A 288358-nucleotide genomic window follows, 5' to 3' on the forward strand; every position below is an offset into this window, starting at 1 on the left:
CCCACCAGGCTCCCCCGTCCCTGGGATTCTCCAGGTAAGAACACTGGAGTGGGTTGCCATTTCCTTCTCCAATGCATGAAAGTGAAAAGTGAAAGTGAAGTTGCTCAGCCATGTCCAACTCTTAGCAACTTCATGGACCGCAGCCTACCAGGCTCCTCCATCCATGGGATTTTCCAGGCAAGAGTACTGGAGTGGGGTGCCATTGCCTTCTCCAGATCATATATCTAGACCTGTAGAAAATACATATTAGAAACTCAGTCGACATCTGAAGAAAGAATATTAGAGAAAAGAAACTAATGAAAGTAAAATAAAACTTTATATTTTTGTTGTTCTTAATTGATCTAATAGATAACTGCTTGTCCAAAAATAACAATAGCAATAATGTATTGGTTGATTATAGCTTATGAATAAGTGAAATGAATGACAGCAATGTTATAAGGGACAAGAGGGGAAATTGGGACTCCTCTGTTATAAGGTACATATCCAACCTATGAAGCAGTATAAATAGACTTACATTAGTTGTAAAGAAGTATAATCAATGGGCCAAGAGAAAATGGAATAATATAAAATGCTCAATTAAAAACAGAAGGCAGGATGGGAGGAAGCAGGGCTGTGTGAGGTCACTTCACTTCCTGTGTGCAGGGTGGCTTCCTGCGCCTCCCACCCTTATTCTCTTGTGTGAATAAGAGAAGACTGCCACCCTTGGGTGTCTCACGCAGGCCCCTGGAAGGGTCTGTGCCAGTTGGCTCTGCCTTACCACTGCAGTCATTCCACCTGGCTGAAATCGACATCTGATGACATGAAGCAGATCCACAAACTGGCCAAGAAAGGCCTGCCTCAGAGTGATCCCGAGATGCTCACATGGCATTGTTCTGTGACAGGCAATAAAATCTTGAGAATTCTAAAGTTCAAAGGACTTCCTCCTGATCTTCCTGAGGATCTCTAGCATTGAATTAAGAAACTTGTTGCTGTTCGAGAGTATCTTCAGAAGAATAGAAAAGATAAAGATGCTAAATTCCTTTTGATTCTGATTGAGAACTGCATTCACAGGTTTCCGCAATATTGTAAGACCAAAACAGTCCTTCCCTCACCCCGCCCCCAACCAATTTGGAAATACTAGTCATCCACAGCCCCTGCTCTGGTTGCACAAATTTGTCTATGTACTCAAGCAATAAAATTACTGTTTAACTAGGGAAAAAAAAACCGGACAAGGCAGAAAAAGAGGGGAAGACAAGAAACAAGGAACAATGCAATGACTAGAAAACACTTGCAAATATGATAGATATGAATCGATTATATCAATAATCATTTCAAACGTGAAAGGTCTAAACACACCAATTAAAAGACGAAAATGGAGAGAGTGTATAAAAACCATGTTGCTTTTAAGAAGCCGGCTTTAAATGTAAAGACACAGATTGAAAGTAAAGAGGTAGAGACATACATGGGCTTCCCTTGTGGCTCAACTGGTAAAGAATCCGCCTGCAGTGGAGGAGACGTGGGTTCGATCCCTGGGTTGGAAGATCCCCTGGAGAAGGGAACAGCTACCCACTCCAGTATTCTGGCCTGGAGAATTCCATGAACTGAATAATCCATGGAGTTGCAAAGAGTTGGATATGACTGATTGACTTACACTTTCACTTTCAGAGACATAAATACCATGGTAACACTAACTTAAAGAATACTGGAGTAGCTGTATTAATTTCCGACAAAGCTGACTTCATAAAGAGGAAAATTAACATGGCGTTATCACCAATATTAACAATAATATTCTTTTATAAATATCAATAATAGCAAGGAGAATTATTAATGATAAAGGGGTCAAGTCTCCAGGGAGACAACAATCCTGAATGTGTATCTGCTTAACAACAGAGCAACAAGATATATGAAGCAAAAACTGATAGAATGCAAGGAGAAGTAGAGGAAGCCATAGTTAAAGATATGAACATTCTATTAGTAACTGACAAATCCAATAGACAGAAAATCAGTAAGGATATAGTTGAACTGAACAGCATTATTAATCAACTGGAGTTAACTGACAGTTATAGACTTCTTTATCCAAAAACAGCAGAATACACATTCTTCTCAAGCTTTCATGGGATATTCACCAAGATAGCCCACATTCAGTGCCATAAAACACACATTAACAAATTTAAAAGAATAGAAATCCCACTAAGTATTCTCTCACACCACAATGGAATTAAGCCAAAAATCAATAACAGAAAAATAAATGGAAATCTCAAAATATTTGGAAATTAAACCACATACTTCTAAATAACACATCAAAGAATATCTCTAAAAATCCTTAAATATTTTGAACTAAAGAAAATATAACTTAACAAAATCTGTGGGATGCAGTGAAAGCAATGGTGTGTGTTTGTGTGTTAGTTGCTCAGTCGTGTCTGACTCTTTGTGACCCACAAACGGTAACCCACCAGGCTTCTCTGTCCATGGAATTCTCCAGGCGAGAACACTGGAGTGGATTGCCATTCCCTTCTCTGAGAGCAATGGTAAGAGAGAAATTTATAGCATTGAATTCATATTTTAGAAATGGAGAAAGATTTAAAGATAATAGACTAAGCCTCCAATTTAGGATAGAGAAAGAAAAATAATATAAACCTAAAGCAAGCAGACTGTATTAGGGCAGAAATCAATGAAATTGAAGACAGGAAAATAATAAACAAAATCAGTGAAACCAAAAGCTGGTTCTTTGAAAAGATCAATATTTTCCATTGGCTCTCCAAAGTAGACATACCAATGGCCAGCAGGCACATGAAAAGATACTCAACATATCTAATTATTAGAGGAATGTGAATCAAAACTACAGTGAGATATGACTCACACCAGTCAGAATGGCCATTATTATAAAGTCTATAAATAATAAATGCTGGAGAGGGTGTGGAGAAAAGGAATTCATCTGCATAGTTGGTGAGAATTTAAATTGGTGCAGCCACTATGGGGAACGGTATGGAGATTCCTTAAAAAACTAAAAATAGAGTTATCATATGATCCTACAATCCCCCAGAGGAGGGCATGGCAATGCACTCCAGTATTCTTGCCTGGAGCAACCCCATGGACAGAGGAGCCTTGCGGGCTGCATTCCATGGGGTCACAAAGAGTCGGACATGATTGAGCGAATAAGCACAGCATCTACAATCTCACTATATCTGGAGGACAGTCTAATTTGAAAAGATATATGCACCCCAACATTCATAGCAGCACTATCTATGTACAATAGCCAAGGCATGGAAGCAACCTAAGTATCCATCAACAGATGAATGAAGAAAGATGTCATTTGTATATGTATACCACTGCTGCTGCTTATTTGCTTCAATCATGTCCGACTCTTGTGTGACACTATGGACTGCAGCTTGGTGGGCTCTTCTGTCAATGGGATTCTCTAGGCAAGAGTACTAGAGAGGGTTGCCATGCCTTCCTCAGGGGATCTTCCCGACCCAGGAATCAAACCCATGTCTCCTGCATTGCAGGCAGATTCTTTACCACTGAGCCACTAGGGAAGCCTGTGTATATGATACATATATATGTGTGTGTGTGTATCTATATACTATATTATGTAATATATAAATTAGGACTTTAGGGTTAACATAGACACACTAGTATATATAATATAGATAAGCAACAAGATCTACTGTAGAGCACAGGGAACTACATTCAATGTCTTATAATAAGATTTAATGGAAAGGAATCTGAAAAAGTATATATATATATTCAATCACATATATAATTGAATCATTTTGGTGTACACCTGAAACTAATATAACATTGCAAATTAACTACACTTCAAAGTTTTTAAATGGTTTAAAAAATATATTTGCCTTTGGAATATCTCTTTTTTACATATAACAAACTTACCCATTATAAGTGTACGTTTGTATCAGTACTTCCAATAGAATTTGTACATGGTGGAAATATCCTACAATATGCAAAATCCAATCAGTGGCACTAACTACCCCAAATATGGCTAGTGTAATCTAGAAAATTATGTTATGTAAATTTTGCCATTTTACCATTTTAAAGTATATAATTCACTGGCATTAATTGCCTTTACAGTGTTACACAACCATCTCTATCAAATTTCAAAACATTTCATCACCCAAAAAGGAAACTCCACACCCATCAAGCAGTAACTTCCCATATCCCCTTCCCCCACCCCTTGGCAATCTGTAATCTGCTTTCTGTTTCTTTAGCTTTGCCTATTCTGGATATCTCATATAAATGGAATGCTGTAATATGTAGATCTTTGTTATCTGATTTCTTTAACTCAGCATAATGTTTTCATGGTTCATCCATGTAGTAAGTAGCTTGTGCAAGTATGCATTCTTATTTGAAACTCCATAGATGGTAGCCCACCAGGATCCTCTGTCCATGGAATTCTCCAGGCAAGAATACTAGAATAGGTTGTCATTCCCTTCTCCAGGGGATCTTCCTGACCCAAGGATCAAACTCAGGTCTCTTGCATTGTAGGCAGATTCTTTATCGTCTGAGCCACCAGGGAAGCTCTTTTATAGATATACCACAGTTTGTTTATCTATTCATCGGTTGATGGACATTTGGGTTGTTCTTCCCTCTTGGTTAAAGGTATTAAAAATAAATAGTGCTGGTGTGAAAGTTCATACCAACTTTTGTTTGAAGATCTATCTTCAGTTCTTTGGGGTATACATCTGGAAGTGGAATTGCTCAGACGTGGTAATTCTGTTGCTGCTGTTGTTCAGTCCCGAAGTTGTGTCTGACTCTTTGTGACCCATGAACTGCAGCACTCCAGGCTTCCCTGTCCTTCACTATCTCCCTGAGTTTGCTCAAACTCATGTCCATTGAGTCAGTGATGCCATCCAACCATCTCATTCTCTGTCACCCCCTTCTCCTCTTGCCCTCAATTTTTCGCAGAATCAGGATCTTCTAGTGAGTTGGCTCTTCACATCAAGTGGCCAAACTATTTGAGCATCACTCCTTCCAATGAATATTCAGGGTTGACTTCCTTTAGGATTGACTGGTTTGATCTCCACGCGGTCCAAGGGACTCTCAAGAGTCTTCTACAGCACTGCAATTTGAAAGCATCGATTCTTCAGCACTGAGCCTTCTTGATGGTCCAACTCACTTCCATACATGACTACTGAAAAACCCATAGCTTTGACTATATGGACCTTTGTTGGCAAAGTGATGTCTCTGCTTTCTAATACGCTGTCTTGGTGCTAATTTTATGTTTAACTTTTTAAGAAACTGCCAACATGTTTTTCACTGCAACTCTACTACTTTACATTCCCATGAGCAATGTATACTGCAAAGTTTCCAATTTCCCTACATCCTCATCAACAATTTTCCTTTTCTTTTCTTTAAATTATAGCCATCCTAGGAGTATGAAGTAGCATCTTACTGCAGTCCTGATTTGCATTTCTCTGATGACTAATGATGTTGAGCATCTCTCATGTGCTTATTGGCCATTTGTATGTCATCTTTGAAGAAATATCTATTTGGTTCTTTGCCCATTTTGGAGTTGGGTTGTTTGTCTTTTTGTTATTGAATTGCAAGAATTCTTTACAAGTTCTGGATCAGTTCAGTTCAGTCACTCAGCCGTGTCCGACTCTTTGCGACCCCATGAACTGCAGCACGCCAGGCCTCCCTGTCCAACACCAACTCCCAGAGTTCACTCAGACTCACGTCCATCGAGTTGGTGATGCCATCCAGCCATCTCATCCTCTGTTGTCCCCTTCTCCTCCTGCCCCCAATCCCTCCCAGTATCAGAGTCTTTTCCAATGAGTCAACTCTTCTCATGAGGTGGCCAAAGTACTGGAGTTTCAGCTTTAGCATCATTCCTTCCAAAGAAATCCCAGGGCTGATCTCCTTCAGAATGGACTGGTTGGATCTCCTTGCAGTCCAAGGGACTCTCAAGAGTCTTCTCCAACACCACAGTTCAAACGCATCCCTTATCAAATATATGATTGGCAAATATTGGTTTTTTTTTTAACTTTTGATGGTGTCCTTCGATTCACAAACACTTTTTATTTTTATGCCAAATTTATCTATTTTTTGGCTGTGCCATGTGGCTTGTGAGATCTTATTTCCCTAACCAGGGATCCAACCAGACCCTTGTCAGTGAAAGTCCAGAGTCCTAACCACTGGACTGACAGGAAACTCCCTTGTTACTTGTGCTTTTGATGTCATATCTCAAATTCTATTGCTAAATCAAAGATTATGAAGATTTACTCATAAGGTTTTTTCCAAGTGTTTTATAGTTTTAGCACTTACACTTAGGTTTTTGGTTTATTTTGAGTTAATATTTGTGTACGATGTAAAGAAGGGAACTAGCTTCACTGTTTTGCATGTGTCCATCCAGTCATCTGAGAACAATTTGTTGACAAAAATCTTTCCTTGTTGAATGGTCTTGGCACCACTTAATTAACCACAGACTTATAGGTTTATTTCTGACACTCAATTCTATTCCTCTGAATAATACAACTTTAATAAATTTAAATAGCCATATGTGCCTAGTGGCTATCATATTAGAGAACACAAAATTAGATGAGTTTTAGTTGATTGATATAGTTGTGCAACCAACACCACAATCCAGATTTAGAATACTTCCATCATAGGATTTTTTTTTTAATTTTATGTTACTTCTTCTTTCCACATGATTTTTAGTTTTGCTCCAATTAAGTTTTGACTAGGATCCAGCTTTCAGGTGTGTGTGTGTGTGTGTGTGTGTGTTTTGTTAGTAGAATTCATAAAATTTTGGATTAACTTGTTGGCTACTTTTCCTTTTGACTGTTGATTGACATCAGGGCAAAAGTAAAATGAGAATTTTGCTTAAGAATGGAGGTCAGATGGAAAAAGGAAATTTGAGAGTAAAGGGCATATCCTGGGAAAGGTGATAGAGAGGACATTTGGAGCACAATGGACACAACTAAGGTCACTTTTCCAGGATCAGGTCTAGAAGAGGGTAGTTCCTCGAAGCCAGATCTCTCCTAGCCAGAGTTCTTTTGGCAAATGTTTAGTCATTAAGGGATAAAATGTCCAATATTTCATATTTTTCCCTCTGTGACTCTGTTCCATTCTGAGATGGTGAACTGGCTTATGGAGGAGGAATATCACTTACATGACCACATGGCAGTGGAGGCATTATTTTGACCCTTATCATGTCCTCTGACTTCTCACTGGCCTTGGTTGTAAAGTGACTGAATCAGATAGTTCCCTTAGCTAGAGACAACGGAGGGAAAGCAAGTCCTGTCTGACTATTGTGGTTGATATGCTGGCGACCGTAACTGGAACTCCATCCCCACAACTAGGTGTTCTTGGTCCTAATATTCCCCACCTCTGGATCTCTCTTTATTCTATCCCTCATTCTTTCCTAGTCTGCTGAAGCTCCCAGCTTCTAGCCCTCTCATCTACCACCCCTCCTCCTTGCCTCCCCCCACCTCCACATACTGGCACTGATGTATTCTGGCCTTCTTCTCCTAGGGCAGCAACTTTTGGATAGAAGTATACTTTGCACTGTGTAAAAAATAGCATGGTCTGAGTTCTTCAGGTTAGCCATTGATGTGTAAAGTAATTTAGAAGGTCTTTTTTCATAACACCAGGCTTTCATCATAATTTTTCTTTTCTTTTCTTTTCTTTTTTTTTGCTGGATAAAAAAATAACTGAGCAATGATTTTTTTTTTTAAAAGCAGATATCCACCCATCTCCTGAAGCACTGAAACCTACTGCTACAGTGGATGGTAAGTCCCATGACAGCAAGATTTAGAAAATACAGAAATATATATGACGATATTATATACATTCACACCCCGTGTTAGACTCTCTTTTCCCCATACGCTTCATAAAAGAAAGACCTCATGCACCATTTTTATTTCTATATAGCTCCTAGAATAGTACATGGCACATAAGAAGGATATACAAGTTTCCTGAGTGGATGGATAAATGAATGAGGTACAACTCCATCCTGCTTTAGTTCAGAATGACTAAATTTAGGTAGAAAATTATGCTGCTCATAAAAAACTAAGCACAAATGAGTTTCAAGTCACCTGATTGTTATGTTTGTTCATGCCACTATTTTCTGAGTCCAGAATTAACTGTTTCATCTAGTTATCGATCAATGTTACATAAAGCTAATGCAAATACAAATAATTCTTCAATCTCTGCCCTCTCCAAGGGGAACTACTATACATATAATTCAAATGATCAGATAAATGTGTACCTGATGTGTGGATGTTTTTAGGTTGAAGAATTTCTGGACGAAAGGTTAATTTTAACTATTCAGACTTGGTCTTACATATTACATATTTTCATTAACACTGTTGATGCCCAGAGAAAAATTTCCCTCTGTTGAGTTGCTATGAGAATTCAGAATTTTTTTTACTCTGAAAGTAATGTGAAAAATTGAAAATTAATAAGAATTTTTATTAGAGGTTTTGGTGAGTGGGTGGTGGATGTATGCATATTTGGAGAAGCATTTTTTTCTACATCAGAAAGGTAGAGAGATTTGGAGGCCTGAGATGGGGAAGACCTGGAATTGAGGAAGCCAGAAACCAACCTGTTTAGGTATCAGCTTGTCTAGGTGCTACCCAAGGAAGGACAACCACAAAAAGGAAAACTTGTCTGGCTTGAGAGAAGGAAGAGATGAGGTATGAATTGGCCATGGTTCTCCATAAAATCAGAACCAGTAGGAGATATATAAAGAGACTTAGGAGGAATTGCCTCACACAGTCATGGAGGCTGAGAAGTCCTATTTGCCATCTGTAAGCTTGGAGACCCCAGAAAGCTGGTGACATAGTTCCAATCCAAGTCAAAAGGCCTGAAAACAGGGAGAAGAGATGGTATACCTTTTAGTACAGTTCTAGGGGGGCTTCCCTGGTGGCTCAGTTGGTAAAGAATTTGCCTGCAGTGCAAGAGAGCCGGGTTCAATTCCTGGGTCAGGAAGATCCTGGAGAAGGGCATGGCAGCTGACTCCAGTATTATTCTTGCCTGGAGAATCCTGTGGGCAGAGGAGCCTGGCGGGCTATGGTCCATTGGGTTGCAAAGAGTCAGACACGACTGAAGCAACTGAACACACACACCCACAATTCCAAGACCTGAACCAGAGAGTCAATGGAGTAAGTTTCAATTCTAGGGCAGGAGACTGCTGCTATCCAACTCAAGTAGTCAAGTAGTCAGGCTACTGCTGCTGCTAAGTCACTTACATCTCCTGCGCTGACAGCCGTGTTCTTTACCACGAGCACCACCTGGGAAGCCCAGGTGGTCAGGCATAGAGGGCAAAGTCTCACTTCCTTCACCCTTTTTTTGTTCTATTCAGACTCTCAACAGATTGTGTAATCGGGAAAGGGAATCTGCTATGGATTCAAATGCTCATTTCTTCCGGAAACCCCCTCACAGACACACCTACAAGTAATGTTAACTGGGTATCTGGACATCCCATGACCCAGTTAAGTTGACATATAAAATTAGCCATCACAAGGCACACTTAAAGGGAATATATGAAGGCCTATGAACTGTGCAGTGTAAAACTGTCCTCTTTCTTATAAAATCTTGAGTTAAAATCAACACTTGGTCTTCATGGAATCCTAGGGAACAAAAGGGATATCGAGTCCTATTTAGGAGAAGGTTCAAGGCTATGGCAGAACCATAGTCATAAGAACTAACATGGAAAAATTACTTAAAGAAGAAAATATAAATGCCCTGTAATTCCACTTTATAGGAATGACTTCTATTTACCTTGTGGTGTTTTTTCCCCTTCTTTTGCATATGTATGTATATATATATATGTACGTGAGTATACAGGTGGCACTAGTGATCAAGAATTTGCCTGCTAATGCAGGAGACACAGGAGACTGAGATTCAACCCCTGGGTCCGGAAGATCCCCTGAAGTAGGAAATGACAACCCACTCCAGTAACCTTACCTGGAAAATTCCATGGAAAGAGGAGCCTGGAGGGCTACAGTTGGTGAGGTCACAAAGAGTCAGACACAACTGAGCACACACGTATACATATGCAATAATATTGGGACTGTATTGCATGGTATTTTATCCTACACTTTTTTGGTCATTGTCAGTCATGTCCGATTCTGCGACCCCACTGACTGCAGCACGCCAGACTTTCCTGTCCGTCACTAACTCCTGGAATATGCCCAAACTCATGTCCATTGAGTCAGTAATGCCATCCAGCCATCTCATCCTCTGTCATCCCCTTTTCCTCCTGCCATCAATCTTTCCCAGCATACGGTCTTTTTCAATGAGTCGACTCTTTGCATCAGGTGGCCAAAGTATTGGAGCTTTTCTTTCAGCATCAGTCCTTCCAATGAATATGCAGGGTTGATTTCCTTTTTAGGATTGACTGGTTTGATCTCCCTGCAGTCCAAGGGACTCTCAAGAGTCTTCTCCAACACCACAGTTCAAAACCATCAATTCTAAGGCATTCAGCCTTCTTAATAGTCCAACTCTCACATCCATACATGACTACTGGAAAAACCATAGCTTTGACTATACGGACCTTTGTCAGCAAAGTAATGTCTTTGCCTTTTAAAATGCTGTCTACATTTGTCATAGCTTTTCTTCCAAAGAGCAAGTGTCTTTTAATTTTCATGGCTGCAGTCACCATCTGCAGTGATTTTGGAGCCCAAGAAAATAAAATTTGTCACTATTTCCATTTTTCCCCCATCTATTTGCCATGAAGTAATGGAGCCAGATGCCACGATCTTAGTTTTTTGAATGTTGAGTTTTAAGCCAGCTTTTTCACTCCGTCTTTCACCTTCATCAAGAGGCTCTTTAGTTCCTCTCCGGTTTCTGCCATTAGGGTAGTGTCATCTGCATATCTGAGGTTGTTGATATTTCTCTGGGCAATCTTGATTTCGGCTTGTGCTTCATCCAGCCTGGCATTTCGCATGATACACTCTGCTTATAAGTTAAATAAGCAGGGTGACAGTATACAGCCTTGACATATTCCTTTCCACCTTACATTAAATCATGAGTATTGAGTATTATTAAATATGGTTTAAAAACATGATCTTTAGTGGCTGTGTAATAGTTCATCAAAGCATATATGCCAAAGTTATTTAATTACTTCTCTATTAGAGATATTTATGTTTCCAGCTTTTTATTAGTACAAGAACTCTAGCATGAATATCTTTTAATGTAAATTGACATATGTGCTTAATTGCTCAGTTATGTCCAACTCTTTGTGACCCCATGGACTGTAACCAGCCAGGCTCCTGTGTCTGTGGGATTCTCCAAGCAAGAATACTGGAGTGGGTTGCCATGCCCTTCTACAGGGGGTCTTCCTAACCCAGGGATCAAACCCAGGTGTCCCACATTGCAGGCAGATTCTTTACCATCTGAACCACCAGGGAAGCCCCTTAATTGATATGGGCATCTACAATTCTTTCCTTAGGACAGAGTTCAAGAAGTCAAAGTGCATGAAACTTTTTGACTCTTGCCCTATTCTTCTATTTTGCCAAAACATCTTTCAAAGTGGGTGATTTATACTCTCACTAGCACAACAAAAAATTATTCTCACCTGTTTTTGTACTTTCTATAAATGAATAACAAGGTGTATACTCTTTGTGTCTAGTTTCTTTTCTATAAATACATGTTTATGAGATTCATTCATGTTGTTGCATAAGGTTGCAGATTGTTTTCTTCTTATTGCTGTTAGAATTCCATTGTGTAAATGTACCACAATTTATCCATTGATGAGTATTTAGGCACTTTCCCATTTGGTATTATGAATTCTGCTGCTATGTCATGTCTTTTGGAGAAAGAATTTGGTGTAGAATTGCTGAGAACATACATATCTAATAGATAATGTCAAAATTGCTTTCAAAGTGGTCATAACCATTTTATATCCCATCAGCAAGGTGTGAGAGTGACAGTTGTTTCACATCCTTATCAATATTTAGTATTGTTTGTCTTTTTAACTGTAGCCATTTTGGTAGGGCTTCCCTGATAGCTCAGTTGGTAAAGAATCCGCCTGCAATGCAGGAGACTCTGGTTTGATTCCTCGGTCGGGAAGATCTGCTAGAGAAGGGATAGGCTACGTACTCCAGTATTCTTGGGCTTCCCTTGTGCTCAGCTGGTAAAGAATCCACCTGCCACGCAGGAGACCTGGGTTCAATCCCTGAGTTGGGAAGATCGAGAAGGGATAGGCTACCCACTCCAGTATTCTTGGGCTTCCCTTGTGCTCAACTGGTAAAGAATCCACCTCCAATGCAGGAGACCTGGGTTCGATCCCCTGGAGAAGGGAAAGGCTACCCTCTCCAGTATTCTGGCCTAGAGAATTCCATGGGGTTGAAAAGAGTCGGTTCTGCTTATGTGGTTCTGTTTCTCTCTTCTGTTCCAATGGTTGATTGGTTTGTGTATTCTTGAGCCAATAGAACAGTGTCTTAATTACTAGAGTATCTGATAGTTTCAGTTTTTCACTTTCATTCTGGTAGGTATGTAACACTATCTCATTGTGGTTTTAATCTGATTTTTCCTGATGACTAATACTGAGTGCCTTTTCATATGTTTCTCAGCCATTTAATATACTCTTTCATGAAGTATCTGTTCAAATTTTTGCTCTTTTTTCCTACATAGTAAGTTGGATAAATACATGCAAATATCTTTTCCCACTCTTTAGGTTCCCTTTTTTACTCTCAATGTTATCTTTGTGTGAATGGAAGTTTCAATTTTAGTACAGTTTATCAACTGTTTTCTTTAATGATTAATACTTTTTGTGACTGTTTAAATAATCTTTATCCATTCCAAGATCATGAAGATGTTCTTCTATGTTTTCCTCTGCATGTTTTTTTTTCCCCCCTTTCACGTTTAGATCTGGAATTCATCTGGAGCTGTTTCGTGTGTATCATGTGAGGTAGAGGTTCAGATACATTTTATTCCATGCAAATAGTCAATTCACCCAGCACTATTTAATTGAAAGACCATCTTTTACCCTCTGCCTTACATTATTTTTTGCCTTTGTTGTAAATCAGGTGACCATGCTTATGTGGTTCTGTTTCTCTCTTCTGTTCCAGTGGTTGATTGGCTTGTATATTCTTGAGCCAATAGAACACTGTCTAAATTACTAGAATATCTGATAGCTTCAGTTTTTCAGCTTGTTTGCAAGACTGCTTTGTTTGCCCACTTCTATAATGGGATACTAGGGAATTTTTTCTTATTGCTAAGTAAAAATTCCTTTCTTGTAAAGCATATTAATCCTTGCCTGTTATATGTAATATGAATATCTTCCAATTTGTCATTTGACTTTTGATTTTACTTATAATCTCTTACCATAGAGTAGTATCAAATTTTTACAAGCTGAAGTCTATTGATATTTTTTATTTTCTCAACACTGTTTTTACACTTACAAAGTTTTCCCCCAGTCTCCATGAAATTTAAATGTAACATTTTTATTCAAAATACAGAACATGTGTGCCTACATGAAAACAAATGCTTTCTTCTATAAAGTAATCAGTTGTCCTCCCTGGTCTAGAGTAGGCAAATGAGGTTCAGGGAGGGCAAGAGGGCAGTCAGTCCTGCTTAAAATTAAAAACTGAGAGTTCTGAGAAAGCACTGGCTTACTGCCCTTGGTGAATTCCATCCACATGGATCAGTTACCCTTGGTAGAAAATAAATATTGCCCCTATTTCATCCACATGGATCAGTTACCTTTGGTAGAAAATAAATATTGCCCCTATTTCATCTGATTTCTCTGGGAAGGTTATTGACCCAGTCAGCAGAGTGGATTGCCATGATAGTATAACAAGGAGTTGGTGGGTCTGGGTTCCCAGGGCTGGAGTTGAAGCTGACAGCCAGCCAGGATTACCTTGCTCCAGAAGTGATCAACACTCATAATCAAGAGCCTGCTGGACAGGGCACTGTTCCTGCCTTCAGAAGTACTGTCTCAACCCTATGGCTCACAGGAGGCTACCTTGGAGCCACTGATCACATCAGTGAAATTTGTAAATGTGCCTGACCAAAGCAGCAACAGCAGCTCAGCTCACAGAATTCCGCATGTATACTGTCTCTTCTAGAAGCCCAAGGGGAAAGAGTTAGTTTTTCTTTTTCCTTTTTGATAAAACCAAACCACTGTATATATTATTAAGAGGCAGAGTAGAAGCCCAACCAATGAGGTAGAAATATGGTTTTCATTCCAACTTTATTTTGATCCTAGGCTCATTTTTTTTTCTCTGCAGGGAAAATAAGGGGAAGCCATAAAACCCCTTTTGGCTCTACACGTGTTGTGCTTAGTCATGGCCAAAGAGAATTTTATGGGAATGTTTGCTGTGGGCCAGTGAAGCATTTTCTCTTTCATGGTTTTAAAAACAAAAACATTAACTAAAACAAAATCTCTTAGCTCCTCCCACCAAAAAAAAGGAAAAAAAAAAAAGAAGAAGAAAAGAAAATGAAAAATCCATAGAGCTGCTTGCCTTACTATGAGAGTTTTTTATAATTTAGTGCTTCCTCAAAATTAATGCATAGGACTGATTGCAGTTATGAAACATTGAAAACTTGGGCTTTTCAGCCACTTAATGTCCTGTTCAGCTATCCTTGGAGGAAAGCCAAAAGGGATTAAAATCTTCTGAAAGATGAAAAGATGATTATCTTCTTTGGCTCTACTGTTTGATTTTAAATCTCTAGCTTTCGAAAAAGCTAGAATAAACCAGTTTTGATGGTGACAGCTTTTCCCCTTCTTCTTAAAATGATGTTAAATTATGTTCCTATATGCACCTATAATCTCATATTTTAGATGAACTGCAATAAACTGCAGCTTTTGCAGACTGTTGTTTTAACATTACAGAGGGAGCTCTACTGCCCTTCAGTGAGTTCCCCATCTACAACCTAAAACCTCAAAATTCATACTGGAATTTCACCTTTTAATGAGATTTTCCTGGGATAAAAGGCAATTACTCTTAAAGGTTGATACTAATTATTATCTCAGCACAAATGACTTTACCAAGCCCTCTCTCTAGGGCTAGCTTTGACAGAAAGATGTTACATGCTCTGCTGGGAGCCAGTCTCCACTGAGCAGAGCTGAGGAGGGAGATGGCAGGAGCAGGGAGAAGGTACAGAGCTGGCAAAAGACACACACTCAGGGTCCCTCAAGACTGAGAAGTCATCTTGCTGTAGCTCTGCAGAGGGAGCCAAAGGCTTTCAGAGGCTGTGTTAAGACTTCACCCTTATCCAGCCGCTCAGCCACTGAGCTCTTCAAGTGTTTGGACCTAGTTTGTCTTTGGATCTAGGCAAAGACTGAAGTCGTACTGTAACAGAAGGCAAAGGGGCAGGGCACAACTTTTGAAAGAATGACATAGCCCAAAGACACAACATAAACGAATTAGAATCACATGGGACCAAGATGGCAGACAAGACAGAACTTGATCCTCAATCAGTAAGTGAAATGACACACCCAGAGTTGCCATGACAATTCCAGGTCAGTTCAGTTCAGTTCAGTTGCTTAGTCATGTCCGACTCTTTGCAACCCCGTGGACTACAGCACTCCAGGCTTCCCAGTCCATCACCAGCTCCCAGAGTTTACTCGAACTCATGTCCATTGAGTGGGTGATGCCATCCAACCATCTCATCCTCAGTCATCCCCTTCTGCTCCTACCCTCAATCATTCCCATCATCAGGGTCTTTTCAAATGACTGAATTCTTCACATCAGGTGGCCAAAGTCTTGGAGTTTCAGCTTCAGCATCAGTCCTTCCAATGAATATTCAGAACTGATTTCCTTTAGGGTGGACTGGTTGGATCTCCTTGCAGTCCGAGGGACTCTCAAGAGCCTTTTCTAACACCACAGCTCAAAAGCATCAATTCTTCAGCACTCAGCTTTCTTTAGAGCCCAACTCTCACATACATACATGACTAATGACAGTTCCAAGGGAGTGTTAAAAGACCAAGGAGTGGGCAGTGGTGCAGATCCTGGATATCTCTGCCCCTTCCCAAAAATAGTTGGAATAATCCTCCCACTCATTAGCATATGAAGTTACCCAGCCTATAAAAACTAACCATGCCAAATTTTGGCACAACACTTGCCCTCTGCAATGGCCCACACTCTGTCTGTGGAGTGTGCTTCTCTCTGAATCTGAATAAATCCACTTCATATCTACCACTTTGTTTCTCACTGAATTCTTTCTGGGATGAGACATCAAGAACCTGAGCTTCATTAGATCCTGAAACCAGGTACTGTGGGTTTTGGCTGGGTTTGAACCCCAGCCACATGGGTTTGAGTCCCAAGCAAGGTTTTGGCTAGGTTCGAGTCCCAGTCACATGGATTTGAGTCCCAAACTGGGTTGAGTCCCAGCACACGGGTTCACAATCACATAGGTTCAGACCACAATCACAGAAAACTAACCAATCTAATCACATGGACCACAGTTTCATCTAACTCAATGAAACTATGAGCCATGTCATATAGGACCACCCAAGATGGACGGGTCATGGTGGAGAGATCGGACAAAATGTGGTCCACTGGAGAAGGGAACAGCAAACAATTTCAGTATTTTTGCCTTGAGAACTTCATGAACAGCATGAAAAAGCAAAAAGATAGAACACTGAAAGATGAACTCCCCAGGTCAGTAGGTGCCCAGTATGCTACTGGAGATCAGTAGAGAAATAACTCCAGAAAGAATGAAGGGATGGAGCCAAAGCAAAAACAACACCCAGTTGGGGATGTGACTGGTAATGGAAGCAAGGTCCAATGCTATAAAAAGCAATATTGCATAGGAACCTGGAATGTTAGGTCCATGAATCAAGGCAAATTGGAAGTGGTCAAACAGGAGATGGCAAGAATGAACATCCACATTCTAGGAATCAGCGAACTAAGATGGACTGGAATGGGTGAATTTAACTCAGATGACCATATCTACTACTTTGGGCAAGAATCCCTTAGAAAAAACGCAGTAGCCATCATAGTCAACAAGAGTCCTAAATGCAGTACTTGGATGCAATCTCAAAAACAACAGAATGATCTCTGTTCATTTCCAAGGTAAACCAATTAATATCACAGTAATCCAAGTCTATGCACCAACTAGTCATGCTGAAGAAGCTGAAGTTGTATGGTTCTATGAAGACCTACAGGACCTTCTAGAACTAACACCCCCAAAAAATGTCCTTTTCATTATAGGGGACTGGAATGCAAAAGTAGGAAGTCAAAAAACACCTGGAGTTAACAGACATATTTGGCCTTGGAATATGGAATGAAGCAGGGCAAAGGCTAATAGAGGTTTGCCAAGAGAACACACTGGTCATAGGAAACACCCTCTTCCAACAACACAAGAGAAGACTCTACACATGGACATCACCAGATGGTCAACACTGAAATCAGATTGATTATATTCTTTGCAGCCAAAGGTATAGAAGCTCTACACAGTCAGCAAAAACAAGACCAGGAGCTGACTGTGGCTCAGATCATGAACTCCTTATTGCCAAATTCAGACTTAAATTGAAGAAAGTAGGGAAAACCACTAGACCATTCAGGTATGACCTAAATCAAATCCCTATGATCATACAGTAGAAGTGAGAAATAGATTTTAAGGACTGGATCTGAAAGACAGTGTGCCTGATGAACTATGGATGGAGGTTTGTGACATTGTAAGGAGGCAGGGATCAAGACCATCCCCAAGAAAAAGAAATGCAAAAAACCAAAATGGCTGTCTGAGGAGGCCATACAAATAGCTGTGAAAAGAAGAGAAGTGAAAAGCAAAGGAGAAAAGGAAAGATATACCTGTTTTGAATGCAGAGTTCCAAAGAATAGTAAGGAGAGATAAAAAAGCCTTCCTCAGTGATCAGTGCAAAGAAATAGAGAAAATCAATAGAATGGGAAAGACTAGAGATCTCTTCAAGAAAATTAGCGATACCAAGGGAACATTTCATTCAAAGATGGGCACAAAATGGTACGGACCGAACAGAAGCAGAAGACATTAAGAAGAGGTGGCAAGAATACACAGAAGAACTAGACAAAAAAGAGCTTCACAACCCAGATAATCACCTATCACATCTATGGTGTGATAACTCACCTAGATCCAGACATCCTGGAATGTGGAGTCAAGTGGGCCTTAGTCAAGCATCGCTATGAACAAAGCTAGTAGAGGTGAGTTGGAATTCCAGTTGAGCTATTTCAAACCCTAAAAGATGATGCTGTGAAAGTGCTGCACTCAATATGCCAGCAAATTTGGAAAACTCAGCAGTGGCCACAGGACTGGAAAAGATCAGTTTTCATTCCAATTCCAAAGAAAGGCAATGCAAAAGAATGTTCAGACTACCACACAATTGCACACATCTCACACGCTAGAAAAGTAATTCTTAAAATTCTCCAAGCCAGGCTTCAACCTGGAAATTCAGAACCATGAATTTCCAGATGTTCAAGCTGGATTTAGAAAAGGCAGAGGAACCAGAGAGCAAATTGCCAACATCCACTGGATCATTGAAAAAGCAAGAGAGTTCCAGGAAAACATCTATTTCTGCTTTATTGATATGCCAAAGACTTTGACTGTGTGGATCACCACAAACTGTGGAAAATTCTGAGGAGGTGGGAATACCAGGCCACCTGATTTGCCTCTTGAGAAATCTGTATGCAGGTCAGGAAGCAACAGTTAGAAATGAACATGGAACAACAGACTGGGTGCAAATAGAAAAAGAAGTATGTCAAGGCTGTATAATGTGACCCTGCTTATTTAACATATATGCAGAGAACATCATGAGAAACACTGGCTGCATGAAGCACAAGCTGGAATCAAGATTGCTGGGAGGAATATCAAGAACCTCAGATATGCGGTTGACACCACACTTATGGCAGAAAGCTAAGAAGAACTAAAGAGCCTCTTGATGAAAGTGAAAGAAGCGTTCTCCAATTCTTCCTTTTCTAGTTGCTTTAGTTGTAGAGTTAGGTTATTTATTTGACTTTTTTCTTGTTTCTTGAGGTATGCCTGTATTGCTATGAACTTTCCTCTTAGCACTGCTTTTATAGTGTCCCACAGGTTTTGGGTTGTTGTGTTTTCATTTTCATTAGTTTCTCTGTATATTTTGATTTCTTTTTTGATTTCTTCTGTGATTTGTTGGTTATTCAGAAGTGTGTTGTTCAACCTCCATATGTTGGAATTTTTAATAGTTTTTCTCCTGTAATTGAGATCTAATCTTAATGCATTATGGTCAGAAAAGATGCTTGGAATGATTTCGATTTTTTTGAATTTATCAAGTTTAGATTTATGGCCCAGGATGTGATCTATCCTGGAGAAGGTTCCATGAGCACTTGAAAAAAAGGTGAAATTCATTGTTTTGGGGTGAAATGTCCTATAGATATCAATTAGGTCTAATTGATCTAATGTATCATTTAAAGTTTGCATTTCTTTGTTGATTTTCTGTTTAGTTGATCTGTCCATAGGTGTGAGTGGGGTATTAAAGTCTCCCACTATTATTGTGTTATTGTTGATTTCCCCTTTCATACTTGTTAGCATTTGTCTTACATATTGCAGTGCTCCTATATTGGGTACATATATATTTATAATTGTTATATCTTCTTCTTGGATTGATCCTTTGATCATTATGTAGTGGCCTTCTTTGTCTCTTTTCACAGCCTTTGTTTTAAAGGCTATTTTATCGGATATGAGTATTGCCACTCCTGCTTTCTTTTGGTCTCTATTTGCGTGGTATATCTTTTTCCAGCCCTTCACTTTCAGTCTGTATGTGTCCCTTGTTTTGAGGTGGGTCTCTTGTAAGCAGCATATAGAGGGGTCTTGTTTTTGTATCCATTCGGCCAGTCTTTGCCTTTTGGTTGGGGCGTTCAACCCATTTATGTTTAAGGTAATTATTGATAAGTATGATCCAGTTACCATTTACTTTATTGTTTCGGGTTCGGGTTTATACACCCTTTTCGTGTTTCCTGTCTAGAGAATATCCTTTAGAATTTGTTGGAGAGCTGGTTTGGTGGTGCTGAATTCTCTCAGCTTTTGCTTGTCTGTAAAGCTTTTGATTTCTCCTTCATATTTGAATGAGATCCTTGCTGGGTACAGTAATCTGGGCTGTAGGTTATTGTCTTTCATCACTTTAAGTATGTCTTGCCATTCCCTCCTGGCCTGAAGAGTTTCTATTGAAAGATCAGCTGTTATCCTTATGGGAATCCCCTTGTGTGTTATTTGTTGTTTTTCCCTTGCTGCTTTTAATATTTGTTCTTTGTGTTTGATCTTTGTTAATTTAATTAATATGTGTCTTGGGGTGTTTTGCCTTGGGTTTATCCTATTTGGAACTCTCTGTGTTTCTTGGACTTGGGTGATTATTTCCTTCCCCATTTTAGGGAAGGAAGAATTGGAGAACCCCAGAGTTAGTAGAAGGAAAGAAATCTTAAAAATTAGGGCAGAAATAAATGCTAAAGAAACAAAAGAGACCATAGCAAAAATCAACAAAGCCAAAAGCTGGTTCTTTGAAAGGATAAATATAATTGACAAACCACTAGCCAGACTCATCAAGAAGCAAAGAGAGAAAAAATCAAATCAATAAAATTAGAAATGAAAATGGAGAGATCACAACAGACAACACAGAAATACAAAGGATCATAAGAGACTACTATCAGCAGTTGTATGCCAATAAAATGGACAACGTGGAAGAAATGGACAAATTCTTAGAAAAGTACAATTTTCCAAAACTGAACCAGGAAGAAATAGAAAATCTTAACAGACCCATCACAAGCATGGAAATTGAAACTGTAATCAGAAATCTTCCAGCAAACAAAAGCCCAGGTCCAGACGGCTTCACAGCTGAATTCTACCAAAAACTTTGAGAAGAGCTAACACCTATCCTACTCAAACTCTTCCAGAAAATTGCAGAGGAAGGTAAACTTCCAAACTCATTCTATGAGGCCACCATCACCCTAATACCAAAACCTGACAAAGATGTCACAAAAAAAGAAAACTACAGGCCAATATCACTGATGAACATGGATGCAAAAATCCTCAACAAAATTCTAGCAATCAGAATCCAACAACACATTAAAAAGATCATACACCATGATCAAGTGGGCTTTATCCCAGGGATGCAAGGATTCTTCAATATCCGCAAATCAATCAATGTAATTCACCACATTAACCAATTGAAAAATAAAAGCCATATGATTATCGCAATAGATGCAGAGAAGGCCTTTGACAAAATTCAACATCCATTTATGATAAAAACTCTCCAGAAAGCAGGAATAGAAGGAACATACCTCAACATAATAAAAGCTATATATGACAAACCCACAGCAAACATTATCCTCAATGGTGAAAAATTGAAAGCATTTCCCCTAAAGTCAGGAACAAGACAAGGGTGTCCACTTTCACCGCTACTATTCAACATAGTTCTGGAAGTTTTGGCCACAGCAATCAGAGCAGAAAAAGAAATAAAAGGAATCCAAATTTTAAAAGAAGAAGTAAAACTCTCACTGTTTGCAGATGACATGATCCTCTACATGGAAAACCCTAAAAACTCCACCAGAAAATTACTAGAGCTCATCAATGAATATAGTAAAGTTGCAGGATATAAAATCAACACACAGAAATCCCTTGCATTCCTATACACTAATAATGAGAAAGTAGAAAAAGAAATTAAGGAAACAATTCCATTCACCATAGCAACGAAAAGAATAAAATACTTAGGAATATATCTACCCAAGGAAACTAAAGACCTATATATAGAAAACTATAAAACACTGATGAAAGAAATCAAAGAGGACACTAATAGATGGAGAAATATACCATGTTCATGGATTGGAAGAATCAATATAGTGAAAATGAGTATACTACCCAAAGCAATTTACAAATTCAATGCAATCCCTATCAAGCTACCAGCCATATTTTTCACAGAACTAGAACAAATAATTTCAAGATTTGTATGGAAATACAAAAAACCTCGAATTGCCAAAGCAATCTTGATAAAGAAGAATGGAACTGGAGGAATCAACTTGCCTGACTTCAGGCTCTACTACAAAGCCACAGTCTCAAAACAGTATGGTACTGGCACAGAGACAGACATATAGATCAAAGGAACAAAATAGAAAGCCCAGAGATAAATCCACACACATATGGACACCTTATCTTTGACAAAGGAGGCAAGAATATACAATGGAGTAAAGACAATCTCTTTAACAAGTGGTGCTGGGAAAACTGGTCAACCACTTGTAAAAGAATGAAACTAGATCACTTTCTAACACCGCACACAAAAATAAACTCAAAATGGATTAAAGATCTAAATGTAAGACCAGAAACTATAAAACTCCTAGAGGAGAACATAGGCAAAACACTCTCAGACATAAATCACAGCAGGATCCTCTATGATCCACCTCCCAGAATTCTGGAAATAAAAGCAAAAATAAACAAATGGGATCTAATTAAAATTAAAAGCTTCTGCACAACAAAGGAAAATATAAGCAAGGTGAAAAGACAGCCTTCTGAATGGGAGAAAATAATAGCAAATGAAGCAACTGACAAACAACTAATCTCAAAAATATACAAGCAACTTATGCAGCTCAATTCCAGAAAAATAAACGACCCAATCAAAAAATGGGCCAAAGAACTAAATAGACATTTCTCCAAAGAAGACATACGGATGGCTAACAAACACATGAAAAGATGCTCAACATCACTCATTATCAGAGAAATGCAAATCAAAACCACAATGAGGTACCACTTCACACCAGTCAGAATGGCTGCGATCCAAAAATCTGCAAGCAATAAATGCTGGAGAGGGTGTGGAGAAACGGGAACCCTCTTACACTGTTGGTGGGAATGCAAACTAGTACAGCCACTATGGAGAACAGTGTGGAGATTCCTTAAAAAATTGCAAATAGAACTACCTTATGACCCAGCAATCCCACTGAGGGGCATACACACCGAGGAAACCAGAATTGAAAGAGACACATGTACCCCAATGTTCATCGCAGCACTGTTCATAATAGCCAGGACATGGAAACAACCTAGATGTCCATCAGCAGATGAATGGATAAGAAAGCAGTGGTACATATACACAATGGAGTATTACTCAGCCGTTAAAAAGAATTCATTTGAATCAGTTCTGATGAGATGGATGAAACTGGAGCCGATTATACAGAGTGAAGTAAGCCAGAAAGAAAAACACCAATACAGTATACTAACACATATATATGGAATTTAGAAAGATGGCAATGACGACCCTGTATGCAAGACAGGAAAAAAGACACAGCTGTGTATAACGGACTTTTGGACTCAGAGGGAGAGGGAGAGGGTGGGATGATTTTGGAGAATGGCATTCTATCATGTATACTATCATGTAAGAATTGAATCGCCAGTCTATGTCTGACGCAGGATACAGCATTCTTGGGGCTGGTGCATGGTGATGACCCAGAGAGATGTTATGGGGAGGGAGGTCGGAGGAGGGTTCATGTTTGGGAACACATGTAAGAATTAAAGATTTTAAAATTAAAAATAATAATAATAATAATAATAAAATAAAAATAAACGGAGAGCAATAGGCTTGAAATGTATAGGTTTACCCGGAATCCTCTATGGAGTCTGGCTTTCATAATTCCAATAAATTCTTTATAGCTTAAAAAAAAAAAAAAAGAAAAGAAAGTGAAAGAAGGGAGTGAAGAAGTCGGTTTAAAGCTCAACATTCAGAAAACTAAGATCATGGCATCTGGCCCCATCACTTCATGGCAAGTAGATGGGGAAACTGTGGAAACAGTGGCAGACTTTATTTTGGGGGGCTCCAAAATCACTGCAGATGATGACTGCAGCCATGAAATTAAAAGACGCTTGATCCTTGGAAGAAAAGCTAATACAAACCTAGATAGCATATTAAAAAGCAAAGACATTACTTTGCCAACAAAGGTCCATCTAGTCAAGGTTTTTCCAGTAGTCATGTATGGATGTGAGAATTGGACTCTAAAGAAAGCTGAGTGCTGAAGAATTGATGCTTTTGAGCTGTGGTGTTAGAAAAGGCTCTTGAGAGTCCCTCGGATTGCAAGGAGATCCAACCAGTCCATCCTAAAGGAAATCAGTTCTGAATATTCATTGGAAGGACTGATGCTGAAGCTGAAACTCCAATACTTTGGCCACCTGATGCAAAGACCCTGATGCTGGGAAAGATTGAAGGCGGGAGGAGAAGGGGATAACAGAGGATGAAATGGTTGGATGGCATCACCGACTCAATGGACATGAGTGTGAGTAAACTCTGGGAGTTGGTGATGGACAGGGAAGCTTGGCATGCTGCAGTCAGTGAGGTCGAAAAGATCGGTCACAACTGAGCGACTGAACTGAACTCAACGTGGGTTTAAGTCCCAATCTGGTAAATGGTTTCGATATCACTTCTACCCATGTGAGACAAGTGTTCATACATCTGACTCATGCTCAACTTCTATGAAACAATCTTTTATAAGAAATAACTGATTTTTAGTCCAACCTTTCCTAGAAAATGGAAAAGGGAATGGCAACCAACTCTGCTATTCTTGCCTGGAGAATTCCATGGACAGAGGACCCTGGCGGGCTATAATCTGAGGAGTCACAAAGAGCTGGATACAACTGAGTGACTGACACTTTCACTTTCACTTTTCCAAGATAACCAAGTTTATAAGAATATTATAAACTAGGACAGAGATGTTTATTAGTGAATTATATCTTAATAATAATGATAAATACAATAATAATAAATATAATAAGTGCTTACTTTATTTCCTTTATCACAATGATTCCCATGAGGTAAATAATTTTATCTAAGGATGATATTGAAAATAATTAACAAGTGATATGGCCAACCAATCAAAACAGACAGTATATTGGTGTATACTGGCTGAAAACTCACTTGCTACAATCACCCTCACATTACAGATTTGGGAACTGGGGGCTTAAAATAGGGTAGTAAATTGTCCTAGGTTATACAAACAGAAGACCTGTGTTTGATCCCTGGGTTCAAACGACCCTCTGGAGAAGGGAATGGCCACCCACTTCAGTATTCTTGCCTGGAGATTTCCACAGATAGAGGAACCCGATGGGCTACAGTCAATGGGGTCGCAAAGAGTCAGACACAACTAAGCAACTAATACTTTATATATATATATAAAAACAGTATGCATAGTAAAGGTAGGATTTTCTTCACATGTGATCTGACTCTAGAATTCACATTTGGTGTGTGTTTCTATAGGCCAGAGAGACTTTGTGAAACTGAAAGGTGCAATCTTGTTCCAATTTCTTAATCACAAACATGTCTGGACAAGAGCAATCCATTCATACCAATCCAAAAATACTCAAACACAGGTGAGCATAGTTCCTCAGAAATATTTTAGTATGTTAACAGGAACATTGAAAGTAAATTAAAAGGAAATGTGAATTGCTTTGCCATCTCTCTAACTTGAGTCTCCCTTTTTCTCTCCCCATGGCTTATTCCCACACTTCCTTCTCCACTCAAGTCTCTGCTCAAAAGTTGCTTTATTATGAGGCCTTCCTGACTACCAATAGGTTAATACAAGAGCAACGCTTGCCTTGCATTTCCTCTCTCTCTCACCTTGCTTTACTTTTCTCCTCAGCATTTAACATCATTTTACATACTAATGTACACAATACACTCTTACATAGAGAGCTTCTCTGATAGCTCAGTTGGTAAAGAATCCAGCTGCAATGCAGGAGACCCCAGTTCAATTCCTGGGTCAGGAAGATGTGCTGGAGAAGGGATAGGCTACCCAGTCCAGTACTCTTGGGCTTCCCTTGTGGCTCGGATGGTGAAGAATCTGCCTGCAATGTGGGGAAACCTGGGTTCGTCCCTGGGTTGGGAAGATCCCCTGAAGAAGGGAAAGGCTACCCACTCCAGTATTCTGGCCTGGAAAATTCCATGGACTCTATAGTCCATGGGGTCACACAGAATTGGACATGACTGAGCAAGCTGGTTTTAGAAAAGGCAGAGGAACCATAGATCAAACTGCCAACATCCACTGGATCATGGAAAAAGCAAGAGAGTTCCAGAAAAACATCTATTTCTGCTTTATTGACTATGCCAAAGCCTTTGACTGTGTGGATCACAATAAACTGTGGAAAATTCTGAAAGAGATGGGAATACCAGACCACCTGACCTGCCTCTTGAGAAAACTATATGCAGGTCAGGAAGCAACAGTTAGAACTGGACATGGAACAACAGACTGAGTGACTGAACTGAACTGAACTGAACTGAGCAACTTTGACTTTCACTACATACTATCTGTCGAATGTATTTATTTTTTTATCTCCCCCAGTTAGAATGTGAGCTCCACAAAGTTAGGCGCTTTGTCTTGTTTGCTACTCTGTCCTCAGCACCTAGAACAGCATTTACCGGATGATGGAATGAATACTGTTTGCAAGGCCACATGATACCCTAGCAAAGGCATTGAATTTAGAACCAGAGGTGGCTTGGAATCTCAGCTTGGCCACGTACTAGTTGTGTGACCTTGGACAAGCTAACCACTTGAAGCCTCAGAGGCTGCAGGAAGAGCAAAGGCCCTGAGATGGGAGCGTGCTGGACAAGACAGAGTGGCCCAGGTAACAGCATGGAGAGTAGGCAGCACACCATAAGAGAGACAGATACAGGCTGAGGGGCAGATTGTGTAGGCTTGGTGAGATATTTTGAAAACTGTGAGTTTTCTTCTGGATGAGACATGAAGTCAGTCAGAGGATATGATACAAAGGAATAACATTGTCGATGTTAAGTTTTACAAAGACTGCTTAAGGACAAGGATAGAGGCCAAGCGACCAATTAGGTGGCTACTGCAATAATCCAGGTGGGAGATGATGGTGATTTGGTCAGATTAGTAGTAGCAAAAGTGGTGGAAGATTGTCAGATTCTGAATATATTTTGAAAACATAGCCAACAAGATTTGCTGACATTTGGGTGGGGGACGTGAGAAGAGAAGAAGAGTCAATAATGACTCCAAGGACTTGGGGGAGGACTGGGGGATGAGCAGGTATAGGATGGGAAAACCACGAATTTTCTTTCAGTCCAGTCAAGTCTGAGAAACCTATTTGACATCCAAGGAGAGTAGTCAAGCTGTCAGTGGGAAAGACAATTCTAGAATTCATGGAGAGTTACAGGCTAGAGATATAAATTTGAGTATTGTCAATAGATAAATCTGAAGGTTTTGTCCTGACTGCTAGTAAGAATCACCTAAGAAGCTTTTTTTTTTTTTGGAGAAGGCAATGGCACCCCACTCCAGTACTCTTGCCTGGAAAATCCCATGGGCAGAGGAGCCTGGTGGGCTGCAGTCCATGGGGTCGCGAAGAGTCGGACACAACTGAGCGACTTCACTTTCACTTTTCACTTTCATGCATTGGAGAAGGAAATGGCAACTCGCTCCAGTGTTCTTGCCTGGAGAATCCCAGGGATGGTGGGCTGCCGTTTATGGGGTCACACAGAGTTGGCCACGACTGAAGTGACTTAGCAGCAGCAGCAAGAAGCTTTTTTTTAAAAAAGAATTGTTTTAATTGTGGTAAGATGCATGCAATGTAAAATTCATCATCTTAACCATCCTAAAAAAAAAACCTAGACTCCAACTCAGACCAATGGAAAGAGAATTTCTTGGTGTAGGGACTGGGTACCATGTTTTTAACAAGTATACCAAGTGTTTTGACCTGAGGAAATAAGGAGAAACCAAAAAGGAAATAAAGAAGGAACAATCTATGAAACAGGAGAAAATGAGACAAGTGAAATGTTCCCAAAGTTGAGTACAAAAAATATTTCAGGAAAATGGTAATGATAAACAGTGCCAGGCACTACTGATAAGTAATGTGAGGGCTGAAGAAAAATCATCAGACTTAGCAAAATGTAGATCACCATTTTCCTTGACAACCCCTCTTGGGATGAATGAAACAGATATTTTATAATGATAGGCACTATTATATCTTATTTATTGATATTAAAAATATTACCTGGTAGTTGAAAAAACAGCACCTTTGACATCAAAGACCATCAGAAGTTTTCAACCCTGATATGTCTTGTTCATGCTTCACCCATAGTCAGGACAGGGTCAGTTAGTGATTTGGTCCCTGCCTGAGTCTCCTGCAGATGACATGGACCAGCATACTCTTCTCTGGGCCAGAATGAAAAAGGAATCCTTCAACTTGATTACCTAGGAGATGGGATACTAAACTCACTCAGCTACTCCTAGTAGCTAGCCAAACCAAAGTAAGGCAAAAGAGGACTATGTATAAATAGGAGAAACCAACGCAGTCACTAAGAAAACAGAGCACTTCCTCTTTTTTTTTTTAAATTTGAGAATGTGCCCTCATCTCTTCCCTCAACAACACCAAACAAATGCTTAACTTACATAATGTCTTAAAGGTTAACCAATTTGAGCTATGCCAGATTCTGAAACAAAAAGAATTCAAAGACTTGAGCTGTCCATTGAGAAAGATCTGCTGCTCAAGTTCAAGTCCATGTCTTCCAGATGTTTCCTCCTGTCCTCCAGGGTCACTTCCTTCTTGTTGACCCTGAACCTGCCCTCAATTTATAATGAATCTGGTTGGAGGCATCCACTGCTTACCAAGAGTCTTTCTCCAACCCATGCTAAGGAGCTAATGCTTTTCCCACCTTACTTCCATTACCAAGGGACACAAGCTCTGATGTGGAGCAAGGATGAAATTAAGGACACAATGTAGAACATAATGTGGGGACCATATAAGGAGGTGATGTCAAAATTCTTATCTTCCATGTTATTCACTCACTTCTTGCTCTTTATCTCATCTGGATGCTGTATCTCATACAGGCACCTAGGGTTGCTTCCTGCTCCCAGAGTAGGATTTTGAAGGATACATATAGACTTCTCTATAGGGCTGAGAAGTCTTCAATAGCTCTTCTCTCCCACCTAGTTTATCAGAATAGGAGATAAGATTGGACCCTGGGGCTCAAACCCTAATGGGTAATAAAAAGGGGAATTTTCCTAGAGCAGATATTCTCAATCTTGGGACTGTTTCTGTGGTATGGACTAAATGTTTTTGTCCCTCCAAAATTCATAGGCGTCCATGTGTGCGTTCTCAGTCTCTTCAGCCATATCTGACTCTTTGCAATCCCATGGACTGTAGCCCGCCAAGCTCCTCTGTCCATAGGATACTCCAAGTAAGAATACTGGAGTGTGTTGCCATTTCTTTCTCCAGGGAATCTTTCCGACACGGGGGTCAAACCCGCATCTTTTATGTCTCCTGAATTGGCAGGCAGGTTCTTTACCATTAGTGCCACCTGGGAAGACCAAAGAGAAAGTGAATGTCGCTCAGTGGTATCGGACTCTTTGCAACCCTGTGGACTATAGAATACTGGAGTGGGTAGACTTTCCCTTCTCCAGGGGATCTTCCCAACCCAAGGATCGAAGCCCAGACTCCCCCATTGCAGGTGGATTCTTTACCAGCTGCGCCACAAGGGAAGCCCAAGAATACTGGAGTGGGTAACCTATCCCTTCTCCAATGGATCTTCCTGACCCAGGAATCAAATCAGGGTCTCCTGCATTGCAGGCGGATTCTTTACCAACTGAGCTACCAGGGAAGCCCCCAAATTCATATCAGTCTGTTCAGTAGCTCAGTCGTGTCCAGCTGTTTGTGACCCCATGGACTTTAGCATGTCAGGCTTCCCTGTCCATCACCAACTCCTGGAGCTTACTCAAACTCGTGTCCATCGAGTTGGTGATGCCATCTAACCATCTCATCCTCTGGCATCCCCTTCTCCTCCCACCTTCAATCTTTCCCAACATCAGGGTCTTTTCCAATGAGTCAGTTCTTCTCATCAGGTGGCCAAAGTATTGGAGTTTCAGCTTCAAAATCAGTCCTTCCAAAGAGTATTTAAGACTGATTTCCTTTAGGATGGACTGGTTGGATCTCCTTGCAGTTCAAGGGACTCTCAGGAGTCTTCTCTAACACCACAGTTCAAAAGCATCAATTCTTCGGCACTCAGCTTTCTTTATAGTGCAACTCTCACAACCATACATGACTACTGGAAAAAGCAGAGGTTTGACTAGACTGAGTTTTGTTGGCAAAGTAATGTCTGCTTTTTAATATGCTGTCTAGGTTGGTATTAGCTTTTCTTCCAAGGAGCAAGCATCTTTTAACTTCATGGCTGCAGTCACTATCTGCAGTGATTTTGGAGCCCAAGAAAATAAAGTCTTTCACTGTTTCCATTGTTTCCCCATCTGTTTGCCATGAAGTGATGGGATGGGATGTCATGATCTTAGTTTTCTGAATGTTGAGTTTTAAGCCAACTTTTTCACTCTCCTCTTTCACTTTTATCAAGAGGCTCTTTAGCTCTCCACTTTCTGCAAAAATTCATATGTTGCAGCTCTAATCCATAGTGTGATGGTACTTGGAGGTGGAGTCTGTGTGAGATACAACCATTAGAATTAGATTAGGTCATGAAAGTGGAATCTTCATGATTGGATTAGTGCTCTTCTAAGAAGAGAAAGGAAGAAGGAAATGGGAACCCACTCCAGTATTCTTGCCTGGAGAATCCCATGGACGGAGGAGCTTAGTGGGCTACAGTCTACGGGTCGCAGAGTCGAACACAACTGAGCGACTTCACTTTCACTTTCAAGAAGAGACACAAGAAAGCTTTCTCCTCCCAGTATGTGAACACAGAAACATGGTGGTCATCTGCAAAACAGGAAGAAGCCCTTTATCCAACACCTAATCTGCTGCACCTTGATCTTGAACTTTACAGCCTCCAAAACTATGAGAAATAAATGTTTGCTGTTTAAGCCACCCATTCTAACGAATTTTATGATAGTAGCCTGAGCTGACCAACACAGTGGATACCTTGGATGGTTCATGGGATTCCCATCCTTAGAAATTGTAAGTAACTGTTTTTGGGAAAAGATCTACAACTCTTAACAGAAATTCAAAGGACTAAATACGTGACAACCCCCCAGGCCCCCTGCAAAGTCTACTGGCTTAGACTGTCCCTTGTGTTTCTATCCTGTCAAATTGTAGGAAACTTAAGGATTGGGATCTCAGTCTCAGCCTTCATTCCTACTTGAAGATCTGACCCATACCCAGGAGTACTAAAATATATGATGAAATGAGAAAGTTCAAGGGAATACACACATTTTCTTTATCCAATATTGCTAATGTTCCCCTGAGAAAGTTTATTATCCACAATAAATCATAGAGTCCAATCTGCTTACAATCATTAACATATACTTGGGTTAATTTTTCTATAAGCTTTTAATAATAGCAACCTTAGATTCAAAGGAAGATAAGTTGTTCAGCCTAACCCTATCCCTGCTTTCCCCTCTTCACACACCACCCCAATCTCCACTCCCATATTCAAATGTATTCCCACACCTGCAATGATGGAGAACTGGGTTCAATCCCTGGGTCAGGAAGATCCCCTAGAGAAAGGAACAGCTACCCGCTTGAGTATTCTGGCCTGGAGAATCCCATGGACAGAGGAGCCACTGTAGACTGTGGTCTATAGTCCATGGGGTTGCAAAGAATTGGGCACATTTGAGCAAAGCTTGCCTTTCAGAGTCAGATATAATTTTTTGGTGGTTAACTGTGATTAATTTTCTATTCCACTGAATCTATCCATGGAGCAGCAACTTTGGAACAAAAGGTAGTCTGACTGTCTTGCATTGTATGGACTGTATGGCAAGAGTTGAGAGACAAGTATCGTTGTAGCACTGAGGGAAAAAATTTTCAGAAAAGGAGACTGAGAAAAATATGACTCATCATGGGTGAACCTTGAAAACATGAAAGAAACCAAACACAAAAGGCCACATTTTGTATCATTCTATTTACATGAAATGTTGAGAAAAGGCAAATCCACAGAAACACAAAGTTGATTAGTGGTTGCTAGGAGCTGAGGGAAGGGGAATGGGGAGTGGCTGCTAATGGGTATGGAGGTTCCTTCTGGTGGGGGGTGCGTTGCGGAGCAGGATACAATAAAAATGTTTTTGGAATTAGATAGTGTGATGGTTGTACAACTCTGTGATATACTAAAACCACAGAGTTCCATACTTTAAGAGAGCGGATTTTATGGTACATGAATTTTATCTCAATTTTAAAAAGAAGGAAAAAGAAAAAGATGTAAAGATTCATTATAATTATGACTATATCTCTTATTTGACAATGTTGGAGCATAGTCTTGAGATATTTATTATATGTACAGTTCTATGCTGTTTAACCTCTTCTCCTTCCTATTGGAAATTTTTTTTATTGGCTTTTCTGTTTATAAAACAATGTATATGCACTGTTTAAAATTCTGAAAATACAAGAGGATGCAAAGAATAAGATAACTTGAAAAGCCACCAACCATTTTGGTGTATATTTTTTTGAGATTTCTTTTCCATGTATGTGTAACAAGAGAAATATTTGAAATGTATACCAATGTGTTTTTCTCTTTTGCACTTCCTTGTATGTCACCACCCTTCATTCCATGTGAAGCATCCTTTCCTCTAAATCATAAGGATTCTTACAGCAGGAATGCAAAAATTGGAAAAGAGAGTCAATGTTTAGCTTTTTTACTTCTAAAATAAGATTTTTGGTCAGACATTAAGAGTTTTGAAAACTCAACTTTGAGACCAGAGAAAAATAATTTTTTAATGATTTTATTCCTCATTAACACAAGAGACAGAGCCAATCAACTAAATCAGAGAGTTTTACTAAGAGCCAGGACTAGAGAAATCTCAGAATGAGGGAAGTGCACTTATGAGAGTAGGGGAAGGAGGGGAACTTTGGCTCAGAGGATTATGGGAAAAAAGAAGAAACCAGGACAGACAGGTATATTCTGACTGCTACTTTCTGGACTGAATCCCTGGAGGGGAAATCATGTTGGACAGATTGAGAAGTAAGTGAAAGGCAAAGGAGCCTTTGCCTTCTCTGCTGAAAAACCCAGGAGGAGACTGCAGTTCAGGGAGATGGGTTAGGGGGTGAGCAACAGCAGAAAAACAGTAACCAGCTAGAAGAGGCCGAACAGCACACTCCAAGTGATCCTGGCTCCACTGTGAGGTAGAAGGGATCTCCCCAAGGGGGAATCCAAAGATTAGCAGAACATTAGTTGAGGAGCAGCTGGTGTGCAACAATCAGACCAGCTACCCTGCATTGGAAACCAGACCCCACCAAATGCCATGAGGATGGGTGAGTACCCCATGCATAGATGCATAGATGCTGTTGTTGCTAGGCAGAGGGGAGGCGAGAACCAGCCTTGTTAAGAAATTGAACTTTGAATTAATAAATATTTACCTGATAGAGAACATTTTACATCAAAATAGACTGTTAAGCCACAAGAGACTATTTAATCTGGAGGAGGCTGAGATAACTTTAATTGGACAGGGGCATGTATGAAATTAGATTTGTTAAGAAACGTAAAGAAGCCACATGCCTCTGTGTAGGGCAGTGTTCCCACTCCAGATCTTATAAATAAGTTAGCAAAATGGAATGATTGAAAATGAATAAAGGCCTATGAATATGTTTAGCATACGTGCTTTTGTAACCTGATGTTTTTCGCTTTACAATACTAGGGGTTTTGCTGTTTATTACATTTTCTTTCCCCCAGATAGCTATAAATATCTTGAGGACAGAATGTTGTTTTCTATTTCTTTGTAGCTACCTCAGTACCGAGCACAAAGCAAACACTCCATGTCACAGCCACCTAAAACGCTTCTAGTTCTCTCCCTACACACATGAAATTAAAAAAAAACAAACAAACTAAAAGCTAGCAGATAGTTTAGAAGAAAGGGCCAGTGGGAAGAGCACTGAATGACTATCTGAGTTCCTGTCTGATCAGTCACTGACTTTAGGCAAGTTACTTGACCTCTTACCCTCGCTTTCTCTGCCTTTAAATCCTAAGAAGAAGTGAAGTCACACAGTCCTGTCTGATTCTTTGCAACCCCATGGACTGTAGCCTACCAGGCTCCTCCATCCTTGGGGTTTTCCAGGCAAGAGTACTGGAGTGGGCTGCCATTTCCTTCTCCAAGGGATTTTCCCAACCCAGGGATTGAACCCAGGTCTCCTGCTTTGCAGGCAGACGCTTTACCATCTGAGCCACCAGGGAAGCCCCTTAAATCCTAAATGTCAGATAATATGCCCTCACTACCTTACATGCATGTGTGAGACTAAAATAAAGAAACATACACTTAATTGCTAGGAAGAGAATGCAAAATGATCAAATACAATGTTTAATCCAAATATGACTTTACTAGTGACCTGGGACTAGAATACCAAAGTGCTTGAGATAAGGGTTTGTTTGCCAGCTTCTCTCCTCCCATAGCCTTCCTCCAAAATCCATTGCTATGGTGGCCTTTCTTCTCCTCCCCCACCCCCACCTAACTCCCATGGTTGTTCTCTGGCTCCTGCCAGACTGGAGTCAATGATCTCCCGGTAAATACCTATTTTTAAAGAACAACTGAAACATTTTTACTTAGCTGACTTGTAATGCTTTCCTGGACACAGATGGAAAAAGGTTATTTAGAGACAGGAAAACAATAAGGCTGTTTTTTATTCTAACAGTGATTAAAGATCATTAATTCTTTCTACTTCATCAATTCTCGGGTCTTACAGATATTGACTGAAAACAAGTAAGAGTAAGGATTTTCTCCACACACCAATAGCCTTAACCAATGGCCTAGGTAAGCTGTGTAGCCAGGACCTCACCAAGCAAAGCACTGCAACTTGATTCCTAAGCAGGAGGAATCTGGTGTCATGCTCTCTGGTATGTGGAATATGGTTCTGGATCCGCAATAAAACCCCAGTTTTGCCTCCAGGGATTTCAAAATCTAAAGTAAGCATGATCCTGAATAATTCTTTGTTGCTTTCTTTAAAAATCCAATTCCAATTTAAGTACCTTTCACTATTGAAACAGGTCTCTGGGAAGTATCTTCTTGTAAAGTAAAAAATATTTTAAAATGTTGAACAATTATTCATTCACTTAGGACACATTAAATGAGCTAGGTCCTGGGATAGAAAAAGAATCAAGCTCAGTTTAGTAGGGGAAAAATTGTTCTACTGTAGAAAGTAAATCATAAATATTCACTGGCCAAGAGGAAGGAGGACCCAGAGCACACAAGATAGGTGCTTCAGGTAAGATTTCACCAAAGGGGCCCTTGAGCTGGTTATTTTCTTTCATGCTGTTATACTGCAAATACTCACTGCACTCACTGTGTATTAGGCATTGTTCTAGGTACTGGGAATACAGTACTGAACAAAACAGATCAGAATCCCTGCCTTCATGAACTTACATTCTTGTCTAGACAATAATGAAGACAAGTAGTAAATACAAGGCTTCTTTATCTAACTAGCAAAAAGTGCTAAGGAAGAAAAATTAAACCACAATTGCAAACTTGAAACTGTAGATGAGAATGCTGTGGAAGGTCTCTCTGAGAAGGCAACTCTAAAGAAAGTGTGAGAACAAGCCCTAGGGATACCATGGGATGATAAGGCAGAGGGAACAGGAAGCACAAAGGCCCTGAAGTAGACAAGTCTATGGATATTTTGAGGAAAAGCAAGGCCAGTGTGTCTAGAGTAGAGTGAGTATGGGAAAGAGTAGTGGGAAATGAGATTTGAGAAACAACTGATGAGAAAGAGGGCAGACTTTGGAAAGGAAGTCATTGAAAGTTCTGAGCAAGGAACTGAGAAAACGGCTGCATGAAAATGAGGCAGGAGCAGACAAGACCAATTGGAGGTCATTGCAGTAGTTGAGACAAAAGATGGTAGTTTGGACCAGCATAGTGGCAAGGGAGGAGGTGAGAAATAGTCATTTTCTGAATATATTTTGAAGGGAGAGCCAACATGATTTGCTGATAGGTTGGATGTGAAATGTGGCATAAAGAAATCAGAAAAGCACTAAAGTTTTTGGCCTGAACAACTACAAAGATGGAGTTGCCATCAGCTGATATGTGGCAGACCGGAAGGACTTGGTTTAGGAGGATAAATCTAAAATTCAACTTTGAACATGTTTTGTTTGAAACATTAATGCTATCTAAAGGTATGAAAGAGTTGTATATTTGGGCCTAGTGTTCAGAACAGAGTTTGAGTATAGAGGCATAAATTTGGGCACTGTCAGCACATAGATCAAATTTAACACCATGAGTTTGGGTAAAATCACCTAGAGAATAAAGATATAAAAGGGAATAAGGAAAGAAAAGAAAAGCGTTTCTGACAGAGGGGAAAACATGTGAGGACAAGAAGATGAGCACAGAAATTAGTTGGGCTAAGTTAGACAGGAATTGCCAAACTTTTCTATAAAAAGCCAGTTAAATATTTAGATGTATATTTAGATAAGTATTTTGTGGGTCATACCTATTTTGTGGGTCACAACTAATCAGCTCTGTCATCATAGCACAAAAGCAGTCATAAACACCTAAATGAATGAGTGGTTGGGGTCAACTGAAAATTTATTTATGGATGCTGGAAGTTGAATTTAATGAAGTCACAAAGTATTACTCATCTTTTCATTCTTTTCATCCATTTAAATATGTAAAAATCATTCTTAGCTCATAGGCTGTACAGAAAGAGGTAGCAAGCCAGATTTAGTCCTCTGGCTATAGTTTGCCAACTTCTGAGCTACAATATAGGGTGCAATCAGGGAACAATGGAAAATGAAATTGCAGAAGCAGGCAGAATTTGTGTCATGGATGAGAAATATTAGATATAAAGTGACTGGTACATTGTACGTACTCAATAAATGGTAGATATCATTATTGATCTGATGTGTCGCATAAAGGGAACTAGCAGCCAACTTTAAGGAAGTGAGATTTATAGTAAAAACTAAGACCTACAATTGATCACTGAGGAAGGCTTTCTTATCTCTCCTTGCTATTCTTTGGAACTCTGCATTCAAACAGGTATATCTTTCCTTTTCTCCTTTGTTTTTCGCTTCTCATCTTTTCACAGCTATTTGTAAGCCCTCCTCAGACAGCCATTTTGCTTTTTTGCATTTCTTTTCCATGGGGATGGTCTTGATCCCTGTCTCCTGTACAATGTCATGAACCTCTGTCCATAGCTCATCAGGCATTCTATCAGATCTAGTCCCTTAAATCTATTTCTCACATCCACTGTTTAATCATAAGGGATTTGATTTAGGTCATACCTGAATGGTCTAGTGGTTTTCCCCACTTTCTTCAATTTAAGTCTGAATTTGGCAATAAAGACTTCATGGTCTGAGCCACAGTCAGCTCCCGGTCTTGTTTTTGCTGACTGTGTAGAGCTTCTCCATCTTTGGCTGCAAAGAATATAATCAATCTGATTTTGGTGTTGACCATCTGGTGATGTCCATGTGTAGAGTTTTCTTGTGTGTTGTTGGAAGAGAGTGTTCGTTATGATCAGTGCATTCTCTTGGCAAAACTCTATTAGCCTTTGCCTGCTTCATTCTGTACGCCATGGCCAAATTTGCCTGTTACTCCAAGTGTTTCTTGACTTCCTACTTTTGCCTTCCAGAAGTGGTATGGACCTAACAGAAGCAAAAGATATTAAGAAGAGGTGGCAAGAATACACAGAAGAACTGTACAGAAAAGAGCTTCACAACCCACATAATCATGATGGTGTGATCACTCACCTAGAGCCAGACATCCTGGAATGTGAAGTCAAGTGGGCCTTAGAAAGCATCACTATGAACAAAGGTGATGGAATTCCAATTGAGCTATTTCAAATCCTGAAAGATGATGCTGTGAAAGTGCTGCACTCAATATGCCAGCAAATTTGGAAAACTCAGCAGTGGCCACAGGACTGGAAAAGGTCAGTTTTCATTCCAATCCCAAAGACAGGCAATGCCAAAGAATGCTCAAACTACCACACAATTGCACTCATCTCACACGCTAGTAAAGTAATGCTCAAAGTTCTCCAAGCCAGGCTTCAGCAGTACGTGAACCTCAAACTTCCAGATGTTCAAGCTGGTTTTAGAAAAGGCAGAGGAACCAGAGATCAAATTGCCAACATCCGCTGGATCATCGAAAAAGCAAGAGAGTTTCCAGAAAAACATCTATTTCTGCTTTATGGACTATACCAAAGCCTTTGACTGTGTGGATCACAATAAATAGTGGAAAATTCTGAAAGAGATGGGAATACCAGACCACCTGACCTGCCTCTTGAGAAACCTACATGCAGGTCAGGAGGCAACAGTTGGAACTGGACATGGAACAACAGACTGGTTCCAAATAGGAAAAGGAGTACGTCAAGGCTGTATATTGGCACCCTGCTTATTTAACTTATATGCAGAGTGCATCATGAGAAATGCTGGGCTGGAAGAAGCACAAGCTGGAATCAAGATTGCTGGGAGAAATATCAATAACCTCAGATATGCAGATGACACCACCCTTATGGCAGAAAGTGAAGAGGAACTAAAAAGCCTCTTGATGAAAGTGAAAGAGGAGAGTGAAAAAGTTGGCTTAAAGCTCAACATTCAGAAAACGAAGATCATGGCATCTGGTCCCATCTCTTCATGGGAAAAAGACAGGGAAACAGTGGAAATAGTGTCAGACTTTATTTTGGGGGACTCCAAAATCACTGCAAATGGTGACTGCAGCCATGAAATTAAAAGACGCTTACTCCTTGGAAGGAAAGTTATGACCAACCTAGACAGCATATTTAAAAGCAGAGACATTACTTTGCCAAAAAAGGTCCATCTAGTCAAGGCTATGGTTTTTCCAGTGGTCATGTGTGGATGTGAGAGTTGGACTGTGCAGAAAACTGAGCACCAAAAAATTGATGCTTTTGAACTGTGGTGTTGGAGAAGACTCTTGAGAGTCCCTTGGACTGCAAGGAGATCCAACCAGTCCATCCTAAAGGAGGTCAGTCTTGGGTGTTCATTGGAAGGACTGATGCTGAAGCTGAAACTCCAGTACTTTGGCCACCTCATGCGATGAATTGACTCATTGGAAAAGACCCTGATGCTGGGAGGGATTGGGGGCAGGAAGAGAAGGGGACGACAGAAGATGAGATGGCTGGATGGCATCATCGTCGATGGACATGAGTTTGAATGAACTCCGGGAGTTGGTGATGGACAGGGAGGCCTGGAGTGCTGTGATTCATGGGGTTGCAAAGAGTCAGACACGACTGAGCAACTGAACTGAACCGAACTGAAGACCTACAATCCTAGGCTTTAGCAATAACTAAACCAAGAGAAGAGTCTAAGTTAGGCCTTAACTGAAATGAGTTTGGCGATGAACTTGAGGGGTCCCAAAGGTACCAAGCAAGACATCTTTGGTGATAGGTACTGTAAAAATGCACACGTGGATGATAAGATGTAATGGTACTTTAATTTTACAAAGTGTGTGTGGAAACTCATTGTGGCTGCAGGCATAACTCATTTGTAGTCCATGAATTGAGATCTTAAATCATAATGTGAAAGACACTTCAATGAATGAACCATATTTCTGGGATATAGGAGCTTCTTTAATTATACACAAGCTTATCAAACCAGAGATAAACATGATATATCAATATATCTTAGGCTTCCATTGTGGCTCAGCTGGTAAAGAATCTGCCTGCAGTGAGGGAGACCTGGGTTCGATCTCTGGGTTGGGATGACCCCCTGGAGAAGGGAACAGCTACCTAATCCAGTATTCTGGCCTGAAGAATTCCATAGACTATATACCTGGAGAATTCCACGGACTGCATAGTCCACGGGGGCCCAAAGAGTTGGACACGACTGAGTGACTTTCGCTTTCACTTTATCAATATATCAGAATCACCAAGCAGAATATAGGCTGTGTAGTAAGGTGAACTACTAATACTAGTCCTCTTCCATTAAACCACCTCCCTACTTGCAGGACAGGTTGGGTTTACTTATTCTGCTCCTGGTCAGTTGGGTTGAGGCCCTTAGTTCTACTGGGCCTTACTCTTCTCTTCTAATAGTATATTTATCTCTTTGAAAGCTAGGGAACAAATAGCTTACCTTTTGGTTCCTTTCAGTTAATTTTAATCATAAAGACAATTACCCAATGACCTGTAGGAGTGTCTATTTTTCATTATTTTAAACTTATTGTTTTATTTTATTGTACCATAGATATAAGACATGCTCATGGTAGACAATACAGAAATTATTGAAAAGGAGTGGTATAGTCACATGGTAGTGGAGAATCATCCCTGTATTCCAAGAAAATCACAGAATTTTGGATTTTTTTCTCTATATAATCATTATGATATTTTAAGTTCCCAAACTTTTTTGCCACCACAAAATTTCAGCTCTCAGCCTGCCATAAGAATAACCTGAAAACCCTAGAATATATTAATACAATTATGAGACGTTTTTCTTCTTCAGTACACAAAATAAAACTTCATAGTCCACCAACAATATGTGATTAAGGTTTTTGAGGATATGCTTTAGCACTGCTTGTTGAATACTTAAAAATAAAAATCAGCATTCCATTATTAAGAACAGCTGGCTGTGACTCCTCTGCAGTTTTTGCTTTATGGTCCCTTCTGATTCTTAGCTGTAATTAATTTACTGGAAAGATTGAACAGGGCTGAATTAACAATGCAAACACACAGTTGTACGATAAAAGTCTGTTATTCTTCATGTCTATATTTTTAATCAAAACTATTTTTCAAAAAGGCTATCAGATACAGATAAAATTATATTATTATGTGGCAACTATAAACTCCATTTAACCACAATAAAAACACTCTCAAGAATCAACTGACAGTATACACTGCTATATTTAAAGTGAATAACCAACAAGGATCTACTGTATTGTGTAGGGAACTCTGCTCATTGTTATTTGGCAGCTTGGATGGGAGGGGAGTTTGGAGGAGAATGGATACATGTATATGTATGGCTGAGTTTCTTTCCACCTGAAATTATCACAACATTGTTAATTGGCTATGCGCTGTGCTGTGCTTAGTCGTTCAGTCATGTCTGACTCTTTGAGACCCCATGGACTTTAGCCTACCAGGCTCCTCTGTCTGTGGGATTTCCCAGGCAAGAATACTGGAGTGGGTTGTCAAGCCCTCCTCCAGGGAATCTTCTCAACCCCGGTATCAAACCCAGGTCTACCACATTGCAGGAGGATTCTTTACCATCTGAGCCACCATCGGCTACACTCTAAACCAAATAAAATGTTTAAAAATTTTTTTAAAATTAAACTTAAAAAAAAATCATCTTACAGTTTACAAATGAACTTTAAGGAATATTTGACAAAGTAAAAATCCCAGTCTAACAAGGCATTGCCTTTAAGAATTGTTTAGAAAGGAACGAGAGCTATAATGATAAATTAACATGTGGCTATTGAGCATTTCCTGACTCTTGCTTCAGTTCTCATAATTCTGTCTTCCCCTTCACAATATTATTGTTGTGATGGGGAAAAGGTACATGTTGTTAATGATTTCTGCGCCTGTTGTTTTGCCTACATTCTCCAGAAAGCCCTTTCAATACTGTTCTTTGGAATGAGGCTTTACATGTTCATTCCAAGTGAAAATTGGGCCTTTGCCAGTGAATTCAATGTCAGTGTCAATTGTTGAGGTTCAAGAACAGTTCTGTGAAAGGCAGTTTAGTATAGAAGAAAGAGCAAGGGACTGGAGTTCCAGGTCCTAATTCTGACCCTGATACCTGTTAGTTTTGTGTCCCTTAGCTATTTACTTAAACCAACCAAGGTTTTGTTCCTTACCTGTAAAATGAGAATAATAACTGCCCTGCCTATCTCTCAGGATTGTTGTGAGGAACAAATAAAATACTGCAAGTGAAAGTGCTTTTTCAAAATGCTAAGTAAATGTCAAGCTTTTATGTCTGTGGTTATATATGTAAGTATATAATATATATAAAAGTATTTAATAATTTACTATTTCAACCAGTTTAGGTGTTTGGCATTAAGAACGTTCATAGTGTTGTGCAACCATCAGCTTGATCCTTCTCCAGAATTTTTTTCATATTCCCCAAATTCGAACTCTGCCCATTTAAACAATAACTCTCCATTCCTCCCCCTTCTCAGCTTCTGGCAACCACCAGTCTATCTTCTGCTATCTTCTGTCTCTACGGATTTGGCTAGTCTAAATAGTCATACAAGTGAATCACAAAAATTTGTCCTTTTGAGTCTGACTTATTTCACTTAGCCTGACATTTTTAAGGTTCATCCATGTTGTAGCATGTAACAGAATCTCCTTCCCTTTTAAGACTAAATAATATTTCATCGTATATATAAACCATATTTTGTTTATCCACTCATCTGCTAGTAGACATTTGGGTTGTCTCCCCCTTTTGGCTATTGTAAATAATTCTGTTATGAATACTGGTGTACAGATATCTGTTCAAGTTCCCCTCTTCAATTCTTCTGGATACACACCAAGTAGTAGAATTCTTGGATTATATGGTAATTCCATTCTTAATTTTTTGAGCAATTTCCATACTTTTTTCCATAGAGGCTGCACCATTTTACATTTCTACCAACAGTGCAAAAAAGTTCTAATTTCTCCTACATCTTTACCAACACTTGATATTTTACTTATGTAAGAACCATTCTAATAATTGTGAAGTGGTATCTTATTGTGGTTTTGATTTGTATTTTCCTGTGTTTAGTGATATTGAGCATCTTTTCATGTGCCTATTGGCCATCTGTATACCCTCTTTGGAAAAATGTCTATTCAAGTCCTTTGCCCATTTTTCAATTGGGTTGTTTGGGGTTTTTATTGATTTTGAGTTGTATGTATTCTTTTGTATTCTGGATATAAATCCCTTGTCAAGGATATGATGTTTCTCCCTTCCATGAGTTGCCAAATATTTTTATTTTTATTAATGTACCAAATTTTACTTGTAAAATATGCTCAGTCCTTCAGCAATGAGCTTTAGGAACTCATAATATGCTCCCAAATAGAATTCCTCTATATGAACATAATACCATAGTTTAGGGACCAGAAGAAAAATTTTGATTGGTAAATTTTTTCTTCTGATTTAAGAAATAAGAAAAATATTTTAAACTTCTCCTACTCACAACCTGTCTCAGGAAGATATTTTTGTAGCAAGTTGAAAAGTAATTTTCTTTACCTGCTTATACAAGAATTAAGTAGATTAACAAATCTGACAACAGAAAGCTAATGCTGTATATACTTGAGGGGAGAATTTGGAGACAATTAAAAAAAATAACATTGCTTGTGCCTTGCCATTCACCAGCTACGAAGGAAAAATGAGCAAGCCATACCCTAGGAGAGAACAATTACCCCCTCCAGGTTAAACTGTGTAGATGGAAATAACACTCAAAACAATATTGAATACTTACAGATCTTTCATTCAATCATTTATTTCATGAGTTTGTTAGACTTGGCTTTGTGTTAGGTGCTGGAGACATGAAAATGAAAGGACACAATTCCTGCCCCCATGGACCTCTCATGCAAATGGGAAAAAAAGAAAGACCAAGAAACAGACAATTACAGTACAATATGATGAGTACCAGCGTGCTCCAAGGAGTGTTTCCATTGTGGATACACTCCTCCACAGTTAGCTGCTGTGAGGAGTATCTCAGATGTATCAAGCCTACTGCTCATATGTAAGGATTTACAAAACCCATTAGGAATATAAAACTTTAGAAATGTTCATTACTGTTATTATATCCTTGGTATTCTTTAAGTAACAGAGACAGGGTGTATAAACCACATAGAATGTGGGGTCTAAATTTTTTAATTTGTTTTCATTATAAAAAAATAATGCATTCTTATTGTAGAGAATGCAAGCAATAAGAACTCACCAGAGGTAACCTTCATGACAGTTCACCATGTTCTATTTCATCAAAGATATTATTGACTGTAAGATGCATCCTAAATTCAAAAGTGGTAAAAAGTGGAAAGAGAAAAAAAGAATTTCAGTAAGCACTTGAAGCCTTGGGTCTATATGAAGAGAGGGCAGAAGCACCAAGGCAGTCCTGAACAAATTGTACAGGAAAATCAGCAGGAACTCTGGCTTTCATGATTAATAGGTTTACATTCATTTTTATACTAACATGTTGAACTTCTGGGTGCTGTTTATTGCATTAAGAAGTAGGATTCCAGAAATCCCTGGCTCTTAGAGAATATTCCCAAAGCTTACATTATCAGAGCTGTCCTTAGTGCCTTAACTGAGTAAGTTAAGGAATATGATCCTCACCTTTCCAAAGCCTTAGTCTGTATTACTCAAGTGAACCTTTGCCTGGAAGGAGATAAATCTCTAGTTTTTGAAGCACTGGTCAATAAATATATATTGATCCCACATGGAACTTATCAGACATGAAAGAGCATACAGTTTTTTTTTCATTCATCATCACATATTTGTTTTCTCTTCTAAAATCCAAAGGGTTTTAGGGAGTGAAAAATGTTGTGATGTAACCTAACTGCCAGTTCTCTTTGTTTTAGAAACATTATGGAGGCAGCGTGGTAAAACACAGTACAACAGGAAGACCTGTGTAGGGAGACCTCAGTGCGGCTCCTTAGCTCTGCCATTAATTAGATGTGTTGCTGTTGTTTAGTCACTAAGTCGTGTTTGACTCTTTTGTGACTCCATGGACTGTAGCCCTCCAGGACCCTCTGTCCATGAGATTTCCTGGGCAAGAATACTGGAGTGGGTTGCCATTTCCTTCTCCAGGGATCTTCCCAATCCAGGTATCAAACCTGCTTCTCCTGCATTGCAGGTAGATTTTTTTTTTACTGCGAAGCCACCAGGAAAGCCCAATTAGATGTGTAATTTTAGATAAATCACTTAACCTCTCTAGACCTCTGTTTCTCATCGCTAATTGCTCTATCTAGTCCACAGGTTATTGTGCAGATCAAAAGAAATCATAAATGTGAAAGCACTTCAAAAAATGTAACACATGCATATTATAAGGTATTATTAATATATACATTTATTATTAGTCTGCAATGTCAACATCAGACTAAAGCAAGAGGAGCCCTCGCCCTGATCCCTGTACTTCAGAGGGCCCTGCATACAAATTTATTAAATATCCATTAACATGTTCCTAGAAAATATGGCCCCATCTCTGACAACAGCAGCAACATTCCTTGAAGTGATTCAGAGATTGTATACAATATTTTCTGGATCTGACCCAAAGTGGATCATCTTGATTAAACACATCGAATCTGACCTCACAGCTGCTCTGGGTTAAAAATGGAGATGCTATTTAAACACTGTCAGAGCAGTTAGAGTTAATTTAGACAGGAGAGGAGTATAGTAGGAGAGTTAAGTGAAACAATAGAAGATTCTCAGATAAATAAGGAATTATGGTCTGTGGTGAAAAAATTTATTTATTTTGTGCTAACCACAGTTATTTGGTACGGACTGTTGCTTGCTATTAATGATGTTAGCAAACATTTACAAAAGATACAAACAGATCTAAGTTTGTCTACTTCACTTTTTAAATAATTTAAAATACTTTTAAAATTTTTAGAGAAAATTATTTTCCTGAATAGATTCTAAATGTGACACATACAACAAAAGTGACATTCCAATAAGACAAAAGAAAAAGGGAACAAGGAAATAAAAGTGTTCACATGATTATGAAGACATTCACATTCAAGTATATACATCTATATAATAATCACACGTGTTAGTATATATGTTTACATACATACTACTTTCAAAACATTCTAAATGAAGTATAGTCTCCTATGAAGACAGACATGAACAAACTGAACCATAAGTTTTTCTTTTTTTTAATGATATCCCAACATTAAAAAATTTGAAAGAAGAATTTAACACTTTATGGATAAAGATACTGCTTAAAGACTGGTAAAAAAAATCATGTGAGAGAACTTATAGGATAAAATAAAAAATTTCAAGTATCTTCTGTGATAATGATTATCATTGCAACCCCATTAATATGTTTGAACACAATGTATAAAATTCATGGTTTATTTCCAAATATAGATTTTGATTTAGAAATTTTATTGACAATTTCAGCTGCTATTGCCTCAGCAGAATAAAATTTCTCCAATTCTATTGAGCCAAATTTTAAAAACATCTAATATTAAGTGACTATTCTTCACATGAAAATACTATTAAGGTTAATTTTTAAGATGTCCTCTTTTCTAAGGATTCATATTGATACATTCATGAATAAAATGATATGTCTAGGATTTGCTTCAACATAATTGGATAGAGTTGAGGAGTATAGATAAACAAAGACTGACCAAGAGTTAACACTTGTTGAAGCTGAATGACAGGTACATGGGACTCTTTACTTATACATTGGTAAACATTTGTTTTTTCCCATGGTAAAAAGTTAAACAGAAAAAAACGAAATACATTGATACAAGAAAAATTACTTATTTTGCTGTTAGTGTCAACAGACCACAAATTTCATATAACATTACAATAAATGACTTTCCTGGAAAAAATAAAATACACAGAATAAGTATATGGTAATTAAAGGAGTACGTCAAGGCTGTACATTGTCACCCTGCTTATTTAACTTATATGCAGAGTATATCATGAGAAACGCTAGGCTGGAAGAATCACAAGCTGGAATCAAGACTGCTGGGAGAAATATCAATAACCTCAGATACGCAGATGACACCATCCTTATGGCAGAAAGTGAAGAGGAACTAAAAAACCTCTTGATGAAAGTGAAAGTGGAGAGTGAAAAAGTTGGCTTAAAACTCAACATTCAGAAAACGAAGATTATGGCATCCAGTCCCATCACTTCATGGGAAATAGATGGGGAAACAGTGGAAACAGTGCCAGACTTTATTTTAGGGGGCTCAAAAATCACTGCAGATGGTGACTGCAGCCATGAAATTAAAAGATGCTTACTCCTTGGAAGAAAAGTTATGACCAACCTAGATAGCATATTCAAAAGCAGAAACATTACTTTGCCAACAAAGGTGTGTCTAGTCAAGGCTCTGGTTTTTCCTGTGGTATGTATGGATGTGAGAGTTGGACTGTGAAGAAAGCTGAGTGCCGAAGAATTGATGCTTTTGAACTGTGGTGTTGGAGAAGACTCTTGAGAGTCCCTTGGACTGCAAGGAGATCCAACCAGTCCATTCTGAAGGAGAGCAGCCCTGGGATTTCTTTGGAAGGAATGATGCTGAAGCTGAAACTCCAGTACTTTGGCCACCTTATGTGAAGAGTTGACTCATTGGAAAAGACTCTGATGCTGGGAGGGATTGGGGGCAGGAGGAGAAGGAGAGGACCGAGGATGAGATGGCTGGATGGCATCACTGACTTGATGGACGTGAGTCTGAGTGAACTCTGGGAGTTGGTGATGGACAGGGAGGCCTGGCATGCTGTGATTCACGGGGTCGCAAAGAGTCGGACATGACTGAGCAACTGAACTGAGCTGAATTGAACTGAATTTATAATTACATGTTTATCTTATTCCTCATCCAAACATCACTAGTCCATCCATAAAATGCAAGCATATAATACTAAGTGCAATTATTTTTTAGCTGATAATCATATTTAGCTGACTTTCAGTCATATAAAAAAAACATTGCTTTATACATTAAAAAAATTTTTTTTGTCGAGGAAGGTGGCTAGAACATATGTATTTAATTTATTTATTTTTAGCTTGATTTATAATTTGTAATGATTTAGATCTGTTGTTTGGAGCCCTCTACTTGTACTCATGTCCTGGGTGCTAGAAATGCTAGGGACAAGCATACTGTCAAAGTTTCCCTTTTATTCTTAATTTTGACAACTGAGACTGTTTGGATGATGATAACTGGAATACTGCTTCAACTTATAATTGTCTTTCCCTGTTTATTTTAGAAAAACAATTGTGTGATTATGTTAAACATCACAAACAGAACTAGGATACCTCAAAACATTTTACCCAAAGCAGGAACCACGGTGTTCCTGATTATATTGACACTCTGCCCCTCTCCACAGACCAGTGACCAAAGCCGCCATCATCTCTTTAGCAAGAATAAGTAAGATTAAGTTACAGTCTTTTGGGGGAAGACCTTAGGGATGGTTTGAGATAACTGATCATCCATATCAATGATATTCTGTAGAAAGTTCTGCTTATAACCTTAACTTTTTTTGTCTAATACAAATATTAGGCTTTAGGACAACTTGTGTAGAAAGACAGTTTAAGATCCCCTATCTTTTTTCTTAATTTATTTTTTAATTGAAGGAAAATTGCTTTACAGAATTTTGTTGTTTTCTGTCAAACATCAACATGGTTCCCTATCTTTTATATCATGAAGGAATTTAGTTTCATATTTCCTTTACATCCAATCCCCAAACTTTTTTAGGTGAGGCGATAATTATATGGTCAACACTTATTAGTCCACAAAACCAACTAACAATTCATTTGTTTTGTCTAACCTGTTCATATTTTCCTACCCCAGAGCCCTCTGTTTGAATTAACTGTGCGTGTATTTGTGCTCAGTGATTGAAGCCACGTCTCTTGTGTCTCCTGCATTGGCAGGCGGGTTCTTTACCACTAGCGCCACGTGGGAAGCCCTTTGCATTAACTGTATGATAGCTCAAATATCCACATGGAGCAACATTTTCTGACTCATGAAAGAGCTTCTTTCCAGCAAGGTACATTCGTATGACATCTCTCCAGTTCTAAGACATTTTTGACTTAGGATTGACCAAAGATGTAGTAAGCACTTTTTTAGGAGGAAAAAAAAAAAAAAAGTGAAAGAAAGACTGTAAAATTAACTTAAATTTCAGAAACATTGAGATGGGGGTAGAGGGACAAGGAGTATGTCTTGGAATTGAGGAAACACTTAACTAGGGTTTTCTTCAAGTGCACTTTAGAATTAAGAAAGTTATAATTCTTATGGGAAGCTGTGAGGAACGACAGGAGCCAGAGAAAGAAGCACATGTGGGTCATTATGTAGAAGCAGCATGGTGGCCCTCAGCTCTGGTCATCAAGGCATAAGGATGAGGATGAGGACCTAACAGAAAGGACACCCAGAGCGGAGAGAAAGAGGCTTGAGAGACAGCATCATGGGTCATGCAGGCATTAGCCTTAAAGACACATTATATCAGGAAGTTTGCCTGCGGCTGGTTTTGCTTCCAAATAATCCTAAAGAACCAGGAAACTACAGAAAGTGATTAAGGTGGCCCTCACTTCTATACTTCCTTACCTTAGTTTATTATCAAAACCTAAACCAGGCAATGCAGTGCCTTTCAGTTAGCCTTCTTGAGATATGTTCTGAAACATTTAAAATTATATTTAATCTTATGTTTATAAATCTAAACGTATATAGTGGAAGGTTAAAATATTTTTTAATTCTATGTATTAAGAAATACAAAATGTTTTGAGACTAAATACCAGAGGGTATAGTCATTAGGTGTTACTGTGTTTACCCGATAATTGGTTTCTTTCCTATAACAGATGAATCTGTTTCAGAACAGAAAAATAAATTAAACAGAAAACAAATTCCCTACATAACGGTCATATGAGCTGTTTGTAACCAGGAATGAAGTTTTACAGTACACCTATTGAGCACCTCGTATTTAGTTCAGGTGGCTTGCTTCACTCTGTAAATGTCAATAACTAGCATTTGTAAGTCTGAACTATCATAATGGTCACTTTCATGTACTAATCTCATCCTGATTCTGTAACTGGAAAAAATGACTAAAAATCATGAACGCTACATGACTAAATAGGAGAAATAAGTATTCTTTAACAGGTTGGGAATAGGACTAGTGTTTGAAGAGGGAAGACAGGAAAAGAGGCATTCTGGACCTTCTTGGCAGTTTTGATTCTATCTTCAGTGGTTCCAAAATCTAAAAGGGACAGCCTACTACAAAAATCTTTAATATCTCTATCTTCCTAATTCCTAGCTCCTGTCTCAGTAGAGAACATTTTTGATCTTGTATGTATTGTTCTATTTCTTAAGCCCTGGGTAAGAGGATGTCAGATGGTAAACAAAGGAATTGCCTCCTTCATTCACTGAGCTATTATGTGTCAGGCACTGTGGTGGGTGTCTTGGAACCAAAGGTAACTAAGGTAACATTCCTGCTGTTCAGAAGCTTTCACGTGATGAGGGGGAAATAGTCAGGAATTGAGACCAGACAAGGAAACAAATCATCGGGTTACTGGTATTGATTATAGGTATATACCAAAAAAGATTATTTAAGTCAGCCTGCAGTGTGTCTTGAGGGTAGGGGATAGAACATCAGTGGTGTACTGGAATTTAAAGTCTCAACCAGGACTCCCCTGATGGTCCAGTGGTTAAGAATCTGCCTGCCAACGCAGGGGACATGAGAGCTTGATCCCTCTTCTGGGAAGATTCCACATGACTGGGAGCAACTAAGGCCAGGCACCACAGCTACAGAGCCCGAGCTCTAGAGCCTGTGCTCTGCAGCCGGAGAAGCCATGGCAATGAGAAGCCCACGTTCCACAACTAGAGGAGCCCCCACTGGTCACCAGAGAAAGCCAGCACACAGCACCAAAGACTCAGCACAGCCGAAGATAAATTAACTAATTAGTTAGAATGAATAAATAAGTCTCAACCAAAGAGTGAGAATTAGCCAGATGAAGTACAGCAAAGGAATATGGAAGAACCTTCTGGCAGAAGGTGCAGAAATAAAACTGGCAGAAACTGGTGAGTCATTATTTGGGGGTTGGATCAAAAAGGAAAAGAAGAATCTCATAGATCGTCAGGTAGAAGCTGCAAAGGTCTAGGCACAGCAGTCAAAATCAAGTTTCAGTCAGATTTCTCTTCTGCCAACTTTGCTTTGGATAATGCCCCCTCCCCTTGTTAATGGGTCCCTTTGTCCTGACCCAAGTCATGGCTTCTAATCTGGCTCCAATAACTAACCTCACTCTTCTGGTTATGGTATTTTGGCAGGTAACCACCTTTTTTAGCTTCCTCCTGATTTGCATCCGTGACGTTCATTCCTATTAAACCCTTTCATTCTGTGCATTTTGCTGCTTGTTTGGCAAGTGTTCCAGATTCCTAACACCCAGTTAAATTAAACTTAGTTTTATATATATTGATTTTCCTTTGCTAGAAAGAATGCACTTATCCCAAGTAAGAGCTCTCTTAGTTTTTGCTTTTTGTAATGATTTTTAAAAAATGGACAAGCACCAGGGGCTAAGGGCCAAGAAGTCAATAATAATGAAAATAGCTACAAGCGTGGACTTTTGTTGGTTGCCTGCTCAGTGTCTCAGCCCTGTCTTTTTTCCTCCACAGTAGCTTGATCTTCATCTGAGAACCCCATCCCTCCCCATGGAGCCCATGTGCCTTCAGAGAAGCAGACCCATTCCCTGGTTAGTTCAGGCCAACCATCACATCCATCGTCCCATGCATAGCTTTCAGATTTAAACAAGTGAATATCATGATACTTGCTGGACTGATGGAAATCACTCTGTCGAAAGGTGGATGAGGGAACATGTGCTTTATAGGACTGTTGGCAGCCATATTGTGATTATGAGAGTTGCTGGTTTTAGGATAAAGCAGTAGTTGCAGAAGACAGAGAAAGATGGATGGAAAAAATCTGAACCCTTAGGGATATGGCTGAACCTGTAGTGACTGAAGACCTAGAGAAACAGTCCTTAATGACAAACCCCAAAGCCAGCCTTACCTCTCGACTTCCAATTTCATGAATTCCTTTATTGTGTAAAGCAGTTTGAGTTGTGTTTTTTGCTACTTGCAACATACAATATTCTATGCTGTACAGCTACTATTTGTTGAAGGTCTACTATGTGCCAGGAATTATAATGAGGGGCTCCATAAAGACTAATTCTCACAACCATATTTTTTAAAATTGTGGTAAAATATACTTAACATAAAATGTTGCACTTTAATAATTGTTAACTGTGCAATTCAGTGACACAGTGTTGTGCAACATCTCCACTCTCTACTTCTAATCACAACCATAATTTGAGGTGGGCATTTATATCCTCATTTCACCAAAAAGGAAACTGATCCTCAGAGAGGTGCATCACCCAAAGCAGACCACAAGTCAGTGGTACAGTCAGGATTTAAGCCCAAGTCTGCCAATTGCAAAGCTCATATTTTTTTTCTACTTTATTATAGTGCCAAAATAAACAATCAAGCAAGAAAACACAAAACCTTGGTCAAATTACCAGCACAGGGTCCACAATACAGAGAGGAGCAGATCCAGCAAACAAAAAACAAGATAAGGAACAAAATGTGATCAGAATCCAAGTCATCAAAGGTAGGATACTAGAGGCTGGAGTCATGGGGAATAGGGGAAAACATTTAGGTTCAAGTAGGGTTTGAAAGGTGGCTTATCAGATAAAGAGTATCTGGTCTATTTGTTTACCAGACCCTCGTTTTTTAGGTGCGCAATCCTTGTGTCCTGCCTACTTCCCCAAAGGATTTTGACCTGAAGACGAGTAAGATGTGCTCAGTCACTCAGTCATGTCCAACTCTTTGTGACCTTTTGGACTGTAGCCTGCCAGGCTCCTCTGTCTGTGGGATTTTTCAGGAAATGGGTTGCCATTTCCTCCCCCAGGGGATCTTCCCGACCCAGGAATCCAACCCGCATCTCATGTATCCTGCATTGCAGGCAGGTTCTGTACCGCTGAGCCATCGAACTATGCTTTAAAACAAAAATACCCCCAATTTTATGTTAAGCATTCATTAAAATAAGTCACAGAATAAAATTGATCTGTATCACAAAGGAGACATATCCTGTGGTGAGGCCTGGCCCTTTAAATGAGGTCTGAAATGACAGAAGAGCTCTTGTTAGAACAAGATAGGTTGCAAGCAGTGTTCCCGACCCCCCACCCCAAAATTACAAGCTTCTATGCTATAAAAACTATCTACCTTTGATGAGTATCTCTTAATTGTTTACTTTTTAACCAAGGGTTTTAAACTAGAACTATTAGAAATCTAGAAGGTGTTTTTATCTGTTGATCTGTTTGTTTTCAAAAGTCTGATTCCTTTCATTTGTGATCCTAGGTAAGTAGTAGCTTGGAGGGTTTTACTTATATCAAAAACTCAGTTCCTTAATTTTGTTTCTGTGTTAATTTCTAGTTCCAAGGCTGTCTTGAAATGGGAGAGGGGAAGTTATGAGAATGGACTGGGTAAGACTCCCTGATGTTTGCATACCCCTAAACTTGACTCATTTGAGAAGACCCTGATGCTGGGAAAGATTGAAGGCTAGAGGAGAAGGGGACAACAGAGGATGAGATGGTTGGATGGCATCACCGACTCAATGGACATGAGTGTGAGTAAATTCCAGGAGTTGGTGATGGACAGGGAAGCCTGGTGTGCTGTAGTCCATAGGGTCGCAGAGTCAGATACAACTTAGCGACTGAACTGAACTTGACCTTCACATCAAGGCCCCTTCTCCAGCTGTGAGTAAACAAAAACACTAACATTTTCTCAACAATTGTATTATAAATAAATCTGAATGCTGATATTAATGATTCACTGCACACTTAATTGGAACAGATAGTGGCAGGAACCCCCCAGAGCCGTCACTTGACATAGTTGACACATGCATGAGGCTTCACTCTTCTCCCTCTAGAGCAGAATTTGGAGAGTGAACGTCCATCATATGAATGTATAATTTGTTTGGCAATATAGTTTTTTTGTAAAATAAAACAGAAAACTGAATTTTTTCTCCTTTAGAAAAAGTTTGCTTTGTATTTTTTTTCTAGTGGATTTATTTCTTTAGAGCAAATTAATTGAGCAGGGAGTATACATATTTCTCATTACCCCTATCTTCACACATGTATCTCTGCCCCCACCCCATTAGAGTGGTACATTTGTTACAAGTGATGAACCTCCATTGACACATTATTATCACCCGAAGTCCACAGTTTACATGAAAGTGAAAGAGGAGAGTGCAAAAGTTGGCTTAAAGCTCAACATTCAGAAAACGAAGATCATGGCATCCTGTCCCATCACTTCATGGGAAATAGACAGGGTAACAGTGGAAATAGTGTCAGACTTTATTTTGGGGGGGCTGCAAAATCACTGCAGATGGTGATTACAGCCATGAAATTAAAAGACGCTTACTCCTTGGAATAAAAGTTATGACCAACCTAGATAGCATATTGAAAAGCAGAGACATTACTTTGCCAACTAAGGTTCGTCTAGTCAAGGCTATGGTTTTTCCAGTGGTCATGTATGGATGTGAGAGTTGGACTGTGAAGAAGGCTGAGGGCCGAAGAATTGATGCTTTTGAACTGTGGTGTTGGAGAAGACTCTTGAGAGTCCCTTGGACTGCAAGGAGATCCAACCAGTCCATTCTGAAGGAGATCAGCCCTGGGATTTCTTTGGAAGGAATGATGCTGAAACTCCAGTACTTTGGCCACCTTATGTGAAGAGTTGACTCATTGGAAAAGACTCTGATGCTGGGAGGGACTGGGGGCAGGAGGAGAAGGGAACGACAGAGGATGAGATGGCTGGATGGCATCACTGACTCGATGGACGTGAGTCTGAGTGAACTCCAGGAGTTGGTGATGGACAGGGAGGCCTGGCGTGCTGCAATTCATGGGGTTGCAAAGAATCGGACATGACTGAGCGACTGAACTGAACTGAATTGAACTTGGTGTTGTACATCCTATGTGTTCAGACAAATGTATAATAACATGAATCCATATACATACTGAGTAGTTTCACTGCCCTGAAAATCATCTGTGCTCTGCCTATTCATCCCCTCCTCCTCCCTAACCCCCGGCAACCACTAATTTTCTTACCATCCCCACAGGTAACTTTCCCAGAAATGCCATAACATTGCAATCATACAAGTGTGTAGCCTTTTCATATTGGCTTTTTTCATATAGTAATGTACATTTAAGGTGCCAACAAAGGCCCGTCTAGTCAAGGCTATGGTTTTTCCAGTAGTCCCGTATGGATGTAAGAGCTGGACCATAAAGAAACCTGAGCATGGAAGAATTGATGCTTTTGAACTGCGGTGTTGGCGAAGACTCTTGAGAGTCCCCTGGGCTGCAAGGAGATCCAACCAGTCCATCCTAAAGGAAATCAGTCCTGAATATTCATTGGAAGGACTGATGCTGAAGCTGAAAATCCAATACTTTGGCCATCTGATGTGAAAAACTGACTCATCTGACAGAAATGCTGGGAAAGATTGAAGGCGGGAGGAGAAGGGGATGACAGAGGATGAGATAGTTGGATGGCCTCACCAACTCAATGGACATGAGTGTGAGTAAGCTCCGGGAGTTGGTAATGGACAGGGAAGACTGGCATGCTGCAGTCTATGGGGTCACAAAGAGTCAGACACAACTGAGCGAGTGAACTGAACTGAACTGATGGTTCCTCTATGTCTTTTCACAACTTGATAGCTCATTTCTTTTTAGTGCTGACTAATATTCCACTGGGCTTCCCAGGTGGCACAGTGGTAAAGAATTCACCTACCAATGCAGGAGACACAGATGTGAGTTCAATCCCTGGGCCAGGAAGATCACCTGGAGAAGGAAATGGCAACACACTCCAGTATTCTTGTCTGAAAAATTCCATGGACAGAAGAGCCTGGTGGGCTACAGTCCATGGGGTCACAAAGAGTCAGGCACAACTGGGAACACACACACACACACATTACCTGGATATACCACAGTTTATTTATGCACTCATCTACTTAAGGATATCTTCATTGCTTCCAAGTGTTGTCAATTATGAGTAAAGATGCTATAAACATCTCTGTGCAGGTTTTTGTGTGGAGGTAAGTTTTCAGTTCCCTTGGGTAGATGCTGAAGAGTGTGATTGCTGGATCACACTCTTATATAGTAAGAATATAGTTAGTTTTGTAAGAAATTGCCAAAGTGAAAGTGTTAGTCACTTAGTTGTGTTGACTCTTTTGTGACCCCAAGGACGACAGACCACCAGGCTCCTCTGTCCATGAAATTCTCCAGGCAGGAATACTGGAGAAGGTTGCCATTCCCTTCTCCAGGGTATCTTCCTGACCCAGGCCTGGGTCCCCTGCATTGCAGGCAGATTCTTTACTGTCTGAGACACCACGGAAGATCAACTGCCATAGTCTTTCATTCCCATCAGCAGTGAATAAGAGCTCCTGTTGCTCCATATGGTCCCGAGTGTTTGGTGTTGACAGTGTTCTGCATTTTGGTCATTCTCATAGGTGTGTGCTGGGTTTCCTTATCTTTTCAGTTTTTACCCTTGTCCACCTCTCCACCCCCATCATTCCTTATAATTACTAATCTTTTCAGAAAGAGCCATGGAGTTTGAGAGTTGAGCAGTAGGTGGCACAAGCTAAGCAACATCAGACACATGATAGAGGGAAAGACTGAGAAAGGACTGGCTCAAGTCACATGGGGGCCCTGGGAAGAGGAGTAATCTGGCACTCCTTCAAGCCAATATCCTTTAAATAGCTGAGGGCAGAGAAAAATTCATTTTCTATTAATATAAAATGTATAGCTCTTTATGGTTAAAATAAATAATTTATTACATGCACTGAATATAACAATCTTTCCACTTATTTGGAAATATCTTCATTTTACATTTTTGTACCACTTATAACTTGAACAGCAGCATAGAGTTAAATTACAGCCACAAAAATCTTGTTCAAAATATAGTTACAAGTTTTATATATATATATATATATACACACACACACATATATATAGTTTATATGTCACAAAAACAGTTCTAAATTTTCTGAAATTCTTATTCTTTCTTCATTTTTCTTTTGGGAATTTCTGAGCCCAACAACCACAACCTCCTGTAAGACATGTCCATGGCTTTATTTATTTATTTATTTGGCTGCAGGAAATAAGTTGCAGCATGCAGGATCTTCAGTTGCAGTATGTGAACTAATAGCTGTGGCATTCGGGATCTAGTTCCCTGACCAGGGATTGAACCTGAGCCCTCTGCTTTGGGAGCACGGAATCTTAGCCCCTAGACCAGGAAAGTCCCTCCATGGTTTTAAAATGTAAAAAATAATCATCTGTCCCAAAAAATTGTATTAGAAATTTGGGGTAGAATTCCAGACCCAAACCCTCCCCCAGCTTCTTTTGGCTGGCTTACCTGAGGGAGTAGGCATACTTACATTCTGTCCCAATGAGAACCCCAGAATGATTTCATTAGTAAGCAGAAGTGTCCAGCTTAAAGCTTGAGTCAAGGTTGGGTGGAGGCCAAGAGACCTAAGTGAGGCCTCTGGCTTTTCCAATCCCAAATCTAAGTTCTGTGACTTCCTCAAGTGTGCCAGAAGAGAGAAGAGTAAGAGTGAGGGTAAGAAAAAGACTCAAGTTCTTAGGTATTAATAGCCAAGCTGCAGAAGTCCACATATTTGACCAGGTGCCAGGATGACACTGAAATGTCAGACCCATGAACTCGGGAATCAAGTGGGGAAAGGAGGAGGATCAGGCCTCCTGAGGAGAGAAGTCCACCTTCACTCCTCCACTCCCACCCCACCTCTTGATTTGCTTACTACATGGCTTCCCTGCTGCTGCTGCTAACTCGCTTCAGTCGTGTCCAACTCTATGTGACCCCAAAGACGGCAGCCCACCAGGTTGCGCTGTCCCTGGGATTCTCCAGGCAAGAACACTGGAGTGGGTTGCCATTGCCTTCTCCAATGGCTTCTCTAGTAGCTCAGAATCTGCCTAGGTTTAGAAGTCCTGGGTTTGATCCCTGGGTCAGGAAGATCCCCTGGAAAAGGGAATGGCAACCCACTCCAGTATTCTTACCTGGAGAATTCCATGGACAGAAGAGCCTGGCAGGCTACAGTCCATGGGGTCACAAAGAGTCTGACATGACTGAGTGACTAACACACTGGAGAGAATATGTGTACAACAGCCTGCTGCTCCTGTGGTTCAGTTCAGTTCAGTTGCTCAGTTGTGTCCGACTCTTGGCGACCCCATGAATCCCAGCACTCCAAGCCTCCCTGTCCATCACCAACTCCCGGAGTTCACTCAGACTTGCGTTCATCCAGTCAGTGATGCCATCCAGCCATCTCATCTTCGTTTGTCCCCTTCTTCTCCTGCCCCCAACCCCTCCCAGCATCAAAGTCTTTTCCAATGAGTCAACTCTTCGCATGAGGTGGCCAAAGTACTGGAGTTTCAGCTTTAGCATCATTCCTTCCAAAGAAATCCCAGGGTTGATCTCCTTCAGAATGGACTGGTTGGATCTCCTTGCAGTCCAAGGGACTCTCAAGAGTCTTCTCCAACACCACAGTTCAAAAGCATCAATTCTTCGGCGCTCAGCCTTCCTCACAGTCCAACTCTCACATCCATACATGACTACTGGAAAAACCATAGCCTTGACTGGACAGACCTTAGTCGACAAAGTAATGTCTCTGCTTTTGAATATGCTGTCTAGCTTGGTCATAACTTTTCTTCCAAGGAGTAAGCATCTTTTAATTTCATGGCTGCAATCACCATCTGCAGTGATTTTGGAGCCCCCAAAAATAAAATCTGACACTGTTTCGACTGTTTCTCCATCTATTTCCTATGAAGTGACGGGACCAGATGCCATGATCTTCGTTTTCTGAATGTTGAGCTTTAAGCCAACTTTTTCACTCTCCTCTTTCACTTTCATCAAGAGGCTTTTTAGTTCCTCTTTACTTTCTGCCATAAGGGTGGTGTCATCTGCATATCTGAGATTATTGATATTTCTCCCGGCAATCTTGATTCCAGCTTGTGTTTCTTCCAGCCCAGCATTTCTCATGATGTCCTCTGTATATAAGTTAAATAAGCAGGGTGCCAATATACAGCCTTGACGTACTCCTTTTCCTATTTGGAACCAGTCTGTTGTTCCATGTCCATTTCTAACTGTTGCTTCCTGACCTGCATACAGATTTCTCAAGAGGCAGGTCAGGTGGTCTGGTATTCCCATCCCCTTCAGAATTTTCCACAGTTTATTGTGATCCACACAGTCAAAGGCTTTGGTGTAGTCAATAAAGCAGAAATAGATGTTTTTCTGGAACTCTCTTGCTTTTTTGATGATCCAGTGGATGTTGGCAATTTGATCTCTGGTTCCTCTGCCTTTTCTAAAACCAGCTTGAACATCAGGGAGTTCACGGTTCACATACTGCTGAAGCCTGGCTTGGAGAATTTTGAGCATTACTTTACTAGCATGTGAGATGAGTGCAATTGTGCAGTAGTTTGAGCATTCTTTGGCATTGCCTTTCTTTGGGATTGGAATGAAAACTGACCTTTTCCAGTCCTGTGGCCACTGCTGAGTTTTCCAAATTTGCTGGCATATTGAGTGCAGCATTTTCACAGCATCATCTTTCAGGAATTCCATCATCTCCACTAGCTATGTTCGTAGTGATGCTTTCTAAGGCCCACTTGACTTCACATTCCAGGATGTCTGGCTCTAGGTGAGTGATCACACCATAGATGATTATCCGGGTCATGAAGATCTTTTTTGTACAGTTCTTCTGTGTATTCTTGCCACCTCTTCTTAATATCTTCTGCTTCTGTTAGGTCCATACCATTTCTGTCCTTTATCGAGCCCATCTTTGCATGAAATGTTCCCTTGGTATCTCTAATTTTCTTGAAGAGATCTCTAGTCTCTCCCATTCTGTTGTTTTCCTCTATTTCTTTCCATTGATCACTGAAGAAGGCTTTCTTATCTCTTCTTGCTATTCTTTGGAACTCTGCATTCAGATGCTTATATCTTTCCTTTTCTCCTTGGCTTTCGCTTATGAAGAAGCAGGCATTAGGAGTTATACAGAAGGAAAGCATCTTTCAATGTCACCTTTCTTTCCGCTAGAACGTGTCCCCAGCCTCTGACCAGACTAGTCACTTCTTCCATATAGAACATCTAATAGGAGGGTAGATTGAGACAGAAGCTTAGATGGACGATTCCTCCTTCATGAGCTCCGGCAGAAATGCAAGGGGAGATGCTGACCAACATCCCACATACCCCATTATTCTCTATTCAACAACAGGCCTTAATAATCAAACCTCTGTTCAGTCAGGATTGTCAACTAGGACAGACCAGCAGCTCCCTCAGTTGTTACCACTTCTCCTCACTGTAACTTCCTGGGGCCAATGAAATGCACAGTTAAATTAGTCCTCCTAAAATGAATTAAAACAGGTCATTAATCAATTTAACTTCAAGACTGTTCTGCACCCTAGACTAAATATTCACTCTCTATTTCTCATCTGAAACTATGACTAATAATATTGCCCCAAACTGGTCAACAGAGATTACTCTTACAAGTCCAAATAAAACAACAAAGAATGGTTGCTCAGAGGTTAAAGCATCTGCCTCCAATGCGGGAGAACCAGGTTTGATCCCTGGGTTGGGAAGATCCCCTGGAGAAGGAAATGGCAACCCACTCCAGTATTCTTGCCTGGAGAATCCCATGGACTGAGGAGCCTGGTGGGCTGCAGTCCACAGGGTCACAAAGAGTTGGACACGACTGAGTGACTTTACTTACTTACTTACTTACTTACTCCCCATTATTAAATTACTACAGAAATTCAAGTCCAAAATGAACTACTCTTCCTAAGTAAGTTAAATTCAGAAGACCATAAAGTTTGACTTCTCTCTGGTCTCCAGATCTTTTCAGTCTCTATCGGAAGATTCTCCCTCAGATGCCTTGGAATTTGGGTTCCTTCAGCAGCCACTGCACCCTGAGCCTTCTTCCATTACATGGGTATAGCACCTTCAGTAACATCAAAACTGAAGTAATCCACCTGAAACTGTTGTATCCCATAAATGTAAAAGCAAATGTGACTCCGGCAGTCACAATATCTTGCAAACAAAATATTCCTAGAACCCAGTATATAGATCCGTGTTGCTGTTACCTATCAGAGACTGCGGCAGACTAAGTATTATCTGGGAGAAGGGGAATAATGTAAAAGGAAACAACAAATGGAGAATATCATTTTGTTTTTTGCCATGCCAAGATGCCTATTAGAACATGTCAGTTTTCCAACTACTATATGTGAATTTAAATTCAGCTCGGATACATTTCCCATCAGGAGGTTAACTGTGACATAGAACCTAATTGCTTTTAATAAGGTCAGAGCTGACTTTCTACATAGTATCTTTCTCCTGCTTCCAAAAAGGTATCCACATCTCCTCCATCCAGCTGACCACCTCTGAAGCTTCAGGGGAAATTCTGATTGGCCTAAGAGTAATCCTCTCATGCTTGCCAAGGATTAACTCAAGAGTGGGCACAGGGCCCAACTGGGTACAGATCCATGAGGAGGTTTACAGTGGCAGCATCTTCAATGTCTACTAGATCACACCCAAATCGTCCTTATGTCTCTTGAGATCCTTCCCATGTTTTGAACACTTCTATTTCCATTTCCCTTGGAGTCTGGTACTTCTGGCCTGGAAGCCCATGTTAAATTGAGCCTGGTCTCAGTTGAGTGACATAGCTTCCCTTTCCATGGTGAATGCAGCACCACACATTTAATAATAGACAACCCTATAATCCACGCTTATAGCCTTACAGCAGATCTTCTCTGGGTATTTGTCCATCTCCAGTAGGATCTCAAATAATTTTAAACTTTATGACACAGCTGCTACCAGTATACCCTGCTCTAGAACTCCTTAGGTCTATTAACCTTGCTTCCAAGATCTTCTTTCCTGAAATGTCTTAGCTGGATCACTCTCAACAAATTCCTGAATCTGAAGCTTCTATGGATGCTTGTAGAGGCCATAATCTCAGGATCATAGAGGCTCTCCTATATCCTCTGGTACATGCTCCTCTACAACCATCTTCATGTTTCAAATTCTCTAGTCCTTGAGTAACTTGTGCTACATCATGTATTCAGTTCAGTTCAGTTCAGTCGCTCAGTCATGTCCAACTCTTTGCAACCCCATGAATCGCAGCTCGCCAGGCCTCCCTGTCCATCACCAACTCCTGGAGTTCACTCAGACTCACATCCATCGAGTCCGTGATGCCATCCAGCCATCTCATCCTGGGTTGTCCCCTTCTCCTCCTGCCCCCAATCTCTCCCAGCATCAGAGTCTTTTCCAATGAGTCAACTCTTTGCATGAGGTGTCCAAAGTACTGGAGCTTCAGCTTCAGCATCATTCCCTCCAAAGAAATCCCAGGGTTGATCTCCTTCAGAATGGACTGGTTGGATCTCCTTGCAGTCCAAGGGACTCTCAAGAGTCTTCTCCAACACCACAGTTCAAACACATCAATTCTTCAGCCCTCAGCCTTCTTCACAGTCCAACTCTCACATCCATACATGACCACAGGGAAAACCAGAGCCTTGACTAGATGGACCTTAGTCGGCAAAGTAATGTCTCTGCTTTTGAATATACTATCTAGGTTGTATTACTTACTGCTATTTCTATTTCCACCTATGTTCCATTTCTTTCCATAATTCCTACTCCTTTCAGGGAGGCCTAAGTGAATTTTTAAATTTTAACATACTAAGTGAAAGTTAAAGTTGCTCATTTGTGCCCGACTTTTTGCGACCCCACGGACTATAGAGTCTATGGAATTATCTAGGCCAGAATACTGGAGTGGGTAGCTTTTCCCTTCTCCAGGGGAATCTTCCCAACCCAGGGATCGAACCCAGGTCTCCCACATTGCAGGTGGATTCTTAACCAGCTGGGCCACAAGGGAAGCCTAACATACCACTTAAATGAGTCCAATTTTTCAATAACACAGATAAAACGCCAGCTGCAGTCTTTTTTTTTCTTCCCCTCCCACTTCCCTTCCTCCCTCTTTCTAGGTCCATGCATTTGTTTCCTGACATATTCCATAAACTGCCTCTTCAGAGGCTCCCATAGTGAAAGAATATTCTGCATCTGCCACAAGATCCTCAGTCCAAACACTGCTTGAGTGGAAACAGCCTAAATAGGTCTCCTGACGTCAGTTTCAACCCATGCCTGATCTCTACTGATTGTTGCTTTGCCTCTTTCCTTTTGGTGTTGTCTTCCTTGTTCTTTTAAAATATTTTCCTAATACCATTTTCTAGTCATATTTCCTTATAACAAGAGCCATAACTGCTGCTGCTGCTGCTAAGTAGCGTCAGTCGTGTCCAACTCTGTGTGACCCCATAGATGGAAGCCCACCAGGCTCCGCCGCCCCTGGGATTCTCCAGGCAAGAACACTGGAGTGGGTTGCCATTTCCTTCTCCAGTGCATGAAAGTGAAAAGTGAAAAGTGAAAGTGAAGTTGCTCAGTCATGTCCGATTCTTAGCGACCTCATGGACTGCAGCCTACCAGGCTCCTCCGTCCATGGGATTTGCCAGGCAAGAGTACTGGAGTGGGGTGCCATTGCCTTCTCCAAGCCATACCTGCTTCCCTACATATAATGTCTGTGTAATCTTGAAACTCATCAAGGAATGCATGAAATAACATCAGTATCAACAGCAGTGACAATAATGGCTAATAGTTTATCGAGCTCCTACTGCATACTGAGCACTCTTCTCAGCATTTTATAATCGTCACAACAATCCCATGAAATGAGGACTATTATCACCCTCATATTACTGACGTAGAAACTGAAGCATAGAGAGGTTAAGTAACTTGGCCAAGGTCAGAGAGCCAGCAGGTAGCAGAGCTCTGTCGCCATCTTTCATTTACATCTGCCCACAGTTCAGTCACCTACCAGTCCCTCCATAATATAACACCGTTTTATTGTTTGGCCTTGTCTTTTCTCAATACTTCAAAATTGGGTTCTCCTTTTAAAAGCAAAAAAATAAAAAGATTTACAGTGGTCTATCACAGCCCATCCTAAATCTTGAACATAATTTCTTTTGATAGCACTATGTCTCTATTATTCCACAGGGAAAGGTATTAAAGTTAGATTCTATAATTTTTTTTACAGATAACCTCTGTTATGAGGATCATTTGACTGCATGCTTACCAGGTTTTCCCACATATACACTGAATTTAAATTCTTAGTTCCAAGTTAATTTCACTTACTAATTGATAAAATATTATCTGAGCATGTACTAAAGAATGACTTTTTGCAGCTTAGTGAGATAAGTCATTCATACTCTAACAAGGATATTTTAAACAGAGCTGGTTATTCCTTCAGGAAAACCATATTCAGATCAAACTAATTTCCTAAATGACATAAAAGGAATGAGCAGCTTTCAGGTGTCTTATATAACTGACTTGAGTACTGATGGCTTAAGACTAGATGATGGAATGACAGGGAAAGGGGAAGCTGAATCTTTGAAATGGTAAAAATTATCATTTAAAAATCACAGTAAATATCACCTGCCAGGTATTAAAATGATTAAAGGGCTTATTTTTTCCACACTCCTATTGTGATGTTTTATAAACAAATAATTTTAAGTACACAAACCTGTTAAGCACCAGTAATTAGTTGAGAAAAACAAACACAAATATTCTTGAAGAGTGAGCAAACCCTGAGGGAACTCAGTCCTCTGAAATTATGGTAAATGTATATTGAAATAATTTGGAAGACTGCTACCCACCCCACACCCCACCCCCCAAATAAAAATCTCCTTTATGTTTTCCTGCTGTTTTCTCTCACATATACCTCCTATGGCAGCTAACTGACCGGATTATCTGCTAACACAGGTGGACCTGGCGATGGCTAAGACCATTTGGAATATTTTGGGTTTCACTGGAAGAATTAAAAGTCTATATCTGTGAACAGAAAGGGCACTGGACTGTCAGGCATTAACTTTGCTACTAAGTAGTTATGGGATTTGCTTCTGTCGCCTCATTTCTTTGAATTTTAGTTTCCTTATATAGCAAATACAAACATGAGAATTAAATGATCTCCAAGGCCTATTCTAACAACTCCCAAGTTTTAACTTAAGATGGCTTTAAACACTTTTTCACAAAGAAGTCTCTAACGTTTAATGCTTTCGTAAGATAAACTAAAAATATGTAGGAGCCAGTGATATGATAGGATAATATTTTTTAATATCTCCCAGTAGATATTCCATTATTGTTAATGGAACGCTTTCCTGCGTCCCATCCGCCATCATGGCTCCTAAAAAGGGAGCACAGCAGAAGTCATAACAAAAAATGAAGACGATGTGGTACATAACGAAACCTCTTGTCACAAGAATAAAAATAATCTTTTTAAAAACTTTTAAATTAAAATACGCATTTTACAATGTCGTGTTAGAAAAATCCATCTTTTATAGCCCTAAGCGATCATGGAAAGAAGAAAGGGGGACAGAAAGAGGTAATCAGACTCAGTGTGCTTACTTCCTGTCCCTTCTCAATGTGGAAACTAGAGTTGGAAGTATATAGTTGAAATATTCAGAGATATGGGGAAATCCAAGAAAAATGGGGAGAATGGTTTGCTTCTTTGGGCATGCCTGTGAGAGGCTGAGTCTGCTAGGATCTCTGCTTTCAGCTTAATGGCATGTTCCACATGACATAGAAAAATGCAACATCGGTGAAGGGAGGTGGCTCAGTAGATGAGCTTGAAGCAAAGTTTCTGGCTCATCAAGGCCTAAATGGGATATTCTGGGAAACCAGAAGTTCCCACGTTTCAGTGAGAAGATGGAATGGCATCATGAGAATCAATGGACCTGCGGAGGCCTGGGGTCAGGACAGCAGTTGCAGTGTACAAGGCAAATGGTTCAGTGTGGAAGCAGCACAACTTCTCGAAAGGACAGAGGGAGCAGTTCTGTCTCTGAGGCTAGCAGTTCTGCTTTTGGACTACACCAGACGCTCCACAAGTAAAGGACAACACAAGGACTGGCATGTGTGGCTCAGGGCTTTTCCCTGATGTCCTGCTGACCTTCCCATACCACAGGCTTCTACCAGCCCACTAGTTACTGTGTGAATTAGAAAAAGGCACTATCAAGGCATTTTACTTCCACCTATCAGAAAATTATCATAATATACTGGTTTTGTTAAAATAAGGCATCTTACTGCCACATGCCAGAGAACTATCATTCCAAGTTTATTAATTACAACTTGGAAATCTAGGATATTGAAGATGCGACATTCCGTCTATGTACACTTTACACAAAATCCCTCAACTCCCATGTATATCTTGGATGACAGGGAAGTGGGGAAATCTGTAAGATTCAGTACTTACCTATAAAAGAAAAGGGATAACATGGGGACTCAAGAAGGATAAGCTACAGAGAATAAGCTATGTTTTCTCTGTACATCTGAATTAACTAAATCAACTACCATAAAAAAAATACAAACTATGTCCCATATTTTGCAATTTATTTTATTTTTTGCTATCTCCCATAGCACCTTACATAGCAATACATACACAGAAGAAACCAATAAATGCATGCTGGAAAAAAGTAAAGTTTTAGAAAAAATAAAGAGTTATGGATCCACTTATAATATGTACAATAGCGTGTAGTTTTCCTTTTTTCCTGCTACATTTATTTGAACCAAATCTAAAACTGTACCCATTTGTACCTTGCTAACCACCATAAACATTTGCAGTTCTTCATTGTAAGCCTCCCTCCTCGATATTTTTCTTGAGAAGGAAACTTAGATCTAAGTTTCTCCATTGTCAGGACCAAAGAGAGCTCATCCCAAAATCAGAGAATGTTTTTAAATTAAAAACAGTATTATGTAATTCAAAGTAAATTCTTATTGAAAGGGAGGGAACCCTGAAAGCTAGAAACGTAAAGTATTTTGCCCAGAGGCATACATCAAGTCAGACTCAAACACCCGACACAGCAGTGGTTCTCACTGTTCCTCTCCGCTCCCAAAACACACACTACCCGGCTCTTACCCCTGCTTCTCTTATTGTACTTTGTAACCACTTGGTCATCCATCTCAAACCTAAGATAGAGCACCTGGTCAAACTGAAACGAGAAAGAAATCACCTAAGATCGAATATCAGGTAAATTGCTAGTTTTACCATTTCCATAAGGTGATAAACAAAAGAGAGCGAAAGAACCGAGAAAGGATACTTTTTCAGTCATCACAACAGCAGCGAGGGAATTAAAACACGTTTTCCCTGGGGAGAGATTATCTCGAGGGGACCAGATACAGACACAAAAGATAATTCCCCTTGGGGCTTTTCTTTTCCTCTGAGTTTCTGAGATCTAAAAAAAATAAAATTAAAAAATTAAAACGTTTATCACATAAACAATCACCACCTCAACACATTTACTTCTCTTTTCTCACATATTATTTCCCCAAACGTTATAGAGACCGCGTCTTCAATAGGTAAACTGACCAAAGGTCTATTCCCTATTGATCACAATCTTTTCAAGATTTAGATGACTCCTTTTAGACTACAAGTAGGAACCGACTTCTAACTTCGGTTCCCGAGCTCAAAGCTCGGTAAAGTGGATCTTCAAGGTTTAGCCAATACCCTCAGCTGAACTAAAGGGCACAGAACCTCTAGCGCTCCCTACAGCTCAGAGTTTGAACCTACCTACCACAAAAAAAGCCCAGTTATCAAAGATTGGCTACCTCGCTCTACTTTTCTTTTCCGCTTAAAACATCGGATGGGGGCGGGAGCGGGGAGAGGTTGAAACGGCGAACCGAAGGATTAATCACTTCTCCCCATTACATCAGCAGCCCCCGCCCTTTCCTCCGAGCACCTCCTCTCCTAGAATCGTCGCTACGCACTAGCGCTCTCTTCATCCACCCCCCGCTCTATTATATGCCCTGATACCTCCCCATTATCACCCGCCCCACCACACTCCCCCTCTCCTCCTTCCCCCACCTCCTTAGCGGGGGAGGGAGGAAACCCGAGAGAGGAAACAGGGCGTTGAAGGAAGGGACTTGGCGATAAGAGCAGAGGTCCCATTGGCCCAAAGGTTGTATGAGCGCCTCCCGTTGGCTCCTTGGCCGGAATCCCCGCCCCTCTTCTTCCCCGCCCATTTGCCCCTCCCCCCGCCGCTCCACGGCCCTCCCCCGCGCCCCTGGCCAGCCCCGCGGCGGGGAGGGACCGACTGGGCGAGTGGTGGCTCCGGCGGTGTCAATGGCTCCTCCTGCCACGGAGCAGCAGCAGAAGCAGCGGCGACGGGGCTGAGGAGGAGGAGGAGGAAAGGCTCCTTTAAGGAGGAGGAACGACGACGCCTCTTTTTCCCCCTATCTCCTCCCTTCACACTCATTTCCCCTTCGCCGAGGAGAGAAGGGGGGGAGGAGAGAGAAGAGGCCGAAGAAAGAGAGAAAAAATTCCTCTCAGAAATCTCTTTCAGGGGGTGTCTGGGGGAGGAAGAGAAAAAAAAAAAAAAAGAGCCGGGCGCCCCCTGCTCCCTCCCTCCCTTCTCTCCCTCTCTTCTCCTCCTTCTCCCTTCCTCACCCGCCCGCCCACTCCCCCCGCCGCCGGAGACGCCGCTCGGGAGTCGGCGGGACCAGGGTCTGTGTCCTCAGCCGCCGACGCCGCGCTTCGCCTCAGGATCCCCAGGCGGGCGGACGCCCTTTCTTTCTTTCTCTCGCTCTGCCCGTCTTTCTGTCTCCGTCCCTCGCGGCCGCCCCGCCCGGCGGCCTCGGCCTTGCCCGTGCGTCAGGCCCGCCCGCCTGGCCTCGCTCGGTCTCTGTCTGTCTCCGCGGGCCTTTCTCTTGACTCGGGGTCCCGCTCGCCCCTCCGCCCTTACCATCTCCCCTTCCCCTCGCTCCCTTTCCTTCCTCCCCCCTCTCCCCACCCCCTTCTCCCGCCCCGGAGCTCGCGGTGCGTGTGCGTGTGTGTGTGTGTGTGTGTGTGTGTGTGTGTGTGTGTCCCTCCGCCAACGCCGCCACCTCAGCCCGGCAAATGAACTCCGTCCGAGCCGCCAACCGGAGACCCAGGCGAGTGTCGCGGCCGCGCCCGGTGCAGCAACAGCAGCAGCAGCCCCCGCAGCAGCCGCCGCCGCAGCCGCCCCAGCAGCAGCCGCCGCAGCAGCAGCCTCCGCCGCCGCCGCAGCAGCAGCAGCAACAGCCTCCGCCGCCGCCACCGCCGCCTCCGCCGCTGCCCCAGGAGCGGAACAACGCCGGCGAGCGGGGTAAGGCCGCGCTCCTTCCCCGCCGCCCGCCGGCTCGGGCGCCCGGCCGGCGGGACCCGCGGGGAGGGAGGCCGGGGCGGGCGGGGGCGGCTTGTGCGCCTGGGGGGTGGGAGAAGGGAGACAGAGCGGAGGCGGGTCCCCCGGTGCCGCAGTGTCAGCTCAGCCCGGGCCCCGGCCGGCAGGAAAAGCCGCGGCTTCCCGACTCGCCTGGGCTCTTAGCTCAGGCCGCGCTTTGTTTGGTTTCGGGGGCTCGACACCCTCTCCCCCCGACCCATCCCTCTGTTTTTCGAGCTCGCTTACGGACCCCGCAGGAGTATGTTGGTGGGTGGGGGGAAGGCGAAGGGTGGGATCTCTCCTTTTTCGGCTGCCTTCCACGGTTTGGTCTCCTGTTTCTAATGGAAGATGGGGGGACAACTGGGAGTGATCGGGTGGTTAGGGCTGGCTGGGGAACTTGTTTTTCCCCCTTTTCTCTGTTAGCCTCCCCCTTCCTGTGGAGGAGGGGAGAGGGGGAGTTGGAGTGGTCGGTGGTGTTGGCCGGGGAACTTGTTTCCCCCGCCCCCCCCCACCCCAGTCACGGGGTAGGGGGAGCGGCGACTCTTCTCCCAACCTCATAATGTTTGCTGCGCAGTTTGGCTTTAGTTACAGAACCCCTGGGAAGGACCCGTTAAATTAAGATCTTTAAATAAATAAATATAGAATCCATCGGCCATTTCCAGCCCCCTCCCTCGCGTGAGGTGCAGTTACCCTTCCGCTCTATCGACTCCCCTCTCGCTTGTCCTCCCCTAGCATACCCCCACGCCACCATGCTGCCCCTCCGTCTCCCAGTGGGATTTTGAACGCCCCTTCCTTGGAACTGGCCCCTTGTGGGAGAGAGTGCGTGTGTTTGTGCCTGTGTGTGTTGTGTCCAGGGCCTAGTGAAATGTGTCATTTGGACCCAACTGTGCAGCTCTGTCTGGTAACCACCATTGTCTAAGGGCTGAGGCTCCCGGGGGTTGGATTCTTGCTTTAGCAAAATTAATGTTCAGTTCTACTTTGATGATGTTATTTGGGGAGGTTTCGGAGATGGGGTGTTGCACCTTGATCTCCAAATTTAACTATTCTGTTTATTAATCAGCTACTCTCAGTGGAGGTGGAGGTCAATACCATATTTATGTGTACGGTTGTTGTTTTAAGGAGGAGGGGAATTGTTAGGAGACATTTTGCGTGTTTTCGTTGGCGGATTAAGGTTAATTTTACGTGCGTTGGTTGTCACACCTCCTTTGGCTGAGGGAATTAAGATTAAATGCCTTTTGAAAATTATACATTCTTTCCTTAAAAATTGTTTCTTTGTTGTGCGTGATCAAAATACCGAACAAATGAAAGAGGGAGATGATAATTGAAAAATAGTTTAAACGGTTTTCACTGGTTACTGTTACAGAAGTCCTTGTGAAAGCTATACGTTGCTTGAAAGAATGTGATCTTTCAAGCCAGTTAGAGGTCTTGTGCTACATTACTGGTAAATGTGTTTTAATACTTCTTTGATACATTTACAGGGTTTTTTTGTTAATTAAAAGTACAGTTTCATCATTTCCTTTTGTATTTGCATATCAGGGTTCTCCTGTGTTTCATTCAAATAATAGTCAAGTCTCAGAATTGACACTATATGTAATACAGTTGACTAATTTTTTTTTTTTTAAAGCAATGGCATTGGGTTGAAATTCTAGGGTAATAAGGATTCTATTGCTAGAAGTAAGCTTTTTCAAGATGTACTGATTTGTTAATTACATTAACAGTGAATCAGACTCTTTCAGCCAAACTTAGTCTGATTGTGTATTTTTAAATGTTAATTCTGTCTTTTCATTTGTGTGTATTTTCAACTTAGTTGAGGTACTTATATTTGATCACTTTTCTTAATTTGTTTAAAATTATTAGCTACTGAAGTCTATTTCCTTTTGAAGTAAGAGTGACTTGGTCACATGCCAGAGTGTCATTTTTCTTTTCATTGATATCCATAAACTGACTAAGATGTTCATGAATCAGAATTTCAGTATGTACCCAACCAAATGGTAAATCAGATTCACTGTAGAATTGTTGTTGCTTTGCTGCTGCTAGTAGAAACTGTTCTATGTTGGCACAGAGAGGAAAAGAAGTGCTGATTAGCCTTCAGGGAAAATGCTATGGGTCTTTTTGGAGGGCAAATAAATGGCCTTAAGATGAATTAAAAGACTAAAATTAGAAAAAGTTTGCTAGTGTTATGTAAAAAATAGTAATTCTTTGAAAATTGGCATTTTTTATTAATTTTAAATGTACAGTTTGCATAATGATCAGAAGCTAGCCAAGAAGAATACTCTTAACAGTTTTACAAAGTATGCAAAGTGTCACTATTTCTGGTTAGGATAGGAAAGGTTTGGTTGGTGTTGGTTTGAAAATGTACCGGGTTTCATAATTTTGAACAAGGTAATTAAGGAACCTACAGCTAAGCTTATGCATAGGCCCGTTTTAGTTTTTGCAAACTTTTAATAGATATGTAACTCTTGCATTAGAATTTTGGATAGAGTTACATAATAGTGGATCAGAGAGCTTTCAGAGTAGGGAACTGAAGTGAGACTCACTGTTTTAAGACAAGTTAACTCAATCTGTATATAAAATCACTTATTTCATGTAAAGAGTGGACTTTAGGCTTCTGAGTGGTAGTAAGTTATAGGAAAGTATTTTTTTCAAGCAAAAATTCTGTCGGAACTGGTTTTTAGTTGCTTCTTTGCCCACAGGTTAGTCAGTCTTAAAAATTTCCTTGATACCTCCTTTTAAAATGTATATATGTTTGAGTGTTGTAATGGCCAGTGTTTGAAAAAGAGAGAAACAAACCATATGGAGTGAAATCTTATGAGGACTTTTTAAAGGCAGATTTGCTTACACCCCAAATGGGAAATAATCAGCCTGGGTGTTCCATGGAATGCTGTCTTCTCGCATGTTATCTGAAACGGTCTGCTGTCTAAAGATGGAATACAAATCATTAGCATTTTTAGGCTTTTATTTTAAATCTTGGGTTTAGGATTTCACATACCACTTTTAGCTAGTAGAAAATAATTTGTGTTCCACATGGGAATCCTTTGATAATATAGTCCAGCTTCAGTGAAACTGAAAGTATGTGGGGTTGGATTTTATATATTTTCTTTTAAAATCCTGAATGAGTTTTTGCAACTTGTTCTGCTGAATTTATCATGAAATCTGTTAGGCAGTCTTGTTTTAGAAATACATCTGAGGAACGCTTACACATCTGCAGACGTGCTATGTATTCTGAGCATTTTTAGGTTTTAGTTGAAATTGATTACTTTGATTAGGTATTAAATGCACATGATTTAAAATTCAAAAGTCTCTTTCCTACAACTGCCTTCAGCTCCCAAATTTTCCTACCTGGAATCAACCTATTGATTACTATGTTACTAGTTTCTCATTTATTATGTTTTAATAAAAGATGGATTTTGACTTCTGAAAATCTTGATATGAAAGTTTTGAAAAATAAGTGTAATTTCCTAGTTATTGGCAAATTCATAAAGCTGAAATGTTGAAATTTTAACTGGGTTATATATAGTTCAAGAATTTAATGAATTATAACAGTATATTAATGGATTTTGCTATTTCTAGTCTGAAATAATCATATAGAGTAAAAATGTAATCAGTCTCTGTATAATTTCCTATTTGTGAGATTAAAATCTCACCTATGATCCTGGATTTATAGTTGTTGCCTTTTTTTTCTTTTACGTGAGCTTTTAAAATAATTTGGTGTATATATAGTATTACATAAAATATTCCTTAGTGGCTGCATATTCTGTGGAGCAGTCAGGAAGCTCTTTAGTGTTCTAGTCATGCGTCCTAGTTATACTTTTCTGTGGAGTTGTCAGAGCCCATTATATTTTACCTTTCGGTTCTCCCTACTACTTACAGAATAAGGAATTTCTGCAATCTTTCCAGATAGAAGAATTCTGGACAAGGAATCTGATTTTTCCTCTTTTAGGAATTAAGTACCATGAGTCACTGCTCTTCCATCTTGTGGCTAACCCTTCGAAATATTTACATCCGTAAGAGGAATGCCACTTAGTGTGTGTGGTGGCGGGTGGGAGGGGGGTACAGTGCTGTTTTCTCAACACTTAAAAATTATTTGAGGAATAGAAATGCAATAGTGACAATACTGAAGTTAGAGTTCTGCTGGTAAGGCCTAAGGCCTGTCCCTATACTGCTTGCCTTTTTTTTTTTTTTTTTTTTTTAAACTGGAAATTCTGGCAAACCCAAGGAAAGGCTAACCAGCTTGAAGACCTATCAGGTAAGGCAAGAATGATCAGTAGATCTGACCTGTTAGTGAGAATCCCTGAACTTAAATTTGGCAGAATTCAAAGCTAGTGAGTATTTTCTGTCTTTTCCTCTGTTTGTTTTAATTTTGGAAGTAATTTATAATAATAAGTTATTTCACCTTGAGGTTTCTTACTGTCTTAACTGTTCTCTTTTTTATTCCTAACAAGTTACTCGTGTTTTGTGTCTTTATCTTGTCCCATTGGTCTCTGAAGGGTTATTCTGTTTTAGACCTTCCATTTCTCAAGTTTATCAGTCATTGAAAGTGCATTCTTGTCTTCCAGAAAACTGGTTATGTGAGGTTGTAAGCAGAGTACGCCCAAATTGTAGTTGTTATCCTCTGAAAGCAAATTTATAAAGGCGTAAAATATAAGGGATGAGACGATTGGAGATAGTATGTTGGGAAGAGCTCAGAGTTAGAGCTAACTAGAGGTAGGTGCTAAACTTAGCCACACCACTAATGAGCTGTGTGTGTGACATGGGGCAAGAAGTGTAACCACTCTGAGCCTTACTCTGTTATCTTTAAAATTGGGATGGTAACACTTGTCTGACAGTAATTTAAAGATATGAGATAGTGAAGTACCTAGTGTATAGTAGATGCTCAATAAATAGCAGCTCTTTTAAATACTAAAAATAATAGTATGGCACAGCAGCAGCCACTTATAAACCTAAACCGAAGAAATAAAGTGTGTATGAGTCACCAGAGAGTTTCTGACATATCCCGAAATGCAGCCCAGGTGACGCGGCGTAACCTCAGAGAGACTGACTTGGAATTGTAGATTAGCAATCTTATACCTAATGAGTTGAAATATTCTTTGAAAAAAGAATAACAGAAGAAATGGGTATTTGGAGTAATAAACATGACTGTTTCTTAAGTACTAGAGTCTGTGCCAGATACTCTTCTTATATACTATCCCTCTTAGCAATTCTGTACGATGACTGTGACACAGCAGTGATCATACTTAGTAAGTAGCAGAGAATTTCAAAAATGATTTATATATCCTAGTCTCCATCAAAAGGAGATACTGAAATACATTTGACTGAGTATCTTCATCACCTCCAGAGAAAAGAATCTCCTAACACTTGCAGCACATCGGTCTCCTGTCCTATCCTACCTATCTGATCGAAGGCTGATACAGTAGTACGATGCCAGTGATAGATTTGGTTTCACATTTCTAAGTAGCTTTCTGATCATAATTTTACCTCATGTTTCCAGATGAGATTGCAGTGATTGGCCTGCATGTTTTTCCAGTTTGTTGATGAGATCACTAAGCAGTCATTGTACAAAGAAGGTTAGATTTCCCTTGAATTACTCATAAGTTATGAATAAAGGGTATTAAGTCATTTTTTAGCTCATAGTTATAGACTGGACTATTTCAGAAAGGAAAAAAATGTGAGTTAAATTAGCCTTCAGTAGGAATTTTGGCAGATTTGTAGACTAAGTACTCTTTTCTCACCATAATTTGGTGTCCTTACATGCATAACTTGATGTCTTTACATGCATAGCTTGAGGTTTTTATATAAGTTTGGTTAATATATGTGCTTGAACTTAATCCTTAGAAAATAGAGAAATGAAACCAACTAACTTCCTTTATGTAATTTATTTTAATTGAAGGCAAATATTGAAAATATTTACTTTGAAAATGAATATGTTGTGTATTTTTTTATTTTAAAAGATGCGCAAGTAAGATAGTATAGTTAAAAGCAAACTTATATCATGTAAGTTGGTTGCTTATTCTCTCAGGTTCTAAAAATCCAATTATCAAATGTTCTGCTTTTCTAGCAAATGGAAAATGGTATGACTGTGTTCAACAGAGGAGAAAACATTATTAAACACTGTCAACTGGAGGCTAAACCTTAAAACATTAATGGGACTTCCCTGGTGGCCCAGTGGTTAAAACTCTGTACTTTCAATGTAGGAGGCATAGGTTCAGTCCCCGATCAGGGAAGTTCTGCATGCTGCATGCACTGTGTGGCCAAAAAAAATTTTTTTTTAATGTATACTTTCACATCTCATTAGAGATGAGGTGCCATTCATCTTTTCTGTGAGGAAAGGCAACTTTTCTCAAAGTTTAGAAATAATTTGAGTAGTAGAAATGGGGTAAGAAACTGCTTTAAAATTATTTTTATGTTAATGGTGGTAATCTAGCTTTCTTGTAGTGTACATTCCAATCCTCAGATGGTTGAGTTACTGCTGCTGCTAAGTCACTTTAGTCGTGTCCAACTCTGTTCAACCCCATAGACGGTAGCCCACCAGGCTCCCCTGTCCCTGGGATTCTCCAGGCAAGAACACTGGAGTGGGTTGCCATTTCCTTCTCCAATGCATGAAAGTGAAAGGTGAAAGTGAAGTCGCTCAGTCGTGTCCGACTCTTCATGACCCCATGGACTGCAGCCTACCAGGCTCCTCCGCCCATGGGATTTCCCAGGCAGGAGTACTGGAGTGGGGTGCCATTGCCTTCTCCGGATGGTTGAATTGGGTTGTATCAATCTTTGACTGCTGAAAGTTTGTGAGGAGCTATGTGAATTCAGCCTTTGGTGTTGGTTTCTTTAGTACGATGTGTTGCTGGCTGACTTGAATCAGTTTAGCCTTTGCTGACTTTACTTGAGTTTAGATAAGAGAACTCTTTTTGCACTCAAGTATTGATTTTGTATCTTGCATCCATACTATATAATTGTGTGTGTGTGTATACATATGTATGTATGTGTAAGAACACAGGGCCTTATGAGGCTCTTAACACTTAGCAGTAAGCAAGTGGGGGAAAGGAAAGACATAGTCACCTATTGTAGCTTGAGGATTGGTTGGGGGGGGGGGGTGTGTGTGTGTGTGTATGGGCTTCCCTGGTGGCAGCGTATGTTACTAGTAATTGATCTACATTTTTTTTAAAAGAAAATAAAATAAGAAGTGAGTAGAATTTAACAATGGCAAGTGGGAGTCATTCAAGTTTATATTGTGGTAGACAAGATCAAAAAAGACGTGTTTAAATAAATGAGAATAGGTGAAGACAGTATATGTTGGAATTTAGTATTTCTGGCAAACTGTATGATAAAAGAAATTGTGGAATTGCTCATTTTTCTTCTTTATATAGAAGAACTTTCTTACAGTTATTAGTTAGAAGTGGACACACAACTTTGAATCACTGTGTCATACACTGAAACTTATATAACACACCTGAAACTTACATAATAGTTGTACATCCACTGTGCCTCAATTTTTAAAAAGTTGTGTGTGTATGTGTCCTTAGACATGTCTGACTGTTTGTGACTCCATGGACTGTAGCCCACCAGGCCCTTCTGTCCATGGAATTTTCCAAGCAAGAATACTGGAGTGGGTTGCCATTTCCTCTTTAAGGGGGTCTCCCAACCCCAGGATCGAACCTGTGTGTGTTGCATTGGCAGGTGGATTCTTTACCACTGTGCCACTTGGGAAGCCCCAGAAAGGTTGTGTGTGAGTGACTGATATCTTTTTAATCCTTTGAAATGGATTTGCAATTTGAAGAAACTGATTATTTGGTCAAATTTTGATACTTTAAGCCCAGTAAAATTGATAGGAGAAATAAGCAATTTGGAGAAAGACTTTGTAGGAAGGAGTGCTCTCTCACAGGCAAAATGAGCACATCAGAGGAGAGGGAGACTGGAAGTTTTTTTTTTCAAGAATCGCTTACGTTACATGTTTATTTTCCCTGATGAAGTACTTCTGAACCTTAGCTTTTTCTGAAGTTTTATTTTTTTCCCCCCAAAAATAATTTTGAGTTGGAGAAAAGAGAAAGAATTTGAGCAGGTACAAATGACAATATGTGTAAGTCATTTACATTAGCAGCGGTGATTTGGATTAGAAACTGTCTGTACATGAACAGAGGAGCCTGGTGGGCTACAGTCCATGGGGTCACAAAGAGTCGGACATGACTGAGCAACTGAACTGAGCAACTTGCATATGGATATGAATATATAACTTTATATAATCTGTATGTGTATGTACTATATATAAATATAACTACATTTAAATTGTAGACATACAGTTTAAGTATTACAATTAAGTTGTAGAAATACAATTAGAAATTCTACAATTCAAGTTGTAGAAATAATTTTTATGAACTTCTTTTTAACTTAAAGTTTTGGTGAAAGTATACAAGTACACAGAAATCACTGATGCAGCTTGTTGCCTTTTTGCAAAATGAACATGTCTGTGTTATCAGTAATGCCTAGATCAAGAAATAAAATATTACCAACATCCTAGATGGGCAAAACTTCTATTTACTTTATAAGAAATGGAAGATAAAACAGCTTTAAGACAAATATGGATATGGCCCCTTATGTTGTTACAACAGTTTATTTCAGATACTACTGTTTTTCTTAAATCTTTAGATATTTTCACTTGTGTATCCTTTAACATAGAGAAAGCAATGGCAACCCACTCCATTCTTGCCTGGAGAATCCCATGGACAGAGGAGCCTGGTGAGCTACAGTCCATGGAGTCAGAAGAGTTGGACATGGCTGAGCAACTAACACACACACTTCCTTTAACAGTCCAATGTTAGGAAGCTTACCCATCAACTTAATATGCTGAAGTTTTCCCCAGAGATCATTGTTGTTTCGTCGCTAAGTCATATCCATCTCTTTGAGACTCCTTCACTGTCTCCTGAAGTTTGATCAGGTTCATGTCCATTGAGTTGGTAATGCCATCCAACCATCTCATCCTCTGTTGCCCGCTGCTCCTTCGCTCACTCTTTACCAGCAACAGCAACTCTTTTCCAAAGAGTTGGATCTTCCATCAGGTGGCCAGAGTGTTGGCGCTTCAGTGTCATTCCTTTTAGTGAATATTCCTTTAAGATTGACTGGTTTGATCTCCTTGCTCTCCAAGGGACTTGCCAGAGTCTTCTCCAGCATCATAGTTCAAAAGCATAAATTTTTCCGCCAAAGATCATAGGTTAGGTTATTTTGAGGAGAGGGGAAATCTTGTTTTTTATATTTAAGAATTTTTAAAACTAACATGGAGCTTAATATGTGATTCTGAGTCTTCATTCCAAAAACTGTTGTTTCTCTTTACTACTGCCATAAATATTTTTGATTCTCCATTTCAGTTTGTAACTACTTTTTCTAACTACTGTTAGTAGTTCACATTGTTTCTAACTACTTTTTTAAACTTGTCGTTTTAACTCCTGTGAAAATATTTTGATATTGCTTGGTCAGTTATTTCATTTTATTTCTTTTTTTGTGTATTTTGTCATCCTTTGTTATCTTACATTCAACTTATTTTTAAATTATAAAACTTTCACAGAAAAATCATGGCACATTTTGCTTTCAGAATTGTATTTTCAGTCCTTGACCAGATCTCTTCATTCCTTTCACATAGGAAGAAGGTGTAAAAGTGCCTCTGCCAGCATCATTGATAAGTTCATCATCAAGTGAAAGCTTGTGCTGAAGTGCTAGTGATTTATAAGCTTGTACACTTTATGATACAAGTATCCCCTGAGAATGACAGATGGCCTCTGTTCTTAAGGAACTACTTGCTTGAAACTGATGATACAGTAGCCTTAGATACCAGAGGAGTAAGAGATTTCGTTATTTCATATCTGCTCTTTCGGAACTTAACAGTCCGGCGTTAGTACTAACAGTTGTTCTTTCTTGTCTGCAACAAGCAGTGTGAAAATGGTCACCTTCCTTTCTGTTTTATCTTATTATTTTAACATATAGCCACATTCAGTAATTGTAGCTTGTTAAATTTGGTAGGGATAGGAGCTTTTCAAAGTGGCTTTCTTTTACTATTTTCTGCAGTGGTTTCTCATTTTTGCAGTAGTTTTTTTTTTTTAATTAGGAGATTTTAAATAAGTTGACTTTTGAAATGCTCTGAAACCCTTCCTGTATCATTTGCGTTACCAATATAAATCAGCAAGATCTAAATTTGGGTGGTGGTAGTGTTCTAGAGACTGAATATAAATAGCATTTCAGATCAAGATGTCTTGTAAATAAGTGGGTTGATACTGTTTTCATTGTCTTCTGGTATATATTTTTAAAGAATGAGTGTTTGTGTGTATCTGGCATTTCATTTGTAACTTTATCATTAGACAGTTTGCAAGACCAAAGTCTCTTAGTGGATTTTTCATTTCAGTGCTATTAAGATAAAGTTTTGTTATGACTCCCTACTCTTGACTGTATGTTTTACCCTTCAGTTATTCATTGAATTACCTTTGTGCCACACTTAGAAAGTTACTGCAACCTAAATATTAAGCCAAGCTGTGGCGCTTTGATGTAACTGAGAAAGAAACATGTACCAAGTAAAGGAAACTACTCAGAATTGGAGTCATTCATCTTGTTTTCATGGTATTTGTCCTTCTTCATTACATTCATTGTTTTGCCCTTACATCCAGAAACTGAGAATAGGTTAAAGTTAGATCGTGTTGCTAGAATTTAAGCTCAATTGCAGAAATAAACAACACTTTCAGGTTTTTCATAGCATCTGTAATCCCACATACCTAGTAGTTGTAACTCTCAGGATGCTTTGTTGGATTTTTCTGATTCTCTCTCAGTATCTCTATTGCTGTTTCTCACCGGGAACCTGTTCTCTGTTTCTGAGTTATTTGGTTTGAGAACCTATTAGCTGAAGTCTTTAATGCTGAAAAACTGAGCTGGGAGATATGGAGGTAGTGAATTTAATCTGAGTCTGTAAAGTTGTCTGGTTTTAGAGGGCTAGAAAAATGTCACATACCAATCATAGACATAATTTGATAACATATGCATAAACAGCGATACTGGGAACGTGTACTTTGATATTGTGAAGTGTCTAAAATTGTTTGGTAAAATGTTAACAATAATGTCTTAGGATAATGGGGGTGAGATGATTTTTTTAATTCTTCATGTAATTTTTTGTTTTTCAAAGACTGTATGGAATCTGGAAGGGGGAGGAGTATGTGTGTGTGTTTAAGAATTTAGTAGTTCTAATTGTGATGTGAAGTTCTGCTTGGTTTGATGACATAGTCCCCACGTGGATCATTTTAAATGTGAATAAAAGCTTAAAACTCTACATTTTTCAATGCTATAAGTGTGTTTTAAATGCTTACTTATGGACATTTTGGGTTTTTATATTCGTTATAACTTTAGGATAGTTATATAACTGTGTCATATATAGGAAATGAGGATAACTGATGATCAGAAAGTCAGAATTCAGAATTTAAAACAAAATTTGATATTTGGAAGTTTGAGCCAATGATTCTGTCTTTCCAGGATGTCTGTAACAGTAGATTGTGGTAGTAAATACATAAAAATAAAATTTCAATTTGCATGCCTGACTGAATGATGAAAGATGGAAATTTAGTGTGCAAACGAACTAAATAATTAGGTGAATAAAAGATTTATTATTGTTCACAACAGATGGATGCTTGTTTTGTACCCTGGTGGTATGGGTTCATGACTATTTGATAATTTTATATAGGAGAATATTTTCTTTTCATAAAACTGGTATTAGCGCTGAAGAAATTAATGGCTATCAGTTAATTAAGTTCAAACAGAAATTGCTAAGGGAAATCGTTTCATCGTTGCCAGTTTTTTAAAAAACCACATCCTTTCCTTTCTAAGATATTATATTCGCAGAAGTTTTAGATTGTGGAATCTAATGAGTTTGGGAATGAATAAAAACCTGGCAATGTCTTTCAAAAAATATTGACCTTTGAAGTTTAAATTTAGTAATTAAATTCAGAATTAACTCATCTCAACGCTCACCTGACTAGTCTTCTGATTTCTTATAGCCTTTATAAACCTAAACCGGGAGAAAACAAGCATTTTCCTCAAAATACACTAGAACTTTCATTGAATGAGGTGAACTGTTCGGCTTTTTTGTTTTGTTTTTATAGTTCAGTTCAGTCACTCAGTCGTGTCCAACTCTTTGCAACCGCATGAACCTCAGCACGCCAGGCCTCCCTGTCCATCACCAACTCCTGGAGTCCACCCAAACCCATGTCCATTGTGTTGGTGATGCCATCTAACCATTTCATCCTCTGTTGTCCCCTTCTCCTCCTGCCCTCAGTCTTTCCCAGCATCAGGGTCTTTTCAAATGAGTGAGCTGTCTGCATCAGGTGGCCAAAGTATTGGAGTTTCAGCTTCAACATCAGTCCCTCCAATGAACACCCAGGACTGATCTCCTTAGAAAGTGAAAGTGAAGTCGCTCAGTCATGTCTGACTCTTTGTGACCCCATAGACTGTAACCCGCCAGGCTCCTCTGTCCATGGGATTCTCCAGGCAAGAATACTGGAGTGGGTTGTCATTTCCTTCTCCAGGGGATCTTACTGACCCAGGGATCGAACCCCGGTCTCCTGCATTGCAGGCAGATGCTTTAACCTCTGAGCCGCCAGGGAAGCATATGGTTTATGGCTTCCCAGGTGGCTCAGTGGTAAAGAATCTGACTGCCAATGCAAGGAGACACAGGAAACTTGGGTTCAATCCCTGGATCACGAACATATCCTGAGGTAGGAAATGGCAACCCACTCCAGTATTCTTGCTGGGAGAATCCCATGGACAGAGAAGCCTGGTGGGCTGCAGCCCATAGGACTGTAAAGAATTGCACACAGCTGAGCATGAACATACGCTAATATGGTTTAAGGCAAATCAGTCATTAAATGTAGATTCTAGGTAATAATCAGCATGGTTTTATGAAGAACTGATTACAGATAAATGTAAAGTATTTTTCTGTACTAGTGACTTTTGGTAGTTGAAGAGAGAACAAGAACAAGAGAGCCAGGTTTAAATAAGACATTTTATTCTTTTATGAAGGAGTCATATTGATGTTGTGGCAGTTGGGAGAACTTTTTAAAAGTTATATTGTCTGGATCTACAACTTTTAAAAATAGTGCTAAACATTTGGAAATAGATACCTACTAAATGGTTCTATTTATTTTCCCTCTCAAATTTGTTCACAGAATCACTGATTTAAGTGACTGAGCATATTAACTTCATGGATGAGTTCTTAAAAGGTGATAAGGTTGAGTACTTAAAAAACTGAAAATAGAAGTCAAATTATTTTGAGTAGTCTAAGAAAAAAGGAATAAACAAATGGGCTTCAATCTTTGTAGAAATAACCAAAAAATGAGTAGTAACTAAGAAAGGTTGAGCCAAAAGAATTAAGCAGAAAGTGATTTGGTATATAGGTGAATGAATCATCCTAAAGTATGTGTGCACATGTAAACACATGGTATAGTATCATAGTAGTTTTGGAATGGTTGGGAAAAAACATGTATTGGGAAAACATGTTATCTTAAAGAGGAGCAAGCTAAGTGGTAAGTTAAGAATTACTTTCAGGGAAAGTAAAAAACTGTCTCTTTTAAAATTGCATTTAAAAAAGTTAAGAATAAACCTGATCAAGAAATGTGAAAGACTTCGATGCTGAGAACTAGGTAACATTGATAAAGGAAACTGAGGATGATTCAGAGGAATGAAGATATCCCATGCTTCTGGATTGGAAGAATCAATATTGTTAAAATGGCCATACTACCCAAAGCAATCTGCAGATTTAATGTGATCCCTATCAAATTACCCTTGGCTTTTTTCACAGAACTGGAACAAATAATTCTAAAATTTATATGGATCCATAAACTGACTCAAAATTACTAAAGCAGTCCTGAAGAAAAAGAACAAAGCTGAATGTGTAATTCTCCCAGCCATCAGACAATACTGCAAAGCTACAGGAATCCAAACAGCATGGTATTGGCACAAAACCAAATATATGGATAAGTGGAACAAAATTGAGAGTCCAGAAATAAACCCACATACCTACCAATCAGTTAACCTTCAACAAAGGAGGCAAGAATATACAATGGAGAAGAAAGTATCTGTAGTTAGTGTTGTTGGGAAAACTAGACAGCTGCATGAAAATTAGTGAAGTTAAAACACTCTTGCATCATACACAAAAATAAACTCAAAATGGGTTAAAGACTTTATGAGGCATGACACAGTAAAACAGAGGACATGGGCAAAAAATGTTTTCTGACATAAATTGTACCAGTGTTTTCTTAGGCCAGTCTCCCAAGGCAATAGAAATAAAAGCAAAAAAAAAAAGTAAACAAATGGGACCTAATCAAACTGAGAAACTTTTACACAGTGAAAGAAACCATAAAACTAAAAGGCAGCCTACAGACTGGGAGAAAATGCTTGCAAACAATGCAACCAGCAGTGGCTTAATTTACAAAATATACCAACAGCTCATACAACTCAATAACAACAACACCTCAAATCAAAAAATGAGCAGAAGACCTAAACAGACATTTCTCCAAAGGAGATACACAGGTGGCCAACAGGCACATGAAATGATGCTCAATATTGCTATTTATTAGAGAAATGCAGATCAAAACAACAATGAAATATCATCTCACACCAGTCAAAGTGGTTGTTATTAAAAAAATCTATATGTAACAAAAGCTGGAGAGGGTGTGGAGAAAAGGGAACCCTCCTACACATTTGGTAGAAATGTAAATTGGTACAGCCACTATGGAAAACAGTATGGAAGTTCCTTAAAAAACTAAAAGTAGAGTTGCTATATGATCCACTAATCCCACTTGTGGACATATATACAGGGAAAACGAATTTGAAAGACACCTGCAACCTGATGTTCATAGCAGCACTGTTTGCAATAGCCAAGACTCAGAGGCAACCTAAATGACCATTTTCAGATGAATAGGGAAAGAAGATGTGGCATATATACGCAATGGAACAGCACTCAGACATTTAAAAAAAAAAAAAGAATGAAATAATGTCATTTGCAGCAACGTGAATGGACCTGGAGATTGTCATACTAGGTGAAGTAAGAGAGAGAAAGATACCATATGTTATCACTTATATGTGAAATCTAAAATATGACGCATATGAACTTGCTAACAAAACAGACTCACATATATAGAAAACAAATTTATGGTTACCAAAGGGGAAAGACAGTGGGAAAGATAAATTAGTTTTAGATTAGCATGTATAAACTACTGTATATCCATATAAAATAGATAAACCAGGCCCTACTGTATAGTACAGGGAACTATATTCAATATCCTATAATAGACCATAAAAAATTACTTTCACGTGACTGAAAGTCTTAAAAATGTTGCTCAGTTATTTTTCTGTGTGCTCAGAAGATAGCTAGAGAAAATGAATTTAAGTTAGATTAATGACCTATACTGGTGTAAATAACATCTCAGTAAAGATTAGGTACTTCTTTGGTGGCAGTTGTTAGTATTAGGTGTTTTAATTAAATCTTAGAGATGGCAAATTAGAAATGATAGAATGTTGGCAGTTCAACAATAGAGCCAATTCTTGAGGTTTATTCATTTGTTCAGGTTGGAATTAAAACACAGATTTCCTCACTCCCAATCAGTAATGATGGTGGTATCTGTTCTTGTTCTGGAATTTTATTTTCATTCTGTTCATTTTTCAGTTTAGTGATTTGAGTCTATTGATATGATAAACTTTTCTGTAATTCCTTAAACAGAAATTAATTTTTTCTTTTTTTTAGAATACTTAGTTAAAAAGAACATGCAAATAAAATTATGCTTTACTTCTTACTGATTGACTTAATTTTTTTTTTTTTCCTGTTTTGGCTGTGACTGGTTGGGGGGAAAAAGCAATTTTACTATGCAGTGTAAGGTAAACCATGTTGATGACAGGTTCATGTGGTGATTCCCAGTGTAATTAATTTCAGACGCATAAAAACTGGTTAATGCTGTTGAAGAGGTAGAGTTTTTCTTCACTGTGAATTCAAGTGTCTGTTTATAATACTGGTGGTATTTCAGATCAATAAGCGATTTACTGTTCACTAAATGATATTGAGACTATTGATTATTCCTTTGGAAAAACATTCAGTTAATTTCCTACTTTGTACAGTAACAAGAAATACATTCCAAATGATTAAAGAGTGCAAATATTTTTTAATTAGGTATAACATGAGATCTACTTTTTAAACAAAATTTTGAGTATATAATACAGTATTGTTAACTATAGGCAAGATATTGTATATCAGGTTATGAGAACTTAATTTATCTTTCATAATTGAAACTTTATACCCATTGAGTAGCAGCTCTCCATTTCCTCTTTCCCCTGGCCCTTCTACTGTCTACTTCTGTGAGTTTGACTATTTTAGATACTTAATAGTATTTGTCCTTTGTAACAAGCTTATTTCACTTAGCATAATGTCCTCCTAGTAAGAGCTCAGTGTTTTTGTTTAACCATAGAAGAATAAGAAGAAAGTACTTTTCGTATAAGCAAGGCCAAAAAAATCCAGAAGTCATTAAAGAAACATCAGGAGGTTGACTATACAAAATAAATTGAAAGTTCTATGCAAGAGAGGTGCTAAAAACAAAGAACACAAATGAAAGACTGGAAAAAAAAATTACACTTATTTACCATACAGTATATGAGTCTTTTGAAAAATTTTATTCATTCTTTTTTTTTTTCTTTTTTTTGGCTACACTAGGTTTTTCATTGCTGTGCTCGGACTTTCTCTGGTTGCAGTGCCCAAGCTTCTAATTGAGGTGGCTTCTCTTGTGGAGTACGGGCTCTTGGGCACTCAGGCTTCAGAAGTTGCAGCCCTCCAGCTCTAGAGTGTGGCTCAGTAGTTGTAGTATATGCATCTGTAATCTTCCCAGACCAGGAATCAAATTCGTGGTAGGCGAATACTTACCCACTGGACCACCTAGGATGTCCCTATATGAGTCTTTATTAAAAAAATTTTTTGAGATAAAATATAGCTTATTGAACTGAATCCTCTTTTAAAAAAATACCTTCCATCCCATTCCCCTCCTCATTCTCACCCTTCTCAGAAACAACCACTGTCGTGAATTTGATAAGGGCCTGTTCATTCCTTGTAAAAAGTACTTATACGTGTACGTGCATCTGTAAACATGTATGCTTATAGTTGTTGCTATGAGAAAGGAAGCTTGCTTTCAACATGTTTATGGCTCAGTGGGATAAACAAATATGAAATACCTCAAAAGACATTTAATGTGTAAGGGCCAAGTGAGTGGTATAAATCATGAGTGTCTGGCACTCTAGAAATTTTCAAATGATTCCTAAATGAATTAATGGATACAGAATTATAGGAAACTTTAAAATTAAGTCAGTTCTTTTCCTTTGTACTTCTGTTCCCCAGAGATAACTATTAATTGTATTTGTATATGTTTGTGTTTACTTTTAAATTTAACACGTATATATAAATACACATACTTCTTTCGTTAAAAAGAAACCACACTATGTAGTAATTTATAAATTTTTCTTTTTGCTTGAATATATCCTGGGTGTTTTTTTTTTTTTTTAATAACAATATAAAAAGTTGTCTCAGTCTTTTTTAGTTGAACAGTCCGTTATGTGAATATACCACAATTTGTATTAAATGTATCTCTGTTGATTTATATTTAGGTACTTTTTTTTTTGCTATGATAGAATTGCAGTGAACATCTTTGTACAAATGTCTTTCTTTATATGTTTACATCACGATTTCAGTTCATATAAGTGAGTTATTGAGTCAAAGGGATATTTGCATTTTTTCTTCCAGTTTTATTGAGATATAGTTGGCATGAAGCACTATATAAGTTTAACATGTACAGCATAATGATTTGACTTACATATACCATGAAATGATTATCATAATTTTTGTGAATATCTATCATCTCGTACAGATACAAAATTAAAGATAATAGAAAAAGTTTTTTTCCTTGTGATGAGCTCTCTTGGAAGTTTGTATCTTTTGACCCCTTTGACCTAGTTCCTCCTTCCCAGTGCGGTTATCCTTCTGATAACCACAAATCTGATCTTACTCTTCGGCAAGTTTGTTTTTTGAGATACAGTAGATCCGCAACACTTCGTTAAGTTCCTATTACCAAATTTGTTTTTAAAAAACAATCCCACTATTAAGGAAACTAGTCTGAGGGCTAAAATGGTTTGTAAAGACTTCTCAGAGAAAGGGTACTAGAACAAGATCTTGAGGATTAAGTATGTAACGAAAAAAGGGAAAAAATAACATTCTTAGTAAGAGGAAATGGGCTAGACAAACAGCATAGAAGAGTTACCAGGGCAGAGATTTTTACTCGGTGTGCATACTCTGTTCATCTCTCAGTTTATGTTGGTGTTTCTTTTCCAATAAGGAGGTCAGAGTTAGTCACTCTTTTGTCTCTCTAAGGCTTTCCTCTACCACCTGTGAATTAATCTAAATCCTTTATCCCAGTCTTTCACACTTTGGCTGCCTATTTTTCTTCCATATGATTCATCTCTTGACAGACTCACATGCATTGCTAATCTAACAGACACACACACAGAGCTATAAAATTTTGAACTCAGTTGTTGCTTAAGTATTTGATCACTTCCTTTTGCCCCCATGCCTTCTTGATAGCTTCTCATATCCCAGAGTCATTTACAATTGTTGGTAGGTCCATTTATGCTTAATGTGTGAAGGAATATGAGTAAAGATGTGATAATATTTTATGTAGTAAGCTTATCTTGCTCTACACTCTGAATGTTTTGCTAATACTGTTTGGCAAAGTTTCTGAAAAATCACCAGGATGTATTTTCCTTACAAATAAATGTCTAATAGTGAACCGATTTGTAATACACAATAGAAACTGTGTATAATTCTCGTTATAATAGGGCTTCCCTGGTAGCTCAGACAGAATCTACTTACAGTGCAGGAAACCTGGGTTTGATTTCCTGGGTCAGGAAGGGCCCCTGGAGAAGGGAATGGCACCTCACTCCAGTTTTGCTGCTGGAGAATCCCCATGGACAGAGGAGTCTGACTGGCTACAGTCCATGGGGTCGCACAGAGTTGGACACAATAAGTGACTAACATTTTCACACTTTTCACAGTTGTAATGTTAATAGGCATCATTTATTGATGACTTTATTTCAAGTAGACACTAAGTGCTGGTTTTATTCAACAGTTTCCATCATATGGACAATATACCTGTTTTACATTTGAGAAAACAGAAGTTTAACAAATTTAACTCCCAGCACCAAGTAAATGGCAATCATAGGGTTAGAATCCATCTCTTTCTGATTAAACAGCCTGAATAAAGGTTGAATTACTATATTATACTATATCAGTAATCATTATCTCCCATGTATAACTTTTCAAAAACAAATTTCTAGGAAATATTTGTTGCATAAAAATTATTACTAATTGCATTGCAGTTACCTGCTTTTAGAAAGCAAGAAGTAATGAATAATCACTTATGCATTTCCCAAGAAAACTTTGAAAATTCAGAAAAGCATAAAGAGAAATTGAAAATTAGCAACAATCACCCTAGAGGAAACTTCCCTGGTGATCCAGTGGCTAAGAATGTTTGCTCCCAATGCAGGGGCCCCAGGTTTGATCCCTGGTCAGGGAACTATGTCCTACATGCCACAGTGAAGAGTTCACATGCCACAACTAAAGATCCCACATGCTGCAACTGAGACCCAGCACAGTCAAGTACATAAGTAAATGTTAAATTAAAAAAAACTAGAGAAAACATACACATTTCTTTTTACTTGCTATAAATATAATAAGACGTAGAAATATATGTAGTATCATGTAATATTTTCATTGGAATTGTATATACAATGTTGTGTTCTTCCTTATTTAATGTTATTTTCCTAATATAAATATATATGCATGTATGCATGTATTCTTTGAAAATGGATATCAGTGGCTGCACTTTTAAAACTTTTTTATTTATATTTGGCCATACTGGGTCTTCGTTGCTATGCAAGGGCTTTCACTAGTTGCAAAGAGCAGGGTCTATTCTCTAGTTGCAATGTGTGGGTGTCTCACTGAGGTTGCTTCTCTTGATTTAGGTCATACCTGAATGGTCTAGTGGTTTTCCCCACTTTCTTCAATTTAAGTCTGAATTTGGCAATAAGGATTTCATGATCTGAGCCACAGTCAGCTCCCAGTCTCGTTTTTGCTGACTGTATAGAGCTTCTCCATCTTTGGCTGCAAAGAATATAATCAGTCTGATTTCGTTGTTGACCATCTGATGATGTCCATGTGTAGAGTCTTCTCTGTGTTGTTGGAAGATGGTGTTTGCTATGACCAGTGCATTCTCTTGGCAAAACCCTAGCTTTTGCCCTGCTACATTCTGTACGCCAAGGCCAAATTTGCCTGTTCTTCCAGGTGTTTCTTGACTTCCTACTTTTGCATTCTAGTCCCGTATAATGAAAAGGATATCTTTTTGGGGTGTTGGTTCTTAAAGGCCTTGTAGGTCTTCATAGAACCGTTCAACTTCAGCTTCTTAGCGTTACTGGTCAGGGCATAGACTTGGATTACTGTGATATTGAATGGTTTGCCTTGGAAACGAACAGAGATCATTCTGTCGTTTTTGAGGTTGCATCTGAGTACTGCATTTCGAACTCTTATTGACTGTGGTGGCTACTGTGTTTTTCTAACGGATTCCTGCCCACAGTAATAGATATAATGGTCGTTAGAGTTAAATTCACCCATTCCAGTCCATCTTAGTTCGCTGATTCCTAGAATGTGGATGTTCACTCTCTGCCATCTCCTGTTTGGCCACTTCCAGTTTGACTTGATCCAGTATTCACTGGATCGTTGAAAAAGCAAGAGAGTTCCAGAAAAACATCTATTTCTGCTTTGTTGACTATGCCAAAAAGCCTTTGTGTGGATCACAATAAACTGGAAAGTTCTGAAAGAGATGGGAATACCAGACCACCTGACCTGCCTCTTGAGAAAGCTGTATGTAGGTCTGGAAGCAACAGTTAGCACTAGACATGGAACAACAAACTGGTTCCAAATAGGAAAAGGAGTACATCAAGGCTGTATATTGTCACCCTGCTTAATTAACTTCTATGCAGAGTACATCATGAGAAACGCTGGACTGGATGAAGCACAAGCTGGAATCAAGATTGCTGGGAGAAATACCAATAACCTCAGATATGCAGATGACACCACCCTTATGGCAGAAAGTGAAGAGGAACTAAAGAGCCTCTTGATGAAAGTGAAAGAGGAGAGTGAAAAAGTTGGCTTAAAGCTCAACATTCAGAAAACTAAGATCATGGCATCCGGCCCCTTCATTTCATGGTAGATAGATGGGGAAACGGTGTCAGACTCTTTTGGGGGGCTCCAAAATCACTGGAGATGGTGATTGCAGCCATGAAATTAGAAGATGCTTACTCCTTGGAAGGAAAGTTATGACCAACCTAGACAGCATATTTAAAAGCAGAGACATTACTTTGCCAACAAAGGTCCGTCTAGTCAAGGCTCTGGTTTTTCCAGTAGTCATGTATGGATGTGAGAGTTGGATTATAAAGAAAGCTGAGCGTGGAAGAATTGATGCTTTTGAACTGTGGTGTTGGAGAAGACTCTTGAGAGTCCCTTGGACTGCAAGGAGATCCAACCAGTCCATCCTAAAGGAAATCAGTCCTGGGTGTTCATTGGAAGGACTGATGTTGAAGCTGAAACTCCAGTACTTTGGCTACGTGATGCGAAGAGCTGACTCATTTGAAAAGATCCGGATGTTGGGAAAGATTGAAGGCAGGAGGAGAAGGAGACAACAGAGGATGAGATGGTTAGATGGCATCACCAACTCAACGGATATGAGTTTGGGTGAACTCCGGGAGTTGGTGATGGACAGGGAAGCCTGGCGTGCTACAGTTCATGGGGTTGCAAAGAGTCTAACACAACTGAGCGACTGAACTGAACTGACCTCTTGTTGCAGAGCACAGGTTCTAGTGTACTCGGGCTTCAGATTTTGTGGCTCGTGGTTTCTAGAACACGAGCTCAGTAGTTGTGATATATGGGCTTAGTTGCCCCATGGCATGTGGAATCCTCCTGGACCAGGATCAAACCCGTGTCCCCTGCATTGGAAGGTGGATTCTTAACCACTGGACCAACAAGGAAGTCCTGCGTGATATGTTTTATGTATCCTTGAATTTATTTTATTATTCCTTTATTGTTAGGTTACTTCTTTGTTTTTCAGTTGCTCAGTAGCATCCGACTTTTTGTGACCCCATGGACTGGAGCATGCCAGGCTCTCCTGTCCTTCACCACCTCCTGGAGTTTGGTCAAACTCTTGTCCATTGAGTTGGTGATGCCATCCAAGTATCTCATCCTCTTTAGTCCCCGTCTCCTCCTGCCTTCAGTCTTTCCTAGCATCAGGGTCTTTTCTAATGAGACAGTTCTTCACATCAGGTGGCCAGAGTATTGCAGCTTCAGCACCAACCCTTCCAGTGAATATTCAGGGTTGATTTCCTTTAAGATTGACTGGTTTGATCTCCTTGCTATCCAAAGGACTCTTAAGAGTCTTCTCCAGCACAACAGTTCAAAAGCATCAGTTCTTTGATGCTCAGCCTTCTTGGTCCAACTCTTACATCCATACACGACTACTGCAAAAACCATAGCTTTGGCTATATGGACCTTTGTCACCAAAATAATGTCTCTGCTTTTTAATACGCTGTCTAGGTTTGTCATAGCTTTTCTTCCAAGTAGCAAGCATCTTTTAATTTCATGGCTGTAGTCACCATCTGCAGTGATTTTTGGAACCCAAGAAAATAAGTCTGTCCCTTTTTCCATTGTTTCCCTATTTGCCATGAAGTGATGGGATCTTAGGTTTTTGAATGTTGAGTTTTAATCCAGCTTTTTCACTCTCATTTTTGCCTTTCATTAAGAGGCTCTTTAGTTCCTCCTCACTTTCTGCCATAAGGATGGTGTCATCTGCATATCTGAGATTATTGATTTTTCTCCCAGTAATCTTGATTCCAGCTTGTGTTTCATCCAGCCTGGCATTTCACATGATGTACTCTACATAGAAGTTAAATATGCAGTGTGGCAGTATACAGCCTTTCCCAATTTGGAACCAGTCTGTTGTTCCATGTCCAGTTCTAACTGTTGCTTCTTGACCTGCACATAGATTTCTCAGGAGGCAGGTCAGGTGGTCTGGTATTACCATATTTTCAAGAATTTTCCAGTTTGTTGTGATCCACACACTTCTAGTTTTTCTCTATTGTAAGTTACACTATAAGGAGAAATCTATCAGAATGGGCCCTATGAGTTCCAACATAGAGATTCCCCACCTTTCCAAAGACAGTTGTGAAAGTCGCACGGTTGTGTCCAACTCTTTGCAACGTCATGGACTGTAGCGTGCCTGGCTCTTCTGTCCGGAATTCTCTAGGCAGGAGTACTGGAGTGGGTTGCCATTTCCTTCTCCAAGGGAAGAAGATAATAATGATAGATTAAACGTGCACACATAGTTAATAGTCAGACTTTTGACGTGATAATAGCTACATAATTCTACATCTTTCCCCCATAGAAGTCATAAAATTAAAAATAAGGAAAATACCTGAACTTCCATTTTCAGTGAACTGAAAGACACAGCATGTAGACTCCAAATTGTATTTAAAGGCTGTCAAAAGCATCTTGAGAAGGAGCAGAAGTTGTGAACTTAAAAATATTTATTGAAGTTTAAGGGTTCACCTTGAAGTTCAAAGGCTGTCTCTTGTTTGTAGTAACAGGGTTGGTGCCAGAAATACCTAGTTTGATTCACAACAGAAGAAAAGGTAGAGCTACATTTACATGGAGCAATATGCACCCGAATCAGCTTTTCTCTCCAGCATCAAAGAAGGAGTCTTTCAACTCTTACTCTTTGGTAAGGAAACCAGAACAGTGCATCAGAACAAATTGTTTTAAGTACAATTAAAACTTAACTGAACTGAAATTTTTCTCTTTGGGTAAACTGACCAGAAGGTCATAAAGATTCCTTTGGGCAGCCAACCACCCTCATCTTTCTCCCTACAAAGTTCTTTCCAAGGGGTTGATAATTGGGCTGGCCTCAGATTTTTGTATAACATTCAATACCAGAATATGTTAAAGCAGTGTTTACAAAGTAAGGAAGTAAAGCAAGAGCCAAAAATTCCATATCCAGTTATGCTGTTCAAGTATGAAAGGTATAAACAGAACTCAGAGAATGCTGTATATATATGAGCCCTTCTTGAGGAAACTGTTAAAGTATAAACTTCAGCCAGCCAAGAGCTATCAGAGAAAAGAATTTGTTGTAACCATTGAATATATATATATATATAAAGAGAGAGAGAGATTTTATAACCCTAAAGACTAAAACAATGTAGAGATTATAATGACGGAACATAATGTTATATACCTTGATGATGTAGAAATGATGAAAACTAATAAAATTTGAGAGAAGAAAGTTTATAGATTACCTCATTGTAATTAGTTAGTCAAAAACTGTATTCAAGATCACAAATCAAGTAATGGAATTATAAACATGTTTAACACTTCAAAGGAAACTGTAAAGGTAATGCTATTGATTGAATTAAGTAAGGAGAGGAAGAGGAAACGTGTTCATTTTAACATTGTTCATATTAAGGAATTAACAGTTATCTTAAAAAAATAATCTAGTGGAATTCTAAGTCAGTAATATGAGAGTTAATCACTAGAACAAAAAAAAAAACTTAACATTTTAAAAGGTGGCAAAGTGAAAGAAATTTAGGGATGTCATGATCGTAACATACAAGGTGGAGTTCGTAGTAAAAAGAAATAGTTAAAGAATACAATTTCTTAAACAGTGGAGTGAAGGTTTAATAGACGTGACTATCTGTATATCAACTAAAATAGCAGCCTAGGTTAAGCCGAAATTATAGAAAATATGAGGGAAAGTGGAAACATGTCAGTAGACAGAAATATGTAATTGAAAGACACAAAACCTTAAATAAAAAGACGTATCATCTTTTCTGGATAGAAGGAATGACATCGTCACAGTTCCCACTGAGGTAGTTTGTCAACTAGTTTTTAAGACATGGTGATTCCAAAGTTAATAAGGAAAAATACGCAAGAGTAGCCAGAAGAGCTGAAGAACTAAAGAGAACTGAGGGGGAACTTGTCTTTCCAGAAATTAAGATATAAAGGTAAAATGCACAAAACAGGCATGGTACCAATCAACAAACGTACATGGGTCAGTGAAGCAGGATAGTAAGTGCAGAAATACTTTCAAATACATGTGAGAATATAATAAAAGTAACATCTCAAATCTGTGGAAAAAAATAAACAGTTAACTAGGGACAGCTGGTTAGCTGTATGAAAGAACTTCAGTCTGTAAATTTCACCCACATACCAAATGGATCAATGAAAAATAAAGCCATGAAAGTAATAGAAGAAAGCATTAAAGAAGTCTTTACACTTTTGATGTGCGAAAGACCATTTAAATTAAATCCAAAATTCATAAAACAATGGGGTAAAAAAGCAGTCTCTGAATAGATAAAGAAAAACGTGATATGTATATATACAATGAAAATTATCAGTTCAGTTCAGTCACTCAGTCGTGTCCGACTCTTTGCGACCCCATGAATTGCAGCACGCCAGGCCTCCCTGTCCATCACCAACTCCCGGAGTCTACCCAAACCCATGTCCATCGAATTGGTGATGCCATCCAGCCATCTCACCTCTGTCATCCCCTTCTCCTCCTGCCCCCAATACTTCCCAGCACTGAAATTATATTCAGCCTTAAAAAAAAAATCCTATCACATGGTAAGCATGGATAAACCTTGAGGACATTATGCTGGGTGGAGTAAACCAATCGCAAATACTGCATAATTCTACTTAAATGAGGTGTCTTAAACTAGTCAAACTCTTAGAAACAGAAAGTAGAATGGTGGTTGCCAGGAACTAAGTGGAGAGGAAAAAGGGAAGTTGTTATAACCTAGTGAGGTTATCAGTTCAGTTCAGTTGCTCAAGTCTTGTCCGACTCTTTGCGACCCCATGGACTGCAGCACTCCAGGCCTCCCTGTCCATCACCAACTCTCAGAGTTTACTTAAACTCATCTCCATTGTGTAGATTTTGCCATCTAACCATGTCATCTTCTGTCGTCCCCTTCTCCTCCTGCCTTCCATCTTTCCCAGCATCAGGGTCTTTTCAAATGAGTCAGTTCTTTGCATCAGGTGGCCAGAGGATTGGAGTTTCAGCCTCAGCGTCAGTCCTTCCAATGAATATTCAGGACTGATTTCATTTAGGATGGACTGGTTGGATCTCTTTGGTGTCCGAGGGACTCTCAAGAGTCTTCTCCAACACTGCAATTCAAAAGCATCAGTTCTTTGGCACTCATCTTTCTTTATAGTCCAACTCTCACATCCATACATGACGACTGGAAAAACCATAGTTTTGACTAGACAGGCTTTTGTTGGCAAAGTAATGTCTCTGCTTTTTAATAGGCTGTCTAGGTTGGTCATAACTTTTCTTCCAAGGAGCAAGCATCTTTTAATTTCATGGCTGCAGTCAGCATCTGCAGTGATTTCGGAGCCCAAAAAAATAAAGTCTGACACTGTTTCCACTGTTTGCCCATCTATTTGCCATGAAGTGATGGGACCGGATACCATGATCTTAGTTTTCTGAATGTTGAGTTTTAAGACAACTTTTTCACTCTCCTCTTTCACTTTCATCAGGAGGCTCTTTAGTTCTTCGCTTTCTGCCGTAAATGTGGTGTCATCTGCATATCTGAGGTTATTGATATTTCTCCCAGCAATCTTGATTCCAGCTTGTACTTCATCCAGCCTGGCATTTCACATGATGTACTCTGCTGCTGCTGCTAAGTCGCTTCAGTCGTGTCCAATTCTGTGCGACCCCATAGACGGCAGCCCACTAGGCTCCTCTGTCTCTGGGATTCTCCTGGCAAGAATACTGGAGTGCGTTGCCATTTCCTTCTCCAGTGCATGAAAGTGAAAAGCGAAAGTGAAGTCACTCAGTCGTGCCCGACTCTTAGTGACCTCATGGACTGCGGCCTACCAGGCTCCTCCGTCCATGGAATTTTCCAGGCAAGAGTACTGGAGTGGGGTGCCATTGCCTTCTCCGATGTACTCTGCATAGAAGTTAAATAAGCAGGGTGACTGTATACAACCTTTCCTGAGTTGGAATCAGTCTATTCCATGTCTGGTTGTAATTGTTGCTTCTTGACCTGCATACAGATTTCTCAGGAGGCAGGTCAGGTTGTCTGGTATTCCCATATCTTTAAGAATTTTCCAGTTTGTTGTGATCCACACAGTCAAAGACTTGGACGTGGTCATTAAAGCAGAAGTAGATGTTTTTCTGAAACTCTCTTGCTTTTTCCATGATCCAATGGATGTTGGCAATTTGATCTCTGGTTCCTCTGCTTTTTCTAAAACCAGCTTGAACATCTGGAAGTTCACGGTTCACATATCGCTGAAGTCTGGCTTGGAGAATTTTGAGCATTACTTTACTAGTGTGTCAGATGAGTGCAGTTGTGCAGTAGTTTGAGCATTCTTTGACATTGCCTTTCTTTGGGATTGGAATGAAAACTGACCTTTTCCAGTCCTGTGGCCACTGCTGAGTTTTCCAAATTTGCTGGCATATTGAGTGCAGCACTTTCACAGCATCATCTTTTACGATTTAAAATAGGTTCAACTGGAATTCCATCACCTCCACTAGTTTTGTTCATAGTGATGCTTCCTAAGGCCCGGTTGACTTCACATTCCAGGATGTCTGGCTTTAGGTGAGTGACACTATTGTGGTTATCTGGGTCATGAAGATCTTTTTTGTATAGTTCTTCCATGTATTCTTGCCACCTCTTCCTAATATCTTCTGCTTCTGTTAGGTCCATATCATTTCTGTCCTTTATTGTGCCCATCTTTGCATGAAAAGTTCCCTTGGTTTATCATTGGGTATAGAGTTTCCTTTTTGCATGATGAAAAAGTTCTAGAGATCCATTGCACAACATGTGCATATGGTTAACACTATTACACTATGCATTTAAAAGTGTCTTAGTTGATGTTTTATGTGTTTTGTTTACCACAGTTTTTTAAAACAGCGCTCAGAATGCCAAAATCTGTCATAATGCAACAGAATACAGATTAAGAACTAACAAAACTTATCTGCAGTTCATATCACAAAGGGTGTTCTTGTGTATAAGTCCTGCAAACTCAGTTTAAAAAGCCCTGCAATCTAATAAAAAAAAATTGGGGGCAAAGATGTGAATAGATAATTCACAGAAAATTAAATGCAAATAGCTTGTGAGCATCTGAGAAGCTGCTAATAATAACCTCATTCAAAGTAAGAGAAATTCAAACCAAAACACCTATTAGACAAAAACCTAACAGGTAGATAACATCCTCATGATGCTTTGTCATACATGACTATTGAGGATAAAATTGAGATATCCTCTGGAATTCAGTTGGGCACTGTCTCTCAGAATAAAAGTACATTTACTTTTGATAAAATAGAAACATCTTTGGACTTAAAAAAATAAAAGACAGTCTGTTAAGTAGGGACTTAATACATGAGTCTATCTAAATCTGTTTACAAGCAGGCAGATGCTCTGAAGGTTCTTTTCTTTCAGGATGGAGACCAAAGCTGTATTGGTGTGCAGGTTGGATAAAGGAGGTACACTACTTGTTTGTTTACTATTCAAGAAGCTAGGGGGCTGAGTCAAGAAAGAGCTTATAGGCTTATATAAATTACTACTTCCATAGTAGTGGAAGGAAGCAGTGAAAGCCTAGATAAGATCTGAGCCAACCTGCCCATGATGTAGTGACTGGATCTTCAGGAAGAGCCCATCTGCAGCAGTTAACAAACTTCATTGGGGTGGGAGACTTGAGTGAGAGGTGCCAGCAAATCAAAAACTATTAAGGTGAGGCACACACATGTAAACATACCCACCAGCACCCCTGTGTTCCTCTACCATATATACACATGCAACTTTAACCTGTGATGAACCTGTGAACAAGAATTCAAAAACACAGAAGAAAAACTAACCCTAAGAAAAAGGTCAACACCTTTACTAAAAACAAAAGGGAAAGAAAACACTCTGTACTGATAGAGAAATACCTTCAACATTTCTTTGCTTGGTGGGAGAAAAGGAGATCACAGTACAGTGTTTATGGTCTATTTTCTTTTGTCCGGAGTAGGGGAATAGTTTATATTCTCAGTCAAGTAAATTGTTCTTCACAGACTATCTTCAGATAACTAAATATATTTAAGATTCTCAGGGAGATAAAGGAATAAGTAATATCCATAAAAGAACACCAAAATTAAGTACATGCCAATTTGGCCTTCCCTGATGTCTCAGTGGTAAAGAATCCTCCTGCCAGTGCAGGAGACACAAGTTCAATCCCTGGGTTGAGAAGATCCTCTGGAGAAGGAAATGACAACCTACTCCAGTGTTCTTGCCTGGAAAATTCCATGGACAGAGGAGCCTGGCAGGCTACAGGATATAATTTATTCCTTTTATCTCCCTGAGAATCTTAAATATATTCAGTTATGTGAAGATTGTTCTTCACAGACTAAGGATTTACTTGAATGAGAATAGCAGTTGTTCCTCTACTCCAGCACAAAAGGAAATAGACTATAAACACTGTACTATGATCTCCTTTCTTCCCACCAAGCAAATGGAGTCGCAAATAGCCAGACGTGACTTAACAGTAAAAAATGACAACAGATTAACAAATAGATGTAAAAACTGAACACTATAGAAATGACTTAACTTAGTAGATGAGATGTATTATATTGAACACAATGAAAGAATTAGTGATTTTGAAGCATAATATTGAGGAATTCACCCAAAAGTTTAGCAATAAGAAGGGAAAAAATTAGGGGATTGGTTAAAAGATTTAAACATCTCTCCAAAAGAAGTTTTCTAAAACTAAGAGATTAGATAAAATAGTAGAGAAATTATATTTAATGAGATGATTAGTTACTAGAATTGAAGTAAAATCTAAGTTTTCACACTGAACTTGTATATTAATTAACAGTTACTTAGCAGGATAAATACTGTAAAAAGTCAGCTTCTAACTGCTCAATAGTGAAATTGCAAAACAAAAAAAGATTAGTTTTTAATAAAAAGGATGAAAAAAAAAAAAGTACCTGCACCAAAATATCAGTCATACTAATAGTATATTTATCAGAACAGTAATTTCCAGAAGAAAATGAGACACATTTTCCTCAAAATGTACAGGGACTATAACTGTTAAATCTTGACTTCTATACCTATTTAAAATATCATCAATAATGAGACCCAACACAAGGATTTACACAGAAACTGAGTTTATCACTTAAAAAACTTGATGCAGTATCCTTTAACTAAAAAATAAATAAATTTAAAAAAAAAAAACCTTGATGCAAAAACCAAAGTGATGTTCTTGGGCAGAAATAATAGTAAACTAGAGGGAGGAATTGGATAAAAGAATACATTGTGAGCAAAGAATCTGTGAAGTGTGTTAATCAGGTTGACTATTGATAATTTTTAATTTTTTTTTTAAGGTAAAACCAAAATATCAATACTAGAAAATAGAAAGTTGGAAAAAAGAGGATTGGATTGAGCCTAGAATGCTATTATACTTAGTCTTATTTGCAAGAAGTGAGTACAGAGTTACTGAAAAAACTTCAGAGCACCTGAAAAAATTAATAGCTCTTTTTGTGGCTCTGCAGACAACTTGGATGACATTTTAGCTTATCTTTCACTGTGTGTGTGCTTAGTCGCTCAGTCGTGTCCAACTCTTTGTGACCCCATGGACTGTGGCACACCAGGCTCCTCTGACTATAGGATCTTTGACTGGCTGTGTGATATTAAGGTTACTTCACCTTCCTCTGCCTAAATTTTCTTATCTATAAAGATGACAATAAGTAATATTGGGTTGACCAGAAAGCTTGCTTGGGTTTTTCTGATGTCCAAACAAACTTTTTGGGCAACCCAGTATTTCCTCATAATGTTGTGGAGAGAGTTAAGTGAAATATATATAAAATTTTTAGTACACTGGGCTTTCCTTGGTAGCTCAGCTGGTAAAGAATCTGCCTGCAATGCAGGAGACCTGGGTTCAATCCCTGGGTTGGCAAGATCTCCTGGAGAAGGGAAGATCTCCTGGAGAAGGGAATGGCCTACCCACTCCATGGCCTGGAGAATTCCATGGACTGTATAGTCCATGGGTCGCAAAGAGTCGGACACGACTGAGCAACTTTCACTTCACACTAGAACACTGCTTAGTACATATAAGCACTCAGTACATTTGCTGTTGCTCCTTTTATTTCTTTTTTAACTTATAGGAGTACCTGTGAAAAAAAGAAGTAAAACCTATGGCTTCCAGTCCAGCAGAACTAAAAAGTGAAGAAAGCTTAACTTTCATATACCATCAGAATCAGGTGGACTAATTTTAGTTTTTTATTTTCTTTTTTTTTTGAGAAGTCCTAAAGCTGAATATTCAGAAAACTAAGATCATGGCATCTGGTCCCATCACTTCATGGGAAATAGATGGGGAAACAGTGGAAACACTGGCTGACTTTATTTTGGGGGGCTCCAAAATCACTGCAGATGGTGATTGCAGCCATGAAATTAAAAGACGCTTACTCCTTGGAAGGAAAGTTATGACCAACCTAGACAGCATATTAAAAAGCAGAGACATTACTTTGCCAACAAAGGTCTGTCTAGTCAAGGCTATGGTTTTTCCACTGGTCATGTATGGATGTGAGAGTTGGACTGTGAAGAAATCTGAGTGCCGAAGAAGACTCTTGAGAGTCCCTTGGACTGCAAGGAGATCCAGCCAGTCCATCCTAAAGGAGATCAGTCCTGGGTGTTCATTGGAAGGACTGATGCTGAAGCTGAAACTCCAGTACTTTGGCCACCTCATGTGAAGAGTTGACTCATTGGAAAAGACTGATTCTGGGAGGGATTGGGGGCAGGAGGAGAAGGGGACAACAGAGGATGAGATGGCTGGATGGCATCACCGACTCAATGGACACGAGTCTGAGTGAACTCTGGGAGTTGGTGATGGAAAGGGAGGCCTGGAGTGCTGTGATTCATGGGGTCGCAAAGAGTCAGACACAACTGAGCAACTGAACTGAACTGAACTACTTACTAGGGTTGCTACTTTCTGACTTTTATTCTTTATTCAAGATCTTCCGAAAAACAGAGAAATGTTACTTGTGGATTGCCATTTCCTTCTCCAGGGGATCTTCCTGACCCAGGGATTGAGCCTGGGTCTCCTGCATTGCAGGAGGTTACCATCTGAGCCACCAGGACGCCCTTTACAATAAGAAAGCAAGGATGGTGAAATCTTCTGAACAGAAGATGCAGTAGTGAAATAGTCGGCTGTCAGTTTTTTCTTTATGACACTACTCAAGAATTACATCCTTCTTCAAAAAGGTATAAAGTAGGATGGGAGACATACAGATCAAAAGATAAATGCGCAGAATTCCCTGGTCGCCAGTGGTTAGGACACCACACTCTCACTGCTGATGGCCTGGGTTTAATGCCTGGTCAGTGAGCTAAGATCCCACAAGCAGTGAGGCATGGCCTCAACAACAGCAACAACAACAAAAGATAAATGCAGAGAGAAAAGTGACACTGGAAACTGAGTTGTCTGGTATGGTAGCCACTTGTCCCATGTGACTTATACTAAAATTAATTAACAGAATTGAAAGTTCAGTTTCCCCAGTCACATTAAGCATGAAGTGGTTATGTAGAGAGAATGTAACTGTTAACCTCATGTCCAACATTTTCATCATTGCAGAAAGTTTTACTAGATATCATTCTCTAGACTTATTAATATGATAGTGAAATTGATCATATACATGAGCTCAGATTATGAGATTTCAGACAATCATATCCTGTATGAAAGTATATTTTAAATTATTTCAAACTCAAGAATAGATGAACACACAGTATATTTAGTTTTCTTTCTTTCTGTTTTTTGATCATGCCATACAGCTTGTAGGATCTCAGTTCCCTGACCAAGGATTGAACCCAGGCCATGATGGTGAAAGCCTGTAATCCTATCCACAAGCCCACCAGGGAACACCTGACATGGAGTATTTTTTTGATGAATGCATGGTATATTTCTAAGGACAAATAGAAACAGGGTATTGTATACCAAGTAGTGCAGGAATATTTTGCAACACAAACGTGGACTGTCATCATTTGCTAAAAAACATCCTATGATAGTGTTCTTTCATCTCATATGTTTTTGTATAAAACAAATTACTTGTGACGTTGCTTTTTTAAAAATGTTATTTATTTATATATATTTTTTTGGCTGTGCTGGATCTTTGTTGCTGCGTGCAGGCTTTTTCTAATTGCAGAGAGCAGGGACTACTGTCTAGTTGCTGTGCACAGGCTTCTCATTGCAGTGGCTTCTCTTGTTGTGGAGCTCAGGCTCTAGGGCACGTGGGCTCAGTAATTTTGGCTTGTGGGCTCTCGACGCTGGTTCAGTAGTTGTGGTGCATGGGCAAAGCCTCGCAGCATGTGGAGTCTTCCTGGACCAGGGATTGAACCCCCTAGTTCGATAATGGCCCCTGCATTGGCAGGTGGATTCTCAACCACTGAACCACCAGTAAAGTTCCTGAAGTTGCTTTTCATTATCCATTAATTCTTCTACAAATTACGTTTTAGAAACTGAAAAATAAATGAATGGATATGTAACCAACTTAGCATACCAACAGTAGTTGAAAGTAAGTCTGCAGGAATGAAAGCTACAAGGAACAAGCCAAATCAGGCCATTCCATGCCACACACATCCCTCCCTCTCCCACAACTCAGGAGTTAGTAGCACAGTACCTGTGAAGGCTGAGTGTAGGACAAGGCTAAATCCCAGAGTACTGGTTTTAAGGCTTTAAAAAGTACAGTTAGACTCCAGCTCCCTTGCCTCCTGTACAGCTAGATGTTTGCCTCTTTATCGTCAAGGTGGAAAGCTGTTAATGGGAGAACATATACCAGATACAGGTGAAGGTTGGGCCTTCAAACCTAAAATGGTGATTAAATGGCAAGTCTGCATTTGAAAGGTTGAAGATCTCATTGCTTAATCACTCTGAGTCCTTGATTTGTAGAGATATGTGCGCTTTAAGGAAGAGGTTAGAAGGGTACTCTTGGAAAACAAACTTGTCTAAAACTCTAGCCTTGAACAGCACTGACACTGAAATGTATGTTCCTGCTCTGTTACTCTGCAGCAGTGGTTCTCAGATATTTGAGGACTCCCTGAGAACTTTTTAGAATGTGAGTTATAGCTATTTACTATAAATTAAAGCAAAGTTTTTGGGTATTCCTTTAAACATGATAAAGCTGTTATATGTTAATGTAATATACTTATATGAAAAATAAAAACTATTTTCCAAAACAAAAATAATATTGTAACATTTTCACATTTTAAAATCTGATGTCCAAACTTAATAGAAAATTTAGCTTCTGCATTTAGTCAGATGTACTATGCCATGTCCTGTACATAGCTTTTGCAGAACACTGTGTACTTGTGAGAAAATGAGAGTGGAAAAGCCATATAATGTCTCAGTATTAATAATGAAGATAGTTTTGACCTTAAGACTCCCTGAAAGTTACTGTTTGATGACTCCCAAGAATTCCTGGACCACACTTTGAGAACAGCTGCTTTACACTAAACTCACCAGTCATGACCCCACGCAAAACTTGTAAACAACATTTAATCCTTATTCTAATATACGTGTGGACAGCTGGAGATTTACAGTTGAGGAAAACCTGTAAAGTGAAAGATGAAAGCCAAAGCAGAAAAATGGAAACAAGTTATTTGGAAGAAGCAGCAATGGTATAGGGAGAAAGAAGAGTTGAAAGACAGTTATACCTTCAGAAGGCTGAAGGAAGCTATTCTATTTGTGGAACCTGAAATAGAGGTTATATTCATAAATAAGGAGTATCATAGAGCCAAAGTGAGCTCTAAATTTAAAATATGAACAGATACGAAATGTAAAGGATATGACTCTAGTAGAAGGACATGCTGACAGATTTTGTTTGTAACATAGGAATAGGGAAGGACTTTTGTATACAAAGCTTTAAAAAATTTTGTATTTATTTGGCTACATCAGGTATTTGTTGTGGTGCACAAACTCTGTGGTTGCTGCATGCGGGCTTAGTTGCTCCATAGCATGTGGGATCTTAGTTCCCTGACCAGGGATCAACCAACCCTATGTACCCTGTGATGCAAGGCGGACTGTTAACCACTGGATCCCAAGGGAAGTCCCTGTGTACAAAACTTTAAAAGCATATTGCGTGAGTAAAAAGGAATAAATGTGTTTCCATCAGGATTAAAGAGTTCTGTGTATTGAAAGGACATCATGATAGGATGGGAGATATTTGTAAAATGTAAAACTAACAAAGGATCTGACATCTAGGAAATGTAAGGAACTCCTAAAAATCAAAAGGAAAAAAACAGCCATCCTAATATAAAAATGCATACAGTTTCTAAAGAGTCAATATTTATAGGAGGAACCCCAAAGCTAATAAGACTAAAAGAGATACTCAGTCATTACTTGTCAGAAAGTGTAAATTAAAACAAATGAGATACCACTTTATATCTATAATTTGGACAAAACTAGAAAACTGAATGCGTTTTCCTCATAACAGGTTATCCCCAAAGTTTATCATCTTCAGACAACAAACATTATCTCACAGATGCTATGCATCAGGAATCCAGTAGCATTGTAGGTTGTAGCTCAGCATCTCTCATGAGGTTGAAGTCGAGCTGTCATTTGAAGGTTTGACTGGGGCTGAACTACCTACTTCCAGGATGGTTGATGCACACAGCTGTTGGCAGAAAGACCCAGATTCTTTCTGGCTATTGGCAGAAGGTCTTCATTTTCCTCTGCATGGGCCTATTCACAGGGCTGCTTGAGTGGCTCTGTAAGGCTGATTGCTCCTAAGACATCGTTCCAAGGACTAGATGTGTCCCCCCCCAAAAAAAAACTTGATCGGTTGATATCTAATCCTTGGTGTGATGGTACTTAGCAGTGGGGCCTTTAGGAAATGATTAGCTCACAAGTGAAGCCCTCATTATTGGGATTAGCACCCTTTTAAGAAGAGACCAGAGAATTGACTTACTGTTTTCTTCCCCCATATAAAAATACAAAGAAGTCAGCCATCTGCAACCCAGAATGTCCTCACCAGAATGCAGCTATGCTGGCATTATGATCTTGGACTTCCAGCCTGTACGAAATAAAGTTCTTTTGTTGATAAGCCACTCAATTTATAGTGTTTTGTTATAGCAGCCTGAGCTGACTAAGATATATGGCATCTGGCTTCCCCCAGAGCAGGTGATCCAAAAGGGAGCAGACGGGAAGCCACTATGCCTTTTATGATCTCTTCTTCCAAATTGCATACCATCACTTTCATGTTGATTAGAGACAAGTCGCTAAGTCCAGCCAATACTTAGGGTTAGAGAAATAAGGCTTTGCTCTTGAAGGGAGAAATTGGTGGACTTTCTACAATTTACACTGGATAATGGCAAGTGTGTTAATAGGAATGTAGACTCTGCAGCCATTCTGGAGCTTAGTCTAGTTGTCTTTAGGTTAGGAATACAGATGCCTTATGATCAGTAATTTCATTTCTAAGCATATACCTCAGGGTATTTGTAAAAGTTTCATAAGGGATATGTATTTGAATGTTCATTGCAGTATTATTTGCAGCAGCAGGAAGTTGGAGGCAGTCTAGCTATTCTGTATACCATCTGAATGTAGATAGGTGAAATTTGTGAATGGACATTATTTTAGCTTCCTAGGACTTCTATAACCAAGTACTACAAACTAGGTGACTTAAAACAACAAATTTATTGTCTCACAGTTCTGGAGATTCAGTTCAGTTCAGTCGCTCAGTTGTGTCCAACTCTTTGTGACCCCATGAATTGCAGCACGCCAGGCCTCCCTGTCCATCACCAACTCCCAGAGTTCACTCAGATTCAAGTCCATCAAGTCAGTGATGCCATCCAGCCGTCTCATCCTCGGTCGTCCCCTTCTCCTCCTGCCCCTAATCCCTCCCAGCATCAAAGTCTTTTCCAATGAGTCAGCTCTTCACATGAGGTGGCCAAAGTACTGGAGTTTCAGCTTTAGCATCATTCCTTCCAAAGAAATCCCAGGGCTGCTCTCCTTCAGAATGGACTGGTTGGATCTCCTTGCAGTCCAAGTGACTCTCAAGAGTCTTCTCCAACACCACAGTTCAAAAGCATCAATTCTTCGGCACTCAGCCTTCTTCACAGTCCAACTCTCACATCCATACATGACCACTGGAAAAACCATAGCCTTGACTAGACGGACCTTTGTTGGCAAAGTAATGTCTCTGCTTTTGAATATACTATCTAGGTTGGTCATGACTTTTCTTCCAAGGAGTAAGCGTCTTTTTATTTCATGGCTGCAGTCACCATCTGCAGTGATTTTGGGAGATTAGAAGTCCCAAATCAAGGTGTGGTCCCTCCGAGACTCTGAGGGTAGAATCTTTCCTTATCCATTACTAAATTATGGTGGTGGCTGTTTATCCATGACACTCCTTGTCTTGCAGCTGTATTGCTCCAACTTTTGCCTCCGTTGTCACATGGCTTTTTCTTTTTAAAAAATTTTATGGGAATATAGTTGATCTACAGTATTGTGTTAGTGTCAGGTATACTGGATCATATTGCAGGTCTATTTCCAGTTTTTTAAGGAACCTCCATACTGTTCTTCATAGTGGTTGTACCAATTTACATTCCCACCAAAGTGTAGGAGGGTTCACCCCATCCAGCATTGATTACTTGTAGACTTTTTGATGATTGCCATTCTGACCACTGTGAAGTGATACCTCACGGTAGTTTTGATTTGTATTTCTCTGATAATTTAGTGACAGTGAGCATCTTTTTACATGTTTTTTGGCCATCTATATGTCTTCTTTGGAGGAATGTCTGTAGATCTTCTTCCCATTTTTTGATTGGGTGGTTTATTATTTTGGTATAGGGCTGGATGAGCTCTTTGTGTAATTCGGAGACTGATCCCTTGTGGGACTTTTGGAAATATTTTCTCCCTTTCTGTGGGTTGTCTTTTAATTTTGTTTATGGTTTCTTTTGCTATGCAAAAATTTTAAGTTTAATTATGTCCCATTTATTTATTTTTGTTTTTATTTTCACTACTCTAGGAGGTGGTGGGTCAAAAAAGATCTTGCTCTGATTTATGTCAGAGTGTTCTGCCACAGTTTTCCTCTAAGAGGTTTACAGTGTCTGGCCTTACATTTAGGTCTTTGATCCGTTTGAGTTAATTTTTGTGTATCTCGCTGTATGTCTTTACATGGTGTTTTCCTCTTCTTAAACGGACACTAGTCATATTGGAGTTATATAAGGGGCTTCCCTGGTGGCTCAGAAATACGCCTATAGTGCAGGAGACCAGGGTTTGATCCCTGAGTTGGGAAGACTCCCTGGAGAAAGGAATGGCTACCCACTCTCCAGTATTCTTGCCTGGAGAATTCCATGGACAGAGGAGCCTAGCAGGGTCTCAAAGAGTTGGACATGACTGAGCAACTAAGAATATTGGTGTTGGGCCCACCCTGTTCACCTCATCTTTGACTTTTGACTTAATTACATTTCAAAGATTCTCTTTCCAAATTCTCATTCCTAGGTATGGAGGTTTGAACTTCAGCATACCTTAAAGGGACACAATTCAATCCATACATACACAGACTTACACAGCAATTCGAAGCAATTGGTTAGGTGTACACATGCACATAATACATAGTGGAAAATGTAAGAAACACAATGAGGACGTAGTAACAATAAAGAAAGGAAAGTGAAGTCGCTCAGTCGTGTCCAACCCTTTGCAACCCCATGGACTGTAGCCTACCACGCTCCTCTGTCCGTGGGATTTTCCAGGCAAGAATCCTGGAGTGGGTTGCCATTGCCTTCTCCAGAGGATATTCCTGACCCAAGGATTGAACCTGGGTCTCCCACATTGTGGGCAGATGCTTTACCATCTGAGCCACCAAGGACTAGTAACAATAACATTTATATAAATGAAAAACCTGTATTCATCAGGGTTCTGCAGAGAAACAAAACCAGTTAGGTGGAGGCACACACACATATATGGAGAGAGATTCCGAGCTTTTAGGGAATTGGCTTAGATGATTATGGAATCTGGGAAGTCAAAGTCTGCAGTGTCTGGCAGGGTGGAGATCAAAGAGAGCTGATGGTACAGTTCCAGTCTGAAGACCAGCAGCCAGATTCAAGAGAACAGATGGTGTAGATGAAGTCTGAAGACAGTATGCTGGAGTATTCTCTTTTGTTTGGTGAGGCTGTTCTTTTTGTTCTGAGCAAATCTTGCAATTGATTGGATGAGTCCCACCAACATTATAGAGGGCAGTCTGCTTAAACAAAGTTAGCTGATTAATATTAGTCTTGTCCAAGACAACACTTAGAATTAACCATTACAAGTCCCCCTCTTGTCAAACTGACACTTACAGACATCTCCTTAAACCATACTGAGTTTCCAAATAAAGACAATAACAAAGTCATACTACCACTTAATATGATACAACTATCCTACGTACAACCAAAAACACACTAATCCATTCTCCAGAGGAGGATGCTAACCCCGGATGCTTACTCTTCTCCTTGATGTTCCATAACTTAAATACTGTGATGTTATTTGTATGTATACTTAATATAGTGTAATGTAAAGTCAGTATTTTTCTGTTGAATGATGAAGAGATAAGAGAGGGAAGAAAAACAAAGATGTTTACTTTATACACACACAAGCATGTTCATATCAAAATAAATATTCATGGTCATGGTCCTCATTTCTGTAACTGGTCATATGATCATAGCTGGTATTCTTAACTACTTTTGTGCACTCCCCTTTCAGCTTTATCTTTGCCCTTCAGCAAAACTCAGCTGGTCGTCGTTCTATACCTTGTGTGGTGTGAAGGTTTAGCTTCATTCCTGAAGGGTCTAGGCAATTTGTAGTCCTGCCTGAATTGTGTTGTAGTAGATTTCTATTGATTTTAATGACAGGGCATAGTAATACTGAGAGATGCCCCTGGGGATCTGTTGTATTCCATATAGACTCTTCTTTACCTCCATCGTGGAGAAGCAGTCCAGTTTTTCCTTGATCCAATCATCCCAGCAACTCCCTTCTTGGTTTGTTGGTTCAGAAATGGGAAGAGAATGTCCAGAACGTCCAGGTGGCAGTTTTAACTTTCAGTTCAGTGGCTTCCCTGGTGGGTCAGAGGGTAAAGCGTCTCCTTGCAATGTGGGAGGCCTGAGTTTGATCCCCAGGTCAGGAAGATCCCCTAGAGAAGGAAATCGCAACCCACTTGAGTACTCTTGCCTGGAAAATTCCTCGGATGGAGGAGCCTGGTAGGCTGCAAGTCCATGGGATTGCAAAGAGTCACACACAATTGAGCAAATTCACTTCAGTGGAATCATTGTCATGTCTCCCAATGGAAGCATTCTTTCCTTTGGAACTGAGACCTCTAGGCCAGTAAGAGCATAAGGTCATGGGGACAGGAAGCAAAAATTTTCCCAGTGGGTCACTAGGAGTAATAGTGAGTGATGCTGCTTCCATTTCTACCCCTTGATTCCTGGATCTGTGAGTTCTGGTTGGATGCTTACTTACTATGCCTTCACAGCCTGCTTGGAACTGTCTCCTGTGTACAACTTCCATTTGATCATGGAGTGCTACCATGCACGCCCAACTTTATGGCTTGGTGGGTCAGATAATGCCCAGTTCATGGTGAGCAGTGGCTCAGGTCACATGGTAACCTAGTGGCCCATGGTTAAACATTTAACCTCTACTAAGGCCCAGTAGCAGGCCAGCAGATGTTTCTTCAAGGAGAATGGTTAGGTGCAGGGGATGGCGGGGCTTCACTCCATATGCCTAAGGGCCTCTGCTTCAGTTCTCCCATAGGGGCCAGCCAGAAGTTCCAAACAGCATCCATGTCTGCACTGGCATTTCAAGCACCATTGGATTTGCTGGGTCATATGACTCATGTCACTTCCCTGGTGGCTCAGAGGTTAAAGCATCTGCTCGCAGTGCGGGAGACCTGGGTTCCATCCCTGGGTCGGGAAGATCCCCTGGAGAAGGAAATGGCAACCCACACCAGTATTCTTGCCTGGAGAATCCCGTGGACGGAGGAGCTTGGTGGGCTACAGTCCACCGGGTCGCAAAGAGTCGAACACGATTGAGCGACTTCACTTATGACTCATGTCAGAGCAGCTTGGACAGCAGCTTGGTTCTGTTGCAGAGCCATCTCTTTTCTGGGTGCCACACAAAATTAGCAGGTTTGGGGTCACTCAGTAAATGAGCCAGATTAACACCTGAATGAATAATGAATTACCTCCACAATCCAGAGCTTATTGTATCTCTAGGCATTGGGCTCTTTGGGTTTTTGGTTTTTTTAATTGTGAGATGAGCCAGATGCAACAACTTACTTTGACTTCGGACATATCTCAAGATGGCCCACATCACTGAACCTATAGTTAAAATTCCTTGAATTTTTTTAAAACTTAATTTTATCTAGGTTGTGCAGCCTTTTCTCTTAATTGCAGCAAGTGAAAACTATTCTTTGGTTGTGGTGCCAGAGCTTTTCGTTGCAGTGGCTGCTCTTGTTGTGGAGCACAGACTCTAAGGCATTTGGGCTTAGTAGTTGTGGTTCCCAGGCTCTAGAGCGCAGGCTCAATAGTTGTAGCTCATGGGCTTAGTTGTTCCCTGGCATATGGGATTTTCCTGGACCAGGGATCAAACCTGTGTCTCCTGCATTGGCAGGCAGATTCTTTACCATTGAGCCACCAGGAAAGCCCCTTCCCTAAATTTTGGCTGGATTTAGTTCCCACTTCCTGGTACATAAATGTCTTACCAATAAGTCTATAGAGTAGCTGCTACTTCTTACTCACTAGGTGAGTATAATGTCCCCAGTGTGATATCTTGTGAAAGGGAAAAGTGGTCAGTATCCCTCATCACCTTTAGCAAGTGGTGTTGGGAAGGCTGAACAGCTACATATAAATCAGTGAAGTTAAAACACTCTTGCATCATACACAGAAATAAACTCATAATAGAGTAAAGACTTAAATATAAGACATGACGCTATAAAACTCCTAGAAGAGATCATAGGCAAAACATTGTTTCACGTCGTACCAATATTTTCTTAGGTCAGTCTCATAAGGCAATAGAAATAAAAGCAAAAATAAACAAATGAAAACTAATCAAACTTAGAAGCTTTTGTGCAGCAGAGGAAACCATCAACAAAATGAAAAGAAAACCTACAGATTGAGAAAAAATGTTTTCAAATGATACGACCAGTGAGGGCTTAATTTCCTAAATAAACAAACAGTCCACACAACTGAATAACAAAAAAAGAAACCCAATCAAAAAATGGACAGAAGACCTAAACAGGCATTTCTCCAAAGGAGATGTATAGATGGCTGACAGCACATGAAAAGATGCTCAGCATTGCTCTTTATTAGAGAACTGATGCAGATCAAAACAACAATAAGATACTCTTACACCAGGCAAAATGGCTGTCATTTAAGAAATCTACAAATAGCAAAAGCTGGACAGCATATGGAGAAAAGGGAACCCTCCTACACAGTTGGTGGGAATGTAAATTGGTGCAGCCACTTTGGAAAATATGGAGGTTCCTTAAAAAACTAAAAATAGAGCTGCTATATGATCCCACAGTCCTACCTGGGCCTATTTCTAGAGAACACTCTTAATTCAAAAAAATACATGTAATACAGTGTTCACAGCAGTACTGTTTACAGTCCGTCAAGACTTGGATATAACCTAAACCATCATCAACAGATGAATGGAGAAAGAAAATAGGGCATATACATAACGGAATACTACTCAGCCATTTAAAAAAAAATGAAATAATGTTATTTGGAGCAACAGTGATGGTTCTAGAGATTATACTAAGAGAAAGACAAACTACATGTTATCACTTACATGTGGAACCTATGACATAAATGAACTTATTTATAAAACCGATTCACAGACATAGAAAACAAATTTATGGTTTCCCAAAGGGGAAGGGAAATGGGGGAGTAAAAATTAGAAGTTTGAAATTAGCAGATACAATCTAAAATAAATAAAGTAGATAAAGTCCTAATGTATAACACAGGGAACTATATTCAGTATCTTGTAATAAACCATAATGGAGAAGAGTATAAGCTTCAGCAGTATGTGAACCAAAACCTTCCAGGGGTACAGCCTGGATTTAGAAAAGCCAGAGGAACCAGAGATCTTATTGTCAACATTTGTTGGATCCTAGAGAAAACAAGGAAATTCCAGAAAAACATTTACTTCTGCTTCATGACTTTGCTAAAATCTTTGTGTGGATCACAACAAACTGTGGAACATTCTTAAAGAGATGGAAATACCAGACCACTTTACCTGTCTCGTGAGAAACCTGTATGCAGGTCAAGAAGCAACAGCTAGAACCTTACACAGAACAACAAACTGGTTCAAAATTGGGAAAGTACAACAAGACTGTATATTGTCACCCATTTTGTTTAACTTCTATGCAGACAGAGTACATCATGCAAAATGCCATACTGGATTAACCACAAGCTGGAATCAAGATTCCTGGGAGAAATTATCAAGACCCTTGGATATATAGATGATACCACTCTAATGGCAGAAAGCAAAGAGGAACTAAAGAGCCTCTTGATGAAGGGCCAAGAGGAGAGTGAAAAACTGGTTTAAAACTCAGCATTCAAAAAACTAAGATCATGGCATCTGGTCCCATGACTTTGTGGCAAATAGATGGGGAAAAGGTGGAAACAGGGACAGATTTTATTTTCTTGGGTTCCAAAATCACTGCGGATAGTGACTGAGGCCACAAAATTAAAAGACTCTTGCTCCCTGGAAGAAAAGCTATGACAGACCTACACAGTGTGTTAAAAAGTGGATATAGCACTTCACCAGCAAAGGTCCATATAGTCAAAGCTATGGTTTTTCCAACAGTCAGGTACAGATGTGAGAGTTGAACCACACCAAAGGATTGGTGTTTTTAAATTGTGGTCCAAGAGAAGACTCAAGTCTTGAGGGTCCATAGAACTGCAGGGAGATCAAATCAGTCAGTCCTAAAGGAAATCAACCCTAAATATTCATTAGAAGGACTGATGCTGAAGTTTCAATACTTTGACCACCTGATGCAGAGAGCCAACTCATTGGAAAAGACCCCGATGCTGGAAAAGATTGAAGGCAAAAGGGGAAAAGGATGAAAAGGTTAGATAGCATCACTGACTCAATGGACATGAATTGGGTCAAATTCCAGGAGATAGTGAAGGACAGGGAACCCTAGTGTGCTGCAGTCCATGGGGGCACAGAGTTGGACACGACTTATCAACTGAACTACAACAGATAACATAACTGAGTAACTGCTGTACCCCAGAAACTAACTCAACACTGCAAATCAGCTGTGCTTCAACTAGGAGAGGTATTTTTGTTTTATAATAAATTTTTTCAAAGTTTTTAAATTAAAACAAGGAAAAATGACCACTCATCACACTGTGTATACAAACTGATCCTTGTTTGGCAATAGTCATATTAAACATTTTAGAATAGTTGCCTTTGTATAAGGAGAGGAATGAAAATGGAAAATGAGGGTAAAATGAATTCAAATGGAACTTAAAATATACATAAATAAGATTGTTAAACTCAAAGAAGTCTCCTAGAAACTAGAATGAGAAGATCAACAATATGGGTAAGAAAAGAAGAGAATTAACAGTCTGTGAGGCCCAACTCTCAAATACTAGGAGTTTCAGAAAAAATGAAACTTTTGAGAGAAAGTAATTCAAACATAATTTGAGAATATTTCTCAAAATATTTCTCAATATTGCATTTGTGACAGTGAGTGATAGAAGACCCACATTGTGGTATATCACAGTGAAATTACAGTACATCCAGAAATAAAGAGAAAAACCTAAAAGCTGTTAGAGAGGAGAGGGTAGTGTCACATACCAATGATCTTGAGTCAGAATATCACTGAGCTTCTTGAAAACAAACCTGAAAGACACGGAGCATCGTGTCTTCACATTTATGAGGAAGAATAGCTTCTAAGAACTCATTACTTAGGCATGTTCTCAAATATGGAGTGGAATAAATAATACACTTGAAATTTATGAAGAAAAATATAAAACTGGAAAATGGACAGGTCTACATTTATAGCAGTCCCTCACAAACTTAGTAAGGATATAGAAGATTAAACAATACAGTGATAAGTTTGATTTTAAAGGAACGTTGTGTGCATATATAAACATAGACACACAAGTAGAACATATAAATTATTTTTAAGCACGCAAATTTCAAGTTACAAAAGTAAAATTTGTTTGTCATAGTGGAAATTTTATCTGATTTCATGAAATTAGTGTTATTGGGCATATTCTTGGACCTCAGTTTCATTGAGAAATTAGCAATGAGTTAAATTATTTTTAAACACCTTCTGAACAATAACAATATGAGCTTTTAAAAATTACATTTGAAAAGTAAGTATCTGTAGCTTAAGAGACAAGAAAGTATCCCATATGAAATTACAAAATATTTAAAATTCTTTGACACAGAACACTACACACCAGAAATTAATGTTGCACCTCATGTGGTGAATGGACATTTGTTGGCCTAAAAATAGCTTATTTTTAAAAAATTATTTATTATATTTATTTTTGATTGTGCTGGGTTTTTGTTGCTGTACACGGGCTTTCTGTAGTTGTATTGAGTGGGGCTATTCTTCATTGCAGTACACAGGTTTCTCATTGCAGCGGCTTCTCTTGTAACGGAGCAGAGGCTATAGGTATGTGGGCTTCAGTGGTTGCAGTGCACAGGTTCAGTATTTATGGCACATGGACTTAGTTGCTCCATGGTATGTGGCATCTTCCTGCACCAGAGATCAAATCCATGTCCCCTGCACTGGCAGGCAGATTCTTATCCACTGTATCACCAGGAAAGTCCAGAAATACTAATTTTTAAAAGACTGCGTATAGAGTAGAAATTAATGAAAAGACAAATAGTGAAATCAATATATGGACCAATAGACAAATTTCTAACAAGAGGGATTAAGGGGGAAAAGATACAAATGAGCAGTATTTAAGACAAAAAGGAATATGATCACAGATACAGTAAAAAATTTTAAGGGTTCTTGGTCAGTAATATTAACTAAATGTTAAACTAAGATCATGGCATCTGGTCCCATTACTTCATGGCAAATAGAAGGGGGAAAGGTGGAAGTAGTGACAGATTTCCTCTTCTTGGGCTCTAAAATCACTGAGGATGGTGACTGTTGCCATGAAATCAGAAGACGATTGCTTCTTGGCAGGAAAGCTATGACAAACCTAGGCAGGGTGTTGAAAAGCAGTGACATTACTCTGCCGACAAAGGTCTGTATAGTCAAGGCTATGGTCTTCGCAGTGGTCACGTATGATTGTGAGAGCTGGACCTTAAACAAGGCAGAGCTCCAAAAAACTGATGCCTTCGAACTCTGGTGCTGGAGAAGACTCCTGAGAGTCCCTTGGACAGCAAGGAGAACAAACTAGTCAATCTTCCCTGAATACTCATTGGAAGGACTGATGCTAAAGCTGAAGCTCCAGTTTTTTGGTCACCTGATGCAAACAGTCGACTCATTGGAAAAGTCCCTGATGCTGGGAAGGATTGAGGGTGTCAGAGGATGAGATGACTGGATGGCATCACCAGTGCAGTGGCCATGAACGTGAACAAACTTCAGGAGATGGTGAGGGACAAGGAGGCCTGGCATCTTGCAGTCCTTGGGGTTGCAAAGAGTTGGACACGATTGGGTGACTGAACAACAGTCAGTTATAAGGTAATATCTCTGTATGGTGACAGATAGTAATTAGACTTACCATCATAATTATTTCATTATGTACCGAAATAGAAAGTTGTGCACCAGAAATGTAGTGTTGTTGGTCAGTTATCCTTAAAACAAGCAAACTAACTAAAAAAGAGATCAGTTTTATGATTATGAGAGGCAGGGTTTGGAGGAATGGGGAGTTGGATGAAGATGATCAGAAGATACAAACTTCCAGTTATAAGGCAAGTTAAATATTAGGGATGTAATGTACAACATGATTAATTTGATGAACACTGCTATATGTTATATATGAAAATTGTTAAGAGAGTAAATCTAAGAGTTCTCTACACAAGGAAAAACTATTTTTTTCTTGTATTTTGTACCTACATGAGGTGATAGATGTTCAGTAAACTTATTAATATGATCATTGCATGATGTATTGATGTGTAAGTCTTATCATTATACTGTACATCTTAAACCTATATAGTGCTGTATATCAATTATATCTCAGTAACACTGGAAGAAATCATAATTTCATGAATCTTTTGTCAGTAAATTTGAATCTTAGATGCCTTTTTTTTTGAGAAAAATGTAATTTGACAAAATTTCCTTAGAAATAAAGAACACTAATAAATTAATCAATAATGCTAAATAGAAAACAGAAACAAATTCCCATGTACCAACTCCCCCACCAAAAAGTACACCAAACTCCCAAATTTTATAGTTATAGAGAAGAGTTGTCCATTTTACAAAAATAATTTTTCAACAAATTTCTAGAACATCTATCTACTATATATATTAATAATACAAAAGTATTTGATACCAAAAGCAAATTATGACAGTATAAGGAAAAATATAATTTAATCTTATTAACAGGGATGCAAAAATCTTAAAATATCAGCAAGTTAAACTCAATTTACATTAATAAGAATACATCACAAGTGAGGCTAATCCCAGAAATGCAAAGTTGGTTTATTTATAGAAAACCTCTCAATGTAACCTGTCACTTCTAACAAAGGAGAAAAAAAAAATTTATTCATTGAGCAGATATTGAGCATCTACCAGAAATTAGGCATTATTAATTGTGTAGTAATGTACAAACCAAGTCTTGTTTTTGTGGAACTTACAGTCTAGTATTAAGACAAATGATATGATAAATGCTATGAAGAAACAAAATACCAGATAAAGGGGGTAGAAAGTGATAATTTTTGCTAATATTCATTTACACATTAAATACAAGCCCTCAATCTCTCCATCTCTGTTCTGCTTTAATCTCTTTGATATTTACATTTTCCTAAGCACAGTTTGAAATTACAAGATGCTTACTCCTTAGACCAACCCAGATAACATATTGAAAAGCAGAGACAAAGGTCCGTCTAGTCAAGGCTATGGTTTTTCCAGTGGTCATGTATGGATGTGAGAGTTGGACTGTGAAGAAAGCTGACTGCCAAAGAATTGATGCTTTTGAACTGTGGTGCTGGAGAAGACTCTTGAGAGTCCCTTGGACTGCAAGGAGATCCAACCAGTCCATTCTGAAGGAGATCAACCCTGGGATTTCTTTGGAAGGAATGATGCTAAAGCTGAAACTCCAGTACTTTGGCCACCTCATGTGAAGAGTTGATTCATTGGAAAAGACTCTGATGCTGGGAGGGATTAGGGGCAGGAGGAGAAGGGGACAACAGAGGATGAGATGGCTGGATGGCATCACTGACTGGATGGCCATGAGTCTGAGTGAACTCCGGGAGTTGGTGATGGACAGGGAGGCCTGAAGTGCTGTGATTCATGGGGTGGCAAAGAGTAGGACACGACTGAGCAACTGAACTGAACTGAACTGAAGCACAGTTTGAAGATTTCTACTGTAAAAAATAATCAAACAATTAAATAAATACTCCTGTACAGAAGATATGGTGATAGCTGCCGTGATATTTTGGCCATCAAAGTCTGTCTTATAATGATTCTATCTTTATCAATTGAAGCTTCAGAGTTTGAAATTACTGTCTAAGAAATGATAATAAATGTATGGAAAACTTGACATTCAAAAAGACTGCCCATATATGTAATTTCTTTTTTACATAGAACAATTTAATTTTTATTTCTCACGGGAAGAATTAAAGGGAAAAAAGATCAGCTGTTTTCCTAACTTATTAATTATTGTAGCATGGTGTTTTTTAGCATAGTTTTAAAGTCATGATAGGTATGCATCTGGGATTTAAGTTTAATTTGAACATAGTGATAAATGAAGCATAAGTTATTTAAATTAATTTCACAGAAAGACCTATTTTAATCCCAGATAAGCAATCTCACAACATGTCATTAATAGGTGAATAACTGTAACTTTACTAAAAATTTGTATATACTCTCAAAACAGCCTAAGGCTTATTTAGGGTTCCATAGTATAGCACTGTATTTGAAGGATAACAGTTACTTCAGAAAAATCTGACCTATATAGTTGGATTTTGGAAGGTCTTCTTGGATATATCTTTTGATTCCCTTTGTTTAATCCCTACAAAAGAACTAAACTTCTGCTTTGACTTCATTAAAATACTGCTTAACTAGAAGCTTAGGCTGAAAATGCTTTCTAAGGTAATTTTTATGTTTGTGTATTTTGAATACCTTAAAAAGCAGACTTCGAGGCATAAGATATAATACATTTTAGGGCTTCCCTGGTGGCTCTGATGGTAAAGAATCCGCCTGCAGGTCTCTCAGCGGCTCCGCCCAGGCGGCTGCCCATGACCTGCCAAGGCGCGGGGAATGGAAAGCCGGGAGGGGCGAGACGAGTTCAGTTCGCCATGGGGCTGTTTGGAAAAACCCAGGAGAAGCCCCCCAAAGAGCTGGTCAATGAATGGTCATTGAAGATAAGAAAGGAAATGAGAGTTGTTGACAGGCAAATAAGAGATATCCAAAGAGAAGAAGAAAAAGTGAAACGATCTGTGAAAGATGCTGCCAAGAAGGGTCAGAAGGATGTCTGTGTGGTTCTGGCTAAGGAGATGATCAGGTCAAGGAAGGCCGTGAGCAAGCTCTACGCATCCAAGGCGCACATGAACTCCGTGCTCATGGGGATGAAGAACCAGCTGGTGGTTTTGCGAGTGGCTGGTTCCCTGCAGAAGAGCACAGAAGTGATGAAGGCCATGCAGAGTCTTGTAAAGATCCCGGAAATCCAGGCCACCATGCGGGAGCTGTCCAAAGAGATGATGAAGGCTGGGATCATAGAAGAGCTATTAGAGGACACTTTTGAAAGCATGGATGATCAAGAAGAAATGGAAGAAGCAGCAGAGATGGAAATTGACAGAATTCTGTTTGAAATCACCGCAGGGGCCTTAGGCAAAGCACCTAGTAAGGTGACAGACGCCCTCCCAGAGCCTGAACCTTCAGGAGCGATGGCTGCATCAGAAGATGAGGAGGAGGAGGAGGAGGCCCTGGAGGCCATGCAGTCCCGTCTGGCCACACTCCGCAGCTAGGGCGCCCTAGCCGGCCGCAGGCTTTCCTCCTGGGCCCATCACAGGGCGCACACTCCTTGAAGCCTCTGCCATTTCTGTGTCTTTTGCACTACACCTCTGGGTGAGACACTGCATTCTGGAGAAGGTTCTTTGCTATTCTCTCTTCTCTTTCTGCAGAGGCTTGGGATTCAGTGAGATTGTTCTTGAGAGGTGGTGTAATAAATGCATCATTTTCAGGAGTGTAAATAGAAGTTATCTTTTTAGGGGATGAGGGCAAAGAAGTCTTGTCTTCTCACAGTGTACTTCAGAGAGTAGAGATGACTGCCTGAATGTTGAGGACTCTGTACTTTCTTTTTCTGGCCTGTAAAACACTATATAAATGGATTTTAATAAATTTCTGCTTTAAAAAAAAAAAGAATCCGCCTGCAATGCAGGAGACCTGGGTTCAATCCCTGGGTTGGGAAGATCCCCTGGAGGAAGGCATAGCAGTCCACTCCAGTATTCTTGCCTGGAGAATTCCATGGACAGAGGAGCCTGGCAGGCTACAGTCCATGGGGTCACAAAGAGTCGGACATGACTGAGCGACTAAGCACAGCACAGGGTATTTTAGGTCTGTTCTGTTAGCTTGCCAGTTTACCTCAAGATTCCTCGCTCCCATAAAATGAGGGGGTTTTGTTTGTTTTTAAGATGCTTAAAACAACCAGGGTCAAGAATTGGACAGCTTCCAAAAAGATGTGTGCACAGAAATCTTTCACTTTCGTCTCACCCAAAGGTTTCAGATTTGCAGCCAGCAAACTGATTTGGTGAATAGAATGCCTTATTCTATACAGTGTTCCTAAAAAATAAATTCAGTTGGTTTCCAACATTTTAAATGTGAGATTCCACATAAACTTGATTTTCAGGTTCCTTTAACTGTTCAGATCATCTGATATCACTGACTTGAATTTCAATATGGCAGCCATTGGCCAAGGTTTTAACACTGGGTAAGAATTGCATGAGCCATAAACTCTCCAGTTCTCTTAATCGCCCACCATTTCTTAATGTTTCACTTTACTTGCAACCTTTATAGGCATTTAAATATATGATCCTTGGTAAATAACTTACTGACTTATACAAAGAGTCTTTAAAAACTTTTGTTTTTTCTAATTGTGGCATGAGAAACTAATACTAATTGGGATAAATTAAATGGCTTTTCTAAAAGCCTTGAATTTGGGTCAACATTGCCATCTCTCTTTCCCAGAACTGTACCATCTTGAGGAGAATATGCAGGTACAGAGGTATAGATATGTATTAATGTATTCTTTCTTTACTGACCTACTCAAAGCATTTGATGTTGATTCCCCTGGAGTCTGGTAGTTTCTACAGGAAGAATGTTGGTGAATTCAGTGATGTTTGATAAAGTCCTAATTTTATTGAGTTGATTATATGACTATTAAAATCAATAATTTTTCAAGTTTGTATCACTAGAAAGTCTTTAATGTTTTTCTGTGTCATCAGGCAGGTACTTGGGGTAATCATTTATACTGCTTACTAAATATTTTTGGCTCTGCACCATTTGGCACTTTCTGACCCCTCTATCATTGGGCCATGTGAACAGTTCTGGCCAAAGAGTTGTGAATGGAAATGAGTGTGTCACTTCCAAGCCGATCATTTAATTGCCAGTATGAGGTCTTTCAGAGCTCTTTTCCTTGTACTGCTGCCTCTAGTATTGTTTCAGGGAATGGCTGTTCCATAAGTCTGTTCCAGAGGAGAACAGTTATATAGAGCAGAGGTCTTCAGCAACCAGATAGACGGGTAAAATGAGTGAGAAATAAATCTTTGTTGTTTTAAGCTAAAGATTTTTTGGACTTCATTACTGCAGCTTTTGAACAAGCCTATCTGACTGATACTACACTGTACCAATAAACTGAACAAAGAATGATGTAATTAACAATCAGAGCAATTAATTAAAGGCAGCTGTGTTAAAATATGTAAGCTGCAAACTGTTAGAAGATTGTTTTCAGTATTTTGGGTAATTTTTGTTTGTAAGTTGTGTCATCAGAGGACATAATTCTTAGAAATTGTAGCTTAGAGTTCACATGAAAGATACGTCAGGGACCATGGAACATTTTGCAGAGTCAGCACAGTTTTAAGTATATAAAAATAATCAGAAGATGATCAAGATTATCATAGAGAATCCTGCGTACCATCAGTATGGTGTGTGTGTGTGTGTTTTCTCAAGAGTAGGATGGAGCTGAAAGGTTTTAAACAGCCTTGCTAGATAGACTACAGATATTTGTGATGTAATGTAATTTTGTGATATGGTTTTAGAGCTAGAAAAACCCTTAAATGTCATGTAACACAGCATCCTTATTTTGTAGATGTTGTATGTTATAAAAGATGAAATAAAGAATGTGCTTGATTAACTTTGTACATTATTTTTATATTTTAAAATACCATTTTGATTTCCTTTTCCCATCTTATATTTTTCTTAGCACTCTTTGCCAACATTTGTTTTCCTCTTGCTTCCTCATTTTCCCCTTATTCATTATATTTAATCCTCACAATAATTGTAAGAAGTAGGTATTTTTCTGCTACTTTACAGTTGTGGAGACAGACTTGGTGAGGTCAAGTCATCTGCCCAAAATCATGTTGCACAGCCTGGAATTTGAACGTATGTCTTAAATGTATTTAAGATTCTTGTTCGAATGTATAGAATGTTTTTACTTTGTGTGATTATTAATTAAAATAATTCCTGTCTGAGTGACAGGAAGCCCAAAGTAATAGTTGTTTAAAAAGGTAGAAGTTTATTCTTTTCTGATGTGGTGACTGTCTAGAGGTAAGCCTCTAAGGTCGGTGTGAAGGCTCCACCATAACATATTAGGGACCCAGGCTCCTATTTTATTACTCCACTATCTGTAAACGTGACTTTATGGTTCAGAATATCTGCTCATGTTCCAACATTCTACCTAGTAGGCTTCCACTGCTAGTGACTCAAAATACTTAATTGATAACACATGTCATTCCCCTAGTGAAGATGAGTGTTTCACCTAACCTCTTATAAGAACTTTGCTCATCTTGACAAAAGACCCTATTGCTTATATATAACATAAATGACTTATTAATTCTGGGTACTTATTTAAATATTTATGCAGTCACTGTCTTTAATTATGAATTTTTCGAAGGTAGTTTCTCTCACTGTCTTTATGTTGTTTCTCATGAAGTAGTATCAGTACTTAAGAATTTTTTTATTTAGTGAATAGGAACATTTATTTAAGATGGATTCTGTTTAGCCGTCTTAGTTGTGGTAGTGGTCTTATAAACTGAAGATCAGCACAGTCACATGCCTTTGTAAGCATGACCAAATTATCAACTTTTCATTCTTAAATGAAAAAGTCCAACAAATATGTTTATGTAAATTGGTTCTCATTTGTTCAGAGCACCTTGTAAAATCACAACGAGTCCAGCTTTAGGCTTATCTCTATGATCTAGTAGAAAATGCCATATTTCTTCAAAGTCAGCCAGTACCTTCGAGTATTTTTGTACCACAACCTCCAAATAATAGGTATACAGAAAATTGTGTAAAAGTTTTGAAATAAAACTTAGCTTTTACTTAAGTACTTCATAATTCAGTAGCTGTTTATAGATCCTTAGTTTGAACAGTTTATTAAACGAATACCCATATGATTTGATTAAGGTTTCACTTAAGTTTTCTGTAGCTGTATTATTTCAGAGCCATGTAAATGAGCTATCTAAGAACATTTGTGGAAATTAGATTTTTCATTTAATTCGGTTCTGTATTAGTCTTAACAGCAGAACATTGTCTGTAAAATCAGCTATGTAGTGATTAGTTTTGACACAAATGTGTAAATAAAAGTATTTAATAATTGACTCATTAGCTTTCGTATGGTATCAGCAGATTTACAGCATTTTAAAGTTGAGACAGTTTCTTACTGGGCTAATTTAACAACAGTTATTGATTTTATTTTCTTATTGAAATATGTTTGAAGGCGAAGGGAATAACAAAGCTAATGTAAGTCTCAAACTAATTATATTTGTTATAGTTATTAAATAACATCAGTATGCTTGGTGCTATGATAATCACTGTTAAAGGAGGATCCAAAGAATTGTACGTATATGCATTTTTTGAAATTTGTACATACATTTTTATGAGCAGATTGCGCCATAGATTGGGTTTTGATTCTTATTTTTCCCTGTTTTTCCCAGTTCTAAAGATCAGTCTGGTTTGTTAAATTCCTTTTGAATTTCAAATTACTACTTTTCAAGTCCAATGGCTTTCACCCCTGGTTGTTTATCATGAACAATGAATATCTTCAAAGTTCAAGATGCTTTTAAATGTGAAAAACTTAAATCTGACTGAAACTGGCTTAAACAATAAGAAAACTTATATTAAATGACAAGATGTTTTGTCTTGTCATGTCTAGTTCCCCTCAAGGACATAGAATGGCTGCCTATGATAACAGTGTAACATTTATCCTTGTTAGTATCTATTAGGAGAAAAGGGAAATGGACCTCTTTTACCCAGAAGTCAAAAAAGCAAGCTGCTGCTTCTCTCTCATATTAGCTCAGGCCTCCTCACCCTTGATGAGTATGAAATTACTATAAATAACCATATTCATATGTGGTAGAAAGGATATTACAAAGTGAATTACAGTGTCCACTTCATAAGAAGTAAAGTGTGGATATGTTTTTTTGCAAGGTCTGCAGATGATTTAGTTCACGACTAAGTCTGAACATTGCTATGCTTCCCAGTTCAAAAAATAATAGAGAAGGAAAAAAAGATACTAATTCGATTTCTCCATTTTCTAGTGGAACAAAGGACAGTTTGATTTAACTTACCTTCTTGATTTCTGCTGAAGAGGCTAATGTTCTAGTTAGTCTTGGTTAAGACTCTAGGGTAAAATAATTGTTAAGGATAAGAATTGAAAACCATATTCATATTTGTCATTTAAATCTATCAATCATGTAAAATAGACCCAATTTTTAATACAGTGGCTGTTGCCAGAGATATTTTGGTTGTGCGCTATCTGGCAAAGGAGTTAACCAATCAGAACACAGTGATAAAAAGAAGTGTTTTAGCTATTTGGAAAAAAGATGTCCAGCAATCTCATTTATCTTAAACAGCACCAAGGAACAGAAGCGATAATGACTTAGGAGCAGCATGACATGGTTATAAAGCCCATGTACTTTATTCTTGGAAAAGTCTTCTCAGTTCCTATAATAGTGACTGTTTACCCTCACTTTTGGGGTCACAGTGGCTCAGCAGGTAAAGAATGTGCCTGCAGTGCGGAAGACACACAGGTTCAGTCTCTGGGTTGGGAAGATCCCCTGGAGAAGGAAATGACAACCCACTCCAGTATTCTTGCCTGGAGAATTCCAGGGACAGAGGAGCCTGGAGGCCACAGTCCATGGGGTCACAAAAGAGTCTCACACGAGCAAACGACTGAGTGGCTAAGCCCATGCCCTTACGTTTAAAACAATATGTTTAGCAAGCTATTTCTTTGTTTTATCAGAGAAAAGAGGAATCTGTAGTCTCAGAAACAGCCAAAAGAAATGACATCTAACAACCTTACAGCAAGAAAAGAAAAAAAAAGTTGATAAACTGCAGGAGTAACACAAGAAACCCAGTAGTTTAGGATAATATAAAAATAGGGTTGTGGTAGTCATTTGGTAATACATAGAAATACTGAATCATGAGTTGTACACCAGGAACTAACATATTGTGTGTGTGTGTACACATGTGCTCAGTAACATAGTTTTATAGGTCAATTATACGTTAAAAAACACTCACAGAAAAAGATACCAGATTTGTGATTATCAGAAGCAAAGATTAAGATTAAGAATAGGGGGATAGGATGAAGGTGGTCAAAAGGTATAAACTTCCACTTTTAGGATAAATAAGTACTAGAGATTTAATGTATAACATGATTTATTTGTTAATACTTATGTACATTATTTATGAAAGTTATTAAGAGTAAATCCTGAGCACTCTGATGACCAGGAAAAAATTTTTTTTTCTTTTATTTTGCATCTATGAGATGTTGGATGTTTACTAAACTTTACTAGGGTAGCCATTTCATGATGTATATAAGTCAAATCATTATGCTCTACACCTTAAATGTATACAGTGCTGTATATTAATTATAACCCAATAAAACTAGAAGAAAAAAATTGCTTTGTACTGATAAGTGAGTGACCAGGGTCTTGCTGTATTACAAATCAATGGACTTACTTCATGATCCTAATGATTATCTTATAAAAACCAAGAAAGTGTTACATTAAGATATTCTTTTAAAAGCAAAATAAGGTAATATACTTTAGAAATATTTTCAATCAGAATGATTAAAATTTTTTTTTAAATTTTGGTGTTTGAAGGATTTGTAAAATCTTCAGATATCCTGAAAAAGTAGCTGCAGATAAGAAAGACACAGGAAAGCTTTAGCTGTTTGTATGCAAGGGTAAAGTCTCATCCATTTATGAATTTGTGATAATGTACCATTTTTCTCTGTTTAAATCATCCAGCAGATATTAAAGTCTGCCACAGTTTTCCTCCCTCTCTCCTCACCCTAATCAGTGCAAACTAGTTTAGTTTAATCTTAAATGTAATTCATGCATCATAAAAGTGAAGCATTGATATTGACACAGTTGTTTCGCAAATCCTCCGCTTATTTTGTATTTTTGCATTTTAATATTTTGAACTCCAGGTAATCTTGAGATCAGTGAGTGTATTTAATTGTGGTAGTGTTCCATTTTAAACATCTTAGAAAAGAGATCCATTTCTGTGACGGGTAGCTTTAAATTACCCATATTGCTGGTGAGTTGTTACTACAATTAAGAGTTTATTGTGAAAATGTTACTATGAATCCTTTCAGTTTTGTAGGTATCAGTACTTTTTCTGGACTAGAAACTCATTTGTAAGAAGTATAATTAAATTTTTCATAAAGGTGAAAGTATTTACAATTGATTCAGGTTTTTGTGTTTGATCCAACCTTGTGTTTTTCTCTAGAACATCGTTACTAATAATCAGTATGTGAGTATACCACATGAAAACTTGGATAATATATAAATTTTTTTTAACTCTTCAGTTCTAGTATGAAGAGTGTTTCATTTCAGTTGTTTATGTGACTGACTGAAGGAAATTGTGGAAAAAATAATATTTTGGCGCCATCTGCTGTTCTTTAGTGTGATATTTCATAAGTATGATATTTCATCTATTGATACTTCAGTAAAACTTGTAATTTGAATTTGTTTTTTCTTTCATCCAAATACAGCACAAAAATAAAGGAAGGTTTTTTGTTTTTTTTTTTAATCTACTGGAGCTGCCTTACAATTAGTATATTTCCAGCTGCCAAAGTTATCTTGTAATTTTGGTGGTAAGAAGTAGACTTGTCTTAAACACATTCCCATACTCTGAATTCTGCCACTTGCATTTTCATTCAGTGCCTCTGACTTCCTGAAGATTTCCTTCTGTCAGTTCTGTGTCTTCCCATGAAAGCTCCTGAGTAATACAGTTTCACTAGACTATTTACTTCAGCTTAGTTTGTGTTTTTAGTATCCCTTTTCCTTTCTGAATACCGTGTTTTTTGTTTCATTGCTTGCCCATATCTTATTCTCAAGCCTAACCTCTGTTTACGCTATTAAATCTTCCCCTATGATTCTGAACTACATTTATTTCTATTTTTATTGCTTTTCCTTTAGGTAAATTATTTGCCTGCAGAGATAACATCTTATTCTCCCCCCACCGCCCCCCCACCCCTCACTTTGCTGTGCTGTGCAGCTTGCAGGATCTTAGTTCCCCAACCAGGGATTAAACCCTGCACCCTGTAGCGGAAGATGGGAGTCCTAACTACTGGACCACCAGGGAATTCCCCAGAAATAACATCTTATTTTATATTTATGTTCTCTAATTGTCTCATGTGATATGGTTGTACTCTGGTACATAGAGATATATACACACTGTTTTGTTCATTAATTGCCACTTTTGTCTTTTCTCTCCAAACAAATGGCATGTTCTTTGTTGACTGGGATGATTTGTGTACTAATTTTATAATCTTCAGGTAAGAATTCTACCTTTATATTAGGTATGAAGACTAGGAAATAATTTAATTAAGAGAATTGTGTGCTGAATAAAGATAGATGTATCCTGAGCAGTGAACTTTGAGTCAAGTGGATAAATTTCTTTGCATAAATAGCGTAAGGTTTATTTTGGCTGCCTAAAGCTTATCCTACTTCATCTTTATCAAACATTGCCTGTTGATTTCTGCTGTGGTAGTTTACTTACAGCATTCCCTCTACCCACCTCATCCCAGTATAACTTTAAACAGCATACTTAAAATTAAATTTTGGAGCTTCCCATGTGGCACAGTGGTAGAGACTCTGTGCCTGCCAATTCAGGAGATGCAAGAGATGCCGTTTCCATCTCTGGGTCCAGAAGATCCCTTAGAGAAGGAAATGGCAACCTGCTCTGGTACTCTTGCCTGTAAAATCCCGTGGACAGAGGAACCTGGTGGGCTACAGTCCATGGGGTTGCAAAGAGTCAAACGTGAGTGAGCACTCATGCCTAAAGCTTAATCTTATTTTCCTCACTATGGACAATAGAGAGTCTGTAGACGCTCTTGTAAGATGAGAATGTTCATGGCTGTCCATTTTCATTATCAAGGTTGGTAACATTTACCACTTTGTTAATAGAGCATTATTGATTTGTATGTAGGTTGATTCTAAAAGTTGAAAAATAACTATAGTGTTTATCTTATTATACTTATAGGAATATCTTCTCTGTTTAGCCAAGTACATGGTAGATTCTGTTTCTTTTTCTACTACCTGATATATTCTTACTCTGCTCAAAAGAAATCATTCCTAACTTCTGATGGATTCTTTTTGGTATTTCACCTGTTGGCTTTATCATGTCCTCAAGTTTTTCTAAGCTACCTATTATCTAACCTATTAATTTCCAGGAAATTTCTTACCTGCAGCTTTTTGGAGCCCTGGTTCAATGTATACCAAATTTCTTTGAGCCTCCTTCACCCCTTTTACCTTAGAATATCTTCCCGTTGTTGCTTTTCTGTGATGATTTCATTAACTACTGCATCTTAAGTCTTACCCCTTTTGGGTTTACTCTCTACTTTCGTTGAAATGTGTTCTCAAGTAATTTTCTATTATAGGCGAAAATTTGTAAGTCTGTGTATGTCTGAAAATTTCTTTACTCTGCTTTCACCCTTATTTGGTATTTTGACGAGACTTCCTTTTATTTATCTGCAGTGAATGCCATTGTTTTCAGATCTACATATCACTGTTGTCCTTTGTTTTGTACTTGCATTTTCAGAATTCAAAACTTCTCTGAGATTTTGAAAGAAGTTGACAGCTCCCTCTTCTGTTGTAGCCTCTAACGTGCTTTACTGGGCAGCATCCTCTACTTTGCTTCACTACTCAATATCCCTTTATATTTTTGTCTTCAAGAAACCCACTGAAATCTTGTGTATTGATGAGTTCATCGATTCTCTTTGTTGTAAGGATTTGTATCTTTTTATTTCCTTACTATTAATACTAAGGAGTTTAGAGATAAAATTAATCAACCTATACTGTCATTTTCCGCTCTGTTTTTGTTAAAGTTTGGAATTGAAATAGTAATATATACTTAGAATATAATGTTATACTGTAACTTGAATTCTTATTATTGTAATGTTTGTTAGATTCCTAACAATTACATGACAGTTATTTTGCTGTCAGAAAGTGATTCCTGATTTTGCGTTGTGTTTTATAGCTAATAGTAGTATGTATACGTGTGACTTTCCAGTGGATAATGGCAAAAACATTAGTAGAGAAGAGTGACTGAGCCATACGTTTTGAGGCTTTTTTGTTCCTTCCTGTTCTAACTACCACCACTCTAATCCAGGGTTTTCTGATTTGTTGACATTATTGATGGAGCCTTTTTATTGTGCCCTATTGCTGCCTAAATGACCTCTTAACAAAAGGTGTAATAAACGCTACAATGCTAATTGAAAACTTTCCGTGATTTCTTAAGAGAAAAAAGACCAAAGTCTTTACCTTGGAGTTTTGTTTGGTCCCAGTAATTCTCATGTCATCCCTTGCCTAGCAGCAGCAGCATCCCTCGGAATTTGTTAGCAATTTAAATTCTCACTCTCTCTCCCCTTTGTCTGATTCGGAAACACTGGGGGTAGAGCTCAGCAAGGTGCTTTAACACCACCACAAGATTCGGTCTGGTCTAGTCCATCCCTTTCATTTGCAGGCAGAAAATTTAGGCAAAGAGAAAGAGGTAAATGGGCTTGTCCTAACTCAAACAACTAGGTAGGATTTTCTTTCTAGTACTGTATACATGATTTGACTTTTTATGAGTTGCTATCAGAAAGCAATCCATCCATGATGGGAAAGCTTTATATAGAATGTGAGACTTGACAGAACCTTATACTATAACCTTATGTAAGTAGAAAGAAAAGAGATGATATTATAAGCAAGAAGACCACAGTGAATAAAGGCGTGAAGATATAAACATACTTTTGACCCTTAAACAGGTTTGAACTGCATGTGTCCACTTATCCATGGGTTTTTTTGGTTTTTTTTTCGATAGTAAATGCTGCAGTTCTCCACAATCTGTAGTTGGTTGAATCTATGGATCAGGAACTGCCAATGTGGAGGGCCAACTGTAAGTTATAGGTGGGTTTTCAAATACAAGGAGGATCAGTGCCCCTAATCTCATATGTTCCAGGGTCAACTGGAACATCTCAGGGTCATTCTGAGAACAGTCGGCAAGTTGGACTAATAATTAATAGGCCTCCTTTACATGAATATAGAGAATAATGTATGTAAAATAATGATCACAGTGCCTGGCATATTGATAAAGCATTAGCTGCACCTTCTTGTTGTTCGGCTAATGTTGGTTGTCTTGTTGATTTTGTTTTTGTTAGGAAGGCAGCATGGAACAGAAGATAAGACTGGGTGGCTGAATCAAATCCCAGCCATGCACTTACTGGCTGTTTGACTTCTAGAAAGTTACTCTCTAAAACTCAGTTTCTACATTTCTAAAATGAGAATAATACTATCAGCCTTACAGGGTGGTTATAATGATGCAATGAGATACTGTTTCTTGATTGCAGGCCTGCTTCATAATGAGTTCAGTTCAGTCGCTCAGTTGTGTCCAACTCTTTGTGACCCCATGGACTGCAGCACGCCAGGCTTCCCTGTCCATCACCAACTCCTGGAGCTTACTCAAACTCATGTCCATTGAGTCGGTAATGCCATCCAACCATCTCATCCTCTGTCGTCCCCTTCTCTTCCTGCCTTCAATCTTTCCCAGCATCAGGGTCTTTCCCAGTGAGTCAGTTCCTCGCATCAGGTAGCCAAAGTATTGGAGTTTCAGCTTCAGCATCAGTCCTTCCAGTGAATATTCAGGACTGATTTCCTTTAGGATGGACTGTTTTGATCTCCTTGCAGTCCAAAGGACTCTAAAGAATCTTCACCAACATCACAGTTCAAAAGCATCGATTCCTCGGTGCTCAGCTTTCTTTATAGTCCAGCTCTCATCCATACATGACTCCTGGAAGAACCTTAGCTTTGACTAGATGGAACTTTGTTGACAAATTAAGGTCTCTGCTTTTTAATATGCTGTCTAGGTTGGTCATAGCTTTTCTTCCAAGGAGAAAGCATCTTTTAATTTCATGGCTGCAGTCACCATCTGCAGTAATTATGGAGCCCAAGAAAATAAAGCCTCTCAGTATTTCCATTGTTTCCCCATCTATTTCCCATGAAATGATGGGCCCAGATGCCATGATCTTAGTTTCCTGAATGTTGAGTTTTAAGCCAGCTTTTTCACTCTCCTCTTTCACTTTGATCAAGAGGCTCTTCAGTTCCTCTTCACTTTCTGCCATAAGAGTGGTGTCATTGGCGTATCTGAGGTTATTGATATTTCTCCCGGCGGTCTTGATTCCAGCTTGTGCTTCATCCAGCCTAATTATTTAACTGATAATAACTACTAATAATAACTTACTATTATTACTTACTAGTTTGATAAGTCATCTTATTTGACTCTAAATGACAAAACTATGTCAAAAATATTTTTCATGAAAAGGTAAATTTTTGTCATGACTGAAGCAGTTTACAAATATGGCCAAGAGAAAAAGGAAACTGGTTAAATAAATTTAACAAGGGGCTGATTACATAAATTATGGAACAGTTTTATTCTGCGGGCACTAGAAAGCATGTTTCAGAAAGAAATTTTGTAACTTTTTCTTTTGTGTTTTTCTGTATTCACATTTTCTAAGTGAACTTTTTAAAAATTAAGATATAGTTGATATACAGTGTTATATAAGTTTCAGGTATACAGTGTAGTGTTCCACAATTTTTAAAGGTTATATTCCATTTATAGTTATTATAAAATATTGGCTATATTCCCTGAGTTGTACTGTGTATTCTTATAGCTTATTTTGTACATAGTAATTTGTACCTCTTAAACCCCTAGCCTTACTTGCCTCTCCACTAGCAACTACTAGTTTGTTCTCTATATCCCTGTTTTTCTTTTTATTATATTCAATAGTTTAATTTTTAGCTTCCACACATGTGATATCACATAGTATTTTTCTTTCTGACTCATTTCACTTAGCATAATACCCTCCAAGTCCATCCATGTTGTTACAGGGCAAAAGTTCATTCTGTGTGTGTGTGTGTGTGTGTGTGTGTGTGTGTGTACCATATATTCTCTTTGCTTTTTTAAGATTGATTAGTTGATGAATGTGCCCTGTTTTTGTTACTGTGCACGGGCTTTCTCTTGATGCAGCAAGTGGGGGCTCCTTTTAGCTGTGGTGTGCGACCTTCTCATTGCAGAGCAGGAACACTAGATTTATGAGGCTCAGTAGTTGCAGTTTGCAGGCTTAGTTGCTCCATAGCATGTGGGATCTTTCTCAACCAGGGATCAAACCATGTCCACTGCATTGGCAGGTGGATTCTTAACCATCAGACCACCAGAGAAGTCCCTACCATATCTTCTTTTTCCATTTATATGTTGATTGACACTTAAGTTGCTTCCATATCTTGGCAATTGTAAACATTTTTATAATTGGGAAAAAAATGAATGTTACACATACTTTAAATTTATGACAGGATCATTAGAATAATATTATACCCTCCTAAAATGAAATGGCATTATTCATTTTTGTCAGTGGTCAGTCCTTGGTGTTTGTGGATTTCACCTTGTATTTTCTGCTGGTCATAAACTATTCTAAACAGTCATCATGAGAATTATTTTGTGATAAGAATTATTTCTACATTTCAGAGGGTTTTTTGAACATTGAATCAGATAATATAATAAAGGCCTTTAGCTAGAATTTGAAATGCATTTTGAGCACACCTTGCTAGCTTTTGGCATCTCATTTCAATTATGATAATAACTAACGTTGAAATGTTATCTCTCCCAAGGACTGTATTGAGAATTAATCTTCACAAAAATTTTATGAGGTAGTCACCATTATCATCTCCATTTTATGATGCACTGAAAATCAGACAGGTTAAGGAACTTGTCCAAGATTGCACAGCTACTAAGCCAGTATTCTAACAAAGAAGCTAGACAGTCTTTCCAGAGTCTGTTCCTTAAATGTTATACTATATCATCAAATATGTGAAATATCAAAATGTTATTGACATAATACAGAAAGATCTAAGTTGCTCATTATGAAAATAGGTCTGAGGTATATGTTGTGATTTTATAAAGTGTTAACTTGATTCTTTGAATAAAGTAAGACATGAAAAACTATTATTATTTTTTAATTCTTTACATTTCCAGGAGTATATGTTCCATTTCATGGTACTCTTATATAGTAATATACTCCTAGTGATGAGTATATATTCAGTGGTATTTAGCATAACTAAGTTGTATTTAGATAGCACAGTGGTTACTAGTATTGGGCTCTGGAGCTAGACTGAATTCACATTCTGCCTCTGCTACTTAATACTTTGTGGCCTTGGTCAAGATGTTTAACCACTGTGTGCCTAGTTTTCTCATTTTTAAAATAGGAATATGTTCTTCATGGAGTTGATAAAGGATTCAATGAGTTAATTCATATATAAAACACTTGAAATAGTGTCTGCACATGGAAATTTTCAGTGTTAGATACACCAGTTTGTACTATTATTATTCCATTTACTATCATCATTGTCATCTGTATAGATTATATGATAAGCTTTTTTGAGAAATCCACGTTACTTTTTGTGAAAATAAAGAACATTGTACTTGGAGTCCACTAAGCTAAAAATTATTTTGCTACTACTTATTGGCCTTCAAACCTCAAACACTTCATGGAACCCTTATTGGGCCTCAGATGCCCACTAGTGATACCTTTCCTGTTAGCTGATCTTTGATCTGTAAAACATTTGCTTAAAATCATGCAGTCTCAGGATTGTGGTTTAACTATAGAACTGAAAGAGAACTGATGATACTCAGTCTCATCCATTTTCTTTCTTTCAATTTAAAGTAGTTTGCTGTATGAATTTATAGCAAAGATTAAGTATTTAGTGCTTATGAGACTGTAATCTTCTGGTGTCATATCTTTTTTCCTTTTCATACTGTTCATGGGGTTCTTGCAGCAAGAATACTGGAGTGGTTTGCCATTCTCTCCTCCAGTGGACCGTGTTTTTTCTGAACTCTTTTCTATGACCCGTCCATCTTGGGTGGCCCTGCACATCATGGGTCATAGCTTCATTGAGTTACACAAGCTCCTTCTCCATGACAAGGTTGTGATCCATAAAGGGATCACTCTAATGGCAGAAAATGAAGAGGAACTAAAGAGCCTCTTGATGAAGGTGGAAGAGGAGAGTGAAAAAGCTGGCTTAAAACTCAACATTCAAAAAACTATAATTATGGCATCTTGATCCCATCACATCATGGCAAGGGGCAGGGGTGGAAACAGTGACAGATTTTATTTTCTTGGGCTCTAAAATCACCGCAGACAGTGACTACAGCCATGAAATTAAAAAACATTTGCCCCTTGGAAGGAAAGCTGTGACAAACTTAGCATATTAAAAAGCAGAGACATCCCTTTGCCAACAAGATCCATATAGTCAAAGCTATGGTTTTTCCATTAGTCATGTACAGATGTGAGAGTTGGGCCATAAAGAAGCCTGAGTGCCAAAGAATTGATGCGTTCAAATTGTGGTGCTGGAGAAAACACTTGAGAGTCCCTTGGACAGCAAAGAGATCAAACCAGTCAATCCTAAAGGAAATCAACCCTAACTAATCATTAGAAGGACTGATGCTGAAGCTCCAATACTTCAGCCACCTGATGCAAAGAGCCAACTCACTGGAAAAAGGACTTGATACTTGGAAAGATTGAAGACAAAAGAAGAGGGCAGCAGAGCATGAGACGGTTGGGTGGCATCACCGACTCAATGGACATGAATCTGACCAAATTCTGAGAGATAGTTGAAGGACAGGGGAGCCTGGCGTGCTGTAGTCCATGGAGTTGTGAAGAGTTGGACATGACTGAATGACAACAGACAAGAATTTAATAGCCTTATTCTCATTTTGGGACTTCCCTGGTGGCTCAGACAGTAAAGCATCTGTCTACAATGTGAGAGACTTGGGTTCTGTCACTGGGTTGGGAAGATCCCCTGGAGAAGGAAATGGCAATCCACTCCAGTACCATTGCCTGGAAAATCCTCTTCCTGGTCTTCACACTAGTCCTTTTCTATAAAACTAAACTAATAAAAGGCATTTCTAAAATTGTCACATTTCCTGTAAAAGTGAAGCTAAGGACAGGATAAATTGTTTCCTTCTAAGCTGGGTGTGTATAGTGTGTCCTGTTTATCCTTTTCTAATACCTCATGTGTACTTTTAGTATGGCTCTTACTGTAGTGCTTCAGTTACTTGTTTATATGTCTAGCCTGCCTACTATATCAGTTCCCTTAATGGCAGATTTTTATATTCATCGTGACTGGCAAATAGATGAAAATTAGCAATTTTTAATTAGTGACTTATATGAATCTTAGGTTAGCCTAGAATTAGGTTTGTCTTACTGATTTGGAACCATGATCATTCTGGTCTTGAATTAATGGTGCACTTGATACTCTAGTCATATCAGCTCCTACTTTGGATGTAATGCTACTTTTGAACCATGTAGTTTTCCTTGAACTTTAAAAATACTTAAAATTCATGAATGTTAAAAATAGTTTTTCTTGTTTGGTAAAATAGAAAAGAATGATTGTGTTTTGTAAATTTTGTCGCTTTAGGAAATACTGAAAATGCAAAACTGGAGGTAAAATACAAGAATAGAAGAAGGAATTCCAAATGTTCCAATTGTGGGTGAGGCTATTCTATACTACTAGTTTCCCTGCAAGCAAAGGGAGAAAATGCCTCAGGAGAACAAAATGTGATTTGTAACGGGAAAGAATGAAAAGAAAGCTGAGCTATTCCCAAAGATCATTAATCGTTGAATTAGTTGTCAGTTGGCTTTCTTTCATTTTTTTATCAAGCTAGAGTTACAAATTCTTATCAGTTCTGGGACCCACAGGTTTTTTTTTTTTTTAATACAGTAATGAAAGAAAAGTTATGACCAACCTAGACAGCATATTAAAAAACAGAGACATTACTTTGCCAACAAAGGTCCGTCTCAAAGCTTTGGTTTTTCCAGTGGTCATGTATGGATTTGAGTGCTGGATTATAAAGAAAGCTGAGTGCCGAAGAACTGATGCTTTTGAACCGTGGTGTTGTAGAAGACTCCGGAGAGTCCCCTGGCAGCAAGGAGATCCACCAGTCCATCCTAAAGGAAATCAGTCCTGAGTATTCTTTGGAAGGACTGATGGTGAAGCTGAGAAACTCCAATACTTTGGGCACCTGATGCAAAGAACTGACTCATTTGAAAAGACCCTGATGCTGGGAAAGATTGAAGGTGGGAGGAGAAAGGGACAACAGAGGATGAGATGGTCCAACTCAATGGACATGAGTATGAGTGAACTCCAGGAGTTAGTGATGGACAGGGGAAGCCTGGTGTATTGCAGTTCATGGGGTTGCAAAGAGTCGGACACGACTGAGCAACTGAACTGAACTGAATGATTAGTTTGACATAGATAACTATCCACCTACATGGTTAATGCTCAAGAGTTGGATGACATATCTGCCATGAAAATTAGTGTTGTACCATATATAAATAATGACAGCTAATGTACATTTTTGGCTCTATACTCCTACTGTAGTGTGTTTTCAGAGTGACAGAATTCCCTGATTGTTTATCTCCAACCCAAATCACTCACTGGAGCCTGAAATCAATATATTTAGCTTTGTTGAGAGTCTCCACTTGATTGTGTTACGAGTACTTCAAAACCCAAAACTGAACTCATCGCCCACCCTGATCCCTGTCTCACCCACAAAGGTTTCTTCCTTATTAGTACATAGCACCACCATCCATTGGATTTCCCAAATCATTACGATTCATGGCACCAACCTCTTCTCCATCCCACCTATATCCATTCAGTCACCAAATTTTATGAATTTATTTTGTGACTATATCCCAAATGTATTCAGTTCTTTCATATTTATTACCATAGTTCAAGCTATGTTCATCTCTCCATTGTATTACTCCGTTGTAGCTTCCTAACTGGCCACTTACCACTAGTGCTATCCATTTCTAAGTGTCTATACATTCAGGTAATTTCCCTAAAACACAAATCAGAACATCTTAGTGTTCTATTTAAAACCTTTTTAGTAGCTATCCTTGGCCTTCCAGATAAAATCTAAATAAAGTGTTTGTGGCACCCTTCACAATCTGGCACCTGCTATGTGATACTGCAATATGGAGCAACTTGCAATTCCTTGAGACACCTGGAGGTGAGCACCTTCAGTCTTCACACACACTTCTTTCTGATTAACTAACTCCCAGTAGTTACCATTTCACCTTAGACTTTCTTCAAGGAACCTTCAACTAATATCCCAACAACATGCTCTTAACATCATCTAAGATTGAATTAGATGCTCTTGTGTGTTCCCGTAGTATGTTTGTGCTCAGACCCTTTAAGTTTTGTCCAACTCTGTGACCCCAGTCTGTAGCCCACGAGGGTCAGATTCTGTCTGTGGGATTCTAGGCAAGAATACTAGAGTAGGGTGCCATTTCCTTCTCCATATTTTCACAGTACCTTCTGCTTATTCCTATTACAGCATGTGACGTACTGTACTATTATTGCCTGCTTGGTTATTTATGTCTCTTCTAAGCCGTTGGAGGGCAAGTACAAGATTCTGTTTGGTTGCTCTGTTTTACCAGTACCTCACACAGTGCATGGCACATTCATTCATTTACTCTCCAAATACTTGTTGAACACACTTTATGTAAGATGGCATACAATGAAGTGGTTTAAATTTCTTCTGATGAAATGAAGAAGTGAAGTGAAGTCGCTCAGTTGTGTCCGACTCTGCGACCCCATGGACTGTAGCCCACCAGGCTCCTCTATCCGTAGAATTCTCCAGGCAAGAGTACTGGAGTGAGTTGCCATTTCTTCCTCCAGGGGATATTCCCGACCCAGGGGTTGAACCCGGGTCTCCTGCATTGCAGTCAGACACTTTACCATCTGAGCCACCAGGGAAGCCTGATGAAATGAAGGCTTGTTCAGATTTTCAGTAGTTCTTTATAGTATCAAAGATATGGTCAAATATATTTTCTTTGACCAGTCTTACATAATCCCTGTAGTTCATATTGTGAAAATTCAGCAGAATAATATTCATGTATGTTCATAAATAATACCTGAATATATTAATGAAAGCATTGAACAGTATTCTTAATACTTAGATTTTTTTAGAGTTTGTAACTATAAGATACATATCTGATTATTGCAAGTCACACTTTTAAAAAGCAGTTTTTTGTAACTTTGCTTCTGGACTGTCTCCCTTAAAATAGTTAAGTAAATTTTTCAAGTAAAATATTTAAGTTAAAATGCACTTAAGATAAATTTCTGTCTTGATTTTAGTTTTTTCATGGATTTTTTTTTTTTCAGTAGTTGGAAAAAAGCTGTGGTAGTTCCCAACTGTGTTAGAAACAGTTGTCAAGTGTGGTTCTTTATACTGTGAGACTGGGAGCTGTTTCTAAACACACAGTTACTAGCACAAGTTTCCAATATATGATCTGTGGCTATGGGTAAGTAACATGGAACTTAGATAATATTTGTGGGGAAAAAACTTTTGGAAATTAAATTCCACATAAACTACCTTTTAACTTTACATTAGCCTTTAAACCTAAGGTGTATAGACTTTAACCTAGAGCCAGTCAATAGTGTCATTTTCTGTACATCTTTGAGATAGTTAAAAGGTATGTAAAAATTAAGATCTTTTGCTTAAGGTATGTAGACTTAAGTCTCATTCTTTTGTGGAAGTGAATCTTAGTATAAATTTTCAATGCTATTTTTTTTAATCCTATTTAATAGCAAAGATTTCAAAAGTTTTTTTTAAAGAATCATACTTACCCTACAGAAGCCTTTATCCCTATGGATCCTATTAATAGTGAGGACTCTAGTATATTTGTATATAATTTGTAGTAAAAATCTAAAAATTATAATTTTTACATTATGTGTATGTGTGTAAGAGGACTGGTAAGAATTTAATAAAAGGGTATGTATGTGTGAATGCTATCCAATTAAGATAACTACTAGCCACGTTGTAGCTATTGAGCACTTAAAGTATGGCTTATCTGAACTTGAGGCATACTGTATTAAAAATATAAACCTTAGTATGAAAAAAGAGCTTGTGTTTCTATTGGGTATCTTCTGGTCAAGAACATTTTTTTCTAACTGAAAATTAAATTTTCTGTTAGTTATGGTTGAAATTAAACATTTTTGGTATTATTTTTTATTAGTCTTAGATTATAATTTGACATCTGAATATGGTATTCCAATATTAGTTATAAAAGTGAAAGCTATAAAGTTAAAAAATTTTTAACAAAATATTATTTTGAGGTCTTGTTTTTGGATTTTGTTGTTAGAACAATATCATAACTAGTCTTTCATGATTTCTTGGTTCTTCAATTGGACAGTTTGGCAGCTACCATGGATCACTTTAGTCACTGTATAATTTATTGTTTGCTTCATATGTGCAAATCTATTGTAATTTCAGGAGGGAACAAAAAATAAATGTATATGCTTGTAATTAGTTCACAGAGTTGGAGGTAGGAAGAAGAGAAGCAGTTCTTATCTGGGTTTTTATTTTCTGTCAAGTAGTATGTAAGGTCATCTTAGTACACCACTGGTGGTGGGTTCTTGGAAAAACTCTTGAATAAATTGAATTGAGTTCTCAATGGATGAAAATCAGCATTTCTTGCGTAGTTATTGGGCACCAAGCTGAACATGGAGGAAAATATTAAAATAATATTATTATAATACTAATATAATATAATTATAACATAATATTATATAATTATACTATATTATAATAATATTATAATTACTATTAAAATATTATATATAAAATAGCCATGTCCTCAGAGCTTAAATTTTGTTAGGAAAATAAGTATACCAAGAAAGCAAATAACAAATAAGGCAGCTGTGATACGGTAGAGTATATGGTGTATATACAGTACTATAAGAGTTCAAAAGATGAAGAGAACACTAATCACTAAAGATTATTTCATGTGTGTATGTTTTGGGTTTTGTGTCTTTTAAGTTTTCTCCTTTTGTTTCTTATTTATATTAGAAACAGTGGTAATTTACTTTGAGAGCAGTATAGAAAATAGCACAGATTCTTGATCTCAGCACAAGTAAGAGTTTAATACGATTGTTTTAGAGCTGAGCTTTGAGTGCTTTAGAACAGGATGGTGTTTTGAATAGGAAGTTGAGGTTATTATGGCATTATGTGATTCAAATCATGTAGCTTTATGTATTTATTTGGTGTGAACCTCAAACTGCACTGGAATTAACCAGCACTGTCTCTTCCCTGTTAATTACTTCTGCATTCCTTACTTCAGTTCAGTCTCTTAGTAGTGTTTGCCTCTTTGAGACCCCATCGACTGCAGCATGCCAGGCTTTCCTGTCCATCACCAACTCCTTGAGCTTACTCAAAATCATGTCCATCGAGTCGGTGATGCGGTCCAACCATCTCATCCTCTGTCGTCCCCTTCTCCTCCCACCTTCAGTCTTTCACAGCATCAGGGTCTTTTCCAACGAGTCAGCTCTTCACATCAGGTGACCAAAGTATTGGAGTTTCAGCTTCACCATCAGTCCTTCCAGAGGATATTCAGGACTGATTTCCTTTCAGATAGACTAGTTGGATCTCCTTGCTGTCCAGGGGACTCTCAAGAGTCTTCTCCAATACCACAGTTCAAAACCATCAATTCTTCGGCACTCAGGTTTCTTCATAGTCCAACTTTCACATCCATACATGACTCCTGGGAAAACCATAGTTTTGACTAGATGGACCTTTGTTGGCTTTGTCTCTGCTTTTTAATGCGCTGTCTAGGTTGATCATAGCTTTCCTTCCAAGGAGCAAGCGTCTTTTAATATCATGGCTGCAGTCACCATCTGCAGTGATTTTGGAGCCCCCCAAAATAAAGTCTGTCATTGTTCCCACTGTTTCCCCATCTATTTGCCATGAAGTGATGGGACTGGATGCCTGGATGCCATGATGTTAGTTTTCTGAATGTTGAGTTTTAAGCCAACTTTTTCACTCTCCTCTTTCACTTTCATCAAGAGGCTCATTAGTTCTTCTTTGCTTCTGCTATAAGAGTGGTGTCATTAAGTGTCTGTCATATGTGGTGGTCTGCATATCTGAGGTTATTGATATTTCTCCCGGCAATCTTGGTTCCAGCTTGTGCTTCATCTAGTCCAGCATTTCTCGTGATGTACTCTGCACATAAGTTAAATAAGCAGTTGCTACTGCTGCTAAGTCCCATCAGTCGTGTCCGACTCTGTGCGACCCCATAGACAGCAGCCCACCAGGCTCCACCGTCCCTGGGATTCTCCAGGCAAGAACACTGGAATGGGTTGCCATTTCCTTCTCCAATGCATGGAAGTGAGAAGGGAAACTGAAGTCGCTCAGTTGTGTCTGACTCTTCGCAACCCCATGGACTGCAGCCCACCAGGCTCCTCCATCCATGGGATTTTCCAGGCAAGAGCACTGGAGTGGGGTGCCATTGCCTAAATAAGCAAGGCGACAATATACAGCCTTGACGTACTCCTTTTCCTGTTTGGAACCAGTCTGTTGTTCCATGTGCAGTTCTAACTGATGCTTCTTGACCTGCATACAGATTTCTTAGGAGGCAGGCCAGGTGGTCTGGTATTCCCATCTCTTTAAGAATTTTCCAGCTTGTTGTGATCCACACAGTCAAAGGCTTTGGTGTAGTCATTAAAGCAGAAGTAGGTGTTTTTCTGGAACTCTCCTGCTTTTCCGATGATCCAACAGATGCTGGCAATATGATCTCTGCCTTTGGTCCTCTGCCTTTTCTAAATCCAGCTTGAACATCTGGAAGTTCACAGTTCATGTACTATTGAAGCCTGACTTGGAGAATTTTGAACATTACTAGCGTGTGAGATGAGTGCAATTGTGTGGTAGTTTGAACATTCTGTGGCATAGCCTTTCTTTGGGATTGGAATGAAAATTGACTTTTCCAGTCCTGTGGCCACTGCTGAGTTTTCCAGATTTGCTGGCATATTGAATGCAGCACTTTCACAGCATCATCTTTTAGGATTTGAAATAGCTCTACTGGAATTCCATCACCTCCACTAGCTTTGTTTGTAGTGATGCTTCCTAAGGCCCACTTGACTTCACATTCCAGGATGTCTGGCTGTAGGTGAGCGATCACACCATCAGGGTTATCTGGGTCATGAAGATCTTTTTTGTATAGTTCTTCTGTGTATTCTTGCCACCTCTTCTTAATAATATCTTCTGCTTCTGTTAGGTCCATACCGTTTCTGTCCTTTGTTGTGTCCATCTTTGCATGAAATATTCCTTTGGTATCTTGAACAGATCTCTAGTCTTTCCCACTCTGTTGTTTTCCTGTATTTCTTTGCACTGATCACTGGCTTTCTTATCTCTCCTTGCTATTTTTTTTGGAATTCTGCATTCAAATGAGTGTATCTTTCCTGTTCTCCTTACTTATCAGTCCTTAATATTTGCTGTGTTAATGGTGAGAAGGAAAGATGATTCCAGGCTGGTGTCTGGGTGGGTATCTGTAATAATAAGATCTATAGACTTGATGGACATGAGTTTGAGTAAGCTCTGGAAGCCTGGTGTGCTGCAGTCCGTGGGGTCTCAAAGAGTTTGACATGACTGAGCGACTGAACTGAACTGAGAAGATTTTAAACAGGAGTGGGATTTAGAGAGATGGTAGTATAGGATGAAAAGTTTGGGCATGTCTTTGCGAGTGTTGTAGAAACTGACTACTAGCTGCATCATAAACCAAGATGATAGAAGTATCCCCTGCACGTGCATACACACTGCAAACATAATGGAAATGTAACACAGAACAATAACACAACTATAAATGCATAGCTAAACTCTGAGGAAGGGAAGAAGGAAATTCCCAGGTGCCAGGTATGAGAGAAATCAAATCAAAACCTTCAGTGGAAAAACAAACAAAAAAACCTTACGTGGGAACTAGTGCTGCTATATAAAATAGTACAGGGCCCTTTTGGTCCTGGGTATGAGGGGCTTCCCAGGCAGCTCAGTGGCTCCACCTGCCAGTGCAGGAGCTGCAAGAGACATAGGTTTGATTCCTGGGGTGGGAAGATCCCCTGAAGGAGGAAATGACAACCCACTCCATTGTTCTTGCCATGAACAGAGGGGCCTGGCAGGCTACAGTCCATGGAGTCGGACATGACTGAGCAGCTGGACACACACATAGGTCTGGGTGAAATTTTAGTGCACATATGGAGAATGGAGTTTGGGCCTATTTAAAATAGAACTAGGTCTGATATACAGGCATGCAGCCTTGAACCTGAATTATGTGTGTGTGTTCAGTTGTGTCTGACTCCTACAACCTCATGGAGATAGCCAGGCAAGAATACTGAAGTGGGTTGCCGTTTCTTACTCCCAAGGAATCTTCTGACCCACGGATAGAAACCATTGTCTCCTACATTGGCAGGTGGATTCTTTACCACTGAGCCACCTGGGAAGCCCCTGGAATTGGAAAGGATTTCCCTAACTGCAGTGTTGCTGGGGTCTTTGGTGGGGGGGCAGCATTTAAGTGCTCAGTGATGGAACAATCTAAACAAGAAATAAATATGTATGAAATAATTAAAAGGATTAAAACAAGGAAGTGAAGTATGAAGTAACAGCCAATATGAAAAACAAGCAGTAAGTCTTGAAAAAGAAAATTAAAATCAATGTTGAGAAATTAAAAATATAATCTTGGAATTTGGCTTTAGTTGGGTTATATAGAATATTAAACATATTCTTGCTTGGCTGAAAAGGAAAAGAAGTATATACCAATAAATGGTTAAGAACTAAATCTAAATGTAATGGTGCAAAAGTTAAAAGCTGAAATTCAGGATTGGCAAAATGCTAGACTGATATAGAATAAAACAGAAAGTTCCTAGGAAAGTACTATCAGGCAAAAACAGATTTTAAAGGCAAAAGTGCTATTAAGGATAACGAGAGCCATTGCATAATGGTGGAAAGGAATAATTCACCAGGAAGAAATAATAATCTTGAAGCTTTATGTCTAAATAATACTATCTCAAAGTGTATAAAGCAAAATTTTATGTACTAAAAATGGACTACTTGTAGATAGTGGGGAATTTTAGCACATTTCCTCAGAAGCAGGCGGACAGATCACACCACTGCTACACCACCTCCTCCCCAGAAAAGTGAAGGCAGAGAATATATGGCCACTGCAGTCAACAAGCTTGGTGTTTTAGGTGTGTTTAACCTTTAGATAGAATGTAGATGTTCCTTTCAACCACACTTGAAACATAGAAATTAACTACATTAACTACAATGGAATGACTTCACAAATACCCAGGCATGTTAACACTGGCTGTATTTTCTGACTACAGTGTAAGTACATGGAAACCTTATTAGGTTTTCCAAATTTTATTTGAAGGTGTTTTTAATAGAATAATATTTAAATAAAATAATAGCTAAAACATTTATTGAACACTTAATGTAAGCTAGGCATATTACTGAATGTTTTGCATATGTTATTTAAATACTTTTCCACAGCCCTATGAATTATAAGATACTGTTACCATCCTTAGTAGTGAGAATATTTAGGTTTAAAAATGTTTATAGGTCTTGAGCTTCCCCAGCAGGGGCTGTGGGTTTGATCCCTAGTCAGATCCCACATGCTGTGTGGGTGGAGCCAAGAAATTAATTAATTTTAAAAGTTTAATATCTGCCCAAGATCTGCAGGTGGGAAGAGAAACCTCTCCTTTTAAATACACTGCACAGCCTTCCCACCTTTTAAAAATATCTTTTTGAGTAAAATACAGCCAGATAGAGAAGTTCACATTAAACAACTACATAGTTTATTGAATTATTGTTAAGGTTGGTATTGTAATACCAATAGATCAGGAAGTAGACCTTTACCAGCCACTGCAGAAGCCTTTTATGTGCCCCATTCTGACCATAACCTCTTTCCTTCCATAGAAAGCATTTTTGTAATAATCATTTTCTAGCTGCTTTTCTTTATAATTTTAGTACTGGAATATACGTTCTTAAACAGTATGCTTTAGTTTTGCTTATTTTCTCCCATTTTTCCCCCCATGGAGTTTATTTGTTGAAAAAACTGGTATAGTTTGATCTTGTAGAGTTTCTGAGAGGTTTGTTCAAGTTGAGATTTGATGGTTTTGGCAGATTTTGTAGATGGTGGTGTGTTCTTTCATCAGGAGATATATAAATGTCTGGTAGTATTTCTTTTTGTGATATTAGAACTATTGATACTCAATGGTTAATTCTATTAACTCTTTAGAGATAACAGATTTTATTTTTCCGATTTGATTATTTCTTCATTTATTGCTGGAATGTTTCCTGTAAAGAAGCTTCCCTTCACCTAACAGCTGGTTACCTGGTGGTTCAGTTTATATAAAAAAGAGAAAGAGCTAGTGTTATTTCCAGTTGTATACCAGTTTTTAAAATGAGGAGTTGCTTTTCACTGGCATCTTTCAAAGCAACCCCACTCCCCACTTTTTTAAGTTTATTTTTTTATTTTATTTGGAGGCTGATACAAGATTGTGGTTTTGCCCTTTTTTGTGTCATAAATTCACAAGATTTAAATATATTTCTTTCAGTTCATTTCAGTTATTCTTACTGATGCTCAAATTGTCCCATCCTCGGCCAGTGGGAGCATCTTCAAGTTGATTCTCTTCCATCAGGGAGTTTATATTGTAGTAAATATATGTATATATAAGCATATGTATGTGTGCATGCTCTGTTGCTCAGTCGTGTCCAACTCTTTCTGACCCTATGGACTGTAGCCCATCGGGCTCCTCCGTCTGTAGAATTTTCTAGGCAAGAATACTGGAGCAAGTTGCTATTTCCTCCTCAGGGGAGATCCTCCCAACCCAGGGATTGAACCATGCCTCTTGCGTTGGCAGGCAGATTCTTGACCACTGCATCACCTGGGAAGCCCCAATCATATGTATATGTATTACCTTAAAACACACACATATACTAAACACATTGTTCTGTATATTTGGAGTTTTACTCTTGATGAACATTTTGATTGTTACCCAGCAGTATTATAAAAAGTACTGCAATGAATATCTTGGTTCTTAACTGCTTTGCCCATGTGTGCAGAATCAATTCCCAGAATGGAATTGTTAAGTAATAATAGCTACTGCCAAATTGCTTTCCTCAAATTAAGAATTTTTTTGTCTCATATTATCCTTTGATATATAGTACTAGTATACAGTCAAACTTTCTGATCTTTGATAACCTGCTACATAAAAAAAAAAATCTCATTGTAGTTTCTATTAGTGTTTCATTTGTATTTCCTAAATTCTGAATTGTCTGTATCCTTGGTCCAACTTTCTGTTGAATTGTTAGTCTTTTCCATGTTGATTTGTAGTACTCAGATATAATTTAAAAATTACCCTTTTGTGACACATATTAACAAATGTGTGTGTTAGTGTCTCAGTCATGTCCAACTCTTTGCTATCCCATGAACTGTAGCCCATCAGGCTTCCCTGTCCCTGGAATTCTTCAGGCAAGAATACTGGAGTGGGTTGTTTTTCCTAATTGTGTTGTTTCTTTTAACTGTCTCTATGGTTTTCATTTCCTAAGCAGAATTTTTAAATGTAAACATATTACTCAAATGTATTAGTTCATTTTTTAAACAATCTAAACTTAGGAAAGAGTTTAGAACAGTACAAAGAAGTTGCCCTCCCCCCACCCTGAACCCTTCAAGAATAAGTTTCCAGCTTTGTCCTGTCACCTCCTAATACTTTAGTGTGTATTTCCTAACAACAAGGGTATTCACCTAGATAATCATGCTATACCTATGAAAATCAGAAAGTTAGTACTGATGCATTATTGTCTTTAGATCTCCATTCAGGTTTCACTAATTGAATGAAGTATTTCACTCTTGTCCTAAAAACAAACCTTTAAACAAAAGGATCTAGTTCAGAACCACAGGTTACAATGAGTTTACATATCTTTTCAATGTCCTTCCATCTGCAACAGTTCCTTAGGGTTTTCCTTGACTTTCAACTTTGATAATTTGAAGATTATTCAAAACAAATTAGAATAAATTTGGATTTCTCCCAGTGATTCCTCATAATCCTGATATTCCCAATAGATTAAGGTTACGTATCTTTGTCAGGAATATCATAGAAGTGATTCTGTGTTCTTTCTTACTCCCAGGTGACACACAGTTTCAGTATGTCTTATGAATGATGTTTACTTTGGTCACTTGATTAAGACAGTGTTTGATTGGCATTTCTACTATAGAGTTATGATTTTTCCCTTTCTACTTAATCAGTATTTGTGTGCGGGGGGAGGGATACTTTAAACATCTCATTCCTATCCAACTCCGTTTATTCCTTTATTTATAGTAGAATGAATTTACAGGTTGTCCATTCAGTAGGTTATAACCCCTTTACTGTCGTGAGTTTTGATACTTCAGCATAGTTTTACTAGCTAGTGGGTGATCATTCGGGCTGATCTCAGTATTCTTTTTTTTTATTCCTTTGGCTGTCATGTGGGCTTTTTCTAGTTGCGGCATGCAGGCCTCTCTAGTTTCAGTACATGGGCTTAGTTAGCCCCCAAGGCATGTGGGATCTTAGTTCTCTGACCAGGGGAATCTGTGTCCCTTGCATTGAAAAGTGGATTCGCGACCACTGAACCACCAGGGAAGTCCATTCAGTGTTCTTTTGACATGTCCTCATCATTCAGTTTCTTGTTTCTGCCACAAGATGCTTCAGGCTCACCTTGTATTTCCCTCAACCTACAATCAGCCATTTCTCCAAGGAGCCCTTATCCCTTTTATAAAGAAGTAAGAAAGTATTCAGAAGCAAATATCCAAATACTGGTCGTGTTCATTGCTTTTGGAGTGGCACTGCTTCCAGGCTTTGTTACACACGTGTATAATCCACACGTTTCCAAACATTTATACATATGTTTATACGTGCTTACCTATTTCTATATCTATCTTTTAAAAACTATGAATTCACATTGAAAATTCCAGTCCAACAGTGTAAGATGTACTCTTTCTATTTATATTTTAACTCTTCTCAGAAGCCTGGCTTCCATCTACTTAATTATTTGGTCAGTCCCTTGATGTTACCAAGCTTCAGCTCCACCTCTCCCTCTCCTGTGCGATGGCCTTTCCTGTCACCCTTCCCACACACAAACCTCCTTCTTCTTACCCCTCTTGAGCTCCAGCACTATGTGCCAGACCACCCTCTGCATGGATGCCCTTTTTATCCCACTTGGTATCTATACTGAATCTATGCTATCCTACTTGGTATTTATAACCTTTACTGAACTGTCTGTCTCCATTGACACACTTCTCACCCTACGTGTACTCTAACCATGCAGTACTCGTACTCACTCAGCAAGTGAAAATCCTCCTCACATTTTTTTAAAATGCCTTCCAGTTTCTGTGTCATACCTTTAAAGAACTTTCCCACTTTCACATTATAAAAAATAGTTTTGTTTTCTTTTCATGATTTTATTTATTTATTTTATTGTAGGTAAACATTGTGAAATTTATTTTGAGCTAAGAAATGAAATAGAAATCCAACACTTCTCAAATGGTTATCCAGATGACTGGAATTTTGTATAAAAACTGTATTGCCCCCCCCAAAAATATATATTACAAAGTCTTTTATAAGTTTACTGAATCCATAGGGCTTTTTTTTTTAAATGGGTGTCATTTTCATATTTTTGTTTATAACAGATGATGATGTACCTGCAGATATGGTTGCAGAAGAATCCGGTCCTGGTGCACAAAATAGTCCATACCAACTTCGTAGGAAAACTCTTTTGCCAAAAAGAACAGCGTGTCCTACAAAGAGCAGTATGGAGGTAGGTTAAATGTCTGTTTTTGTGTGTATAATGAAAGAATTGTTAGGAAACAAACAGGACTGTCATCATTTTTTAGAAGTAATGATTATGGGTAAAAATATATGCTTAACTAGTTTTCATTTTGTTTTTGAAGGGTGCTTCAACTTCAACTACAGAAAACTTTTTTGGTCATCGTGCAAAACGTGCAAGAGTTTCTGGAAAATCACAAGATCTATCAGGTATTTCCTTTGAGAATGTTAAGGAATAGGGTCAAATAGTTCTTTTAAATTTTGTTTGATAACAGAAAGTTAAAAGTAAATGTTTATTTACACATTTGAGATTGAGAAAGCAATAATTACAGAATAAACCTGAGAACCCTGACCTTCTCCATCTTTGAGTGTAATTGTTGTATAAAAATCTTTTTTGTATATTTATTGTAACCAATTACTGAAATGGTACATACTAGCTAAAAGAAAGAATACTGTCAAGAGAAAAGAAAAGAAATATGTGTCATCTCTGAAAGCACATGCTTATAAAATAATAGTCATCAAAAAATAAAAGCTCTTCATTTAACAAAATGAAAATTGTGCTCTTGAAATAATGAGAAAGTCTTTGGTAGCATGACAGATTATGTTCTGTTTGTTAATCTTTTTATAGCAGCACCTGCTGAACAGTATCTTCAGGAGAAACTGCCAGATGAAGTGGTTCTAAAAATCTTCTCGTATTTGCTGGAACAGGATCTTTGTAGAGCAGCTTGTGTGTGTAAACGCTTCAGTGAACTTGCTAATGATCCAATTTTATGGTAACTGAAAATTTATTTCTTAGTATCTTGAGATATATTACTTACTGCCCTAAATGCTAAAGGATGGTAGGAAGGCTGGAGTGTGAGTTGATGGTTACAGTTAAATAGAAGAAAATTAGAATATTTATAAATTCCAGTTCAGTCACTCAGTCGAGTCCAGCCCTGTGACCCTATGGACTGCAGCACTTCAGGCTTCCCTGTCCATCACCAACTCTTGGAGCCTACTCAAATTCATGTCCATTGCGTCAGTGATGCCATCCAACCATCTCATCCTCTGTCATCCCCTTCTTCTCTCGCCTTCAGTCTTTCCCAGCATCAGGCTCTTTTCCAGTAAATCTGTTCTTCCCATCAGGTAGCCAAAGTATTGGAGTTTCAGCTTCAGCATCAGTCCTTGCAGTGAATATTCAGGACTGATTTCCTTTAGGGTGGACTGGTTGGGCCTCCTTGCAGTTCAAGGGACTCCCAAGAGGCTTCTCCAACACCACAGTTCAAAAACATCAATTCTCGGCACTTGGCTTTCTTTATAGCCCAACTCTCACATCCATACGTGACTACTGGAAAAACCATAGCTTTGACTAAATGGACCTTTGTTGGTAAAATAATGTCTCTGCTTTTTAATATGCTGTCTAGATTGGTCACAGCTTTTTTCCGAAGAAGCAAGCATCTTTTAATTTCATGGCTGCAGTCTCCATCGGCAGTGGTTTTCAGTTCAGTTTAGCCGCTCAGTTGTGTCCGACTCTTTGCGACTCCATGAACGGCAGCACACCAGGCCTCCCTGTCCAACACCAACTCCCTGAGCCTATCCAAACTCCTGTCCATTGAGTCAGTGATGCCACCCAGCCATCTCATCCTCTGTCGTCCCCTTCTCTTCCTGCCCTCAATCTTTCCCAGCGTCGGGGTCTTTTCAAATGAGTCAGCTCTTCCCTTCAGGTGGCCAAAGTATGTCGGTCCTTCCATTGAACACCCAGGACTGATCTCCTTTAGGATGGTCTGGTTGGATCTCCTTGCAGTCCAAGGGACTCTCAAGAGTCTTCTCCAACACCACAGTTCAAAAGCATCAATTCTTCAGTGCTCAGCTTTCTTTATAGTCCAACTCTCATATCCATACATGACTACTGGAAAAACCAGAGCCTTGACTAGACAGACTTTTGTTGGCAAAGTAATGTCTCTGCTTTTTAATATGCTGTCTAGGTTGGTCATAACTTTCCTTCCAAGGAGTAAGTGTCTTTTAATTTCATGGCTGCAGTCTGGAGCCCCCTAAAATAAAGTCTCTCACTGTTTCCATTGTTTCCCCATCGATTTGCCATGAAGTGATAGGACTGGGTGCCATGATCTTAACTTTTTCACTGTTGAGTTTTGAGCCAGCTTTTTCACTCTCTTTCACCCTCATCAAGAGTCCTCTTTGCTTTCTGCCATTAAAGTGGTATCAGCTGTATATCTGAGGTTATTGATATTTATCCCATCAATCTTGATGCCAGCTTGTGCTTTATCCAGCCCAGCATTTTGCATGATGTACTCTGTATATAAGTTAAATAAGCAGGGTGCAATATACTGCCTTGACGTACTCCTTTCCCGATTTGGAACCAGTCTGTTGTTCCATGTCCGGTTCTAACTGATGCTTCTTGATCTGCATACAGATTTCTCAGGAGGCAGGTCAAGTACTCTAGTATTCCCATCTCTCTCTGCCTTTGTTCCTCTGCCTTTTCTAAATCCAGCTTGAACATCACTGGAAGTTCATGGTTCTTGTATTGTTGAAGCCTGGCTTGGAGAATTTTGAGCATTACTTTGCTAGCATGTGAGATGAGTGCAATTGTGTGGTAGTTTGAACATTCTTTGGCATAGCCTTTCTTTGGGATTGGCATGAAAACTGACCTTTTCCAGTTCTGTGGCCACTGACTGAGTTTTCCAGATTTGCTGGCATATTGAGTGTGGCACTTTCATAGCGTCATCTTTTAGGATTTGAAATAGCTCAACTGGAATTCTATCACCTCCACTAGCTTTGTTCATAGTGATGCTTCCTAAGGCCCACTTGACTTGGCGTTCCAGGATGTCTGGCTGTAGATGAGCGATCACAACATCATGGTTATCAGGGTCATGAAGATCTTTTTTGTATAGTTCTTCTGTTAATAATATCTTCTGCTTCTGTTAGGTCCATACCATTTCTGTCCTTTATTGTGTCCATCTTCGCATGAAATGTTCCTTTGGTATCCTTAATTTTCTTGAACAGATTTCTAGTCTTTCCCATTCTGTTGTTTTCCTGTATTTCTTTGCACTGATCACTGAGGAAGGCTTTCTTATCTCTCCTTGCTGTTTTTTGGAACTCTGCATTCAAATGGATATATCTTTCCTTTCCCAGTTACCTGTTTATCACAAATGTTGGTTATCAGTCCAGGCAGTGTTTTTAAAACTATAAGAAAGAAAGTGAAGTCACTCAGTCATGTCTGACTCTTTGTGACCCCATGGACTGTAGCCTATCAGGCTCCTCAGTCCATGGATTTTTCCAGGCAAGAATACTGGAGTGAGTTGCCACTTCGTTCTCCAGGAGATCTTCCTGACCCAGGGATTGAACCTGGGTCTCTGGGTTCCCAGGTTCGCATTGTAGGCAGACGCTTTATCATCTGAACCACCATCTGAGTACTTGTTTAAAACAATAAAGGAAGTACTTTTTCTGCTATTGGTCAGTTAAAAGCTACTGAGTGATTTTGGAGAATGCTTTTCATTCCATTGGTTTTTAGAAACCGAACTAAGTCTAATTTAAAACAGCTAATAGTTCAGTAAGAATGTAGATTTTGTATATCGCTTTTAGAAAAGAGTTTGGACAGTTGTATTTTTGAACCATGAAATATGTGTGCTCTTTGACCCAGGAATTCCACTTCTGAAAATTTGTTTATGTTATGTACAAATTTTTCATAATAGCGTAGTTAATAGTGGGAGGAAGCTAGAAATAATCAAAGTCTAGCAACAAGGGATTGGACTAAAAGTAAACAGTGTTATGTCTACTTAAAGGGTTGTGATATAGTCTTTAACAGTGAACTTTACAGTTTTTAATAACATGGGGATATGCTATGTTATGAAAAATGAAAGGAGAATACAAAAATGTTATATTATCACAATTGTAATAAATGAAACTGTAGCTAAAAAGACTGAAAAGAAATACAGTAAATTGTTAATAGTTAACATATTAAAAGTAGGTTATCTCTTTCATACTTTTCTGTATTTTACAGCAGCTATATGTATTACTTCTATGATGCTAAAAATAAGGTACACTTTAAGAAAGAAAATTATATTTGTATTGGAAAGCAAAAAGGGAATGTTAAAAGAGCAGAAGAAGAAACATTTGTTTTGTACAAGAAATTATATAGTAGTTAACTATCACTCCACTCCTAAGATTTGATGATTTGAGATGAGACATACATGAAACATCATTGTTTAAAATAATCCTTTTAAATTATAACTGTATGTGGCTTCTATAGTAAGGGTGGCTTTTATTTTCCTTTAACTAAACAATCAGACTTTAAAGAATTGATGCATTCTTTTAGGTAGACTACTTTACTTTTTATATGCAGTTATATTATTTTAGCCAAAATTTTTATTTTTACATTTACAATGCTCCTCTTTCATATTCTTATGAGTTTCTGAGGCCTCAAATAATTTTTATAGTTGTTTAAAGAATATTTTATGAAGAAATCTTAAACCCCTTTCCCCCTCCAGGAAACGATTATACATGGAAGTATTCGAGTATACCCGCCCTATGATGCACCCTGAACCTGGCAAATTCTACCAGATTAATCCAGAAGAATATGAACACCCAAATCCATGGAAAGAGAGTTTCCAGCAGTTGGTATGAAGTATAAATGGAAACTACTGATTTTATATTATATATATTTTAAATAAAAGTTTTTAAATATATAATGTTTTATTATATTTATATATTTATAAATATATTTTTATAAAAGTTCCTTTTTCAAAATTTAAATTCAAGTATAGGTTTCACGGGAATTTCCTGGTGGTCCAGCGGTTAGGACTTCACACTTTCACTACTGAGGGCTGGGGTTCAATTCCTGGTCAGGAAACTAAGGTCCCAGAAGCCACGCAGCATGGCCAGAAAAAAAAAAGAATAGGTTTCTCAAGTCAGTACACATTTATCAGCCAGCAAAGGAATCAGCAGTTCTTTTCACTACTGGCATATTTATTAATAATTTAAACAGTAGCCATAAGTATCAGTAGCCTGAAAGCAGTTATACTTTCTATGGATCTCTTTCAACTTATATTTCAATTATTACTATTGAGTAGTTATTTAGAATTTCACAGAATTCCCTTGGTAGTCCAGTGGTCACATTTAGCTTTATTTTCATATGGTCCTTTATAAATAGTTAACTACCCAGCTAGGGGTGATTTTGTTCCACAGGGGATATTTGGTGGTGTCTGGAGACATTTTTGGTTTTCACAACCGGAGAAGAGACTGCTTCTGATACCTGATGGTTAGAGTCCAGTGAAAAGTGAAAGTGAAAGCCAATCAATCATGTCTGGCTCTTTGTGACCCCATGGACTATGTAGTCCATGGAATTCTCCAGGCCAGAATACTGGAGTGGGTAGCTTTTCCCTTCTCCAGGGGATCTTCCCAACCCAGGGATCGAACCCAGGTCTCCCGCATTGCAGGCAGATTCTTTACTAGCTGAGCCACAAGGGAAGCAGATGCTACTAAACATCCTACAATGCACAGAATAAGCCCCTACAACAAAGAATCTGTTACAAACTATCAGTAGTGCTGAGGATGAAAAACCATGTCCTTACTTGATATTACTGAGTCATAAACTGTTCCAGATTTTACATTGCAATATGCATCAGAAAATCAGTTGGACTAATAATTATTTTTGAAAATTAATTTTAAAAATTCATGTAGTACTAAACTAATTTAGACTATAGTGTTTATACTAGTAGTCAGTGTTTTGTTTCTGATGTTTTAGTATAAAGGTGCACATGTAAAGCCAGGATTTGCTGAACATTTCTACAGTAACCCTGCAAGATACAAAGGAAGAGAAAACATGTTGGTATGTTTGATTTGTCTTTTTCTAAGATTTAAAATGATGATCTTACAGTTCTATACTGACATGTTTTTGCGGGGGGGGGTTGTTTGTTTGTTTTAGTACTACGATACAATTGAAGATGCCCTTGGTGGGGTACAAGAAGCTCATTTTGATGGACTTATCTTTGTTCATTCTGGAATATATACTGATGAATGGATATATATTGAATCTCCAATCACCATGATTGGTGCAGGTATTTTGAAATGTGTTGTCATTAGAATTTTAATACTTTATGTATGTGATGGGTTTTTTTAAAATCCTGGTTACTTAAAATCCAGATGAACCTTGATAATACCTTAATTGTAGGAAAAAATTAGAAATGTCATGTATATTTTATATGATGAGTTCAGAAATTATAAATGTATCTGTTTCTCTTGGGGGAATGTGTATAATTCTTGATGCCAATAGTTTGTCCAACTGCTTTAGTTAATAAGGAGAGAAAAATATTTGTTTTATCTTTTACTTGAAAATACAGAGGCTAATGTTTTTATTGCTGTGTTTTTAATGAAACAAATGTGCTTTTAAAATACTTTCCATGCTGTTTCAAAGTTGTTTTTATGGTCACATTTCTAAAAATAAATGTAATGTTTGTTGAGCACTGATCAGTTATTTGAAAAATTATGGGCTCTTTGATTTTTTTTAAGGATACAGTAGTATAAGACCATTTTAATATAGCAAGTAGTTGTTACTACTCGCTTTTTTAATGAGATTTGCGTTTACTGCCCTTCTTCCCTCCCCTATTTCCACGTCAAAGAAAAGTGAAAGTATAGAAAAATTTTGCCTACTAATTTTCATTATTTTCCAAATCAAGACCAATACTGAAAATAAGCTTAAGTAAAGAGGATTCATTCTTTCTCTCCCTGCTCACCATCCCCTTCTTTCTTCTCTCTGAATGTTGTTTTCTGGTGCTACTGGTAGTGATTTGGTTTCCACAAGAAACCCACATTTTCATATACCATTGCATTTGGTATTGAATACTATTTGTAGCTGAGTCTATTGAAAGTATTATTATACATGAATTTGAGTTACAGTGATGCTTAAATAATGTCCGTGTTAAGTATGACAAGTTATCTGATAAAATGAGTATTAGTCCTGTCTACTCAATTCTGAGTTCCTTTAAAGTTCCTTCTCCAAAAGAACTACCCAATTTAAAACTGTAGAAAGGGTTCTATTGAATTATTAGTTTTATGGCAGAGTATTTTTACTGACTAAGAAAGTAATTTTTTGATCTGTCTCATGAAAGTAATATGCTTTAAAATATTTTCTTCATAGCACCTGGAAAAGTAGCAGACAAAGTTATAATTGAAAACACTAGAGATTCAACCTTTGTTTTTATGGAAGGTTCTGAAGATGCTTATGTTGGATACATGACAATAAGGGTAAGAAATTATAAATTTTTAAGTACATATGTGGAAATATTTAAGGCTGTGGCTATTTATTTCAAACAAAATTTCTACTTTCCAGTTTAACCCTGATGACAAATCTGCTCAACACCACAATGCACACCACTGCTTAGAGATTACAGTAAATTGTAGCCCTATTATTGATCACTGTATCATCCGAAGTACATGCACAGGTTAGTGTTCCCGTTATGTTTTATTATAAGTTAGTCATTGTGTTGCCCGACAGAATTTTAAATAAATTGTTTTTCTTACAGTTGGCTCTGCAGTATGTGTTAGTGGTCAAGGAGCATGTCCCACTATCAAGCACTGTAACATCAGTGACTGTGAAAATGTTGGACTTTATATAACAGATCATGCACAGGTATTTTTTAATTTTGTGGGGTTTTTCCTTTTCTTTTTTTTTTTTTTTTAAAACTGTACTAATGTTTATTTCTGGTTAATTGTTGTAGGGAATATATGAGGATAATGAAATTTCCAATAATGCTTTAGCTGGGATTTGGGTTAAAAATCATGGAAACCCAATTATTAGACGGAATCATATTCATCATGGACGTGACGTTGGTGTATTCACATTTGATCATGGCATGGTAAGAACACTTATTCTTAATTTAAAAAAATACTAATGTGTTAGTTAAATTTCAAATAGGTGTCAACATTTTATCATCACCAAATTGTTGAAGAGTATAAGACTAAAGTAAGATTAAAAATTAAAGTGAATATGCAATATCAATTCTGTAAATTCTTGAATCTAACATTCTATACATGTAGAGAAGATGGAGTCCTTAGAGAATTGATACAATCTTTGAGGAGAGTAAGGTCTAATCCAGTAGTTCTCAAATGTAAGTATGAATAAAAATCAACCAGATAAAATAAATCCGAATTCTTCAGGATAGCACCCAGAATATGCATTTTTAGTAAGCACCATAAGTTAGTTTAATGCAGGTTGCTTTTTGTGTGTGTGTTTTTTTTTTTTTTTTGCCCTGCTGCACAGCTTATAGGATCTTAGTTCTCCAGCCAGGGACTGAACCTGAGCCCTCAGCAGTGAAAGCATGGTGTCCTAACCTGACCACTAGACTGCTAGGGGATACCTAACACCTAGTTTTTGTTGAAGTAATTTTTTAAAATCCTAGGACAACATTGGCAACATTTTTTGTTAAGAAGTCCAGGATGGGAGAGGAGATTGTAATGTGGTAACAAACAAGGGTATGATGAAGTTTTATTGCAATTATGTGGTATTAATCAAACAACTTTGGAACATTGAATTGGGACATATAAAAATTGTCTATTAACAAAGGAAGTTTATTTTCAACTGTTTGTGCCTGAAACCCTAACACAGAGCCCTTTTTTTTGCCGGCCACTTGTAGCATGTGACATCTTAGTTCCCCTACCAGGTATCGAACCCGTACTCCCTCAGTGGAAGTATGGAGTCTTAACCACTGGACCTCCAAAGAAGTCTGCCAAACTGTTAAAACTGAAGTAGACCAGGAAGGAGTACCCTTTTGTTAAATTCTGGTTAGATGTAAATAGTTTTCTTAATAGACCCCCCAGTTCATTGTATTCCTGGCATAACTATAACCTGAGAAAAACAGTTCCCTTAACTCATGCTGTATAGTTTGGGCCTATAAATAAGAAAGCACAGTGGAGATGACCACTTGTCTTTCTCCAGCTAGAATTTAAAAATTGACTTTTTTTTTGTAAATTGTAGCTGTTTTTTCCCAAGGAGTAGGAAAGAGGGGAGTTTGGAAATTAGGAGGTCTCAGCAAAAGTATGGAGGTTGTCAGAACATAAGCGTCTTCAGTGAATTCATCCTCGCTGGGTTCAAAGCATAGCTTTGTGTAACCTTCAGCTCTTAACTTCTCAGAGCCTTGGACATGCACTGGCTCATTTATACAACACACATAGATTGGGTTCTGTGGTTGATGGCAATGATGGTCCTAATTCTTCACTCCTTCCTTTGGGCACACTCTTTGCTACCTAATTTTGCAGCGTCCTCTCACTTTGCCCTTGACCCTGGGCTCAGCCATGCAACTTGCTTTGGTCAGTTGGATGTTAGCAAACAAGATGCAGTCCAGAGTCTTGAAATGGGTATGTACCTCTGTTGTCACCATGAGAACATGCCCAGGGGAGTCCGTTGGAAGATGAAAGATGTGTGAAGCAGATTCACATTACGGAAGCCAGCCTAGATCAGCCTTTGGCCGGCTGGTCCCCAGCAAAAATCAGCAGAGCCACCTAGCCAACTCTCTGGTCAACTAGTTTACCCCTAGATGTCTGAGAACAAAATCCTTTTTTTGGCATAAGCTGAGCTTTGGGGCTTTTGTTGTGCAGAATTATTGAGTCATTGCAGCTACCATTACATGCTAGCCACTTCTACAAGACTGACTACAAAGTTATATAAGGGGATAATAGTGCCTATCTTGAAAGACCTTTGATGATTAAACAATAGAATACATATAAAGTACTTATCTATTAATAAATGCTTTCTGCTATTAAAAAAAAAAAAAGAGTCTTAAGAATCTACCCCCTCTTAGAGGCCTGTGTTGGTAATCATTTTTTTTTTTCCCTAATTTTTCCTTTTTTTTTTTTTTAAAATCACACCCTACCTATGGCCTGCAGAATCTTAGTTCCCCAACCAGAGATCAGATCCCTGCCCCCTGCATTGGGAGAGCGGAGTCTTAACCACGGATCATGAGGGAAGCTCTAGCAATAATTCTTAAACGGAATTCAAAACGGAACTCATATTTTTGTAATGAAACTATACTATGCTAGTATTTATTTGCCTGTGTTGCCTTTAGACTTTGCCCCAGAGTTACATGTACAGTTTGAAGTATCATATTTATGCATGCCTCTGGTCTCTTTCGACTTCCCTGGTGGCTCAGAGGTTAAAGTGCCTGGAATGCAGGAGACCAGGATTCATTCCCACGGTCGGAAAGAACCCCTGGAGAAGGAAATGGCAACCCACTCCAGTACTCTTGCCTGAGGAATCCCGTGGAGGGAGGAGTCTGGTAAGCTACAGTCCATGGGGTCACAAAGAGTCAGACACGACTGAGCGACTTCACTCACTTCACTGGTCTCTTTCATAGATGATTTGAGGTACCAAAATAACTTTAACCTGAGTAAATTTCCTCATTTTTAAAAGACCTAATGCTGATGGTCACTTACTAAAATTCATCAAATAATACAGTCCCAGTACAGTTCACACAGTCCCAGTACAGTTTACATTTTATAGATTCAAGTTTATAAATTTTAAAAAGACAAATCTTGGGCGATCCTACAGATGAAATCTCATCAATCCTTAATGGAAATATATAAATTATATAGGCTTATAAGGAAAATGGGAATAAAGCATATCTTGGGCCTCTCATCTATTTTAGTATTGTGATACAATCTTCTAAAATCTTTTGGTAGAATGTTCTTTATTATTAAGGTGTTTGTTGTGTTAGTTTCCATGATTGGTAGAGTATCACTAAGGTTAACCTTTTTAAAATTTGACTTTGTTTTTTAATAGAACTTCAGAGAACATCAGAGTAAATATTTAAATTAGTTTCTGTACTGTTCTCTGAAATTGTCTTTCCTCTTCCTTGTCTATGACCTGCTTAGAATTTAAACTCCTATATTGGCAAGAATGAATGGTGAAAGAATTTCTGTCATTTTTTTAATCTTAATATTTTAAAATATTATATGCCCTGTATAAAAGACATCCCTAGAATTTCAAAGGGTATGGTTCTAGAGTTTGTCATATTTAACTGCATGTTTAAACTTTTGAAAAATTATAAAAAATACTTTATATTTCACACCTCTGTACTCCATTATTTGCATCTTTATTTTTCTTGAGCACTTTAAAACATTTCTATTCCTACAGTTATTGGTCTGTATTTATATTTATTAACCTTCAGTCCTTTTATCACAGTTTTTCCATTCCTAATTTTATTTTGATTCATTCTTGGTGTGACTATTCTTTCATCTAGCCATTTTGATTTTGTTCATTTTTAAAAGAAAGGCGTATGGGTATTGTAGTTTGAATTCTTCCTGCTTGAAAATGTCTACCCATTAACCTTTTAACTTTGGTGAGTATATAGTTTTTTATTTTCTTTCACTCAGAATTGGGTAGTTGTTTTTATATTTCTATAATTGAGTGTGACTGAGAAGTCAGATCATTCTGGGTTTTTGTTTCTGTTTTTTCCTTTCTAATGGAGATTTGCTTTTCTACTTCAGTTATCCATGTGATGTTTTTGTTGTATGTTAATAGTTTTGTTTTGTTTTTTACTACTTTTCTGTTTCATATATTCCTTTCTTTAGAAACTTAGTTATCTTCTCTATTACTTATGTTGTTCTATATTGTTTTGTTCTTTTCCTTTGTTCTGTGCTATGCTAAGTTGCTTCAGTCATGTGTGACTCTTGGCAGTCCCATGGACTGTAGCCTACCAGGCTCCTCTGTCCTTGGGATTCTCCAGGCAAGAATACTGGAGTAGGTTGCAGTGCCCTCATCCAGGGGACCTTCCCAACCCAGGGATCAAACCCACATCTCTACGTCTTCTGCTTTGGCAGGCGGGTTCTTTACCACCAGCACCACCTGGGATTCTGTGTAATTTCCTCAAATCTGTGTTTTTTACTGTGTCTACATATCTTTGTCTCTTTTTCTATTTTGTTTCCAGTATGGTTTTTATCTCTGATTATTTTAATCTGTTTTTGTTTTATGGAATCCTTCTTGCATATATAAAACTGGAGACAATATTGTAATGAATTTCCCATGTATCCACCCTCCACATTCAAACTTTCAATTCATGGTCAGTTTTATTTCATCTGTACTTCTTCATACATTGCTTATTCTCTTCTTTATTCTGAATTATTTTGAAACAAATCTCAGATATCATCATCTCATCTGTAAACATTTCAGCATGTATCTTTCTTTTAAAGGTAGGATTCCTTCTTTTTCTTTTACATAACCACGGTGCCATTCTCACTCCTAAAATAATTTTTCTATCAACATCTACAGTTCCCCAATTCTTTGTGTTTTTTTGTTTTAATATTCAGTCTGTTGCAGAGTATTATTTTCATAAAGTAAAATTAAAATATAGCAGTAGCAAATTGCTATAAAAATTTCAAGATACATATTCTAGGTTTATGAATTTTAACTCATGATAGATTGACAGTAGACAAAAACTATGTTGAAGTATGGTTTTCCTCTACTTTTTACTTTGGATAGTCCTCTTTAGATAAAAAATGCAAGTTTTAGATAGTAGAAGTTGTACATTAGTGTGTGCCTTCAGAGTTTCTTCTTGTGCCTAAATTATTTCTATGAAAATATTCCTGTGGGATTATTTCCTTCCTCTCCTGTGTTCTGTTCATGACACTAGATGTCACTACGTAGTAGATCATTGGTTATGCTTGCTTATTAGAACAGTTACTTGGGGAAACATACCTTGCTAAAGGTGTATAGTACATTTGCTAGCTCTCACCTTAGTCTTCCTTATCCACATATCACAGTATTAGGCAAGTGTTTGATAGAGTATACAGTTTGGGATTGTAGACGTTTATTTCAATGAAGATAAATAACATTTGTCTCTTTTTATTCATTCCTTTTTTATCTGGGAAGTTTAAGAGAAACTCTTGAATACCTTTCATTCTGTCATCTTTAATAAAGACTATTTCAATTCAAAAAATTTTAATGAAAAAATATTTAATCTCACCTTTTATTTTTATATCAATTTTAATTTTTTTAGCTTGGTAGAATGATCATTTTTAAGGACTTATATATCAGAGATTTAGAAATGCTTGTGCTGAAAAGTTAACAAGCTTTTATTTTAGAATATAAAAGAAGCTGTTAGCAATCTGGTATCTTCTGGTAGGGAAATAAATCATTTTATGATAAGGAGTAATCTGGGAAAATGTCTGTGCCCTTGGAGTTTTATATATATATTAGAGCTTTCATGGTTTGCATCTTAAAAGGCAAAGTAGAATTACGTTTTCTTATGGTCCATTACACCATTTTGCACTAAAGGCATTTCTTAACAAAATAGATGCATTTCATTAAAAAGTATTTTAAAGCAAAATTACACTAACTGAATCCTTTAATTCATAACAATAGATTGGTTTTTTTATGATATTATAAAACTATGTGTCAATCAAGTGTTGCCCTTTCTGACTGTAATGAAATCACAGTTGTAGCAATGTAAGAGATTCTAAGAGCATGAAGGAAAAAACGTTTCTTTTCAAAAAGTTTTTGCTACTTTCTTTTCTTGAAAGTTATCTTAAAAGATACAGATTACAACTCCCATCTTTGATAGAACTAGGGGACATTTTTAACCTCTAAATTACAGTATGGTAAAATAACCATGTGCCTATGATCATGGTAACCAACTCAGATTAGAGCAGGTTCTAAAACTGCTTGTATTCAGGAAGAACCTAATGTGAATACAAATATATTAAGAAGTGATTGAGGGGCCCCCCTGATGGTCCAGTAGTTAGGAAACCACCTGCCAATGTAGGGGACACCAGTTCCATCCCTAATCCAGGAAGATCCCACATGCCTTGGGGCAACTAAGCCCGAGCCACAGCTACTGAGCCCACACTCCAGAGCCCGCGAGCTGCAACTACAGAAGCCCACACACTGTAGTGCCTGTGCTCTGTAACAGGAAAAGCCACTGCAGTAAGAAGGCCCACATGCTGCAAGCAGAGAGAGCAGCCCCTGCTCACCGCAACTTGAGAAAGCCCACACGCACCAACAAAGACCCAGCACAGCCAAAAATTCTAAAAAAAGAAGTGATTAGAAATTCCCTGGCAGTCAACTGGTTAGTACTCCGAGCTTTCACTGACAAGTGCATGGGATCTATCCCTAGTCTCTGGACAGGGAGTCCCTGCAAGCTGTGCCTCGCAGCCACCAAAAAAAAAAAGGTGATTTAAACAACTAGTAGCAAGTTTAGGATAGAATTGTCACTGGATATCTAAGCAAAAGAAAACAAGATAATTGTAGGAGAGCAAAAATCTCATCTTTCGTAATAGGAGATCAACACTTAATACCTAAAACTGCAAACTCAAGATAAGGCAGTACACATTTTCACTTAAAAATATGAAAGTAAGTCAAAAGAATTGAAAATGGGGACCTCTGCACAAGGGAAAATGAAGAAAGGGACTGCTGTTTGCCTTAGTAAACTTGTGGGTCCTAGGTGACTCTCCTGAGTGTGCAAAATCAAAACCTAAAGAAAACAAGTAACTCACTGGTGGTCTAGTGGAGTCTGCACTTTGACAGCTGAAGGCTTGGGTTCAGTTCTTGTTCAGGGAACTAAGATCCAGCAAGATGTGTGGTGTTGCCAAAAAAGCAACCGTACATTTGAAAATTTTCTAGTAGATACACTGTAGCAAAGTATACTTGCAGTACCATATGTTGCACTAGCACAGCCAGAACATGACACTGTCCTGTCACTGGAATCTTCATAGAAGCCCAGTAAATAGCATACCTTTCCTGCCGCATTGTGAGCAAATTAAGAAATCAAAGCTATGAAGTAGCATAGGGAGGTTGAAATATCAGCTTCATTTCCCTTAAAGGTTAAATTGGATGATACAACTTAGAATGAGAACTAAATGGGTCTGTTTAACTGAACCCTGGAATAAAATGGGCTTATCTACTTAGTCACAGGCAATGTTCATGGAATAGTAAAGAAGGTATACTCCCCTAAGGGCAGCTCATTTCTGTGAGAAAAAGAGTGAAGCTGAATTGAGCATACTCACTTTATTGTTTCCCAAGTTTACCATTCAGGGTATATCATTCAACTCCTGACAGAGAGAGAGAGAAACAAGTTGAGCTCCCTTCTCAATGATGAAAACATCAAAATGTTGAATTGTTTCAATCTGACATTAATCTCTTTCAGTTTAATCTCTTTTACAATTTTTGTTTCTTTGACACTCAGTTTTGCCATAATAGTCTGTATACATCTGGTGTTGATCCTTTTTTTTTTTTTGGTATAAATCAAAGAAGAAAAAATTTTTTCATATATTAAGGAGCTGTTTTTGATGCAACCCCCCAATTTTTAAAAAAGTAAGTTTATAACCTATATGCTAACAGGTAAGTTATAAGTGATTTGTACTTTATTTATGGGAAATGAAACCTGAAAACTACTTCTAAATGTTATTCTCAGAGAGACATTTTCTTAAAGAGTTAAATATGTAGTATATTAGAATACTCAGAGTTACATCCTGTTTTAACCTCTACTAGATTTGGCAAAAAGTTTACCAAGTCATGTTTGAGTGCTTACCATATGTAAAATCTTAAATAGATGCTCCAGAAGTTAGTAAAAGAGGCACCCTTTCTCTTCAGGAGCTTATAATCAGATAAAAATGGATATAACAAATTAAGCACAACATAGTACATGGAAGTAGCATAAGAAAATACTTAGTGCTAAAGGGAATTTAATGAGAGGGGAACACATTGAGTTTTTGAAGGGAGGTAGACAAGGAGTATGAAATGGCCTCTAGGAGTGCTGTCATTTAACTTTCATTTTTTCCTCTAACATTCAGTCTGACTGGGTCTTAGAATTTAAGATATCACTATTACAGTAATGTTTATTATCTTTAGAAAATAAGTAAAATATATCCATTGTAGAAAGTCCTAAGAAATTTAGAGAAGCATAAAGGATATGCATAAACATGCATAATACCACTGCTCATTTAATCACACTGTCATATTCTTGTTTTATCCTTCAGGTTTTTTGTGGGTTTTTTTTTTTTTTTTCCAAATAAAATTGAGATCATATTGAATGTATATGAATGTCTTCACAATATTTTGAGTCAGTTATCTGTTGTGCTAAAATGAACATTATTATGTCTTTTACTGTAGTCTCTGATTATGTCCTTTGGTCAGCTTTTTAATAGTTGATTTTTGGGACATTTTTAAGGTTTTCTTTAATACTTAAATAAACATTTTGTTGAATATATATTCTTACTCGGTAATGGTATTTATTTCCGTTTATTGAATAAATCTTTCCCTATTTTTCTTTCCTGGCTTTGAATATACTCACATTAATTAGAGGATTTAATTCAAATTAATTAAACTGAAATGCTTAAAACATTTAAATGTTTATAATTTGAAATTTAGTATATATCTGTCTCTGTTTCATTCTTAACTCTTGAATGTTTCTAATACTTAATGTGGAGGTATACATTTAAAAGGTTTATTAAGTCATTTCCTTTTGGAAAGTAGCCTTATCTTCAGGCTTAATTTCTGTGTTTTCCAGGGTTACTTTGAAAGCTGCAACATACACAGAAACCGGATAGCAGGCTTTGAAGTAAAAGCTTATGCTAACCCCACAGTGGTTCGATGTGAAATTCATCATGGGCAGACTGGGGGAATATATGTTCATGAAAAAGGAAGAGGACAATTCATAGAGAATAAAATCTATGCAAACAACTTTGCAGGTGTATGGATTACCTCAAATAGTGACCCAACAATAAGGTATTTCTGTATAATTATGGAAGAGAATTATATTTTCACTTTACGTTTTGTGTTATAAGAAGAGTTAAGATATTTAGCTTTAACTCTGTTTTTCCTAGACACCTGATTGCTATAAAATAGATTTACCGAATAAAAGTCTGTTCATCTGAATGAACATAGCTATTGCATTTATTTTGCGGTGTTTTTTATTAGTGATCTCATCCATGTAACCTATTTTTTATGAAAAATTACAAATGCTGTGATTTTTGTTTTAAATTCATCAAACTTCATTATAGATGAGTAAATAGGTCTGTGATCTTCTCTTGAAATCTGAATGATCTGTCTTATCCTTTTTCTTTGTTTCTGGGATCAGATAGTTATTAATTATCTCTTAAGATATTTAGACAAAGAGACCAAGATAACAAAAGAGTCAAAACTTTAAGCTGTCAGTTCCTAACACTCCCTCTGGCCACAGCAAGGAAACAAACAGATCCAGTCTTTTTTATCATTATTTATTTTATTTTTGGCTAAGCTGGGTGTTCATTGGTGTACGTGGACTGTCTCTAGTGGCAGAGTGGAGTCTGCTCTCTAGTTGCAGTGTGTGGGCTTCTTGTTGCAGTGGCTCCTCTTGTTTCAGAGCACAAGCTCTAGAGTGTGGGCTCAGTAGTTGTGGCACATGGTATTAGTTGCCCCAGTGCTTATGGAATCTTCCAAAGTCCCCTGCATTGGGAGGTGGATTTTTAACCACTGGACCACCAGGGGAATCCACAGAGCCAGTCTTATAGGCACTGGCTAAGACTGTAAATTCTTATCACATTCAATATCACAGTAATCCAAGTCTATGCTCCAAACAGTAACACTGAAGAAGCTGAAGTTGAACAGTTCTATGAAGACCTACAAGACCTTTTAGAACTAACACCCAAAAAAGATGTCCTTTTCATTATAGGGGACTGGAATGCGAAAGTGGGAAGTCAAGAAACACCTGGAGTAACAGGCAAATTTGGCCTTGGAATACGGAATGAAGCAGGGCAAAGGCTAATAGAGTTTTGCCAAGAGAATGCACTGGTCATAGCAAACACCCTCTTCCAACAACACAAGAGAAGACTCTACACATGGACATCACCAGATGGTCAACACCAAAATCAGATTGATTATATTCTTTGCAGCCAAAGATGGAGAAGCTCTATACAGTCAACAAAAACAAGACCGGGAGCTGACTGTGGCTCAGACCATGAACTCCTTATTGCCAAATTCAGACTTAAATTGAAGAAAGTAGGGGAAACCGCTAGACCATTCAGGTATGACCTAAATCAAATTCCTTATGATTATGCAGTGGAAGTGAGAAATAGATTTAAGGAACTAGATCTGATAGAGTACCTGAAGAACTATGGACTGAGGTTCATGACATTGTATAGGAGACAGGAACCAAGACCATCCCCATGGAAAAGAAATGCAAAAAAGCAAAATGGCTGTCTGGGAAGGCCTTACAAATAGCTCTGAAAAGAAGAGAAGCAAAAAGCAAAGGAGAAAAGGAAAGATATAAGCATCTGAATGCAGAGTTCCAAAGAATAGCTAGAAGAGATAAAGACTTCCTCAGCGATCAGTGCAAAGAAATAGAGGAAAACAACAGAATGGGAAAGACTAGAGATCTCTTCAAGAAAATTAGCAATACCAAGGGAACGTTTCATGCAAAGATGGGCTCGATAAAGGACAGAAATGGTATGGACCTAACAGAAGCAGAAGATATTAAGAAGAGGTGGCACGAATACACAGAAGAACTGTACAAAAAAGATCTTCACGACCCAGATAATCATCTAGGATGTGATCACTCACCTAGAGCCAGACATCCTGGAATGTGAAGTCAAGTGGGCCTTAGAAAGCATCACTACAAACATAGCTAGTGGAGGTGATGGAATTCCTGAAAGATGATGCTGTGAAAGTGCTGCACTCTATGCCAGCAAATTTGGGAAACTCAGCAGTGGCCACAGGACTGGAAAAGATCAGTTTTCATTCCAATCCCAAAGAAAGGCAATGCCAAAGAATGTTCAAACTACCACACAATTGAACTCATCTTACACACTAGTAAAGTAATGCTCAAAATTCTCCAAGCCAGGCTTCAGCAATACGTGAATCGTGAACTCCCTGATGTTCAAGCTGGTTTTAGAAAAGGCAGAGGAACCAGAGGTCAGATTGCCAGCATCCGCTGGATCATCGAAAAAGCAAGAGAGTTCCCAGAAAAACATCTATTTCTGCTTTATTGACTATGCCAAAGCCTTTGACTGTGTGGATCACAATAAACTGGAAAATTCTGAAAGAGATGGGAATACCAGACCACCTGACATGCCTCTTGAGAAACCTATATGCAGGTCAGGAAGCAACAGTTCGAATGGAACATGGAACAACAGACTGGTTCCAAATAGGAAAAGGAGTATGTCAAGGCTGTATATTGTCACCCTGCTTATTTAACTTCTGTGCAGAGTACATCATGAGAAATGCTGGGCTGGAAGAAGCACAAGCTGGAATCAAGATTGCCGGGAGAAATATCAATAACCTCAGATATGCAGATGACACCACCTTTATGGCAGAAAGTGAAGAGGAACTAAAAAGCCTCTTGATGAAAGTGAAAGAGGAGAGTGAAAAAATTGGCTTAAAGTTCAACATTCAGAAAACGAAGATCATGGCATCTGGTCCCATTACTTCATGGGAACTAGATGGAGAAACAGTGGAAACAATGTCAGACCTCATTTTTTGGGCTCCAAAATCAGTGCAGCCATGAAATTAAAAGACACTTCTTGGAAGGAAAGTTATGACCAACCTAGATAGCATATTCAAAAGCAGAGACATTACTTTGCTGACTAAGGTCCGTTGAGTCAAGGCTCTGGTTTTTCCAGTAGTCATGTATGGATGTGAGAGTTGGACTGTGAAGAAAGCTGAGCGCCAAAGAATTGATGCATTTGAACTGTGGTGTTGGAGAAGACTCTTGAGAGTCCCTTGGACTGCAAGGAGATCCAACGAGGCCACCCTAAAGGAGATCAACCCTGGGATTTCTTTGGAAGGAATGATGCTAAAGCTGAAACTCCAGTACTTTGGCCATCTCATGTGAAGAGTTGACTCATTGGAAAAGACTGATGCTGGGAGGGATTGGGGGCAGGAGGAAAAGGGGACGACCGAGGATGAGATGGCTGGGTGGCCGACATCACGGACTCGATGGACGTGAGTCTGAGTGAACTCCGGGAGTTGGTGATGGACAGGGAGGCCTGGCGTGCTGCGATTCATGGGGTCGCAAAGAGTCGGACACGACTGAGCAGCAGAACTGAACTGAACTGAAGACTGTAAAACAGAACTATTATAATGAAATCAATGACCATGAATTATTTCTGTAAAATTGTTTTCCACTGGCTTTATGAAAGTTGATTATGTGATTTCCATCTTAATTACTATTCAACAAATGCTTATAGATGACTAAGAAAAGTTCTTTTAAATGGATTAGCCCCTTTTTTTGTAAATATTAATAAGTTTTGTTTTTGTTTCCTTTGACGTCGCTTCTTGTGGGATCCTAGTTCTCTGACCAGAGATCAGACCTGGGTCCTCTGAAGTGGAAGTGGAGGGTCCTAACCACTGGACTGTCTGGGAGTTCCCTGAATTAGCACTTTTGAGGGGAATTTTTAAGAATGCTGCTACTGCTGCTGCTAAGTCACTTCAGTCGTGCCCGACTCTGTGTGACCCCATAGATGGCAGCCCACCAGGCTCCCCAGTCCCTGGGATTCTCCAGGCAAGACCACTGGAGTGGGTTGCCATTTCCTTCTCCAATGCATGAAAGTGAAAAGTGAAAGTGAAGTCGCTCAGTCGTGTCTGACTCTGAGCAACCCCATGGACTGCAGCCCACCAGGCTCCTCTGTCCATGGGATTTTTCAGGCAAGAGTACTGGAGTGGGGTGCCAGCATCTCAAATACTGAATGGCTTTTCCAAAGCTTTAAGTCTTAGAATTGAAGGGAAATCATCTAGTTCCTCATTTCATAAATTAAGAAGCTGAGGCTCATAGAAGTTAAATAATTTTCTAAGGTCACATGAACATGGCTGGGCTTTTAATAAAACAAGCAAGCTTTTCTGAATAGATTCTTTTGTGTTTTTTATTTCCCCACATGATTATAGGGGGAATTCTATATTTAATGGAAATCAAGGTGGAGTTTACATCTTCGGTGATGGACGAGGCCTTATCGAAGGAAATGACATTTATGGTAAATATATTTTGTTCTGTAAAATTTTAGAGCCTGGCCTGTGTTCCTGTCATTAGTAAAGGGACCATTTTGAAACCTTCTGAATAGGAGAACTGATCTAGGTTCTTTAAATTCTCAATAAAGATTATTCTGTGGCATTTATTCACTTAACAAACATTTACTGAGTATCTACTATGTATGAGGCACTGTTCTACATAATAGGGATGAAAATAAAAGTAAGACCCTATTCTCACAGAGTGCAGTTCCCTTAGATTCATTCCATTGTTTAGCAATTTCTGTGGTAGTTTTATACACTTTGGTACTAATTAGAAAGGGAAAATACTTATTCCTCATTAAAACTTTTGAGGTATTAATTCAGCAAACAATTATTAGGTATCTGTGTGCTAGACAGTGATATGTTCCTGGGTGTCCTCTTTTGCTAATACTTACTGGATAATACCATAATTTTACTCATTGCTAGGTACTTTTTTGAGTACCTTACTTGAATTAAGTCATATAATATTTACATCAACCCTGTGAAGTAGGCAGTATTAAATATTCCCCCACTTACTGGTCAGGAAACAAAGGTACAAGGAGGTTTAAGCAACTTAAAGTCACACAGGAACTAAGTCAAATTCCTGGGAGTCAAAACTTAACAGCCTGACTCTAGCATCTCTGGTCTTAACCACTATTCTTAGACTGCCTGCAATTGTTCTGCATCTGCTTACACTCCTAGTTTCCTTAGTTTTGTCCTGAAATCTTCATGGATCATAAGTATCTTTCTGAATATGACATATTTCACAGAATTGTGCTCTTACTATGTTCCATTAGGCTCCATATGTTGATATTGTAACTTTTATTTTTAAATAGGCAATGCATTAGCAGGAATTCAGATTAGGACAAACAGTTGTCCAATTGTTCGACATAACAAAATTCATGATGGCCAGCATGGTGGAATTTATGTGGTAAGTTAATAAATAAATACAGTTAATTAATAAATACAGTTCTAGAACTTCATGAATCAAAGTTGGGGTAGAAAAGAGAATACAAAATTATGTCTACCTTTAAGTAGGCCATATTCAACTTTTTCTCTCTCCCAGTGTATGAATGACTTAATATTTTGTGTGTAGTGCTCCGTATAATTTTGTCAACTGACTAAATTTAAGCATAGGAGATAACACCTTTTTATTGAAATATCTAATTATAATGGCAGTATGGGCTGAACGCATACAATAAATGGTTGGCAGTCTGAGTTATACTTGTTACTCTAGAATTTGGCCAGTGTGATTACTGTATGAGTCTCTAAGATTTTCCAAAAGTATTAATTAAAATCATAATATCACTGAGTATTAATAATGCTAGACTTGAATATTTTTATCTTCTGTAAAAGCCAGACATTTGACATGATGTTGAAACATAATTAAGCATCATACAAAATTTAAAAACCTATGTATTAGTGTATTAGTCCTGTGTCTTCTGTCATCATAGTATCTGACACTGTTATTCAAGTAAGAAAATGTAGAGAAGTTCAGAAAGGTCCTTGTGTGATGCCAGGTGTGAGTCTAATTTTTATTCCTAGTTCTAGAAATGTTCATGTCTTAAATCTTCTACTGAAAATAAAAATGTTAGTAACTTGAACCTTGTTTTGAACCAGTGATAGGTTGAAATAATTATTAACTTCTTACGTGAGAGAACTTTGGTTTGTTTTGTATCTTAGAATGAGATAAGAAAATCCAGTGCTGCTATTCTTACCATAATAGATTTAAAAATACAAAAATACACAAAGGACAGTATAAAACCTTTGAGCTTAAACTCAGGTAAAGACTAGGTAAGAGAATGTTACCAGTTAGCTCTTTTTTTCTGGTCATAATTTGTCTCAAAAGGTAGACTGTACTGTAAATTACTTGGCTTATACAAGATACATATTATAGTCAATAACTTTTATTTAGCATGAGAAAGGACAAGGCGTAATAGAAGAGAATGAAGTCTATAGTAATACTCTGGCCGGAGTCTGGGTGACAACTGGCAGCACTCCAGTACTGAGAAGAAATAGGATACACAGTGGCAAGCAGGTAAAGTTATGTTTGACTTAGTATGGGAAATTATTGTCTTATAAACACATTTTTTTAATTTGAAAAAATTCTTTATTAATTTTAGGTTGGTGTTTATTTTTATGACAATGGACATGGAGTACTAGAGGACAATGATATTTATAATCATATGTATTCAGGGGTTCAGATAAGGTAAATGTTTTCACATTTGGCTTTCTTCGGGGAGGGAATTGTGAGTGTGTAGGGTAAACAGAAAAAATTACCTAGTTACTAAATGCTCAATCTTTATTCCTCCTTTTGTACATGTGTTCATATTCTATCATACTCTTGGCTTAAGTTGTGTGTAAGTTTTGGCTGAATGACACATATGCCGTAAGAGCTCATTTCCACTGTTGTGTCATCCAGTATGACGGTCCTTATCAGCTATCAGTGTACTCTATCATACTTGGAGAGTGGAAAGCTGTGTAAAAATACCTGTAAGGTACCTACATGTCATAGGTACTTATTAAATGGGAGCTTCTGTTTTTATGCTCATTCTGCAAAATTAATAGGCTTTAAATCCTCCTTTCTTGTATTTTACCAGTTTTTGGAATTGTAGTACTCCTGATCATATTTTATTTTACATATGAGGGGAGCATATAATAATAAATGTTGCTTAATCTAACCTCCTCAGTTTAGTTTACATATTAGGAGACTCGATAGTAATAATCTATAGCTAAGTCTGTTCTGTGGGAAGATAGAATTACACAAAATTAAGCCCGTTTCCTCACTGACAGACTTCTCAGAGTATCTTGAAGGTGATGTTTAATTATGTCGTTAATTCTTACAGTGATTATTGTGGGTTTAAAACCCACTGTTAACATGGGATGTGGAAACAGAAGCAATGAGATAGTATTACTTTCTATTCTATCCATAGGACTGGAAGCAACCCCAAAATTAGGCGCAACAAAATCTGGGGAGGACAGAATGGTGGAATTCTAGTTTATAATTCTGGTATGTTTAATCTTTTACCTTTTTTTTTTTTCAGTGATATTATCTTTAGAAATACACTTTCTAAATAACATAACCTAAATTTTTCCATTTATAGGTCTAGGCTGTATAGAAGACAATGAAATATTTGACAATGCAATGGCTGGAGTCTGGATTAAGACAGACAGTAATCCTACACTAAGAAGAAATAAAATCCATGATGGAAGAGATGGTGGCATCTGTATATTTAATGGGGGTCGAGGTATTGTTGTTAACTTTGCATTAGTTAACCCAGTTTTCCATTATTCTTCCATATCTTTAATGATCAATGACATTGCCAATTAATGTCATTGTAAGGGAAACATGGTCTTTCCTTATTAAATCTTGAGATGGCTTAGGAGGTTAGTGCCTAGAGTTAAAGGAGACATGTTTGCAGAATTTTTCTTCTCCTGTTATAGCTACTTTGTGCAGCTTTTTTAAGGCTTTTTTTAGTAAGGCTTTTTAAAGGTAGCAGAATTTGTTTACACCCCCTCTCTGGACTTTTTATTATCCAGAATAGTGATATGAATATAATAAACTTTAAAGTCAAGTTATAGAACTAGCTGTGAAAAATTAATTGGTCTGTAAATATATAAAAATGTCTGTAGTCAGTAAGTATTGCTTATTTGTACCTGTTCACAACCATCTTTATTAGAGAATTGAATTATTGAAGCCAAGATGTGCTCAGTTTGGTATCCATAAAGGTCAAATCAACTTTGCATTGAGGCAAAAGCTTACAGTCCCTGCCTCTTGCCAGTTTATTTTGTTCATAGAGACAGAACGCAAATTATCACCATTCCTGAAGTATCAGTAACCCAACATCATACATACCTTGTATAGAAGATTAGCTAGTAATTACTCTAACATAGCAAGACTTAATCAACAAAATTTACTGCTACCAGCAAGCAGCATGATTCCATTAATGACATAGACTCTCAAGAAGCTTATAATCTTAGTAGTTCAGTAAATGACATAATCCTCTGATAGGATTCTTTATAAGATACAATGAGAAAACACAGTACAGAATTGTTGGTTTTATTTGTAAGGTGTTGGAAAAGGTTCTGGAGTAAAAGCACTCTTGAGCTGTGTCTTAGAAAAATGAGTATTTACTGGTAAGATGAGGGGTTAGGGGTTTGAAGGCCATTCTGGTATAGAACGTAGTTATTTCACTCTTTCATTTGTTCTAGTATATACTTACTAATTCGGAGAAGGCGATGGCACCCCACTCCAGCACTCTTGCCTGGAGAATGCCATGGACGGAGGAGCCTGGTGGGCTGCAGTCCATGGGGTCGCTAGGAGTCGGACACGGCTGAGCGACTTCACTTTCACTTTTCACTTTCATGCACTGGAGAAGGAAATGGCAACCCACTCCAGTGTTCTTGCCTGGAGAATCTTGCCAGGGATGGGGGAGCCTGGTGGGCTGCTGTCTCTGGGGTCGCACAGTCGGACATGACTGAAGCGACTTAGCAGTAGCATACTTACTAATTGAACATACCTGTGCCTAACACTGTGATACAGATACTGAAGATAAAATGGTGAATATAAAACATTCAGAAAGCTTATAGTCTAATGGAGTAGCACATTGTAAACAACAGTCTAAAAGGAAACAGTGGTTTAGTAAGGCAAGAGATTCTGAAAGTTGAGGCTGGAAAGGAGGCAGGGCCCAAATCATTAAAGGCTTTGTTTTTGTATATGCAGTATAATGAAAAGGCTTTGTATGTATGCAGTAGTTTGGACTAGACCTTAGCAATAGTACTTGAGGAGCCTATAGTGGACATCTGCAAGATTAGAGGTAGGGTCTTGGAATAGTCAGGCTTCTCTTGTGGCTCAGTGGTATGAAGAATCCACCTGTAGTGCAAGAGTCAAGGAAACGCATGTTTGATACATGGGTCGAGAAGATCCCCTGGAGGAGGGCATGCCAACCCACTCCAGTATTCTTGCCTGGAGAATCCCATGGACAGAGGAGCCTGGTGGGCTACAGTCCATGGGGTCACAAAGAATCGGACACAACTGAAGTGACAGCACGCATGCACTCACACACTTGGAATAGTCTTTTCTAGAAGAAAAGGAATTTACAGGTTAATACTTAACAATTACCGATAGGTCAGATGTGTACAGAAATAAAAGCATTTTATGTCTTCAGGGAGCAGAGAAACACTAGTACATAACTAAATATGATTCAGTGTACATAAGTAGGTTTTATAGGAGTCATGTTAATACTTATTTAGTACTGTGTACTTTTACATGTATTAACTAATCCTCATAATAACCCTATTGTGGTAGGTGCTATTATGCCTATTTTACTAATAAGGAAATTGAAATAAAGAGAAGTAATTTGCCCAGAGTTTGGAAGTGGTTAAGTCAGTATTTGAAGGCATGAAGTCTGATTCCTCAGTCTACTCTTAATCATCGTTATCATCCCAGAAGAGAGAATAATTTGATAAAGGAAAATCAAAAACCTCCCAGAGGAAGTGACATTAAGAAGAAAGACTATGGGAAGACACTGCAGAAAGAGGAAATAATATAAATCAAAGGCAATAGAGATAAAAATGTATAGTATATTCATAGTGTAAGTAATGTAGTGAAACAAGAGGGGTAGGTTGGAATATTTTGAAAGACTGTAAACAACAAGTTAAATTTTAAACTTTATTCTGTAAGTTTTTTATACTGATAAAGGGATATGATAGAGTTGTAGGGAACTTGGGGAAACAATAGCAGAAGAGAGACCGAAGTAAAGAAACTGACCAAGGAATGCTGATAGTGGCCAGAAAGAATTGGGGCTTGAATCTAAAGCATGGAGAATGCAGAGATCTTAAAAATACTTCAGAGGAATTAATTCATCAGTGTTGAGTAAGAATCAGCTTTATGCCTTGTGCCTCGGCACTGTGGATGCAGTGGTAAGCTATACATGGTCCTTGCAACCATGGGACTTCCAGTTTATTGGTTGGAATGCTTATCTGCTAATTTTAAAATTTTTGCTTAAATTTACTTAAATATTTGTGAATTACTAAACAAACTTTCTTTTCAGTTGAAAAATTAGTGCTATGAATTTTATAGTCCAGTTAATAAAAAACTAAAAGAAAACCTAAATACCACCAAAAAAACAGTAAAGTTTGCTATGTGGATTAGCCCTAACCTGGGGAAATATTTCATTATAGGTCTCCTTGAAGAAAATGATATTTTCAGGAATGCTCAAGCAGGTGTTCTAATCAGCACTAATAGTCATCCAGTCTTGAGGAAAAACAGAATATTTGATGGATTTGCTGCAGGTTTGTATTTTCTTTTGTGACCTGTAGCTTGTTTGCTGTACATTAAATTGATTCTTGGTATATCATTTCTTAATAACTAAAGGTATGCAGTGTGCTGTGGAAGTCGGCCGAATGCTTGTTTACAATTGCTTTTAAGAGTACCTAATCAAAGTTTTGGATTCAGTCCACGGGGTTGCAGAGTTGGACATGACTTAGTGACTGAGCTCACACAGTCCAAGTTTTGGATTCTTCTACTCTAAGCCAAACTTACAGTAGTTGTTCTTGTAGTTCAGTAGTAATTAAGAATCATTAATTGGATAGAGTAATACTGGCTACCATTAGGAATAAAGATAAAATGCAAGCCCTCTGACCTCACAAATAATGTTTTTTAAAGATATTGGTAAGTAAAATTCAAGTATTATGCATATATTTGAACTTTTTGCCAGTAAAGACAATTTCTCTTAATTCTAAATAACCATCTAGCTCCTGCCTACACATATTTCTGGGTCCTATCTTCTTAGTTGGAGAGAAATTTTAAAATAATGTCATTATCAATAAAGTAGAGTATGAACCATCTGTATTATTCCTTCCTTAGCAGGGATAGAGAACTAAGTGATTCAGATAAGCTTCCATTTTTTCTTTAGATGTTAGGAATTAATGTACAGTTTACTACATTTAACATACTTTTTATATAAAAGAACTAGTTTACTACATTTGCTATATTTCAGGTTTCTTTTAAGAAACTATATAAAGTGATGCATCTGCTGTTTGTAAATTTTGCTTCAGGTATTGAAATTACAAATCATGCAACTGCAACACTAGAAGGCAATCAAATTTTTAACAACCGATTTGGAGGCTTATTTTTAGCATCTGGTGTTAATGTGACAATGAAAGGTATGTTGGAGTCTTGTGTTCTGCCTATAAGTGCACTAAATATACCATGAGAAGATAATCAGAAGTCATTGCTATCCAATAATTTAATTCCTGTCACTGTACAGTAGTTAACCAGCAACTCAAGAGATGTATTTTGAAAGTTTTGTTTCAACTTATTCTAAATAGTTGGGAGTACCTTATACAAGGAAAACTCATTTCTATGGCAGGTTTTTTTTTTTTAGTTCATTGATTAGTCTCTTTTAAAGCTCTTAAACTGTATTTTAAAGTCTTTATACTATAGAATATTGCTTATTTTTTCTTTTATTACAGATAACAAAATAATGAACAATCAAGACGCCATAGAAAAGGCTGTTAGTAGAGGCCAGTGTTTATATAAAATATCAAGTTATACCAGCTATCCCATGCATGATTTCTACAGGTATATTTGTTATTTGTCTTAAAAAAAGAGAGATACTAAGGTTTTCTCTCCTTAACTGACAAGAACTCGAACATTTTTAGCTTTCCCTTAAGTGTATGAGCTAAAAGAAAGTAAACTGGGTATTTGCTAATAGAATTTAACTGAAAATTATTAGCTGTCCACATAAAGTTCTGTGATCAGTCTTCTTGGAGGATCCTTTGTTTGAGACCATAAAATGTGGGAAAATGTAGTACTGTACAACTGTAGATACCACTGAAAATGCAAAACATTTATACTGTTTTCCTGGACTGTCATTAAGTATTCCTTTATATCCTAGCTACCATGAGTGGTTTTAATTATCCTCTCCCCCATATTGACTCAATAAAGGTAGCTACTTGTTTTCCTTGGGAGACACAAAATAGGAAATTGTTATAGTCCATTGAAGTCTCTTTTCAGAACTAGACTAGAACCACAAAACTTTTGGTCCTCTTAAAAGCCAAAGGTTGTAGGGTAATATATAACAGATTGCAGTATTCTGAATATGATTGAGGAAAATAATGTAAGCTTCTGTTTTTTAGATGTCACACTTGTAACACCACAGATCGAAACGCCATATGTGTGAACTGCATTAAGAAGTGCCATCAGGGACATGATGTAGAATTTATTAGACATGATAGGTATGTATGTAGCACACTTGCTATATTACTCAGTTATTTTCCTCTCCTTACTTTCCTAATCTTTGGGTTTTCATATTTTGTTTTAGGTTTTTCTGTGACTGTGGTGCTGGAACACTGTCTAATCCTTGTACATTAGCTGGTGAGCCTACACATGATACAGATACACTATATGACTCTGCTCCACCTATAGAATCTAATACATTGCAGCACAACTGAATACCTTCCCTAAAGAAAAAGTCCTGCCATTCTAACATCATAACTTAAAACGTTTTTGGTTTTGTTTTGTTTTGTTTTTTTTTTTGGAAGATTTAAAATATTTGCCCATGCTACAGGAAGAGACTGTATTAAAAATGGATACACAAGGTCAGTTGACACTATGAAGCTCAAGCTACCAAAAAGAAAGTGGCAATATATTGACTCAGGATCTCAAAGCTGGGTGTTTTAGCATTACTGTGTAAAGACTTTTGAAGGGACAGAAGTGAAGAAAATAAGCTTCAATTTTGTACAGATACCAACTTCTGAAAAAAAAAGCTGGTGTTTTTACAACTAGCATTGAATGCAGTCCAACTTGCAGTAGTACTACTCTTCACTAGACAAGCAGCTTTGTTGCTGCTTTTATGGACGTGGGTACCAATTGCTTTTGTAATATGGTAAAAATGTGAGCTAGCACTTCTGCGTTTCTTTTGATTTTTTTTAACATGTATTCAGATTGAGAAATATGATTTTAATGCTTTAATCTCATGTAGTTTGTTTTTAATTTCAAGCAAAATCTTATTGTACTTGAATGTGCCCTGTTTTGTTAGCACACCTAGACTTGCTGTAACTGTACTCATGTCCCAGTATGTACGTTCTTTCTATGAAAGAGAAAACACTAATCTTAAATTATATCCAGCAATGTTTCTGGTATCCTTTAAGAAAAGTTAAGACTATTATTTCCTTCCCTTCCCTGTGCAGCATTCAAAATCACCCCTAGAAAGAGTGTTTTAATGAGACTTCCTAGGAAGGGATGCACTGTAAAACAAAAGTATTCTTGTAACTCAGTTTTGTGAAAGGTAAAAACTACTATGTTTTAAAAGTACACTTTAGAAAGTCTCTTCAAAACAGTCCTGTATTTGAACTCTGTTCATAGTTTTTTTTTGAACAGTTTAGACAAATTGCTGGAAATTAAAACAATTTCCTGCATTAAGCTGAGACAAGTATATATACAGCCCTATACAGTTTCATAGCGCCCCCCCCCCCATTTATGTGTATTGGTGACAGTGGGTATAAACAGCCTGAAAGTGTATGCATGTACCATAACATCTAGACTTAATATATTGTGGAGTATTCAATAACCATTATGTAGAAGGTAGATAAGAATTAAAAGGGTTTAATTTCCTAGAAAGAAAATGGAAAAATGGTCATTTTTAAAAAATAAAGTTTATTAGATCATAATGTTGTCTGAATTTACCACCTTTGTCGAAAGTGAACTCAAAGCTTCCAATGTAGTCTATAATTCCTCAATCAAAGTCAGCAACTTATGGACAGCATCAGCATCCACAGTAGACCTTTCACTAGCCAGACAAACCTCCCTTAAAATTAAAAAAAAAAAGTTAGTTTGCATTTTTCACAGTGCACCATCCACCCCTTTACTGTTTTCGAAACCCCGTGGTAAAGTTATATCCAGTTATAGTTACCGAAATAATCGCAGTGACTGAGTCATCTTCTCAAATTCTCTTGCTTTTCTATGTCCCTTTTGAATAACCTCCTCTGGAAGATTAGCAAGCCTTGCTGCATTAAAGCCATAGCTTTTAGGACAGGCTCCTTTAATGAATTTGTAGAGGAAGGTAATAGTCTCCTGGCTGGGATCTTCACATTCATTTTCTACCATGCATGCCTAAAAAAGAAAAGTTACATGCTGGCAATGGAAGGACCCATTCAAAAACTTGACATTTCTGAATAAACAATTTATACATACCATGTGTCCTAGGCGCACTGCAATATTTTGAGAATAATCTTCAACTAATGAATGGTAGTGGGTAGAAAACAACGTACGGCACTTTATATTCTCAGCAAGCTCTTTGACAACTGCATTTGCTATTGCTGTCCCATCGAATGTTGCAGTGCCTCTTCCTGTGAAAATATACATGAACTGTATATTATACAGTCTGCCATATTACAGTCCAGAAGGACAGGCCTCAGAACTTCAGCTTAGTACATCCAAAAGCACTCTGTAAACAGGCCCTCTCTAGCTGAAGTACGCCTGCTTGTCAGCCCTTAAAGAGTTCAGGAATACTATTCAAGTGCCACTATGCTTCAGAAACCTTTTAGTTCACTTTAGCCTTATTATCCAATTATTCCTGTATTATAATTTAAATTCGAACAGGATTTAGAAATTGCCACCTTAGTGCCAACTGTGGAGTCTATGGACAAAGGTGGGTATATTCATATTCTTTAAGAAATGTGTCCCTCAGACCATTTTCCAGAAAAATAATTCTTTGTACTAATGTTTTAGAAATTTTAATGTCTTACCTAATTCATCCACAAGCACCAGAGAGTGTGCTGTTGCATGTGTAAGTATACTGGCAGTTTCACTCAATTCAACAAAAAATGTACTTTCACCTTAAAAAAAAAAAGTGATCAAAATGAGAATCCTCTTTTAACAGCAGAAACATCTTTTAGGTGTATCATTTGAATCTTATGAACTACCCAGTGGTACTAAAGATTAAATTTTACAAAAAGATTACTTCTAGTATGTAAAACTTGCATAATGAATTGTCAAATAACAGAGCCTTAGGTAGAAAAATAACTCACCTGACATTATTCTGTCTGAGGCACCAAGTCTAGTAAACACTCTATCAATTGGTGTGAGCCTACACACTTCAGCTGGTACGTAACAGCCCATCTGGGCCATTATAGCTAATAGGCCAGCCTGTGAATGAGGGAGGAAAAAGTATTTTATGACTGATATTAAGAGATAGAGATAGAGATATCTGTGTATATCCAGAAGGCAGATAATAAGCCAAGCTAATGAACATTAACTAGAAGTCAGGTACTCTTAAAAAAACAATCTTCACAATCTTTTGCAGGAAAAGTGAGGCCAAGGGCCTAACTGGCTTTAAAACCTCAGAACATATACACTAACCCACTACACTAGTGATTCTCAACTCTGGCTGAACAGTAGGATTAAAACCACTGATGCCTAGAACCCATTGCAAACCAAACAATTTCAGAAGATGAATATACCCAGCTCCCAGGTACTTTTTTTGTTGTGTTCTCTAGATGATTTTGATTTAAAATGAAAAGGTTAAAAACCATATTACTACACTACTGCTCCTCTCCAGTCAGCAAATTTGTACAAAGTATATAATACAGTACAGTAGAATAAGAGGGTCAGCCAACATTTTTTGTCAAGGGCCCAGTGGGCCCAGTGTCTCTGTTAACATTTTTTTTCTAAACCAAAATCTAAATCATGTTTAGCTCAGTGACTAGCCAACCCCTGACAAAAGGTTAGGAAAATATATTTACTGTCTTCCTTAAAAGCAGTTCCCAACACTCAACTAAAGGTCATGAATTATATTTGCTTTCCTGTATGAACAAGTGCAGTGGTTCTAAGGTTTCCCAGAATGAACCTAGTTTAAGAACAAATGTACATCTGTGTAATTTTCATTCATTATGAATACATCTAACGTTCAAAGGAAATGGATGCAAAGTCAGGGCTCATAAAAATCAGAAGTACTTCCTTTAACATCAGGCAAATATTTGACCAATGAAATGAACACAGTTCATGACTCAAGGAGTATTCCTTTGCTTACCAATAAGTCAGTGACTGACTATTATGAGCTTTTTGGGAAACAATGGCTTAAATGTGTAATAAATTCACTCAAAGTTTTGTAACACCACCATTTGTAACTTTACCTGTCTCATAAGTGTAGACTTGCCTCCCATATTTGGTCCAGTAACAAGCACACAATAAGCTTTGCCATTTTCCTCCTCCGTTTCCTCACAGCCTATTAGAATGTCATTAGGAATAAAGTCATCACCAAAAAAAGTCTTCGTAATGCAGGGATGGCGTGATCCTTTAAGGTCTAGAAAGGGAGGAGTATCTTCTTCTGGCAACAGAATTACTGGACGACACATAGGACCATCACCCCCTCGACTGTAGTTAGTCAGGCACAATAACACATCTGGTAAAGAGAGGACAAAAGCGAGGCTTCATCATTTTTGAGATAACCAACAAAGGCCCAATTTCTTTCAGAAATGCTTTTTTAGTGGAGGTAGCATGTTCCACTTTAGACAAGTAGATACTCCAGTGACATTTTTCTAACTGCACAGTATACAAACTGCTTTGTTAATGGATTCATTAGCTGGAAATGAGTCATCAGCCTAAATGTTTTACATGTCTTTGTTACAGTACTTCATTACTTCATATTAAAATGAGAAATAACATCTAGTTTCAGCTTAAGAAATCTATCCCCTCAAAGTAGAAACTGTCAAAACACAGAAAAAACCCCTCAAAGGAAAAAAAAACTTCAAAACTCTAAAATAAGCAAAGGCTTCAAAATAAGTTGGCCATGAAATTTAAAGAAAAAAAATTATTTATGAAACTGAAGAGGTTATATAATTACAAATACATAAACCAGGGCTCTTAAGAAATAAACTCAGAAAAGAAAGTGTGATAACTTGGGCTAAAAGAAAAAGGTTAAAATCTTTTCAAATAAGTGCGTAGAGTGTAAAACAAAGTTCAAGGGACAGCTTTAAATTAACATAGCAAAGTAGCTTGGGACTTCCCTGGTGGTTCACTGGTTAAGGCTCCGTGCTCCCAATGCCCCCAGTGCTGGGGTCAGGCCGGGGGGAGGTGGGGCAAGTTTCATCCTTGGTCAGGGAGCTAGAGCCTGCATACTGCTGCAACAATCTCAAGTGCCACAACTAAGACCTGGAGCCGCCAAATGTTTTTAAAGTGCAATGGAAACAATGTTCCATGCACCTTTCAAAAATAGCTGAAAAAGCAACATTTATCAAATACTATAAATTCAACTGGAATTTGATCAAAATATATACCAGTTATTTGAGTTTAGGGTTATGAGTCAATAGGGAATTTCCAGTGGACTATAATTTCAATATAAAACTGGCACACAGGGCATCACTAACTTTAGGAACAAACCTGTTGAAAGCCTTACCCAAAACTGCGATGCACTCCACAGCAGCCTGCCAGTCCTTGTAATTTTTATCAAAGTTATAGAATAGTCGCCTCATGCAGTCCTTTAATGATGTGTCTCTCCGTTCTTCAGCTTTTATCAGATCAGCCAACTTCTTCTCAATTGTTTTGGTCCAGTATCGTTTACAACCCTTTTTGGTGGATTTCAACTCATATTCTTCTGGTAAATTACGAGTGATGAAATTCTCTGGAATTTCCAACTGGTAACGATTCCTACCAATTCCCCAGTAAACTATGGTTCTACAGCCAATTCGACTGCGCTGTTTCTCCAAGTATTCCAGGAGGCTCTGTTCATTTTCTCTTATGTCAGCAAGAGCTTGGTCATAATCAGAGTCAAATCCTGCTTTGGGAGTAATCAGTCCAGTCTTTCGAGCCTTTTCATGGTCAAAGGCTGTATCCCATCGGTTCAGTTCTGAAGTCAAATCAGGAAAGCGCCCTTCAGGATTTTTTGTCTGCAGAGTAAGGATCTGCTTGAGGATTTTAGACTTAAAGTCATCAATGACCTCTTCCATAACCCCTATAACTTTACATATTACTTTGAATCCTTCCAGAGCAGAAAGAAAATCAATAATCTTTTTTTTGCTGTATGTGGTTTCTTCATACATTATAGCCCTGCTGTCTGGGTGGTTCTGGCTCTTAAGGGGAGACCCAACATTATGAATTTTACTCAGTAGTCTCTCAAGGTCTGGAAGCTTCTTAAGGTGGTCTACAATCTCAGAGATTTTGTCAGGCACAACCATTAGGTCCTCTATGGCATCCAGGCGATCATTGATCGCATGAGGGTTACAGAGTGGGGCACAAAGCCACTGCTTTAAGAGCCGTTTACCAAAGGGAGTATGGCAAGTATCAATCTTCTCTAACAAGGTCCCTTCAGTAGAACCATTTGTTCCATTCAGAAAAATCTCCAAGTTGCTTAATGTCACAGCATCTAGCACCATTCGTTGATTGGCTTTAGTAAAGACAGCACCAGGTCTTGTAGCATGGACCATGTCAGAATCCAAGGGAACATATTCTTCAAAATTAGCCATTGATAAAAGCTCCTGATCAATAAGGCATTTTTTGAGGTAGAAGACACAACCACCAAGAGCAGAGAGGGCCAATTCACTCTTCTCTCCTGGTGTCAATCCAATAGAATCTGACTCCGAGGTCATACCTTTAAGCACCTGGGGTAGCATCACCCCACCGTCCTCATTTAACTTGTCCGTAAAATATCCTTCTTCAAGGAGAATTCTCAAAGTTTTGGCTGCATCCCAAAACTGGGAGCCCGGTATCAGACCTTCCTGAAGAGAAGAGGATAATGAACTCTTGAGAATCATCTTCGTTTCTGTTGAGAGATTTCCCTTCTCAAATAAGACTTGTACTGGAGGATAGTGTGCCACTAAAGTCCTAAACCTGGAACAATGGCGATCGTCTGAAAACTGACCTATGAAGAACCTCCCTAGCGAGGTATCAACAAAGCATACTCCATACACGCGAGTGTGGCCAGAAGACTCCTCTTCTTTCTCTTTGAGGCTGAGAAGGTACTTACTGTAATTCTCCGAGGGGTCACCCTCCAGCACACTGTAGGTCTGTGTGCCCTTGGTAATGACCCTACAGATCTCCCTCATCACCACTCTGTCATACTTAGATGTGTGTGCCATCTTTCGGCATCGTGCCTCCATCATGTCTGGGGTCTCAGTCTGTTCTACTCGCGCTACTTTATAGCCCTTCTGGACCAGGGAATCTGAGTATCGGCCAAATGCAATTTCAGGGAAACCAGAATGGGCCCAGTTTCCTTTCATGAATACCAGCCCTAGTTCACTAACTCCAATAAGAGCATCCATGTGGTACATCTCATAAAACTTCCCCACTTTATAAAATATGACCAGATCAAAGTTCTGAGACTTAATCTGCCACCACTTCCTCATCCCAGGAGTACAGGAATTAAGGAAATCCTCGGGCACATAGAGTGTGGATGCATCAAAATCTGGGTGATCGGGCCGCCTCCTGTGCACATCTCTTCTCTTTTCCTCCTTAAGCCACTCTAAGGTTTCATGATACCAGACAGTGGGGCGATTACTGTCATCGCATCCCCCACTAATGTGGGCTTGAGATTCAGGATTTTGAGGGACAGAGAAAGCACTCAAAGTATTCTTGATTTCTGATGAAATGCCAGTTGCTCGTTTGGTGGCTGAAGGCATTTCCTTTCTTGAACTCTTCCTCTTGAGAGAACCATTCCCAGTTACCATTCTCTTCCGCTTTGGAGCAACTTTGACAGGGGTGTCCAGGCCTTCACTATCACTGTCCCCCATGCCACTGCTTATTTCATCACTGCTTGCTTCCTCCTTAGTGTCTGGCTTGAATTCCACATCAGAGCCACCAATGTCACTCTCAGAGTCTGATATGACCCTTCGTTTTTTTATTTGTCGGCTACTTCGTCTGGATCCTTGCACCTTTGGCCTCACTTCCTCTTCACTCTCAATGTCATTTTCCTCTTCACTCTTATCTGATGTGTAAGTGGCACCTACCTGAGAGGCAAAGAAAGAATATTTTAAAATATAAAAGTAAAATTTGGAAAAATGACAATATTGCTAGGGAATCTCTCTCAGTATGCTGCAGCTTCATATATCAAGAGAAGAACCCATCTCCAGAAATAAGAAACTTTTCTTTCTCAACGGATAGCAATTTCAGTTTCACCTAAAATTAATATAAATATCACAATACAGGATTAAGTGATTCTGTCATGAGAGTTCTTTCCTACTCAATACTAATTAAGTCCTAAGGATGGCCATACATGACAAAATACCCACAGGTGATGTCCTCGTTAACAGTCACAGCTGTAGAAGAAACTTGCTGTCTTTCTTCCAGGGTCATCTCTCCTCTTACAGTTGAACATATAAAGTTTACCATTCTATAAATTCCTTACTATAAAAAAAAAATAGTAATCATTCTAGTTCTAGTCCTTGCTCCTCCACAAACCAGCTCTATTTTTTTTCAGCAAGCCACGTTCAGTTCTCATAGACCTCCCTCATATGTAAAGTAGTTACAAGGTTAAATGATTTGTCATTACCACCCAGATCTAAACATCTGATTAACGTTATGATCCCTGGTCTCAACCTCAAAAATAAGATTAAAAACATTTCTTTCTCTTTTTGTTTTGTCTGCGCGCGTTCTTAGTTGCACTTAGCGGGCTTAGTTGTTGTATGTGGGCTCTTAGTTCCCGATGAGCATCGAACCCAGGCCCCCAGCACTGGGATTGCAGTCTTTTATCTACTGGGACCACCACAGAAAAGTGCTAGTTTCTCTTAAAATATGTATTTTATATGCCTATCTCATATAGAATAGAATAGAATAGAATAGAACAAAATCAAGCAGCTTATAGATGACTCTGTTTAAGCACATCTCATTAATTTACTAAATTAGAAAATAATGTTTAAGTATACCAACTATTTGTTCATTTAAGATTTAATTCACTCAAAGTGACCATTAATATTTGAAACCAAGGTTGTCTTTCAACCTTTTCTTACCAATCTAAAGTACAACAAAAAAAGTATTAGAACATAAAACTGGATAATTTCCACACCCTCATACAGAAGGTTACTATCAGACACCACAATCAATTTTATCACCATGTCCTCACTGTCCCTAGCTCTCTATACTGGTTACCAAAAGGGTATAAGCATGTGTGTTTCCAGCAGACTTGAGAACTTAAGTAAAAAAGGGTGCTAGACTGCTGAGGATTCTAAGTAATTGAATTATGACCAGAGGTGTAAGAAAGTATGTGTGTTTAAGTACCAAATAAAATACATTTATATATATTTGGGTGTGTGTGTGTGTGTATATATATACACACACAAGCTCCGGGAGTTGGTGATGGACAGGGATGCCTGGTGTGCTGCAGTCCACGGGGCTGCAAAGAGTTGAATATGACTGAGCAACTGAACTGAAATAAATAGGAAATTACCACTCTAATATGTCCCTCCCTACTTTTTAACATTTTCCCAACAATAGTAACAACTGCCTGTTAGCAGTGTCCCACCTCCGTCTCTTCTTCCTCCTCTGGCTCTGAGGGCTCATCACACACTGCCAACTCAAGCCTCTTAATCTTGTCTTTATTCAAGGCTTCATCTGCACGTTGCATTGCTCTGTGTATTTCAGGCTTTGCACTGTAAAAATGACCTCCTTTCTGGGCTTCCTTTGAATGTGAACCTAAAAAACACACATGTATTTATTTATAAATAAGAACAGTTGGCTGGACATTTGGCTCAACGTATAACACTTGCCTGAAGGAACAAGAATGATAACCATGTTTTGTTTTGTTTTGCCAAAGGCACATGGGATCTTAGTTCCCCGACCAGGGATGGAACCTGTTCCCCTGAATGGAAGTGCAGTCTTAATCACTAGGCGGCCAGGGAAGCCCTTCAGGTGTAATTTTTAATGTCCCATTATTTTTGATTGATATAAATAAGATCAATAAAGCCTTCACAGAAAGAATTTTCAGGGTAAAACTATCAGTGAAACTGGAATTACCTATTTTACCTCCTGTAAGTTACCTTAATTGTTGGTTCACCCAGGACCACTGTCTCTTCCAGAAAGACCTCAGACTGTGGACCCTAAAATCACACCTCTTCCGGTGAGGCATAAGATGTAAAGGAGATTTGAGACCCTTTTTAAAAAAACATTGCTTAAGGAAGGCAAAAACTACACTGTCACTTAAATAAAGCAATGACATTAACAGTAAGTTTGTTCCCAAGGCAGATAAGACAGATTTTTTTTTTAAATCCTACTCTAAGGAACCCTAAATTTTAGGAGGATAATAACCCAGTACAGACCTCAAAGTTTTTTCAAAACAGTTGCATCAAAAATGTCTTGTTCTGTTTTAAAGTAAAACTTTTCCTTTATTCATTTCATTTCAAAGAGCTACAGTATTAAATGACATGTCCATCCACTGAGCAAAAGGTTAGATACAGACAATTATAATGGTACAGAATTGTTTTAGTTCTTTTCCAAGAGGCCTAACTAGGAATGTTCTCTTCTTCTATCTGAATGTAACAGCTGCAAAAAAAAACCTGAATTTGTCTAACAGATCCAAACATTACATTACTCCCTTCTTTCAGTATACTAAAACTGATGGGACATCCTAAATTTCCATGGAATTAGCAACTTTTATGAGCTGCCTAAAACAAAGCTGCAATTTCTTATTTCTCTAAAGAGCTGCACCAAAACTACAAACTGCAACAGTCAAAATCATTAAGAATGGCTCTGAACTTTCCCAAAGTACCTGTTACAGCTGTGCTCACCCCGCCAATGTAGTATCACTACCACTCCCCAAAACCTCGAATGCAAACTACAACCCTAAGACCACCGCCCCCGCCAAAGGCCTACTGTTTTCATGCACACCTCTTTGCAGATTTATTCACATATACGTTTTGCAACATTTTGGAAATTTAAAGGGCAAAGAGCAACAGGCACATCGGTGACTTTATAAAATAATTACAACATAAAAGTAAACTTTTTTGATCTCTTTTTAGTCATCTTTTGCCAAGGCTTGGTTTAGCATCTCAAAATTAGTCCTGGAAAAAGACCTCATTTATCATCTGGTCCAACTTGCATATAAGCAAACAGAAGTTACTTTGGCCAAGATTACACAGCAAATTAATGAAGAAAACTGAAGTAAATTCTCTTACTCTGTCCTCACCCTGCACATCAGATTTCTACACTGGCCTATCTGCCCTGCAGGATGAGGAGCGATACGACCAAAAGGGCATGATTCCCAGGCTTCTGGGAAACTGACCACTGTTCTGATTCCAAGATACTGAGTTCAGCAATGTCCTAGCCAGCAGTCTGAAGATAATGGAAAAGCCTGTGCTTGCACAGGATAACATGCACGCTGCAGTCACACTGCGCATGCCCTGCAGGAGACTGACAGTACAGCCAGCCCAGGTGAAAGCACACATGCAGGACTGCCAATTCTGTGATAAGTAAGGCTGGGCCTGGGGAGAGTGAGTCAAGGGTCCAGAAGTCTAGCTTCTGATGTGACGCTCGACTCAGATGTGCTCCTAAGGTGAGCACTTTGAAGCAGAGGTCGCATGCTTCTCCACCTTCCTAGAGCATGTCTCTGATCTAGATGTTCTGTATATTGGCTACATTGTCTCCCTTTTGGAACCTTTTAAGATAGGAACACTGAATTTTTTTTTTTTCATGTCTGAATCTGGCATTGTCACCCATCACGAGATCCAATCATGAAATCATTTTTCCTTTAAGGGTTTGATATTGCTGTAAGTCACTCAGAAGGACAGAAATAAAAATACAACTCCACACTACAAACTCTCCGAAGATCAGCTACATCTTATGCTTTTCCCATGCTAGAAGCTTTTACCACACCTGCTCCTAAAATTTACTGGAGTAAAATATGCTTAAATCCACTGTGTAGGAGACACCAACATTCAGACTCACATGTGCATGGGCTCTATCTTACAAACATACCCAACCTGCAAAGTAAATCTCTTACCTGTATATGGCTTTAATAGCCTTCTGCTAACCCAGCCCCGAGTTGGGCTGTCATCAAAAAACTGTACATGAACTCGGGCAGACTTTCCTTTCTCACGGATGAATGTTCCATCAAAAGGGTGGTTGTAAACCAGGCAAGGCCACCAAGGGTAACCCTCCATCTTGGCCCAAACCAAATCACCTGGTGAGAAGTCACAAGAACTGCTGCCAAGAGAAAATACATAATTTGGTTAATATTTTGTTAAGTTACATTAAAGGCAATTACTACAAACAAGCAGTTCTAAGGAAGGTATCTTAAGACACCTTTGAAATTTTCTGGCATTAATATTCAGGTACAAAAATTCTAAAATTAATGACTTTTTAAAATCAAATTTTCAAGGCATTTTTAAAATCATAAGCAAATATCACAAGACAACACAAATGTAATGGTATTAAAGTTAGAAATTATCTCAGAATTATTCAAGGTTTAAAAACTGGCAGAATTCTGATAGACTAGTAATAGCAGGAAAAAGACAAACTCATTGTACATGTGATTCAAATTATAACACCTGTACTACCACATGTACACATTAGGAACAGGATCTGACCCAAAGTATTAATAAAATACCAAGCATAATGCCTAGGCAAATTTGCTATACTTACATTAAAAATTATTTCATTAAAACTTTGCTCCAGTGTATTCCAAATACCCCAAAAGCTAGCAGACTAATACCCCTAGCCCATCCCTAAAAATCTAGTTTTGTGGGAAAACTTAAGAGGTAAGTATGTAATGTGCCCAAAATAGTTGTGTACATAAATAGTTGTATAAATAAACCTACAGAATCAACAGGAGATCAAATCTTCACAAAAACTAACTTAGCCCTGAAGATTTCCTGAGAAAGGGAGAATTATACAAGAATTATACAAGAGTCCCTCAGTGATACAGAGGCCACAACAATTGATAAACCCTGCTCCAGTACTATATACCATGATGTTCTAAGCCTCCTTAAAGGTTTTCACTGAATAAGGACAAATGTAAAATAAGTACATTACAAAAGAGAATATTTCAGACATTTTAGAATAATCAATTGAGGCCACCTTAATCAGGCTCAATCATAAAACTGAAGTTATTTCTTTCTTCAAAAAATGTGGATGTGGAAATCCCTATGCTAGACAGAAACCAGAAGATGGCTTCAGCTGGTGCTTACATCCAGGGCCTTTAAAGTACATGTTCTTTCAACTTAGAAAACTGTAGTGACCAGCATGAGTTTATAATTATTGCTGTCAAACACCAAAGGGGTCATCTTCAAACAGGGAGCTGTGTCTGCACAATTCAGGGATCTTAAGTGTTTCCTCATTACTAACATAACCATTTGTTAAGAGGAGACAAATGAACTGTGTGGAACTGTCAAGCAGGCTTTCCCTTAACTTAGCCGGGCAACCACTTAACCACAAAGTCTATCACACTGGGATCAGGAAACCACAAGCTTTCCTTGTATGTTAGTTAGGTCCTGAGAGTACCCTATATCTGTACCCTTTTCTGTTGCTAAAAGAAGGACATAACCTTTGTCCATATATAAATACACTATCAGAACCGAGTCTGAACTCTATGACAGTAACTTCTAGAAGACTGACCAGAGAGCAAATACATGTTATGCCAATGAACATGTCTCCTCACAGGAAGCATATTTCTGGCTGTAAAACCTTCAGACATCAGACTACAAACTGTTGGCCAAAGTCGACTTTTCTACAGGGGGACCAGTAGGGATACTCATCAGTCCAGCCTGGCTGCCCTTCATCCCTTAAGAGATGAAATTTCGTGTGTACATCAAGAAGCCTTAACTCATCACTGGCTAGTTTGAAGCAGTTCCTCCCCTAGGTGAGCTCATGCTGGCCAAAATGGAGTCAGGTTGCTAGAATGGAGTCAAGATTACAAAGTGTTCAGCTGCTCAGTCATGTCTGACTCTTTGCAACCCCATGGACTGCAACACTGCAGGCCTCCCTGTTCATCACCAACTCCCCGAGCTTGCTCAAACTCATATCCATTGAGTTGGTGATGCCATCCAGCCATCTCATCCTCTGTCGTCACCTTCTCCTCCTGCCTTCAATCTTTCCAGCATCAGGGTCTTTTCAAATGAGTCAGTTCTTCACATCAGGTGGCCAAAGTACTGGACTTTCAGCTCCAGCATCAGTCCTTCCAATGAATATTCAGAACTGATTTCCTTTAGGATGGATTGGTTGGATCTCCTAGCTGTCCAAGGGACTCTCAAGAATCTTCTCCAACACCACAGTTCAAAAGCACCAATTCTTTGGCACTCAGCTTTCTTTATAGTCCAACTCTCACATCCATACATGACTACTGGAAAAACCATGGCTTTGACTAGATGGACATTTGTTGGCAAAGTAAGGTCTCTGCTTTTTAATGTGCTATCTAGCTTGGTCATAGCTTTTCTTCCAAGGAGCAAATATCTTTTAATTTCATGGTTGCAGTCACCATCTGCAGAGCCCCCAAAAAATAAAGTCTGACACTGTTTCCACTGTTTCCCCATCTATTTGCCATGAAGTGATAGGACCGGATGCCATGATCTTAGTTTTCTGAATGTTGAGTTTTAAGCCAACTTTTTCACGCTCCTCTTTCACTTTCATACAAAGTGTTAGTGCTCTGTAAAAGTGAAGACTGTTTTCCTCGCCCATGTGAGGGTAAGGACTAAGGTACGGCTAATTCAACAGTAGCGATTTCATTACATCCATGTCTCTAAAAGTTACACATTCTTTAGAAAAGAGTTAGCCCATCAGAGACTTTGACAAGAATGAACATCTTGGTGGCACATTTGCAGTTCAAGGGATCAGGATGCCCCAAAACTAACAATTCTGTTTTATCTCGAGTGAAGAAACAAAGCACTTGCAAGCATCTCAGGTGTCTTAGAAACTGAATATGTAGATCAAAATTCTTAAGCAAAAAATATGAGATGGCCACACTTCCCTCCTGAAAGTTCCTGTCTATCCTCAATGAAGAGTAACTCAAGTTTCCAGCTCAAGCCCAAGCCATGGGAGAAAAAACTTTGAGTTCTATACCTTTAACAGTACTAAGTTAATATAGTTTTTTTCAAAGGAAATTTGAGCTTTTTCTCTAAGACTGTTACCTTAAAACTGTCATTTGTATAAAAGTGAACAAACTGTACAACAAATTGTAAAATGGTGTTCAAAGGTTTCAAATTGACAAAGCATCCTTTCCAAGCAACCAACTTGAAAATGCAATGTCTTTAGGGCTTCTCTGGTGGCTCAGTGGCAAAGAATCCGCCTACCAGTGCAGCGGACACGGGTTCGAGCCCTGAACTGGGAAGATCCCACATGGGGTGGAGCAACTAAACCTGTGCAGAGCTGCTGAGCCTATGCACTAGAACCTGCCTGGGAGCTGCAACTACTGAAGCCGACTGCCCGGAGCCCGTGCTCTGCAGCAGGAGAAGCCACAGCAACGAGAAGCCGGCACACAGTGCACCTAGAGGGGCCCCTGCTTGCCGCAACTAAAGAAAAGCCTTCACAGCAACGACAGCACAGCCATAAGTAAATAAATAAAGAACTTTTAAAATTTAATGTCTTTAAATTTATTTGAAAGGCAAATAAATGTGCATCCTCACTAGAGGAAGAAACACAGAAAAAGCTAATTACAATCATCAGATCTGTAAAGCTAAAATGCCATCATAAACTGAATTGTTTAAAAACAAAATTGTTTTTCAACATCACCTCACCCTAAACATAAACTTATAGAATCTTATGTATAACTTAACTCTGCTGTTAGGAATTGGGCTGGGTGGGGGGAGGCGTGGGCAGAATGGATTCCCTGGTAGTCCAGTGGTTAGGACACAAAGCCTTCACTACCTGGAGCAGCCAAAAAAAAGAAGTGGAAGTACACTCTAAATGCTAAGACTAAAAATGTAGTTAAAAAAAAAAAAAGGATAGTTTCCCCAATGTTAAAAGGCTTTTCAGAAAAAAATTCTTTTTAATCTACTTTCTAAGTGCAAACAAAGTCTTTAAAGGTAATTTAAAATTTTTATCTCTAGTAGTTGTGCAGTCTCCACAGAATATCAAAATAAAAGGAACATAAATTTTAATCCATGCAAATATTCAGATTTTTATCAATACTAATACCATATTTTAAAATATGTAACTGTAACTTAAGCATGGGATCACAGTGGAATGTACTATAATTTGATTATCTGCTATTTTTCATACATTGATCCTTAAAGAGCCAGAGAACCTTATAAAATCAAAGATGGATACAAATGGCTCTACTTGAAACTTTATTTAACAGTCAGATTCAGACTTTACTGTATTTTAACATTTGGCTCCATTTCCTGACAATACCTTTCTCTTTTCAAATAACTAGGACTGTGTTAAGTATTAACAAGGATCATCAAACCCTATGCAATGCAAATCCAATCTGAAAACATCTAGGCCAAAAAGTCACTTTACAATGTAGAATGGGTTCTTCTTGGAGTCCAGTGTGAAATCCCAAAATAAATACAGGAATTAGCCTATAAATTAGCCTACTGTCGGGAGCCACGTTAGGCATTACTGACAAAATGGAGGCACGACCCCAATTCCCTCTCCTTGTCCCGCAGGCACGGACCCAGGATGAAGGAGTTAGGCCTTGTGATTCTGACTTGTTTTTTCCTCTCCTCCGCTGAGTTGACGGAAAAGAATACTAAGGTGCTTATTGTTCTTGAGAGGAGCATAAGAAGGCACAAAGCCTTCTGCAGCTGTGCTCAGAGAATAATTCATAAAGCTAATCACTGACATTCTTCAAGGACCTGTACAAAAGAGTGTTCCAGGATGAGCACAGCTTGAGGCCATGGGAAGGATTGCTATCTAAAACCTATTTGTGAGGGAAATGTTTATGGCAAAGGAGTTTGCTGAATTTAGAGCTTAGGAATAATTAAAATAGTTAGAAGCTAAAGATTTAAGGAATGTTGTAATGTTAGCATATTTTACTCTAGCTTATAGAGATTAGGAATTTTGGAGATATTAGTGGTTAGAAGCCTTTTTAGAGAAAGTGAGCTCAGGATACTAGAGCAAACAGGATTTATAAAGATAAGAAATAAACTGAGGAATACAGTATGCAGCCCAGACATTAGCATGAGTTACAATGTATTCACAAGGACACATGAGAAGAAGTAGATAAGAGAATTGCTGAGGCAGAACTCCTGTTGAGGGGCAACAATGATTTATGGAGACAACAAATCTGGGTCAGTGGGAACTGAAAATGTCAAACCTCTGACCTAATGCTTTTGTAAAAGTATAAAAGAGAATCTTCAGCTTGAAATAAATATGCAGTCCAAGAAATACGAATGAGAGGCTGCATGGATACTTGCTGACCCTGCCCATCCCTTCAGGCTGATTCCCTGGCTGCTGGAGCCAGACTCCAGCAGCCTACTTTACAAATATGATTCAACTATGATTTCACAAGTGGTTTTTGTTTTCTGGCTGTGCCACACACCTTTTTGGGATTTTAGTTACCTGAGAAAGGACCACACTGGGCCCTTGGCAGTGAGAATGTGGAGTCCTGACCACTGGACAGCCTGGGAATTCCCTTGTTTTTAAAATGATAATATATCTCAAATGTTTGATATCCTTGGGATTTTTAAAGACAGCTTTAAAAAGGTAAGAGGAAAGGTGACAGCTCAGAAAAACAAGTGTAAAACATACAACTAAAACACAATGTCATACAACTAAAAATAAGAAATGACTTAATAAAGCTAAATATATATGAACAAATCTTTACACTTTTGCTTAAAAAAATGCCGTTATTTTTGTTCCCTCTTTAGCCCATTACCTTGGTGTCGATTATTAGTTGTACCCCAAATTTATAAGCAACATTTCTGTCTACTTTTTAAAACAGCATTAGTAGATACAAAAGCAATGCTAGAATTTGCTCCTATAAACAATAAAAGTTAGACTGGCTATGTGTAAAAAGAATTTGTGTATATAAACACAAGTTTCACAAAGGTGAACATACTCTCAAGCCAGCTATCAGTGTTTGTATCTACTTCTCAACGTAGACCGTTAGAGTAGAATTCCCCTACCCTCAAATAGCTAATGAGAAAACAGAAGTAACCAGAGAAATTATTACCAAGGGCTCCCATCACACCTACCCATCGACCTGCACCTCTCTGCCCTTCACCTGGTTTTCCTTCCTTCGGCTTGGATAACTATGGCATCTAACACTTATGCATGAGGTCTAGGACAACCATATAAATTATCATCCAAACTGGCCTCTAAAACAATTTCCTAAATATTATTAGAAAAGAAGCCTATAAAGAAACTAACATTAGGGCTCTTCGGAAAGCAGCTCAAGGAGCAGGGACAACTAATAATCATCATCAGAATGAAAAGTTCTGAGATAATGTTAAAAAGTTATAAATGCCCAGCTTAAAAGAGGCTCCTGCTGGCCAAATTATTATGACAAGTTCAGCACCTTTTTAGTTATATCGATTAAATCAAATTAAGTCTGTGAAACCAAGTCCACCATGATACTTTTTTAAAAGCCTGAATTCTTTTCTTACAAAAACTAATATTATTATATTAAGTGTGATATTATTCAGAATATATTACTATAAATAGATTTAATTGTATGAAAAGTAAAAGGAAAGGCACCTACAACTAGGGCAGATTGTTACCTTTAACTAAAGGCTCTTGGGGGAAAAAAAAAACCTTGTCATGGTCTGACACACCACTCCTATAAATGAATACAAGGCACACACTTAAAATTTTTTACTGTCCTCATTTCTCATAATCAACAGATAATTATTGAAATGAGATTGCAAAAAAAACAAACCAGCTAAGATTTGCTTTAAAAAGCCAGATTTACATAGTCGGAAGCCTTGCTCACAGCTCTTTCAATTGTCTTAATAAGCTAGAGGGGACTTCCCTAGTGGTCCAGTGGTAGAAATTTCACCTTTTGATGCAGGGGGTGTGGTTTCCATCCCCCGTGTGGGAGCTAACCACAGGCCTCCTGGCCAAAATACCAAAACATAAAACTGTCCGGGTCCAGCCCCCGCAGAATCCAGGGGAACCCGAAGGAGAAACGGCGTTGGCGAATGAATGAATGAGAAACGAACAGAGGAGAGAAAGAGGCTGATATTCCTTGGTTTACACAGGAAGCCAATAAAGCCCCGAGACAAGGAGCTTGGCCTGTTCACGGAGGCCACAGGTGCCCTCCCGGTCTCCCGAGCGAGTGAAGACACAGAACGTCTCCCGTTCAGGTCTTAGAAACCTGGGAAGATAAGTGAACGCAGGGAGCCTCTATGCTCCAAGGGATCAGCCTGAACAAGAGAGTAAGAGAGAGAAAGGAAAAAAAAAAAGAGAGAGACACGGGGTGACCAAGCTTCTTCAAGCGCAGCCCATTACTTTATTTTCAGAAGGGACTTTTATACCTCAACTTGTACATAGAGGGAAATGAAAGATGCAAGGTCATACAGAGTCAGCCCAAACATTCCAGCATTCCATTTTGCCCTTATCGAAATCAGGATTTTTTTCTGCAAACCTTTCCCACAGATGATGCTGTGTACATTATCTTCTGGCCTTGGAGGCCTGTGGACATTTTATGACCCTCTTTTGATAAAGGCTGCTCAACCAGAAAACTTATTTTCCCTCAAAGTGTTTTTTTCTTTATAGTTCTAATCTATGTCAGCCTCAGAAAATGCTAAACAGAGTTACATTTCTCACAGAGCAAAGGTGCAGTGAGTTACAAGAAAGAACCAATTAGCTCAAAGGTCTGATGTGGTTAAATTCAAGGCTACACTTGTTTTTCTTACATTCCAACTATGTTAACTAATGCACTCCCAGGTGCACAGTGGATAAGAGATATGGGAACTTAGCAACAAGCATTGGCCCAATAATGAAATCCTACACCAGCACTACTCTAATAACTTTTAACTCTTTGAAAGGCTCTATGTTTTAGGCTTCCCGTGCCTCTCACAGTTGGGAGGCTGTGAACAATCATATGCGTAGCTGCAAGAGTCTGGATAAACCTGCCAAGCAAGCTAGAATGCTAACAGAGGGGGTCTGAATTGAAATTTTCCTCTCATGTCCAGGAGACTTATTAGCTAGAGCCCTAAGTTGATTTTCTCCAGAGAAAGGTGGTCGAGGATAGCCCCCTGTATGTCAGAAGAGTTGGTGAAAGGCACAAAATAGTAAGACAGACAGATTCTGGTTTGGGAGTAGATGCTCGAGCCGGTCTAGGGAGCCCCTCGAGTCCTGAAGCCTTGCTTAACAGTTCTCTTCCACATGACCTTGTCATGGGTGGGATGGCCTGTGCTGGCTCCTGGCATAAAACAGAAGCAATATAGCAATAAATTCAATAAAGACTTAAATTTTAAAAAAAAAAAGGCTATAGAAGAAATGGAATACTGAGAAGCAGGCCCAGAGTGCATAGACATACATCCTGCAGCCATTTACTCAAACTGATGTCACCTCAACTGCTTCCTCGTTCTCAACCCAGGTGAAAAAAAGACTTTTGCATCACACCTGACAAAGATACTAGGGGAATGAAAGAAAAAAAAGACAAAACACTTTTAACAGTGGTGCACAAGAGTAAACTAAATGACAAATGACCACTGAAAGATGTTCAACTTCTTTCAACTGACCCCTAGGAAAAGTCCAAATGTTTTTGTTGCCCATCAGCAGAGACTGGATCTCCTCATACCTAAGGCTCCGGCCTCCTGTCTTCATTCTCAATTTGCAGGACCTTCCTTTTCCTGCATCAGCTTCCTAAAACCACCTCACCTCTACAGAAGCTGAGCTAACTTCTACTTATCTACCCTCTGGTCTCAGCCTTAGAGCTGAAAGCCTACCCAGACCCATACATACCCTATCCTCCCCCCAGAGTGAACAGAGCTCACTGGCTCTGCTCCTGCTCTAAAACTGCCTTTTCTCTTGTCCTGTTCACTCTTGTATCCAGGTTCCACAACACCTCTGTGCCTGCCAGAGGAGGTACGTTAACATTTGTTAAGTGAAGGCCAAATCTATCTAATGAATGGAGAGTTCTTTAGAAACCTAGAATCAAATGCCCATTTTTCTTGAATACCCTGAAAGCAGTCCTATAGAGCAGGTGGTCAAATGTAAACAATATTATTCTTTTATAAGTCTTTTATGAGTTTCTAAAATTCAGACCTCAAAAGAAAAAAAAAAAAACCTGCATATGCTATTCAAAATATAAAGCACAACCATACAACAAATAATTCTATTCATTTAGAATGGATGCAGGAAGAATCAAATTCAAGTTTAGGTGAACGTTAACGCTTTGTACATCTCTTACCATGCATCCGTTACAGAGGATGCCCATGTAGGGAAGGAAAAAAATTATTTTGGAAAAATATTTAATTTTCACTGGAGTATAATTGATTTACAATGTTGTGTTAGTTTGTGCTGTACAGCTAAGTAAATCAGCTATACTTATACATATAATCCTTTTTTAGATTTCCTTCCCATTTAGGTCACCACAGAGCACTGAGTTTCCTGAGCTATACAGTAGGTTCTCATTAGTTATCTGTTTTACGCATAGTATCAACAGTGTCCATACACATCAATCCCAATCTCACAATTCATCCCACCTCCCAGGGACAGTATTTTTCCGTCTACCCATCTGAGTTCTTGGCTGAGAAATACAAAGGGAAACTGAGTAACACTCCTGGAGATGGCCCAGGGTACCACCTTAAACCACTGATTTCAGCTATAGACAAAGGAAAGATAGGGGGCCAGGGAGGGAGATCAGGGAGGTCACCAAGAAAAGAACAAAAACCAAGGATATGTTTGTTATTAAGATTTCAGTTCAGGCCCTATAGAATCTCCCTTCTCTTCTTAGTACAGAGAGGCAGGCATCCTTACAAATGGAGATTTCCCTTTTAAATGTAAATTTCCCTTACAGAAGAATAACTTCTACTGTTCTCAGAGCTTCTCCCCCATCTTGCCCTTCTCAAAAAATACTCAGCTCAAAATAACCTCTGTGCCAGAGGCACATTCTGGGGTGGCAAATCCTGCCACTTTTCGGGCAACTACATAAACTTCCTGAGAGGGTCGCTTGGAGGAAGGTAACACTGTAATTACAGCTGCACTTTGAAAAATCTGTGGGACGCCTAAAACGCAAGACATTCTAAATCAACTACTCAGCTCTCTGATTTTGAATGTGGTTTTTTTTCGGTACCACTATTTCACCCTTTCAGACGGCTGCCATTACACTGTATGCCGAATACAATACATAGGACACAATAAGTGCGAGCTTTTCAAAATGTCGCCCACTACTTCAACAAAGACCAGCCAAACCCTGAAACACCACCAAACTCCCTAGGAGAGGAAGGCACCGCCGGGCAGGCTTCCCCTTTATCACGTTCGTATCTCTCTCCCAGAGCCCTATCAAGGCTTTTGGGGACTCTCAATTCAGGAAAAAAAATTAACAGTCCCCCATCCTCCCCTGAAATCCCCAACAAAAGATGCACTATTTCGGGGATGGCTTTGGTCTAGTGGTTAGGATTCCGCGCTGTCACTGCCGTGGCCCAAGTTCAATCCCTGGTCCCTGAACTTAATCCCGAGAGCTTCCCTGGTGAGGCAAAAAAAAAAAAAAAAAAGCACTATTTCTTAAACTAATATTATTTTCAATTTGCGTAATACTTCCAGGTGTCAAAATTAACATTAAGCTTTCCATCTGTTTTGATGCATACGCAATCTATCTACATGTTGACCCAGCTTGGTCCTCGCACTTTCTGCTCCCCGCCCCTGCAATCCTAACTCGAACCAATCAGGCCCCTTGGATTACCAGCTGACACACCCCCGCGCTCTAAACTTGCCGTCCACCCCCTCAATGTTAGTCGCTCAATAGAGTCTTGACTTTTTGCAACTCCAAGGACTGTAGCCCACCAGGCTCCTCTGTCCATGGAATTCTCCAGGCAAGAATAATGGAGTGGGTATCCATTCGCTTCTCTAGGGGATCTTCCCGATTCAAGGATAAACCCGGGGTCTCCCGCATTGCCGGCAGATTCTTCACCATCTGAGCCGCCAGGGAGGCCCCAAGATTACCGCAAAAGGTAACACTCACCCACCCCAAGAGCCTACACACCCTCCCCGCCAGAGGCTTCGCATCCGAGGTTCTAATCCAAACATCGAGGGTGTTCCTCGAGCAACTAGCGGGTTCGAAATGGACCATCCCGGCTCTGATGGGGGAACATCCTCCGGATATCCCACTCGAAGCACGCCGCGCCCCCATAACCTGCTAGTTCCCGGCGTCCATCCCTGCCTCGGGCATTCCTCCTTCCTGCCACCCCTCCCCCGCCCGGGGCAGGCGCCACCCCTCCCTCGCCCAGAGGGCGCATCGCGCGCCGCGCAGGCCAGCTCTTTTCTCTTCCCGCCCCACCCCCCAGTACTCCCTTCTCCCCTTTCTCCTCCCTACTCCAAGCACCTTCCACTCCTCCCGCACCTGGCCGACTTCTCCTCCACCTCCACCTCCGAACTAAGTGCGTCCTCCCCTCCCCGCCAACCCCCTCTCCTTGCACGGCTGATTTCCTCGCACCCTGTTTACAAGCTACACCCCCAATGCTCCCTGCACTCTTTCAAGCAGCCCCACCTCCTCCGAGCCCAGGGCTTGGACGCGCAACCCTAACCCCGCGAGGCCACCTCCCTGCACCCCCCCTACGCCGCTACCTGGCGGGGATCGCAGGGGATGCCGACTTCCGCAGCCCTCCGTTGAGGTTCCTGGCCTCGGTCCGCGACGTGGTACCCGCTAGGGGCTCAGGCCCGGCCTCGTTCCAGGCCGCATCCCCGCCTGGGGAAGGGGAGGCCCCGGTGGCAGCGGCGGCGGCGCTGCTTCCACTTGAGGCTCTGACGGAGGCTTTGTTGGCATTATTCACGGCCGGAGATTTAGGGAAGAAGCTATACAGCGTGCTCTGTCGCGACATAGCCACAGAGGCCGAGGCTCAACTGCTCTGTCGGACCGAGCCACTAGAGGCAAGGCATCTACCGCGCGGGGCCTGCTGGCGGGAAATCTGGGGGGAGGTGCGCTCCGCGGGAGGAACTCTGGCTCCAGCGGCCAATCGGCAGGCGCCTGGGCGTGCGCGGGCGGCGTCACTGGCGGCGCGCGTCCGGCCCCGCCCCCTCGGGCGCCCAGAGACGCGGGGAGGGCGGGGTCGGCCCGCCGCTGCGCGGGGCAGTAGCCCGTGGTGCTGCCCGCCGGTCGCGGCTAGGCGGGTACGGCTTGGGGCCGGATAGGACTGGAAACCTCGACCCACATAAAACCAGGCGCGGCTGCGGGGCTCCTCACCTCGGAAAGGAGTTCGTCTTTGAAAGGGAATCTAGAGTCACCGGAGCTGCGATCACGTAGGGGCCGGTGTGTGCCGAGTGCGTGCACTGCCTAGACTGTGCAAGGCGGGTAAGCCCAACGGTCACGGATAGAGACCCCTGCGGAGAAACGCCTGCCAGCACCTGTGTGAAAATCCTGCGGTTAGATTTCATACCCAAGGAACCGGGGGGGGGGGGGGGGTTGGCGGGGGGGGAAGATCAGACTTCCAGACTTAAATCAGCAGATCAAGTCGCCTGTTCACTTTCCATTCGCAAAGCATTGCATATAGTAGGTACTTGATATTTTACAATTGAATGCTAAGTGGCAGGCCCTGTAAGAGTTTATGGTGTATTACTGCCTACGCAGCTTTCCTCTGCTGGGCAGCAATCAAATCCAATCATTTTATATAGATTAATTAAATCCTCTCTGTAAACCTGTGAGTTAAGTACTTCTGGTCCAGTGTTCCTTATCTGAACTCTTGGCCAGGTGTGTCTCAAAATGCAGGATTTTTCCTATTTTAAAAAAGTCACAAGGTGTGAGTAAATTCCTACTCTCCAAATTAAAGAAAGAAATTAGAAGACTGACAAGTCTTTGGCCCTAATCCCAGGCCCTGAATAAGTAACTATGGAATCCAGAATCCCAGAAACCAACCCCAACCAGCAACAGCTGTGCTTTGGTACAAACACATGAAGATCAGCTCGTTGCTTTGTTCAGGAATCTGTTCTGCCACGCAGTTCTCCTTTCTAGGCATGTAATAAAGACAGCTTTGTTTCAGAAGTAGTATTTGGAATAATATTAATCCCTTCATGAGGATAATACAGGACACTCTCAGAGAATCTTGAGGCAATACCCTGAAGTCAAATACAATATTCCTTCAGGAGAAGGACTTCCCTGGTGGTCCAGGGGCTAAGACTGCGCTTGTAAGGCAGGGGAATGGGTTCAATCCCCGTTTAGGGAACTAGATCCCACCTGCTGCACCTAAAAGATCCCACATGTCACAACTAAGACCTGATGCAGCCAAAATAAATAAATATTAATATATACATATTCCTTTAGGAGAACATATGCATATTCACACTAAGTGGGATAAATACAGACTAAAAATAGCCTCAGTTTAGCTCAGGTCAAAATCTGCTACCAAATGAGTTTGCCACAAAACATTTTTCAGAACTTTTTGGATTTTAGAATCGCAAGTTGGGAATTGTTCACTCCCTAAGTCGCGTGTGACTTTCCAACCCCATGAACTGCTACATGCCACACTTCACTATCTCCAGGAGTTTGCTTAAACTCATGTCCATTGAGCTGGTGATACAGCACCACCTCATCCTCATACCCTCTCTTCCTCCCTTCAATCTTTCCCAGCATCAGTCTTTTCCAATGAGTCAGCTCTTCACATCAGGTGGCCAAACTATTGGAGCTTCAGGATCCATCCTTCCAGTGAATATTCAAGCTTAATTTCCTTCAGGATTGACTGGTTTGATCTCCTTGCTGTCCAAGGGACTCTCAATCATCTTCTCCAGGACCACAGTTCAAAAGCATCAGTTCTTCAGTGCTCAGCCTTCCTTATGGTCCAACTCTCATCTGTGTATGACTACTGTGGAAAAACATAGTTTTTCACTATACGGACCTTTGTCAGCAAAGGGATGTCTCTGCTTTTTAATATGCTAAGTTGGTCATAGCTTTTATTCCAAGGAGGAAGCATCTTTTAATTTCATGGCTTCAGTCATGATCTGCAGTGATTTTGGAGCCCAAGAAAATAAAGTCTCTACTGTTTCCATTGTTTCCCCATCTATTTGCCATGAAGTGATGAGACTGGGTGCCCTGATCTTAGTTTTTTCAGTGTTAAGTTTTCAGCCAGCTTTTTCGCTCTCTTTCACTCTCATCAAGAGTCTTCTTTGCTTTCTGCCATCAAAGTGGTGTCATCTGCATATCTGAGGTCATTTATATTTCTCCTGTCAATCTTGATGCCAGCTTGTGAGTCATCCAGCCCAACATTTTGCATGATATACTCTCCATATAAGTTAAATAAGCAGGTTGACAGTATACAGCCTTGACATAGACTCCTTTCCCAGTTTTGAACCAATCAGTTGTTCAATGTTAAGTTTTGAACTGTTGCTTCTTGTCCTATGTACAGTTTTCTCAGGAGACAGGAGTGGTGGTCTTGTATTTCTATCTCTTTAAGAATTTTCCACAGTTTGACGAGACCCCCACAGTCAAAGGCTTTAGTGTAGCAGGGATTGTGAACTTGTATTATGTCTCCATTTTATGGCTGAAGAAACTTAGGGACAGATGGATTAGATGGCCCAAGACCAAATAGCCAGAAAAGGATAGAGTAGGAATTTAAATTCCAGGAAGAGTTTCTGGAGTCCTGTTTTATTAATAGGGGCTTCCCCAGCGACTCAGTGGGTAAAGAATCTGCCTGCAGTGCAGAAGATGCAGGAGACACAGGTTCGATCCTTACGTCAGGAAGGTCCCCTGGAGGAGGAAATGGCAATCCCCTCCAGTATTCTTTCCTGAAAAATCTCATAGAGGAGTCTGACAGGTTACAGTCCAAAGTGTTGCAAAGGGTCAGACACAACTGCTCACAATTGGCTTGGTTATTAATAGAAATGTTGTATTGCCTTCAGTTTAACATCATTTTCTATTTTATTTCATCCTCACAACAATCTTATATTAGATTGAACTATATAAAATTGTTAATATTCAACCTTTTTTTTCTTTTTTGGCTGCATCATGCACTGTTTGTGGGATATTAGTTACCCACCAAGGATTGAACCCCGGGCCCTCATCAGTGAGATCATGAAATCCTAACTACTGGACCATCAGGGGATTCCATATTCAACCTTTTTCAAAGTATAAAAATTCTATTTCATTTGGTTCAAATTAATATTATTCTTGTTTTATAAAAAGGAAATGTAGGCTCAGAGGAATGAGCCAGTTAGTTATAGGACAGAAGTTAAGAGCCAGCGCTTGGGTTAAATCAAGACCTGGCCTCTCACCCACCAGCCAGGTAACAGTGATTTTACTTCTCTGAACTTGTTTCCTCATCACTAATAAGAACAATAATAACTATGGGTCAAAATTTGGAGGCAGTTAGATGCCTCCCACAGGAGGTAAACAAGAAGTCACACATCACCAAACACACAGTCCCTTGGTAGGTGAAGTCACTCAGCCTTCTCCACACAGAAAATGTACATTTTTTGTAGAAATAAATGAAGAACACCCAAATAAGAACAAACAGAACAAGCTACTTACTCAGAACTTGCTACCACCACTTGCATCTGGACCAGACTCACAGGCAGGCAGAGGAGTAGGCAAGCTTCATAGTAAAAAAGAGGTGTTGGGTGTGCTGTGATAGGAGGGAGCTGGCGTGGGATAGCTGGAGGTGGGCTAACCAGAAGTAGAGCATCCTCTTCGACTGGCTTGGGGAGCATGTTTAGCTTTCTTTGATTGGAGAGTGAAAAAGTTGGCTTAAAACTCAACATTCAGAAAACTAAGATCATGGCATCTGGTCTCATCACTTCATGCAAATAGATGGGGAAACAATGGAAACAGTGACAGACTTTATTTTGGAGGGCTCCAAAATCACTGAAGATGGTGACTGCATGAAATTGAAAGATGCTTGCTCCTTGGAAGAAAAGCTATGACCAACCTACACAGCATATTAGAAAGCAGAGACATTACTTTGCCAACAAAGGTCTGTCTAGTCAAAGCTATGGTTTTTCCAGTGGTCATGTATGGATTGTGAGAGTTGGACTATAAAGAAAGCTAAATGCTGAAGAATTGATACTTTTTTTTTTTGTTTGTTTGAAGATAAATATATATATGCTACTGCTGCTGCTAAGTCGCTTCAGTCGTGTCCGACTCTGTGCAACCCCATAGACGGCAGCCCACCAAGTTCCCCGTCCCTGGGATTCTCTAGGCAAGAACACTGGAGTGGGTTGCCATTTCCTTCTCCATGAAGAATTGATACTTTTGAACTGTGTGTTGGAGAAGATTCTTGAGAGTCCTTTGGACAGCTAGGAGATCAAACCAGTCAATCCTAAAGGAGATCAGTCCTGAATATTCATTGGAAGGACTGATGCTGAAGCTGAAACTCCAGTACTTTGGCCACCTGACTCAAAGAACTGACTCATTTGAAGAGACTCTGATGCTGGGAATGATTGAAGGTGGGAGGAGAAGGGAATGACAGAGGATGAAATGGTTGGATGGCATCACCAACTCAATGGACTTGAGTTTGAGTAAACTCTGGGAGTTGGTGATGGACAGGAGGTCTGGCGTGCTTTAGTTCATGGGGTCACAAAGAGTTGGACATGACTGAACAACTGAACTGAACTGATTGATCCTGAGTTGGAAGTGGGGATAAAAAATATACAGCAGCTGACCAGGTCCTCAGAATTCTGGGGCAGTTACTGCAGAGTTCTTTGTTTTCTGGACTGGTTGCTGCAAAGATTGGGGTTTGGCTTCCCTCTGCAGTAAGCAACTCAGGAAGTCAAGCGTAGCTGCAATGTGGAGCTAAACAACCCCTGTAGCAATGCCTTTGAGTTGCTGCCAAATGCAAATAATGGTGGCTGACTCCTTGCAAGCTCTGAGTAAATAGCTTTTGCTTGTTCTCATTTCAGTGGTCTTAACTATTTCCACATGTGTGACAGCACAGCCTTCCAAGCAGAAGTCAACAGCCTCTAAGTGAAAAGCAAACACAGTTAGTTTGAGACTAGCAAGGTGGCCCAAATGATTGGAGGAGGATAAACGGAGGAGCAGTAGGACATGAGGTCAGAGAAGAAAGACAAGGGCAGATTATCCCTGCCCTTATAAGACTTGTGGCTTTGACTCTGAGTGAGCTGGGAAGCCATTGTGGGTTTTGAGTAGAAGAATGACCTGATCTGACATGAACTGCTAGATTCAGAAAAGACTGTATTTAATATACAGTAATCTAATTGAGCTATATTGTTCTCTACAGAAGAAAGACTGTGAAAATAGGAAACATAAAGTCTAGTGGAAGAAAGAGCCAGAAGAGCAGGAATCAGGGGTGTTTATATCCAAAATTCTGGACACATTTCCTCTAAGATGACTTATGAATAGGGGAGGGTAAAATAGCCCTTAAGAGTTAATCATGTGTGCTCTGCACCTGTTCTCCCCACTCATATGCCACCTGCTTCATCTAAGTTCTTCCTTTGCACTGGGCACTGATGATGGCACAGCAGATACAGCCATGAACCAGACAGACACATCCAGAGGGAGATGAGATAGCTCCACTGCTGCTGCTGCTAAGTCACTTCAGTCATGTCTGACTCTGTATGACCCCATAGATGGCAGCCCACGAGGCTCCCCTGTCCCTGGGATTTTCCAGGCAAGAACACTGGAGTGGGTTGACATTTCCTTCTCCAATGCATAAAAGTGAAAAGTGAAAGGGAAACTGCTCAGTCGTGTCCGACTCTTCATGACCCCATGGACTGCAGCCTACCAGGCTCCTCCATCCATGGGATTTCCAGGCAAGAGTACTGGAGTGGGGTGCCATTGCCTTCTCCGGAGATTGCTCTAGGGGAGCAAAATTTTTTACCCCAAAATGTACCTCTTTCACATGAGGATTAATTTAGGCTGATTATTTTTAAACAGAAGATCAGAAGTTCTTCTTGTTGCCTCAACCTTAACTGCCTAAAAGAATTTAGATAAAAGGCCTATTCTTGGAATAGGGCTATTATGAGAAATGTCAGCAAAGAATATAAGCTAGGTGTAGAACAGGAGGGAAGGGGGCAGGACACAATTTTGAAAGAGTGACATAGCCTGAAGACACAACATAGACCAATTAAAATCAAATGGGTCCAAGATGGCAAACAAGACAGTTCCAAGGCACCATCAAAGACCAAAAAGTGGGCGGGGGGCCCAATTCCAGGAAATCTCCACCCCTCCCCCAAAACAGTTGGAATAATCCTCCCACTCATTAGCGTATGAAGTTACCCAGCCTATAAAAACTAACCATGCCACATTTGGAGGCCACTGCACTCACCCTCTGTGTTGGCCCACACTCTGTGGAGTGTGTTTCTCTCTGAATAAATCCACTTCTTAACCTATCACTTTATGTCTCACTGAATTCTTTCTACAATGAGACATCAAGAACCTGAGCTTCATTACTGTAGGTTTGCGCTGGGTTTGAGTCCTAGCCATGTAGGTTCAAGTCCTCAGTTCAGTTCAGTTACTCAGTTGTGTCTGACTCCTTGTGACCCCATGGACTGCAGCATGCCAGTCTTCCCTGTCCATCAACAACTCCCTGAGCTTGCTCAAACTCATGTCCATTGAGTTGATGATGCCATCCAACCATCTCATCCTCTGGCATCCCCTTTTCCTGCTGTCTTCTGCTGGGAGCCAGCACGGGAGGTCCCACCCATGACAAGGTCATGTGGAGGAGACCTGACAGGCAAGGTGGATCAGGACTCGAGGGACTCCCTGGACCTGCTCGAGCATCTACCCCAAACCAAAATCTGTCTGTCTACTGTTTATTATATTATGCCTTTCACCAGCTCTTCTGACATTAACAGGGGGCTATCCCCGATCACCTTTCTCTGGAGAAAATCAAATTAGGGCTCTAGCTGATAAGTCTCCTGGGCATGAAAGGAGCCTTTCAATTCAAACCCCCCTGTTAGCATTCTGGCTTGCTTGGCAGGTTTATCCAGACTCTTGCAACTATGCATATGATTGTTCACAGCATCCCAACCATGACACGGGAAGCCTAAGCATTCTAAAAATATACAGCCCTTCGAGGGGTGAAAAAGTTTTATTAAAATAATACTGGTGAAGGGTTTCATTGTTGAGCCAATGCTTGCTGCCAAGTTCCCATATCCCTTATCCATTGTGTGCCTGGGACTGCATTAGTTAATGTAAGAAAAACAAGTAGTAGCCTTGGTATTAACTACCTCATACATTTGAGCTAAAAAGTTGTTTTTTTGTTGTAACCCACTGCACCTTTGCTCCATGAGAATGTAACTCTGTTTAGTACTTTCTGAGGCTGACACAGATTAGAGGTATAAAGAAAAAACACTTCAAGGGAAAACAAGCTTTCTGGTTGATCAACCTTTATCAAAAAGGGGTCATAAAATGTCAACAGGCCTCCAACGCCAAAAGATAATGTACACAACATAAGACCCTTGTTTATGGAAAGGTATGCAGAAAAAAAAATCCTGGTTCCAATAAGGGCAAAACTGCTGGAATGTTTGAGCTGACTCTGCATGACTTTGCATCTTTCATTTTCCTCTATGTACAAGTCAGGGTATAAAAGCTCCTTTAAAAAATAAAGTTACGGGCCTTACTTCACCTAAGCTTGGTCTCCCCGTGTCATTCTTTCACCAATGCTCTTCATCCTGAGGGTATCCCTGGACTCTGGTGAGGCTGGACCCCGGCAGTCTTCAATCTTTCCCAGCATCAGGGTCTTTTCAGTGAGTCAGTTCTTTGCATCAGGTGGCCAAAGTATTGAAGTTTCAGCTTCAGCATCAGTCCTTCCAATGAATATTCAGGACTGATTTCCTTTAGGATCTGGTTGGATCTCCTTGCAGTCCAAGGGACTCTCAAGAGTCTTCTCCAACACCACAGTTCAAAACCATCAATTCTTTGGTGCTCAGCTTTCTGTATAGTTCAACTCTCACATCCATACCTGACTACTGGAAAAACGATAGCTTTGACCAGACAGACCTTTGTTGGCAAAGTAATGTCTCTGCTTTCTAATATGCGTGTAGGTTGGTCATAGCTTTTCTTCCAAGGAGCAAGCATTTTTTAATTTCATGCATTCACCATCTGCAGTGATTTTGGAGCCCAAGAAAATAAAGTCTGTCACTGTTTCCATTGTTTCCCCATTTATTTGCCATGAAGTGATGAGACCAGATACCATGATCTTAGTTTTCTGAAAATTAAGAGTTTTAAGCCAGCTTTTTCACTCTCCTCTTTCACTTTCAACAAGAGGCTCTTTAGTTCCTCTTCACTTTCTGCCATAAGGGTGGTGTCATCTGTGTTTCTGAGGTTATTTATATTTCTCCCGGCAACCTTGATTCCAGCTTGTGCTTCATCCAGCCTGGCATTTCCTGTGATGTACTCTTGCATATAAGTTAAATATGCAGAGTGACAATTTACAGCCTTGACGTACTTCTTTCCCAATTTGGAACCAGTCCATTGTTCCATATGTGGTTCTGTTGCTTATTGACCAGCATACAGAATTCTCAGGAGGCAGGTAAGGTGGTCTGGTATTTCCATCTCTTTAGGAATTTTCCACAGCTTGTTGTGATCCACACAGTCAAAAGCTTTGGCATAATCGATAAAAGCAGAAGTAGATGTTTTTCCTGAAACTCTCTTGCTTTTTTGATGATCCAATGGATGTTGACAGTTTGATTTCTGGGTCCTCTACCTTTTCTAAATCCAATTTGAACATCTGGAAGTTCATAGTTCATGTACTGTTGAAGCCTGGCTTGGAGAATTTTGAGCATTACTTTGCTAGCGTGTGAGATGAGTGCAATTGTGTGGTAGTTTGAGCATTCTTTGGTATTGCCCTTCTTTGGGATTAGAATGAAAACTGACCTTTTCCAGTCCTGTGACCACTGCTGAGTTTTCCAAATTTGCTGGCATATTGAGTGCAGCACTTTCACAGCAACATCTTTTAGGATTTGAAACAGCTCAACTGGAATTCCATCACCTCTACTAGCTTTGTTCGTAGTGATGCTTCCCTAAGGCCCATTTGACTTCAGATTCCAGGATGCCTGGCTCTAGGTAAGCGATCACACTGTTGTGGTTATCTGGGTTATCAAAACAAAAGGATCCTTTTTGTTTTTGTTTGTTTGTTTTTTTATGAATATCTTTTTTGTATAGTTTTTCTGTGTATTGCCACCACTTCTTAATATCATCTGCTTCTGTTAGGATGATACCATTTCTACATTCCTTTGAAGAAAGTAGGGAAAACCACTAGACCATTCATGTATGAGCTAAATCAAATCCCTTATGATTATACAGTGGAAATGACAAATAGATTCATGGGATTAGATTCTGACAGAGTGCCTGAAGAACTATGGATGGAGGTTTGTGACAATGTATAGGAGGTGGTGATCAAGACCATCCCCAAGAAAAAGAAATGCAAAAAGGCAAAATGGTTGTCTGAGGAGACCTTACAAATAGCTGAGAAAAGAAGAGAAGTGAAAGGCAAAGGAGAAAAGGAAAGATATAAGCATCTGAATGCAGAGTTCCAAAGAACACCAAGGAGAGATAAGAAAGCCTCCCTCAGTGGTCAATGCAAAAAAATAGAGTAAAACAATAGAATGAGAAAGACTAGAGATCTCTTCAAGAAAATTAGAGATACCAAGGGAACATTTCATGTAAAGATGGGCTCGATAAAGGACAGAAATGGTTCAAGTCCTTGTTTGAGGTAAATGGTTTTAGGTGTAGTGGGGGGAAACTCAGCAGAGCCTAGAAATTAGAGTCCACTCTGAGTCCCACTCTCTGCAAGGCCCAGTCAATATTTACCAAATATTTGCTTTTCCATCTCCACTTACATTGCCCTCTTCCCATTTGAAGTCCCCAAACACTACCCCCAACAACCTCCTTTGTTTTCAACTGAACATGGTATTTAAGGTGAAAATTTCTGCCATTTTGGTGAGTTACTCAGTTTTCTGCCTCTCTCCCATGTGTACATGTTATCAAACTTTTGATTATCTCTCGTTAATCTTAGTCACATCAGTTTAATTCTTTGACCAGTGAGCCCTTAGAAAGGTAGAGGAAAATATATTCGTGACACTGCTGGGAACAACAAGCAGTTATAACATGCCATTCCCAGTGGGCTGTCCACTAAAAGATGCACAACATGAGAGTTGTGAAGTGAGTTTTATTTCCGCAAAATGAGGAAGCAGCCCGGGAGATGGCACCTCGGGTAGCGCTGAGAAACCCCTGCAAAGAAGTAGTGCAGGAAGTCCAGTATATGTGATTTTGGTGAGAGGGGAGTTCAATGCAATCAAGCAGTTATTTTACAAAAGGTTTTCTCTTCACTAGGAGCAGAAGTCAGCACCAAATGAGGGATTTAGTGCTTTTCTAGATATGAGGAGATGTAAGGATGGGACCATGAAATCAGTTCCTAATACTCAAAATTCTCCAAGCCAGGCTTCAACAGTACATATAACCATGAACCTCCACATGTTCAAACTGGATTTAGAAAAGGTAGAGAAACCAGAGATCAAACTGCCAACATCTCTTGGATCATCAATAAAGCAAGAGAGTTCCAGAAAAACATCTCCTTCTGCTTTATTGACTACACCAAAGCCTTTGACTGTGTGGATCACAACAAATTGTGGAAAATTCCTAAAGAGATGGGAATACCAGACCACCATACCTGCCTCCTGAGAAATCTGTATGCTGGTGTCAAGAAGCAACAGTTAGAACCAGACATGAAACAACGGACTGGTTCCAAATTGGGAAAGAAGTGCAACAAGGATTTATATCGTCACCTTGCTTATTTAACTTATATGCAAGAGTACATCATGGGAAATGCCAGGCTGGATGAAGCACAAGCTGGAATCAAGGTTGCCGGGAGAAATATAAATAACCTCAGATACACAGTTGACACCACCCTTATGGCAGAAAGTGAAGAAGAACTAAAGAGTCTCTTGATGAAGGGCAAAGAGGAGAGTAAAAAAGCTGGCTTAAAACTCAACATTTAGGAAACTAAGATCATGGTATCTGGTCCCATTAGTTCACGGCAAATAGATGGGGAAACAATAGGAACAGTGACAGACTTTATTTTTTGGGCTCCAAAATCACTGCAGATGGTGACTGCAGCCATGAAATTAAAAGATGCTTGCTCCTTGGAAGAAAAGCTATGACCAACCTAGACAGCATACTAGAGAGCAGAGACATTACTTTGCCAACAAAGGTCTATCTGGTCAAAGCCATGGTTTTTCCAGTAGTCATGTATGGATGTGAGCGTTGGACTATAAAGAAAGCTGAGCACTGAAGAATTGATGGTTTTGAACTGTGGTGTTGGAAAAGACTCCTGAGAGTCTTTTGGACTGCAAGAGGATCGAACCAATCAATCCTAAAGAATATCAGTCCTGAATATTCATTGGGAGGACTGATGCTAAAGCTGAAACTTCAATGCTTTGGCCACTTGATGCAAAGAACTGACTTATTTGAAAAGACCCTGATGCTGGGAAGGATTGAAGGCGAGAGGAAAAAGGGACAACAGAGGATGAGATGGTTGGATGGCATCCCCAACTCAATGGACATGAGTCTGAGTAAGCTCCAAGAGTTGGTGATGGACAGGGAAGCCTGGCCTGCCAGTCCATGGGGTCTCAAAGAATCGGACACGACTGAGCAACTGAACTGAACTGAAAGACCTGTTCCACCAGTTTCCCTGGAGCACAAAGTGTCCCATTCTCCACCCTGAGCTCCCTTCAGGGTGAGTCGAAGGGCAACAGCTGCAGCAGAACAGAATTCAGTCCCCACAGCAGCAGATGGCAAATGGCCTTGGCAAGCACAAATTTGTAGTTGACAAGCCTCATAGATTATGTTAGATCATTTTGATATGGATTTAGTCTGGTACCATGGTTCCCAAACTGGGAAACAAAGAATCCCAGGGAACAAGAGCAAATCCACCATGGGTATTTTTAAATTTCAAGGGAAATTCAGCAGCACCTGTCAAACACTGTACAAGACTGCTAACTTCAGGTAGTTCACAGTTTCAACATGAAATCATGCTACATTGCTTTTAATGATATCGTTGGGGAAGAAAAACAACATTTCCTCTACCATCTTAGGTTCAGTTTGGGTTATCTACAAATTAAACTGACAAAAGAGATTAGCAAAAGGAAAAGTTTACTTTTGGAAACAATGCGAATACATGCAGAAGTGCTCAGTGGGGAAAGAAAAGACTTCTACAGTGAGGACAAATAGGTTTCTTTGGAAAGACAAATGGGTTTTTAGGAGGGCAAATAGGAGACCAAAAAGGTAGCGACTTAGCACATACACACAAGCATGGTATTCTGAATAGGTCTCCTGACTAATATCTCTGTGAAACTGTTTTTGGTGTTTTCTATGATAAAAAGCAAGTACTATGTAGAATGAGTGTTTGTGCTCCGTGCCCAGTTGTGCCTGACATTTTGCAACCCCATGGAGTGTAGCCTGCCAGGTTCCTCTGTCCATGGGATTTTCCAGGCAAGAGTACTGGAGTGGGTTAGCATTTCCTCCTCCGGGGGTCTTCTGCATTGCCATCAGATTCTTTATGGCTGAGCCATCGGCGATGCCCCTAGGATGCATGTGATGGTGTTCAAATCCAATTTAAAGTTTGAGAAGTTGTGCAGTGCCCAGCCAGCACACACATCTCAATACTATGTATAGGTTATTTAAGAATGAAAGTAAAATATTATTTTTCCTTTTATGTGTATTCCCCCCCAAAACAACTCCTAAATTGTTAGAACATAAATCCTTTTTTAAAAAATAATTATAAAAAAATTTTTTGGCTATGCTGGGTCTTCATTGGTGTGCAGGCTTTCTCCAATTGCAACAAGCGGGGGCTACTCTCTGGCTGTGGTACTCAGGCACTGTGGTGGCTTCTGTTATTGTAGAGCACAGGCTCTGGAGCATCAGGGCTTCAGTAGCTTCAGCTCCCAGGCTCTAAAGCACAGGCTTCATGGTTATGGTGCACCATCTTAGCTCTTCCACAGCATGCAGGATCTTCCTGGATCAGGGATAGAACCTGTGTCTCCTGCACTGGAAGGCAGATTCTTTACCACTGAGCCACGAGGGAAGCCCCATAAATGCTTAGTAAGTTATGAACATAAAAATATATGGGACTGTTGAGTATGTCTTTTGGCCTAGGAGGCTTGGTGCAGAAAGTAAAAGCACCAGGGTTTAGTTTTGATGAACCCCTGTTTAGTGGTTGAAAGTTCTGTTTGCAAACTTCATGTGTTGAAATCCCAGCTGATTGCTTGCTGACTACGTGCTTTTCTTGGACAAGTTATAATATTTATCATCTCTGTGCCTCAGTTTCTTCATCTGTAAATTGGGAATGATGATAACAGGACCTAACAGGGCTAAAAGACGCTTACTCCTTGGAAGAAAAGTTATGACCAACCTAGATAGCATATTGAAAAGCAGAGACATTACTTTGCCGACTAAGGTCCATCTAGTCAAGGCTATGGTTTTTCCTGTGGTCATGTATGGATGTGAGAGTTGGACTGTGAAGAAGGCTGAGCACCGAAGAATTGATGTTTTTGAACTGTGGTGTTGGAGAAGACTCTTGAGAGTCCCTTGGACTGCAAGGAGATCCAATCAGTCCATTCTGAAGGAGATCAGCCCTGGGATTTCTTTGGAAGGAATGATGCTAAAGCTGAAACTCCAGTACTTTGGCCACCTCATGCGAAGAGTTGACTCATTGGAAAAGACTCTGATGCTGGGAGGGATTGGGGGCAGGAGGAGAAGGGGACGACCGAGGATGAGATGGCTGGATGGCATCACGGACTCGATGGATGTGAGTCTGAGTGAACTCCGGGAGTTGGTGATGGACAGGGAGGCCTGGTGTGCTGCGATTCACGGGGTCGCAAAGAATCGGACATGACTGAGCGACTGAACTGAACTGAACTGAACAGGGCTGTGGTAAAGATTGAGTGGGATGGCATTGTGAAGCCCTCAGTCCAGTGCCTGCCCCCCACCCCCACCTGGCACACCAATTAATGGGGTAGAGTTACATAAAGAAGGCTCTGAAAGTTTTCCGAAGAATGCAGTGTTCTGTGTTCTTGCTCCACCCATCCCAGGATCAGGCTGACTGAATAATCCTTCCCTTTGTCTTAGGCCTTGGGAGATAAAGTCAAGTCTTGAAAAAGAAGGGAGGGTTTTATGAGGTCCTCATCCTAGCCCAATCAGTCTGACAGTACCAGGTTTTCTTGGCCAGTTGCACAGAAGGAGACTCTAGGTACGGAGGAACCAGGGACCAAACAAAGGAAACCAAAGAAAACCTATAGTTCTGTGCTTGGTTGGAGGGTGGAGTTTAGAAAAAATTTACCTGAAGCCATGTTTGGGTGGCTCAGTGGGTAAAGAATCCATCCATCTTCAAAGCATTAGACACAGGAGACAGTTGGTTCCATTGCTTGGTCAGGAAAATCCCCCTGGAGAAGGAAATGGCAACCCACTCCAGTATTTTTGCCCGGAAATCCTGTGGACAGAGGAGCCTGGCGGGCCACAGTCCATGGGGTCACAAAAGAGTCGGACATGACTAAGCAGCTGAACATACAAAGCAAAGCAAAGCAAACTACAAAGTTTCCACCTTTTATTACACACATAAAGACGTGACGTGGTGTGTCAAAAAACCCCTTATGTAATGTAGTGCACCTGGGTTGTTAACTGAAGCTGCTTCTCTGTATCAAAGTGAATTAGAAGGTCCAGGTAAGGGGGTGAGGAGCAGTGTTTCATTCCTGATGTTGTTCAGTCACTAAGTCATGTCCGACTCTTTGACACCCCATGGACTGCAGCAAGGTTCCCTGTCCTCCACTATCTCCCAGAGCTACTCAAACTCATGTCCATTGAGTCAGTGATGCCATCCAACCATCTCATCCTCTGTCGCCCCTTCTCCTCCTGCCCTCAGTCTTTCCCAGCATCAGGGTCTTTTCTAATGAATCAGTTCTTTGCATCAGGTGGCCAAAGTATTGGAACTTCAGCTGTAGCATCAATCCTTCCAATGAATATTCAGGGTTGATTTCCTTTAGGATTGACTGGTTTGATCTCCTTGAAGTCCAAGGGACTCTCAAGAGTCTTCTCCAACACCACAGTTTCAAAGCATCCATTCTTCATTTATTACTGATGACACAACTTCATAAAGCAAAGTTTCTGATGGTGTCTGATTTTAGAGGCCAAGACTTCTCTCAGTGAGTAAGAAAGCAGGAGTCCTCATGCCACTCTGCTGCTGTAACTTGTCCTTGGGAGAAATAAGTCTTTCCTGTTCAGCTCTGTAACTGGCTTTATCTTTATTATCCCAACCAAAAGAATGGCAGGCCACATTTTTAACTTCTCATGCTTTCTCACTGCTAATTTTTGCTTTCTCAATCTTGAGAATGAGGAGTGGAACTTCATGGCGGGCAGGTAGGAGAAGACAACAGCAGCATCTTTCTTTCAGGCAGCAAGGGGACAAAAACCAAAGGTGCCTGTGTATTCCCACCAACACCCTGACAGGTGCAGAGGCTGAGTGACTGGCTGGGGGAGGCGGGGGCCCTTGACCAAATGGAGAGAGGGGAGGCCTTGCACAGCCTGGGGCACTCCCCTGCCCCACCCCAGCATTCCTCTCTCTTGGAAAATCTTCTCTGTTATCTCAAGAATCAGGGGACATTGGGGGGAGGGGAGGGCTAACACAGTCATTTCTCTGGTCCCAGAGCCATCGTGGGTAGAATTGCCAGATGTTTTTCTAATTACTAGTGCAACTCTTTTAGGTTGAACGTGTTCTCAGCTTCGGATCTCCACAATCTGGCCCCAGTCTCCCTTCCCAGCTGACTGCCATTCCCACCCTCTGCCTTCCCTGTCCTTGTGTCATCCTCTCCCCTGAAGCCACACAGACCTGGTTTCAATCCCAGTGAAAAGAAAGATAGTGAAGTCACTCAGTCGTGTCCGACTCTTGGCTACCCCATGGACTGTAGCCCACCAGGCTCCTCCATCCATTGAATTTTCTAGGCAAGAGTAATGGAGTGGGTTGCCATTTCCTTCTCCAGGGGATCTTCCCAGCCCAGGGAGCAAACCCAGGTATCCCACATTGCAGGCAGACGCTTTACCATCTGAGGCACCAGGGAATCCCATGTAATCTCATATACAAATGGTGGAGGCCTGTATAAATTATTTGCCCTGGAGCCCTGATCTCCCAATCTGATAAATGGGGCCAACAATACCTACCTCATAGGATTATTGGGAGAATGGAATGAGATGAAGATAGTTACCAAATACATAATTTGTGCCCTATAAGTCACTTCACTTTCATGTGCTGTTTCTGCCCCCTGCAACACTCTTGCTCACTTTTCCTTCACCGTTCCCAATCCAAATGGAACCAAGCAGAGCCCTGCCCCCTCACCCAGGTGCAAAGGCCCCTCCATGCTGCCTGCCTCTTGTTTGTAGAGAAGCTGAAGTCTCCCAGTACCCCCCTCCACCCCACTCCAACTCCCCCACCCCATCACAAAAAAAGCAGGCTCAAGCAGCTAATGATTAGACAGTAGAGTCACAGAAGCCTTCAGTGTCTGGTGCATGTTCCTGAGTCATTTTACAGCTACGGTAACTGCCCACCAGAGGGGAAAGTTACCTGCATGATGACAGCCATAGCATTAGCTGCTCCGTCTTGAGCGGTGCTGAGCCTATGGCTACTACTGAACCTACGAACCAATGTCAAGAACCCTTCAGAGAATGGAATTAACACTGTTGCTCACAGTTCTCTATATCTTGTGGGCATCAGAGTAATTATAGCTTGCTCTGTCTGTGTATGTAAGCAGGCAACTAAAATTGTCAGCAAAGAGACACTACTGTCGCATGTTGACATCTTTTGCTCTGTATCGGCATGAAGAACTTAAAGAAGATAGATCTTCACCCCTAGTCCCATAGAAATGGAATAATGCTCTGATAAGTGGGGATTTGTAAGCAGATTTTGGCAGCAGAGCTCTTTGCTCTGCAGGGGGCCTCTTTTGTCTTGTCACTTTAGCAAAACTATGTTGTAACTAACCTTCAACCAGGCACTCCCACCCTCCACTCATCTCTGGCCCAAGCAAACATTGCAAATCTTTGATCACACAATTCCTTGCCTAAATACACTGGTTCTTTCCATAGATCAAAGAAACAGAAATGAAGAATAAGTCATTAACCAATGACCTGATTTCTTAAATTCCCCTTCAGTAATCTCACAAACAAACTGTATAAACAAGATAACGTCTAAAGTAAGATCTCTGAGGAGTCAACAAGCCTGCATCAGTGGGAGATGGCAATGAGTCTGATCCTGTATTTCCATACTTAACTGAAATTACTTCCCCCTTTCCCTTTAAAAACTTTCAGGGCTGAGCAGAATCTTAGGTTTGGGATGCAAAATCTTTGAATTTTAGGATCCATCTTCCCCCCTGGAATGTCAGCTGATTAAAAGCAGTGCTTTCCATTTCTACCAACATTTGCCTCCTGAGCATTGATTTTCATTCAGGTGGCAAGCAGCTGGACCTGAGTTTGGTAATACAAAAAGCGTTCACCAGCTCAGTAGAAGTCCCTGCCCGGCCAAGTCCCTCCTCTGAACACATCATCCCCCAATCAAGTAGCTTCAGTTTCAAAGAATGGCCTCCTGGGTCCCCAGATACGGAGCTGTGATTTGAAAGCTGTGGCCTGTATCCTGGGACACATCTCAGGTTATGATTTGCCATCTCATGGTAAGTGGGAGAATAATCGAACTGGATAAGACCCAGCAATACCTTCTGGGGCCTTTCCCGGCCAGGCCTTCCCATATCCTCTGCTTTAGCTCCTCCCTTAAGTTAAGTGGCTCGCTCAGTAGTGTCCGACTCTTTTGATACCCCATGGAGTGTAGCCCACCAGGCTCCTCCATCCATAGGATTCTCCAGGCAAGAATACTGGAGTGGGCTGCCATTTCCTTTTCCAGAGGATCTTTCCGAGCCAGGGATCGAACCCAGGTCTCCTGCATTGCAGGCAGACGCTTTGACCTCTGAGCCTCCCTTAAAAGTACCTAGATAAAAGTTTTTGATGCAAATTTCCTGAGTTGTTTTGCAGAAGTGAAAATTCCCCCACCAAAAGGAAGATCTCTTTGAAGACCCAGAGCACACAGCCTCAGGCCTTCCGGAACCTAAGGACTGATAAGGCTAACCCCTGTGACACACCCTGCCTCACTATTAGCCAATCAGAGAACTGTGTGTGCACTGATTGAACACCTCGCAACGCCTCTCCCCCACCAACTGCCCTTTAAAAATGCTCTGCTGAAACCCCACGGTGGCTCAGCTGGTAAAGAATTGGCCACAATGTGGAAGACCTGGGTTCGATCCCTGGGTTGGGAAGATCTCCTGGAGAAGGGAAAGGCAACCCACTTCAGTATTCAGGCCTGGAGAATTCCGTGGACTATGGTCCATGGGGTCCATAGGGTCACTAAGAGTCAGACATGGCTAGCAACTTTCATTTCACTTCACTGCTGGGGAGCGTGAGGCTTTTCAGGGCACGAGGCACCTCATCTCCTGCAATAAATCTTTCTCTGATCCGAATTCTGACCTTTCAGTTTGTTTGGCTTCACTGTAAGTTGAGTACACGAATTTGTGTTAACACTGGGACCCACCCAGAACCTGAAAATTGGTATGAAGACGATTTTAAACGGAAGACATTTGAAATTCAGTAGCTGCAGACAAAAGCCATCTCATAGCATCTTTCATCTACTAAAAGCAGAAACTTCTGAGAAATGAGAACTACCATAAATTCCCTCTTTGGGGCGAGTCTGCTCCCAGGAGAAAGACCAAGAAAAATTGTATCATAAATCCCCTCTCCTGGGAAGTTTAATGGCTCTGAAGACAGAAAGACCACTGGCACCTACATAAACAAACACTGTCACAGACTTTCTTGTTGGCCTTTTGCTCTCCTAAAAACCCATTTGTCTTTCCAAAGGAAATCTGTCCATTCTTCTCATAGGAAACTTTCCTAGCCCTCCCTTTTCCCTATGTGGGGGTGGGGAAAGTTTCCCTTCCCTTCTAAGGTTCTTTGGCTGGTCTAGTAATTAAATTGACATAAGATAGATTAACAGGAGAAGTTTAATAATGTGTATACACCCTTTGGTTGCAGAGTCAGAAATGATGACTGAAGCAACTTAGCACACACACACACGCACACACACACCCTTTACACACAGGAGAACCCAAGAAAACTGAGTAAGTTTCTGAAATGGCCAAAGCCATTGTCTTAAATACATCTTCAGCTAAAGACAAAAGAAGATAGAAGATGGTGGCAGGCAGGGAAATCAGTGATGGAAGGTAATCATGCAAAGCACAGTGAACAAGGGTAAGGTTGTTATGAAGAATTAAGTACATACCTTCTTCATTGTTAATGGTTTCTAGAGATTTGGTCATCCTCCTCTTCCTGGTAAAAGAGGGAGATACCCTTATGAAAGGAGGGAGATTTCTCTCTTAAACGTAAATATTTCTTGCAAAAGTATAACTTCTACTTAGTTTTTAGAGATTTTCCTCTGTCTGCTGTTTCTTAAAAGTATAAAAAAATTTAAAAGTCTAAAATAATATACCGAAGAGGCACATCTTGGGGCGGTATATTTTGTGTCCCCTCTAAGTTAGATATTGTTTGAAAAAACAAAAAAACAACAACAACCGGCTCCAAACAGAGTCATGGGATTCTCCAGGCAAGAATACTGGAATGGGTTGCCATTTCCTCCTCCAGGGGATCCTCTTGACCCAGGGATCAACCTGCGTCTCCTGCATTGCAGACTGATTCTTTTCCACTGAGGCATCACGGAAGCCTTGGTATGATAGTTGATAAAATTGAGGTAAACATTTGTTTTTTTTTTAATTAATATATTTGGTGGAGAAGGAAATGGCAACCCACTCCAGTACTCTTGCCTGGACAGAGGAGTATGGTAGGCTACAGTCCGCATGGCCACAAGAGTCGGACATGACTTAGCAACTAAACCACCACATGTTATATATAAGAACATGTCAAAATCTTAAGTCTACCATTGCAAAAGTTTGTGTATCTATTTCACAACTGTAAAAAATAAAAGATAACGTGTCGTTTCTTATGTTAAATTTATGTGTCAAAAATGGAACATACAGTAAATATTTCACATAAAATCTAATAGTATACATTAAAAAAGAAAAAACAATTAGTACATTTGAATGGACTTTATGTAAGATGGTTACATCTCTTTTGCCTGGTTATATTGTAGAATAGACATTATGTCTTATTGGGGAATGGTTCCCCTGCCTGGTGTTATAAATCTGCCCCTAGGGCAATATTAATTAACCATATTAAAGGAAACCAACAAGGTTACATGAGCCCACACAATATGAAATAAAAACTGGGGGCTAATATTCAGGGGCCAATAAAAGCAATAATGGAGGGTTTTCTCTGCCCCGAGGGTGGATTGGTCTAGGTTTGACTTGTACACTCAGAAGGAAGGTCTTTGTTGAATGCCTTGTGCAAATTTCGAAGGCACGATAAATTGAACTCCGAAGTTCTAGAACACAGAACTCTGTTTTTTGGTCATGCTATGAGGCAAGTGGGATCTTAGTTCCTTGACAAAGAATAAACCCATGTGGCCTGTAGTGGAAGAACAGTCCAGTCTTAACAACTGGACCACCAGGAAGTCCCAGGAATATAGAACTCTTGATTTTCAGTTTATTTGGAAACATTCTCAGTGATATAAAAATGCAAATCAAAGAAAATGTAGTTGGGCAAATCAAAATTTGTTGTGTTTTAGGTGGCAAACCAGTTTTGGGGGATTAAGAGTTTGGATTCTGGGACCCAGATTTATCACTTATCAGCCATGTGACCTTAGGTGTTTGAAAGAGCCACATCTGTAACATGAGGCAAATAAGTACTGTAACATCTGTACCATGAGGCATGAGTACTCTTACTGGGTTGTTGTGAGACTTAAACAAGTTAGTACCCATGAAGTGGGACTTCCCTGGTGGTCCAGTGGCTAAGATGTCATGCTCCCAATGCAGGGGGCCTGGTTGGATCCCTGGTCAGGAAACTAGATACACATGCTGCCACTAAAGATCCCACATGTGCAACAAAGATCAAAGATCCTGCATGCTGGAACTAAGACCTGGTACAAACAAGTAAATTAAAAAAAAAAAAAAATCATCCATAAAGGGCTCAGCACTGTCCAGCAGCATAATTACTATATCGTAGTAGTTGTTGTTGCTCTTATTATTATCACTATTTTTAAGGCACTTGCCTGAGGACCTTCTGATTAGAACTGAAATGAACATACTTTCCTGTCCCTGTTGAACAATACTAGGACCAAGCAAAAATAATCTAGCTGCTTGCTCCAGGAAATATCTGCTCCTGAAAGATAAGATTACAAACTAACCAAGCAGACAATTTATCAAGACTAACAGCTGGCTCATCAAGACTCTTTCAAGACCCCTGCCTTCATGACCCACCCATCTATTAAGTCATAAATTGCACCCACCCAACCAGTTTCTTCCTTTGTAAGACCCAACCTCAAAAGACCTTTTTCTGGAGTTCTACCCCCATATATCCAATTACCTGGTTGTCTCACGGGCAGATCAAAATTAACATATTGAAAGCTGAACTCTTTTAAAATTTTTTTTGGTTGCACCAAGTGGCTCAGAATCTTGGTTCTCCAACTGAGGTAGGAGATCGATGGGCTCCTGGTTATACACTTACAACTGGCCTCCTGTTTACATTTCAAGGGGCAGGAAATAGTGGGCTTCAGGCAGGATGCTTACAATTCATCTCTTATTTGCATTTCCTGAGACAGGAGATAGGTAGGTCTCCAGGTTAGACTTTTAAAATTAACCTCTTGTTTATCCTCCCGAATAAAATTAACAACAGAGACAGAGTAAATAGCCAAATTTGTCTCTTGTGGATGCCTTAGAATAATAGTCATGAGAAGGACAAAGAGGGGCAAAACCTTGTTTGAGTAAATGATCCAGAGATCACTGCTCACCACACTTTCTTAGGACAAGGGAGACATTACACATGTGCAGAAAGGTTTCTTGGGGTCAAGTGACAGGACAACGCCAGGCCATAATGAGTCTTGCTTCTCCCAGACACCTTTGCGTCAAGACCAGATGCATGTACACCGAGCGTGATAGTGCTGAGACAAATTAGCCAGGAGGAGAGAAACAAGATGACTGGCCAGAAGGAAGACAAAGACTCAGAAAATCACCCCCTTAAAGTTCCCAAAGGCATAGACTCCCTCTCTGAGTCCCCTTGAGCATCTTTCCACATGTACTTTGCTTTTCTTTTTACTTTTCTCTTTACCTCCTGCCTCCTTGGCTGAATTCTCCCCTGACAAGGCAGGCAAGAACTGAAGATTTAGGCCCTAGCCATCTGCCTCTGTAGTCTGGTAGTTAGGGTTCCCAGTAAGGGAGCTAACCGCCTCCAGCTACTTCTTGCTGCTCACTGCTGCGAGCATCAAAATCACAACCAGGGACCGAGCCTGGGCCCTTGGCAGTGAAAGTGCACACCACAACAGGCCCACCAGGGAATTCCCAAAAGCTGAACTCTAGATCCCTCCTTCCATCCTGTTCTCTGCCTCTTCTCCGTCTAAGTGACAGCTCTCTGCTCACCCAGTCGCTTAAGCTAGACACCGTGGTATCTCCCCCTGTCCACATCCAAAACCTCACATAACACAAACTGTCCCCTCCCATCTCTCTACCACTCTCAGTATCCTCTGTCGAGAAGAAAACTTTCCTCTACCCTTCTAGGTTCTTCTGGTTGGTCTAAGAATTAAATTGACATGAGACTGATTAACAGGAGAAAACCAAACTTAATTTTAAATGTATGGCAACCCCATGTACATGAAAAGTTCAGAGACAGAAAGGTAAAAAGAGGTCTGTATTCCATCCTGAGCTAAGGAATGTTATAGGGGCGTGGGGCTTCCCAGGACAGGACGGTCATGGATGATAAGAACAATAAGGGTTTGGTAATTAGATGTTTGTCTTACCATATAGATGGAGCCACTTAGATAAAATTTATCTCTGAGAATAACTGATTTTTTTTTCTGGAAAAAATTCCAAATTTAAATGCTTCTAGGTAGTTAAGGGAGGGGCAGTCATTTCTCTTGAACCTGTAGGGTCTCAGTTGCCTTTAGTTCAAAATAATCCTCATGCTAAAGTGATACATGTCGGGGGAGGTTTGCTCTAACCCCTACCCCTCCTCCTAACTTGACTCCCTGCTTTTGCTCTTATCTCCCTAACATTCATTCTCCATGTAATAGCCAGAGCGACCTTTTAAAAGCACAAATCATATCATGTCACCTCCTCTCAGTAGAACTTGGCAGTGAATTCCCATCACCTTTGGATTACAATCCGAAATCATATCACTGGTCCTGCCGTTTCCCCAATCTTATTTTATGCCAACACGTTTCTATACTTCAGCCATTTGGAGCCTCTACCTTGGCTGGCCTTTCTACCACTGGCTCCTTCTCATCCTCCAGGTCTTTGGTAACTTAAAACATGTCCTACTGACTATTCTAATCCAAAGCACCAATCACACTTTCTAGTTCTATTTATTTGCTTATATATTGCTTTTCTTCCCCACCGTACTCCAAGCTCTGTACAGCGAACACCCAGAACAATGCCTGTGTATCTTTGGCCTTTGTGGCAAGTTGATTGCATTAATGCCCCTCTTTCTTCCTGCAGTTTTGTAGGCTCCTCCCACTTTGGCTCTGGGCTCACTGTGTGGCTTTGGCCAATGAGACGTTAGCAAACATGACTGTAAGTAGAGGCTTGAAAAGCATACGCACAGTTCCACTTGCCTTTCTGCAAAAGTGGTCTGGTGGTTTTTTAGTTGATAAGTCATGTCTGACTCTTAAGACCCCATGCAGTGTAGCCCACCAGACTCCTGTGTCCATAGGATTACACAGGAAAGAATACTGGAGTCAGCTGCCATTTTATTCAAGTGAAAGCATTAGTCATTCTGTCATGTCTGACTCTTTGCAACCCCAGGGACTGTAACCCACCAGTCTCCTCTGTCCATGGACTTCTCCAGGTAAGAATACTGGAGTGGGTAGCCATTCCCTTCTCTAGGGGATCTTCCCAACACAGGGATAAAACCCAGGTCTCTTGCATTGCAGGTAGATTCTTTGGGTCCTGCCATGCCATGAGAATATTCCTTGATATACTGCTGAAGAGATGTGAGAAGTAGAAGAGAAGATCTGAGTCCAGCCTAGCTGAGGCCATTCATAGCTAGCTGAGCCTCAGATGTGCCATGGAGCCAGTCAAGATCACCAGAGCCACCTGACCCACAGCTGATTGCAGACTCTTAAGCCACCTGAGGCCAAAAAACCAACCTATAGACTCATGAGCAACAATAATTACTTTGTTTTTGAATAATTACTATGTTTTTGAATAATACAGCATCATTGTGACAACATAACTGATCTAGCATTCAAATATTTGTTGGCTAGGTGAGTATTAGTGAATTTTAGACGCTAGAGCAGGGCCGGAGAAGGCAATGGCACCCCACTCCAGGACTCTTGCCTGGAAAATCCCATGGATGGAGGAGCCTGGTAGGTTGCAGTCCATCGGGTCACGAAGAGTCAGACACGACTGAGCGACTTCACTTTCACTTCTCACTTTCATGCATTGGAGAAGGATATGGCAACCCACTCCAGTGTTCTTGCCTGGAGAATCTCAGGGACGGGGGAGCCTGGTGGGCTACCGTCTATGGAGTCGCACAGAGTCGGACACGACTTATGTGACTTAGCAGCAGCAGTAGCAGCAGAGCAGGGCAGGAAATATGGCAGGTTTCTTTGGGCTTAAAATGATAGGGATAGACAGAAGGGACAAAGTAGATGATTAAGTGGTTAATCCCATTAGGGAATCATAAGTAGAAAAAAAGGTATGGGTGATACCTGCAAGCTAATGATGACTCAGGAAAGCAGGCTTGTTTTCCCACAAAACCATGCAGCAGAAGCATGAGAACCGCCCCCAAACAATAAACTAACGGTGGAATGAGACCTGTATTCTGCCCAGTGAGGCCAAAATCATTCCTAGAACATGCTGTTCTGTGCACACGAAAAACAAAGATAGAGGAAAATGTGACATCATGCTGACACCTGAGATGATTTACCATATTTTAGTGTATGAAACTGGACTATGAAAGTCCAGTCTGACCATACAGGGACAAGGAAACTCTCCTGCTCGATGTGGAGGAGGAACTGATGATGGAAGTTTGATATCTATTCAAGAATAAGGAAGAAGGTGGTCTTCTTCCCCTTCCCACTTTTCCTTTGATTATAAAAATAAGGCCCACCCAGCTTTGGGGGCTGCACTTCCTTGCCTGCCTCTTTGTGTCTCCCACAAGCGACCTATACAAAAAAAAATCTCTTTTTGCCGGTCACTTTGCCTCTCACTGTCATTGAATTATTTCTGCACTGAGACAAAGAACCTGAACATCATTAAGTCCTGAGATGAGTTCTATCATTTCAGAGTTCAGGTGCATGCTTGCTAAGTCACTTCAGTGGTGTCTGACTCTTTGTGACCCCATGGACTGTGGCCGCCAGGCTCCTCTGTCCATGGGATTCTCTAGGCAAGAATACTGGAGTGGGTTGCCATGCCCTCCTCCAGGGGATTTTCCCCACTCAGGGATTGAACCCACGTCTCTTAAGTCTCCTCGATTGGCAGGTGGGTTCTTTACCACTAACGCCACCTAATTAGACAATGGGCTTGAATCCTGTCCCATGGATTCAAGTCCCATCCAAGCAGAAGTACAGTTTCAAAGGGACCTCCCTATAGCATATCCCCTATAGGGAGCTTTCTGTGGGTTCAGTTAGCTCTACTGCTCTTTCTGGTTATGTAGGAAGCCAGGGTTTGGTGGGAACCCAGGGCTAGAGTGAGGCTTATATTAGTTTTCCGTTGCTGCATAAGAAATTACCGTACACTGAGCAGTTTAAAACAATACCAGTGTATTGTCTCAATACCAATGTATTGAGAGGAGTCTGGGCACAGAGTACCTGTGTCCTGTGGGCAGGATCTCACCATCTGGAATCATGGTGTCTGCTAGGGCCGAGACCTCACCTGGGTCCTTGAGTCCTCTTCAAGGCTCAGTGAGGCCTCAGGGTAAGCAACTTTTTACAGGACACTGAAAACAGGGCCTCAGCAGGAAGTCCCTTTTCTCCTGTCACTTTAGCAAAGCTAATAATACATTGTAACTAACTTTTAAGCCAGGTGTCCCCAGCTCTACTCATCCTGACCCAAGCACATCTTTCAGATCTCTTAATCACACAGTTCCTCGCCTAACTTGTCGATTCTTTCTGTAAATCACAGAAGTAGAAATGAAGGGTAATTGACAGATGACCAGATCTCTTCCCTAGCTTCTGCTTTAGTGATCTCCCCAACAAACTGTGTGAACCAAAAAACATTGAGAGGGGTCAACAAGCCACAGTGGGGGATGGCAATGACTCTGACCCCCATCTCAGTGATTAAATGCGATAGCTTCTCTGTTTCCCTTTAGAATTTACATGGCCGAGCAGAATATTTAGAGATGGTTTTCTGGGGACACCGAGTTCACTGTCTTCCCAGATTGCCAGCATTCTGATTAAAGGAACTTTTTTCTTTTGCCTTTTTGAAACCGTCTACTTCAGATTGGGACTTGAACTCAGCCAAAACCCTGCTTGGGCCTCTAACCTATGTGGCTAGGACTTGAACCCAGCTAAAACCCACAGTCTTCCAGCTGAGCTCACTGACCTGGTTGCAGGACCTAATGAAGCTCAGGTTCTTGATGCCTCATCACAGAAGAAATTCAGTGAGAGACAAAGTGATAGGTAAGAAGTGGATTTATTCAGAGAGGAGCATACTCCACAGACAGAGTGTGGGCCATCACAGAGGGCAAGTGCAGCAGCCTTGAAATGTGGTGTAGTTAGCTCTTTGGGCTGGGTAATGTCCTAGGCTAATGAGTGGGAGGATTATTCCAACTCTTTTGGGAAAGGGGTGGGGATTTCCAGGGGTTGGGCCATTGCCCACTGTTTGGTCTTTGATGGTTGATCTTGAAACAGTCATGGCACCTCTGGGTGTGTCATTAGCTTGCTGATGTGTTACAATAGCTTATACTGAGGATAGTAGTCTAGTTAAGTTGACTTGTCTGCCATCTTGGACTCATTTGGTTCTAATCAATTTATGTTGTGCCCTCGGGCTATGTTATTCTTTCAAAGTTGTGCCCTGCCCTCTTCCCTCCTGTTTCAGTTTGTGAATATGTAATTGATTTTGTCAGCAGTGAGCAGTGGGACTTGAATCATCAGATTCATCCCACAGTATTAGGGGTCAAACACACAGTGAAAGGTCTTCTGGGTCCAGATGGAGAAGGGGCCCTGGAGAGACACCCCCAACACTTCCTCAAGGATTTTCAGAGGAAACGGCCACAGAGGTTTTCCTTATGGGCTGAGGTGGGGGGCACTCTCTGAGCTGGGTGGCTGTGTTCAGGCCTGTTGCCTCAAGGGCCTGAGAAAGCAGGGCCCACATGGATCATGTTTCTGACCTTCAGCACTTGATATATCATGGTACAAGTTAAGGCACAGCAAATCTCTGGGTAAGGAATGAGTCCCCAGGGGGCCATGTGGAGCCTGCAAAGCACCAGTTCAAGGTCAGTTGCTCAGTCGTGTCTGACTCTTTGCGACCCCATGGACTGCAGCACGCCAGGCTTCCCTGTCCATCACCAACTCCCAGAGTTTACTCAAACTCATGTCCATCGAGTTGGTGATGCCATCTAACCATCTCATCCTCTGTCACCCCCTTCTCCTCCTGCTCTCAACCTTTCCCAGCATCAGGGTCTTTTCCAACAAGTCAGTTCTTCACATCAGGTGGCCAAAGTATTGGAGTTTCAGTTTCAGCATCAGTCCTTTCAATGAACACCCAGGACTGATTTCCTTTAGGATGAACTGGTTGGATCTCCTTGTGGTCCAAGGGGCTCTCAAGAGTCTTCTCCAACATCACAGTTCAAAAGCATCAATTCTTTGGCTCTTAGCTTTCTTCATAGTCCTACTCTCACATCCATACGTGACTATTGGACAAACCATAGCTTTGACTAGATGGACCTTTGTTGGCAAAGTAATCTCTGCGTTTTAATATGCTGTCTTGGTTGGTCATTACTTTTCTTCCAAGAAGCAAGCATCTTTTAATTTCATGGCTGTAGTCACCATCTGCAGTGATTTTGGAGCCCCCCAAAATAAAGTCTGTCACTGTTTCCATTGTTTTCCCATCTACTTCCCATGAAGTGATGGGACTGGATGTCATGATCTTAGTTTTCTGAATGTTGAGTTTTAAGCCAGCTTTTTCACTATCCTCTTTCACCTTCATCAAAAGGTTCTTTAGTTCCTCTTCACTTCCTGCCATAAGGGTGGTGTCATCTGCATATCTGAGGTTATTGATATTTCTCCCAGCAATCTTGATTCCAGCTTGTACTTCATTTAGCCCAGCATTTCTCATGATGTACTCTGCATATAAGTTAAACAAGCAGGGTGACAATATATAGCCTTGACGTACTCCTTTCCTGATTTGGAACCAGTTTCTTGTTCCATGTCCAGTTCTAACTGTTGCTTCTTGACCTGCATACAGGTTTCTCAGGAGGCAGGTCAGATGGTCTGGTATTCCCATCTCTTTCAGAATTTTCCACAGTTTGTTGTGATCCACATAGTCAAAGGCTTTGTCGTACTCAATAAAGCAGAAGTAGAGGTTTTTCTGGAACTCTTTTGCTTTTTTGATGATCCAACAGATGTTGGAAATATGATCTCTGGTTCCTCTGCCTTTTCTAAAACCAGCTTGAACATCTGGAAGTTCACGGTTCATGAACTGTTGAAGCCTGACTTGGAGAATTTTGAGCATTACTTTGCTAGCATGTGAAATGAGTGCAATTGTGCGGTAGTTTGAACATTCTTTGGCATTACCTTTCTTTGGGATTAGAATGAAAACTGACCTTTTCCAGTCCTGTGGCCACTGCTGAGTTTTCCAGATTTGCTGGCATATTGAGTGCAGCACTTTCACAGCATCATCTTTTAGGATTTGAAATAGCTCAATTGGAATTCCATCACCTCCCCTAGCTTTGTTCGTAGTGATGCTTTCTAAGGCCCACTTGACTTCACATTCCAGGATGTCTGGCTCTAGGTGAGTGATCACACCGTCATGATTATCTGGGTCATGAAGATCTTTTTTGTATAGTTATTCTGTGTATTCTTGCCACCTCTTCTTAATATCTTCTGCTTCTGTTAGATCCTTACCATTTCTGTCCTTTATTGTGCCCATCTTTACATGAACTGTTCCCTTGGTATCTCTAATTTTCTTGAGGAGATCTCTAGTCTTTCCCATTCTGTTGTTTTCCTCTATTTCTTTGCATTGATCACTGAGGAAGGCTTTCTTATCTCTTCTTGCTGTTCTTCGGACATCTGCATTCAAATGGGTATATTTTTCCTTTTCTCCTTTGCCTGTAGCTTCTCTTCTTTTCACAGCTATTTGTAAGGCCTCCTCAGACAACCATTTTGCCTTTTTGAATTTCTTTTTCTTGGGCATGGTCTTGATCCTTGTCTCCTGTACAGTGTCATGAACAGGATTATGAACCCCCGTTCATAATTCTTCAGGCACTCTATCTAACAGATCTAACCCCTTGAATCTATTTGTCACTTCCACTGTATAATCATAAGGGATTTGATTAAGGTCTTACCTGAATGACCAGTCCATCCTAAAGGAAATCAGTCCTGAATATTCATTGGAAGGACTGATGCTGAAGCTGAAACTCCAATACTTTGGCCATCTGATGTGAAGAACTGACTCACTGGAAAAGACCCTGATGCTGGGAATGATTGAAGGCAGGAGGAGAAGGGGACAACAGAAGATGAGATATTTGGATGGCATCACCAACTCGATGGACATAAGTTTGAGTAATCTCTGGGAGTTGGTAATGAACAGGAAGGCCTAGCGTGCTGTGGTCCATGAGGTCGCAGAGTCGGACACGACTGAGCGACTGAACTGAATTGAACTTTTACCTGAATGGTCTAGTGGTTTTCCCTACTTTATTCAATTTAAGTCCAACTTCAAAAAGCACTAAAGGCTTCCACTAAAGAGCAGATTTACACAAAGGTGACTCATGGGACCCCAGGCTAGACATGGACCCCAGGCTAGACGTGGCTGCAGGGTAGACGTGGACTCTGGACATTAGTTTCAATGATGCCCTCCCTTCAGTGCTGCCCTCAGATAGATGTGACTCTTCACACGCTGGAGTGGCACAGGGGCCAGGGGACCTAGGGCGCGGCAGGGGGTAGGAAGGCCCGGGTTTCAGCAGTCCTCCCTGGTGGCTCAGATAGAAAAGAATCTACCTGCAATGCAGGAAATGGTAACCCACTCCAATATCCTTGTCTGGAAAAGTCCATGGACAGAGGAGCCTGGAGGGCTATAGTCCATGGGGTCGCAGAGTCAGATGTGTCTGAGTGACTAACACTTTTACTTTTACTTGTAACAGAGCAGGACCCTAGGTGCCTTCCTGGGACACATCCCACCTCCTCCCTGCCCTCCCGCCCCCGCCTCCGGCCCCGCCCCCGCCATACCCTCTTCTGTAGCTCCTCTCAGAAGTCCCTAGTTAATTGTATCTGATGCACATTGTTTTATAATGTGAAAACCCTCATCAAATGGAAGAAGGTAACTATTTGGTGATCTTGAGCACATAGCCTCCAGGCCTACTGGAGCCTCAGGCTTACTAATGTTCACCCTGCAATACCACCCAGTCACCTCATCATCAACCAATCAGAGAATTGTGCCACAGCTGATCACATGCCCTGCAAGCCCCCCTCCCTCACTTGGCCCTTTGAAAATGCTTTCCTGAAACCCTTCAGAGAGTTCAGGATTTCTTTTTTAGATTAAAAAGAATTAATTAATTATTGAACCCATGTCCTCTGCATTGGCAGACAGATTCTTAACCACTGGCCCACCAGGGAGGTCCTGGAGTTCAGGCTTTTCTGAGTGCTAGCTGTCCTGGACTAGTTGTACAGCTTTGCAGTAAGCACTGCACTTTCCTTCACTGCAACCCTGAACAGTAGCACAGTAGATTGACTTTACTGCGCAAGGGGTCCTTGAAGTTTTAGAGACTTAAGGATCTGCTGTTTCGTACTATAGACTCTTTGTCATTATTTTGCCGACAAAGGTCCATCTAGTCAAAGCTATGGTTTTTCCAGTAGTCATGTACGGATGTGAGAGCTGGACTATAAAGAAAGCTGAGCACCAAAGAACTGACACTTCTGAACTGTGGTGTTGGGGAAGACACCTGAGAGTCCCTTGGATTGCAAGGAGATCCAACCAGTCAATCCTAGAGGAAATCAGTCCTGAATATTCATTGGAAGGACTGATGCTGAAGCTGAAACTTCAATACTTTGGCCACCTGATGCAAAGAAATGACTCACTGGAAAAGATTCTGATGCTGGGAAAGATTGAAGGCAGGAGGAGAAGGGGATGACAGAGGATGAGATGGTTAGATGGGATCACCGATTCAATGGATGTCAGTTTGAGCAAGCTCTGGGAGTTGGTGATGGACAGGGAAGAGCAGTCCATTGGGTTGCAAAGAGTCGGACTGAACTAAACTGACCTGAAGGATCTGCTTTTTCCAGATCAGCCACCTGAGGGCAACAGAGTAGCTGACCCAGCGTGGGAATGAACCTCCGGTCCTGCTGAATGGGTTGAAAAACTCCTGGGTGGCTCTGGCCCGGGCTTCCTCCCCCATAGTCCCTGGGAGGATGTCAGCTCTCCAGGGAGGTCAGAACCAAGAACAGATATCCTCCCTTGCAGCCCTGTGCTCAGTGCAGGAGCTGGACTGCCTGCAGCTGCAGGATGCTGCATGGCCACGAGGGGTCACTCCTCACCAGGCTCTCGAAGCAGAGGCGGCTGGCCGGGGCTTCACACCCCCATCTCCTCTCTCCGCAAAGGTCCTCGGGCTCCCAGGTCTGTGCCCCATCCTCAGTTCATCAGCCAGCACCGCACACCCATTGCAATGGCCTTGTGGGGTCAGAGAAGGCGTATTGAAGTAGAGTACTCAGATAAAATATAGGATGTGTAATTGAATTTGAATTTCAAGCAAACAATGAATAATTTTTTAATATAAATATGTTCCATATGATAGCGTTGCTAAATCTGGTATCTTAGCATGGAGTCAGACCCTTGCATTCAGATTCCAACCTCACTGTTCACTGAATGATAGAAGCAATTCTCTTCATTTTTCTGAGCCCCGATTTCCTTATCTATAAAATGGCTAATGACACTTCATGGGGTTATATGAAGACTATCGTGTTCAGGTTAAGAACTCAATAAACCTTAGCCTGCTTTCTTTTCATTCCTTAGAAGCTATTGATCCTTGACTTCAGAGATATTGTATCTTCAAGCTAAAAACTGACCATAAAAAGGAGACTGCAGGAGGCAGAAGAGGCGAGGCTGTAGGTTGAGGGAGAGAATGGAAAGCATCTATGACCACCTTGTCCCCAGCCCACCACTCAGAGTCTACAGTACTTGGTGTTGCGCTTCCAGTCTCTTTTTGGCCACACCCCACGGCAAGCAGGATTCCCCTTAAGTGGGAACTCAATCACTGGCTCTTCCACTGTCTTTATCAACCAGAACTCAGCAGCACAGGAAACTTGCCAAAGAGATACAAATTACAAATAACTTCACTGTTCAATCCAGGAACTTCCTGAAAGACTTGTTGACATTTAAATGCCCCAGCGAGGCCTTAGGTTATACACTGAGAGTTTTGGTTTTCATGATGGTGTAGGGAAGGCTACCAGCATCTAGTTAGTGGGTAGAGGCAGTAATTCTACAATGAACTGGGCAACCACAAAGAATTATTCAGCCCCAAATGTCAGAAGTGTCAACATTGAGAATCTCTGACTTAAATGAACATCAAACTGTTCAACTCTTCAACAGTGGTAAATGAATTAGACCAGGCTCAGAGCCACCCAGAATTTTTTCAAGCCATTCATCTGGACTAGAGGTTCATTCCAGAGAAGGCACAGGCAACCCACTCCAGTACTCTTACCTGGAAAATCCCATGGACAGAGAAGCCTGGTAGGCTGCAGTCCATGGGGTTGCTAAGAGTCGGACACGAATGAGCGACTGACTTCACTTTCACTTTTCACTTGCATGCATTAGAGAAGGAAATGGCAACCCACTCCAGTGTTCTTGCCTGGAGAATCCCAGGGACGGGGGAGCCTGGTGGGCTGCCGTCTGTGGGGTCGCACAGAGTCGGACACGACTGAAGCCACTCAGCAGCAGCAGCAGCAGCAGCAGAGAGGTTCATTCCTATGCTGGGTCAGCCACTCTGTTGCCCCCAGGTGGCAGATCTGCAAAAAGCAGATCCTTAAGTTCCTAAAACACCTGGAGTTCTCACTACGGTGAGAAGAGCAAACAGTCTTAAAGATCGTTTTGGTGATTATTCCAAGTTCCCACAGGTGCCTTTCCCGCATCACTTGGCTGTAGGATCTGCTGTCCACAGGTCTCTTCATTCCTGGGTGGGAGGGTGATTCCTGGGTGGGGAGCTAGCCCCAGGTCTCTGGGAATGGGCCGGCCCCTCAGAATGGGCACGTCCTTTATAACAGCCTCTTTCCTATCCCTTGGGCCTGCCCACGTGTTCAGACTGCAGCCCCATCAAGATTCAGACTACAAAACAGGAGACTTGGGGTGTATCTCTGACTTTCCAGCTAGCCTGTCGGGAGATCCCTGGTAGATCTCTCTGAGCCCATGCCCCCAGAGGAGGACCCCTGCACGGATGAGGAGATAGAAACTGCAGGGCATTCTGAAGATTACAGAGGCAAGAAGTATCCCCCACCATTTGAAGAGGAAAAGTTAAAATTTTACATAACCTCCTGCTCCTTCTGCCTCTGTAACTCAGCTTGCTCCTTGCAAAATCTGGATCACATTGGTCAAGTAGTCTCAGAAAGTGGAGACTTATAATACTAGGAACTGGAGTTTATCTCATTCACCCTTGTCCTGCTCTCTGCAATTGCCCAGTCCCTGCAAACCTGCTTAATCATGCCTGTCCATGTAAATATCAGGGATCCTCCTCCCCATCTTGACTGCTGATCCCATGCGTGCAAAACCCCTTAATTTAAACCAGCCTATTAGCAGCTAGTGTTGCTCACTATAGTCTGTCTATAAAAACTCTGTAACCCTTTGGTTGGGGCTCAGAGCTTGAAGTGTTAACTCCTCTGGGCCCGCAGCTTAATAAACACAAGTTCCCCAACTCTCTGAGTCTGGTGCTTGGTTTCTTGATTACTGGTTTCTGCAACACATTCACCCAGTGAGTTCCAACTCTCTGGCCCAGCTCATTTAAAAATAATTGAAAAACAGAGAAAACAAAGGAAGCTGTAAAAAAGAGGAAGCGCCCTGTTCTCAGCACCTGTTAACTTCTGGTGTATTTCACTTATGCATATAACCTATGATCATACACGCATAGCCCATGTATGAAGTTAAGATATAAGGTTATTTTTTCCACTTATAATGAGGATACTTCCTTGTGATATTAAAATCTCCTGGAAAATGGAGCTTAAAGACATCAAACTCTTGCTCCAGGTAGATATAGCCTAGTGTTTATTTAACTTAGTGACTGACTGGCTGATAATGACTAGGCTCTCCTGTAATTCTCCATTCTCCTTGTCCTTGCGTGACCTTTGCCTCCATTTAGCACCTACAAGTCATATGATGCCATCCCTGTGAGACTTTGGTTTGACTCACATCACCTCTTCTCATTGTCTTTTCCTTGTGCAGAGACTGTTGGACCAAATAACTGATGCTCAATTCTGGCTGGATGCTGAGGTTACCTGGGAAGCTTTAAGAAAAGAAGACTTGCCCTGCCTTCAGAGATTTGATGTAATTGGTCTGAGGGTGGGCCCCAGGCTCAGTACTTTTTAAAAAGTTCAGTGATATATAAGTTGCTGCTGCTGCTAAGTTGCTTCAGTCGTGTCCAACTCTGTGTGACCCCATATATAAGTTGAGAACCCCTGAATTAGAGTCCTTCGGGTCCCTTCCAATTCTGATGATCTGTGAGCTTTGACTAGGTCAAGTAAATGAAGTAGAGATGTTATTATATTGCTCTTGGAAAACAGAGTATATAATAATTATTTCCAGGAGTATTCAGTTAAACTCTTGGGTCTCAAAGGAAAAAATATTATAAAGGATCTTTCTCCACCTTCTGGAAATATCCTGGCTCCCATTACCTCCTCCAATTAATAGTCCTAAAAGGCTGTGACAGCACAGGAGAGGCTGAGAGGAGCTACCCCACGCCAGAGGTCAGGGGCTGCGGCTGGGAGAAACTACCCCATGCCCGAGGCCAGGGGCAGTGGCCGAGAGGAGTAACCCCATGTCCAAGGAGTGGTGGCTGCGTGGGCGCAGGAGGGCCAAGAGGAGCTACTCCACATTCAAGGTCAGGAGGGGCGGCTGTGAGGAGATACCCCACGTCCAAGGTAAGAGAAAACCCAAGTAAGATGGTAGGTTTTGCAAGAGGCATCAGAGGGCAGACACAGTGAAACCATAATCACAGAAAACTAGTCAATCTTATCACACAGACCACAGCCTTGTCTAACTCAACGAAACTAAGCCATGCGGTGTGGGGCCACCCAAGACAGGCAGGTCATGGTGGAGAGGTCTGAGAATGTGGTCCACTGGAGAAGGGAATGGCAAACCACTTCAGTATTCTTGCCTTGAGAACCCCATGAACAGTATGAAAAGGCAAAATGATAGAATACCGAAAGAGGAACTCCCCAGGTCAGTAGGTGCCCAATATGCTACTGGTGATCAGAGGAGAAATAACTCCAGAAAGAATGAAGGGATGGAGCCAAAGCAAAAACAATACCCAGCTGTGGATGTGACTGGTGATAGAAGCAAGGTCTGATGCTGTAAAGAGCAATACTGCATAGGAACCTGGAATGTTAGGTCCATGAATCAAGGCAAATTGGAAGTGGTCAAATAGGAGATGACAAGAGTGAACGTTGACATTCTAGGAATCAGCAAACTAAAATGGACTGGAATGGGTGAATTTAACTCATATGACCATTATATCTACTACTGCGGGCAGGAATCCCTCAGAAGAAATGGAGTAGCCATCATGGTCAACAAAAGAGTCCGAAATGCAGTACTTGGATGCAATCTCAAAAATGACAGAATGATCTCCGTTCATTTCCAAGGTAAACCATTCAATATCACAGTAATCCAAGTCTATGCCCAAACCAGTAACGCTGAAGAAGCTGAAGTTGAACAGTTTTATGAAGAAATACAAGACCTTATAGAACTAACACCCAAAAAAGATGTCCTTTTCATTATAGGGGACTGAATGCAAAAGTAGGGAGTCAAGAAACACCTGGAGTAACAGGCAAATTTGGCCTTGAAATGCAGAATGAAGCAGGGCAAAGGTTAATAGACTTTTGCCCAGAGAACACACTGGTCATAGCAAACACCCTCTTCCAACAACACAAGAGAAGACTCTACACATGGACATCACCAGATGGTCAACACTGAAATCAGATTGATTATATTCTTTGCAGCCAAAGATTGAGAAGCTCTATACAGTCAGCAAAAACAGACTGGGAGCTGACTGTGGCTCAGATCATGAACTCCTTATTGCCAAATTCAGACTTAAATTGAAGAAAGTAGGGAAAACCACTAGACCATTCAGATATGACCTAAATCAAATTCCTTATGATTATACATGGAAGTGAGAAATAGATTTAAGGGACTAGATCTGATAGACAGAGTGCCTGATGAACTATGGAATGAGGTTCATGACATTGTACAGGAGACAGGGATCAAGACCATCTCCATGGAAAAGAAATGCAAAAAAGCAAAATGGTTGTCTGGGGAAGCCTTACAAATAGCTCTGAAAAGAAGAGAAGTGAAAAGCAAAGGAGAAAAGGAAAGATATAAGCATCTGAATGCAGAGTTCCAAAGAATAGCAAGAAGGGATAAGAAAGACTTCCTCAGTGATCAATGCAAAGAAATAGAGGAAAAGAACAGAATGGGAAAGACTAGAGATCTCCTCAAGAAAATTAGAGATACCAAGGGAACATTTCATGCACAGATGGTCTTGATAAAGGACAGAAATGGTATGGACCTAACAGAAGCAGAAGATGTTAAGAGGTGGCAAGAATACACAGAACTGTACAAAAAAGATCTTCACTACCAAGATAATCACAATGGTGTGATCACTCACCTAGAGCCAGACATCCTGGAATGTGAAGTCAAGTGGGCCTTAGAAAGCATCACTACGAACAAAGCTAGTGGAGGTGATGGAATTCCAGTGGAGCTCTTTCAAATCCTGAAAGATGATCCTGTGAAAGTGCTGCACTCGATATGCCAGCAAATTTGGAAAACTCAGCAGTGGCCACATGACTGGAAAAGGTCACTTTTCATTCTAATCTCAAAGAAAGGTAATGCCAAAGAATGTTCAAACTACCACACAATTGCACTCATCTCACACGCTAGTAAAGTAATGCTCAAAATTCTCCAAGCCAGGCTTCAGCAATACGTGAACTGTGAACTTCCAGATATTCAAGGTGGTTTTAGAAAAGGCAGAGGAACCAGAGATCAAATTGCCAGCATCCACTGGATCATCGAAAAAGCAAGAGAGTTCCAGGAAAACATCTATTTCTGATTTATTGACTGTGCCAAAGCCTTTGACTGTGTGGATCACAATAAACTGTGGAAAATTCTGAAAGAGATGGGAATACCAGATCACCTGACCTGCCTCTTAAGAAATCTGTATGCAGGAAGCAACAGTTAGAACTAGACATGGAACAACAGACTGGTTCCAAATAGGAAAAGGAGTACATCAAGGCTGCTTATTTAACTTTATGCAGAGTACATGATGAGAAACACTGGGTTGGAAGAAGCACAAGCTGGAATCAAGATTGCCGGGAGAAATATCAATAACCTCAGATATGCAGATGACACCACGCTTATGGCAGAAAGTGAAGAGGAACTAAAAAGCCTCTTGATGAAAGTGAAAGAGGAGAGTGAAAAAGTTGGCCTAAAGCTCAACATTCAGAAAACTAAGATCATGGCATCTGGTCCCATCGCTTCATGGGAAATAGATATGGAAACAGTGTCAGACTTTATTTTTTTGGGCTCCAAAATCACTGCAGATGGTGACTGCAGCCATGAAATTAAAAGACGCTTACTCCTTGGAAGGAAAGTTATGACCAACCCAGATAGCATATTGAAAAGCAGAGATATTACTTTGCCAACAAAGGTCCATCTAGTCAAGGCTATGGTTTCTCCAGTGGTCATGTATGGATGAGAGAGTTGGACTGTGAAGAAAGCTGAACGCCAAAGAATTGATGCCTTTGAAATGTGGTGTTGGAGTAGACTCTTGAGAGTCCCTTGGACTGCAAGGAGATCCAACCAGTCCATTCTGAAGGAGATCAGTCCTGGGTGTTCATTGGAAAGACTGATGCTGAAACTGAAACTCCAATACTTTGGCCATCTCATGTGAAGAGTTGACTCATTGGAAAAGACCCTGATATTGGGAGGGATTGAGGGCAGGAGGAGAAGGGGCCAACAGAGGATGAGATGGCTGGACGGCATCACCGATTCGATGGACATGAGTTTGAGTGAATTCCGAGAGTTGGTGAGGGACAGGGAGGCCTGGCATTCATGGGGTTGCAAAGAATCAGACACGACTGAGCGACTGAACTGAAGTGAAAAGGACTATGGACTAATCCATGCTATATTTCCATTTCACAGATGAGAGTAGTTAAAGTCCTGAAGACAGTTACGCATCTGACTATCGGCAGAATCTGTAGTAGACAGGCTAGTGTCTTAACAATTCTGTTCAGTAAATGTCTTCTGTGTAGAAGAGATTTCTGGAAGATGGGGATGGGTGGGAAATATGCAAGTTTAAAAGGAGTATTTGGCAGCTTGTGTATTGAGAAAGTTAATGCTGAGCTCATCGGGATTGGAAGCAGACAAAGGAAAGCAGAGGGAGAAACAGAGAGAGAGGGAAGGCAGAGACAGAGACAGGAGGGGGGAGCGTGACTGAGCCTGCCCCAATGCCTGGAGTTGTGTTCCCTGCTGCAGAGCATCAGGCCCGCTGCCGGTAACCCCGATAGGGCTGAGGACAGACTACTCTAAAAGACGGCACTTTAGCATATTAAATTGAAGGAATCTGAGAAACAGCAATTGTGGGAAGGATTCTTTGACCTTCCCCTGATGTATGTGTGCTCAATTGTGTCTAACTCCTTGCGGCCCCACGGATTGTAGCCTGCCAGGCTCCTCTGTCTGTGGAATTTTCCAGGCAAGAATCCTGGAGTGGATTGCCTTTCCCTACTCAGGGGACTTTCCTGACCCAGGGACTGAACCCATGTCTCTTGCGTCTCCTGCACTGGCAGGTGGATTCTTTACCACTAGTGCTACCTGCGAACCTTTTGTCCCTGAAGCAGGTCACAAAACCCTCACGTGACGAGGTGCCCTCCATATACTGGAAGGAAAGGAGCAACCTTATTGCCAAAGATGGGGGTAGGGGTGGGGAATGACTGAGAGGAATCTGAACACTTTGCTAAGTTCCCCCCAGCTTAATACATTAGCTCATATCCTATCACAGATTTCTACGACCTCCCATGCCTCATGAAACTTAGCATCAAGGTGCTTTGGTTTGACTGCTTCTTTGGATCATTCATTCCCTTATGAGGACTTCAGGGCCCCTGTATCAAGCAAAACTTACATTAAATAAATGTGTATATCTTTTTTTGTGCTTTCTGTCTCTTATTACAGAGCTCCAGAAGAGAACCTAGAAAGGCAGAAGGTAAAAGGCATTTTTCCTCCCCTATGATCTCAACACAGTAACTTTGATTCTTGAAGGTTCTTCTTGTGTCTTTAACTGCAGAACCTCCTGAAAGGGGTTTCATGCTCCCACTGGGGTCTTTCGGGTCCTTAGGCAGTCAGCTGGGACAGTAGCCAGGGCTAGGAATCAGCGAGTGGAGAGCAAATGTAGGGGACACAGCTGCTGAGAAGGCAGCCAGAGGGGAGCAGGCAGGGGCAGGGTGCCATGGGTCAGGGGAGGGCCACTTCTGGAGAGAGACAGTCCAGTGAAATAATAGCAAATGAGTTTTTCTAACTGCTCGTTCTCTGATTCAGTTGTGATATATTGCCTGGATGTACTTGAATCACCTTCAGGGGCTTGTAAGCCACCCCCAAAGAGATTAAAGTGATTTCCCCAGAGAATCCCATAACTTAATGACAGCTCAATAAGGAATGAAAGAGAAAACACTGCAATGTTGGGGAAAATAATTGTTTCCTCCTGCTTGTAGGCAGATACAGGGCACTGTAGAGGCAGAGAAGCTAGGAATACAGTCTGCAGGAGAATGGAAAATTACCCTGGACTTCAAGGCTGGGGCTTCTTCCTGATCCACTGAGTTTTTGAGAACGTAAGAGAAGGACTCGTTCCAAATCAGGAAAGGAGTCAAGATTGTACATTGTCACCCTGCTTATTTAACTGATATGCACACTGCAGCTCGCCAGGCCTCCCTGTCCATCACCAGCTCCCAGAGCTTACCCAAACTCATGTCCATTGGGTTGGTGATGCCATCCAGCCATCTCATCTTCTGTCGTCCCCTTCTCCTCCTGCCTTCAATCATTCCCAGCAACAGGGTCTTTTCCAATGAGTCAGTTCTTTGCACCAGGTGGCCATAGTACTGGAGTTTCACCTTCAACATCAGTCTTTCCAATGAATATTCAGGACTGATTTCTGTTAGGATGGACTTGGATCTCCTTGCAGTCCAAGTAGTCCAAGGTGTTGGAGTCTTCTCCAACACCACAGTTCAAAACCATCAATTCTTTGGCGCTCAGCTTTCTTTATATTCCAACTTTCACATCCATACATGACTACTGGAAAAACCATAGCTTTGACTAGACAGACCTTTGTTGGCAAAGTAGTGTCTCTGTTTTTTAATATGCTGTCTAGGTTGGTCATAACTTTTCCTCCAAGGAGCAAGTGTCTTTTAATTTCATGGCTGTGGTCACCATTTGCAGTGATTTTGGAGCCCCCCAAATAGTCTGTCACCATTTTCATTGTTTCCCCATCCATTTGCTATGAAGTGATGGGCCCAGATGCCATGGTCTTAGTTTTCTGAATGTTGAGTTTTAAGCCAGCTTTTTCACTCTCCTCTTTCACTTTATAAGAGGCTCTTTAGTTCTTCTTAGCTTTCTGCCATAAGGGTGATGTCATCTGCATATCTGAGGTTATTGATATTTCTCCTGGCAATCTAGAAATGCTGATCTGGATGAAGCACAAGCTGGAATCAAGATTGCTGGGAGAAATATCAATAACCTCAGATATGCAAATGACACCATCCTTATGCCAGAAAGCTAAGAAGAACTAAAGAGCCTCTTGGTGAAAGTGAAAGGAGGGTGACAAAGTTGGTTTAAAGCTCAACATTCAGAAAACTGAGATCATGGCATTCAATTCCATCACTTCATGGCAAATAGATGGGGAAACAGTGGAAACAGTGACAGACTTTGTTTTTGGGGACTCCAAAATCACTGCAGAAGGTGATTGGAGCCATTAAATTAAAAGACACATACTCCTTGGAAGGAAAGTTATGACCAACCTAGACAGCATATTTAAAAGCAGAGACATTACTTTGTCAACAAAGGTCCATCTAGTCAAGGCTACTGTTTTTCCAGTATTCATGTATGGATGTGAGAGTTGGACTATAAAGAATGCTGAGCGCCAAAGAATTGATGCTTTTGAACTATGGTGTTGGAGGAGACTCTTCAGAATCCCTTGGACTGCAAGGAGATCAAACCAGTTCATCCTAAATAAATCAGTCCTGAATATTCATTGGAAGGACTGATGCTGAAGCTTAAACTCCAATACTGTGGCCACCTGATGCAAAGAACTGACTCACTAGAAAAGACCCTGATGCTGGGAATGATTGAAGGTAGGAGGAGAAGGGGACAACAGAGGATGAGATGGTTGGATGGCATCACGGACTCAATAGACATGAGTTTGAGTAAACTCCAGGAGTTGGTGATGGACAGGGAAGCCTGGTATACTGCAGTCCATGGGGTCACAAAGAGTCAGACACAACTAAGCGACTGAGCTGAACTAAAGTGAAGGAGGAGGGGGCAGCGCCCCCTGCCGTGAGGTCCTCACTTGCTCCAGTTTCCAGCTGGAGATGAAACGCCAACTTCCCTTCCGCTTAAATTTTTGTTATGGTTCAGTAGCTAAGTTGTGTCTGACTCCTTGGGACGAATAGACTGCAGCATGTCAGGCTTCCCTGTCCTTCACTATCTCCCAGAGTTTGCTCAAACTAATGTGCATTGAGTTGACGATGCCATGTAACCATCTTTCTCTGTTACCCCCTTTTCCTCCTGCCCTCAATCTTTGACAGCATCATGGTCTTTTCCAAAAGGGCCCTAAAATCTTTCTTGAACAACCCTGGGAAGAGAAGACTGAAATGAAGTACATCCTCTGGACCACACGTTCTCTTTTCTCACATTTAGAACTTTAGTCTGGATTTCAAACTTTTAACTGTGATGGACTGAATAGTCTCACATTAATGCTCAGATGCATTTTTAACACGCTACCACCTTCCAAAAAGAGTGAGAGGTATGCTTCCTGTTTCATAAAGGAAATGAAATGAGTTAAATGAGAAATTCTTCCCCTGTGGAAATAAAATGCTACTTGCTCACGGCAAAGATCATTTTTATGTCTTCTGAATAGCGGGGGATGCTCACCGACACTAAACCCACAGACGTCTCGACAGCTTTATTTGTTCTCTCTATTTTGGGCTCCATTATTGAAGCCATCTCTGTTGGCAGACATTGTTCTACCAAGAATTTTTTGAGCAGTTAAAATTTTCTTCTCTTTAATGCAATACAACTGAGCACATCCCTCTCAGGATAGTCAGGAGTGGGGCGGAGGTGGATGGGCCAGAGGCAGGTATCACATTCCTAATTGGATTTTGTGCTGATCCAAAATGTGTAACAGATATACAAATTACTCTTCACTCACATTTTAAGCATAGTAGGTAGGTTTCTACAAAGATTTGGGATCTGAAGGACACAGAAAACTTCTCAACAGCCCTACTATCCTTGCTTAACTCCACTGAGAACCTCTTCTTTGATTTAAGGACTTATTAAGTACTGGGGCTCATGGCAGATGATTTTTTGTTTTGTTTTTTTTTTTTTTTGGCCGCACCATGCAGCATGTGGGATCTTAAATTCCCTGACCAGAGACTGATCCCACTTCCCTTGTAGTGGAAACCCGGAGTCTTAACCACTGGACACCAGGGAAGTCCCTTGGCAGGTGATTCTGGGGAGTATTCAAAGAAGCAGGATGTTGTTCTGAACTGAACAGTATCAGAAAGTGGAGGTAATTCTATCAACGGGAATCTTAATATTTCTTATCTAGAAGACATGGGAATGAAACAAGGTGAAAGCTATAACTGGTTAAAAAAAAAGGTAACTATCACTCGTATTAGACAAATAGGAGAGATGTTTGGTCATTTTTGTGGCTTGGACAATGTTCCTGTTTAGCCCATGTTCAGGCATGATGATGAGGGGGTAGTCCATGATGTTGTCAGGGAAGGAAAGGTTTCCCCCTTCTCCCCATCTTGAGTTCTTGTGACTGAACATATAATAAAACTGACACAAGACAGATTAACAGGTGAAAAAGAAACACATTTAGATTCATGGACTGGAAGTTTCATAGAAATGGGACCTAAGAAGTGATCAAAGCAGGCAATTTTTATACTTTTTAGACAAAATAGTGGGGAATTGACAGGACAAAGAAAGTTGGGCTTTGGGTGCTTAATTAGTGAAAAATCTAAGCAGAGTTTGAACTAGGGGTAATGGGTTAAAGAAGCAATAAGTTTTGTTTATGTAAAACGCTTTTCATCTCAAAATCTCTATCTCTGGTGATAAGTGTGTTCTTCCACCTCCAGACATTGGGAGGGCACCTGTCGCAGGAGAGGCTTATTTCCTGCTTTCAGGGAGATAGAGACGAGGGTCAGGGTGTCCCTCTTGCTTTGGCTTTTTTGGCTCAGCAGTAAAGAATCTGCCTGCAATGCAGGAGACCTGGGTTCTGTCCCTGGGTTGGGAAGATCCCCTGCAGAAGGGAATGGCTACCCACTCCAGTATTCTGGCCTGGAGAATCCCATGGACAGAAGAGCCCTGGTACAGTCCATGGGATCTCAAAGTGTTGGACACAACAGAATGACTAATACTTTCACTTTTTTCTTTAGGTAACATGGTCAGTATGCCGCTGAGGCGCATGCTGGGGCGGCCTGCTCTGGGCCCCAACACTGCCGTCCTCTGGCTTGGCCCCAGTGGTGGTCTTGTTGGAGGCTGATGCTCAGTGGGTGCGGCCCTGGTGTCCCGCCAACTTCTGGCTCCCAGGAGCTGTTGTTCTCTTGCTCACTGCTTTTGCCGTGAGTAACAGAATGTTGCTAGTGTTCAGGTCCATGTCTCAGTTTAGACACCAAAGGGAAGGGCCTTGAAATAGGTAAGTGCTGACAGAGGAGGAAGCCCACGCACTTAATCCACAGGAAGCTCTGAGAGAATTAGGGCAGGATGGAAATAGCCTGTGTGCCTCAAAAGGCCCCAGTCATGACATCCTGAAACCATGCAGGACCCTGTGGGGCTCCTGGACACAAAAGCCTTCGTGTGTCCCCGCTTTCTCATTTGTAGGAAATAGTTTTCTTTCAGCCTCCGGGATCTTCCCTGAGTTCCAAAGGGCAGGTTCACACAGTTGCTAATGGGGAAGGGAGGGGATGCAGAGACAGCGGAGGAGCAGCCTAGAAACAATAGTACAGCCTTAGGGCGGGGTCCTGGCTCTCCCATCAAAGGATATACATGGCAGGATCTTCCCTGGTAGTCCAGTGGCCAAGACTCCACACTCCCAATGCCAGGGGCCCAGGTTCATCCAGGAGCCAGGGTTCGATCCCCAACTTGCGTGGTGCAACGAAAAGATCCGCATGCCCCAACTAAGACCTGGTGCAGCCAAATATATACTAATAAAAATTACCCCCCCCCCACCAAAGGATATACACAATATTTTTGAGCTGCCTTGCACATACTGATGGAGAAGGAAATGGCAACCCACTCGAGTATTCTTGCCTGGAGAATCCCAGGGACAGAAGAGCCTGGTGGGCTGCCGTCTTTGGGGATGCACAGAGTCGGATACAACTGAAGCGACTTAGCAGCAGCAGCAGCTGCAGCAGATACTGAAAGCACCACCAGGTGGAAGAAGTTAACAAGCATGTAGACTCCAGACCGGTCAGAACCAGTTAGAAGCTTGATGGTGCTGACACTCAATTACCTCACCACCAACTCATCAGAAGAATGTCCAGGAACTGATCATGCCCTCCTCTTTGAACCATTACCAGAAAACTCTTCACTAGCCCCTTCATGTCAGGGCACACACCTTTGAGGGCATTAACCTGCTGTGGCCCTCTTTGTCTGGCAAAACAGTAAAGTTATTCTTCTATGAAAGTGAAAGTGTTAGTCACTCTGTCATGTCCAACTCTTTGGGACCTCATGGACTGTAGCCCACCAGGCTCCACTGTCCATGGAATTCTCCAGGCAAGAATATTGGAGTGGGTAGCCATTCCCTTCTCCAGGGCATCTTCCCAACCCAGGGATCAAACTCAGTTCTCCTGCATTGCAAGCAGATTCTTTACTGTCTGAGCCACTAGGGAAGCCTACTTCACCCAAAACTCTGTCTCTGAGATTCAATTTGGTACCAGTGTTCAGGGGCTGAATTTCAGCTGCAATCCTAGTGTAACCATTGATGTACATGATTATGGCTTTGAATTATCAAGGAAATATTAAATGATACTCAGTGACTTCCTTTAAAGAAGGCAGAGAAAAAGCAATCCATTTTCAAACTATGACTGTGAAAATTATTAAACTATTTAGAAAAAAGTATTCAGCATCAGAGTAGATACAGCCCCCAACCTTTCCACTGGAAAAGGTAAGAACACCTCTGAGATCGCTGATAAATCAGAGACCCTGAGACTTCACTCTCCCACAACTCCTGACCCTGTGGGGGAAGTAGATTTCCCTGTTGAGGAGAATCTGCTGGACCCAGACAGATCAAGTCCTTGCCCCTGGCATATGCCAGGCTGATGGAGGAAGAATGGACCCAGTCTGAGAGAAGAGGCACAGCCCTCGCTTGCCGGCAGGTGGGCGCCAATCACTGTGCTTGGCCTGCAGCCTCGGGACACAGTAGATAACCCTCAGCCTGGCCTTTCACTACCAGCCAAATTGTACTGCTCATAGAACAGATTTTCCATAAATGTCAAAATGAGAAGAAACAGATAAGGCGAAACAGCAAATATCTGTATATTGAACTTCCAGGAGGGCCATGGCAATGTCATAAGCTGACTATTAAGTGACTTAAAAGCCTGAGAAATGTCCTTGAGAGAAAAATCAGTAGTTCAGCAGTTGTGGAATGTTAGTGGCAGTGCGGAGAGAAGGGGAAAGACTGAGATCAGTAAAGATAATACAAATAATAGCCAACACTTATCAGGGGTTTGGGCTTCCCTCATAGCTCAGTTGGTAAAGAATCTGCCTGCAATGCAGGAGACCCGGGTTTGACTCCTGGGTCGGGAAGATCCCCTGGAGGAGGAAATGGCAATCCATTCCAGTATTCTTGCCTGGAAAATCCCATGGACAGAGGAGCCTGGTGGGCTACAGTCCATGGGGTCGCAAGAGTCGGACACGACTTAGTGACGAAACCAACCAATCAGGGGTTTACTGAGTGCCAGGTACTGTTCTGTTTTCCATGTGTTATTGCCATCCTACAAAAATCCCATAAAACAAATGCGGCCATTTCCTTCATTTTACAGGAAAGGAAATGGAGTACTGGGGTGTCAAGTATCTTTCCCAAGTTGTGGGATGAACTGGAGCTAGGATTTGAGTCCGAGCAGTCCAGTCTCAGATTCTTGTACTAGTCATCATTCTGTCCTAGAACCACCTCATAATAAACTACCAACAGAGGTGTGGATCCTGACCAGGCAGCCCCTGTCCCCCTATGGATTCCCCAGAGAAATGCGGAGTCTACAAGTTGATTCTACAATTTATATAAACAGGCAAAAGAACTAGAATAACCAAAACAATTTTAAAGAAGAGAAGAACACTGTTGGAGATCTCACATTAACTGATTTTCATATTTACCGTAAGCTACAGTAGTCAAGACAGCATGGTAGGGGGAGAAGGTGAATCAGTGGAAAAGAAGAGTCCAGAAATAGAGCCATGTATATTTGGTCAGTCGATCTTTGGCAAAGATAAAGGGATAATTCAATGGAGAAAGGTTTTTCAGGAAGTTATGTTAGGGTAATTAAATATCCATATGCAAAAAAAGAACTTCAATCCATACTCCACACCTTAAAAAAATGAACTCTAAAAGGACTTAGACATAAATGTAAAACTTAAAATTGCAAAACTTTTAGGAGAAAGCATTATGGCTTTGGGCTTCCCTGGTGGCTCAAAGGGTAAAGCAGCTGCCTGCAATGCGGGAGACCCGGGTTCGATCCCTGGGTTGGGAAGATCCTCTGGAGTAGGAAATGGCAACCCACTCTGGTATTCTTGCCTGGAAAATCCCATGGACAGAGAAGCCTGATAGGCTACAGTCCATGAGGTCACAAAGAGTCGGACAAGACTGAGCGACTTCAATTCACTTCACTTCACTTCATTATGGCTTTGGGTTAGGCTGAGATTTCTTAGATATGACACTAAAAGCATAACCTGTAATATAAAAAATAATAACGAGTTTCTTCAAATTTAAAAACTTCTGCTATTCAAAAGACACATTAAAAAGTGAAAAGAAGCCGCAGACTGGGAGAGAATATTTACAAAATGTTATGTCTGATAAAGGCTCTGAATCCAGAATGTATAAAAAACTCATAAAACTCAATTAAAAACAATCTCTTTAACAAGTGGTGCTGGGAAAACTGGTCAACCACTTGTAAAAGAATGAAACTAGATCACTTTCTAACACCGCACACAAAAATAAACTCAAAATGGATTAAAGATCTAAACGTAAGACCAGAAACTATAAAACTCATAGAGGAGAACATAGGCAAAACACTCTCAGACATAAATCACAGCAGGATCCTCTATGATCCACCTCCCAGAATTCTGGAAATAAAAGCAAAAATAAACAAATGGGATCTAATTAAAATTAAAAGCTTCTGCACAACAAAGGAAAATATAAGCAAGGTGAAAAGACAGCCTTCTGAATGGGAGAAAATAATAGCAAATGAAGCAACTGACAAACAACTAATCTCAAAAATATACAAGCAACTTATGCAGCTCAATTCCAGAAAAATAAACGACCCAATCAAAAAATGGGCCAAAGAACTAAATAGACATTTCTCCAAAGAAGACATACGGATGGCTAACAAACACATGAAAAGATGCTCAACATCACTCATTATCAGAGAAATGCAAATCAAAACCACAATGAGGTACCACTTCACACCAGTCAGAATGGCTGTGATCCAAAAATCTGCAAGCAATAAATGCTGGAGAGGGTGTGGAGAAAAGGGAACCCTCCTACACTGTTGGTGGGGATGCAAACTAGTACAGCCACTATGGAGAACAGTGTGGAGATTCCTTAAAAAATTGCAAATAGAACTACCTTATGACCCAGCAATCCCACTGCTGGGCATACACACCGAGGAAACCAGAATTGAAAGAGACACATGTACCCCAATGTTCATCGCAGCACTGTTTATAATAGCCAGGACATGGAAACAACTTAGATGTCCATCAGCAGATGAATGGATAAGAAAGCAGTGGTACATATACACAATGGAGTATTACTCAGCCATTAAAAAGAATTCATTTGAATCAGTTCAGATGAGATGGATGAAACTGGAGCCGATTATACAGAGTGAAGTAAGCCAGAAAGAAAAACACCAATACAGTATTCTAACACATATATATGGAATTTAGAAAGATGGCAATGACGACCCTGTATGCAAGACAGGAAAAAAGACACAGCTGTGTATAACGGACTTTTGGACTCAGAGGGGAGGGAGAGGGTGGGATGATTTGGGAGAATGGCATTCTATCATGTAAGAATTGAATCGCCAGTCTATGTCTGACACAGGATACAGCATGCTTGGGGCTGGTGCACGGTGATGACCCACAGAGATGTTATGGGGAGGGAGGTGGGAGGGGGGTTCATGTTTGGGAACACATGTAAGAATTAAAGATTTTAAAATTAAAAAGAAACAAAAACATGCAAAAAAAATAATAGTCGACTAAATGGGTAGAATATTTGAATAGATACTTCCCCCAAGATGATATATAGATTGCAAAAAAAAGCACATAGAAAAATGTTCAAATGAATTAGTCATTGGGGAAATGCAAACTTAAACCACAGTGAGATCCACTACACGTCTATTAGAACGGTTAAAATAAAAAACCCAGCAAACTCAAGTTCTGGTGAGGATGCAGAGCAACTGCAGTGCTCATACCCTGCCTGCAGGGATGCAAAAAATACAGTCTGTCTGAAAACAGTTTGGCAGTTTTGTACAAAGTTAAACACTTACCATTCGACCCAGAAAGTCCACTCGTGGGTATTTACTCAGGACAATTGAAAATCTGTTTATAGCAGTTTTATTCATAATTCCCCCAAACTGGAAACAACCCAAAAGGCCCTCAAGTAGAGAATGGGTAAATAAAATATGGTGCATTCATACAACAAAATTTAGCAATAAAAAGAATGAACTATTGGTATGCAGAATGGCATGTATGAATATCAGTTGCTTTACGTTAAGTGGAAGAAGCCAGACTCAAGACTACATACTATATGCTTTCATTTATATGACATTTGGAGAAAGGCAAAAAGCTATGGTTTTTCCAGTGGTCATGTATGGATGTGAGAGTTGGACTGTGAAGAAAGCTGAGCACCGAAGAATTGATGCTTTTGAACTGTGGTGTTGGAGAAGAGTCTTGAGAATTCCTTGAACTGAAAGAAGATCCAACCAGTCCATCCTAAAGGAGATCAGTCCTGGGTGTTCACTGGAAGAACTGACGCTGAAGCTCCAGTACTTTGGCCACCTGATGCAAAGAGCTGACTCATTAGAAAAGATCCTGATGCTGGGAAAGACTGAAGGCAGGAGGAGAAGGGGACGACAGAGGATGAGATGGTTGGATAGCATCACCGACTCAATGGACATGAGTTTGAGCAAGTGCTGGGAGATGGTTAAGGACAGGGAGCCCTGGCGTGCTGCAGTCCATGGGGTCGCAAAGAGTCAGACACGACTGAGCAGCTGAGCAACAACAAAAGGGACAGGAAACAGAGCGATAGTTGTAGGGACTGGGCTGGGGGAAAGGTTGACTACAAAGTGGACCCAGGGAATTTTTCGTGGCTGATAGAATTCTTCCATATCTTGATTGTGGTAGAAGACTGTAGTTAAAACCTAGAATACTATGCACTAAAAGGGGTGAATTTTACTGTATGTAAATTATATATTAATATTTTAAATGGAAAAAAGAAGGAAGCTTGCAGAAACTTGTGAGGCACTGACCAGAACTGATTAATCCTACAAGGGATATTTTTTCCCCCCAAATATGGCCAGTGTCCTTAGACGCTCCATCAACTATTAATTTCCAGGGCAGAGAAACCTAAACTCAAGACCCTTTGCCTGCAATGGAAAGCAAGCAGGAGTCCAGCTCCCAGGGTGAGAGGTCAGACCAGCTGACCCTCCTGTCTCCCAGCATTTGTCCACCCCACTCTTCTGGTTCCTTTGGGTGACTCCTCCCTTTTTTGCCATGTGACCTGGAGAGCTGTCAATCATGATGACTTTGTACCCCGTCTCACCTCTCACCTCAGGACAAACACGTGAGTCAGGTGACAGAGCCAAGCACCTACTCCAGGCCACGGTAATTCATTCAGGGAAGGCACAAGACCCAAGCAAGGCCAAACAGCACCTTCCCAGGGACCACTATACTGATGTTGGGGGGGGGAGATTTTCTTTCTTACTGAAGATGACAGAATTGGGACTATTTAGGGCCAAGGCTACTGGTGGTCATTACCTAGAGACAGTAATCAGTAGAGCCAAGAACTGGGGAGGGCACCAGAACCCTGATAACATGCTCTGAGCCTCTGGATCCCATCATGCATGGAGCAAGAACTGCCCCTAAACCTCCCAATTACTGAACGATTCAGTCCCTTTTCCTCGTGACTGGTTTCTCTCTACTTAAGGGTCTTCACTGACACACAGCTAAATCCTGTCCTGTGGTCACGCACTGCTGAGTGTTCTGTTAGTATGAGTTCAGCCAACAGTAATGGACACCTGCTTTGTGCTGGGTACTGGGAACGCTGGGCCCGTAAAGACATGGGTTTTGCCCTGGAGGAACTCACAGTTTCTCGAAGGAGACAGATATGTCAGCAAATGGTAAGTGGTCAGATAAACATAAGCTAATGGGAGGTACTATTAAGAACCCAGAAACCCAGCACTCACCCTAGCCTAGGGCTTCAAACAAGGCTTCTTGGAAGTGACTCCTGTGCTGTGTCTTGAAGAATCACTCAGTGGAAAGAGGGGAGGGTGTGTATTCGGACAGAGACATGAGTAAAAATCTGGCAGGGTGAAGTACCATGATGTGTGCAGAGAAACACAAACCCTTTTTCTAGAAGAGTTCAGTAAAACTTTCTGTGTTGATGGAAATGTTTTATCTCTATGTTGTCCATTATGTAGTCTTTAGCACTTAAGCACTTGAAATGTGGATAGTGCAACTAAGAAGCTAAATTTTTAATTTGATTTCATCTTAATCAAAATTTAAAAGCGCTGCAGGCAACCACTGACTACCATCTTGGACAGCTCGGCAGCTCTGGTGAAGTGCAGGGCAGAAGCGGTAGGGACAGAGCAGGCTGGGAGAGCTCAGGGAAGGGCCGCAGATGCCATTTGAAGGGTGCTGGACTTCAACTTATAGATGATGGGAAGTTTTTGGAGGGTTGCACACCGAAAAGTGACCAGGACATCTCATTGGACCAGGGGCTGGGACAGAGCAGAGGAAGACTGGAGTCAGAAGGGCACTGCTGGAGCTCAAGGGAGAAGTTATGAGGGTCCAAGACATGACAAATACAGAAGGGCTGGTGGGGAGGGAGCTGATTCCCAAGACTTGAAGAGTAGAGATCAGCAGGACCAAGTGGTCTTTTGGTTTTGGAGTGTGAAGTTGTGTCTCTTTCTTGGAAAGCTTTACAGGAAAGATGGATTCTTGGGTAGTGGGGCTCAAGACTGGGTGCTGCTCCCAGGCAGAGGGACTGGAGATTGGGAGAGGATCCAGCAGCCGCTGCTGGAATCCAAGACCCCACTTCCTTGCAAGGCCGGCTCTGTCAAGGTCAAAGGTGCAGGGGGAAGGAATATCTTGCTTGGCTGTTGTTTCTTATTAAACTGAAGGATCAGAGCAGCCTTGGAAACTACTGAGTCAGATTGTAAATATTGACACCAACTTCCATGGCACCAATTACAGGAGTGGGAAGGCTCCCAAAAAGATAGAGAGGCAATTTAAAGAAAACACAGGAATTATTTAGTAAAGTCAAGTATCATTGAGAGTCAGAAACTCCCCCTGTCACTGGGCCTCTCCTGGGTCTAGTCGGTGGGAAACAGGCTTCCCTTAGCTTCAAGACAGGGTTATGGCCTGAATATCCGGGTGGGAATGGGGGTCCCCAAGTTTAGGCCTTTTTTACTGTTTAGTAATAACTGAGTGACTGAGCATGCACACAACGCAATAAAGAGATTATCCTCTATCTGAGATGGGCAGCCAAGGTTCTCTCTATCTCTGGTTTCTTACAAGTCACTCACTTACTCATCACATATTTATTGCATAGCTACTATGTGTCAAACGCTCTGATAGAAGCTGGGACTACTGAGACAAAAGGCACAGACCTTGCCTTGAAGGAACTCTGTGGGAAGATTGTAACACAGTGGATAATATTCACTGAGACACACTATGTATCAGGCACTCTGCCAGGTGCATCTTACATGGGCTTAATTTTTCTAAAACCCTACAAGACAAGAACTGTCATAATCCTCAATTTATGAATGAGGAAACAGAAGCGCAGAGATCTGAAGTAACTTACCCAAGTATCTAGGACCCACTCACTGAAAACATTTCACCTGAATCCTGGAATAAGCAAATTATACATGCATACATCTATATGTATATATATTTTTATTGAAGCGTAATTGACTTACAAATTTAGTTTCAGGTGCATGACATAGTGATTTGATATCTTGATACATTACAAAATGATCACCACTGGAATAAGGTAACTTCTTTTGAGAGACTGAACATACAAATGGAAAATAGACAGATCCTCTATAAAAATAGGACCCTTTCCCATAATCTACAGCATTCTGTCCAGGAAACCAATCCATCATCAACAGTACCCAGCTCAGGAAGCCAGCTTGTTATCTATAAGTCAGACTTGCAGGATGTCAGACCACCATCTGTCATAGCCACCAGCTCAGGAAGCCAAAAAATAACCCTGGTAACAACTGGTCTCAAGTAGCTAGGATTTGATTAATAACTGACAGTGCCCCTAGTTTTTGTCCCTGCTTTCAACTTGGGACCAACCAGAGGAAGCCAGTATGGGCCATGAACCAGTCACATAGGTCACCCAGTGTCTAGCCTCTTATCTTCAGCTTCCCCAGGCTGGCAGCCTCCAGTTGGGGCACACCTGAAGCCTGCACTTTTATAAAGCTTTCCCACTCCCCTGCCTGCCTTAGTGTCTCTGCCAACCACAAGTAACAGTGGCTAATTCTTGTTTATCGCCACACTAAGGGCCAGATAGAAAATATTTTTTGGCTCTTTGGGCCATTCAGTCTCTTACCAACTACTCAGTCCTATTGTTAAAGCATGAATCAACCATGGATATTATGAATGGGCACAGCCGTATTCTGCTAACACCTTGACCATAAGAGCAATGCCGGGGTCCAGCCTCAGCAGAGTCCAGGGATACCCTCAGGATGGATGACGTTGGTGAATGAATGAATGACATGGGGTGACCAAGCTTCAGTGAGCGAGGCCTGTAACTTTATTTTCAAAAAGAACTTTTATACCTTGACTTGTACATAGAGGGAAATGAAAGATGCAAAGTTGTACAGAGTCAGCCCAAACATTACATCTGTTTTGTCTTTATCAAAACCAGGATTTTTTCTGCATACCCTTCTCGTAAACAATGTTGTGTACATCATCTTCTGGGCTTGGAGGCTTGTGGTCATTTTATAACCCTCTTTTGATAAAGGCTGCTCAACCAGAAAACTTATTTTCCCTTGAAGTGTTTTTCCTTTATATTTCCAATCTATGTCAGCCTCAGAAAGTGCTAAACAAAGTTACATTCTCATAGAGCAAAGGTGCAGCAAGTTACAACAAAGAAAGAACCAATTAGCTCAAAGGTCTGATATGGTTAATTCCAAGGCTATTTCTTGTTTTTCTTACATTCCAACTATGTTAACTAATGCACTCTCAGGTGCACAGTGGATAAGAGATATGGGAACTTAGCAACAAGCATTGGCTCAACAGTGAAATCCTACACCAGCGCTACTCTAATAGCTTTTAACTCTTTGAAAGGCTCTATATTTTTAGGCTTCCCATGCCTCTCACAGTTGGGAGGCTGTGAATAATCATATGTGTAGCTACAAGAGTCTAGATAAACCTGCCAAGCAAGCTAGAATGGCAACAGAGGGGGTTTGAATTGAAATATTCCTTTCGTGTCCAGGAGACTTATTAGCTAGAGCTCTAAGTTGATTTTCTCCAGAGAAGGGTGGTCAGGGATTTCTCCTGTTAATGTCAGAGGAGTTGGTGAAAGACATAAAATAGTAAGACAGACAGATTCTGGTTTTAGGGTAGATGCTCGAGCAGGTCTCTTCTGCATGACCTTGTCATGGGTGGGATCGGCCCAGGGAGTCCCTCGAGTCCTGAAGCCTTGCTTATCAGGTCTCCTTCGCATGACCTTGTCATGGGTGGGATCTCCCATGCTGGCTCCCGGCAGAGCAACTTGTGAGCAGGACTCCAGTTGTGCCAGGGGGCTGATTCTGGAGGCTTTAAGAGGCTAGATCAGGAGGATCAAGGGGTCTCCTGGTTTGGAGGATGGAACTGCATCTTTTTCTTGGAAAGGTTACAAGAAAGATGGATTCTTGGATGGTGGGGCTTGGACAGGGTGCTGCTCCCGGGACTTCGTTTGCCAAACCGGGTTTTAAGCTATGCTGCTCCTTTAGTTGGAGAAGGCAATGGCACCCCACTCCAGTACTCTTGCCTGGAGAATCCCAGGGACGGGGGGGAGCCCGGTGGGCTGCTGTCTATGGGGTCGCACAGAGTCGGACATGACTGAAGCGACTTAGCAGGAGCAGCAGCAGCAGCAGCTCCTTTAGTAAGAGTGTCACCACAAACTCCAAGCTTCCAGAAAAAGCACTGACACTTAACTTTTGTAGAGGAGGGTTTCCTCTCTAAGGCACTTTCCCATCTAAAGCACGTTCCAAGACCTGATTTTCAATGTGTATGTGTGGGACAGGGGGGTCTTCCCACACCAACAAGCAATTCTTGAGACACCAGCTGTGTGTCCTACAATTCAACTCAGTCCTGATATTATCTACCTGGAGACGGCCTCAGATCCCGTAGGCTGAGGCTCAGTCCCGCAAGGCTGCTCCCTCCACTCTTCACCCCCGCCCCCAGATTATTGCCTGTGCTTCTGACTGATGGGCTATAGGCTGGAGGGCCCAGTGACTCCCTCCTTGGACTTCAGTGTCAGTCACTAGCTCAGGTTTTCACCTGTACTTCTGACTGGCTTATCAGAGGTTCCCATGACCCTCTCCTTGATTTTCATTAATTTGCTAACTCAGACTTACATAACTCAGAGAAACGTTTTGCTTACTAGATTACTGGTGTACAATGAAGGACTAGAGCTCAGGAACAGACAGATAGAAGATGTATAGGGCAAGACACAGGGAGAAGCTGTAGAGCCTCCGTGCCCTCTTTCCCCAAATCTCCACCTGCTCACCAGCCTGGAAGTCCTCCAAATCCCACACAGCTGGGATTTTTATGGAGGGTTCATCACTTCAGAATGATCCATCAATAACTCCATTTTCAGCCTTTTTCTCTTTTCAAGAGGAAGCGGTGGCAGGGCTGAAAATCCCAAGCTTCTAATTATGGTTTGGTCCTTCCAGCCAGGAGCCTTGTAGGAGTGCACCCAGAGTCTCCTCTTTAGAATACAGTTCATTGCTATCCTCCAGGAAATTACAAGGGTTTCAGGAGCTCTGTGTCAAGAACCAGGAACAGAGACCAACAGACATTTTCTATTATCTCACACCATCTGGTAGTTAATTTGGTCCTGCCAGATGACAAGCTCTTTGAAGAAAAAACTATGTTTTATTCATTTTTCCGTTCTCCCTACAGGGATTACCTGGTGCCAGGCAGGGCACACAGTAGATTCTCAGTAAATATTTGTTAGAATAAGTTGAACCAAATTAAATAATCACAATGATTTGGTAACACCAAGAGCTTAGAGGTTGTTATTCCCATTGTAAAGAAGACAAAGCAGAGGCTTAGAGAATCAAGTGACTGTGTTTATCTAGAGGTTTTTGCAGAGCAAGAATCTGGACCCTGGTTTTGAGCCCTGCTGCCTTTTGGGCAGGACAGACTCCTCCCTTGCTGGGCTCGTTCAAGAGCCCATGGAGGCAAGCTGCTGTTGATGTTCCTTTGTCTATTTGAATTCTGTGATTTTGTAATCGTCTAAGCACTGAACAAACCTTCCCCTTCTCTCTCCCGCTGCACTGAAGTGAAACCTTAGGGGAGTGAGTCGTTCTGTAAAAGCCAAGATGTTGAAGTGATGGGGTTTATCCCTTTAACCCTCAGACAGTTTTAAAAGGTTTGTATAGAAATCTCCCTGACAGGCTCTGCTCTCTTTTCTCCATCAGAAAGCCCCAAAGAGAATTTAGCTCTTTGTGTTAAAACATGGGCCATGATTACAGATACCAGTGGCTGGGCTGTGGGCTAATTCCAAATGCCCTCATGACATCAGGACATGCAAAGTGGCAAATAACCTGCACTTCTTTGAGGTTATTATTGTTTGTTTTGAATAGATGTTTCTGTCTTCCCAACAGTTAGGTTGTCATCTATCACTTAGTGAAATTGAAGGAAGTTTTCTGCATGAAATAACATTCTTCTCTTCTTATAATTTGGTGTCTCTTTTTTCGTATGGGCCTGTTAACCAAGCTCAGTTAAAACTCAGCAAAGTAACGACTTCCCTGGTGGTCCAGTGCCTAAGACTCCACGCTCTCAATGCAGGGAGCCTGGGTCCGATTGCTGGTCAGGGAGCTAGATCCCATACGTCACAACTAAGAGTTCACATGCTGCAACTAAGAGATCCTGCAGTGAGGACCAGAGATCCTGTGCATCACAGCTAAGATCTGGTGGAGCCAAACAAATAAAAATAAATATTAAAAAAAAAACTCAGCAAGGAGAGAAAACTCTTCCTCTGCTAGGTTAGGTCCAGTGATCAGGGGCTAACTGATAATAGAGAGATCCCTGGAGGAAAAATACACAAATTTGATTCATACGCATGTGGGAGCATTCAGATGAAATGGCTCACTGAACATCTAGAAACAGGACTTTCCATACCAGCTTAACAGGGGAAAGGGAAGGGGAGAAAGGGCTTGTATGGGAAGGACAAATGAGCCTTTTTTAAGGGAAGACAAAGTGACTTTCAGGGAAACAAATGGAAGGTATGAACATCTGTGATAATGTTAGTTTATATAATTTCTCATCCAGTGATTGGTTTTCTGTTGGGAGCAAAGATTCCTGGAAGAAGGGATTTACGGCACCTTCACTTTCTAAGGTTTTACCTGTAGTCAGATAAGGGAAACTCCAAAAGGCTTCTCTCTATACCTGCTGTGTCTCAAATGTCTTCAGTTTATTTCTTTATTAGTTATTTATTTTGGCTGTGCCGGGTCTTCACTGCTGTGTGCAGACTTTCTCTAGCGGAGGCTGCTCTTCACTGTGGTGCGTGGGCTTCTCACTGCGGGGGCCCCTCTTGTTGCAGAGCACACACTCTAGCTGCAGGGGCTGCAATAGTTTCGGCACATGGGCTTAGTTGCTCTGAGGCAAGTGGAATTTTCCCAAGCCAGGGATCAAACCCGCGTCCCCTGCATTGGCAAGTGGATTCTCATCTACTGCACCACCAGGGAAGCCCCTAAAATGCTTTCAGTTTAAAATAACACTCAGGATTTCCCTGGTGGTTCAGTGGCTAAGACTTCGAGCTCCCAATGCAGGGGACCTGGTTCGATTCCCTGATCAGGGAGCTAGATCCCACATGCCGTAACTAAAACCTGCCACAGCCTAATTAATTAATTAAGAAATAATACTCATACCAACTCCAGGGACCTGAAAGGTCCTCACAAAGAGAAATGGGCTCTGAGTTAGGATCAAACAAATGCATGAGCTTTAGTGACATGTATGATGATACTTGAGGGTCATTTTTAAAAATGTTTTGCTTCTTAGCTGAGCTCTGGGCAAGTGAGGTTGCCAGGAAGCTGAGTAAAGGAGAGGTGTTTGGACGGAGATAAGTGGTGGATCCCAATTCCAGAGCGCGAGAGTGGCCCTCTGAGATGCAGCTGTTTGGAGCTGGATAGGTGCTTGAAAAGTCCAGTGACAGTGGAGGGACCCTGGGGGGTAAAGTCCTGAAGGTGCTTCTCAGGGCTTCATTCTTAGGTTGAGGTTTCCCAGTGTCTGAGGTTTTCCAGACACTAATAATTCATTTATACTCTCTCTCACTGCTGCCCCCACTCCCCCGCCTCTCTTTCCATTTCTCAAACTCTCTTACTCTCAAAATTGTAAAGGTATACTAACACAAAATTATAAAGGTACGAAGGATGTGGAGTATAAAATCAGTCCTTCTCCAATCCCTAAGCTACACAAGTGCCCCAGGAGTGACTAGTGTCCAGTTTCTAGGAGTCCATGTGCTTTTGTTTTTACACAAATGATAAAACAAAATACTGTTTGGTATCTTATTTTCATTTTCCCTTTAAACACTTTGAAACCAGTTCATATTGATACGGAAAGAACTTTGTTTTTCTTGTAATGGATACAATGGTATTTCATTGCATGGAAGTGCTATTGTTCATTTCACGATTCCTCCTATGATTGTAAATGGCATTAAAACAAATAGCCTGTGCATGTCCAGGTGCAGCAGTAAGAATGAATTCTTAGACGTGAAATTGCTGGCTAGAGGGTGTGAACGTGTTAAGACTGGGTAGCTGTGTTCTCGGTTTAAAAGGGCAGTGTGAGGTGGACCTCCCTGGTAGTCTGGTAGCTAAGACTCTGTGCTCCCAATTCAGGGGGTCCAAAGTTTGATCCCTGGTCAGGGAACTAGATCCCACATGCTGCAACTGAAGATCCCACAGGCTGCAACTAAGGCCCGATGCAGACAAATAAATAAATACATAAGTAAATAAAACAATCTTTTTTTAAATTGCAGTGTGAAGTTCGCTGCTGAGGTGGGCACACAGAGCTCTGTATGAATACAGCCTCCGGAGAATGTATCTATTAGGTGGAGAAAATCTGCACAAAACTCTCGCTTCATGACAATTTGGATTACTATACAGCAGGCTTTCAATAAACGTGAGGAATTCACTGAAAAAAAGAGTACCAAAGAAATCCAGGTTTTGTGTCTGTAGGAGAAAGAGGTGTAGGCGTGCCTAGTCACTCAGTTACGTCCGAGTCTTTGCGACCCTATAGACTATAGCCTGCCAGGCCCCACTGTCCATGGGATTTTCCAGGCAAAAATACTGCCATTTCCTCCTTCAGGAGATCTTCCTGACCCAGGGATTGAACCCGTGTCTCCTGCACTGCCGGCAGATTCTTTACCACCAGGTCGCTGGAGAAGCCCAGGAGAGGAGTAGACCAGACCATCATCAACTGCAGACCCAGCGGGATCGGGACCTGCTGCTTCTAGCACCCTTACCTGTTCCGCTTGTCCCACAAGCCTTCCACTTCCTCCCTCTGCTCCCCTCCTGGCTTCACTTCCTTTCCCTCCCAGCGTAACCCCTGTGTGTTGGTAGCTGTCAGTGCCTCCAACTCCTATTATTTTTCCCACCCATGACACATGCTTTTAAACACCCCACAGTGTGTACCCGCTCCCTGCCCCCGCACTAGTTCACCAAGCAATGCTGGAGAAATTCTATCCTCGGGGCGATCAGAGATCCAAGTCTATCAGGCTCAGCTGGGACCATGGCGTGGTCTGACGGTCCTACCTGTTTCTCAGCAGCTCTTCCTTCCACTGTCCTCCTTTTCTTGCCTCAGTGCCTACCACGCTGACCACAGCCAACTGGGCTCTAAGTGTCCCTCCTTTCTCATCTTCTTAAATACCTTGTTTCTTATTCCTTCTCTTGTATATCTTCAACTACTTCCTCTTTGTTCCTCTCTTTCTATAAAACTTTTTTTATGTTCATTCTTTCTTCACAGTTCACAAACCAGGCATCTAGTACATGCTCAATAAATCCTTTTATAAAACCAAGTTTATTCAAGTATAATTTACAAATAAAATGAACATTTTAAGTATATAGCTCATTGAGGGATCTCCCTAGTTGGTCCAGTGGCTAAGACTCCCAATGCAGGGGGCCTGGGTTTGATCCATGGCCAGGGAACTAGATCCCACATGTTGCAACTAAAGTTTCTGTATGCCACTATTAAAGATCTTGCATGCCACAGGGAAGATCAAAGATTCCACGTGCTGCAACTAAGACCTGGTGCAGCCAAATAAATAAATATAAAAGATAAGATATACAGCTCACTGAGTTTTGTCAAATGCATAATCCCATGCCATCACCACCTTAATCAAGGTATAGAAATTTCCTGTCAACCTAGAAAGTTATTCCCTGCCCCTTTGTGGTCAAACTATGACCACCCTTCTAGGTAATCACCCATTTGATTTCAATCATCTGGCTTAGTTTTGCCTCTTCTGGAATTTCATAGAAATGGAATCATGCTGCCTGTACTGTTTTGTACAGCATAATGTTTCTGAGACTTATCTGTTCCTTGAATTAACATTTTGTTCCTTTTTAATGTTGAGCAGTATTCCATTTTATGGATATACTACAATCTTTTAAATCTGTTTACCTGTTGGAGGCTAACTGGTTGCTTCCAGATTTTGGCTAGTAGGAATACGGTAGCCATGAACAATTGGACAGAGGTCTGGATAAAAAGTTTCATTTATCTTGGGTAAATCCCTAGGGGTAGAAATATTAGATCATAGAGTAGGTTTATGTTCAACTTTAAAAGAAACTTCCAAACTGTTTACCAAGGTGGTTTTATCATTTTACATCCCCATAAGCAGTTATGAGAATTCTAATTGCTTTATGTCTTTGCCAACAATTACTGCCAGTCTTTTAATTTGAGTCATTCTAGTGACTATGAAACAGTATATGTCATTTAGTTTCAATTTGCATTTCTTTAATGACTAATGATGCAATTTACCTTTTCATGTGCTTATTGGCCATTTGTATATCTTTCTCTGTGAAGTGTCTGCTCAAGTCTTTCCACTATTCTTTTTATTGTGCTTTTTAATTGGTGTATGAATTTAATTGTGTTTTGAAATTGATGTGTGAATTTTTATATAATATATATACAAACTCTTTGCAGAATATGAGTTACAAATATAGACTGGGATCTAGACATATCTGAGCCCATGACTTGCCTGTTCATTTTCTTAATAGTGTCTTTTGATGAACAGAAGTTTTACATTTTGATTTCTCAGTCTTTATGGTTATTGCTTTCTGAGTCCAGTCTAAGAAATATTTGCTTAGCTCAAAAGATTTTCTTCAATGCTTTCTTCTAGAAGCTTTGTTTCTTAACCTTTTCTGTTTAGGATCATAAACAATCTCACGTGTTTACCCAGTTTTTTCAGTACAGTTTGTTGAAAATTTTCCTTTCCCTATTGAATTTCTTTGGATCCTTCATCAAAAAACCAGTTAGCTAATCCCCATCTTGATGTCTAAATCTACTTGGTTCTTTTTTATAGTTTCCATTTCTCTGCTAAAATTATCCATTTGTTTATTTACTGTGTTTGTCTCTTCCATTCCATCCTTGAATATATTCATGATAGCTGTTTCAAAGTTCTTGACTGTTGTGCTAGTTATCAATTTATTGCCTCTCAGAGCTAAATCAACCTTTCATGATCTGCTCTCGATAATGGATCAGACCCTTTAATCCCTATTGTTGCAATTACAATGTTAATGTTTGCCAGTGGAGGAAGCTGGGGGTACTTTGTAGGAGAAAGGTTTATCCTGGTTCCAGTGTTCCTGTTTCTGTTTGTTTGCTCTTGTTATATGTCTTAACCACTGGATTGCAAAGGAAATCCCTAAGGAGCTGCATTTTAGTTTGGGTTTTATTTCCAGCACCTGGCCCTGTCCTTGGCATCTGTAAAAGTAGTGAACTGGATTTCATTCCACAGGGTGACTCCTAGGACGACCAGGCCAAAGCCACTTCCCCAAGGGGTCACCAGCAAAGAAGGCTCTCCCTGACCTTTAATCTTTGCCTCTTCCTGGTGCAACTGGCAGGCTAACCTCTTCAGAGGCAGCCAAGACCTCCCTCTTATCTCCTGCATCCTCCAAGTCAGCATGGGAATGAGGTCTCAGAAGACCCTTCTCCCAGGGGCCACAGCCGCGATGTATGGCCCTCAGCTGGCTCTTCCCCAGGTCTCTCCCTTAAGGAACCTCCCTAGGAACTCTGCACAGTCCTCTCAGGCATCGTATCCTCTCGGCATCGTGTCCTGCTGCTGCCAGCATCACTTCCCAGGAGGAGAAGGCAGTTCATTTTCTCCCTGAATTCCAGTTCCTGGCACAGATAAACCCCTGGGAAGCATTTACTGAAACTTTCCAGGCTTTTCTCAGCATGAACACTTTACACTTCGGCAGTAAACTAGGCTGCCAGAGTAAGGAAAAGGCGCTGTCAGTGCCACACGGCTGCATGCTGCCAAGGAGTTCAGGGCGGGAGGTGGTGGGACAGGGTGAGGTTTCTCATCTCGCCCAACCCAAGCAGAGACTAGGGCCCTCACCTGAGCATGCCGCCGTTCCCCACAGGCCAGCAGTATTCCTGCTCGCTGGTCTACCTTCGGGAGCCCTTAAAGGTCATCCTGGATTTCTGCTTTATCATTTTAGTTCACGTCTCTGCTTCTGTCCCAGTCATTCACTATGAGGACCCCACCTCTGAGACCCGCCCCATGTCCAACCCCCACAATTTACAAAAGGGGAAATAGGATCAAGGAACAGCAGCCAAATAAGTAATAAAAATGAAATAAACATCAAAAAAATTGGAAAAACTCAGCACCCTATGAAATATATTTTCTATTTTATAGATGAAGAAACTGAGGACCAGAGAGATTAAGTAATCTGGGTCACACAGTGACAGAGATGAGATTCAAAGCCAGGCAATGTGGCTCCAAAAGCCATGTTTTTAACTTCTGGATCATCCTTTCCTCTCAGAATAACAAACTATTGTTGGGTGAAGACAGCCCAGACAGTATTTTCTTAGGCCCAGACATGCCTGTCCTAGAAAGGTGAAAACTTCAATGGGAATCTTTCTCCCCAAAGAGGCAAGCAGGACAGTGCTCTTAACAGACACCAAGAACAGCTCTCAACTCAAAGCGCCCAGCGCTTGTGTCAGAGAATGAGACAACGGCATTTGATGGAAGACTTCCAGGCAGACAATGGTCTTTTTGGATCCATTACTTTGCATTTGCATCAGATTGGGTCACCTCCCATCTCAGGGCTCCCCAAAACTTTGAACACTTTTTCAGTAATCCTTACAGAAAGACACCTTCTTCTGAGAAATGCAGTATGGTTACACAGTGCAATGGATCTCTTGGGAAACACCAGAATTATCAGTGAAGAAGATATTAAATGACGCAAGGGCTACTTTGAAGCACTTTGCAATGGCTAGATAGTAAAACTCCTAGAACTGGTTCTTATCTCTGTAACAGAGTGTTCCTTCAGTGCAATAAGAACACATAAAACCCACCATTCATGCAGGACACATCCTGAAGTTCTTAAAAGAGAAGGAACCTGAAGATGCCTTCTGTGTTGTGAGAGTAAGTGGTCGATCTTTATCCAAGAGGCTCTTAGCGTTTTGTCTTTGGACAGGCCTCTTTGACAGCTGGTATGGGCAAGCTTTGCCAGGTATGGCAGTGATTTTATATCACTGTGAAGGCAAAGTGAAGAAGCTGCAGAAAATACTTTCCAAGGGGCTTTTTGGTTTTTGATAACTATTACCCTCCTGGAGTGATGTTTTGCTGCTACAATCCTGTAAGACTTTAACCCATGAGATTGGACACATATTTAGACTTCAACTTGCCTAATGCAAGGCTCCAGCCACTTGGAAGAAGCTGCCCAGAGACCCCTCCACCTTTGCCCTGTTTATGCAGGTTGCAGAGTGCTACTCTTCGGTATTATAGAAAGACACACAGTGGGTTGATGATGAATCCACCAACATACCTGGGATTACTCTGAAATACAGTCATGAGGATAATGTGAATTTGCTGGGAATTCCCTGACTGTTCATTGGTTAGGACTCTGTGCTTTCATTGCTGAGGGCCCAAGTTCAATCCCTGGTCAAGGAACTAAGATCCTGCAAGTGGCACAGTGTGGGGGGAAAAAAAAGAAAGTGAATTTGCCGAAACCAGTGGAAACATTTAAAGAATGGAAAGAATATTCTTGTGATAACCTATAGTGGAAAAGAATCTGAAATACAATCATATATACATATATATAGCTGAATACTTTGCTGGACACCTGTAACACAACATTGTAAATCAACTATATTTCAGTAAACAAAAAAAAAGGAATGGAAAAAGTGAATAATAGAATGCCTTGCTATTCTCCAAAAATAGGAACCTTCAATTAGGAGTAATTAAAACAAATACTTGCATATTAAAAAAAGATTTATGTGCAATATTTCATTTAATCCTCATCACAGCTCTGTGAAGAACATACTCTTTTTTTTTAATTTAATTGGAGGCTAATTACTTTACAATATTGTGGTGGTTTTTGCCATATATTCACATGAATCAGCCATGGGTGTACATGTGTTCTCCATCCTGACCCTCCCTCCCACCTCCTTCCCCATCCCATCCCTCAGGGTCATCCCAGTGCACCAGCCCTGAGCACCCTGTCTTATGCATCGACCTGGACTGGCGAGCTATTTCACATATGATAATATACAGAACATACTCTTATTGAATCTATTTTGTAAGCCTCTCTGAGGCTTTGAGAAGCTGGGTAAACTGATGAAGTTTACTCAGCTGATGGAGTTAGCAATGAAGGGGACTGGAATATGCCACCGAAAACACACCACTTTCACGTAAGGATCACCTTGTGCTAAAGACAATTACAAAACAGCAAATGAAAAAAAAAAAAGCCATTTTCCCTTCCCCACCTGGCTGAGAGCATGATATTAATTTTTGTTTGTAAAGGTGTCTACCTCCTCAATGCCAGGAAAGAGAAAGAAAACTCTTGGACTCTTAATCACCAAAGACAACTCTAGACTCTTAGCAGGACAGGGATGGCATTAGAGGAATCTCTGAAACAAACCTTACTAAACCTTACCTTCATCTGCTATTAGCTTTCTCCCATATATTTACCTTCCCACAATTTGCCACCCTGAAAAGCCTAAACTCCTTTTCTTTTGTCTAATCACTTCTCTACAAATTTATTGTTCTTTATTAAGATGTGATATAAGGGGCTTCTCTTGTGGTCCACTGGTTAAGAATCTGCCAGCCAGTGCAGGGGACACGGGTTTGATCTCTGGTCCAGGAAGATCCCATATGTCATGGAGCGACTAAGTCTGTGCATCATAAGTATGGAGCCCAAGGGCCCTAGGGCCCATGTTCCGCAACAAGAGAAGCCACTGAAGAGAGAAGCTCATGCGCTGCAATGAAGAGTAGCCCCCACTTGCCACAACTAGAGAAAGCCTGTGTACAGCAAAGATGACCCAGCACAGACAAAAACAACCAAATGAATCTTTAAAAAAAGATGCTGTAGAAGCCCCAAGTTCTTTTTTCTTCTTTTTGGCTGCCCTTCTTGGCTTACAGGATCTTAACCTGGGCCCTGCAGTGAACGTGCTGAGTCCTAACCACCAGATCACCAGGGAATTTCCAAGCTCAAAATTCTAACCATCCCTTTGAATTAGTCATCACTGAGTTTCTCCCATGTATATGCATACTGCATGTATTAATCAACTCTGTTTTTCTCTTGTTAAATTTTCTTTTGTCAGTTTGATTTCCAGGGCTCTAGCTACAGAACCTAGGAGGGTGGAGAAAAAATTATTTCCCTCTCCTACAGGACTTAACCCAGGTCCTCCCTTATTCTTTAAATCATCTCTTGATTACTTATAATAGCTAATACAAGTGTTATGTGAATAGTTGCTGGCATGCAGCAAATTCAAGTTTTGCTTTTTAGAAATTTCTGAAATTATCTTTCCTTGAATATTTTTGATTCCAGTTGGTTGAATCCATGGATGTGGAACCCACAAAGACAGAGGGCCAACTGTATGTAATAGGCCCCTTTCCTTTCTCCTGAGCAAAAGAAATAATAATGATAATATAACAAGAAAACTGCAGGTCCATGAATGGGCATTGAGAATGGCTGTTGGGTCCTTTCCTTTGCTGCTACAGGAAACCACCAGAGGGGAAAAACACCAGTCTGTTTCTGGGAATTTTGATGGTTTTATGGTTTCTGGACATACTGAGGCCTAGGCAGTGGCCACAACAGTTTCTCAGGTAAGAGGAGACAGAAGGGAGTTGCTACAGAAAATGGAATGATCCTCGACTAATAATGTCTAAGTGATCATGCTAGTTGTACCCATATGTCTTACACTTTCAGCAGCAGCAGATCTGTCCACAGCTCCACTTCTCAAAGCAGTGGAACGTGTCCCAGGCCCGAGAAACTCCTGTTAGGATCCTGCCCAAACACTCCAGAATTCAATGACTGCTCTTTGTACCCAGGGAGTGCTTCAGAGAGACTGAGATTCTCTGAAGTAGGTATATTACTAAAACTAGATGATGACTATAGCATCATAATTTCCTTTCTACTTTTACCTAAAATGATACCTGGGTCCTGCTGGGGAAGAAAATGGGCTACAAAAGGCAGTCAAAAACATCTTCACGATAACCAATCTTCTAAAGGCACATATATTTACAGGAATTTTGTAATTCCTGTAAAAAATTCTAATTATTTTGATTTCACTACAGAGCAGCTGGGATTTGCTGCAACAACCTACAAGTCCAGAGGAAGCAACAAGGAACAAACGGAGACACCGACACAGAATGGATGTTCCCTGCTCCCAATCTCAAAGTAGGGGACTGTTCCCAGACACTCAGAACTCATTTCCTGGCTCACTGCAGAGGCTTTCAGCATGCAGGAGCCTACAGGTGAATCACCCCTGATGACATGAGGGGGTGGGAGTGGTATTTGGCAAGAGGACAGAAGCTGGAGTCCAAAAGAGGCTGCAAACAGGAATTAGAATTTTTACTAAGCCAGGAAAATGGAAGGGAGGAAGGCAGGAAAATGAACCAGGAAAGGGACTTAATACCCTAAGGAGTTCTTAATGCTGCCCTGGGGCGGAGTCACCTGCCTGCCTTTCCTGCTTCCTCTCTCACTACTGAATTTTAAGGTCTAACGACTAAATGATTTATAATCCTGTCCCACACCAAGATGAGCCTTGTCTCCTTGTTTTGCTCACACAGTTGCCACCCCCTGGAATGCCTTCCTTTTCCCACACCTCTTTAGCTGGCTGACGCCCACCTACTCCACAAGACACAGCACAGGTGGTCCTTCTTTCAGGAAATCTTCCTGTCCCAAGCCCATCTTTTGTCTCTCCACAGTATTACCCAAGCACAGATCACTCACTAAATTGCCCATCTTGGATTACAGTTGTCTGTCAGTGGTCATACCTATGGATAGATGAGTGCTCAAGCAGCCCTAAGTGTTCTTATCTTTGTATCCCAGTGCCTGGCACATATTAGGCACTAAATATAAGCTGGGTGCATTAGCACTGATAGACAGAGAAGAAATGATATGGACAAAAACATGGTGGCAGCAACTACTTTCCCAGATGAAATGGAGCAGAGTTAGAAGCAGTCACAACTCTGGACCAGGGTGAGAGGGTCCGGCCTGGTGCACCTGCTGTAGTTGCTCTTCTAAACAAAAGCTACAAGGTCACCAAAGCTGGTGGCTCAGTAGTAAAGAATCCACCTGCTAATGCAGGAGACACAGGAGACAAGGGTTCGATCCCTGGGTTGGGAAGATCCCCTGGAGGAGGAAATGCCTACCCACTCCAGTATCTTTGCCGGGACAATCCCATGGACAAAGGAGCCTGGTAGGCTACAGTCCATAGGGTTGCAGAGAGTTGGACCCCACTGAATGACAGACCACGCAGGTGCACCGAACAATAACAATGTAATAAAAGCCCCTTTCTCTTCTTACATCCTCAAGCAAATAGAGCTGGAGGGGGGCCTTCACGTTGATCTCACTCAGGCTGGGTCATTCAGGAAGTGTGGAAGGGAGGGCCCTGAGGGGTTTAGGGATTTGCCCTGGTCCCACAGGAAGTCAGTGATGTCAGGGAGGAAATATTCTCTTTTTCTTCTACCCATCTTAGGTTCATTGTTTTGTGGTCTTGCAAATTAGACTGACAAAAGATAGAGTCACAAGAGGAAATGAGCAGTTTATTAACACATCACTTGAGAGAAACCACAATGATGAGTAACTCAAAGCGTGGTTAGAACTGGGCTTATGTTGCATCATAACCAAGGAATAATAAATTTATAGAGAAGTGACAGGCAGAGGAAAAAGACTCTTTGAGTGTCTAGGCATGGAGAATTTGAGGAAGGTAGATATATGCGGGGACTAATAGAAGACAAGGGCTTGTTAGTAAAGTCTGTTCTGTCAGTTCCTCCGGTGCCACCTCTGGGATGACCAAGGTCTAGAGTTACCCCCATGGCTAACGTCTGTTCCTCCTAGTAGAGATGGGAGGGGAACATCTCTACAACTTCACGAACTGCTTTCAGGCAAATAGGGGGAGGGCAGAGCTTTTCTCGTATCTAGTTCTTCTTAAATGCCATGAGTTCAAACAATCTTTATGCCAAAGCAGCATATTTCGGACACGACTGAAACGACTGAGCAGCAGCAGCAGCAGATTTCGGGGTGGCATACTCGGCTCCCCATCAGCAGCAACACTGGGGCTAAACTGCCAGTCTCCCGATTCCCCAGTCCTGTACAGCACTCCTGCATCGTTTCTTCCAGGGACCATGAATAGACTAACTACTACCTGGCAACAAGAGCCATCTATCCCACGAATGAGCACCAGAAGAAAGGAGCTGCAATTTAAAAGCGAACTCCTGTCTAGAGAGGTGGGAGGGATGACAGCTGGGAGCTGCTGTCTCTCTGGAATTGGATGGGAAGGCAGAGCATAGGTCAGCTCTGTTCAGCAGAAATGTGATCGAAGCCACAGGTAGATTTTAAATTTTTCCGGTGGACACTTTTTAAAAAGTAAAAGGAAGCATGGGAATTTATTTTTAATAACATTTTAAACTCAACGTATCTAAAATATTTCAACGTGTGATCAGTATAAGAAATATTTTGCAGATATTTCACATGCTTTTATTTTTTTCCTCTCAGTAAGTCTTTCACGTTTAATGTATATTTTACACGTAAAGCACAATTGATTTTGGACTAGCCATATTTCAAGTGCTCAGTACGTGGTGACTGGCCATATTAGACAGTGTAGAAATAGTGGTAGGCTATTCACTGCCCTATTTAGTAATATCAGCACTACTGGCCTGATGTAGTGTCTGAAACTCTACCATGAGACGCTCTTACGGATAGAAGCATTATCTTCAGAAGGCTCCGGACACCTGCACATGTGCCCTCCGGGAGGGATAAAACATTGATCTAGGAGACTACATCATTGACACCACCTACTTGGACACATAAAGTCTGGAAGGCAAAGGAAGGGCTGCTAAGACTTTTTTACTCCCTAGCCTCAGTTATCTAAGAAGGACAAGAGCCTTACATGAAACGCTTTACTTTTAAATTCCATAAGCCTAATTGAGTGCTTTGAAAGCTCCATGAAACAAAAAAAAAAAAAAAGAAAGAAAGCTCCATGCTTCTAAGGTTCAGTAAAAAAATTTTCTTCTGCCCTCTTAAGGACCTCAGTGAAGCAGTCTTGGACTTTCAGCCTGGACTTCTGCAGAATTACAATACCGCAAATCCCACCTTCCTTTCTGAACCCTTTTCCCCCTCTAACTCCCCAAATCTTACCCCATCCCCGGCCTCTGGGATCCCATTCCTCTAGGATTTTGCCAGTAAATCCCTTCCCATACAATTCCGGGGCAACAGTCCAAGCCAGTAGGAGCTGCCTGGGAAGGATAAGCTGGGTTTGGAGCTCTCAATTCAAGATGAAGATTAGAAAGCTGCTTCTTGAAAACACTCAGCTGTTAAAAGCAGAAGTCATTGTCTCATTACTCTCTCTCTATCCCAAGAAGGTGGTTATCAAAATTATGAGAAGGTACATTGTTTTCATAGTTATATTATAGCTATTTTCATATTGAATGAGTGGGAAATGCCTCTTGTCAACAATTTAAGTTTTCTTGAATTACCACTTATATTAAAAAAAAAAAAGATTATCCAGAGCTAGCAGTTTCAAAGTTTGGAGGTGGACCAACAAAATTTTAAAATAAATAAAAAAGAAATAACCTTTAGGGGACCAAAGCTCTGTTAGGAAAAATGTTATAAAACTTGGAAATAGGGATTATTGCTATCTTTCCTGTTAGGGTAATGTTGGGCTAATGTAGGATATGTCAGTTTTGTATGTAAGTTAGCAAACTTCTGTAAATACTCTTTCTTTTTTGCCACTACAGAGACCTCACCCTCCCCAACGCTCTGGAAACTAGCATTACTATCTTGCTGGTTACCTCATAAAGAGTTAAAGTTTGACACAAGCTCATTTTTTTATTTGCATGGGACTCATTAACTTTTGGAAAATCATACTTCCTCAGTAAAGTTGGCAAATTTCATCAAGTAAAACATAAAGAGAAAATGTATACTGTTTACTATGTTCATAAAAGTAAAAATATTTAATACCAAAAGGTAGGAAAACTATAATGGGGGTTGAGGAACAATATTTAATGGGTATAATCAAGGTGCTTGGCTCCTTTGAGGGGGGTTAACGAATGCAAACCACCCCCACCTTTTTTTTGACCATGCTGTACAGCATATGGGATCTTAGTTCCCTTGGAAGTGAGGAATCCTAACCACTGGACCATCAGGAAATTCCCCCTAAAAAACACTTCTTAAAAAAGAAACAACAACTTTCTCTTTTATTAACAGCTTTCCTGAGATAAAACTGACATGCAATAATCTACATCTATTTAAAGTGTTTAAATTGATAAACATCCTATGTATCCCCATCTGAAGCTCTCATCAAGCCTTCCCAGAAAGCTCAGAAGGCTAAATGGGTCTTATCTCCCAAACTGTCCATCCCAGGTTTGATCAGTGGTGGAGGAAAGGTCTCAAAAGTGTTAGCCTCAATTGCTGTTAGAGCTTAACAGTAAAAGACTGGTTAATGCGAACAGTGCTTCACCAGACCTTCAGAAGGACAGGAGAATGCTTTGCAGCGGTTTTTCAGGGTGTGTGTGGGGCAGTTTTAAGCTAATTGTTTTAATATTAGAACTTTTTAATAGAAACAGCTTGACAAAAAATTTGCCATGCAATTTTGTGACCCATCAAAACAGAGTTTAATGAGAGGACAAAAAAAAAAAAAAAAAAACAGAACAGGACACACTATGTTAAAATATGGCACCTTGGCATACTAGACATTTTAAGCTGAAAGAGTTGGAGAAAACAGCATAGGCACCCTTCTGCCCTGAAACAGATCTTAAATCCTCAGGTGAGGGGTGTGCTCCCTGTCCTACAGCAAAGGAGCATCCTTATCTCCGAGGACAGCGGAGCGCTGAGAAGAATCCTAACACGTAGGACCTGCTGAGTTTCCCCAGTTATTATACTTAGTCCGTATACTATGTGGGACTGATCATATTCCTCCATGACTGTCCACTCTTCAACAAACCTAGCGTAACAATACTCAGCTAGAACTGTTTCTTCAGGTCTTCATTTCCTTATGAAGCCTTCCATATCACTTAAAACGTATATTACATAAATCTGTATGCTTTTCTCCTCTGTCAGTTAACATTTTAGACCCTGTCTGGGAATCCTGAGAGGGTTAGCATAACTTTTTCCTCCCCCAGGCCACCCTCATAATCAAGACAATGAACAACTTCCCTTGTATCAATAATAGACCCTCCAAAAGACAGTAGTCATTTATCTGGGGGGGAACCACTTAGAAGGCAGATGCTGAGGGACCTGAGTGGGGAAGACAATGCAGGGATGGACTGGACACAAGTCAGATAAATCTAAACACTCTTTCTCCAGCGAGTGCCTACTGTTTACCAGGCTCTGAGCAAAATCCAGGGAGGTTGTGTGGCCCCGGGTGCCCAGAATACAGGCCCGTGGCTCAGGAATTCACCAGCAGGTGGCCAGCCCGTGAGCTCTCTGCTCCTTCCAAAGTCTAAGAGGGTCAGACTCTCAGTCTAAGGGGTAACGGGGACCTTTTGGATATCAGTGGTGCTAGAGGCAGAAAGCCTCTCCTGGAATCACTCCTTTTCCAATAAAAAGGCCGTTTTAATCTCAGAAACGAGATGGAGACAGTATGCTTGTCGGGGAAAGCTATCCACAGGGACAGCTTCTTCACTCTTGAGCGCATGCGTTCTAACGAAAATAGAAGCGGTGGTTATTGCACACATTAATAATCCCTTACAGATTCTCTTTGATTTCAAGACTGAGCCTTGGCTGCTCTGCCCCAGAGGCCAAGGGGCTGGCGTGGACATGAATGTCTGGTAGAGCCACCGTGCAGGGGGCAAGTCTGGGAAGGAGTCTGGAGGATGCCAGGGTCCTACAGAGCAAGACAGAGGGCCCACTGGGCTTTCCTGAAAATGCTGGGGGAGGGAAGGTGGGGGGAGGGGACAAAATGAGGGAGTGACTTGTGTGCGGATGATTTTCTCCATGGAAACTGAGCAATGCCTGATATCTTGCTGGCTTTGCGTTACCTTCCTTTTGAGACATTAAGTGAAGAGGGAAGTGTTGCAGTTTCTCAAGCACACAAGGTGTGTTTGGTGAGAAGGACTGCTGGTACCCAGCCGAAACCCTAGATATACCCAAGATGAGGAGGGTGACATAAAGATAATGGGGTGAGAGCCCAGGGGCTGGGTGAATGGAGGTAGGAGGGGAGTGGTAGGCATCCTGGGGGCCAGGGGTAGCCCTATAGTAACTAGGCAGTGTGAGAGGAAGTGGGCAGTGCTGGAGGCTGGAATTACAGGGACTCCAAGTGTGTGTGTGTGTATACAGTCGTCCATCTGTATCGGTGGTAGATTGGTTCCAGGACCGTGAGACCTGCATACACATGAATTAAAATGTTTTTCTCCTGTTAATCTATTTTTTACTATTTTTACTATTTATGATTTTACTATTAGCCCAGCCAAAGGAACTCCTCCTCTCTGATGGTTCCTAACTTCCCTGATCTGGGCCCCAGGGACATTCCTGGCTATATGTTTATTCTAGTCTAGTCCCACGATGTTTGAGAGATTGACAGCTTTCACCTTACAGGGAATCACCATGCTCTTACCATTCAGAGAGGTTTTCTGTCTCCTAAAGATCAAATACGTCTTATATGCTTCATTCATCTAGAACACAGCTACCTGGAGTCTATGAGAGCTTCTCTAACTGCTCCAAACTCACAGACCTAAGGTAACTGGTTGGGGTGGCAGGCGTGCCAGATTCTGGTCCGTGATAGATTTTGATCACTCCAAGACTGTTTGGAGCCTTGACTGCTTCTGAATCCACTCTACCTGGAATCTGAACAAGATGGAGAGAGAGAAAGAGTGACAGATAGAGGCAACACCTGAAGACAAAAGGGAGGCTTCTGTGTTGAGACTGTTTAAAATTGTCTTGCAATTTCAAGAGATGTTGAACTCAGGACTGTGCTAAATGGAGACTGTCCCTCATAGGTCCAATTTCAGCCTCTTTTGAAACAAACAGGATCTTTTCTATGAGTGTGAGGTGCAAATACCATTATATCTCTTTGATTTTTCAAATTAGTTTTCCCAGCTTTCACGTGCCCTTATTACTGGAAAGTCCATTATCTTCCTCTAGAGGCTTCTCCATCTCAAGTTATTACAAATGTGAGTTGGTGTTGCTGTTGAAGGCAGGCCTGCCCAGACCGACAGAGAACTAATCTTGTCCGCTGCCTCAGGCCCACACTCCTGCCAGCCTCCTCAGGGCAGCCCACCTGGCCTCCCAGGTCCTTCCGGCCTCAGGCTCTCTGGATCCTGGTGGACTTCAGAGGCCATGGAGTTCTCTGCAGTCTGTAGACTTTGGTCTACAGTTACGACAGACAGTAGGGGTTAGGTTACTAGCACCTTCCCTACCAAAACTGCCTCGGAACTCCTTAGGCAAGTTGTCTCCCATTTCTCTGCATTTAAAAGTTGAGAAGAGCCAATCAAGAGAACCAGAAAAAAAAAAAAAAAAAAAAATGTGCCAGAGAGGCCCAGAAGCTTCATATGTACATAACAAAGGAAGTCAATGAAGCAACTTCTCCGAACAGTTCCCAGGTGGCTTTGATGACCCTACACAGAGGAGAGGCTGTAATTTTCTAAAAATAATTTTTTAGGGGCTTCCCAGGCAGTCCAGTGGTTAAGACTCTGCATTTCCATTGCAGGGGGGTGCAGGTTCGATCTCTAGTCAGGGAACTAAGATCCCACATGCCAGGTGGTGTAGTAAAAATTTTTTTTCTAAAATAATTTTTTGCAAAATTTTAAAAATTTCTTATTTTTAAATAGTTTTATGCATAGTCATAAGTAATATGGAGCGATCCCATGGGATATCCATGTGTACTCTATCCAGTTTCCACCAGTGGTAAAATTTTGCCAAGCTATGATACACTATCACAACCAGGATACTGATACAGTCAAGAAGCAGAATAGGGACTTCCCTGGTGGTCCAGTGGTTTAAAATCCACCTTGTAATGCAGGCGATGCTGGTTCAATTCCTGGTCAGGGAACTAAGATTCCACGTGCCACAGAGCAACCTAGCCTGCTCGCCACAACTAGAGAGCCCATGTGCCTCAACCAAAGCAGCCAAATAAATATATTTTTAAAAGATGCAGAATATTTCTATCCATCACTACAAATATCTTACTTGTTGCCCTTCCATAGCCACACCGACACCCATCCACACCCTTGTTTCCTGGTAACCAATAATCTCTGTCTATATCACTTTGTCATTTTGAATGTTATCTGAAGTATTATAGTATATAGCGTTTGGGGATTGGTGTTTTTCAATGAGCATCATTCCCTGGAGATTTGTCCAAGTTGTTAGGTGTCTTAATAGCCTCTTCCTTTTATCACAGAGTATTAGTCCATGGTCCTAAAGGAGATCAGTCCTGGGTGTTCATTGGAAGGACTGATGTTGAAGCTGAAACTCCAATACTTTGGCCACCTCATGCGAAGAGTTGACTCATTGGAGAAGACTCTGATGCTGGGAGGGATTGGGGGCAGGAGGAGAAGGGGATGACAGAGGATGAAATGGTTGGATGGCATCACCGACTCAATGGACACGAGTGTGGGTGAACTCCGGGTGTTGGAGTTAGACAGGGAGGCCTGGCGTGTTGCAGTTCATGGGGTTGCAAAGAGTTAGACACGACTGAGGGACAACTGAACTGAACTGATGGATATACCAGTTTGTTTAACCATTCACATCTTAAAGGTTATCTGAGTTGCTTTTGGCTACTACAAATACAGTTGCTAAGTTTGTACATGTTTTACCATGAATATAAGTTTTCATTTCTTTGAAATAAAATACAAACACTGCCTTGAATGGTAGTTGTATATTTAATTCTGTAAGAAACTGCCAAACTGTTTTCCCAGAGTGCTGGTGCCATCTTGCATTCCCACCAGCGATGTTGTATCAGTTCTTTGCTTTTGCCTCTTTCTTGCTAGCGTTTGGTGTTATCACTGTTTTTTATTCTAGCCATTCAGAGGGGTGAGCGGTGCTGTTTCACTGTGGTCTTAGTTTGCATTTCCCTAAGAACTAATACTGTTGAACTACTTTTCATGTACTTGTTTACCATCTGTCTGTTCTCTTTGGTGAAATGTCTCTATATTTTTGCTCATACTTTTTAATTTAAATTTTTATTTATTTTGGCTGCTCTGAATCTTCATTGCAGCGTGTGAGATCTAGTTCCCTGACCAGGGATTGATTGATCCAGTGCCCCTGGCTCAGAGTCTAGCCTATTGGACCCCCAGGGAAGTCCCATTGCTCATTTTCTAGTTGGATTGTGTATTTTTTATTTTTTTATAACTGAGTTTCAAGAGTTATTTTAATATATTCTAGATACTAGCCCTTTGTTGGACATGCGACATATTTTCTCTTTGTAACTTGTCTTTTTAACAGGTTTTTCTGCTAAACAAATTTTTCACAGAGAAGAACTTTTAAATTTTAATGAGGTCCAATTTATCAATTTTACCTTTATGGATCATGCTTTTAGTATTATGTCTAAGAACTCTTTGCCTGGCCCTAGATCCAAGTTCTATGGTTTTACTTTGATATTGAATCCCATGACACATTTTGAATTAAAAACCTGTCTCCACAATCCTAGTGTTTCATCATTGAGCTGGAAGTCCCTTCCACTCTCCAGACTCAGTCACTTAACTCTTTGCTCAAAGAATAAAAGCTGTTACTCCAGCACTTGCTCTTCTCTCCCAACACAGGCAGCATCTCTGGTAGCGAATGATGTGCCTGTGAATGCGTCTAGTACTCTTGGGGTTGATCCACACAGGGCTAAGGCTGGTGGAATGGGGCCTCCCAGAGCCCTGACCTTCACAGTCCAAATTTTGCAGAATGAGACCACCTCATTTCTCAAGTTACTTCTTCTAGGTCCCTGTGTGTATGTTTCTAGGCAATTTCCTGAGCCAAGCAGAGCAATGCAAACTCTACAAATACTAAGTTAATGAATGGGAATGAAGGGTTGTGGGAGGAGAACCAGGAAGGGGCCTTTCTAGGTTCCTGGCACCCGTGTCACCCCCAACAGCCCCTGAAAATTTTATTCCAGATTCCCTATGCTATAGACTGAATTATAGCCTCCCTAAAATTTATACCCTGAAGCCCTAAGCCCCAACAGGACTATACTTGGAGAAAGGGTCTTTAGGAGGTAATTAAATGAGGGTGGGACCCTAATCTGATAGAATTGGTGGTTTTATAAGAAGAGGAAGAAGAGATCTCTCCTCAGACACGTACTAGGGGAATGCTATGTGAGGCTAAGCAAGAAGGCAGCTGTCTGTAAGCAAGAAAGAGAGCTCACGCCAGAAACAGAATTGGCTGGCACCTGGATCTGGGACTTGCAGCCTCCAGAACTGTAAGAAAATGCATTTCTGTCATTTGAGCTGCCCAGACTGTGGTATATTGTAATGGCAGCCCAAGCTTTGGTCCAGAGAAGTGGGGTGCTGCTGTAACAAGTATTAATATCTATGAGAGTTCATTTGACTATTTTCTCTACTTTTGAAGTACTTTGAAATCTAAATAAATGTTTTAATTACAATTTTAAATATAATAAAAGTTAGATTATGTGATTTCTGTACTCAAATTTCTCCTAAGTACTGGCAGGGTTCAGAACAGGCTACCCCCAAATACAGCATGTTGGTATATGGAATATGTTAAGCTGAAGGAATCTGAGAAAATGGCAGAAGCAGGAAGTTCACTCTGACCTTCCCCCACCCTTCTCTCCTGAAGCAGCTCATAAGACCCTCATGTGACTTGCCCTCCCTGTACCAGAGGAAAGGGCAGCTTATTGCTAAGACAGAGGATCACACAGGGACCCCTAATGAATAAGCTCCCATAAGATCAGGTATTTATTTTTCATCGCTGTTTCCCACAGCTAGATCAGAGCCTAGCATTAACAGAACAAGTGCAGTAAACATGCCTGAATGAATGAATGGAAGTGTGTAGCGTGGAGAGGGCAATGGCACCCCACTCCAGTGCTCTTGCCTAGAAAATCCCATGGATGGAGGAGCCTGATGGGCTGCAGTCCATGGGGTCACTAAGAGTCGGACATGACTGAGCGGCTTCCCTTTCACTTTTCACTTTCATGCACTGGAGAAGGAAATGGCAACCCACTCCAGTGTTATTGCTTGGAGAATCCCAGGGACGGGGGAGCCTGGTGGACTGCCATCTATGGGATCGCACAGAGTCGGGCACGACTGAAGTGACTTAGCAGCAGCAGCAGTGTGGCCACACCAGCATACAGAGCCAGTGGGGCTGGGGTGCTGGGAGAGGTTTGCAGCCTCTGGGTCATGTAATACCCAGAACTGGTCCCCTCCATGCTGGTGTTGTGCCTGGGTGTGTGGTCCAGCCTCCCAGTTCCCTTCCAGGGAGTTCCCTGGGGTCTCCTGGGTCATCTTCTCATCTTAGGCAGGGTGCCCCAGGCCACAGATCTTGTTAAAGGAAATTCATTCTTAAAGTGAAAGGGGTCAGATTCTTGATTCTTTGCTTCCCAAGAGGCGCCTGCAATGATGTTGTTATAATGATTATTGTGAACTGTAGGCACTTGAAAACAAGAAAAGCCAGGGAGAAGCTTTCTCTGAACTCCCCTTATCTACATAAATATAGATCCTCCAGAAGGAACTCAATTGTCACAAATCCCCTCCCAAGGAATTTCATCAGGCATCATAGGAGAGGAAACTAGAAGTTAACAACACACACAGACGAACTTCATCACAAACTGCCATGCGGTGGTAGTGATTTAGTCACTCAGTTATGCCCGTCTTTTTTGCGATCCCATGGACTGTATCCGCCAGGCTTCTCTGTCCATGGGATTTCCCAGGCAGCCATTTTCTTCTCCAGGGCATCTTCCTGACCCAGGGATCAAACTCAGGTCTTTTGCATTGCAGGCAATTTTCTGCATTGCAGGTGCATTCCTTACTACTGAGTCACCTGGGAGGCCCTCACAAACTCTCATCCTTCCCATTTATTCTTCTGAGCGCCCATTCATTTTTTTCTAAAATTGATTCTACCCTAATAAGTAGAGGTACAATGCCTCTTCCCTTTCCCTATTAAAAAGTGAACATGAAGTGAAAGTGAAAGTTGCTCAATCATTTCCAACTCTTTGCGACCCCATGGACCATATAGTCCATGGAATTCTCTAGGCCAGAATACTGGAGAGGGTAGCCCTTCCCTTCTGCAGGGGGTCTTCCCAACCCAGGGAAGGAACTCAGGTCTCCTGCATTGCAGGCAGTTCTTTACCAGCTGAGCCACAAGGGAAGCCCAAGAATACTGGAGTGGGTAGCCCATCCCTTCTCCAGCGGATCTTCCCAACCCAGGAACCAAATCGGGGCCTCCTGCATTGCAGATGGATTCTTTACCAAATGGGCTGTCAGGGAAGCCCCAGTTTCCCTATTAAGATGATATTTAAGATTGAATTCAAAGCCACCTTGGGGGGCCTGGGTATCTCCATGTATTCATGAGGTATACATGTTCATACACTTCTGTTTGTTTCTCTCTGGTTAATCTGTCTTTTCTTTCAAGAGTCTCAACCAAGAACTCAGATGGGTAGAGGGAACATTTTTCTTTCTTCTCCAACAGTGGCATCTTCAGGATCTTTCATGATCAAGCTGAGACTGGCACGGGGCCTGGAGTGGTAGGAATGGGGATGGTTGGCCCAGAGGAAGAAGAGGAGCCGTCCAGCCATCCAGGAGCCCCCACTTCAGTGGGAAAGGTGCTGTCTCCACACTGAGAAAGGTCCTGGCCAGACCCAGGAGTCACAGGTCAGCCTCTTTTTAGGAGACGATGGAGGTGGGGGGGATTCAAAAGGCAAAGAACATCACATATAATGAACAATGCAGTAATGGCTACCACCCTAGCCTGAGTGCTTACTATATGTCAGAGACATTAAATGCTCAGTGTGAATTTCTGTGTGATTTTCATAACAGTGCAGTTTTTCAGGTAAGGAAATGAGGCTCTGAGAGGTTAATGCATTACGCCCAGGTCACAAAGTAAGACAGAGGGACAGAGACTGGACACCCAAGCACCGTTAGTCCCTCTCACCAAAGGAGAAAACCTTGAGATGCCCGCTTTGCTTCTCTTCCTAAGAAAACAACGCTTTGGGGAGACTGAAGGTGTGAAGACTATTGTGAGGAGTGTCGTAAATCAGTGCTAGGATTTTCCACATCTTCTCAGATTTAATTAGTCATAAAATTAGCTTCCTCAAGAAACCCAGGTTCCTCCTCTCACTCTCCACTGCATATATACCTACACTTCTCATGATGTTCTTCATATGAAGAACTCAGCTGGAATTTCTAGCAATGCAGTGCCCCAGGTCAGGGCTCACCCTGAAGCACTGCAGATGGTTGGGGGACCTTAGGACACCCCGACTGAGGGCCTGAAACACCTGCTCGAGGAGCTGCAGTCCAAGAGCTTGGACTTGATGATGGTTCTCTAGCTGGGCCCTAGGCAAGAGTCAGTGTGAGAACGGGGGCTGAGGGTGTTACTGGGCTGTTGACAATATCACAAAAAGCCAAAACCAAAGCTTAAAAGTCTCTGGGATGAGGCTGTAAGGCTTACTAAAGCCCCGGTTTCTTCATTTTCAGCTGGAATTACATCATCTGTATAACACTCTTGTTCATCTCATACTCTCCAGAAGCTTGGACAGGAGGCTAGGCTGACTTATGGGTAATCAAAATTTGATTTTTAGAAAAAAATCCAATTTGCCTTCTTGAGGCATCCTTGGTGGAAGAAAGGCACTGCGTTCATCGCAGGAACCCGCGGACCCAGGGTGGAGGGCAGTGCCTCTCGTTTCCCCTTCCTCCTTCCCTCTCAGCCTGCCTCCCACTGTCTCCACAGTGAACAGAACCAGCACTCGGGCGCCCTTGGCCAGGGTCCAAGGCACCTCAAATGACCTTGACCAAAAAGCTCGCTGTCTCTCTTCCCAGTGCCATACCTGCACAGTGCCATGATGGAATCCACGTGAAAATAACGCTTTTTTGTTTTGCACGTCTGGGTGTAGAAAATCCTTAGCAGCTGGTCTCGGGAGCCTGGGCGTCTCAGTAATCAAAGATGTTCTCTGGGCTCTGGGCCTGGGTGTTCCAATGGTGTGTCGTCCTGCTTCTCAGATGATTGACATCAGGGTGGCTTCTGGAAGGCAGAGGGCCCCTCCAGGCAGCTCTGCCACACACCCAGCCCAGCTGAGCTGCCAGGGGTCTCATGCTTGGGGCTTGGCTCCTTTGGCGCAGACTAAAAGGGTGAATGTCTGGGAGGTGACTCAGAGAAGGATGGAGCTATTCTACGAGTGAGAGCCCGGGAGGCCAGGCCTGGGCGGATGCTGAGGGAGGAGATGGGCTGCCTGCCCTGGCCAGCTCACTCCGTCTGGTCTGAGAGTTGGTCTTTGGGGATGAAACTAACATATTTAGAGAAACAGATGGTTGGGACCGAGGAAGGTTAGGACTCAGCTCTGCTTGCATGGCTGGCTGTGTGGAGAGATGGAGTGGCATTTAATTACATCTAACAGTACATAGAGGCTCAGCTTTCCAACGCCGAAGCCAGGATTATTCCCTGTGAATAAGGGAAGAGGCTTTATTTCATTGCATTGTCTCATTTTTTAAAAATTAATTTTAAAAACTTTATGTTTTGTATGCCTGATTCACAATGTTGTGATAGTTCCAGGTGCATAGCGAAGGGACTCAGCCATACATATACATGTATCCATTCTCCCCCAAGTTCCCTTCTCGTCCAGGCTGCCGCATAACATTGAGCAGAGTTCCCTGTGCTATACAGTAGGACCTTGTCGGCTATCCATTTTAAATATAGCAGTGTGTACGTGTCCACCCCAAACTGCTTCACCATTAGGCAAGAGGGTTTAAACTGCAACGTGATACATTTAAGTTAAACATGGGGGGGTTGCCCTGGGAGAAGGGGGTAACCTTTCTCCAGGGGCCATTAAATCTACACAGTGTAGATTCTCTGAGCTTAAACGCACCAGCCCCGGGGTCATCCGAGCCTTCTGCACTCACTCCCTCTGTAGTCTCACCCTCAAGCCAGGCTCACTATCCTGCCTCAGGCTAGAGTGCTCACCGTTTTGGTCTCTGATTCCCTGAGCCCTATTCATCTGGAAGCTATTAATAATTGTATGTATCCCTTCCTCAGAGAAGCTGTTTGACAGCAGATGCTGTTGGTTGCCTGTCAAATGGGTTTAGATTAAGTTCACTGAGAACATTACCACCAACAAAATAATGATCGTGTAGTAGTGTTAGTCATTTGTCATGTCTGACTCTGTGACCCCGTGGACTGTAGCCTACCAGGCTCCTCTGTCCGTGGGATTCTCCAGGCAAGAGTACTGGAGTGTGCAATTTCCTCCAGAGGATCTTTCCAACCCCAGGATTGAACCTGGGTCTCCTGCACTGCAGGCAGATTCTTTGCCATCTGCGCCACCAGGGAAAACAAAATAATGATGGTTGAAACCGATTAGAAATGTATCTTCTTTCTCTCATTCGGGACATCAGGAGGTGGCAGTCTAGGGCTGACAGAGCTCTCCACGGTGCCTGGGGCTCAGGGACTTCTAGCTCTGGCACCTACCATCTTGAAGGTGGAGCCTGCAATGGTTTTTATGTTCAAAGGAAAGGGCTAGAGGGAGAGGATGTTAAGGAGTGAAGAGGGACTTCCCTGGCAGTCCAGTGGCTAAGACTCTGAGTTTTCAATGCTGGGGAACTGGGTTTGATTCCTGGTCAGGGAACTGCCACAACTAAGACCTGGTGTGGCTAAGTTAATTAATAAGTATTAAACAGAAAAAAAGAGGTGAAGAGTATGTGCCAGCTGCCCTTTAAGGAAGGTGTTGGGACCTACCTTCAACTCCTCTGCTTATATAGTATTGACCAAAACTTAATCACATGGCCTCTACTAGCTGCAAGGGAAGCGGGAAGTACCATCTGGATAGCCATATGCCTGGACAAAATCAGGGCTCTAGCCTCTTAGAAGAAGGGAAAGAGGAGTACTGGGAACAACAATTCTGACAGAGATTCAAATTGTTTGGATGTGGTTCCCTCTCCCACAGGGTTCAGGAAGGATGCCCACTCTAGAGATTTCTAATATCCAGACTCAGACCCTTCTCATCATCTGTGCTACCACCACCCTGCTCCAAACCACCATCAGCTCTCTACTGCAAACTCATGAAAAGATGCTCAACATCATTAGTCATCTAGGGAAAAAAGATTAAAATCATGATGAGATACTACTATATACCCACTCAAAAGGCTACAGTTAAAGACTGATAACATCAAGCGTTGACAAGCGAACTCTCATACATTGGCGGGAATGCAAAATGCACAGATACTTTGGAAGCTGGAAACATCAAGCATGTACTTATCAACTCTGTTGCACTAACTTCTCCCCCAGCTTCTACCCCTTTGTCCACACTGTTCTTGAAACAGAGCAATCCCTTTAGAATCATTTCTCCTCTGTACCCAACCTTTCACTGGTGTCCCCTGAAGAAAACTGCCGAGACCCCCAGATGATCTGTCCCTCCTCCTCACCTCCGTGACCTCCCCCTTCCTCCCTCAATACCCTGCTTCCAGCCACACTGGGAACTGCACAGAGAACTGAAATGGAGGTTCAGAGATGCTTCCCTGTACTGCTGCCCAGAGTAAGTCCTTTTAAAAAGGACCCTTCCCCTCTTACAACCCCTGGCCAAGAAAACAACTACTCTCTAACCTTGCTGTTTCTCAGAAATTCCAGGCCTGCCCATGTTCAGATCTTTTGACTGCTCCCTTCCCTTTCCCCACATTGTCTTCTCCAGATGTTTTTCAGGGCTTGGTCCTTCACCTCCGTTGGACCTTGTCTCAGGAATCCCATTTAAAATTTAAAAGTCCTTTCCTTACCCTGCTCCCTGCTTGATTCCCCATCCTCCTCCCTGATGCTCATAGCTTTCTAGTTGACTCTATGGTTTATTTCTGTCTTCCCTCCAGGTTGGCAGGAATTTTCATCTGTCCATTCACTGCTATTTCCCTGGATTGCTTTGGAGCCCCAGACATTGGTTTTCCTTGCATTTCTTCCTGTGTTTTAGTTCCCCATTCCTCCCCACGGCTGTGAGCTCCTCAAAGGCAGGGACCTTGTCTTGGCTTTCCCTGGCAGCAAGACAGGCTTGAGGCATGCCGTGGGTACCCAGGAAGTGCTCAATTCAGTTCTTGTGGGAGGAGGCAGCATGCCTTGTGAGAGATGGACAGCTGCCCTTCACTCCAAGCCTTGGATACGTTTGCTGAGAAAGTCTCTGGATACAGAACAGTGACATCAGTCATTTCAGAAGAAGAGGTTATTAAATAAAAGAGAAATTGAAAAGTCAATTAGGATTGAGAGAATGCAGTCCTGTTACATCCATTTCTCCCTTAGCTGAAGCGGTTTTTGATTGGACTGGCCTCTCTCTCAGCTGGGGCAGAAGCTAATCAAAGGCTGCTTTTCTTTCTTTGAAAGAAGTAGTGTTAATAAGAATAGTGAGAGCGGGACCTTCGGGCTCTGTGTTTATATAAAAGTGGCCTTCAGGATGTATGTGCAACAGTTATCTGAACCAGAGTCCTTTTCAGGAAGGACAAGCTCAAGATGACTGGTGAATGTGAACCCTGAACCCCAGGAACCCTGTCCTGCAGTCCCAGGAACCCTGTCGTGCAGTCCAAAGAAATTATCCTGATGCATCATCCTGATACTGTGTCATTTCCTGCTCAAGGTTGTCTGCAAGTGGGGCCTGAGCTCTCAAAATGGAAAGAAAAGTAGAGAGTGGGCTATTTTTCGAAGGGGTATTGGTACTGTTTTTAAACGTTGTTAGGAACTTCCCTGGTGGTCCAGTGGCTAAGACTCTGAGCTCGCAGTGCAAGGGGCCCAGGTTTGATCCCTGTTCAGGTAACTAGATCTCACACACCATAACAAAGATTAAAGATCCCAAGCACCACAAGTAAGACCCAACACCGCCAAATAAATCAGCAAATTTTTTTTAATAGTTGTTAATTTGATGAAGGAGCATAGTAGGGTAGAAAGAAAAAAAATCCCATTTTCCAGTGCGGAATTTTGACACTTACAGGTTGTGTGACTCACGTATGCCATGCAGTTTCTGTGAATCTCAATCTCCCCATCTCTAAATGGTGACATTGATTTCTGCCTGTCTTCCAGGACAACAGTGTCAATAAATTAGACCATACATGGGAAAGTACACAGAGACAGCAGAGTCCTTTAGAAATGTTGGGTATAGGATTATTTAGCAAAGCCATATTTCATCACTTGGCCCTCCAGGAAGTTGGAAAAAGCAAGCGTATCATAGTGTCAAAGGTAGAAACTGAACATTTGAGGAGATTAATTTATTCAGTATATTTCAATCAGATAAGAATCCCCCCAGATGTAAAGATCAGAATGTCTCAATGGTTTGCCTTAGACTTTTACAGGGAGGAGTTACAAGTAAGGTGTTACAAGTTGTAACTGTGAGCTATTGCCCGGGTGACTTATCCTCAGCTTGTGTTTGCAACCAGGAGAAGTATCATTTAGCTGAACAGGTGATGCTTGTGTCTAGCTAGTTTCAGGGGGACAAACAGTTCTAATCTTAGCCGATCATTTTGAGACACAGAGCTTGGAAGCTGGCGAGAGGCGAAAGAGAAAAGATCTATGTGTGACTTTCGGGTTGTGCGCTTTGCTCAGTCGCTTCAGTCGTGTCTGACCCTTTGTGACCCCTTGGACTGGAGCCCACCAGACTCCTCTGTCCTTGGGATTCTCCAGGCAAGAATACCAGAGTGGGTTTCCACGCCCTCCTTCAGGGGATCTTTCTAACCCAGGGATCAAACCCACATCTCCTGCATTGGCAGGTGGATTCTTTACCACTGAGCCACCAGGGAAGCTGGTATGACCTTTACCTGGGCTTTAAGATAAGGGTAGAGTCCTTTGTAGGACACTCAAGGCCTTTTCCATCTGGTCATGTTGTGTATTTCTAACCTCTACCCTCCTTTCTCCCAACATACAAACACATACCTCAGAGTCCCAACCGCAACAATGACCATTCCCTACATCACACGTATTTTCTGTTCCTTTCTGTGCCTGGAATAATGACTTATTCCTTAAGACTCAGTTCAAGTGACTCTAGCTCTGAGAAGCCAGGCTGAGTTTGGGGGTCCTCTTATGTGCTCCCAGGCAAGTTATATGTGTCCATTAGACCACTTTGAAGGGTGTTTCTTAATCTATCAGTCTCTCCAGCCAGAGATGAGCTCCTAGGAGGTGGGTCTGGGTCTCAATGTAATTCCTGCAACCTCCAGCAAGACTGATTTCCAGTAGGTATTCTCGATAGTAACAGAATGAAGGGACAATGTAGGTGATTAAATAGTTAATCCCACTAAGGGATTATAAGTAGAGAAAAAATTATGGGAGACCCTCCCTGCCCCATAAGTTAATGACCACTCAAGAAAGCAGAATTGCTTAGCAACCAAACCATGCAATAGAAGCGTGAGACATGCCTCAAAGCAACGACGGAATGAGACCCATGTCCTCCCCAGTGAGGTCAGTAAGTTGACAATTCCTAGGACACGCTTCTCTGCGTGCACTCAAAATAAAAATATAAGGAAAATATGAAATTATACTGAAACCTGAGATGATTTATCATATCTTAGTATACATCACTGCCTTTTTGTTCATTTCCATAGCATCATGACAGAGCCATATAGGATCAAAAGCTCCCCCGCCCCAACATGTAGGAGGAGTTATGACGGAAAACTCAAAGAATGAGGAAGAAGGTGATCTTCTCCCCCTCCATATTTTCCTTTGCTTTTAAAACTGGAGCCCACTAAGTTCTCAGGGTGGTAGTCCCTTTCTTGTATCTCTCACAAGTATCCTATACTAATACATCACTTTGTCTCTCCCTGAATTCTTTCTGCACCAGAATGAAAGAACTTGAGCTTCATTAAGTCCTGAGACAAGTTCTGTGATTTCAGATCAGGTGGGTAGTTTTAATTTAAAAGACAGTGGGTTCCAGTCTCATCGCTTGGGCTCAAGTCCCAACCAGAGGTGTGTCTGGGTTCGAGTCCCAGCCAAGGAGAAGTGCGGTTTCATTCTCAGTGGAAAAAAGCAAAG

The 288358-nt window shown here is 40.5% G+C and overlaps 3 protein-coding genes and 2 pseudogenes across 11 annotated transcripts; 4 read left to right on the forward strand and 1 right to left on the reverse strand.

Moving 5' to 3' along the window:
* LOC138075269 (small ribosomal subunit protein uS15-like) overlaps positions 1–1192 on the forward strand; it is a 4541-nt pseudogene extending 3349 nt beyond the window's left edge.
* A 67269-nt stretch (positions 1193–68461) lies between these two features.
* FBXO11 (F-box protein 11) lies at positions 68462–178835 on the forward strand. Its single transcript, XM_068988267.1, has 23 exons — positions 68462–68558; positions 148137–148264; positions 148398–148482; positions 148901–149045; positions 152757–152886; positions 154013–154096; positions 154193–154325; positions 155405–155511; positions 155597–155708; positions 155790–155896; positions 155985–156122; positions 164763–164980; positions 169112–169197; positions 170047–170141; positions 171126–171248; positions 171334–171419; positions 172144–172220; positions 172315–172458; positions 175394–175504; positions 176270–176377; positions 176687–176795; positions 177353–177451; positions 177538–178835. The coding sequence occupies exons 2-23, from the start codon at positions 148157–148159 to the stop codon at positions 177665–177667; spliced, it is 2535 nt and encodes an 844-aa protein (XP_068844368.1). The 5' UTR covers positions 68462–68558; positions 148137–148156; the 3' UTR covers positions 177668–178835.
* Positions 118101–118848, forward strand: LOC138087764 (charged multivesicular body protein 3-like). 2 transcript variants are annotated; one of them, XM_068983108.1, is made up of 2 exons: positions 118101–118395; positions 118516–118848. In XM_068983108.1, exons 1-2 carry the CDS (start codon positions 118120–118122, stop codon positions 118846–118848), a joined length of 609 nt encoding a protein of 202 aa, XP_068839209.1. In that variant the 5' UTR covers positions 118101–118119. The 2 variants fall into 2 exon arrangements, with proteins under 2 accessions (XP_068839209.1, XP_068839205.1); XM_068983104.1 differs by having other exon boundaries at positions 118101–118848.
* Positions 178836–178896: 61 nt separating the features above from the next.
* Positions 178897–201061, reverse strand: MSH6 (mutS homolog 6). 8 transcript variants are annotated; one of them, XM_068963577.1, is made up of 10 exons: positions 200808–201061; positions 189139–189338; positions 186667–186836; positions 182611–183100; positions 181349–181617; positions 180245–180362; positions 179963–180052; positions 179409–179563; positions 179128–179327; positions 178897–179022 (listed from the first exon to the last, which is right to left on the reverse strand). In XM_068963577.1, exons 1-10 carry the CDS (start codon positions 201059–201061, stop codon positions 178941–178943), a joined length of 2028 nt encoding a protein of 675 aa, XP_068819678.1. In that variant the 3' UTR covers positions 178897–178940. The 8 variants fall into 8 exon arrangements, with proteins under 8 accessions (XP_068819678.1, XP_068819670.1, XP_068819661.1 ...); XM_068963569.1 differs by lacking the exon at positions 182611–183100 and adding an exon at positions 184177–185155; XM_068963560.1 differs by lacking the exon at positions 182611–183100 and adding an exon at positions 183475–185155.
* Positions 201062–264791: 63730 nt separating this feature from the next.
* On the forward strand, positions 264792–265595 carry LOC138075271 (archaemetzincin-2 pseudogene; annotated as a pseudogene).
* Positions 265596–288358: the final 22763 nt, after the last annotated feature.

The sequence above is a fragment of the Capricornis sumatraensis genome, chromosome 1 (assembly GCF_032405125.1).
Source record: "Capricornis sumatraensis isolate serow.1 chromosome 1, serow.2, whole genome shotgun sequence".
NCBI lineage: Eukaryota > Metazoa > Chordata > Mammalia > Artiodactyla > Bovidae > Capricornis > Capricornis sumatraensis.

Bases quoted from the DNA above. Each gene is read 5' to 3' on its own strand.
- LOC138087764 (XM_068983104.1), top strand. From the start codon at position 118,120: ATGACCTGCCAAGGCGCGGGGAATGGAAAGCCGGGAGGGGCGAGACGA.
- FBXO11 (XM_068988267.1), top strand. From the start codon at position 148,157: ATGGTTGCAGAAGAATCCGGTCCTGGTGCACAAAATAGTCCATACCAA. The intron at 155,512-155,596 runs GTAAGAAATTAT...TCTACTTTCCAG, and splicing joins TTGGATACATGACAATAAGG to TTTAACCCTGATGACAAATC. The intron at 171,249-171,333 runs GTAAAGTTATGT...TATTAATTTTAG, and splicing joins GGATACACAGTGGCAAGCAG to GTTGGTGTTTATTTTTATGA.
- MSH6 (XM_068963437.1), bottom strand. From the start codon at position 201,061: ATGTCGCGACAGAGCACGCTGTATAGCTTCTTCCCTAAATCTCCGGCC. The intron at 181,618-182,610 runs GTAAGGCTTTCA...TCTCTTTACCAG, and splicing joins GGAGTGCATCGCAGTTTTGG to ATGTGTTATTGTGCCTGACT. The intron at 179,564-179,962 runs GTAAGACATTAA...ATATTTTCACAG, and splicing joins GGTGCTTGTGGATGAATTAG to GAAGAGGCACTGCAACATTC.